A 288,358-nucleotide genomic window follows, 5' to 3' on the forward strand; every position below is an offset into this window, starting at 1 on the left:
ATTTGCATCTCTGCTGCCACATATGTTACCAAATCTAACCTTAAAATAACTTTAAGTTACTAACATACAGACTTATGTCACACCTTGGGTTCTGGAGAGATTCCTTATGACAAACACAGTTCTGCTGCTAAAGGAATATGAAAACCACCAAAGAAGAATAAGGTCATTCCTTTTTAAACTCTAAATCCCCTTGCCTGCTGGTTTTTTACCCTTGGAGTGTGTGCAAATTCTAACCAGAATGAGTTCCTGGGTGTTCTCTTAGGGCCTGAGACCAGCAAGCCACCTCCTGTGCACAGGGGCACATGGCCCTAACCTCCATCGGTGGAATGTTTCCGAAACAGAAGATGCCTGAGCTAAAGTGGGTAACCCTGAGGTCAAGAATGCCCATCACCCCACGCACCCCTGGAGGACGGTTTTGCAGTGAGAGTTTCAGCAGGTGTTCGGATTAGGTGGGAAAAGCTCTGCAGGCTGCAGCAGTGACCCCAGCCAGCGGGCCTGAGAACACTGGCAGACACTCCACGCAGCCACAGGAAGCACCTCGTTCTCTAAGGGGGCAGAGCGTGGGCCCCACAGGAAATGGGTGAGATACAAGAGGCCAGATCCTGGAAGGCAATGTCCAGAACAACACAGCACACTGGACACTTCAAAGGAGAAAAACTTTCAAACAACATCATGTTTGCTCCAAGACTTTGGACCAGAATCTCCACCACGATGGTGAGGAGCCCTCTGGCCACTTCAGAGAGCTCAAGTGCTCAGGAGGGCGGTCTGTGTTCTCAGCATGGCTATTCTTTGTGCATCTGAGACTGCTGAGTTGACAAGGGAGTAGGGACGGAAATGACACCAACCCTTGAAAATTGTGCTAAAAATGGCTTACGAGTGCAGTGGAGCTTCTGGCAGAGAGCTTTTTGCTCACTCGCTTCTCACTCCTCAAGTTTCCAGCTCTCCACAGAGGTAGTAGTATGAAGATTCACAGATGCATGTAAAACTTGGGTTAGTTAAGAGTTGCGAATGGAAACCTAGCTTCCTGAGCCACTGCCCTATGCATGTTTCGTTTGGTTTTGCTTACAGACATTCCTCCCCAGATGAACATCTCCGGCACCTTCCAGCAATCAGGAGGTCTTGTCTGTCCATCAAGAGTCCAGTCCGTTCCAATAATGCCTGAGCATGGTGGGGTCTGGGGCAGAGCAGTCTTCCCCAGAGAGAGGCAGTGTGCAGAGCAAGGCCAGGCAAGCTTGTGGTTCAGCAAGCCATGGAGTCCAGTAAGATACACGTACGTCCCTAAATTTCCCTACTGTCTGCCTTTGACAAAGGAAAAGACACTTCCCCAACTGGACATCGGACTCCTGGCAGTTAGAGCCCACAGGAACAGAATTGTAAAAAGACAGAACCCATGCCAACTATTCAAAGCCCCTAGGCTGTTGTTGCTAAGAAATGAATTCCAGTGCATGAGGGAAAACAAGCAGAGAAGCCAGCCGCCACCTGACATCACGTGATCTTCACGGATGATTTCTTGTTGGCACACAGAAGAGACACATAGGGGACACCAATGAAGGCCCATTTCTCACTGGGCCAGAACTTGATGACTGGGCCTTGCTCGGGGATCTCTGAGGCTGCATCAAAGTAGGCGAAGCACACACAGCCCAAGTAGGCGGCCAGGCAGATGAGGATGTGCCTGCAAAAGAGAACAAGGGTGAGCAGACTCCGCTGCCTTCGGTTTAGCCTGCTCCTCCCTCCAGGTAGCCCTCCTGTCTCAACTGTAATTAGAGTCCCTGGGCATCTTAGAATTAGGAAGGGATCAAAATGAACAGTAATGATGAATCTTCAGCATTTTAGGGAGCAACTTAGCACACAAATGGGCCAACAATGCCTGGGGGCTCCACCTGGGAGACTGAGGTCCACAGATTTAAAACAGTCTTTGCGGTGGGTGTTGGCTCAGCAGTTAAGATGCAACTTGAAGCACACACATGCCACAGTGGGATGACTGGGCTCAGGTATGGGCTGTACGTCCAGTGCCCAGCATCCCTGCTAACTCGCAGCCTGGGAGGCAGGGGGTGACGGCTTAGGTAGTGGGGTCCCTGCCAGCCATGTGGGAGACCCGAACTGAGTTCCAGGTGCTTGGCTTTTGCTCTGGCCCAGGCTCAGCTGTGGGAGATACTTGGGAAGTAAACCAGCAGATGGAAGATGGATCAACCAGCTGACCAATCCACGTGTGTACTTCTCTGTCCTCTTTCACTCTTTCTGCTTTCCAAATGAAAAAGAAAAAACAAGTACTAAGATGAAATAACTTATCACACCTGATTCTCCCATCACCTGATTGAAGGTATTTTATGTCTTTTTTCAGCAACAATTTTATATTGATTAAACAACTTTTAAAGCTGTTTCGTTTTGTTTTAATTTATCCTTATGGGGCCTATGAAAAGTTTTCATATAATTTTCTATCAAGCAATGGTCTGCTTCAAGGCATAAGATGTTTCCTTATACTCTATAATAAAATTTAATTCCAGTTGAATAGCTTAAAAATATTTTTAATATTTTAAAATAGTTTTATAAATGTAGGTGTGTCTTAGCACGTGGCACAAAATGCAGAAACTCTAACAGAAATTGTCAACATGAAAGTTTAAAATAAGGTACAAAAATAGCATCAACATACTAAACTGGACCTGGGAAACCAGAGAGAAAAATACTTGTTCCATGTGAATAAGAGAGCATCCCCACCTACCAAATTCACCGAAAGAACCAATCACTTCCCATCAGATCTGGCACATGCTTTGCCACACAGGGCTGAAGTGGGTGAGGGTGCCATGCACGACTCAGTAATCAGGTGTGGGGGGGAGTGGGCATTGCCCATGTAGTGGCTCCACTGTTCTGTGCACTTCTGAAAATTCTGCAAAGTTACATAAGAAGCTGCACTCACTTGGGCAGACAATAGTGCCTGCAGACTCTGTGCTGGGCATGAAATGCTGGATTTAAATGTTTTAAAATAGAAGACAAAAAAATTGAAGACACATTTCAGAAGAGAAAATACATATCACAAATTTGCATCTGAGAAGATGTCCAATAGCAATTTGCTTAAAAAAATGAAAACAAAAATACAATTTTTTCAATCAGATTAACAGAAATTTAAAGGAATCCATACACTCTCCCATAGACATTAGTAAAAATGTTCATTGGTACAGTCCCTCTAGATCTATCTATATGTATAGATCAATTTAACCCATGGAAATACTCAAGTATTAGAATCACTGTAGATTTTCATTACAGATTCTTTGCAAAAGGGAAAAACTAGAAATACCTGTATATCCATATAGCCCTTAACAGACAGGCTAGTTAGATGAATTATGAAGCACCCATGTCAGAGAGAGCTAATAAAACACAACATAAAATAGTGAGGTCCAATATCCAGCATTTAGATTTTTAAAAAAGAATCATGTATGCACGTGTCATGTGTAGAATATTCCTATTTTTGTTTCTTTTTTTTTTTTTTTTAGATCTTCCGACACATGATTCACTCTTCAAGAAGGCATGGTTCCTCCTGAGCAGCAGGCAGGTGGTCATCACAGCACATCTGATCCTACACTACCCCACCCTTCCCCCAACATCCCCAGCCAGTTAGGTTACAGATGTGTACCCCACAGCACATCTGGTCTCAACCTCCCCCTCTCCCCACCTTCTGTATCCCCAGCCAGGGCTCAGGTTACGAATTTTCTTTCCAAGCTCCTCTTTTGTTTTAATCATGGAGCCAGAGTAGGGAGGCTGAAGACCCACAGCATGACAATCCAGTTGCTTTTTTTCCTTTTTTTTTTTTTGTTCTAGCCAAGCCTGGGGCTGGAGCCAATTTCACTTTTTCACAATACCTTCTGTGCTTTGACAACATCTGCCTGTCTAAGTAGGGGAGAGAAATACCCTGGGCTGTGTAACGGCCCCCTGAGCACACCTGTGTGCTCCAGCAGGGCCCACAGGGCGCGACATCAAGTGCAGACACTGGCCTTGCCGCCAACGCTCCCTTCCGGCCACTTACCACACACAGTGCAGGTACGGGAAATGAAAGGCCGACAGCAGCTCACAGAAGGCCCGGTCGCTGATCCAGCAGAAGAGGGCGAGCGTCCACCAGAGGCCCGAGAAGAGGCCCAGCTTAAACACACGCACGTTCTCACACCTGCCCAAGGGTGAGTGAGACAGTACACCAATCAGGCCCAGTTTCCACCCATCTTTCGCCTCTTCACTCTCCCTCCCTTCTCCCCTGCCCTTTGTAATCAGTGTTCCTACCCAGCACATATCACCCCAGCTTCACAGTAATACCATGACTACACGTAGTCACACTTTCACACACCAAAATGAACTTGTCTTTTAATCGCATTTTCCATGAACTTTGGGAAATGTGTGTACCAATGGATCACAAAGTCATGCTTCCCACCCAGCCTTCTCCCCTGAGCCCAGACCCACATCCCAGCCCTGCTTCTTGACATGTGCACCCCCATGTCCAAGAGAGAATGAAATATAACTTGTCTGCAGTGACTTCTTAACCTTTCTCATACCCAAAACCTATTGTTCTCCCGGTCCTTTTTTTAGCTCACAAATCCCACATCTAGCCCATCAACATGCTCAAATTATCTCCAAAATCCACCCCCTTCCCACTTGCCTCCACCTGGGCCCATGCCACATCCTTCATCCACACCCCACTCATACACTTGCCTGTACACTCCATTCCCAGCACTCTGTCCCAAAGTCATCCATGTATTCCTCTTCAACCAGGCAGAAAGTCAAGGAGCTCATTGTGGGTCTCTTCCCTCATCCCCTCTCCTCCCCCTCGCTGCCTCTGAGCACACTACTGTGGATCCATGCTGTTCCTCATAGATCCTAAGCATACTCTGCAGGGTCTAGCATTTACAGACCCCTCCACCTGAAATGCTCTCCACCCATACCCACAGGGCTCTTCTTCAACCTGTGGCTCCACGTCTCATTGAGCCCTTTCCTGTCCACTGGTTCTGCACAGCAGGAACACCATCTCCCTGCTCAAGCAGCATTCCCCAACCCAACTACCCTTCCCTGGTTGGCTCTGTAGTGGTCATAACCCTTTGCCATCCTCTTGGTCTCACTCATTTCACTCTCTACTCCCATCCCACACTGGCAAGGAAGGCGCTCACTGCAGTAGCTGGCAGCTGGAGCAGCACCAGACACATGGAAGGCTGTTAATATTTGTTGGAGGAAGGAACAAATTCTTACATACACTGGGGAAAAATATTAACAATTCAAAGAAAATTTCAACTGCTGCTGTCTTCCTGTGTCATGGAATTGCCACTCATCTAGAAGGTGGGCTCCCTTCCTGGGGAGGAAGCCCAGAGGCAGTGGGTGGTTGAGGGTCCTTCTAACCCTTGGGTCAGCCAGGTCCCACAGTTCAATTGATCAACATCTGTCTATGAGGAGAATCTTAACTCATATTTATTGCACAGTAGGTGATAGTCAAAAGCCCGACTTGCCAGGACCTCTCCCAGCTGCCTAAAAGAGACATCAGCAAATCCATTAATAAAGATGGAATAGGCAGGTGGCGCTGTGGTATAGTGGGTAGAATTGCCACTTGTAGCGCTGGCATGCCATATGATCTGTGGTTGGAGTCCTGTCTGCTTCCCTTCTGATCCAGCTTTCTGATGACATGCCGGAAAGCAGCAGAACATAACATAAGTGCTGACGCCCATAAACAGAGATCAGAAGCAGAGGACCGGAACTCTAACCAGTATCCACATGGGGATGCAGGTGTCACAGGGGGGCAGCTTAACTGGCTGTGCCACATCAGCTCCATCTTCCTCTATGTTAAGAAGCAGGTCCTTCTAAGAGCCTCTGCGCTCACTGTCCAAACCTGAGCTCCACTAAGTTTTAGTCTCCTTGTTTATGGATGTTTATCAAAACATTAATTTGAAAGACAACTACAAAGTGAAACAATCCACATACACAGAAGGGTCCTGTTACAGGACAGAAAACACTGAGAAGAATAGATACCATTTCTTTTCCACCAGGCCTTTTTTTGCGTTCACAAAACCATTTTGAACAATAAAATCACTCTCCTAGTCCAAGGGGAGAGAGTATATTTTCAAATGTTTCAAATGCAGCTGAGTCATTCAGCAATGTAACTTAACACCAAATGTCAAGTCATGACCCCAAATCAGAATCAACTTTTGTTTTCTCATGGTCTGAGAGACAGTATAGAAAGCACAAGGAAAGTACGAGAAGGCTTGAAACAAGCAGAGATGAAGGCTGAAGAGAAACAGAAAGCTGCAAACTCCTTCCCCCACTTCCTCTGACCAAATGGAGGTGCACTGAGGAACATTTGGCTTAGACGTTAGCTTCAGATAAACAGGGAAGACCTGGAAGGAAATTCCAGGGGCAGTAAAGACATCCTCTTGTCTAGGAATTGGATCAAAACAGGGCAGCAGCCATTTCATCAGAATGTGTGTTGGCACCTAGGAGGCAGCAGTGAACAAAACAAACCTGTCCCTCGCAATACTGTCTGTGCCGAGCAGAGAATACAGACCGGAGCCAAATAGCAGCACAAGAAATTGTCCTTTCTTTCTTCAAAGTATTTTACTTATTTAATGAAAGGTAGATTTATGGAGGGAGGGGAAAACAGAGATAGACAGAAGAAGAGACAGAAAGAGAGAGATTTTGCTTTAGCTGGTTCATTCCCCAAATGGCCACAGCAGACTAAAGTCAGGAGTTAGGAGCTTCGCCAGCTTTCCCAAGAGGGTGGCAAAAGTCCAAGGACATGCGTGGGTCATCCTCCACTGCTTTTCCCAGGAGTATGAGCAGGAAAACATGAAGCAGCTGGGACTCACACCAGCACCCAGATGGTATGCTGGCATTGTAGGCAGCAGGTTTACTCACTATGCCACAATGCCAAACCCACAAGAAATGTTCTAGTTACAGGCCCGGTGCAACAGCCTAATGCCTAAAGTCCTAACTTGAAGACGCTGAGATCCCATATGGGTGCCGGTTCTAATCCCGGCAGCCCCCCTTCTCATCCAGCTCCCTGCATGTGGCCTGGGAAAGCAGTTGAGGACAGCCCAAAGCCTTGGGACCCTGCACCCATGCGGAGCACCTGGAAGAGGCTCCAGGCTCCTGGCTTCGGATTGATGCAGCTCCAACTGTTGCAGCCACTTGGGGAGTGAATCATCAAACAGAAGATCTTCCTCTCTGTGTATCTTCTTTTAAATAAAAATAAGTAAATTTTTTTTAAAAGAAAAAAATTCTAGGTATAGCCACAGTGACTAGCACGTAGGAGAGGTTTGGAAGGCTAGAAGAGCATGAAAACAATTGAGGCGAATCTAAAGATGGAACAGAATCTAGCCAGGAAGGTTGGAAAAGGGAGACATAATGAACAAGGAGCTGACACCAGAAGCTGGGTTCAAATGAAGGTATGAACAACGTGAACAGCTGAGGATGGAACACAGGGAGAGCTTCAAGTGAAAGCGGTCAGCCTGGAAGCACAGGAAGAGGGAGTGGCATTCTGGCTTGAGCAACTGGGCAAATGGTGCTGCAAGCCTAGCAGATCAGAAATCTTGTTTTCGAGAAGTGCAACGACCCGATGGCCCATGGAATTGGAGAGGCCAGGCAGGCAGCTAGTTGCATGATGGTGGAGTCAGAAAGAAAGGATGGGTTCAAGACATAAATCTGGGAGTCCTCTGGAAATACACAGCCAGTAAAGCCATGGGACTGGCTGAGATCTTTCAGGGCAGGTGCAAAGGGAGAAAAACCATCTGCAGTACTGGGGGCTGCTATGACAAATCACTGTAGACCAGGTGGCTTGCAGACAACACACTGTTGTTTCTCACAGGTCTTGAGGTGGGGAAGGCCAAGATGTAAGCAGGTCCGTCAGCTGACAAAGGCTCATTCCTCATGGATGGCGCCTTCACGCCGTATCCTCAAGGCACCATCCACACTGGAGGGGCAAGGCAGTTCTCTTGGGCTCCTTCCATTTTTAAATTCTTTTGTTTTTATTTGAAAAGCAGACTTGCTGAGCAAGAGGAAGAGACACAGAGAGAGATCTTCCTTTTGTGGGTTTACTCCCTAATTGGCCATAACACCAGGAGCTGGGCTGGTCTAAAGCCAGAAGCTAGGAGCTTTTTCCGGATCTCCCACCTGATTGCAGGAACCCAAGCCCTTGGGTCATCTTCTGCAACTTTGCCAGGCATATTAGCAGGGAATTAGATTGGAAGTGGCGTGGCAGGGATTCCAACCAGTGTCCATATAGGATGCTGGTGTTGCAGACAGAGGCTTAGGTTACCATACCACAGCACTGGCCCCTGGGGTCTCTTTTCTAAGAGTACCGTAGCAGTCAGCTTGTCATTACTACAATGAAATACCTGAGACAGCCCAATTATTAAAACAAAGAGAGAGAGAGATTCAGTTCAGAGTAAGGGGCTGAAAGTCCCAACAGCATAACACAGGCTCTAGCACTAGTCTCTTGGCAGACAACATAGCATGTGCCAACAAAGGATTAATCACACCACAAGCCAGGAAGCAGAAAGGCACTGAGTAGGGCCAAACTTGGCTTTCAATAAGTCAGGTTCCCAATGACCTAAAGATCTCTTAAAAAAAAAAAAAGTACTCATTAAACACTTGTTGAAAGAGTGAACAAGCAAATAGGCAGATCTGAGGCTTACTAAGAACCTTTCTGCTATCACAAGTAATATAACAAGTGATTAAGTAGAAAGCTGACTTTAAAAAGGATTTAGTTATTTTGATTAAAAAAAAAAGGCAGATTTTTACAGAGGAGACAGAGAGAAAGATCTTTCATCCACTTGTTCACTCACAAAGCAGCTGAAACAGCTGGAGCTGAACTAATCCAAAGCCAAAGCCAGGAACTTCTTCTGAGTCTTCCACATGGGTACAGGATCCCAAGGCTTTGGCGTGTCTTCGACTGCTTTCCCAGGCCACAAGCAGGGAGCTGGGTGGGAAATGGAGCAGCCAGGCCACAAACTGGTACCTATATGGAATCCTAGCATGTCAAGGCAAGCATTTAGCCCTAAGCAATTGTACCAAGCCCAAAAGTCGACTTTTTAAATCAGGATATTAAAAGCATCCATGCCCCAGCTGTAGGCAACTGCTTAGGCTACACTGAACCTAGGCAAGTGTCACACTGCTGGGAGAAAAGTGGCCAATAGATAGCAGGTATTCTGGGCGTGGTAAACGTCAAATTTATGTTAACTATATCCGTGTGCCAGCATAGTTCTATTCTAATTATTATGGGTAAGGCAGGGGATGCTGGGTCAGGACACCCCATCCAGGCCACCAGGCAATCTGGGAGGGAATGATGGGAGGTTGCAGATTTCCCAGGGAAGGAGTCTGAGGATGTACTGGAGTGGGAGCAGCTGAGAGCATGTTTGCGACGAATGAGTACTGGGGCCTCTCTTGGACCAGGCCACTGTATTCACAGTTTGGCAAGGGAGCAGAAATTGAGTGGTTTAGAGAGGGGAAATCAGAGGACATGTCTGGGCCAGGTTAAGGCATCTACTATATGGGAGATCTGGGCCGGGCTAAGTAGCAACCTGCCAGTACATATGAAAATTGGGGTTATAAGGCATGTCAAGCTGGGCTATACCTGCGGTATACCTGCACGTGAGTGTGGGAGCAGGGAACACGCCATATCAGGCTGGGCCACAGCACCCACCAGAACATGGAAGAACCAGGTATGGGGACAGATTCTGTGGAAGAGTTGTGAGCTTGCCTCTGAGATTGCAACACCAGCTGATTTGCTAAAGAGCTGGGGCTGGTGACAGGTCTAACCAGGCTGGACCACAAACCAGGAACTCAGCTGACACTCGAGGGAGCCAGAGTTGGGAAGAACCTAGACTTTGCCATGATACAGCACCTACCGGCACATGCAAAGGCCAGGACTGAGAGCAGATCATGCCAAGCAGAATCACAGCACCCACCATCACTTGTGAGATCTGGGGCTGGGAGCAGGGCCTGATAGGAGAACCTGGGGTATTCTCTTGCTAACCTGCAGCTCCTGCTGGGAAGAAGATGGAGTTGGGCTGGAGGCAGGCCAGGCCAGGCCAGGGCGGCAAGGCTAGGCAAGGCTGCAGCACTCGTCAGCATTTGTATGTGCTGGGATGGGGACAGACCAGACTAGGTTAGGCTCCAGGATCTGTTATTGTTCATAAGAACCAGAATGGGTACAGACTAGGTCAGGCTAGGACATGGTACCCTCCAGGTCACATGAGAGCTGGATCTGGGAGTGGGCCAGGCTGGGCTAGACTGTTTCATCCACTGGTGAGAGTGCAAAGGGGTGCAGGCAAGTCAGGCTGAGCCACAACATCTGCCAGCACTTATGAGATCTAGGGCTGGTAACAGGCTCGGAAAAGGAACTTGAGGAACTCTCCTGCTATGCCACAGCACCCACTGGTGTGCATGATGACCAGACCTATAGCAGCCTGGGCTGGGCTAAGCTGGACTAGGCCATAGCACCTGTCAGTCTGTATAAGGCAGAACTAACAAAGCAGCTGCATCCACCAATAATGTGCAGTGGCTAGTGCAAGTAAGAGACTGAAGCTGACCCTGCACTAGCTGGCACACACAAAAGTCAAGTCTGAGGTCATCCCAGATGAGGTTTCTTGGGGGACTCCCAAACTAGATTACGGGACTCAAACTCTAGCCACAGGGGAAATTACAATATATGTGGTATGATTTAGAGTACATATATTGGGACTGGGCCTCCTCAGTTGCTGATGCCTGTGCAAAGGACAGTATGCCCAGATCCTCACAGGGGAGATGTTAGCCAGTTCATCTAGGCCAACAGTGCCTCATCAGAGGATGGAAAGCAGAATAGGTTGGACAAGTCTCCTGGCCAAGATTTGCAGCAAGTGTCTAGGTCTGTGATACACACTAAGGTGGACTTGGTCAGCTAATAGAGTTTGGAAAGATTTTCTCAACCCTAGTACAACAAAGCCAACAATGTCTCAGAACTATTAAGACAACTCAAATAACATCCTCAAATTATGCTCCACATCAAGGTCTCTAAATAACCAATGACCATCACCCATAAGGTTTGACAGCAAAGAGTGGCTCCCTTGCATTCCCCCACACACACTCCTCCTGCCAGAAGACCAAGAGAATTAAAGGAACTGAAACATTTGTCCCTCCCACCTTCTTCCATATCTTGACCATGCCCATCCTAATTGGAGGCCCATATAGGTATACATCCCTCTCAACTATGTAAGCAATATTTAAAATAAAAAGAACTCATCACAACTTCAGCCTGTTTCTGAAACAAGTCTCTTATCTTCCCAGTCCTTGAAGGCTACAACTCTAAGAGGCCAAGAGCAGAGCTGACAGCATCCTTCAGCTGTTACACTACAAGTTCAATACTTCTACCACCACCTTTGCCCCTGCCTGTTAAGGCTGACAAGCAAAGCAACTCTCACAGGTCAAACAATCAGAAAGAAAGGTGATATTGCCTCTCAAGACAAAGAGAGGGAAAGAGCTGAGTGAACACGTTGCAAAAGTAACTATCACCCACAAGGAAACAGACCTCAATTGGGAAAACCAATGTCCACAACAATGAGAAAAATTATGAATTAAAAGGCAGCCTCAAAGAAAAAGCAACATTTCCAAAGAGAATTAAAATAAGGGCATCAACTTGATCTATCTTAGCTGTAACTAGAAGATAGACACACAGTGCCAAAACATTTTTGGATATCAATCTGAACTCTATGTATATAACTTTTCACAGAATAATGCAAACACAAATAGAAAAGGCTTTACTGGATAGCTTGTAAAGACATCAAGTGTCTGAGAAGGTGCCTTTCAACAATAGTTCACTTGAAGTGAATGCTTCCTTGTGTGAACAAATTTACTTTCCCTGCCTCTTTCTCCTTTTTCATTGTGTGTATGAATGTCATAATTTCTTTGGGATTTCTCCTTGTTTCTGTAAATAGTAAAGCTATTCTTTCTACAGAATTAAGTCCAGGCAGTTGTCTGTGCACTGAGATGTTCTTGATAAGCTACCTTTTGATCACTGGGACAAACTGCTGTCTCTGGGCTAAACAGCTGTTCCCCTCCTTCCACAAATGAGATCATTAACATTTTAAACAAAACACCCAGTCTGCATACAATCCAGCAGTCAGACACCAATCCTTCACAAACAATAAAGTTCCTCTTCCATACTCAAGGATAGCAAAGGAGCCAGGAGCTCACGTGGCCCCAACACAAGGAGCCTCAGTAGTGGGCAGAAAGGGTGATACCCACCTCCTCAGCTCTGCGATGAGCAGTGCAGTGCAAGGAACCCCCAAGGTCATCAGAGAGATGTTGTTGATGGCAGGCTTGACAAATGCCAGGCACGTTGTAACTGCAGACAGGACACAGACCACCACCTTGAACCTGCCCCTGAAAACCAAGGAAATAAAACCAAACCCATTAGCAAAGGAATTCTTGTACATTGAATGCTGACAAGGTACAGACCGTGCTAATCTTGAGAGCTGAAAAAACCAAGGATCTAAATACCATTCCCATTCACTGCCCCAGAAATTCTACTTCCATGAATTCATTCTTACGAAATCATCAGAGATTTCCAAAATACTTCGCCAGGAGTGGCACTGAAATCAACTCAAGTTTCTATGGGTAAAATATACTAGTCATTTTCTTAACATCGTTTTTCTGTGTTTTTTTTTTTTTTCAGATGTTCTATGGCTAGTTTGGGATAATCTGATAAGCATCAGAGAGCAAGTATTTCAGGTTTTCAGGTCTTAAGGTCTGTGATGCAGCTACTCCACTCTGCCACGGGAGACAGCAAGTAAACAAAGGGGCATGACAGTGCCAAGAAAACTGGATTTGCAAAAACAGGACCCAGGTGGTCCACAAGACACGGTGTGCCAACCTCTACGCTACCAGGGGAACATGCTTGATTTTCTTGAAAAAAAGAGAGACCACTAACAAACCATAAAGCTTCCTGACTTAAAAAGGGGGGTGGGGGAGGGAGGAGGGAATGTCCTCTGAGGGAGCATCGTGAGTAACTAGTGCAGGAAACTAAAGGTATTAAGGGGAAAAAAATCTACTAGTATCCATATTTACTGACAGGCCACCAGTCTAATACACACTGGATCTGTGCTGGCAAGTTCAGACGTGACAAGTCTGAGAAAATCCACAGGAGCCAGCCTCACACCCCTCCCTGGAGGCCGTTTCTGGGAAAAGAGGCTGAAGGGACGACGTGATCCTGCACATGTCCCTTCTCTCTCAGGACCACACTTCCGTTACTCTGGACCAGAGGGTTCCTAAGGCCTCTCACATGACTGGAACTTAGAGGCACATGGGCTTCCTGAAGTTTCTGCTATTCCTCATTAGCACAACTTACTTTGGCCTAGAGCTCTGGAACAGGTCACAGTCAAGAAATGAATTTGCATGAAACTCTGTTATAAAGAAATCAAAGGGCATTGACCCTTCAAAATATACAAATGAATATTTTAAATAGGAAAACCATTTCTCATCAAGGCACAGGAAATCATTGATCAAGCTGTCAACTATCTGACTGGAATGAATAGGCATTGTGACTTTGAACCTCTCACAGAGGAAAAAAATATATATGGGAAAGGACCCAGGCAGCAAATCCTCAGGAGAATTGTGTTTTGCCCCTGACCCTTGCTGGCTTTCTTCAGCTGCTGGACGAACGGCTGCTCGCTGCAGCTGGGGAAGAGCACTGCAGGTCAGTCATCACACTCGTGGCCTTTGGAGACCCACAACAACTCTTTCAACGGATCTGAGGTTCTACGACATGTGCCAGGACTATCTGACTTTCTTGCTTGTTTGTTTTCAGACTTTTTAATTTTTATTGGAAAGTCAGATACACAGAGGAGCGACAGAGAGGAACATCTGTCTGATGATTCACTCCCCAAGTGTCTGCAACAGCCGGAGCTGAGCCAATCCGAAGCCAGGAGCCAGGAACTTCCTCCAGGTCTTCCATCTGGGTGCAGGGTCCCAAGGGTTTGGGCTGTCCTCAACTGCTTTCCCAGGCCACAAGCAGGGAGCTGGATGGGAAGTGGGGCTGCCGGGATTAGAACCAGTGACTATATGGGATTCTGGCGCATGTAAGGCAAGGACTTTAGCCGCTAGGCCTATACTATACACCAAGCCTATACTACCTAACTTTTTAAGATAGATCAGTATAACTAGAAAAGTGTATCCCTTTTATAGACCCAACAGATCAGAATTCAAGCACAGAATAGAGCAAGCAGCACAGTGATTGAAAGGCCAGGCTTTGCAAACAGCAGTTAGGCTTGCAATTAAGAGACCCGCCTCCTGTATCAGAGAGCCTGGGTTTAATAACTGACTCTAGCTCACTGCTAAGGCAGACAGTGAGGGCTCAAGTAGATTCCTGTCACCTACACTGGAAATCTACATGGAATTCTTGGCTCTTGGCTTCACCTAAGCCCAGCCCCAGACACTGCAGGCCTTTGAGTGATGATCCAGAGAATGGGCATGCAATCGTTGCTTCCTCTCTTTCTTTCTTCCTTTCTTGCTTGCTTTCTTCCTTTCTTCTCTCTCTCTCTGTCAGCAGTTAACTTTTTTAAAGCACAAGTGTTTCAGTTACACAGATGTGAGTTCAAAACTCACCCCCATCACTTAGTAGCTGTGGAACTTTTGGCAGGTAATGTTACTGAAACATGTCCTTTGTAAAAAAATAAAAACATCCTGCCTCATGGTATTCCTATAAACATTAAAAGTACTTAACTCAGTACCTGGCATGTGTTATATGATAATAAAATCCATGATTGCCACTATCCTTATGTTGAGAATAAAGACTATTTTATAAAATACTAATATCATTGACATCCCACACAAGGGAGACTCTGACCCAACTTGTAATACAACTCCCCAAATCTCTACATGGCATTGCCAAATACTGGAACAGCAACAAGCTCTGTGGAACATGGCATGTTCAGGGACGCCATCAGCAACGCCCTCCCCACACTGGCTGCAGAGGACATGAAGGAATGTGCCGGTCATCAAGGCTACCCTGTGAGACCACAATTCTGCAACCAGCAGAAACAGAGGTCATGGAACCATTGGAAGCCAGACAGCCCAGCACCTTCCAGGGTCACCAGAGGCCACTGGGGGGAAGACAGCTGGAAACACCCAGGAACAAAGGGTCCTGACAAGATGCTTCCTACATGGTGATGATAGGCAAGCCCTCCCTCAGTCTCCAGACCTGTGCTGAACTTTGTAGCCCATTATGGGCCCAGACAGGAACACAAGCTCAGGGGACTCTGCTCCCATATTCTCCACCAAAATCTACCCACCCTTGAGTATCATTACAAGATGGTTACAGCAAAGCTAATTTTGTTGTTACCACTAGTTATTTTTTAAAGCAATGGTTGTCCACCCTTTCAGATCTTCTGTCTCTTTTTTTTACAACAAATACATGGCAATACCCTTTTAAAAATTCTTCTGAACTGATACGGAATTCATGGATGATTAAAAACTCCCATCACTGTGAACTGCCGTCCCAAACATGCCCATAAATTTTACAGATATCCCTCAAAAAGCGGAACTGTTCCTGGTTAAAATCAACTGCTTTCAATTATCTTTTGGGACTAAAATATAACGTATTTTGCACAGCCAGTCCTTGCTGGCACAGCAGCATCTGGCTCAGAAAGGGACCTCAAGAGCTAGTCTAATGCTGACAAGCTACCAAGGCCCAGAGAGTTTATGATTCAAGCCCCAAGAGATCCCGCAAATGCGCTGGCAGGATAGGCAGATCCCAGCCTGCCGTCTAGCCATTCAGGATTCAAAACACAAAGTGAACTATACGGTAAGGATGTCACTAGATTTCAAAAAGGTAAAAAGCATCAAAGCACACAGGAAGAACATCTTTCTAAAAAGACTTATGTATTTATTTATTTATTCATTCAATCATCCTAAGAGTAAAAGAGGCAGACCCTCCATCCACTGGGTGACTCCCCAAATGGCTCTAACAGCCAGGTTTGGACCAGGAACCCCATCCTAGTTTCCCACAGGGTGAATATCTTTAAGGTAGTAACAATTAGCTTATAATAACTCTTTGTTCTTTTTTCCTCAAAGTTATTGATAACTATTAACATATGGAGGAATGCCCTAAAGATTCTGGAGTCCTTTTCCTAGATATACATTTTATATAGATTTCCCCTTTATTTCTGGCCCCATGAGGTAAATGTTTTTATTATTTCCACTTTACAGATGAGCAAAATGAGGTCTCACAGTTTTTTGTTAGTTTGTTTTTCATGGTTTTTTTCCCCCAAGAATTGTTATTCAAAGCCAAGTCTGAAGCCATGGCTGTCTGATACGAACTCACTTGGCTGCTCACCAGGAATGTCACGCTGAAAATACTCTCAATGCATATTTCAAAATATTCAGGAAAAGTCAAGATCACACACTCTTCCCCTTCCACAAAAAGTGGACAAGTGTTGCCTATTTGGTAAGTCCAAGCAGCTACAGTAGACCACACTGGTCTGTAGGAACCTGGTTTTGACATGAGCTTTTCAGGCTGGCCTGGCATGTCCCTAACAGAACTGCCACCTGTCCCTCATGACTAACACTGACACGCACATACAGGCATTTGGCTTCGTTGTCCTCATCATCACTGGAACATTGAAGGAGTGTAAATAGAGCTCAGCCCATCACTTCCCTTTCTCTCTCATGCACCATTTCTTTCTTTGCTCATCAAACTTTCCAAGGCCCAGTCTCCCCTTTAGTTCCCATAACAATTCCAGAAATTTCCTCTGCTTACAATTGCGGGGGAAAAAAAAGAGTTCATCACACTGTTTATTCCTATGCCAAGTGCCCTGCAGAATCATTTCAAAGAACTCTGAGGGGCCAGCATACTACTCCTCTTCCTGCTGTGCCAGCACACCATGTTGGCACCGGTTTGAGTTCCAGCTACTCCAGTACCAATCAAACACCTTGTTAATGTGCCTGGAAAGGCAACAGAACACGGCACAAGGCCTTGGACCCTTGCACCCACATGGAAGATCTGGAAGAAGTTCTTGGTTCCCAGGCCCGGCACGGTGGCCTAGCAGCTACAGTCCTCTCCTTGAACACACCGAAATCCCATATGGGCACCAGTTCTAATCCTAGCAGCTCCACTTCCCATCCAGCTCCCTGCTTTGGGCAGTCAAGGACAGCCCAAAGCCTTGGGACCCTGCACCCACGTGGGAGACCTGGAGGAAGTTCCAGGATCCTGGCTTCGGATTGGCACAGCACCAGCCATTGCAGTCACTTGGGGAATGAATCATCGGACGGAAGATCTTCCTTTCTGTCTCTCCTCCTCTCTGTATATCTGACTTTGCAACAAAAATAAATAAATCTTTAAAAAAATAAAAAGAAGAAGTTCTTGGTTCCCATCTTCAGGCTGACTCAGCTCTAGCCATGGCAGCATCTGGGGAATGAACATTTGGATAAATGATATTTCTCTCTCTTCTTCTTTCTGTGACTTTCAATTAAAAAAAAAAAAAAAAGGAATCTTGCCTAAAATCAGTGCATTGTTCACGTAGGCTCACAGATAAGAAAGCAGTCACGATAAGGGGTATACTTTGTAAGCAATGAAACTAGGATTCAAGTGCAGAGGGTCTTCCAAGGCCAGACTAGATCCCCATGTTGGCTCAAGCCTCCGAAGGATTCTCTCCGCAAAGAGGATCCATAGTTCACATCCTCACATCATCTCCAGAGAAGCTCTGCAGGTGCTGGCAACAGAAACCCCAAGTTATCACAGACATCTCTACCTTCAAATATGTTTTCTATTTACATACTTATTTTAAAAAAAAACATTTATTTTTATTTGAAGGAAAGATTTTATAGAAAAAGAAGAGACATGGAGAGAGATCTTTCATCCACTGGTTCACTCCCTAACGGCCATAATAGCTGGAGCTGAGACCCAAAGCCAGGAGCCAGGAGCTTCCTCCAGGTCTCCCACATGGATGAAGGGGCCCAAGAACCTAAGCCATCCTCCTCTCCTTCCCAGACCATAAGCAGAGAGCAAGATTGGAAGTGGGTCAGCTGGGACATGAATCACACCCATATGGGATGCCAGCATTACAGGTGGAAGATTAGCCTGTTGTGTCACCATCCTGGCCCCATATGTGCTTATTTTTATTTGAAAGGAAGAGAGACAGAGCTATAGAGATCTTCTAACTGGTGATTCACTCCTCAGATGTCAGAAACAGCCCAGGCTGCGTCGAGCCAAAGGCATGGGCTAGCATCTCAATCTCAGTCTTCCACTTGGGCAGGAGGGACTCAAGCACTTGACTTGCCTGCTACATCACAGAGCAAGCATTAGCAAGAAACTGGAATTGGAAGAATTCAGACTCAAACTTGGGATTCCAGGATGGGGTGTGGGCCTCCCAAGCAGTGTCTTAAGATGCTGTCCCAAATGCCTACCATGCCTACCACCATTGTCATCATCAAAGCTGGTGAGTTGTAGTCGCCAGTGTCATTCTATTCTCCTGTTCATAACAACATTCCTCATGCCTACTCCTATCTCCAATTAACAAGAGAAAAACGTGCTCTGTAATGAACACATTAAAAACTGTCACTTGGAACTCCCACCCAGGCTTCCCGAATGCCACAAGCAAGTAAACAAAACCCTTGCTCGGATTTCCTGCTCCTTGCGTGGTTTCCAGGACTTGGAGGAACCTTCTTCTAGTCACTCATGAAATATGTTCTGGTGAACTACAATCATTCCATCATGCTGTGTGCCACCAGGAACTCCATTTTCTCTGTGATTTTGTACCCACTGCCCAATCTCCCCTTTTGCCCTCCCTACCCTTCTCCAGTCACTACAGACTAAATTCTGTGTTCAAATTGAGTCATTTTCTTTAAAGATTTATTTATTTGAGTCACAGAGGAAAAGCGATCTTCCATGGGCTAGTTTACTCCCCAGATGGCTTCACTGGACAGGACTGGGCCAGGCTGAAGCCAGGAAGCCAGGAGGCCAGGAGCTTCATCTAGGTTTCCCATGGTGTTCAAGCACTTGAGCCATCTCTGCTACTTTCCCAAGAACATCAGCAAGGTGCTGAATCAAGAAGTGGAGCAACTGTGACATGAACTAGCACACATTTGGGATACCAGTGTCACAGGCAATGACTTTACTATTGTGCCACAATGCCAGTCCCCAAGTTGAGTTTTCTAAGTTTCTACATAAGGCATACATTTGAGACTTGAAAAATGAGATCTCAGGGAAAGGAGCTCTTCAACTCTCAGCCTAATACTCCCAGGCTCAGGAGAAGGACTGAGGGTACTAGTGGGCTCCTCCTGAGATAGCGGGAAAAACCAGAAGGGAAATGGTTTGTTTACAAACAGTTCCTACTAGCACAACACCCTACACAGTGCCCTCTGTCTCTGCTCTTACCCTGGTCCCCTTCTCCAGCCTCACAAGGCTTCCCCTGAGGTAGAATAAGGAAACCAAGCAAGATTAGAACCTGGAGACAGCCCAAAGTGGCCTGGCCACATTTTACAGCATCCCTTTTCTGCTGATGTGAAGGCTTTCATAAGAAATTCACACGTGCACCTCATAAAATCGCTCAGACCAATTCAGATTAGAGGTGAAAGTGGAAACTCTTTCCACTGCCATGTTCAAGGACACGCCCTCATCTGCCCAAGGATTTCAGTGTACAAATAAACACTCAAAAAGAGTTGTATTTATTCATTCTAATATGAGGATGTCACATGCACAGTTCTACACTGCACATTCTGCACTTCCTGCAGGTACTCCTCCAGCCCAGTCCTCTGGGAGTGGCTTCGGGCCTTAACTGCTGCCTAGCGGCAGTTCTTTCTCAGAGTCTGAGATGAATTCTTCCATGTTCCTGGTATAACTTTTCCCTCAGCACACACAGAACGCTTCTCTGAATTCATATTTTAGATCATTTACCTGCACACACATACCAACACATCCTAAAGAGAAATGTGTGAGTGATGCGTTCCGGGAACATTTGTCATCTTTATTAGGCTGTGTCTCCCATGTGCTTCAGGACAGTAACAAATCTCACCCAGCTCTCATGATCATACTCTTCGCACCCCAGGTCACTGCTAAACCTTTAGTAGCCTCCTTTCTCATTACAGCTCTTATCATACCTTAGCAATATAATTATCTATTTGTTCATTTGTAATTGCTCCAACTTCAGTGTAAGCTCATTAAAGAAAAAGATTCTGCTGTTTGTTTTAGAGTTTTATAAAGTATGAAAAATGTACAGTAAAAAAAGAAGTGCTCAAAAATATTTAGTAGTTGGGCAAACATATAATCCTAACATGATAGATATGAAAAGCCATGCCTTCCTGAAATTCTGGACTCTCAGCTTAGAAACACACACAGTGGGAGAGGGAAGGGTAGACAGGGGAAAGGAGGGGAGCAGAGGGAAGGGCAGGAAAGGAAGCAGGAGGAAAGGAGAGGGCACATCACCACACTGGTTCTTGCACCTTGTGGGAAATGTAGAAATATTTAGTTTAAGCTTACCTGTCGTTCCGAAAAACCTTCGGTAGATACCGTCTGGGAAACCACATGGCCAGAGCACACATCAGGACCCAGAGGATTGCAAGTTCATCCAGCATCTGACCCAGGAAACTAAGAGTTGCATGGAAGTAGACGGATCCAATTCCTAGAATCAATTACAACCAATAAAAAAAGATCACCATAGGAGAAGAGACTTGGAAATTCTATCCAGTACTTAAGGACAGACCTGTCATCAACTGCTATCAAAACCACAATCTCTCTCTCTCTCTCTCTCTCTCTCTCTCTCTCTCTCTCTCTCCCTCTCTCTCCCACTCTGAAAAACAGAAAACTGAAGGAAGAAACCCATACTGCTCAGGCATTTATCTCAAGCCTAGAAGGAATTTCAAGCAGAGCCACCTTAATGATTCCTCAGCTAACACCCTCTGTCTTTATCCAGTGTGACTTCATAGAAACAGGCAGCAGATAAAAGCAGCATGGCCTCACTGTTACACATTCCTAACCTGCCTAGGAAAGGACTGGAAATTACACAAGTATTTCATAGAACAATAAGGGATCTAATATTTATTTTTTAAAATTGTAAGGCTACTAGAAATATAATTGAGTGGGAATTACAGTGTACTTTGTTATCAGTCAAGAGCCCTTCTGCTGTCGTCAAGCAAGGGACAAAGTTTGTGAAGACGTCAGAGTGACTTTAGTTTACAAAACGTTATGTTCAACAGGGACAGGAAGTGTACAGAATCCCGCTTCCTCCCTTTCCGTCTACGTTCCCGAGCGAGTCCACTTACCCACTACAACTAAAAGAGTCCATATTAAGTAGATGCCACTGTTGAAGCACGTTGCATACTGACGGAACAAGCACATGCAGATGGGCGGTAAAATGAAAAACAAGACGTTGCTGATCTGGGGGGGGAACGTAAAATGGAAAAATGAATATTAAGTAAAAAAAAAAAAAAAAGAAAGCAGCTTGTTCCAAGTGCATCATTTGCATGAATGCGGCTTCTGCTTTACTCCGGCTCTTGCAACACTTTCATATTGCAGATACAGAAACCAGAAAAACTGGCAGTCTCGGGAACACCCATTCCAGGGCTCCCGATGGCGAAAGCAGCTCTGGAAACACTGCAGGCTAGGAAGTGTAAGGCTCTTCTTCTGATTCACAGAACCAAGAATTCTTACTGGGTTTCTGTACAGATCAGTTATGAAGCATTCTAACCTGTTTGCAGTTCTATTTTTCAGGACAAGGTCTATACCAAACAAAGTAATAATGATAATAATTATCATCATTTCATAACAAGGTGTCTTCCAGCTCTAACCTGACAAAAAAGCCAACATTTTCTTCTGGGCCCAGATCAAGAGAATTCTTTCTGGACTCCCCCTTCCTCACCTAATTTAAGCCTGCAGAGGTGCAACTACAAAGGTAAACATCAAATCTGCAGAGGTTCCTTCTCACCTTTCAAATATCAGGAGTGACAGCTTAGCTTAGTGGTTAGGACACGTGCATCTCAAATCTCAGAACTCAAGTTCAATTCCTGCTAATACAGACTCCAGGACAGAGCTGTGGTGATGCAAAGAACTGGCTTCCTACTTTTTGCCTGGGAAACCTGGAAGGAGTTCCCAGCTTCTGGCTCCAGCACTAGCCCAGCTGTGCAGGCAATGGACAGGATCTCTCTTTCTCTCTCTCCCTCTTTCTGCATCACCTCACTAATAAATTTAAATTTAAGCAATGAATTGATGATAATTTATGTGGGCTAAAGCCTTTGTTATATATCCAGTAGATATTCATCATGTGTAAAACTTAAAAACAGGGCCCAGCGGCATGGCCTAGTGGCTAAAGTCCTCGCCTTGAACACCCCGGGATCCCATATGGGTGCCAGTTCGAATCCCAGCAGGTCCACTTCCCTTCCAGCTCCCTGCCTGTGGCCTGGGAAAGCAGTCCAGGACAGCACAAAGCTTTGGAACCCTGCACCCATGTGGAAGACCTGGAAGAAGTTCCTGGTTCCTGGCTTCAGATCGGCATAGCATGGGCCATTGCGCTACTTGGGGAGTGAATCATCGGATGGAAGACCTTCCTCTCTGTCTCTCCTCCTCTCTGTATATCTGACTTTCCAATAAATAAATAAATCTTTAAAAAAAATCTTAGCTCAAAAAAAATAATAAATAAAACTTAAAAACATATCTTAATGCAACATGCTAAAAAAAAATTGTCCATCAAATAAATAACCACTATTAAAATATCACTAAGTGGGGAAGAGCACCGTGGTATAGCAGCTAAAGTCCTCACCTTGAATGCCCCACTTCCCATCCAGCTCCCTGCTTGTGGCCTGGGAAAGCAGCAGAGGGTGGCCCAAAGCCTTGGAACCTTATACCCACGTGGGAGACCTGGAAGAAGTTTCTGACTCCTGGCTTTGGATCGGCTAAGTTCTGGTCATTTCAGCAGCTTGGGGAGTGAATCAACGGACGGAAGATCTTTCTCTCTGCCTCTCTTCCTATCTGTATATTTGCCTTTCTAATAAAAATTTTTTTAAATAAATCTAAAACAAATTATTTTCTGTTAGCTTGATTTTTGTCTATCCTTAGGGAATCATAATTTTTTCCTGAATTTTAAAAATTGAGATAAAATCCATATAACATAAAATAAGCCAGTTTGGGGCTGGCACAGTGGCTCAACAGGCTAATCCTCTAGTTTCTACACCCACATCCCATATGGGTGCCGGTTCTAAGTCCTGGCTGCTCCACTTCAACACAGCTCCCTGCTTATGGCCTGGGAAAGCAGTGGAGGGTAGCTCAAGCCCTTGGGGCTTTGCACCCATGTGGGAGACCTGGAAGAGGCTCCTGGCTTCTAGCTTAGAATCAACTAAGTTCTTGCCACCACTGCAGCCATTTAGAGAGTGAAACAGCATATGGAAGATTCTCTGTCTCTCTCCCCTTTTCTTAGTATATCTGCATTTCAAATAAAAGTAAATCTTTAAATAAAAAACTAGCCAGTTTCAAGTAGCATTTATTATATTCAAAATGACAACAATCATTTCTATTTAGTTTGCATATGTTCATCACCCCAAGCAAAATCCTTATTCTCATTAAACACTCAGTACCCATTTCCCCTCTGTAGACCCTGGTCACCAGAATCTTTCGCTGCTCTGGATATTTCAAGTGAATAGTACCATACCAAAAGTGATCTTTTGTGTCTGGCTTCTTTCACCTAACATTTTCTTTTTCTTTCTTAAGCCTTAATGTGTAATACTTATTTTCATCTTATTTGATTGGCATAAAGAGCAAAGATATTCCATCCTTCCATGTACTCTCCAAATACCTACGGGAGCTGGGGCTGTGCCTGGCAGGGGCCGGGAACACGGAACCCAATCCAGGTCTCTCATGGGACTGGCAAGGACTCAACAATTTGCGTCACCTCCTGTTGCCTCCCAAGGGTACACATCAACAGGAAGGCTGAACTGGAAGCACAGCCAAGGCTAGACCTTAGGCACTCCGACAGGGGATGCAGCCAGCCCAAGCAGCATCTTATGGGCTGAGCCAATCATCTCCTCCAGCACGTGTCTGAGGTCACTCATGCATGCATCCAGATTCATTCCTTTGTATAGCTGAATACTATTCCAGTTCAAGAATACACTGTATTTTGCTAATCCATTCATCCATTAAGGGTTGCTGAATGAAAGGGTAAATTCTGTCTTACTTATGGAGGAACCATCAAACTGTTCTCAACAGACGATTTTTTTTCACATTCCCACCAACAATATCCAAGGGTTCTAATTTCTTCACATCTTTGCCAATATTTGTCATGTTCTGGGTTTTTTTTGTTTTGTTTTGTTTGATTTTGGTTTGACCTTAAAACTAAGAGATTCCTAGCAAGTACGAAAAGGTAAAGTTACTCAGCTCCTCAAGTCCCGTCTGAGAGAAGCAGGACAGTGCACACAGAGGAGGTGAGCAGAATACGAAAAAACTGGTTAAGTCTAAAGGAGCAACACCATTACGAAGACAATGAGGGGGCCACCAAACAAAAATTATAAAGAACATCAACAATCAGGCTTATGGGGTAGTTGATGAAATCTGGAGAGCGATTAGCACAAAGGCCTGCAAAAGAAAGGACTGGCCACCCATGTTAGGCAGTACAAGAGGAGGCCTCCAAGGAACATGAGCATAAGAGCTCAAACTGAAAAACAGAAGGAGCACGAAAAACAGAAGGGCTTTCACACAGACACACAACTGAATAAAATGCTTCAGCAAACCTCAGACTGTGGGGCAGAATACACAGGCAAAGCCTTGCAGCCTGAATGACCAAACTATGTCACCCTCAGCCTACCTCTACCACTGTCTAAGTACAAGAAGGGTTAGAGATGCCATAATTTTTAGAAAAGAGGTGGAAAAAAGAGAAAAATATAGCATGAGATAAATCAGAAAGACGACCAGATCTTTTTGCAGGCAGGATGGGAACAGTGCTGCTGCTACTTTTGGTTAAAATCCAGGCCTAAAATGCCTAGTGAGGACACAGCACTCTGGAGAAAGCAATGTTTCTTCCCATTCCACTCTGATCCAATCTTCCTCGCTCTCCCATGCGGAAGCTCTATGAGCTAACAGTGAACTTGGGTGAGGATACAGACAAAATAACGGTGACATCCCAGGTAGTATTCAACTTCCAGTCTTGAAAATAAGGAAAAAGACAGAAAGGAAGAATGCGGAGAAGTCTAAGTACCTTTCTTGAACATTAGGCTTTTGTTTGCTGTTAGGGCCACAGCCTTAAACTTTCAGTAGAATCATTTAAAACTTGGACACCCAAAACAGCAAAATGAAGGATCCTCAAAACTACTCCCTGGTAACCGCCCAGAAGAGATCCAAGGATGCCCAAGATCCCCAAAGTAATTAGCCAGAGAGCTGGGCTGCTGGCCATTCTGCCTCTTGCTCCTTCCTCTACCCCAGATGGATACCCAACCCCAGAAACACACCCCACAATCAGACCTCAGCTTAACTCCTCACCCCAAACTGTACACATGAGTTATTGCATGATTTAAAAGTTTAGGGTTTTCCTTTTGTTAAACATAGAAGTCGGGCCCAGCATGATGGCTCAGTTAGGTAATCCTCCCTCTGCAAGTGTTGCGATTTTATAAGGGCACTGATTCCTATCCCAGCTGCTCCACTTCCCATCTAGTTCCTTGCTTGTAGCCTGAAAAAGCAGCAAAGGATGGCCTAAAACCTGGGGACCCTGCATCCACGTGGGAGACCTAGAAGAAGTTCCTGGCTCCTGGCTTTGGATTGGCTCAGATCCAGCCATTGGATATCCATTTGGGGAATGATCCAGCAGATCTTAGCTTCTCCTCTCAGTAAATCTGCTTTTCCAATAAAAATAAAATTATTCTTAAAAAAAAAGAAACTATAAAAGTAAAAGAGCAAGAAAAAAATGAGAGCATGGAGGTGAAGAGGAAAGAGAAGGAAAAGTGAATTGTCACATCATAGCTAACTTAAAACCTGATCCTTCTCACTTCAGTGACTTTCCTGCACAACAAGAAGTACGTGGGGTCAGTGCATTGGTTCACTTGTTAACCCTTCACTTCCAAGCACTGGTATCCATATGATTGCTAATTCATGTCCCTGGTGCTCCTTTCCCCATCTAGCTTTCTGCCTGTGGCCTGGGAAAGCAGTCAGGACAGCCCAAAGCCTTGGGACCCTGCACCCACATGGCAAACCCAAAGAGGCTCCTGGTTCCTGGCTTCTGATTGGCTCAGCTCCAGCTGTTGCAGCCTTTTGGGAAGTGAACCAGCAAATGGAAGAACTTTCCTTCTGTCTCTCCTTTACTCTGTAAAGATATGCCTTTCCAATGAAAATAAGCAAATCTTAAAAACAAACAAACAAACAAGGCGTAGGGTACAAATCTAGTCTTTCTTTCCTCCTCCCAGGAAAAAACTGCTGCACTAGATTCTGTCTGCAACTTATTTTTTTTTTCCATTTACATGAATATGACATGTAGAAATGATCTTTTGAAAGTTCACAGAAAATAAGTATTATTATTTTTTAAAGATTTATTTATTTTTATTACAAAGTCAGATATACAGAGAGGAGGAGAGACAAAGAGGAAGATCTTCTGTCTAATGATTCACTCCCCAAGTGAGTGCAATGGCTGATGCTGTGCCTATCCAAAGCCAGGAACCAGGAACTTCTTCTAGGTCTCCCACGTGGGTGCAGGGTCCCAAGGCTTTGGGCTGTCCCCAACCGCTCTCCCAGGCCACAAGCTGGAGCTAGATTGGAAGTGGAGCTGCCAGGATTAGAACTGGTGCCCATATGGAATCCTAGCACGTTCAAGGTGAAGACTTTAGCTGCTAGGCCACCGCACCAGGCCCAAAAATAAGTAGTATAAAAAGTGATGCATGTATCTCAAAGTGTTTGTTCCAAAATAAATTTCTATTTTAATTCCACTTTTACAACTCCCCTGATAATGTGTCACACACTACAACACTATTCTGCCACTTCCTTTTCTCATCAGTAATATTACAAACTTTTTCAACTCAGCATAGGTTAAGCTCACTTGCCTATAAGTGCTATGGGTGGTAGCATTTATTTATCCATTATCCAGTGAAAGGAGCACTAATTTACACTCCAACTACCATGCTAAGAAGTTATAATATATTTTAATTTTTAACTATTAAATCCTCTCACTCTCTTGCTATAGGTAAGTGCAATTAGCTACTGCCAAGATGGTCCCCAAATGGCTCCCTCAATTCACCAGTATGTTACCATCAGCAATATACGCAATAAACGCTTTTTGAATTTATGGAGCAGACATTGTGGCACAGCAAGTAAAGCTGCCATCTGCAAAACCAGCATCCTATATGGGCATTGGTTCAAATCCTGGCTGCTTCCCTTCCAATCCAGCTTCCTATTGATGCACGTAGGAAAGTCACTAAAGATGGCCCAGGAACTTGGGCCCTGCCACCCCGTGAGAGACCTAGATCAAATTCCAGGCTCCTGGCTTCAACCTGCTCCAGTCTGGGCTGTTGTAGTTACTTGGGAAGTAAAGCAAGGGATGTAAGATTTCTCTCTTTTAAGTTCTATCTATGATTCCTTCTTCAAATCAGTAAACAAACCTTTTTAGACGTAAAACATAGTAGATATTTTCACATACTGTTCCCAAAGACACAAAGTTATTACGCCAGTGGTAAAATTTGAATACTTTGAAAATAGGTTCTAAGTCATACATTAGAAGCCCCATTTTGGCATAAGCTCCCAAATATCCCTGAGAGCTGTTATAGCTTCTACACAGCCCATCAAACCGAGCCCGGCTTGGTGCCCCCATGTTTCTTAAAAACATCAACACAGGGAAAGGAAATGTCAAATTAAAGGGAGCCTCTCCTCAAGACAAAAAGAGGAAGGAACAAAAAGTAAACGAGTCCTGATTAAAAGACTCAATGGCTCCATCTCCAAGAAACTTGATCTCAAACTAGAGGCAGGGGGAGGTCAGTGATGTCAAATAACACAGCCCAGGGGTGTTTTGAAGGTCTGCTGTTGGTTTATCCCTGGGGGGAATTAATTTGATAAATGCCTGCAAGGCTGTTGTTTTTAATCAATAGGAAACCACAAATTTAAAATACATTAATTATTTCCTCTAGAAACACCTCATTTTCATAAATAGGAATTTATGTAATATTTGCTCCAAAATACTCTCACAAACACACTGCAATCTCATCCTGATGCATCTGAACATGCACTTTCTTTCCCAAGGAGAGCAACAGGAAGAAAACTGACAAGCAGGCTGCAGGCTCTGTGAACACCAGGCCCATCACCAGCGGAAGGCTGTCACTGACAAGCTGATTCATAACCTTTCTTTCCACTGGCACATTTTTGCTTCGGGGATAACCAACTGTCCTAGTTTACCTGGGACTGAATTAGGTTCTCCAAGCATGGGACTTTGTTTTAAAATCAGAAAAGCCTCAGGTAAAAAACCCAGAAGAAGATGGATCACTCAGAAGCTTTGTAAATGTCCCAAGCCCCCAGCACTACAGTGCACTTGATCCCATGCAGAGTTCTACTGACCTCTCAGTAACTTGTACCTCTCACTATATGGGCCTGACCAGGTTGATGACATGCACAGATCTACTCTCCCCGGGACAGGCACTTAGAATTGCCCAGTTGTAGGAGGACAACTGATTGGATATCATTCGAATGGGAACAATTAATTGGATATATAAAACAAAGACAGATATTTTCAGACAAGTGTGTGGAAACAATTGATGGGTTCTGTAGACAGGCTTATAGGAACTATGTAAGCTCCTCAATACTCCCTCATCCTCTGTTACCCTCAGTCTATGAAAGCCTGATGCCACTAACAAACTTTGGCTATTGACCATCAGTCAGTAGTCCACATGTGTTGTTACTGGCTCCGAGCAGCAAGTCCATCGCTGCAGGACAGCAAACACCCAGCAAATGCATACATAGACAGATTCAGCCCTGGGACATAGACTTCACCATATAAAGAGAGCTCTACTTTCCTCATTTTATGTAATCCCTATGTGAAAAGCAGACAAACCTTTTATCTACTGATTCCTACCACAGATTCCTGCAACAGCCGTGGCTGGTCCAGGCCTACGCAAGAAACCCAGAACTTGGCCTATTTGCTTTAGATGGATGGCTCCTCCTTAAACAACTGCTGTCACATCTGTGGTATACATTAGCAGGAAGCTGGAACGGAAAGCAGCCACCACAAACAACCTCTTCAACAAAAACTCCACCCCAGCTTCTCCTGATGAAGGCAGAGCTCACAAATCGTGAACTGATTTTATGTGCATATTTTATTTCAAGACTTTCCACCACCACTTTATCTCTTTCTGGTACTCTGAGTCACTCACAGCATCAGAGACCCCAAAGGGCAAGCCTGGTAGCCTGGTGGGTAAATAGCACATCCTAGACTTGGTGCAGTTAGTGCCAGCCGCTGAGGCACTTGAAACATGAAACATAAAAAGGAAAGCAAGTCAATAAGACTTGCATGTAAAAGAAACAGTACAAAATGTGCAGACATAAAAGGTTGTGAAAGGAAATGACATATTCTTGGAAGAGATATTTGGACTTGGCTGAAGCAAAAAATGATGACATGATTTGCAGCAACAGAGATTTGCAAAGTTCAAAAGCAAAATGCTCCATACACCCAAACACTGTCTGTGGGAGTGAAATCAGCGTACTCTCTCGGGTGGGCCATTTAACAAAACTTACCAGCATTTAAAATGAACACTGCCCTGCCTGAGTAATCGCCCTTCCATAGTTGCTACTTGGAAAAGGACACCCGGATGCATCAATAAGGACATTCATTGCCTCTCCTTACAGAAACCAAAATGCAAACCACAAAAGGGATACTACTGCAAATGTCCATTGATAAGGGATTGACTGGTGAGGCACTTTATGACCAATCCACTCCATGAAGTGCTGTGTAGACACTGTGAAGAGGAAGGCAGGTCTATAGGAGCCAAAATGGGACTACCCACAAGATATTAAGTGAAAAAAGCAAAACATGGACAGGATTTTTTTTTCAGATTTATTTTATTTCTTATTACAAAGTTAGATATACAAAGAGGAGGAGAGACAGAGAGGAAGATCTTTTGTCCGATGATTCACTCCCCAAGTGACCACAATGGCTGGTACTACGCCGATCGCCGATCCCAAGCCAGGAGCCAGGAGCCTCGTCTGGGTCTCCCACGTGGGTGCAGGGTCCCAAAGCTTTGGGCCGTCCTCGACTGCTTTCCCAGGCCACAAGGAGGGAGATGGATGGGAAGTGGAGCTGCCGGGATTCGAATCGGTGCCCATATGGAATCCTGGGGTGTTCAAGGCGAGGACTTTAGCTGCTAGGCCACGCCGCCAGGCCCAACAGGGTTCTATAGTAGTATCTTGATTGGGTTGAAAATCTTTAAGTGTGTTATATACATAGTACATACACAAATCATACATGCAAACACACATACATATGCTTTTTATATACCTAGAAAATGTCCAAAAGATATAGGAAAAAGGATATTTCATATTTTATAATTACCATGCTCCAAACTTATTAAAACAAGATCATGAAGATCATGTTATTACTTGTTTGACCAATAACAACAACAACCACAAAAACTAAACAAACTTTTTACAGCAAACATCATAGGCTTTATCCTATAGACAAAATTATCCCAATACAGGAACTTTGAGCACAAAAATTACTGAGCTCAAGAATTACTGGGCCTGGCTCGATAGTGTAGTGGTCCAAGTCCTCGCCTTGAACGCGCCAGGATCCCATATGGTCGCTGGTTCTAATCCCGGCTGCCCCGCTTCCCATCCAGCTTCCTGCTTGTGGCCTGGGAAAGCAGTCGAAGACAGCCCAAAGCCTTGGGACTCTGCACCCATGCAGGAGACCCAGAAGAAGTTCCTGGCTCCTGGCTTCGGACTAGCTCAGCTCCAGCCATTGTGGTCACTTGGGAAGTGAACCATCAGACAGAAGATCTTCCTGTCTCTCCTCCTCTCTGTATATCTAACTTTGCAATAAAAATAAGTAAATCTTTAAAAAGAATTACTGAATAATTGGACCCAGCACCGTGGCCTAGTGGCTAAAGTCCTCGCCTTGAATGTGCTGGGATCCCATATGGGCACTGGTTCTAATCCCGGCAACTCCTCTTCCCATCCATCTCCCTCCTTGTGGCCTGGGAAAGCAGTCGAGGACGGCCCAAAGCTTTGGGACCCTGCACCCATGTGGGAGACCTGGAAAAAGTTCCAGGCTCCTGGCTTCGATCAGCTTAGCTCCAGCTGTTGTGGTCACTTGGGGAGTGGTTCATCAGAAGGAAGATCTTCCTCTCTGTCTCTCTCTGTCTCTCCTCCTCTGAGTATATCTGACTTACCAATAAAAATAAAATAAATCTTTTTTAAGAGAGAATTACTGAATAACAAACACCTATACTATAACCAAATATCCTTGAGGTAGTTGGTCGCATTTCAAGTGTATTGAAGACCGCTATCTTGGTAAATTTTTTAAAAGGCCAAGTTCCAATTCAAGTTCTGCCATTTTCTTGACCTCAGCAAATTATAAAGCCACTCAAGCCCCAATTTCCTCCTTTAATGAATGGACATAGGAAATAGCAGCTACTGCCTGAGTAATAACAAAACACCCAGCTGAGCTTCAACTCACAGCACACCCTAAAGAGTAACTAGAGGCAACCCAAGTTCCAGCACTGATGTGTCCCCTGAAATCCAATAAGAAAGTTCTAGATCCTTGTCCCCATTATTTCTCAATCCAACACAGTCAATTCCTTTCATTCCTCTCCAGATGAATGCTATCGATTTGTTACATCACAGATCATTTGCACTGAGGTTTTGCTATAGGCTCGAAGTAAGATAAACACTGGCATGTCCTGTGATAAGCATCAGAAGATCAGAAAGGCCCTGGGAAAGGAGGAAATCTCTGGATCTACACTCAAACACAGCCTCCCTCTCCCAGGCACGGCTCCGGGACCTTACACTGTCAACACTGCCCTAGCAATTCCCGAAAACACGGTTGTCAGACGCACCGCCAGGCTCTGAGCACAAATACTGCAACTGAAGATGAGCAGTTCACATCTAAAAAACACTTGGCACTTACTACAAAACTGCTCCAATGGGACCAGATTAAAACTAAAGACACAATCTTCCCTTCACCCAGTACTGTGAAGTTTGTCAAGGCAAGCTGAGAGCAGCTGCCTTCTAGGTCTGGTCCCCAGCAGCCAGGGCTGGGCCTTCTGCAAGGCTTCAGACTCCCCAGATACAAGAACCCGTCACCCCAGCTGTCCTCCCTTCTCTATCTCGGATGAAGTCCTTAGTATCCCAGGGCACCTGCCAGTTACAGAAGGAGAAAGTGAGGCAGCAGTGGTGTCGCTCCTTGTGGAAAGTCCCCAGCCCTCTGTGTGTACCTGTCTACACCTGATGGGTTGCCCTCAGAAGCCGTACAGCAGGTGAAGCTGGGCCACCACCATCTGAATCTTATCCCTAACCAAAGACCGCACAGGGCCAGCTTTTCTCCAGGAACTAACCTGGTCCTAAAACAGAAACAGGAGGGCAGCCAATGGAGTTCTGAGGGGAAAGGACAGTAGAGACCTCAGTTATTGCCAGAAACCAGGCCTGACTTTATTCTTCAAGACCCTCCGTTTCTCGCTGAGTGAATTAAAGACCGGGAGGCAGACAATCCCAGATTCTTCTAGACAACAAGCACCTGACTCCTTCCAAGAACATTCTCTCCTGCAAATCCAAGGGAGGAAAATCCTCAAAAACAACCTCAAACAATGACACAAACCAGAAGTTCCTGTTTTCCGTGTTTGGGCAGTGAAAAGATAAGCCACGGAAATGTCCCAGCGAAGTACTACACTGGGTTCCAGAACAGTGAGTTTCCCTCACAGAGGAAAAAAAAGCATTTCCTCTCTCCCAAAGGAACTTTTCCCTCCCATAAAGGCGGAAAGTACGAAGGATTCTCTAGCAGAGAAGTTTGCACTTGCTCTCGTCTAACGGCCTGGGCAAGTCCAGAAAGCTTGTACATTGTCATTCCCACGCTTGCCGTGCCTTCCGACAGGTTTCAGAACTAGAGAGAACACGGCCTGAGGAACTGTGTTCAGAGCAGGTGGGAGAGCGGAAAACAAAGGTAAGAAGAAGAAAAGGACCAGTAGTAGCTAACTTGACTCTGAACAAAAAGAACTCGTATTACTGCGGTATTCCTGGGAGTGGGCACGTTAGCCTAGTGGGAGTGCGCCCCGCCCCCTGAGATTTGCCAGGGCCCTCCCACATTTCCCCACACTCCGGGAACAGGTATTCAAGGCAAAAACGCACAATGTGCCCCAAGTGCGTCACGCCACAGGCATCCTGGCGAGGAAGGGAGTTGTCCCGGCTGCTCAACCATCCCCAACTGACCCTAACCGAGAGAATACGCTGACCTGGAACCCAGGAACCGGTAGGGACCAAACAAGACAATAGGGCCATCAAGAAGGAATTGACAGGCAGAGGATGAGCGCAAACGTCCGAAACAGGGACAGGAAAGGGCAGGTGGAGAAAGAAAGGGCGCACAGAGGAGTGGCGTGGGTCGTCTCTGGCCCTGGAGAGAGAACGCCCGCACACTCACGCAGACACCCACGTCCAGCCCTCAGCCGCCGCGACGCACGGGGGCTGCCCTCCCGGCGGCCCGCTCCCGCGACCCGCACCGTGTTGTAGAACTCGGCGATGGCAGGCACGATGGTGTAGTTGTCCTCGCACCAGTCCACCTCCGAGCTGCCAGCCCGCAGCTGGTCCCACCAGTGCGGGACGCCCATGGCAGCTCTGGGGCATTGGAGCAGCTGCTCCTGCAAGCGAGAAAAACCCAGAGCTGCCAGCAGAGGCAACCCGCGGCCGCGGCGGCTTTATGCAGTACGGGCCAGCCTCCGGATGTGGCGCCTCCCCCGCTGGCCGGTCCCGCGCTCCGCCCCGTCTGCTGAACACGACCCGCCCGCGGACCCCTCCCCGGCCCCGCCCCCAGGAGCCACGCCCACCCTGGGGCGGGATCCGAGGGCACCGGGTTCACGGCCAGCCCAAGACCTTAGGACCAGCTCGCACTTACCTTCTGACTCCGACTCATAGGCATTCTCCAGATGATGTGAAAACCACCAGGGCCCTCCCGTGGCAAAGATGTAAAAGGAGAAACCAGACTCTGAGAGGTGGCACCGATCGGACTTTGCCACACATGGGACACAGGTGTTCACGCCAAGGAAATGATTTGGGTTTCTCCGAGGCAAGGAGGACAAGACTCAGTCGCCAAGGCAGAAAGGCCTTTTGGGCTGCAAAGGCAGGCTCGGCGAGCTCTCCCCACATCCCACCACAAGGTCTGGACCACCCATTCCCCACTCACTGCCAGCCCTCACTCACCTGGTATTAGACTTACATCGAGTCTACGGTGTAGGAGCTCAAGCACAGCGACAAAGTTCAGCCAGCCTACAGAGGACACATGCGGTGACAGGTGAAAGGCTCCAGGTCATCCGGAGTGAACAGGAACATGGCCATGAAGAGCATCTCCTTGGCAGGTCTGAGGACAGTGGCAGAAGAGGCCTTGGACAGTGGATGGCTGCCCTGAGGATATCCTTGCTCTGGCCTGTACACCTTGGTGGGGGGTCTGCAAGGCCAAAACTCTTTTCCCTGTTAGCGATGTGATGATCTACCAAGGTTACAGTGATTTTTCCAAAGCTATGGACTTGCACTGTAACAGCTAATGAAATATGTGCTTGTGTATAAGTCAGCATTAAAAATCTCACCTTAGACTTCTGGGTGGGTTTGTTTGTTTTTTTAAGATTTGTTTATTTATTGGAGAGGCAGGTTCACAGAAAGAGGATTTACAGAGAGGAAGATCTTTGGTCTGCTGGTTCACTCCTCAAGTGGCCGCATTTCCAGAGCTGACTTGAACCAAAGCCAGGAACCAGGAGCTTCTTTTGGGTCTCCAATGCAGGTGCAGTGTCCCAAGGTTTTGAAGCTTTCTCTACTGCTTTCTTAGGCCACAAGCAAGGAGCTGGATGGGAAGGGGAGCAACTCAGACATGAACTGGCACCTATATGGGATCCCATTGAAAGGGGAGAATTTATTCACTAAGCCATTGCACTGGACTGTATAATGTTTTGTACTTGGAATTTTAAAATTCTCGTTGAAGGAGTGCTTTTTAAAAAGACTCATGTATGTAAATGAAAGGCAGAGTTACACAGAGAGAGATCTTCCATTGTTTGTTGACTCACTAAATGTCTCCAAAGCCAGGAACCTGGAATGCCATCTGGGTCCCCCTCATGGGTGACAGGAGTCCAAATACTCAGGTCATCTTCCACTGCCTTCCCAGGTGCATCAACAAGGTACTGGGTCTATCAGAAATGGAACAGCCAGGACATGAACCAGTGCCCAAATGGGATGCTGGCATTGCAGGAGGTAGCCTAATGCAGTGTGCCACAACGTTGGCCCCAAATTGGTGCTCTCAGACTTAGACATATAGTCTCTCTCTTGTGTATTTACAAAAAGACAGACAGAAAGAAAGAAAGAAAGAAAGAAAGAAAGAAAGAAAGAAAGAAAGAAAGAAAGAAAGAAAACATAGACACAAATTGGTTAAGGAATTACTAAATTTTCACATTCAAGATCTTGTTCCAAATCATTTTTCAACTCATAGCTATTGGTGCCGGTGAGTTCCACTCGGAAATATCCTGTTTAATTACCACATACTGATCAGTTACATTTCTTAACAGCATGTCACACATGTTTTCTTGCATGTGACTGACATCTGCACGTTTTGATACCAAGATTTCCTTGGTTTTATCCAAAGGTATCGATGAAAGGTATCAAACAGCAGGCAGCGTGTTCTTTCCCAGGTGGTCCTTAGACAATTGATGGCAAAAACCATTGAGAATTTTAGCTACAGAATTCCCATCAAAAATAACCTTCAAGTTGGTGCTTGTACAGGCAGTGACAGTACCTCACGACCACTGTTGGGTCAAATATGATCATAAAGCCACCCCTTGGGGCCCCCTTGCCCTGAACACACTGGGATCCCATATGGACGCCGGTTCTAATCCCGGCAGCTCCACTTCCCATCCAGCTCCCTGATTGTAGCCTGAGAAAGCAGTCAAGGGCAGCCCAAAGCTTTGGGACCCTGCACCCACATGGGAGAGCTGGAAGAAGTTCCTGGTTCCTGGCTTCGGATCGGCACAGCACCAGCCGTTGCGGTCACTTGGGAAGTGAATCAACAAACAGAAATCTTCCTCTCTGTCTCTCCTCCTCTTTGTATAACTGACTTTGCAATAAAAATAAATAGATCTTTTTTAATAAAAGCCACCTCTTGGCAGATGCATCAGGATTTTGGAGCTGTTAGATGCAAAACCTTTTGTTTGGGTCAGTGAAAACATGAAATGGACTGGTTGTAATTCATTCTTCTCTCCAATCTTGATTGATGGTATTTTTTCCCATCCTCCACAGGAAACTATTGTAGTTACTAGCAATTCTGGTTCAATGTCAAAGTTCACCACCTTGGTTTTTTCCAATTATAACTGCACAGAGACAGTGCTGAAGCCAAGGAGAAGCAAATTAGATTCCTCCAAAGCCATCATCCTGGCCCTTCTGGCTGCAGACATTTTTCTGATATTTTCACCAACTCCCCACTGCTAGCATTTTAGGTTCAATATAACCTTTGTAATTTAACATGAGGATCTATTGTTGAGTAGTTAATTTTGAAACTGATTTCTACATGGGCTACTACTCAATGTGTTCAGTAGGAAATTCTGATATTTATTATTTTTTTAAAGATTTATTTTTATTATTTTTTTTATTGGAAAGGCAGATATACAGAGAGGAGAGACAGAGAGGAAGATCTTCCGTCCGATGATTCACTCCCCAAGTGAGCGCAACGGGTCGATACTATGCCGATCCGAAGCCAGGAGCCTCTTCCGGGTCTCCCACGCGGGTGCAGGTTCCCAAGGGTTTGGGCTGTCCTCGACTGCCTTCCCAGGCCACAGGCAGGGAGCTGGAAGGGAAGCGGGGCTGCCGGGATTAGAACCGGCGCCCATATGGGATCCCGGGCGTGCAAGGCGAGGACCTTTAACCACTTGTGCCACCGCGCCGGGCCCTCTGATATTTATTATAAACAGAGTTTGTTAGTAAAGGAGTGGGGTGCTGTGGCAGCAGGAGACATCGCACAGCCGAGCCCCAAGAGGTATGCACCTCTGGCGCTTTGGGTCTGAGTTTGAAAGCAGTCAATGATGGAGAACATGAGAAAGCACCTTTTGGGGGAGCAGCCTTGGAGAGAAGGAAGAATGCCAGCATCTTCCATTTTTACACGTTGTTTAACAATGTTTGCTTGGCATGACTAAATACCTGATAAGAAATATCCAGCTCAACTGGTTTCCCAGGTGGAAGTTATTAAGTCACAAAGTCTTCACTGGGAAAAACAAAACAAAACAAGAAATGCAGGCACCCGAGTAAATGAAGCTAATCCTGCCTGATCAAAGATGAAATTTTCTGTAAGTTTCTGTCTGTCCAGAGTGGAGCACTGTGGTCTTCTTTGGGGGTCCATTATTATGAAGCCCAGACCAGAAACATCAAAATCATCTGGAAACTTTCTTTTTTTTCTTTTTTTCTTTTTTTTTTTTTTTTTAAAGATTCGTGTACTTTCCTTGAAAATCAGAGTTTCAGAGAGAGAGGGAGAAACCGAGAGATCTTCCTTCGGCTGGTTCACTCCCCAAATGGTGGCAGTGTTCAGGTTCAATGGGTCTGAAGCTGGGAACCAGGAATTTCCTCCAGATCTCCCATGTGGGTGCAGAGATCAAAAAGCCTTGACACATCATTCGTTGCCTTCCAAGACCGAATGCAGGGAGCTGGATCAGAAATGGAACAACCAGGACTAGAACCAGCACCCAACACGGGATACCAGCGCCATAAAAAGATCTTGGGCCTCTGAACCCAGTCATCTAGTGTAACAAGTCCTCAAGTGATTACAAATAATGTGAAGTTGGAGAACTACTGTTTTAGTCCATGGGTGACAGGATAAAAAAATGTACCATGAATTGTACACTTTGCTTTCCCAAAATAACAAATCCATGCCAAGACTGCTGCTACCACCAATGAGAGGGAGAAAAGAACAGCCCAATTGAAAGGAACCAGGGGTTCTGAGTCTGCCTCCACTCCTTCAGCTACAAAGGTGCTATAAGACAGCAAGGATGTGTTTGGGGCTTTTCTTTGTTTATTTGTTTGTTTTTTAAATCCATAGCAGTCTTGGGGCTCAAAAATACAGGAGAGGCCCTTGCAAAATAAACTCCCACCAGGAAAACTGTATTACTGCCATTATGAGCAGGTACCTATGTTTGCTGGATCAGGTGACTTCTTGCTTACTGACCGGCTCTCCAGGGCCAGCACGCTGCCTGCTCTTGCCTCTAGACCTCATTGAAGAAGTGTCTGTCTGCTTCCTCTAACCTACACCGCAAAAGCACAAACAGGGTTACGACTAGGAGTATAATCAAGGTAAGTGGGTTCGGACAGGAAGCGGAAAGCTTTGCCTGTGCCTGAAGAGCATGGAATGGGTGAAGTATATTTTGACTGGTGTTTCTGGAAAGAGGACATGTCCTTTGATTAGCTGACTGTAACCTGTAAAGAAGGTAGAACAAGCAAAGTGAAACATATGCTTCTTACAAACTTCTATATTAAGTGTTAAATAATGAAAAAGCTAGTAAGATACTGTTCCGGGCCTGATGGAGCTTAGTCTATTAGAGACACACAGAGAAGAATACTCTGGTTGCTCTGCAGATTGTATAAATCTTTCACCCTTTACTAGAGACACACAAAGAAACAGAGAACAACACAATGATAATTGCTAAAATAGAGGCATATGCATAAGACATAGCAGCTCAAGTCCATGTGAAGGGTTATGGGTTAAAGGAAACTGAAATATTGAGATGTGCGATGGGAGTTGTGATAGCTTGTACTGTTGATGAGTACTACGGAACACACTTTCCCGATCCTGACATGGGATTTACCTTGCCATACAAGAATGTGTCTGGAATGGATCTGCACCATGATTGAGCAGAGGTTTTGAGAGCTCTTCCTAGCTTTACTGTTCCTTTTTCCCTTTTGCTAAATCCCCAAATCAGGACTGTTCTTCAGCATGGATCCTGGAGTAAATATGAGCTAGGGAGTGGATCAGAGCCACCTTCAATCCACAGCCAATATATAACATGAAAAAAAATAAAACTTGATGTTGTAAGGGCCGACACAGTGTCTTGATTGACTAATCCGCTACCTGCACGCACTGGCTTCTCATATGGTGTCAGTTAGTGTCCTGGCCATTCCACCTCTCGTCAAACTCCCTGTTTGTGTCTTGGGAAACAGTGTAAGATGGCCCAAGTCTTTGAGATTCTGCTCCCACATCGGAGACCTGGAAAAGGCTCCCAGCTTTGGATCGGCTCAGCTCTGGCCACTGTGGCCATTTGGAGAGTAAACCGGTAGACAGAACTTTGTCTCTCCTTGTCTCTGTAAATCTGCCTTTCCAATGAAAATGGATAAATCCATAAAATAATAATTTTAAAAAGCTGTTGTAAACCACTGAGATCTGAGAGCATTGTTTCTTATACTAACACAAAATCCTGGAAAATAGGGGCCTGGCATGATAGCCTAGCAGCTATATACTCACCTTGCATCTGCCAGGATCCCATATGGGTGCAGGTTAATATCCCAGCTGCTCCACTTCCCATCTAGCTCCTTACTTGTGGCCTGGGAAAGCGCCAGAGGACGGCCCATAGCTTTGGGACCCTGCACCTGCGTGGGATACCATGAAGAAGCTCCTGGCCTTGGATTGGTTCAGCTCTAGCTATTGTGGCCCTTGGGGAACCAACCAGCAGAAGGAAGATCTTCCTCTCTGTCTCTCCTTCTCTTTGTAAATCTGACTTTCTAATTAACAAAATAAAATAAATATTTTTTAATGTTGGCAAATACAGAAGGAGAATTAATGAAGCTAAGCTACTAATTAAAAGATTGGACATTGAAACAGTGGTTGAAAAAATAGAAGACAACTTCAATCAAGCCTGAGTAATCAGAAAAGAGGGTACCAACCCAAAGGAAAAGATAAGAGGAAAAACACTCAGGGTTTGAGTGACTGGGGTAAAGTGTGAATCATTATGGTAGATAAGATAACCAAAGTAATGCGAGGAAAACAGTGCAGGTACAAATGGGAGGAGACCAAGGCAAACTACATCTCTTTGCTTAGCTTTTCCAGGGGCTTCAGGGTTATGAAGAGACATAATCCTGGCTACAGAAACAGCCAGAGAACAGGTGGCCAGGCCTGAAAAATAATGTGTGTAACTCTACCTGCAGGCTTACCAAAAAAAAAAAAAAAAAAGTGAAAGCACACCCAATCCTGTATTAGACGTGATTTCCAGCTCTGGCTGCCACTCCAGCTTCCTGCTCAAGTGCACCCAGGGAGGCAGCAGGGACAGCTCAGGTGATTGGATTCTAGGCAACACCTGGATTGTATTTCCAGCTTCTGATTTTGGTCCAGGCCTAGCTCCAGCTGTTGTAGGCTTTAAGATTTAATTACTTTTAATGGAGAGGCAGATTTATAGAGAGGAGAGACAGACAGAAAGATCTATCCACTGTTTGAATGGCCACGTACTTGGGCCCCTGCCATCCATGTGGAAGACCCAGATGGAGTTCCAGGCTCCTGGCTTTGAACTGGTCCAATCCTGACCTTTGCTGCCATTTGGGGAGTGAGAAAGCAGATAGAAATCTCTGAATCTCTCTCTCTCTCTCTCTCTTTCCGCTCTCCCTTACTCCATCACTCTTTCAAATAAGCAAAATGCATTTTAAAAAGAGAGAAAAAATGAATTCTTACCACTAATTTACTGGAGTAGACTCTCCTGGGGAATGTTGTTAAGTTTTAAAAGTGCACATTTTGGCCCTGGGAAACAGCCTAGAGACTAAAACCTCACCTTGTATCTACCAGGATCCCATATGCGCACTGGTTTGAATCCTGACTGCTCTACTTCCCATCCAGCTCCCTGCTTGTGGCCTGGAAAGACAGTAGAGAACGGTTCCAATCTTTGGGACTCCCTGTACCCTGATGGGAGACCCGGACGGTAGACCAGAGATTAGGTCTGGCCACTGCAGCCACTTCCTATCAGTGAATGATTGTTGATTTGATGATGATATGGTAATAACATTTCTGTATTTAAGGCCCGGCACAGTAGCCTAGTGGCTAAAGTCCTTGGCTTGAATGCGTTGGGATCCCATATGGGAACCGGTTCTAATCTTGGCAGCCTCACTTCCCATCCAGCTCCCTGCTTGTGGCTTGGAAAAGCAGTTGAGAACGGGCCAAAGCCTTGGGACCCTGCACCCGTATGAGAGACCTGGAGGAAGTTCCTGGCTCCTGGCTTTGGATTAGCGTTGCACTTGCTGTTGCGCTCACTTGGGGAGTGAATCATCAGACGGAAAATCTTCCTCTCTGTCTCTCCTCCTCCCTGTATATCTGACTTTGCAATAAAAATAAATACATCTTTAAAAATAAATAAATAAATATTTTTTAAAATTATGGTGTTTGATAAACTTATACTGGATAATCTCATTTTAATGATATTCTGGCAAAGATAAAATTGTTAGAATGAAAATCAGATTTGCCGTTGCTTGGGGATAAGAAAAGAGACTGCGGAGAGGATGGGGAAATGCGGGCGATGACAGAACTCCTCTATTTCCTGATCAAAAAGGTCCCATGACGGAATCGGCTCAGACAACCTCAGAGGGTAAGTTTTACTGCAAACCTGACTCAAAGGAGAAAATCAAAAAGGAGGATTGTCATTCACTTCCTGAAATATTTACAAATGAAGTACAATCCTTGAAACAATGGGGGAAGATGACTGAGAATATGGACGGCCCCAAATGAGTAATTGTTGAAATGGGTTGGTAGACACATTAAACTAGTCTCTCTCCTTTGTATATGTTTAAAATTTTTCATAATTTTTTTGGGAACAATCCAAACAATTAAAGGGTTTTACAAAACAGATTATTTCCTTCAGTATCCTTGTAGCTGAGAATAGCAGAAGCATCAGTAAGTGAGCGAAAGCTGAGGGTTGGCCTCCAGCAGGCTAGCCTTGAGAAAGCAGCTCTAATCCAATCTGTGGCTTGATGCCAGCAGGCACAGGACTGCAGGTTACCCCTGTGGGGGGAAGTGAAGAGCAAACAGCCCCGTGGAGCAGCCATCCACCCACTCTGTACATGAGAAGGCCCTTGCAAATCAGTGAGGCCTTTGTAATCAAGCTCTCAGTGGCCTGGGTAGGTCCAGGTGGTGCTGGGGCTATAGACTCTGAAACGAGGAAGCTAGACAGGCCACCACCTGCAGTCCAGCGGCCCTTCTGAGTTTGGGCTGTGAAGGAGTCAGCACTGGCACTAAAGTGACTGCCTGCCAGACCTACTGGCAAGGCTGTGTCATATGAGCTATATACTTCATGTTCCCTTCACTCTGCCTTCTCTTTAGCCTAACAGAGCCTTAGAGGAACAAAGGTGGCATTGAAGGTCAAGAAGGAGGAGACCCTATTCAAGTGAAGTATGAATAAGACATGGATGATACTTAAATTGAGAAAATTAAGGCACGTAAATGCACAAGGAGAGATACAGAGAGGGGTTGGAGGATGCACCAGTGTGAAGGCTCAACAAGCTAATCCTCTGTAAGTGTCTGCATTCCTTATGGATACAGATTTCTGTCACAGTTGCTCCACTTTCCACCCAGCTCCCTGCTTGTGGCCTGGAAAAGCACTAGAGGATGACTCCGGTCCTTGAACCCCTGCACGTATATGGGAGACCTGGAGGAGGCTCCTGACTCCTGGCTTCAGAGTGGCTCAGCTCTAGCCATTGTGGCCATATGGGGAATAAACCAGAAGATGGAAGATCTTTCTGTTTCTCCTATCTGTGAATCTGTCTTTCAAATAAAAATAAATAATTATTTAAAGGAAGGAAATATGAGACATTTTATTAATATAGAAAAGTCTTGACCAAATTTAAGGCTAGAGGGTATTCGGTGCAGATTTTATAATACCAAAGAAGGGGTCAGGGCTGTTTCTGTGACACAGTAGGTTAAGCCATCTGCAGCACCAGCACCCCATATGAGTACCAGTTTGAGTCCGAGCTATGCCAGTTCCCACCCAGCTCCCTGCTTGTGGCCTGAGAAAGCAGTCAAGTTCGGCCCAAAGCCGTGGGACCCTACACCCACGTGGGAAACCCAAAAGAAGCTCCTGGCTTTGAATCAGCTCAGCTCTGGCCATTGTGGCCACTCAGGGAGTGAATCAGTGGATACAAGATCTTTCTTTCTGTCTCTCCTCCTCTCTGTATATCTGCCTTTCCAATAAAAATAAATGTCTTAAAAAAATTTAAGTAACATTGCATCTCTACAGTGAAATTCATATGGGCATGCTATGTAATTGCTTATACTTATAGATAAATTATACATACCACTGTTTTGTTAAGGATTTTGAAAATCCATATTCATGAAGAGTGTTGTCTGTAATTTTCTCTGTTTTTTTTTTTTTTGTGCTGTCATTCTCTGGTTTTGATAATATTAGATTTGTAAAATGACGTTTATGTGTTTAATGAATGTTCTCTCCTCTGCTGTTTTCTGGAAGACAGGATGCAGAATTGCTATTATTTCCTGTTCAAATATCTAGCCTGTTTCTCTAGCAAAACCAAATTTCATAATTTAGAAAATCAGTCCCCAGTGCAGGTGTTGGAGAGGCAATTCTGCCATGAGAATCCAGCTGCCATGGCGAAAGGGTTAGGGTCCTCACTGCACTGATCAGTTACCAAGCAGCGGGCTTGCCAGCTGACTGTTGTAGTAGTGAGCTGCCATCTCAGGTTATGGCCCTTGCTGTGCTCCTGCTGCACTACGATCTTCTGGCTTTTTTGTTTGGTGAACTCTTTATTAATAAATTATTATGCCTTTGACCATAACATAAGAGCAAAATATATCATCTCAAAAATTTTTAAAAAATGTACAGCAATAGGGCCCGGCGCGGTGGCGCAAGTGGTTAAGGTCCTCACCTTGCACGCCCGGGATCCCATATGGGCGCCGGTTCTAATCCCGGCAGCCCCGCTTCCCTTCCAGCTCCCTGCCTGTGGCCCAGGAAAGCAGTCAAGGACGGCCCAAGGCTTTGGGACCCTGCACCCGCGTGGGAGACCCGGAAGAGGCTCCTGGCTTCGGACCGGCATAGTATCGACCCGTTGCGCTCACTTGGGGAGTGAATCATCGGACGGAAGATCTTCCTCTCTGTCTCTTCTCTGTGTATATCCGCCTTTCCAATAAAAAAAATAATAATAATAAAAATAAATCTTTAAAAAAATGTACAGCAATAAGGCAAAAGAGAGAGTGGCTAATTATAAAAAGCTTCTTCATTGCCCTGTTGCACACTTGCTCTCTCATGTTGCCTTGGCCTTGCACTTGTCACCATGGGATGACACAAGAAGGCCTTTATCAGACGTTGACACCTTCACTCAGAGCTGCCAGGCTCCCTCAACTATGCAAAACTGTATTGTGAATGTCTTTTTCTTATAACTTACCCAGTCTTGGTTATTCTGTTATAGCCATGGAAAATGGATGAAAATACATCTAGGGTTTTTTTTTAAATTACTAATTCAATTTCCTTAATAGTTACAGGATTATTTAAGTTATTATATTGGATGGTATTGTGAGGGTTTATTTATTTATTTTTATTTATTTACAGAATTGGTTCAACTTGCCTAAGTTGTCCAATTTACATGTGTAGAATTTGGAATGCTTCTTTATAATCCCTGGAGTGCTATTCCCTGTTTCACTTCTGATGTATCTTCCTTCTTTTTCCTTTGTCAGTCTTGCTGAGTTTGTGAATTTTATTGACCTTTGCAGAATCAGCTCTTTGCTTTGTTGACTTTTTTTATTGCTTTTCCATTTTCAGTTTCATTGACTTGTGCTTTTTACTGGATTACTTCCTTTATCTAGCTTACTTTGGGTTCACATTGCTCTTCATTTTCTAGGTTCTTGAAATGGGAATTTAGATTGTTGATTTACAGTCTTTCCTCTCTTCTAATGTACACGAGCAGTGCCATACATTTCCCTGTCTCAGAACTGCTTTGGGTATGTTTCACAGTTTTCCACAGTTTATTCATTTAAATTCAGTGCAATGTGTTTTTAAATTTTCTTTAAAAGCATCTATTTATGAATTATTTAGCAGTGTGCTGTATCAATTCCAAGAGTGTAAAATTTTTTTTAGATTTATTAATTATTTTTGATGATTTTTACATAATTAATTAGGGTGATAAGGGTCAAGGACTACAGGAAGGTGGGTGAGATCACCACTTCCACATTCTTTTCCTTGCTGTATCTAGGGGAAGGGAGAAGATAAGGGGAGAAGCCACACCCAACCTTCCAAATGCCTCTATCCTCTGGGATGGAGGACAACCACCCGACACCATCCCAGGGTCCCCAGTGTGGGGGATGCTCCGAGGGTGATGCTCAAGAAGTTGTGCATAGTTCAACAGTTCCAAAATACTGCCAATCTTGCTGCTTCAGGCACGAAGAAATCTCCAGATTCCACTGGTTGACATAGTCTACCATAGAGTCTCCTTTTGCCAAGATATTCACTGTCAACACTTTGCTAGGGTAGTTGATCCATTTTTTACCATTCTCTGTTATGCTCCCAGATGTCCTCTGCAGACTCCAATGTACTGCCACGTCCTCCATGTTCACCTGGACATGCTGTCCACAGCTCTAAGCCACTGAGGAGGACCAGCTCTGACAGATACACTCCATGGCGAGACCATGGAATCTGCGATTCTCTCAATGATTGGTGTTCTGAATCCAGCAATTCAGTTGGGGGGATCCTCAAAGAAACCTTATTGAGGTGAACCCAGACCTGATTCTTGTGTGTGCTTGCCAATACAGGGTCCAGCACATCCGTGCCCCAAATCAGCTTATGCAGTTGGTTGCAATTGCTGGGTCAGTTGTCTCCAGCCCTGTTTTCTACACAAACCAGTGGGTGTTGCAGTCCAGCCCGGTCCTGCCCACCACACACTCAGTCTCTACACAAACCAGTGGGAACTTCAGCCAGGTCGGAGCGAGCTGCAATAACCCCAACCAGGGCCACTCTCTGCCCTGGTGAGTATAAAATTTTTATCACTTGTTTCTGCATTCTCATTTGATTTCATTGGGGTCAGAGAATCCATTCAATTTGATTAAAAATGTTTTAAAGTTGCTGGGACTGGTTTTATGGCTTAAGACATGATTTATCTCAGTATATTTTCTTTTTTTTAGTCTTTCTTTTATTTTTGACGTTGTTTACTGACAAGGATGCATGCCGATAAAGACCACTGATTCGGATGGTGAGGGTGGAGGTGTGGGGGAAGGTGGGTAGGACAAATGCTTCCAACTTTCCTTCTCTTCCCTTTTCTCCTGTTGGCCATGGTGGTTGCTCCCATCGGACAAACCACATCATTTCCAGGGATGGGATGGAGCCCTGATTGGAATGTTTTGAAGGTATTACTTGAGTAGTCTTGATAGTTCTTCATAAAGGGGAAACCCAATCATCCCCAAATGATGAAAAGTTAGCATAATCTGTTGCCAGTAAATCTCTCTGAAGCAATGGCTAAGGAGAGTTCTCTAAACAGAAAGTAAATGGTAAGGGAATAAATCTTGGAGCATCAAGAAAGAAGAAAAATATGATAAACAAAAACATGAAAAAGGAAAATAGGTTTTATCTTTTTTTCTCTTGAATTTTCTAAATGATGTTTGATAATTGAAACAAAAATTGTAACATTTCCTGGTGTTCTAAAGGTATGTAAGAGAAAATCATATAGTTACATTATCCACTGGGGAAAGTAAAGAGATATAAAAGCAAGTAAGACATCTATTATTTACTTGAATGGATAAAATAACAATATCACTAGATTCTTTCTCTTAAAAACTGTTTTAGGGCCTGGTGCGGTGGCCTATTGGGTAAAGTCCTCTCCTTGAATACACTGGGATCCCATATGGGCACAGGTTCTAATCCCAGCAGCTCCACTTCCCATCCAGCTCCCTGATTGTGGCCTGGGAAAGCAATCGAGGACGGCCCAAGACTTTGGGACTCTGCACCCGCATGGAAGACCCAAAGGAGGTTCCTGGCTTCGGATCGGTTCAGCCTCAGCCTTTGCGGCCGCTTGGACAGAAGCTCTTTCTCTCTGTCTCTCCTCCTCTCTGTATAACTGACATTGCAATAAAATAAATAAATCCTTAAAAAAAAGAACATAGTCATAGTTGTGCAAATTTAACAACATTCAACTTTATACTATAAGTGGGTGAATTGTAGAGTATGCAAACTATATTTTTAAAAAGTTGAAAAACAAGGAAAGAACGGAGACACAATGGGAAAATGTGAGGTTTTTATGCAGGGATGATTTCCCCTTACATAGTGAGGATTAGCAAGTCAAATGAGGGAAAATAGACAAAAGATGAGAAAATGGGCCTATGTCACAGTAACAAAACTATAAATTCAAGCTATACTTGAATAACATCTATTTCCTCCAGCACACTGACAAAATCTTTCTTTTTTTGAGATTTATTTATTTTCATTGCAAAGTCAGATACGTATAGAAAGGAAGAAGTGATAGGAAGATCTTCCGTCCAATGATTCACTCCCCAAGTAACTGCAACAGCTGGTGCTGCGCCAATCCGAAGCCAGAAGCTGGGAACTTCCTCCAAGTCTCCCACGCGGGTGCAGGGTCCCAAGGCTTTGGGCCATCCTCGACTGCTTTCCCAGGTCACAAGCAGGGAGCTGGATGGGAAGTGGAGCTGCCTGGATTAGAGCCAGCGCCCATATGGGAACCCGGCGCATTCAATTAGTAATATGTGTTTCTATCATCAAAAGCACACACATATTTGCACTTTGATTAGGTAATTCTACTTCTAGCAATGATCTTTCATTTATACTTCCAGACAGGAAATGAGCTACAGGCAAGGTTATTCCTCTAACAGTAGCTTTTCAACAATGAATGGCTGGATATAACCCAAATGCCCACTAGGGGGAGACCAAGACACGGTAACTAGGAAGCTCTTCCTGTATTTAAGTTCTCCATGCAATCTACCTAAGGAGCAGTATAACAAGTATATGCGGTGTCTTGCATGTCAATGCGTTTCAAAATGCTCCTGGAAAATGGAATGAAACACCGACTTATTTTAACACAGAAATTTTTGAAATCCATGTATAGATTTTTTTCATAATTTATCTTCTCATAAACTTTTTAAAGTTTCTTATATTAAAGGAGAGTATAAAAACATATTTCTGTGGTACAATTTTTTCCAGATACATAAAAAAACGAATAAGACTAGATAATTGCAAACAGAGAGGTGAGAACTAAAGAAAAGCTACATGTCTTTTCATTGTTTTTACAATTTGAAATTATTTAGAAGACACAGTGACAATTGAGAAAGTGGAAATAATAAATAGAGCATTCTGTTTTTAGTCTTAGTAAAAGGGAAGTGGGGAGGATTCAGTCAGAAATGGTAGCCAGAGGAAGCTGTGGGATCAAGAGAATGTTTTTGAAGCCTTTTCTATTTATTTCAAAGGTAAGAGTGATGGGGTGGGGGGGGGGGGGGGGGGGAGAGACAGAGAGAGAGAGATCCTGTATCTGCTAACTCAATTCTCAAATGGCTCCAACATCTGGGCTTGGGCCAGACTAACGCCAGGAACCCGGTCTCCCACATTGGGAGTTGGAGCCCAAGTACTTCAGCTGCTTTCCTGGGTAAGTTAACAAGAAGCTGGATAAGAAGTGGACCAAGGGCCCAGTGAGATAGTCCAGTTGCCAAAGTCCTCACCTTGCACGCACTGGGATTCCATTTGGGCATTGATTCATATCCCAGCTGCTCCACTTCCCATCCAGCTCCCAGCTGGTGGCATGGGAAAGGAGTCAAGGATGGCCCAGAGCCAGAAGAGGCCCCTGGCTCCTGGCTTCGGACTAGCTCAGCTCCGGCTATTGCGGCCACTTGGGAAGTGAACCAGCAGATGGAAGATCTTTCTCTCCTCCTCTCTGTAAATCTGATTTTCCAATGAAAATCAGGAACTCAATCCAGGTTTTCCACACGGGTGACAGGAACCTAACCAGGCCAGCCTTTATGCTGTCTCCAGGGTACCCGTCGGCAGGCAGATGAAATCAGAGGCAGAAGCAGAACTGCCGCGCAGGCATGCTGATGTGGGACAGTGTTCTAAGAAATGCTTTAACCGCGGCACAGTATGCTGCCTGTTTCCTGTCCTCTTCTGTTACTGCATTTTTTTTAAAGTCAAAATTTACTTATTTTACTTGAAAGAGTAAGAGAGAGACAGAGAAAGATCTTCCATTTGCTGGCCCACAGCCCAAATGACTCATCAGCCAGAGCTGGGCTGGTGTGAAGCTGGGAGCAAGGAGCTTCTTTTTGTTTTCACCTGCGACTGAAAAGGTGTAAGGCCTTGAACCATCTTCCACTGCGTTGTCAGGCCACCAGCAGAGAGCTGGACCTGAAGTGGAACAGCTGGGATCAGAACCAGCATCGAGCAAAAGCTTAGTGTACTACTCTACCACACAGACCCCTGGTACTGTAGCTGCAATATATCTTTCCTTCTCTATTAGACAAAACCTCCCTGAAAACAAAGGCATCACTTGTCATCCCTATATCTCGTGCCTCTACCCTAGTACTCGCAAAATGTGGGTGCTAAGCCCACATTTATTGTTTTTTTAAAGGTTTATTTATTTTTATTGCAAAGTCATACAGGGAGAGAGAGGAGGAGAGACAGAGAGGAAGATCTTCCGTCCGATGATTCACTCCCCAAGCAGCCGCAATGGCCAATCTGAAGCCAGGAGCCAGGAGCTTCCTCCAGGTCTCCCATGCGGGTGCAGGGTCCCAAGGCTTTGGGCCGTCCTCCACTGCTTTCCCAGACCACAAGCAGGAAGCTAAATGGGAAGTGGAGCTGCCAGGATTAGAACCGGCACCCATGTGGGATCCTGGTGTGTGCAAAGCGAGGACTTTAGCCACTAGGCTATCGCGCCGGGCCCAGCCCACGTTTATTGACTGGTGTTTGTTGAGTGGTATTGAGGACTCTCGCACAACTACCCACTTTCTGAATAAACCCAGATCTCCTCAGCACCAAGTGCAAGCTCCCATCTGCTCCTTGAAGCAAGGTCAGCTTTGGTTGGGGTCCTTAGGGGAAGGTGAAAAGAAGGCATTGCCAACAGAGAGAAGGACCAAGGTGAGTAAAGCCAGATATGCTGTGGCAATGACAATGACAGTGATGACAAGGATGGAAAAATCTTCACTGAGGGTCAACTATGTACTAAGAACCATTTAACTTTTTCATGTGTTCATTAAGCCCTGAGGGAGATATTTCCATTCTATACATGAGACACAGAGATATATAAGTTGAAAATACATGGGACAATTTTTATTTTCCACAACTCTGAGCCAAGGGTTGAGAAATCCATTGCAATTCTTGCCCCTGGGTAGTTACAGAAATACTGCCAAGGACTTCTAGCTTCTTTTATTTCCTTTCTCAAATATAGCATAAAATGTTCATAGATTGGTCTCTTCCAAGTAGAAACTGTCCTTGATATTGCTTTGTAATTTTGTGTCTAAAATGATTTTTTTTTCTTCCTGTTTTCTTGAGTTGAGCCAGAAAGCAGACAGCTTACTGAAACGCATGAGCTCATTTCCTCTCTTACAACTTCTTTTCTGTATCGTTACCTCTCTTTGAGAAATACAATCGCCATGAATCAGGTGTAAGTTTACTTTTAGTGATTTTGTTTTAGACTTACTCTGAACACAGAAAACTGTACTGTTTCAGATCCACATGGCTAAGAGACTTTGCGCCTAGGTCCTTTTATGGGTCAAATTGTGTATCCCCTTCTACCTCACCTCAGATTCATAAAAATGAATTTCTAACCCCTAAAACCTCAGAATGTAACTGTGTTTGGAGATGAGGTCTCCAAAGGGGTCACAAAAGCAGGTCAGAAAAAAGAGGAAATTAGGACACAGACACAGAGAGAAAAAACATGGACCAGAAAACAGAAAACCCAGCAGACAAGAGCATCATCTGGAAGCCCAGGACAGGCCTCAGAAGAAACCAATTTCAATCTCAGAGTCATGAGGAGACACATCACTGCGGCAGCCCCAGATTAGCACAGCTGTGTGTTCAAGCGCTTCTTTCATTGTGCCAAACACTCAGCCCCCAAATTGAATATTCATTGGTTCAGCCCCCCAATTTGAATACCCAACAGCCTACTCATTTTGCGTATCTCATTGATCCTTTGTGCTCAGTGTGTCCAAAACACTACTCTCACCACTCTGAGCCTTTTCTTTTCCTTCATGACCCTATATCTCAGTGACAAACTTGGGACAAGCCAGGAATGTCATCTTTCCAGACCCTCCACTCTCCCTCCACTCCCGCATCCTATCAGTAATGCTGCTCACCCATCCATCCATCCCTGTTATTTAACTCTTCTACACTTTGGAAGATTTCAGAACAAAAACTGGAGAGGTACCGTAATGGATGTCTATATTCCCTACATAAAAGCTATTAATATTTTTCTATTTGCTTTTACTTTCTGTATTTATGATTTCCTCCTTGAACCCTTTGAAAGGTAACTACAATTAAGAGTTTGGAGCAGTGGTTAAGAGACTGATTCAGGGTCCAGCGCAGTGGCTCAAGTCCTCGCCTTGAATGTGCCAGGATCCCATATGGGCGCCGGTTCTAATCCCGGCAGCTCCACTTCCCATCCAGCTCCCTGTTTGTGGGGTAGGAAAGCAGTCGAGGACGGCCCAAGCCTTGGGACCCTGCGCCCAGGTGGGAGACCTGGAGGAAGAAGCTTCTGGCTTCAGATCAGCTCAGCACAGGCCATTACAGTTACTTGGGGAGTGAATCATCTAACGGAAGATCTTCCTCCCTGTCTCTCCTCCTCTCTCTCTATATATGACTTTGCAATGAAAATAAATAAATCTTTAAAAAAAGAAAAAAAGACTGATTTATCCTGTATCAGAGTACCTGGTTCCATTCTCGGCTGTTTCCTGTTCCAGCTTCCTAACAAACCTGGGAGACACAGACGAGAGCGCAAGTCACTGTGTTTCTACCATGCATTTAGGAGGCCTGGATTGAGTTCCTGGTCCCCAGCATCTGCCACATGGAGCCCCTGGCTGGGTAGGAATTTGGGGAATCATTCCTACAGATTCTCTCTACACACACACACATATGGATATCTCTATTTATAGATACCTTCCTGGACCCAGCACAGTAGCCTAGTGGCTAAAGTCCTCACCTTGCATGCACCAGGATCTCATATGGGCACCAGTTTGTGTCCCGGCTGCTTCACTTCCCTTCCAGCTTCCTGCTTGTGGCCTGGGAAAGCAGTAGAGAACGCTCCAAAGCCTTAGGCCCCTGCACCCACCTGGGAGCCACTTGGGCAGTGTATCAGCGGACAGAAGATCTTTATCTCTCCTCCTCTCTAAGTCTGACTTTCCAATAAAAATAAATAAATCTTTTTTAAAAATTGAACTTGTTAAAAAAAGATAACTGCCTTTCAAAGAAAAAAATGAAATAACATTTGTAAACACCTTATTCTATTTATAATTAAGCATACACTTAAGCATTTTCTGCCACATGTCAACATCATTATTGCATCACAAGTTAACATTATGTTGGTAATATAACATAGTTACTATTTAAAATTTATTAATTTCTACTATTCTTATTTAGCCTCTTCTTCCCCATTTACACACTATTCAGGATCTAGTCAAAATCCTTGCATAGCATTAAGTCTCTAGATTTTTCAGTTTGGTACAGTTGCCCATCACCCTTTTGTTCTTCACTTTTTATGATACCACCAGTTAACAGTTCAGATCAGATCTCCTGTCTTAGAACTCAAATTTCTGGATTTGTCTCATGGCTTTCCTTATGTTAAATTCCATAGTATCTTTAGCTCTTCATCCCTCAGACATAAACACATTAGTTTTTGAGATATTTCTTTTATGCTGGCACTATTCTAGATTGATGTTATTTTCTGTTTTGCTCCAGTTTGGGAACAAAATACATTCTTATGAACAACTCAAATGGTTTGAGAGGGTTGGAGTATTGTGAAACCAAGATCTGGCTGTTAGTTGTGCTCCTTGTAATTAGGATATCATTTCTACTAGGGCCTATCAAAGGACAACCAGGTGTTTGGCCTGGTGGTAAGACACTGCTTTGCAGGGCCCCCATCAGAGTGCCTGGCTTTGAGCTGCTTACCAATGATCAGCACCCTGGGGGGCAGGAGATGATAGCACAAGTCGCTCAATCCCTGCCACACATGTGGGAGACCTGAACGGAGTCTCAACCTGGCACAGCCTGGAACTGTTGCAGTCATTTGGGGAAAATAAACCAGCAGCTCAAAGATCCCTATCTCGGGCCCAGTGCCTAGTGGTTAAAGTCCTCACCTCAAACCTGCCAGGATCCCATATGGCCACCGGTTCTAATCCTTGTTGCCCTGCTTCACATCCAGCTCCCTGCCTGGACCTGGGACAGCAATTGAGGACAGCCCAAAACCTTGGTACCCTGCACCATCATGGGAAACCCGTAAGAGCTCCAGGCACCTGGCTTTGGATAATATCAGCTCCAGCCAATGAGGCCGCATAGGGAGTGAATCATTGGATGGAAGATCTTCCTCCACTGTCTCTCCTCCTCTCTACATATCTGACTTTGCAATAAAAAAATAAATCAATCTTTTTTTTTAAAAAAGATCTTTATCTCTGCTTCTCTGTCACTAAGGCTGTCAAATAAATAAAATCTAAATGCTTCTTGAAATTGATTTTTATCTGATTAAACTTCGCTGCACATTAGCAGTAAACTGGAACTGACATTTGTACTTCAACCCAGACATTTCAATATGGGATGCAGGAATGCTAAGTGGAGGCTTAAACACTGTGCCAAACATTTGCCCACCTCGATTTATATTTCAACTTTACAGTGTCAGGCTAATCTGTTTGGGTTTATAAACAATTTTGTCTTTATTTTTATACTTATTATTTTTAATAAAATTAAGTGGTGGGCCTGGCAGTGTGGTGTAGTAAGCAAGCTTTCACCTGTGGCACCAGCATCCCACCCAGGCACTGGTTCAAGTCGTTGCTGCTTTCTGGTTCAGCTTCCTTATAGATGGGGGAAGCAGAAACTAGCTCAAACCCTTGGGACCCTGCCTACATGGGAAACTGAAAGAAGTTCCTTGCTCCTAGCTCTGGAATGGCTCAGCTCTGGCTGTAGCGAACTAAACAGATGGGTGTTCTCTTTTTGGGGGTGGGACGGTGGGGAGGGACTTCTAGAAAAATACTTCTATTTAAATTTTAGTAATTCTTCAAAATCACCAAGATGTACAGAGAAGCAGCGCGCTCCTACCCACTGGTTTATTCTCCAACACTGGGTGGGGTGTGCGAGGGTGAGGAGGCAGGAACTGGGAATCCAGGTCCATGCGAGGCTGGCAAATCCAAGCCTGCTGCCTGTCACAGGGAGCATCAATAGGAAGTTGGAGTCAGCAGCAAAGCAGGGCCTGGAAACGGTCATCCCAACCAGCCCTGACCATGAGGCCAATCGCCTGCCTCATCTGCAACTGGAGTGGCCAAGCAGGCACTGCACACTGGACACAGCTTCACAGCCTGAAGCCCGGCCCCCAGGAAGTGGCCGCCTCATGGGATAACAATTAGTCTCAAAGATTTCTCAGATGGAGGTCAGATTCTTCATTTATGATTCATCAACAGAAAACCAATGGCTTAGCACTTAAATTTATGCATGCCTCTCCGTCACTTTTGGATACTCTTCTTGTGCCTTGCCTCATCCTAGTCTGAGTGAGAGCCTGGGGATCCTGTCACCTGCTAGCTGACCTGTCGTTCCCTGAAGAACTCATCTGTAACTCTGAAAACCTAAATTCCTTTGGCTCAGGGAAAGGCACACCTGGGACAGTGAGTGCACACACCCACATCTGCAGCCTCGCTCCCGCCATCATACCACACACACACACCCACACCTGTGGCCTCCCTCCCACCATCACAACACACACACTCACTCATGACCAGCAATCTAAAAAGGAAAAACAGGACAGGACCTGACTCATTGAGGGGCTTGGCCCCAGTCTGTAAGGTGTCTCGGTGTGCTGGGTGGAGGGTCCAGGGCAGAGGTGGGTCAGACCCAGAATTATGAGGGCCAAACTCCAAACTCCTCTGGCTTCTTGAAGAGCTCCGGCTCCTGGATCAACAGGTTAGACAACTCCAGTCTCACGAGTTCCTTCAGATCTGGTCTGTTCACTAGCCTGTTGAGAGCCTCCAGGACTGCAACTTGCTTGCAGGCCATCATTTTGCCCTGAGGGGTGCCCGCAGCTCAACGCCAAGAACTGGCCTCCCAGGGTCGCCAGGGTGTCATAGGGTGGCATGGGCGGGATTCATCCACTCTGCAGCAGTCAGCTCCAGGAGGGTCTTTCTCTGTAACTAAACCTTTCAAATAAAAATCATGTATTTTAAAAATCCTAGTCGTGTTTCTTTTTATTTTATACTTTGGCCAGGCTAAAACCAGAAGCCAGAAACTTGGTTTAGGTGTCCCAGTTGAGTCGCAGACACCAAATTACCTGAGCCACCACCTGCTGCCTCCCAGCATGTGCACAGAGAGGAAGCTGGAACCATGAAGAGCTGGACCTCAAGCCACTGATTTGGAATACAGCATTACAGCCCTAAGCTTACCAAATGCTCACTTCAGGGAGTCTTGCTTCCAACTACACACCCTCCATGGTATAGACACTTAGCCAGACGATACACATCTTCTGATTTTGAAACACAACTGCACAGTATAAAAGTGGTGTGGGGGCTGGCATGAGACATATTAGTCTGCCAGCTGCAGCTCTGACATCCAATATGGGCACCAGTTCAAGTCTTGGATGCTCCATTTCTGACCCTTCTCCCTGCTAATGTGTCAGGGAAAGCAGTGGAAAAAAAATCTAAGTGCTTAGGCCCTTTCACCCTCTTGGGAAAACTGGAAGAAGCCCTGGGCTCCAGGCCTTAACCTGGCTGTTACTACAACTTGGGGATGGAAAATCTCTCCCTCTCACTTATTTCTCTCTGTAACTCTAAAAAAATTTAAATTTTTTTGGTAAGATGATGTGGTACTAATATAGACATGTGTAACAATCAAAGAAAATTCAGAGTCTAGAAATAAACACACTAGCAGCAGTTGTGGCCAAGTGATTAAGGTGACAGACAAGAAATAAATCCATAATTTATGATAATAGTTTTTTTTAATTTTAATTTTTAATAAAAGTGCAAAATTATTTAACAAAAGTCTATACAACAGTTAACTCAAAATGGACGGATTAGTGTTATAAAACAACTAAAACTGTAACATTAAGGGTAAATTTTTTACAGTAGAAAATGTAAGAATGCAATTTTACAATCTTGAACAGTATATATTTTTTCTTTACATTAACCACACTGTATTATTTCAATCAAATACAAAGGCTTTTCTAACACGTCATCTAGAGACCCTTTCACCCACTGCTCTGCTTGGCAGCCAGTCTCTTGTCTCGCTCTTCAGCAATGGTGAGGCGGATTCCCTTTCCCCGGGGAAGAGAAATCCATGGTTTGTTGCCTTTGCCGATAATGAAAATGTTGGCCAGACGAGTAGCGAAGCTGTTGCCATTGGCATCCTTCACATGAACGACATCGAAAGAGCCAGGATGTCTTTCTCTGTTGGTGATCACACCAATTCTTCCCAGGTTGGCACCTCCAGTCACCATGCACAGGTTACCAATGTCAAACTTGATGAAATCAGTGATCTTGCCGGTCTCCAAATCAATCTGAATTGTGTCATTCACCTTGATGAGAGGATCAGGGTAGCGGATGGTGCGAGCATCGTGGGTCACCAGATGAGAAATGCCTTTTGTGCCCACAAGGATCTTTCTCACTTTGCACAACTTGTATTTAGCCTCCTCAGGTGTAATGCGATGAACAGCAAAACGACCCTTGGTATCATAGATCAGACGGAAATTCTCTCCGGTCTTGTCGATGCTGATGACATCCATGAAACCAGCAGGGTAGGTTACATCGGCTCGGACTTTGCCATCAATCTTAATGAACCGCTGCATGCAAATTTTCTTTACTTCATCCCCTGTTAGGGCATACTTCAGCTTATTCCTCAGGAAAATGATGAGAGGAAGACATTCTCTCAGCTTGTGGGGACCAGTGGATGGACGAGGAGCAAACACACTGGTCAACTTGTCCAGCATCCAATGCTTTGGAGCTGCTACTCGCTTCAGATGCTTCTTTGGACCACGAGCCATGGCTATACTAGAAATGGAAAGAGTGGATAGTAAATGCTTAAATGACACCATCAGTACAATGACCAATAACCTAAGAAATTACATATAATCAAAATTAAAAGCGTTTATAGGTGCAGGTGTGGTGCAGTGCAGTAGGCTAAACCACCACTTGGGCTGACCACATCCCAATCCAGCTCTTTAATAATGCTTTTCTGAGAAGCAACAAATGAAGACAAGTGTCTGGACATTTGTGACCCATGTGGAAGACTAGGATTAAGTTCCAAGCTCCTGGTTTTCTTCTTATGTTTAAATATTTATGTTTGTATGTATGTGTGTGAAAGGTGGAGGTACAGACAGACAGAAATCTTCCATCCAATGGTTCAATCCCTGAACTGCTACAACAGTCAGGGCTATGTCAGGCGATGCAAAGTGCCAGGAGCTCTGGGTCTCCCCTGTGGGTGCAGGAGCCCAAGGAACTGGATGATCTCTCACTGCTTTCCCAATTGTGCAAGCAGGGAACTGGACTGCAAGTAGAGCAGCAGGACATGAATTGGCACTGATATAGGACACTGGCATTACAGTTGGTGGCTTAAAACTTGCTAAACCACAATGCTGGCTCCCCCAGTTCATGTGTTTAGCATAACCCAGCCCTAAATACTGCAAGTATTTGGGTAATTAAATAGTAGATGTCAAGTGTGTGCTCTATTTCTCTTACTTTTTCAAATAAATAAAATAAAAACTCTCAGACCTGATGTAACAGCCTAGCAGCAGAAGTCCTCACCTTGCACATTACAGGAGCCCATATGGAAGCCGGTTCTAATCCCAGTGGCCCCTCTTCCCATTCAGCTCCCTGCTTGTGGCCTGGGAAAGCAGTCAAAAATGGCCCAAAAGCCTTGGGACACTGTGTCTGCACAAAAGACCCAGAAAAAGCTCCCGGCTCCAGACTGGCTTAGCTCCAGCTGTTGTATCTACGTGGGGGTCAATCAACTGAAGATCTTACTGCCTCTCCTCTCTCTTTATTTGCCTCCCCAATAGAAAGAAACCTTTTCTTTTAAAGATTTAATTATTTTTATTGGAAAGGCGGATATACAGACAAGAGGAGAGACAGAGAGGAAGATCCTCCGTCCTATGATTCACCCCCCAAGCAACCGCAACAGCCGGAGCCAAGCCAATCCAAAGTCAGGAACCAGGAGCTCTTCCGGGTCTCCCATGCGGGTACAGGGTCCCAAGGCTTTGGGCCATCCTCAACTGTTTTCCCAGGCCACAAGCAGGGAGCTGGATGAAAAGCAGGGCCACCAGGATTAGAGACGGTGACCATATGGGATCCCAGAGCGTGCAGGACAGGACCTTAAACACTATGCTATCGCACCGGGCCCCCAAAAGAAACATTTTTTTAAAAAAATCATTTTATTTTTATTGGGCTGCAGATTTACAGACAGAAGGAAAGAGGAAGATCTTCCATTTGCTGGTTCACTCCCCAAGTGGCCACAAGTAGGAGCTAGATGGAAAAACGAAGCAGCCAGTATACGAACTGGTACCCATATGGGATTCCAACAGTTACAAGGCAAGGATTTTAGCCACTAGGCTACTGTGACAGGCCCAAGAATCACATCTTTTTTTTTTTTTTAAGATTTATTTATTTTTATTACAAAATCAGATACACAGAGAGGAAGAGAGAGAAGACCTTCCGTTTGATGATTCACTCCCTAAGTAACTGCAATGGCCAGTGCTGAGTTCATCCAAAGCCAGGAGCCAGGAACTTTCCTCCAGGTCCCCCACGCCGGGGCAGGGTCCCAAGGCTTTGGGCCATCCTCGACTGTTTTCCCAGGCCACAAGCAGGCAGTTGGATGGCATGTAGGGCTGCCGGGATTAAAACCGGTGCCCATATGGGATCCCAGCACATTCAAGGCTAGGCCATGGCGCTGGGCTCAAGAAACACATCTTTTAAAAAAACATTTAAAAAAATAAATAAATAAAAGCTTTTGTGGCTTAAAGAATACTATTAAGATGAGCCTGGCATGGGAACCTAATGGCTAAAGTTCTCGCCCTGGATGTCTGAGATTTTATATGGGCATCTGTTCTAATCCCGCTGGGCTCACTGCTTGTGGCCTGGGAAAGCAGTCAAGAATGACCCTAAGCCTTGGGACCCTGCACATGTTTGTGAGACCCAGAAGAGGCTCTGAGTTCCTCTTGGCTTTGGACTGGTGCAGCACTGGCTGATGTGGCCACTTGGAGAGTGAATCAACGAACGATCTTCCTCTTTCTCTCTCCTCTCCTCTGTATGTCTGACTTTCCAATAAAAATAAAATAAATCTTTAAAAAAATACTACCAAGTAAAAATACTATCACCTGGACAAGGGGAGAAATATTTGCATATCATGTATCTAATATATTAGTACCCTAAATATCTAAAGAACTCTTACAATTCTCTAATAAGACAAACACCACAATTTATAAGCAAGCAAACAATCTATGTACTTGTAGGATCATAAATTGGCACGGCTATTAAAGAAAAAAATTAAAAACAGAACTACCTTATGATCCAGCAATCTCTGCTCTGGATATACTTGTATATCCAGAACAAGTAAAAGGGTCTCAAAGACACACCTGAATACACATTAATACCGAAATTATGCACAGTAACCAACCCATTTGACAATGTTGTCAAATGAATGCATAATTAAAATGTGGAAACTTGGTATTTTTTTTTTCAGAGTGAGGAAAGCATCTTGGAAAAAGATAAAGGTGGCAGTGGTAGCACAATACTGTGAATGTACTGAATGTCACCGAAAATGATTAATTTTTCATTGTGTCATATTACAGCAACAACAAAAAATTACATAAAGATTTAAAAAGCATCCATTTATCAACAGCCTATGAACTAACGTCAGTAGACCCAACAGGATTCAGTAGAAGACCAAACAAGATTCAGTAGGCTCTTTCAACTTTGTGAGGCGGATTAAATTCAAAACTTCGTGCTACTACACCAGAAGTTGCTATGTTTTAATCTTGGAAAGAAGTTATTTTTGTTTACTTGAAGCTGGTTTTTGCTTTTTTAAGATAAAACCTGCAGTAAATGCATGACAGACAAAATGTCGCTTCCTGCAGAGTACTACCAAGATGTTTTAGAGTTCTGTTCCTGGTCCCCACCCTGCTCCTCCGGAGCGCTGAGCAAACGCACCTACTCACTCCCACATCTTCCTGAACGACCAAGGGTCCTACCACTGCTGCTTCAAGATACGCTACCAAGGGGAGAAGGCTGTGTTGTGGGTTAAGCATCTCCTAATGGAGCGACTGAAGGGACACCCCTTACCAGAGTGGCCAGGTCTAGCCGGAGCCACCTTCGGGCTGGAAGGTAGTACTGTGCTGGAAGGCAGTAAGGGAAGGCCCAAACGCCCGCGCCCCAGTCACCCACCCACCCAGCCCCGGACACCCAAAAGGAGAGTTCCAGACTTCGGGTTGGCCCAGCCCAGGGAATCCGGGATCTGGGAAGTGAAATTCTCTTGCTCTTTCAAGTACATGAAAACTATTTTTAACCAAGTCCTTTCCACGTAGGCCAAGCAGCACCGACTACACCAAACAGCACCTGACTACACCAAAATAAAGACCTACGTAGTGGCCAAAATTATCAAGCTGGCCGAGGAGGTGGAACATAAGCAACGCGGGTTTCACCATGAAGTCCCACAAATGCGAGCGGCGCTAGCGACTGCGTCGGCGGCTTTCGGGGAGCGCGGGGAGCGAAGGCGTCCTAACACTCGGTCACACACTGCGGAGAGTTCCAGACCGCCCGCAGTTGGAGGCCCTGGCAGGGCGTCTCGGGGGTATCTAACCGACATACCGGCCGCGACACTCGGTCCGTCTTTCAAAGCCCGCGGAGGCGACCGAGACGGCCGGGCGACTCGAGGAGACCTGCGGCGTTTCCCGGGACGCGGGAGCGGCCGAGGTCGGAGGCTGCCGCCTCGTGGGAGCACCGCCCTAGCCTTCCTCTCCCTCGGCACCACCGGCTGCAGGGCCCGGGGCAGCGCAGGGGACGTTAGGGGGACAAGGGGTTCGCCCTCAGAACCGAACGCAGGTTCTACTCACCGGATCTCGGCGACCGAACAGCTGTGTCCTCCACGCCCGCCAAGCACGCCGCTCCGCCCCGGAAGTGCCGCCCACCAACGCTGGCTGCCGTCGCATTGGCCGCGACTTCCTCTCGCGAGAGCTGGAAGTGCCTATGTGATCTGAGTTAGGCGGAAGTCGGGCCTCTTTGCCGTGGCGCCTCGCGGGGGTCAGCCGCTTCAAGATGAAGGTAGGTTGTGTTGGTGGCCCTTCAACTGCGCTTGAGGCACATCGGGCTTCAGAATTCGGCTTTCTCGTAGTGCTAGTTCCTTCAGGATCCTGCCTCTTGTTGAGCAAGGGTCTGAGGTCGGGAAAAGCTCGTTTTCTTAGAATCGGAGCTCAGGGGGAGAGCGGATGGCGGCCGATTGCGGCTGGAGCGGCTCCGGTGCGGAGAGCGAGCGCCATGGTGGCTTCCTTGCGCCCGGCCGCGGCGCGGAGGCTGGCGTGTTTCCCGGGGCGCCCCAGACCGGCCTTGCGGCCCTTTCCCCCTCGCCGCCAAGCTCGCGTTCCTGCCCGGGGGCCGGGCGGGGGTGAACTGGAGCGGAGAGCCCGAGAAAAGGAGCCCGTGTGTGATGCGTGTGCTTCGGGGACACCGGTACCCAACATGCCCGCCGATTGCAAGGCGGCGACCGTAAGGTCTTGGACATGAATGACCGTGAGTGGTGCTATATTCGCTTCGTGGATGAATTTTCTTAAACGTTTAACTCCTGTTTGACCCGTAGCTGAATATCTCCTTCCCAGCCACTGGCTGCCAAAAGCTCATCGAAGTGGACGATGAGCGTAAACTTCGAACTTTCTATGAGAAGCGCATGGCGACTGAAGTAGCTGCCGACGCTCTGGGCGAGGAGTGGAAGGTACGTTACCAGGCTGCTGGCAGCTGATGATTGTCGGGCTTCGGCCTGGGTTCGACTCCTGGTGGGTTATTTCGGAGTGTTAGTGTAGAAAGCGAAGCTGGCTCTGGGTGGGTTGTGTGGTAGAGCAAGCTGGAGAATGCAGGGCGAGGTTGACATGAATGTGGGTTAATCCCTGTACAACGCACCGAGCGAAAAAAATCAAGTGTCCATCCTGATAGTACACACAAAGCTGTTTTCAAATAACAAGGAAGGGATTTCCTATTTTCGTTTCTTAGTTTTTTTTTGTGTGTGTGTGTGTGCTACCTCTAGCAAAATGGTAGAGGTGGTAAGCTGGAACGGAATTTGACAAGTTGGAAATTATGCCAAAATTTAACTAGGGAGGAAGACTGAGTTGCTTGCTGTGTAGTATAAATCAGTTGTAATGAATTGCTTTTTGCAGGTGAAGTGAGAGATCATTCTTAAACGTTTGTTGAATATGGGTAGTAACAGTCATGGAATGTTCCTACAGGGCTACGTGGTCCGGATCAGTGGTGGAAATGACAAACAAGGCTTCCCCATGAAACAAGGTGTCTTGACCCATGGCCGGGTTCGCCTGCTACTGAGCAAGGGGCACTCCTGTTACAGACCCAGGAGAACTGGGGAAAGAAAACGCAAATCAGTGCGGGGCTGCATTGTCGATGCCAACTTGAGTGTTCTCAACTTGGTTATAGTAAAAAAAGGTGAGAACGCTTGTTGAAATTGAACTGCCTTATTAACAGTACCCATATATTTGGCAAACAGATTTGGTTTTACTGGAGCAATTACAAATGATCAGTAGCGGATAAACATGGCAGTTGAGATTTTTGATTGTGAGGGCATCGTTGAGTTACGCAAAATTTGCTTCTCTTCTAAGGAGAGAAAGATATTCCGGGATTGACTGATACCACGGTGCCTCGTCGCCTGGGACCTAAGAGAGCAAGCAGAATTCGCAAACTTTTCAATCTCTCAAAAGAAGATGACGTGCGCCAGTATGTTGTGAGAAAGCCCCTAAACAAAGAAGGTAGGAGGGACTGTAAGATTTAAGACGTAATTGTGTCGTGGACATTTCCATATATGATCTTAAAATGGATTGTTTACACACTCTTTGAGGTATGAGTGAGATGTTAACAGGTGAGCAGATACACAGTAGGTATTGTTGATAATCAGTGCTGTAACCAGAGCTGAATTGATCCTAAGCCAGGAGGCGCCTCTGTCTCCCACACAGGTGCAGGGTCCCAAGGTTTTCTTCCATCCACTGATTTACACCTCCCTCCCCCCAAGAGCTGCAACGGCCAGGGCTGAGCCAATCTAAAGGCAAGAGCTGAGAAATGAGCCAGCACCCGTATGGGATCCTAGTACGTGGAAGGCAAGGACTTTAGTCGCTAGGCTAGTGTGCTGTGCTCCTGCTTTTGTTTTGGTGGTAAAAGTTTTGTAGCATATGTGTGGGGTTTTCATGTATTAACCACTGTCATTAAATCACATAGTCGGACAACATCAATGCAACCAGAACATTGACTTTTTTTTTTCCAATCTTGACATAATTGGGTAAAAAGGTTCAAGCACTACAGGAAGATGGGCAAGACAATTAGTTCCGTGTTGTTTCCTTAATGGGTCTGATGTAAAAGGGGAGAAGCCCCATCTAGTCTCCCACCCACCCCAGGTCCCTAATGTGGGGCGTGCTCCAAGGGTCTTGCTCAAGTGGGTTTGATAGTTCAACAGTTCTGAATTGCTGCCACTCTTACCTCCAAGCACGACCAGGTCGTTGGAGAATCCACTGATTGACATTAACCTTTTTTCTAAACTGACAGATCTGGGGGGAGAAAACCTGGGTCTTGTTTCAGGGCTGTTGTAACTTAGACTTGCCACAGGGTTTAGGCTCATTAGTTCAGAATTTCTGAATACCCACCTTTTCACTGGTGCAACAGCCTTAGGTGCCTGCATAGTTTTCACAAAACTACAATGATGGCATCTACAAGCCTTATTCCAAGCAGCTTTAAGCATATTGGTGCATGCACACAGATGATATAGGCAATGTTTTTTCCGTTTCCACATAGCAGTTCATAGATTAACTAGAAGTAATGCTGTGCTTTATTTAGTAAAGCCTAGGCATATGGCAGATGAAGTAACTGGTTGTTTTTCAGAAGGACTTTTTTCTTGTGCTTCAAGAACTATTTAGCACACCTTTTTGAGTGAAGGGAGTAATAAGGTGTGGAGTACCAATTTATGTTAAACACTTGCATATTTTATAAGAATATGTGCATGCCTGCTCAATAATGGTGTGGGTCTCAGTGACCACGTCTTTGACGGAGTTGCCTGTGTTTTCAGGTAAGAAACCTAGGACCAAAGCACCCAAGATTCAGCGTCTTGTTACACCACGAGTTCTCCAGCACAAACGCCGGCGCATTGCTCTGAAGAAACAGCGGACTAAGAAGAATAAGGAGGAGGCTGCAGAATATGCGAAACTTCTGGCCAAGAGAATGAAGGTAAGTCCCAGATGACTGGAGTGAGAGGGCAGGGCGTTAGGTTTGCTTTTGGGTTTCCATCTTCTCACCAACTAATTGTGTTTTTTTATTTTGCTTCCTTTAGGAGGCCAAAGAAAAACGCCAGGAGCAGATCGCCAAGAGACGCAGGCTGTCTTCCCTGAGAGCATCTACTTCTAAGTCAGAGTCTAGTCAAAAATAAGGTTTAAGAATAATGAATAAATAAGATTGGATTTCAGATCTCCTGTACTGACTTTTTCTTTGGCAGCATAACTAGATAGATGGAAAGAGGGGTATGTGTGTGACAGCTAGGTAGAAGTGTTGAAATCAACACTCAGAATTGAGTTTCTGTGGCATAGTAGTGGAATGGGTAACCAGGAGAAAGGGTTTCTTTTGGTGGTCAGACAAGATTATTTCAAAAAGGCGTGGATGGACCCAGTGTGGTAGCTTAGTGGCTATAGTCCTTGCCTTCCACACACTGGCATCCGTTATGGGCACCAGTTTGTGTCCTGCTTTCTATCCAGTTCCCTGCTTGTGGACTAGGAAAGCAGTGGAGGACAGCCCAAAGCCTTGGGACCCTGTACCCACATGGAGGCCTGAAGAAGCTCTTGGCTTCAGATCAGCACAGTTGCAACTATGTGGGGACTGAATCATTGGAAGGAAGATCTTCCTCTGTATATCTGATTTTCCCATAAAAAAATAAATTTAGAAAAGGCATGGACAAGTTGGGAAAATGTATATGCAGTGCATGGGAGGTAAACAAATTGTTAAAGCTATTGAGAGTAAAAAAGGGATGACGTCTCGCTTAAGTCCCACGGGTAACATCATATGCACATTTTGAAGGCCACAGCTATTGACTTAGAAAATAGAACTAAAGATCCAATACTCAAGCTCCCTCACAACCTTAGTGTGGTGGAGGATGGCCTGAATCTTTAGGCCCTTATGCATAGCCACCTTTCAAATAAATGGGAATTGAAGACCAGCCCGTATGGGCCACAGCGGAAAGGTGGGTAGTTCTCGTCCAATGATTCATTCTCCAGGTGACAGCTGGTGCTGCACTGATTGGGAGCCAGGAGCTCTTTTGGGTCTCCCACAAAGGCTTTGGGCCATCCTTGACTGCTTTCCCAGGCCACAAGCAGGGAGCTGGATGGGAAGTGGAGCTCCCGGGATTAGAATCGGCACCAGTGCATTCAAGGTGAGGACTTTAGCTGCCTGGCCACCACACTGGATCCTGTAGACATTAATAAATGTTCCAAGGTATAGCATTCAGTTACTAGAAAAATCGGCAAATGTAAGACCTCCATTACAAATGTTAGTAAACTTGGTTTACTAAGTGCTTCTGGTAGTTTGGCATGATGGCTCAATGGCTAAATCAGTGCTGGGTCCATACTGTGTGTACTTCACATCAGCTTCCTGCTTGTGGCCTGGGAAAGTAGCGGAAACCCAAAGCCTTGAGATCCTGCACCCGTGTGGGCAATCCAGAGGAGGTGCCTGGCACCTGGCTTCAGATCAACCCGGCTCCAGTATTGTTCAGGGAGTAAACCAGCAGATGGAAGAGCTTTCTGTCTTTATTGTAAATCTGCCTTTCCAATTAAAGTGATGTCTTGGAAGGATATCTCTTGAAAGAAGGTTGGTAACAAAGACAACACGCAGCAACTACAAGTTTTCATTTTATTGAGCCTCAATTTTTATATGCAAGGTCATTCAAACTTTGTCAAGTCAGTGTTAATGTATTAAACTAGTACCAAGTTGTAAATTTGCAAAAATATACTCTTGAGACAGTGCAAAAGATTCAGTTTGAAAATGAGAATTGTACATGATTTCTGTTTTCTTAGCACTTTCACAAAATCAATTATGCATAGGTAAATAAGTGATAAAGGACTGGTAACAAATAGAAAATTGTGCTGTTAAACTACCAAATGGAAACAGACCTTTTGGGTCAGTGGATTTAGTCATCTGCACAGTTAACTATAATCATGCCACGATGACTCCCCCCCACCCCCAAAACCACAGATTTGAGGCAAACTTACTGTTTCTTGATGAATGTTTTTAATGAAAGGCATGATAAATGTAAAAGGCATTGAGTGCCATGATTTTTTTAAACCTATTGGCAACATGCTCAATAAGCTTAAAAATTATGAGACTTCATTGGTTTAACCAAAAATAGTACTTATAAATGCACACTTTTACTCACAAGCATACATATCTATTATACAAAAATAAAAATGTACAGTGCAAATTTATCCACAGGTTTCAAAAAGTGACCAACAGTAAAAAAATGTCTTGAAAAGATTTCAGGCTTCCAGAAAATTTAGCATTTTAAGCATGTGCTAATCTCACAAATTATGAAGCTAATTTCGTTTCAGTGTTATGTATCTGAGTAAAATTCTCAGAAAATTAAAGTTTGGGAATATGGAAAGAAGCAATCAGATATTCAAAATAGTCAACAAAAGGTGAAGATAAAGTTGGAGGGAAGACGGCTGTCATCAGATTATCTGGTAATTGTGAGATTACTGACTACAGACAAATTTAGTAGTAGTCATTTACTTAATGGACAGTCAGATCCCTTTTTAGGTAATGTATTGCAACATGCAATCTAAGAATTTTAATAAATATACACTTAAAATATGGCTATACATCCACATACCCATACCTATACAGCCCCACACATTTACACACATACACAATTCATTGCTCTTGTAGTTATTTCATTTGCTTTGGGGTTTGGCAGCTTAACCTGCCATTTCCCAAACTCAACAGCTTAATATATAAACAAAATGCCTAGGCTGAATATGTTATTTCTTTCAAACTTACAGATACTGAGTAAATCCAAATGTGGCTTTCATCAGAGGCAGAGAACTGGGGTTGGAAATCTTCAACATGAAAGAATCCTGGAACATTTTAATATTTTATGTATTTTGAGATGATTCAATGTGAGTTACAATTTATTATATACATGGTCTCTTAAGAGTTATTTTCAGTTATCACCAATTCTTGAGATCTCAAAAAAATCTTGACTGTTCCACATTGCATTTACTGTCCCAGTACTGTGTGTCAAAATTCCAATAACTACTTAAATCAGAGGTGCTCCAAAACACTTCCTGCACCATTCCACACTAACACTTGGTGGAGCATCGATTTTCTGCAATTTTTCAAGAATCTCTGAAGACAGACTATTGTACGCAAGTCCATATTCATTGTCAAAGGCCTCTGAAAGACATGTTAAAAAATGTGGTTATAATTTGTCAGAAGTTGTGCGTTGAAAAATTATAAGAGTCAAATATTTGTTTTAGATTTATTTTTACTGGAAAGGCAAATCAGATTTACAGAGAGAAGGAGAGATAGACTGATCTGATGGTTCACTTCCAAATGGCTGCAATGGCCAGAGCTGAGCCAATCTGAAGCCAGGAGCCAGTAACTTCTTCCACCAAGTCTCCCACGTGGGTGCAGCATTCCAAGGCTATTGGCCATTCTATCCTCCACTGCTCCCTCAGGCCACAAGCAGGGAGCTGGATGGGAAGTGGAGCAGCTGAGATAAAAACTAGAATCCATACGGGATCCCAGTACTTGCAGGGTAAGAATTTTAGTCATCCCCAAATATGTATTTTAATAGCAATATTTTAAATAGTCTTTTTAAAGGCACGTAAAGCATTTACACACACCACCTACATTATTTCTGAGCTTCAATAAAAGAAAACAGTCTTTAAACTAGCAGATATTGTGGTACAGGGGGTAAAGCTGCTACTTGCAATGCCAGCATATTTTGATATCTGAGAACTAGTTTGAGCCCCAGTTCCTACAAGATCCCACTCCCTACTATTGCACCTGGAAAAGTAGTAGAAGATGGCTCCACTATGTGCACTTGTGCTACCCGTGTGAGAGGCCCAGAAGCAGTTCCAGGCTCCTGGCTTTCTGGCCATTTGGTGTCAGAGGTTTTGTCTCTCTGTCACTCTGCCTTTCACATAAAGATAAATCTTGAAAACAATGAAAAGATTTTCCTTTAATAATCCAACTTACCAATATCAATATTCTCCCTCCCAAGTGACACTAATGATAAGAAGAGGATTTCTCGATATAAGCTCCTATAAAAACAAATATATTTAAAGGTTAATGAGTAAACAGCATAAAACACACACATAGATGCAATAAAAAAAAAAAACTGGAAACAGATTAAGCCCTACAATACAATTAGCAGTAACATATCCACATTAATATTCCAGTTAACTTTTTAAAATTAAGAATTTTAAGAAAATTAATGAGTATAAACCTTTTCACCAATAAAAGCAGAAATCCAAAATGGACTGTGTAACTATCATAACTTTTAATAACATAGGTAGTGCATACTTTAATTTCTAACTGTAATTTACAAAATCAGTCATTCCTATCTTTGACACTCAAGAAAGCAACATTAATTTCTTAATAAGAGTAAACCCTTATGACTACTACAAAAGGTAGTTTTATTTAGTTTTCCAAAAGGTCACACATGATATGTGAAAAATGAACTTCATGCCTCAGGTTACCAAAGATGGAGGGGTAACAATTTACATAAGAAAGTAAGACATGATGCTGATTTGAATGGCACTTCATATACCTTTAGGAGTTTCAGAGCCTTAATACGAAATTGCTGAAGTATTATTTTCCTGTTCTGAAACGTGTTTGAAGCTCGCTACTCTTTTAATTGTGAAGGTCATTTCTACCTCAACAGTTGAGATGTTGAGTGATGCATGCACTTCATTATCAATTCTTGCCTTGTCATTTAGATTATCATCAAAGATACCAAGACTGAGGCATCTTGAAGGGGACCCTAGAGACATCAGTAACGATAGATGTAGCTGATTATGTCTCCTTTCCTGAAGTTTCCTCTGCAAAACTTCCTTACGCTGAAATGAAGATGAATATTGATCCGGATATGTTAGCTGACAACAGTACCAGGATCACTATATTTCCACATCCTTTACAGTTAGCCTCTTCTATCATTTCCCTAAATTGTTCACATTCCTAATTCCGCACATTTATATCCAACAAGAAAAGATGTGTGGCTTTCACAGAGCCTAAACAACCAAATTCAGGGTGGTTTTAAGTAAAAGCATTAACATTCTCAAAAGACACAGTAAATTCTAGACATCAATGATTTATCTCCCTAAAAATCAATATATATCATCCCACACTTTAATTATGTGCCTATGCTCCAGTGTGAATGCATATACTTGGGTAGTACTTTTTAAAAACCTCCTGATATGCATCAAATATGTATTTCTTTTAAAATTAGAGCTATTTTTAAAATAACTTTTTTTTTTTTATCGGAAAGGCAGATGTACAGAGAGGAGAGACAGAGAGGAAGATCTTCTGTCCAATGATTCACTCCCCAAGTGAGCGCAACAGCCGATGCTATGCCGATCCGAAGCCAGGAGCCTCTTCCGGGTCTCCTAAGCGGGTGCAGGGTCCCAAAGCTTTGGGCCATCCTTGACTGCTTTCCTGGGCCACAGGCAGGGAGCTGGAAGGGAAGCGGGGCTGCCGGGACTAGAACCGGCGCCCATATGGGATCCTGGGCGTGTATGGCGAGGACCTTAACCACTGCGCCACCGCGCCGGGCCCTAAAATAACTTTTCATAAAAATACTGAGTGGAAGCAAACTAAATAATAGTAGGTCGTTACCTTTGTCTTTTCACATTTGGCTTCATGTGCTGAGAAAGCAGGCTGATGGGTTTTAAAACATCATTATGCTGAATACTCTGCCTAATAGCTTCTACTAAAGTGCTTGTTGCTTGTTGTTCCTCTGACAGGACGGACAGTTTCTTTTCAGAATCTAATAAGAACAAAGTGAATAAAAATGGAATTTTGCCAATTATTAAACAAGTCTCCCCTATTCATCACTGTACGCTTTCCAGGCATTTACTCAGTATCACTTCACCCTAACTAGTAAAATTATGTGGCAGTGTGCCAACCAAGATATTTTTCTTGCTCCCTTCACATAAAGATGACATGTCCCTTTGCCCTCTCCTTCAAGTCACAGCTTCCCGCACAGAGGCACATTACTACATCCCAGCAGCAGGTTCACTGATGGCAAAGCAAACGCAGCACGGAACCCGGATCTCTGTTAATGAAGGAGGTACTCAGTACTCCTAGACTCTCTATTCATTCCTTCCATTCAGACATAGAAACATTGAATATAGTAATTATATATACCATAATTCATAATGTCATGTGCTTCAGCTTCTATTTTCTTTTTTTTTTTTTAAGACTTATTTATTTTTATTGCAAAGTCAGATATACAAAGAGGAGGAGAAACAAAGAGGAAGATCTTCCGTCCAATGATTCACTCCCAAAGTGACAATAACCGGTGCTGCATCAATCTGAAGCCAGGAGCCAGGAACTTCTTCCAGGTCTCCCATGCGGGTGCAGGGTCCCAAGGCTTTGGGCCGTCCTTGACTGCTTTCCCAGGGCACAGGCAGGGAGCTGGATGGGAAGTGGGGCTGCCGGGATTAGAACCACTGGCCATTTGGGATCCGGCGCATTCAAGGCAAAGACTTTAGCCAGCCTTTAGTGCTGGGCCCCAGCCTCCTACTTTCTACTAAACATAACAGTTCAATCATAATACAAGGGCACTTCTAGAATAATTAATAACATATATACAGATTTCATAGAATCTAGAAGCACTTCATTGGGTGGTTACTTGGCACAGTGTTGGGGACGCCTACAGTCCATAATCACACCTGGGTTACGGTACCGGTTGGACTCCAGCATCCTGCTAAGATACAGCTTAGCAGGCAACAGGTGATGGCTCAAGTACTTGAATTACTGCCACCCTCATGACAAACCTGGGTTAAGTTCCTGGCCCATGCCTTCCACAGTCCCAGGCCTCAACTGTTGAGGACATTTGAGAAATGACCTATCAAATGGGAGATTCTTAGTCTTGCCTTTCAAATAAACTTAAAACAATTTTTTAATGTTTCACTGGTAATTGCATTTAAATAATAACATTAAACATGTAAAAATCCAACAACATTTTTCGTATCACTAAATAAAGGCATCTAGAAATACTTCATTTGTTTTCAATATAGAAACAGCACAGTCCTTTGTTAATAAGAGGAAACTGACTGTGTTCTCTTTGATCCAACCTCCTGCTCCTACTAAAAGACAACCCTTCAATAGATTAACTTTGATGTGATACATGACTTTAGAGCCTAATCTGTAAGATATAATTATACATATATTATACATAATTTAACTTTTAACGAAACAGAGTAGTTATAAATTCCAAGCCTTAAAATTTTACCCATTTAAAGTGTACCATGCTGCTTAACTCACTGAGAGCTGTGCAATAATTATCATGATCAATTTTGCAACATTTTCACTGTTAAAAAACAAAATCTGCCCAACTCCACAATCAGATTATACTTCCTGTCTACAGATAGGTTAGTTCTGGGTATTGCATGTATTTGGGAATCACACTATTTCTGCTGGTTTGTAACTGGATTTACTATACAATACTTAAGATGCATCCACTTTGCAGCATGTATCAGTACCTCATTACTCTCTTGCCAAGTAAAATTCCATTTTACAGCTACACTAGATTGTATCCATTCATATGATAATAGACACTCAAATAATTTCCAAGGGTTTGCTACAAATAATGCTATGAGCATTCATACCTATGTTTTCATGGCTGGTATCTTCATTTCTCTTGGTGATATATCTGAGTGCAACTGCTGACATAGGGTAGCTGTATACCACTTGGAGAAGCTAGAAAACCATTTTACAAAGCAGATGTACCATTTTCTAATCCTAAGCTATGAAAGTTTCAATTATACATATTCACCAATTAGCTGTTGATTATAGCTATCTCTGTGGTGGGTTTGCAATGTGGTGGGTTTTATGACTACTGTTATTTAGTACCTTTTCATTTGCTTTGGCCATTGACACTTCCTTATTTTTTTCTTTTTAAAGATTTATTTTATTTTTATTGGAAAGGCAGATATACAGAGAGAAGAGACAGAGGAAGGTCTTCTGTCTGATGATTCAGTCCCCAAGTGAGCGCAACGGCCTGAGCTGTGCTGATCTGAAGCTAGGATCCTGGAGCTTCTTCCAGTTCTCTCACATGGGTGCAGGGTCCCAAGGCTTTGGCTGTCCTTGACTGCTTTCCCAGGCCACAAGTAGGGAGCTAGATGGGAAGTGCGGCCACTGGGATTAGAACCGGCACCCAAATGGGATCCCTGTGCACGCAAGGTTGAGGATTTAGCTGTTAGGTTGGCACACCAGGCCCCATTGGTACTTCTTTAAAACATTGTCTATTCACACTCTTTGCCTCTTTTTTTTTTAAAGATTTATTTATTTTCATTGAAAAGGCAGATATATAGAGAGGAGGACAAACAGAAAGGAAGATCTTCTGCTGAAGCCAGGAGTCAGGAACTTCCTCCAGGTCTCTCATGCGGGTGCCTGGTCCCAAGGCCTTGGGATTAGAATCGGCACCCATATGGGATTCCAGCACATTCAAGGCGAGGACTTTAGCCGCTAGGCCACCACGCCATGCCCTCTTCGCCTATTTTTAAAATGGGTGTTCTAAGCATCCATCTGTGGCTCCAACATTTCACATGGGCACCAGTTCATCTCCTGGTGGTTCCACTCCCTATATAGTTCCTGCTTGTGGCCTGGGAAAGCAGTAGAGGATGGCCCAAAGCCTTGGGACCCTGCACCCGCATGGGAGACCTGGAAGAGGCTTCTCACTCCTAGCTTCTTATTATCTCAGCCCTGGGCATTGCAGCCGTTTGGGGAGGGAGTGAACCAGTGGACAAAAGATCTTCCTCTCTGTCTTCCTTCTGTGAATCTGCCTTTCCAATAAGAATAAATAAATCTTTTTTTTTTAAAAAAAAAAAGGCCAATATAGAACTGAAAAGTCAATCAAAAGAAACGGGGAAATATTTGCAAATTACAGAGAGAAGAGACAAAGATCTTCCACCCACTAGTTCATGCCCCAAATGGCTGCAGCTGGTGCAAAGCCATATTGGGATCCTGGCACTTTCAGGGGAGGATTTAGCCAACTAAGCCATTGCGCTAGACTCACACCAGCAGTTTCTTATGAGTCTTCCTCATGGGTACATGAGCTCCTCGGCCTTGGACCATCTTCCCCTCCTTTCCCAGGACACCAGCAGTGGAGCAGCCGAGACTATAACCAGTGCCCACCTTGGATGACAACCTCTGTAGTCAGAAGATTAGCTTGATATGCCATTGCACAGGCTCCCAAATATACTCACTTTCATTTGAAAGGCAGATTTACAGAGGGGGAAAGAAGGAGAGAAGAAGATCTTCCACCTGCAGGTTCAATTCTCAAATTGCGACAACTGGAGCCAGATGCCAGGGGTCAGGAACTTCACCAAGACCTTAAACATAGGTGCGGCAGCCCCAGGGCTTGGGCCATCTTCTGCTGATTTTCCAGGTACATTAGCAGGCAGTCAGATCAGAAGTGCAGCAGCTGGGACTTTAACCAGCACCCACTTGGGATGCTGGTATCACAGGCAGAGGGTTAACCTACCCTGAGATTTTAGTTTTAATATATTTAGGCCGATGATCCATTTTTATGTATTTTTTTAAAGCATTTATTTACTTTTACTGGAAAGGCAGATATATAGAGAGGAGGAAAGACGGAGAGGAAGATCTTCCATCCAATGGTTCACTCCTCAAGCAGCCCCAACGGCTGGGGCTGAGCCAATCCGAAGCCAGGAGTCTCTTCCAGGTCTCCCATGTGGGTGCAGGGTCCCAAAGTTTTGAGCCATCCTTGACTGTTTTCCTGGGCCACAGGCAGGGAGCTGGATGGGAAGTGGGGCTGCTGGGATTAGAACTGGTGCCCACATGGGATCCCTGCACATTCAAGAAGAGGACTTTAACCGCTACACCGGGCCCCATTTTTATGTATGTTTTGAGGAAGCAATCCAGTTCCCTTTTACTACATACTGCTTATCAGTTATCTCAGCACTATCTGACGAAAAGACTATTCTTCCCTGTTAGTGGTCTCTGCATTCTTTCAGAAAGGCCACTGACCAACATAGATATGAGCATTTATTTCTGTGATTTGAATTCTATTCTGTTGATCTGTTTTTGGACCTCTATATCTGCAGGTTCTGCAAATTCAAGCAATTGCAAATAGGAACTACATGGGAAGAAAAAAACTGCCCCTATACTGAATATGCACAGACTTTTTTCCTTGTCATTATTCCCTGAATAAGACCTATTTGCATAACATTTACATTGTTATTAGACATTCGGAGTAATCAAGGGATGGTTTGAATATGTGAAAATGAGTACAGCCCATATGCAAATACTCTTCCATTTTATATATGGGACTTTAGCATCCACAGACTTTCATACATGACAGGGAGTCCCAGAACCAATACCCAATAAATATGAAAGGACAACTGTCTGTCTTCTTGTGCTAATATTATACCTTTGTATTTTTTGCATTTGAGATGAGCAAATCTATAGTTCCTTTCTTTTAGGATTACCCTGACTATTCTTTGTCCCTTGAAAATCCATACAAATTTTAGGATATCCTTGTCCATTCTGTTAAGTCACCTGGAATTATAATTGGGATTGAACTGAATCTGAAGTTTAAGCATTTTTCCAATACATAAACATAGAATCTATTTTCATTATTTAGTTTTTCTTTCAACAATAATGGCAGTTTTTGGAGTGTAAATTGTTATACTAAAAAAAAATCATTCTTATTTGAAAGACACAGTTAGAGGAACTTATTGCTAAACTCATTGCTAAACTCAATTCTATTACATGGCACACGATGCACAATTTGCTTATCCAATTAACAGTGAATGGTTATTCAGGTTGCTTCCAGTTTACACTTTTCATCTTTAATTCTTTTTTACTTACTAAAATTCCTCCATGAGACATAAAGTGGTTCTCCTGGTTCCTGATGAAGGTTGATATTATCCCATAAGAGCTGAATATATACAAGTTTGCTATCCTGGGACAGAGATGATAGAGGAAGCTAATAAAAGAGATCAACAGAAAATATATTAGTATCCCAGGTATAATACAGGAAGATCTTGCCAAAGTTGATCAGGTTAAATAGATGAAATCTGTCAAATCTCTGGCTCTAAAACGCTGAGCACAAGTTAAAATTTGTTAATAAATGCCCTTGTTATTTTATGAGGTATAGTTTCTCACACTGACTTTCAAGAATCAGAATGATAACTTGTAACTGGTAAAATGATCATCATTTCAATCAGATTTTCAAGTTAAGACAAAAAACAAGTTTCTACTATCTTACTAGATTTTTTTTTTTACTGGCTACTGCTCAAAATAAAGGAGAAAAACTGCAGTTTGTAATACTTAAAACAAAATAACTTTATTCTGCTGCAGGTATGTTTTTAGGGACTGGGTGTCTCTCAGTACCCAGTGCTACAGAGTAAAGAACTCTGAGAGCTGTGTGTTGCCACCGGCACCAGGAATTCAGCAACAACAAACTAGCTAGCTTTACCTCAGACAGCCGGACTGTGCTTCTGGCTCTCTGTAACTTACCTAGGTAGGTGATATTAGGAGGTTACTTATGTTTTTAGCTTTTAATCCTAGTATCTGAAAAATATGGGCAAGGTGAATCCCTTTGAAAATTTTGAGAATCTCAGAATCTTGAAACAGTGATTTTTTTTTTTGAAAAATCGCTATTCCAAACACCTCTGTAGCAATGTATGACCAGATTAGTTAGTTCAGGTCAAACAGATATGAGTTAAAAACTGTTCGAGGACTGATTAAACTTTCAAGTGAGAAAAAAATGAGCCTGTATCTTATTAAGCTGCTGTTGTTGTATAACCGGAAGCAATGCAAACATAAAAGTTGGTATCTTACCTGTACACCTTCGTTACAATGTTCAGAAGTCAGGATAAGCCCTGGCAAATTACTAGGAAGGTCCAAACGTCGGAAATACCACACGAGATTCCAGAAAATGATTGGATGTTGATTGATGAAAGAGGATGTATGAATGACTTGATCACCTTCATTTTCTAGCAAAGATTCAAGTTCTTTACGGAGCACGAGAGGACTCAAGTAGGGCACGGAAACAGGGGGAGGATTGGGTCTTTTTCCCAGTGGATCCTTAAAAAAAGTCACAAGAAGAAATGGCTACTATCTGTGTAATCCTGTATGTTTAAAAGTACTTGTCAGCAAGATTATGCTCCTCTATCTATGCTTTCAAAAATTGGTTATTTCAGGGCTGAATGACAATCTTAAAACACAAAAAAGAACAACAAAAAAGACAATCTAAAAAGCCACCCATAAATCATTAAAAAGAAAATTAATAATCTGCATTTTGTTAAATGAGTTAAAGTGGGTATTCAATCACACTGATTAAGAACCATGACATGTATATATAGCTATATATGTCAGATAGTTTTCTAATTTTTAAAGAAATTTGTAGTCCACAGGTCTTATGATGAAAGCATCAAAAATTATGTGGCCTTATCTTCATAACATTAACAAATGCAGTAATATTTTGTAATGATGTTCCTTGCTGACTCCTTTTAAAATTACATTTAACTTGCGACATTACATTTACTATTTTTAAGATTTTAATATTTTTATTGGAAAGGCAGATTTACAGAGAAGAGGAGAGACAGGGGAAAAGATCTTGCATTTGTTAGTTCACTCTCCAAATGTCCATAGCAATAGCTCGAGCTGAGCTGATCCACAGCCAGGAGACAGGAGCCTATTGTGGGTATCCCATGCAGGTGCAGGGCCCCAAAGGCTTTGGGACATCCTAGATTACTTTCCAAAGCCACAAGTAGAGAGCTAGATGGGAAGTGGGGCCACTGGAATTAGAACCGGAGCCTATACGGGATCCTGGCATATGCAAGGTGAGGATTTACCCATTAGGCTATTGTGCCAGGCCCACTGTATTACGTTTTAACAAGAAATGAAGGATTTTTTTTTTTTTTAAAAAAGCACTTTTATCATTCAAACAAGGAACGAGGAGCTGGCCCCACGGTGCAGCAAGCAAAACTTGCATTTGTGGCTCCAGCTTGAGTCTTGGCTGTTCCACTTCCTACCCAGCTTCCTGCTAATGGCTTGGGAAAGCAACAGAGGATGGCCCATATCCTTGAGCCCCGAATCCACATGGGGGACCCAGAATAAGCTCCTGGCTTCAGACTGGTTCAGCACTTTCATGACATTTTTTTATTTATGATGTAGGAACAGAGAGAGACAGACCGACAGAGAATTTCCAAGCCTCTGATTCATACCCCAAAAGCTGAAACAGATCCTTTCTCTGAGTCAAGGCCCAAGCTGGGAGTCAGGAACTCAATCCATATCTCCCACATGGGCAACAGGAAAATACTGTATAAGTCATCCAGGCATTCTAATATGGATTGCAAGCATGTTAACCACTAGCTCAAATGCCCACCCCCAAATGTAATCTTTAGACCACCAAGCAGAAGAAGTACTGAAGCTTCTCTTTTAGGTGTATTCCATATTACAAAAAGGAAAAGAGAGAACTAGATGATCATCATTTTAGTCACTAAAGATTAAGTGCCCTGAGATAAAACAGCTATTCATAGCTCATGTTCCCTACAGGGAAGAACATCTGAACTGTCTTGGAAAAGTAAAAAACAAAACAAATTCCTAAATATGACCAAGCTTCTGGCTATAAATACCAATCTGCAGGGCTGCATTCAGCAATTATCAGCATTATGAGAAACCCCAGTATCTAAAAATGAGCTGACTTTATTAAATAAATGAAGGGAAGTCTACAGATTCAGAAAGACATTCCAACCAACTGCAATGCACAGACTTCATACTGATGCCTCAAACTCTCATACAATACAAATAAACATTTTATATTTTTGAGACAATTAGAAATTAGAATAAAAACTGAACAATTTGATGATACTAACTTATTTTTTGGCCAACAATGGCACTATGATTACTTTCCAATGCCCTCATAACTTAGAACTACACATGCAAGTATTTTAAAATAGAATATATTGTGTTTAAAATTTACTTCAAAATAATCTAGGAAAAGGAAATAAATGAGGACATATATGGAAGAATGGTTATAAACTAAAAATTACAGAAGATAGGTGTTAAGTCAAGGTACTTATTACACTCTTCTGTTTACTTCTGTACTTATTTGAACTTTTCCATTATAAAAGGTTTTAAAAGTTTCTACCTTGTTTATGCAAAATTTTTCACATTACTTTTTTTTCTAAAGATGTATTTATTTATGTGAAAGAGTTACAGAGAGGGGGAGACAGATTATCCTTCCATTGTTTCACTCCCCAAACAGCCACAACAGCTAGTGCGAGGTTGCATCAGAGCAAGGAGCTTGATGGGTCTCCCACATGGGCGCAAGGACTAAGCACCTGACCATCTTCCAGTGCTTTCCCAGACACGTTAGCAGGTTCCAGCAAGCAGTGGAGCAACAAGAATTTGAACTAGTGCCCATATTGGATGTCGGCAATGCAGACAACGGTTCATCCTGTTATGTCACAGTGGTGGGCCATTATCCACCACTTCTAACATGATTAAAGTTAACCGTATCAGAAAAAAATGACTTGTTTTCTAAGAAATACTTACATGAGTACATAGTATGATTACAATGTTACATACCACAACTTCCTGCAGACTATTTGGAAGGCTAACTGTTGAAATGCCATGAAATGGTCTTTGGGAAAAGTCAATATTTTGTAGAGGACCTCCAACGCTGTGACTTCTGGTTAAAGACACATTTTTCTTTGAGAAACTATTAGGCACAGGTGAAATTTTTATTCTTTGGGCATCTCCACTGGCGTTTCTCATTTCATCACTTAAGAAAATAAAGAAGAAAATGCTTTGTGAGTGCTAAAAACATGAAGTATATCTGTAAAGCTAGAACATTTCTGTATTGAAACTTGGAACTACTAATATCGGAGAAGAATCAGTGTGTGCATGGTTAGCACATTATTCCTCTAAAAATTATAAATGACTACACTAAAGAGAATATTTTTTGTTACATTTGAAAAGTTCACTTTGTAAAAGCACTACAAAATACTAAACTTTTTTTTAAAGATTTATTTATTTTTATCACAAAGTCAGAAATACAGAGAGGAAGATTAGCCGCTGATGATCCACTCCTCAAGTGATCACAATGGCCGGTACTGCACCAATCTGAAGCTAGGAGCCAGGAACTTCCTCTAGGTCTCCCACACAGGTGCAGATCCCAAGGCTTTGGGTTACCCTCAACTGCTTTCCCACGCAACAAGCAGGGAGCTGGATGGGAAGTGGAGTTGCTGGGATTAGAACCGGCACCCATATGGGATTCCAGTGCGTTCAAGGCGAGGACTTTAGGTACTAGGCCATGCCGCTGGGCCCAAAATACTAAACTTAAGTAAAAGCAGTTTATTATCAAACTTATTAGCTATCTAAACATCACTTTGTAGTAAAAAGTTACAAATTTTGAATGCCAGAATCTGTATTTGCAAGAGTCAAGTTGTCTTTAATGGTATCCAGTTTATTGTAGAGTCCCCTGTATCTGATAGTACCTGGGTTCAACTGCAGAGCTTGTTTCTTCAGTTATGGTCTCGTTCTGTTTCTGGAAATCCATAAAGTTGATCAAGTCAGGCTCTGCTGAACGAGGCACAGGCTTGTCCTCTGAGGATTCATTTGCCAGTGGAATGCTGCCACTTTGTAAACTTTCGCCAGAGGTACTTGGTTTCAGGAAAAAGCTAAATAGGGAGCAAGAGGGGGGAAGCTTTTAAAAATTCTCAACTCTTTAAAATTTTACCATATTCAGAACCAACTCTATGATAAGGCAGTCATCACTGAATTAGATAATCTAAAAGAAGATCCTGTCTACTTCAAACACACATAAACACATCTGCTCTCACGTTCCTGCCCTTCTAGCCTAAACCTTTCAAATGAAAAGGTCTTGGGTAGTTCGATAGAAGATGCTTCAGTATTTGAGGACTATTAGAGAAAGCTATGAATGAAAAAGGACAGTAAAATCTTACAAATTTCCTGAGTTTAAGTAATGGCGATGTTCTGTATCTTGACAAGCTTTGATATGCTTAAATGTATGCATTTTCTCCTCAAATGGTTTAGGATTTGTACATTTTATTATATATAAGTTTATCTTTAAACAAAGAAACAGTATAAACAAATACTGAACTCCAGTTAATGATATGCATGTAGAAGTTTTTGGGGGAGAGGTGTACTAATACTTTTTTTCTTATGAATAAAAATATAAAATGGATTGATGAACACATGGAAGGACAAATAGGTGATAAAACAATTACGGTAAAATGTAAATTGGAGAGTTAAGTGGATATTTCAGTGTCCATTATAGAAAAAATGTGGGGATAGCACAGTTGTGGAGCATGATAAGCCTCTGCATGCAGCACCAACATTCAATATGTTGGTTCAAGGCCCGGCTGCTCGCTTTTGATCCAGCTCCCTGCCAATGTGCCTGGAAATACAGTGACAATGACCTTGTGCTTGAACCCCTGCACTGACATGGGAGACCCTGAAGAAATTTCCTGGCTCCTGATTTTGGATCAGCCCAACCCTAGACACTGTGGTCATCTGCGGAGCTAACCAGCAAATAGAAGATCTATCTGTTTCTCCTCTTCTCTGTAAGTGACTTTGCCTTTCAAATAAAAATAATAAAAAAAAAATTAAGTTTTGTTGCATGTGATTTTCCATTATGACAAACAGGGTCAAGGGAAGTAGTGATACTTCTTTAAACCCATACACTGAGGCACAGCAAGTGAAGCCACTACCTGCAGCACCAGTATGCCAGTTCAAGTCCTGGCTGCTCTACTTCTTATACAGGTGCATGCTACTGTACCTGGGAAAGTAAAGGATGTCCCAAGACCACTGGTCCTTGCACCCACATGGGGGACCTGGCTGTGGGCTCCTGGTTTCAGCCTGGCCCAATCCTGGCCATTGCAGCCATTTAAGGAGTGAACCAATGGATAAAAGACCTCTCTGTTGTATTCTCGCTCTGTAATTCCGCCTCAAATAAACTAAATAAATCTTTAAAAATGAAAAGAGAAAGAAAGAAGAAAGAAAAAGACAAGGAAATCAACAAAGGGTAGGTATTTGACCTAGCAGCTAACTCACCAGCTTACAAGCCCACAGCCCATGATCAGTGTCCAGGACTGAAAACCACCAGTAGCTCCTAATCTAGCTTCCCACATATGCAAACCTGTAGCCAGAGCAGTTGACTCAAGTGACTGAATTTCAGACACCCACATAGTGGATGGAGCTGGAGTGGGAGACTGTTAGCTTCCACTTCAGCTCAGCCTCAGCTGGAGGAACTTGCTGAGTGGGGGAATGAGAGCCTTCTCTGTCCAACTCTTTGCCTTTCAAATATGGCCATTAAATCTTGTATCAACGAAAACTTCAGTCTTTTTTTTTTAAAGGAACTCAAATTCATTCTTAAAATGTATAGAAAAGACTAAGTAACTATACGCATGGGCCTACAAAACTGCAAGAGGAAACCTTTCCTATCAGCCACAGGTAACACAGAGAGTAATAAAATCATTCATTATAGGGCTGATAAAACAGAACAGGAAAACACAGAATCAAAGCAAGGTATGCATGGGTACTTGATACACGATAAAGGCGATGCCACATATTGCTGAAGAGACAATATGTTATTTAGCAGATGATACAGTTCTGTTATGAAGAAAAATTCAAGCTGGACTCTTATCACTGAGACAGAAGTAGATTCCAAAAATATTAAACATCCAAATAGGATTAGCAAGTTGAACTGCCACTTTGAATGCCAGAAATCCATGTTGAAGGCCAGTTCAATCCAGGCTGGCAACTATACTTCTGACCTAGCTTCCTATTAATGCTACAAGGAAGGCAAGATGAGAAGAATAAACCATCATGGTAGCTGATACTTAAAAACTGATTAACAGGAGGCCAATGTGTGGCAGAGTGGGTTAAGCTACTCTCTGCAATGCCAGCATCCCATACAAGCACTGGTTTGAATCTTAATATTCCACCCCGAATTCACCTCCCTGTTAATGTACATGGGATATGAGCAACAGCTGACCCAAGTCCCTAAGCCAGTGCCATATACACAGGAACCCCAGATGAAGTTTCAGCCCCCTGACTTCTAGTAAATCCTATTCCTTAAAAAAAAAACCTGGGAAAAAAGCACAAATTAATGAGACCTGAGGTATTATATAAATTAAAAATATATAACATATAAAACAACTATATAATTAAATAAATTCAAGTATATATCCTAAAGAGCAAACAGTGTAAATAGTGTATGATTGGACTCAAGTTTCATGCTTGAAGCTACAAGAAAAGTAGAAAGGAAATATCTTCACAACTGGAGATGTTTTGAAACAATTAAAGGCACCCAACATAAAGCTCATTTATGGGGTAGGAACTGTGGCCTACTGGGTAAAGTTGCCACTTGTATGTAAGTGCTGGCTGCTCCATTTTTTATCGAGTTTCCAGCTAATGCCCTGGGAAAGTAGACGATAGCCCAAGTACTTGAGACCTTGCCACCCGCACAGAAGAATCAGATGGAGCTCCTGGCTCCTCCCTGGCCCAGTCCTAGCCACTGCGGCCACTTGCAGAGGGAACCAGTTGATGGAAGGTCTCTGTTTTTCTCTTTATGTAACTCTACCTTTCAAATAAATTGATAAATAAATGTTTTCAGAAAAAGGTTCAGTTGCTCCATAAGAAACACTGTATATAAATATTAATTATAACAGCATACAGTTACAAAATTCTTATATAATTAATAACCAATTATTGATTAGTATCCTTTATAGTGACTAGAATTTGGTTATTCACTACACCAGAAAGCAGCAATAAGAGTAGAGGTTGGACATAATTAAGATCACCATGATAGAAGGTCTAAAATAATAACTAATAATTTTTGAAATAAAGTTCTAGGAACCGACTAGATTTGAAAATCATACATAATTTTAAAAATTGAAAAGTAGTCTCCTACATTATTGGCATTTTCAAGTCAAATACTGAAGGTGAAAAAGCAGAGAGGAAGTTGCACCTGGAGCTTCCCAGGAACATTTCAACTTCACCTGAGTATCAGGCCTTCTGAGGGACACTTAGTCTTGAGGGAGCTTTTATAATACTAACCTTGCAGAGCCTCTCAAGTCTTTAAATTCTATTTTGAGAAAAGGCAAGAAGCTGCTTTTACAGAATGGGCACGTGGTATTCAAATTTGAATCATTTGCCGTCCATCCAGCCATAATCTCTTCATCATAGACTAAAGCTCCACAATCTCTACACTGGGAACAGCTAGACATCAAAACCTAAGAACAGAAAAACACAGGAACCAAGAGTCTCTATGGTGAAAACGAATCCTAATGGGACATTCTTTTCCAATAAATGAAAAATTTTATTCATTCCGTTACTAAAAGTTAGAATGAACACTTCTATGACTTTACAGATAAAACTATTAGTTCACTGCTTATTACATAAAACTTTAAGCAAACTGGATAAAATGATTAGCTTGTCTACAAGGATATCAGGGAAACCTGTAAAATTCTATCCTGATGAACCAGCGCAATGGCTCAACTGGCTAATCCTCTGTCTGCCAGCATGAGCATCGCAAATGACCGCATATTTGCTATTTGCATCTTGCTTCTTTACTTCCCATCCAGCTCCCTGCTTTGTCCCAGGAAAGCCGTGGAGGACGACCTTAGGATCCTGCACCTGGAGGAAGCTCCTTGCTCCTAGCTTCAGATTGGCTCAGCTCTGGCCACTGCAGTCATTTGAGGAGTGACAGAGCAGACAGAAGATCATTCTGTCTCTCCTTTCGTCTGTAAATCTGCCTTCCCAATAAGAATAAATACATCTGTTTTTAAAAAAATTCCAGTTTGAAATAAAAGTATTTTATTTAGTCATAGACAAAGTTATACCTCCATTGCACAATTCTGATAGATACTAGACAGGCTGGTATTTTGAGAAGAACCATGGTCTGATTTTTCGAAGTCCTGCCCTTTTATGCTTCTTGGAAATGGAACGTCACCTAAAAGAGTAAACGTCACAGCACATTATGTGAGAAAATGTCCTAATGTGCAGTAAGGTGTGAAGTATTATAAAGTCTGCAATTTATTTTCAAACAGTTCAATAAAAATATGTGTGCATAGCTAACACAAGTAGTTAAGTCTAGGTAGAGGATTTATGATGGCTCATTACACAATTCCTCTAACTTCTCAAGATATTTGGAATCATTTATTTTTAAAAAACTGGAGAAAAAGAATAGAATTATAATTTTAAAAAGTACAGAGCAAAAATGTTTTGGTTATACAGCTTAGGAATTCTGAAAATCTGATATACAATCAATTCACCCACAAACCTGATTTAAAAACTTGTATTTCTAAGTTCCCATTCCAAAAATATAGTCTCAGAGTTTCTAGCCTAAGGTTTTTAAATTTAAAAATGCCCAAATGATGCTGATATAAATTAAAGTTTGAAAATTAATGATAAAATCACTTATAAATACAACTACAATAAATAAAACAGATGACTATAATATTTACCAAATAAAATCAGAGGCATATTAAAAGACATTTAAAATCTACAAGTTTCTGAACAAATGGTGCTTTTTGAAGAGGAGTAGAGAAAGCTACAGACACTCAAAATAAGCAGACTGAATAAAAAACAGACACCCCTCCCCATACCTGTTAAATAGTGTAGTTTTCCTGTGTCGCCACTGCTGTTGCTACTGCCAAGGCTTGTGTTACTCTGCGTAAGTTCACTGGGGACCAACCCTGAGACACTGGAGTTAGGTGATACACTTTCTCCCAAAATATGGTCTTCCAAGCCAGCTGGGAAGCTATAATCTCTACTAGTTTCCTCCTTTATTAGGAAAGAATAAAATACCATATACATAAATAACACTTCTGCAACAGAAATATTTTCATGTCATCTTTTTCAGAAAGCAACTATGTATTCCTTAAACAATCATCTTTACATATTTCAAAATCATGAACTTGTATTGAGCACTGCCTTGACCTTCCTTTTACATAATACATTCAAGCAGTGACCTAAACATTTTAAGAAAAGAAGATGCTTTGCCCCAAGGTGTACCTGACGGCTATATGTCTCTCACTATTATGGAATCAATGAGGGGAAGCGGCTGAAGCATAGTGGGTAACTCCCCTATCAGTGTTGGTGCAATATTCCGCTGTTGCACTTCCCAACGAGCTCCCCATTGATGGCCTGGGAAAACAGAACATGGACTGATTTGGGGCCCCTGCCATCCAAGTGGGAGACCAGGATCCTAGCTCCTGGCTTTGGCTGCCCTAGCGTTGGCCATTGTGGTCATCATAGCCAACTGGGGAATGAAACAGTTGATAGAATATCTTCTTTCTGTTTCTCCTCTCTATAACTCTTCTAAATAAAGGAACTCTAGCAGCTTTCCATCGCCACCAGAATCAGAGATCCCAACACAATTAGAACAGGGGCTTTCAAGTCAAAGATGGCTGCCTTGTGACATTAGCTTTCTATCACTTATTAGGTGTGCAGCCTTACAAACATTGTTTCACTTCTCTTTTAATGTCATCTGAAATTGAGAACAATATAACTTCTTTAATTGAGAATATGATAGTGCAGAAAAACAAACAGCAATTCTTCCTTAATAATACAAAGCTTTAAACACTGGAGTTCTTAACAAGAGATGACCGAAGCTTAAACAGAAACTTAGCAATGATCAATTTCCTTTCTTTTTTTTTTTTTTTTTTGCTGTGAAGAGCAGATACATGTTTGCTCTAAATAAAATAACATTCACTTGAAAATATGCATATAACCATACTACAAACATTTAAAAATAAAGGACACTGGAGCTAATCAATACTTCTCATATTATCCATTTTGATGCCATTAAGCCTTATATAGCATATAAACTTATTTTTTTTATTTTTAAAAACATTTTATTAAAAGATTTATTTTTTTAATTTTGTATTGAAAAGACGGATATACAGAGAGGAGAGACAGAGAGGAAGGTCTTCTGAGCGCAACGGCCGATGCTATGCCGATCCGAAGTCAGGAGCCTCTTCCGGGTCTCCCACGCGGGTGCAGGGTCCCAAAGCTTTGGGCTGTCCTCGACTGCTTTCCTGGGCCACAGGCAGGGAGCTGGATGGGAAGCGGGGCCACCGGGATTAGAACCGGCGCCCATATGGAATCCAGGGCGTTCAACGCGAGGACCTTAACCACTGTACCATCACGCCGGGCCCGCATATAAACTTATGTAAACTAAAGGATTTTACTGCTCCACTATTACACATCTAATAAAACTCTTATTACTAATAACAGTCAAAATGCTTTAATTCTCCTTTATCTTTTTGTGCATTCCTCAATTATTTTCTTAAATTAAATTCTGGATAAAACTGAGTATTTTGGGCCCGGTGCAATAGCGTAATGGTTAAAGTTCTCACCTTGCACACACCTGTATCCCATATGGGCACCGGATCTAATCTCAGTGGCCCTGTTTCCCATCCAGCTCCCTGCTTGTGACCTGGGCAAGCAGTCAAGGACAGCCCAAAGCCTTGGGACTCTGTACCTGCACGGGAGACTCTGAAAAGCTCCTGGCTCCTGGCTTCGGATTGGCTCAGCTCCAGCCATTGCGGTTACTTGGGGAGTGATCCATTGGATGAATGATCTTCCTCTCTGCCTCTCCTCCTCTCAGTATATCCGCCTTTCCAATAAAAATAAATAAATCTTTTTTTTTTTTAAAGAAACTATGAGCATTTTATACTTTTTATTCATTGCCCTACTCGTAAATATTTACGAAGTACATCCCTTTTGACTTTTTTCCCCCGGTACTACTACAGGAGCCGGGTGCACTACATTGAAAAGAAAAGAAAAATTTTTTAATTTATTTTTATTTTTATTGCAAAGCCAGATATATACATACACACACACACATATATACATATATATATATATATATAAAGGAGGAAATACAGAGGAAGATTTTTCGGCCGATGATTCATTCCCCAAGTGAGCACAATGACCGGTGTTGCGCCAATCCGAAGCCAAGAGCCAGAAGCTTCTTCCGAGTCTCCCACGCAGGTGCAGGGTCCCAAGGCTTTGCGTTACCCTCAATTGCTCTCCCAGGCCACAAGCAGCGAGCTGGATGGGAAGTGAACTGCCGGGATTAGAACCGGCACCCATAAGGGATCCTGGCGCATTCAAGGTGAGGACTTTTGGCGCTAGGCCACGCCGCCAGGTCTGGAATTTTCACTGACATATATTTCAACCATGAAAACAGTAACACTAGTTAAAAAACAGCTCACTCCTTCTTAATCCAAAAGCCAGCCTAGGAACCTTTGGAAGTTATTTTACTTTTACTCAAATGATCTTGAAAACTCTTTAAATATAAAATAATCTTACACTATTCAATAGCATACTTTAAATTATTTAATTACTTATTTACTTACAAGAAAGAGTGATAAAGAGAGAAGGAACTAGGAAGATTTTGTAACCACTGGTTCATTCCCCAGATGGCCACAGCAGTCCGGGCCGGACCAGGCTGAAGCCTGAAGTTAGAAGCCAGGGGGCTTCATCCTGGTTTCCAACAAGAGTTGCAAGTGACCAAACACTTAGCCACCTTCTGAGACTTTCCCAGGTGCACCAGCAAGGAGCTGGATCTGAAGAGGGGCCATCAAGACGCAAACCAGACCCAGAAAGGATGCCAGTGTTCTAAGTCGCAGCTTTACTCACCACTTTACAACCCTGGTACAATGACGTACTTTTAATGCAATCACTCTTCTGGCCTATAAAGTTTTCTATTTGTCCAACTTACTTTCCCTTGTCTCTACTACCTATTTTCAAAACACAGCATGATGTTTTCAGCATTTTTACACTCTTCTCTCAGATATAAAATTCTACTATCTTGTCAATTTGACTAAGCCAACCTGAAATTTATAGTTCTCAGTTCTGTTCAGCCCCAACTAGAGTCTCTTATTATCTGCTCTTTCTTATCCAGTTTCTAGGAGAGCATGGACTCTCTGTCTATAAATTCACATTCTGGTTCTGCCTCTCTCTCTCTCTCTCTCTTAAGATTTGATTTATTTTAACTGCAAGGTCAGACATATATAAATATATATAGAAAGGAGGAGAGACAGAGAGAAAGATTGTCCGTCTGATGATTCACTCCCCAAGTGATCACAACGGCCGGTCTGCGCCAATCCAAATCCAGGAGCCAGGTACCTCCTCCAGGTCTCCCACATGTGTGCAGGGTCCCAAGGCTTTGGCTGTCTTTGACTGTTTTCCCAGGGCACAAGCAGGGAGTTGGATGGGAAGTGGAGCTGCCGAGATTAGAACCAGCGCCCATATGGGATCCCAGTGTATTCAAGGAGAGGACATTAACTGCTATACTATCATGCCAGGCCCTTCTGGTCTCTTTTTATGTGATCCTGGGAAATTAACTAGCCTCTCTGAATCTAAAATTTCATTTATAAGAAATGGTGACAATACTACTTTGTGGAGTTGCTTTAAAATGAAATATAAGGGGGCCCAGCGCAGTAGCCTAGTGCCTAGAGTCCTCCCCTAGAGCATGCTGGGATCCCATATGGGCACTGGTTCTAATCCTGGCAGCTCCACTTCCCATTCAGCTCCCTGCTTGTGGCCTGGGAGAGCAATTGAGGGTAACCCAAAGCCTTGGGACCCTGCACCTGCGTGGGAGGCCTGGAGGAAGTTCCTGGCTTCTGGCTTCGGATCAGTGCAGCACCGGCTGTTGCGGTCACTTGGGGAGTGAACCATTGGCCAGAAGATCTTCTCTGTCTCTCCAACTCTCTGTATATCTGACTTTGCAATAAAAATAAACCAATCTTAAAAAACAACACAAATTAAATATAAGGGATGGCATAGTGAATTAAGCCTCTGCCTGTACTTCTATTCTGACCCAGTTCCTCACTAACGTGCCTGGAAAAGCAGTGGGAGCTGTATGGGAAGCAGGGTTGCTGGGACATGAACTGACATACCTATGCGATCCAGACACATGCAAGACAAGGATCCTAGCTACCAGGCTATGATGCCAGGCCCGAATGCTCAATGTTTGACCAGGCATCCTACTAACAAATCTGGAAAAGCATCCAAAGATGGCCCAAGTGTTTGAACCCACACCACCCATGTAGGAGGGCACATGGAAATCCATGTACCTGGCTTCAATCTCGCCAATTCTGGCTGTTGCAGCAGATCTGGGTTGCAAACCAGCAGATGGAAGATCTCTTTCTCTCCAACTCTTCCTCTCTGTCACTCTGCCTTTCAAATGGACTATTTAAAAGATGTTATTTGAAGATTAATTAAGATTTATTTTTATCTGAGAGGCATACTTATAGACAGAGAAGGAAAGATGGAGAGAGAGAGCATACAATGCCATCTGCAGGTTCCCTTCCCAAATGGCTACAACAGCCAGAACTGAGCTGATCCAAAGGCAGGAACCAGGAGCTTTCTCCAGGCTTCCCACCAGAGTACAGCGGCCAAAGAACTTGAATCATCTTTTGCTCCTTTCCCAGGCCAAAGGCAGGAACATGCTTCAGAAGTGGAACAGCCATGATTTGAACTGACCACCATATGGGATGCTAGCATAGCAGGAGCAGGATTTGCCTACAAAGTCACCACACTGGCCTTTAAATAAAATATTTTCTAAAAAACCTTGATTCAGAAAGCAGTGCTGATATTCTATTTCTGTATGATGAATTTATTTACATATATGCTCAAACATTCCTGCATCACATAGAACAAACAAACAAAAGCTTACCTCATCATCTGAGTAGTTGTAGACGGATGACACAGCAACCCACATCTTACTGGCTACGGTCGCTGCTTGTTTCATACCAGATTTTAGGACATCTAACTTGGGTCCTGAGAGTATGTTATCCAGCTTTAGTCCTGACAAAGAATTTACTACAGAACCCAATGAGCCATGTGGTGAAGAACGCACCAGTGCTGATAAGGAAGTTGAACGATCTTTATGAGTTCTACAAGGAGTTTGCTGCTTCAAACGCCCAGTAAAAGTTTTTGATCTAGACACTGCAGGAGAGCTCTTTCCACCTTCAGGATTTTCTTGTGCTGATGGACCAGGATCTGAAGGTAAACTTGATCTCCTCTCTAGTGAATGAATGAATGCAGGGGAAGTGCAGGACTCTTTGTTTCCCTCTCCATGTAATTCCATGCTAGAAGATTTATTACCCAGGGGACTTTTGAGATTCATATAGCTCTCAATTTCATCAGCCAGATTACGTGCAATAACAGGGGAAAACACCTTTTCTTCAGAATCGGGCGTTTTTTCACCTGAGCACTCAGTGGCTAAAAGAGATAAAGGATCTAGGCCAGTTTCCACATCTTCTCTCTCTACAGCTTTAACGACCCCATATAAACTGTTTCTCTTACTCATTAGATCTTTAGCGTCTGTTTTCCCATCTACCGACTGATGACCCTGACTATCACTTGGCTGACTGCTGTGCGCATCCTTTGTCATGCCAGTTTCAGCCACATCATCACCGAGCACAAACACGGGCTCCGTGGGCTCCTGGCTTTCGTCAAGCATTTCCAGTACAGAAGATGGCCTGTGTTCAGAATCCTGAAGGCTGTCAGACACACGAGTCCTTGCATCAGCCACATGAGAGCCGGCATTTCCAAGGCTGAAGGTTCTTGCACTGACTAGTGGAGAAGTCTTGGGAGGCCCCGTCAATGCTGCTGTGAGAATCCTGGCGTCCGCCCCCAGCATGAGAGCCATTTCACTGGAATTCAAATCCAAGCTGTTCTTCTTAAGCAACATTCCTGCTCGACTTTCAGAACTGAAACTGCAACTCCTCTCTGCAAAATGCTTTGGTCGTTTTTCTCCTCTATCACCATCTTTCTTGAGACTAGTAACTTCACTGGAAACTACATCTTCCACTGTATCTTGAGAAGAAAGTAGTGCATTTGATGTACTACCTAAAATGGACAGAATAACAAAAGATGACTCTCAGGCGTTCCAACATAACCTACACACCAAAATATTGCTTTTATGATTAGGAAAGTGGCACACACTCAGAGTGTAAGATTCAGAGGATATAAAGAAGACATACAGGGATACCTATTCAACTCTGCACACCTGTCAGAGATAATATTTCAATGTACAACCTTTTATTCTCTAGGCATATTTATACTAACTAAAAAAAAAAAGTCATGGCTGGTGCTGTAGCACAGCACGAAATGCTTGCAGCACTGGCATCTCTTATGGGTCCCAGATCAAATGCCAATGGATGCACTTCTAATCCAGTCCCCTGCTCCTGGGCCTGGAGAAACAACAGAAGATGGGCCGACTGCTTGGGCTCCTTTACTCACATGGGAGACCTGAATGAAGCTCCTGGTTTCTACTGGGCTCAGTCCTGGCTATTGAGGCCACTGGGAAGTTAACCAGTGGATCGAAAAATCTCATCATTTCTTTTTTTCTGTCTTTGCCTTTCAAATAAGTAAATCTTTAAAACAAACAAAAAAATAGGGACCTAGTAGTGTGGCACACCAAGTTAAACTGCAACGCCATCATTCATAGGGGCATCACTTCAAGTACCAGCTCAACAACAACAAAGACCATACAATATATGCTCAATATAAGTTTACTGTTGAACAAAACATACCACAATTATCAATCATTTATCAATAGATTTACTGCTATTTCAAGAGGCTTATATTCAATTCAGAAACACATTGAGTGAAATATCAAACCTCAACCAAAAATATTTCGGTATTAACTTTCAAACAATTTAATTTCTAATTCAACAAGTAATTGCCACAGACATACTCTCTCAGAACAAAGCATATTTATCATAATTGAAGAATTATTATATATTTGCCATCAAAAGCCAAAGTACGCCTAAATAAGAAATTGCAGAACTGAATGTGGAGGATTGGAAACCACCCCCCTTTTTTTTTTCTAAGGAGCTATTTATTTGAAAGGCAGAGTTACACAGAGCGAACCATCTACTGGTTTACTCCCTTCATGGCTGCGATGGCTGGAGTTGGCCCACACTGAATCCTGGAGCCTAGAGATTGTTCCATGTCTTACATATGTGTGTGAAGGGGTCCTAACACAGGGGCCATCTCTGCCACTTTTCTAGGCACATCAGCAGAGAGCAGGACTGGAAGTGGAACATTCAGGAAGGAGGGAAAGAGGGAGAGAAAAAAAAGAGAGAAAAAAAGAGAGATAAAGAGAGAGACAGAGATTCACTCATTTTCTTTCCAACAAGTGAACACACAAGAGATTGGTAGTCTAGAATTCAAAAAAAGGCCCTCAATGAAACCCAACAATATGGTACTCTAATGGTAGACTTCTAAACTTCCACAACTGTAAGTAAAAAAAAACTTATTGTTTGTAAGCCACCCAGTCTATGGCATTGTGTTACAGCATCCCAAAAGGATGAGAACACCACTTGTTCATAAAACTTCAAAAAAGTTAATGAAGAATGCCCATCATGGGAAAAAAATGTGCACGGAAAATCCTTTTTTCAGCAAGATAAACTATCTTTCAACTAAATTTTCTACAAACTTTTTCTTTAAGACTTTTATTTTTATCAGAAACTCAGATCTCACAGAGAGGAAAGAGAGAGAAAAAAGATTTTCTACCCACTAGTTCACTCCCCAAGTAGCCCCAACAGCTGATCCGAAACCAGGAGCCAGGATCTGCTGCAAGGTCTCCCATTTGGGCACAGGGTCCCAAGGCTTTGAGCCATTCTCAACTGCTTTCTCAGGCTACAAGTAGAGAGGCAAAAGGAAGTTGAGAAGCCAGGACACAAACTGGTGTGCATATGGGATCCTGCTGCATGCAAGGCAAGGACATCAGCCACTAGGCTATTATGCCAAGCCCAATTTTCCACTCATTATTTGTTTTTTTAAGACCACAATGATCTAGGCACTTTGGGTTTTAAAAGTGGTCCCTGAGAAGATATTTTTATATATCTGCCAATGCATTTCAATACTCTTTTTAATCTTTCAAATTACTACTAAAAATTACTACTAAAAATCATTACCATATTAATCAGAACTGGTAATAAAATTTTAGAGACATTCTTAAAACTAATAGGCAAACTTAGCTAAACAATTTAGTTCAAAATTGGTACTGGCATAAAAAAAAACTTATCAATAGTTCATAAATAGATCTTTGTTCCCGGGTCTCATATTGTCAAGAATTTGGTGATACGGGCCCAGCACGATAACGTACTGGTTAAAGTCCTTCCTTGCACGCCCAGGATCCCATATGGTCACCAGTTCGAATCCTGGCGGCCCAGCTTCCCATCCAGCCCCCTGCTTGTGACCTGGGAAAGCAGCTGAGGACAGCCCAAAGTCATGAGACCCTGCACCCACGTGGGAGACCCAGAAAAGCTTCTGGCTCCTGGCTTCAGATTGGCTCAGCTCCAGCTGTTGTGGTCCATCAGACACAAAATCTTCCTCTCTGTCTCTCCTCTCTGTCTATCCACCTTTCAATAAAAATAAACAAATCTTTAAAAGAAAAAAAAAAAGAATTTGGTGACACATTTTATTCAGTTTCAAAATGAGTTTGATACATTGTTAAAGCGCTAGTACTTCCTCTTTCTCACTGGCATAAATCTTCCTTAGCAAAATTTAATTAAGAATCGAGCTATAGGTAACTACATAGACTGCCCTGTATCTAAGGCAGGTATTATACTTATGGGAGAAAAGCAGCCAATAGTTGGTGGACACTCCTGACCTGGTTAATGCCAAACCTGTGTTAACATAACCAGTGCGCCAGCATAACTGCCTACTCTTATTTTTTTTTTCCCTAAGACATGTGGAGAAGGCAGGGGGACAATGGGCCAGGACATGCCACTCTGGTCCCCAAGCATACCATGCACTGCTGCATAGCAGAGACTACAGGTTGCCCAGGGAAGAGGATCTGGGGACATATTGTAGTAGGGGCCACTAAGGACATTTCTGATATGTGGGGAGTGACTTCTGGGAGCTTCCACAGTTAGGGCCGATGCACCTGCAAGTAGGCGAGAGAATGAAGATGGAGTGGTTTAGAGGGAAGAAACCAGACAGTATGTCTGGGTCAGCCTACTGAGCTGGACTGACGGTGCACATAAAAGCTGGGGATGCCTGCAAGTGTTGGAGCAGGGAGTGGGCTTTGTTAGGCTATGGTCATTCCCATGCTAAGCTACAGCTCTTGCTGATGAGCCCAAGAGCCAGGACTGTGGCCAGGCCAGGCTGGACAATAAGGCAGCACTCGCCAGTATATGTGTGGGCCAGGATTGGGAATGGGTTGGGCTGGGCTTAGCAACAGCACCATGGGTGTGCACGAGAGCCAGATGGGATGTGGGATGGGTCAGGTTGGGTCATATCATATGCTTGCATGTTCAAAAAATGGGGCTAAAGGTAGGCCTGGTGGGGGTGAACGGGTGTGGCCCTGACTAGGCTGTGGCACTGGATGGTTCATGCGAGAGATGGTACTGGAGGCATAACTGACCAGGCAGCTGTATTCACCAGTACGTGCACTGGCTGCTACAGATGATGGACTGATTCTGATCCTGCACTGGTTGGTACACATAAGAGTGAAGCCTGAGGCCCAACATGGTAGCCTAGCAGCCAAAGTCCTCGTCTTGCACGTGCTAGGATCCGATGTGGGCACCAGTTTGTATCCTGGTAGTCTCGTTTCCCATCCAGCTCCCTGCTTGTGGCCTGGGAAAGCAGGAGAGGATGGCGGCCCAAAGCCTTGGGACCCTGCATCTGTGTGGGAGACCTGGAAGAAGCTCCTGGCTCCTGGCTTCAGATCAGCTCAGCTCTGGCTGTTGGGGCCACTTGGGGAGTGAACCAGCAGACAGAAGAACTTCCTCTCTGTGTCTCCTCCTCTTTGTATATCTGACTTTCCAACAAAAATAAAGAAATCTAAAAAATAGAAAGTTCCTGTCATCAAATTATTAAAAAGAGACAGAGAGAGAGAGATGCCTCATTTAGATTGGATTCAAAATCTGGCCACAGGGAAAATCACAATATATGTAGTCCAGTCTTGGAGTACATGGGCGTCCTCAGCAGTGGACAATAGACCCAGATACACTCAGGGGACATGACAGCCAACTCATCTTGACCAGCAGAGGATGCTGACTGCCTCATCAGAGGATGGAAACTAAACAGACTGAACAACTCCTCTGGCCAAGCCTCGCAGCAAGAGTCTGGGTCTGTGGTTGCACTAAGGTGGACTTGGTCAGCCAACAGACCTTGGAAAATTTTTTCTCAACCCTGGTGCAACAATCTAAGGACGTCTCAGAAATATAAAAACTGCTCCACCAATACCCTCAGATCACTCTTCTCCACATTAGGGTCTCCAAGGCATCACTGAATACCCCCAAACCGTGAGTACTCATGTGGTCTGACAGCAAGGAGTGGCCCCCACCCATTTCCCCAGCAATGGACATAGAAGAAAGAAAAAAAAAAAAAACTGAAATATTTGTACTACTCACTTTCCCCCATACCTCAACTCTCCCCAGCCTAATCGAAAGCCCACATGGGTGTACGTTCCTCTTAACTAAGTAAACAATGTTAAAAATAAAATTTAACATTAAAAAAAATTGAGAAATATGATGACTAGAGAGAAGCGGAATGGGCCTTGATGCTAGCAGTTAAGATGTTCACATACCCTATCATAGTATTTGAACTTGAATTCTTCCTTTGGCCCCTGATTCGTTTCCACCCAGACCACAGGAAGCAGTGATGACTGCCACCTATGCAGGAGACTTGGACTAGGTTCTCAGGTCCCGGCTGCAGTCCGGCCAAGGGCCAATGATTGTGGACACTTGGGGAGTTAATCAATGGATGAGAGCACTTGCTTTTCAAACATATATATTTTAAAAAACACAAATATCCATAGAAGTGTGTCTTAAATAGTTAATCATCAACACGTAAAGACTCACCAGTGCTACTTTTTCTGCTATGAACATCAAATATACCAGATGGAACTTTCACAATACTATTACCCCATGCAGGAGGTTCAGCAGGACTCTGAGATTCTGGACTAAGTTGCGAATGCTTTGGCACAATAACAGAGATGTCACACACCTCTAGAAAAAAAAAATAATTACATGTTATTCCAACCTTTCCAAATAAATAGAAACTATATATTGCTTTCACTTATTATATGTGTCTTTTTCTCCAGGCTAGAGTGAACACATAACTATTTTATTACCAATATATTGTGTCTGGCTTATTTTACCCCATAAATGCTTTATTTTAGTTCTAATAATCCTAACAAAAAATTTTTTAATCAATTAAACTTCTGGTCTCCAGTTCTACTTCTCATTACTTGGCTTGATTCTGTTTTAACTCTGGAACATAAAATCAGTAACATTATTAAAAAGTTTATTTTTGTGTGCTTTTAAAAAGTAAGACAATAGGAAGAATACTTTATTATCAAAACCAAAATATTCCTCTATATTCCATAAAATGAGTACAAGCAAATCATCTCAACCTCAATGACTCCTGCAAAAATCAGGAAAAGCTAATAATTATTTACATACAAAAGGCAAATATCCTTTTAAATATTTGAAGGATTTCCCATGGAAGAGTATTTTGAAATATAAGAGAAACAGAATACTAAGATTCAGTTTAGTCTTGTTGTTTCACAAAGTAGTTATGTGAGTACCACAAATGAATACCTAATGAAAACCAACCATCACTACTTCCCTGAAAAATTAAAGACTGATTTATAGTCTCTAAAGACTTCTTAAATTCTAAAACTCACAGACTACTCAAATCTACTATATATATTAGAACCTGGTATTTTACCAGACAGGCTTTATATATCAAAAATCATTACCAAAATTACCAAATAAGAAACTTTAAATTAATTTGCACATTTTTCTGAAGAATTTTTAAAATATCAGTACTTAACCTTCTGTTTCCACTTTTGTTTTAGCTATTAATTCTCTTGCTAATTTTTCTTCAGGCACATGAACTTTTGTTTCCTCCTTCACAAGTTCATCCTTAGACCCATAGCCCTGGTCAGACTGACCACCTGTTAAAATAATGCAAACTTACATGTACATCTTTACATATAATTATTTATAAAAATCACAGCAATGAGCGTCAAATAATTGGATTTCTGTCACTCATAAAAGAGATCTGAATTAAGTTTTTAGCTCAATGCCTAAGCCATTGTAGACACTTAGGGAGTAAACAAATAAATGAGCGTTCTCTCTCTCCTTATGTCTTTGACATAAGTAAATAAAGAAAATGTCTTCAAATCAGTAAGATAATTCCATTATCTACAATTAAACTTAGAGAACATGAAGACAGCTCACAAACCACCAAAGATATTTCAAAAATACTGATCATGAGAAAGAACCATAGCATCAGAAACATCAAGAGTAAAACCCATTAAACATTTTCAAGCACTGAGCCTTAATTTCCTTGTCAGTAATTAAACAGATTTTGCTGAGATGTGTTCAAAGGTTCTATACCATACTACCTTTTATAAAATAAAGATCATGGAATAAAACACACATATATCTGTTTACTTTTGCAAAAAGGCAGAAACTAGTCTGAGAATGATAAATGATAGCCTACCAGGGGTGGAGGAAATCAGAATGGAAGGAATAAAGACAAAGGACATCTCACTAAGTACAGATAATAATTGTATTATTTTTGTTTTTGAGATGTAATATACTTCTACATATTCAAAACATGAAAATCAACTAAAACTATAGACAGAAACAAATAAAACAACTGCATGTCATATGTATAGTATAACCACAATGAAAGGACCAGGGGAGGATTAATCTAAGTAATTTTCAAACATATTGCACATATATACTGAGCCTGAATAGGTTTTCCCCCTTACAGGGTATGCTAAAATGAGTAACTATAAGGGTATTATTCAGAGACAGAATTCTCACTATGAAAGATGATAGATCTGTCTTTATATCATGAATCTGGAGTTACATGATGATGCTCTAATCAGGTCTGAGGAGTCACATCTCACACAGCAACATGAAAACCAATCATCACACTTACGAACCACAAAAGGATCCTAGATGCTTAAAACTGGTTTGTGGAAGACAAAGAAAAATACTGTGGTGCTGATTTGGAATTACAGATATTTCTAAAAATATGCACAAACACCGACACAATTTCTTTATGGCATGGAAAGCGTAGAAGCAGCAATATAATGGCAGCAATGAGTATACCTAAGGCCCCAGATCTTGGCTTCTAAAGTCTATTTTCCATTCTGTGATCCTTGAAGAAAAGGCCATTCCAAAGCACAGGGAGGGAAATGTAAAAACGAACCAGGGACACTCTTTCGGGCCAGAAAGGAAGAGCTCAAAAACATGACAGGGCATGACAGCTCATAGGAACTAGCTTACAAAGGCTCCCACTGGCCAAAATTGGGATAATTCAAAGCTCAATTAAGGACAGTAATGAATTATACCCCACTGAATAAATGGGATATCCACATTAATAACAGGCACATTTTTAAAATGGAGGAAAAAAATCCCTCCACTTTCTTGTATGCCATCTCCCAAATGCAAAAGGACTAATAGTTGGCAAAAATCACTATTTCATAAGTATCAGAGTAAAAACTGGTATGGACAAATATTGTCAATGAATGCTAATTTTAACAAGGAAAGTACAGTAAGAAAAGAATATCATGACATGGTCTCACAGTATTCCATCACAGATGGGAAAAGAGTTAACTGTATAAAGAGCAGCCAGACAATAGTGAGACCAGGTAATCAAAATTAATGGCACTCAGAGGCAGAAACACACTGCTTGCCTAAGGATGTCATTACTTGAGAAGCAAACCCATCCATGTAGCATGAAGAAGCTTCAAAAAGCTCATGGGATAAAGGATTTTAAATGAAAAATGGAATTAAGAAGTAATGTTAAAATTTTCAGGAGCTTTGTGAATACATCGTGCACACCCCTAACTTGTCCTAAATAATCACAATGAGGAACATCATACAAATAAAATGAATTATTCGCAGAGCTCAGGGCCATGAAAGATTAAAAAAGAAAAGGTTCAAAAATGGTGCCATGTTAAGAGAATAAAGAGAAATGGTAAAAGTACAAAAAGAACACTAGGAAAACTGGACAGAGCATAGAAATAAAATAGCAGCTCACCATCTTCCTGAATTTGGTAACCTGTAGTCATGTATAAGTAAACAACACTGACATTTTCATGGGTAAATACATAAAATCTATGCAACTTGTTCAGATGATTTAGGAAAAATAAATAAGTTGTACATGTGTGTAGAGATGAAAATCAAATGTGACAAAAATGAGTGAATAAAAAAGATATTCAGGCTACTCTATTCTTTAGGTTTCAAATCATCTCAAAATACAATTTTTTTCCCCTTAAATATAAAGCTTTCATTAAGATTTATTTTTATTGGAAAGGCAGATTTATAAAAAGAAGCAAAAAAGGAAAGCTCTTCCATCCATTGTTCTACTCCCTAAACACTTGTGACAGTGGGACCTGAGACAATCTGAAGCCAGGAGCTTCTCCAGGTCTCCCATGATGGCCCAAAGTGTTGAGCCATCACCTGCTGATTTCCCAGGCCACAAGCAGGGAGCTGGGTGAGAAGTAGAACAATCTGAAAAGAACCAGAGCTCACATGGGATCCTGCAAAATACAATTTTCTAAAAGTCTGTTTAAGTTTAAAAGCACTAAAATTCAAAATCAAAATCTAGATAAAAAATTGGGTACAACAATGTCAATGAAAGAAAATAAAATATGTAGTACTCCCATTTGCCTCCATTTGTTACACTGACACAGATTTTTTGGTTTAACATTCAAAAAAAACCAGTTAAACCTTTCTTAAATCCCACTGTATAGAATGACTAACTTCAGTCACTTTTTAATTGGCCTGGTAAAATAATATGGTAACATACAATGGACAGTAGACTGGAAATAAGGTTACCTGATTAAACCTGATATGCTACTAATAAGCAAAGTGACTCAGTATCAGGTACCAAGTGAAGAGATTCCATGAGATAATCCCTAATGAAATTAAATAAGTACCTAGGCTGGAAACGTACATAACTATCAAATGGCATCACCAAACACAGATGCATGATCATTGTAAATTCAGTATCTGGGATGAAGCCAATTAAAATGCAACTAAAAGGAAATACATGCAAAAGGGATCCAAAGTTTGATAAAGAATATTTATACCAGTTACCTGTAATTGTTGGAAGTCTGCAACTTTTATTAAAAGATTAAATTGTCTTTATAATTTAAAGCACTAAAGCTTAAAACACTAAGAACACTAAAGGGAAAAAGGAGGAGTGTTTATTATTATACACACAAAACCCACTTCTACAAAAAGAACAGAAACAAATAAAACAAGGCAGCATTAAAATGAAAGTCCAAAATTTATACTTATTAATTTACAAAGAAAACTGAAAATTAGGAAAGTTAAGTGCAAAAAGGAGTGGAAGGCACAGCCTTACGTGATTTTCAATGATTTTCTCTTGTCCTTTTACTTATTAGAAGATGGTTTTCAGATGAGACATGGCAGATTAATTTTGAAAAGCAGTAACTACCACCAGCTGGAACAACTGATTCTTTAATGCTCATAACAATATTTGACATAATCTTACTATCAATCAGACTCAAAGTAAGAATTCTAGTATGGCAAAATATATTTAGAAGTAAAACAACAAATATGCTTTGGAAACTGACCATAAGATGTTTTTTCAGATTTTCAAAAGAGTGTATATATAATTACATTTATCTGAACAAGAAAAGTGAAAAAAAAAAGTGAAAACTGCTTTCCACTTGTAATACTTAAAGTACAACAAAGGTCTTTCCCCCACCCTTGCCTGTGAGCAAAATGCAACCTAATAAATGGGGAATTACCTGAAGTAGTTAACATTCAAGGGCAGAATTAATGCACACGTGTATCCATAGCTCCACGTCAAACAAGTCTGTGTGCACCCCTCACCATGACAGCCAAGGACAAACGCAGCACCAAGAAACAGCACAGAGCAAAGCAGAGCAACAGAGAGCAGAGAAAAGGAAACTTCAGTCACTGAGACAAGTTCATTAGAAGAAGCACAGAAACTAAGATTCAGAATACTTCTCAAAGGAAGGCTTGAGATAATAACAGCAACCACAACCGCAACAACAACAACAACACACACAGAAGGATTTGCAACACACACGTATCTGCACAAAATGCTACTTTAATTATATTTATTTATAATTGGAGGACAGATGACATGCCAATGGCTACAAATGTAAACAGCTTCAGTTAGCTTCTCAGATTTCTGTCATTTCAAACAGAATCTCTTTCTCACACGTGACTTGTTTTCTACCCTCTACAGTACTCACACACTCAGACTGAAGTTAAGTTTTCCATTTCATAAATGTGTACTTCCAAATTGTGTCACTAATGTTCATTATATCACAATCACTCTTATTATATAATATGATGTCACAAATTCATGATACAAAATTAAAAAAAATATTATACCACAGCAAATGATCTACAGAAGTGTAATTTCTTGTCTTATTAATATACAGTACTTTCAAAGTGTTTATATTACAAATTCAAGGAAAGTTAAGTATTTTTTGAAAAGGGAAAGACTTAAGACTTAACATGAGATTAAGTGAAGGGTTAGTAAAATCCAGATTTTAGTACCTGTGCTAGAGTGATTATCAACGGAATCAAGACTGATTAAATCTCTGACGAAGACTGTGTGCTCCCCATTGTTAGCATCATTACAACTATCCACGCTACCATGGCTCACCGTGTCCCCATCACTTCCACCTGTGGCATTCTGAGGAACTAGAGATAAGCACAATGCAGTTCAATCTCTGACACTAAACATGCAGGACCCACAGTTCATTCACAGTTATCAAATACTGTCTAAATGTGAAAAAAACAAATACAACTTTAAATTGAGGTAGGTTGTCTTTATATATGAAAATAAAATAAAAATAAGTTTTGTACTTCTTATAAGAAATGAATATGCCTATAAGCTTATGGCTCAAAAATGTATCTTCCCAATCACACATCTTACCTGATATTGAAGAGCTCTCTGATTTTTGCACATTCTTTTTAAGTGGCTGCCTAAATTGTGCCAAACCACGTACCACATTTCGTATCTTTGTCCACAAGAAGATACCACTGCGGGTACTGCTAGGCCATGGGCTCTCCAAAACCACCTAAAGCACAGTAAGGGAAAACTAATGTCTACTGGGAATATTTTATGTTAAAAACACATACGTGTGTATGTGTACCTGTGTAAACCAACAGAAGGATAAAAAGAGAAATACAAAAAATTATACCACTCAACAGATTTTTTTAAAAAAATGTTCAACAGCTCTAATTATCAGAGAAATGCAAAATAAAGGCACAAAGAGTATCAAGTCATACATGTTAGAATGAGTAGTGTCAAGAAGAAGCAACACAGGCGCAGGCATTTGGCACAGTGGTTAAACAGCCATCCCCTTGGATGCCCAAATTACTGTGCCTAACGTTTAGTCCTGCCTCTACTTCCAATTTTAGCTTCCTGCTAAAGTATACCCTAGAAGGCAGCAGGAGGCACCTCAAGTTTTTGGGTCTCTGCCACCTACATGGAAGACCCAGAGTGAGTTCCTGGCTCATGGCTTTGCCATTGCCAAACCTAGGTTGCTAAAAGCATTTGGGAGTAAACCAGTGGGTGGAAGATTTCAGTCTGCCTTTTTCTGACTTTTTGTCTTTCAAATAAACCTTAAATATCAATCAATCAATCAATCAATCAATGAAGCCAGCATTGTGGTGCAGCAAGTTGGGTTCCAATTGCAGTGTTGGCACCCCATAGAGGAGTTGAGTTGAAAATCCCAATTGTTCCACTTTCAATCCAGCCTCCCGTGGAAGTGTCTGAAGTCAAGAGCACTGGGGAATGAATCAGCAGATGGAACATCTGTCTCTTCCCTGCTATATAATGCTCTGCTGCTCAAATAAATAAATCTAAAAAAAACCGATGAACTGTCAAATAATCCTACAATCCTAATTCTGAGAATATATCCACAGGAAGTAAACTTAATATGTCAAAAGACATTATTGCACTCCTCTGTTCACTACAAGGTTATACACAATAGCCAAGATACAAAATCAACCTAATTTCCATATACATTAACAAATGAATGTATACAGAAAATATAATATTTATATACAATGGAATATTATCAAGACTTTAAAAAGAAGGAAATTCTGTAATTTGAGACACCTAGGATGAATCTGAAGGACAGTAAGTCCCCCTGGTGAAATAAACCAGATACAGATAGAAAAATACCACATAGTCTCACCTACGTGTAGAATCTTAAATAACTGAGCTTATGCAAGCAGAAAGTAGAATAAAGGGCACCAGGGGTTTCTACAGTTGGGTTGGGGACATGGCCTAAACAGATGCTAATCAAAAACACAAAATTTCAGTTACATGGAAGTAATAAATCCAAGAAATCATTTTGTATGGGTCTGGTGCAGTACCCTAGTGGCTAAAGTCCTCGCCTTGCATGTGTCAGTATGCCATATAGGCACCAGTTCCTATACTGGCTGCTCCATTTCCCTTCCAGCTCCCTGCTGGTAGCCTGGGAAAACAGTTATTTTGTGTTATTTTATGTTATTCTGAAAATCACTAAGAGAGTAGACTTTCAGTGTCCTCATCACAAAACATAGGTAAGTACATGAGGCAATGTACACATTAGTTAGCCAGACAGGAAATTCTGGAATGCATATATTTTCAAATATTATGTTGTTTTTGTGCATAATAAATAATTACAATTTTTCTCTTGTCAACTATAAAAAAAACTCCTAGGAGAAGATTTATGAATAATAAAAGGTATAAAATTACTCATAAGAGTAACATACTATCTAAGATCAATTCTACTTACCTTATTATAATAACCATAAGTAATAGCATTTGGATTTATCTTAGCAGTTTTCATTTCAAATAAGACTCTCACTGCTAAAACAGGATGTCCCCAAAGTCCACAGAGCTGCATTACGACACGATAGCACACCTAGCAAAAAACACCAGCAAACAGTCGTAAGCATAGTAAGCTACCATAGATTTCCAGAAATAGTACAACGGCTTCACATAATTAACTTCATAGTGTTATTGAACAGTATTTTCTCCTGGCTTAAGCATCTTAGTAAACTGTTTTAAAAATCTATTCATCAGAGCAGATGTCAGGAGCAGCAGTTCACATACTTGTGGGATGCAGGCATCCCAAGTCAGAGTGCTAAGTTCAAGTAATGCTTCTGCTCACAACTCAGCTTCCCGAGAGACAGCAGGTAATGGTTCAAGTGCCTGGGTCCCTGCTGTCCACATGAAGACAGGCTTGAGTCCCCGGCTCCTGGGTGTGGCCTGTGAGCAGCTCTGGGTTGCAAGCATTTGGATGGAGTGAATCAGCAGGTGGATGTTCTCTCTGGCTAACTCTGTCTCTCTTCTCCAAATGAAATAAAATTTTTTAAAAATCTATTCACCAGTGAAAATACAAGAATTATCAATTATTTTATGTAAGGCCTCCAACACATGTCCTATCCATATTAATGTACTACTGCTTATACATGGCAATCACTATTACTCTACATAATTTGGGAAGAAATCCATTTCTAAAACAACATAATTAAAACAGCTCTCTTCCCAATCACTCCACTTTATACACCATGTCAAAGACAGTACCACTAGGATGTCTGTATAACAAACAGGATTTACAAACTCATGTCCTAAAAAAAGAGAATTAAATTAAATTCACTTCACTACTATAAGCAAAGACTTATCATTGTACATTTTAATTTCATTTGGTTATAAACATCATTTGCAATTATCTTTACACAAAAAAATAATATTTAAAGGAACAGTAAATCAACCAATATTCAAGATTTCCAACTATAAACTGGTTATTATAACCTACTCCTCATACCGTTCTGAGGCTTAAACGAGAGCATGCAGGAAACTATCCAGCACATCATTCACTGACTGCTTACTTTGAGTCAAGATTTCACCCACTTTTGACTAATCTAGCCATCAAATTAACCATATGAGGAAGGTGTTTTTATCATCTGTACCACTGGTTCTCCAAGGCAAATTTATTCTCCAGGGAATATTTGGCAATGCGATATCTGTTTATCATCCCTAGTGGGAGGAAGGGGAAAGGAAGGTGCTATTTGCATACAGTAAATAAAGATCAGGGATGCTGCCAAACATCAAGTAAAGATATAGATGAAAACATGACTGGTTTCAAAGTTCAGAAACTCAGAGCTACGTTTTCAGATAAATAATCTGAAACACAAACAAGTTATATATTTTACCAATGGCAAGCAGTTTGGTCTAAACAAGGTTTCTGTTTAATTCCAAACTGAAACTTTTGTTTTGTTTTAATGATTTATTTATTTATTACAAAGTCAGATATACAGAGAGGAGGAGAGACAGAGTGGAAGATCTTCCGTCCAATGATTCACTACCCAAGTAACCGCAATGGCCGATGTTGCACCGATCCGAAGCCCGGAACCAAGAACCTCTTCCGGGTCTCCCACATGGGTGCAGGGTACCAAAGTCTAGGGCCATCCTCGACTGCTTTCCCAGGCCACAAGCAGGGAGCTGGATGGGAAGCGGAGCTGCCGGGATTAGAACCGGCAACCATATGGGATCCTGGTGCATTCAAGATGAGGACTTTAGCAGCTAGGCCACGGCGCCAGGCCTCCAAACTGAAAATTTTGAAATAATTATATTTAAAGAACACACTTTAAAGAAACTGAGACCTATTTTTTTTTTTAAATATGGTATGTTTCTTGGGCCCTGCGCAGTGGTCTAGTGGGTAAAGTCTTTGCCTTACATGCACTGGGATACCATATGAGCGTTAGTTTGTGTCCTTGCTGTTCTGTTTCCCATCCAGCTCCCTGCTTCTGGCCTGGGAAAGCAGTGCAGCTCAGCCAAAAGCCTTGGGACCCTGAACCAGCATGGGAGACCCTGAAGAAGCTCCTGGTTCCTGATTTTGGATTGGCTCAGTTCTGGCCGTTGTAACCAATTGGGTAGTGAACCAGCAGATGGAAGATCTTTTCTGTGTCTCCTTCTTTCTGTATATCTGCCTTTCTGATAACAAACAAACAAACAAACAAATAAATACTAATTTTAAAATTGCGGGCCTGGCCTGGTGCACTAGCATCTAAAGTCCTCTTCTTGCATGTGCTAGGATCCCATCTGAGTGCTGGTTCTAATTCTAGCTCCCTGCTTGTGACGTGGGAAAGTAGTAGAAGACGCCCAAAGCCTTGGGATCCTGCACCCATGTGGGAGACCCAGAAGAGGCTCCAGGTTCCTGGCTTCGGATTGGTACAGCTCTGGTTGTTGTGGTCACTTGGGGAATGAACCAATGGACAAAAAAATCTCTGTCTTTCCTCTTGTTTGTATATCTGCCTTTCCAATAAAAATAAAACTTTTTAAAACTGCATTAAAAATATAGTAAGTTTCTATAATGGAACAGGGTATTTGGTGAGAGAATCGCAACTTTTTGGAAACCTACATCCAACAACCAAGTACCCGGTTTGAGTCCCAGGTATTCTGCATCTGATCTAGATTCCTGATAATTCACAGCCAGGGTGGCAGCAGGTGCTGGATCAAATACTTAGTGTCTTTCTCATCCATATAAAAAAACCTGTATGAAGACCTGGGCTCCTGGCTTTGACCTGGCCTGGCCTGGCCTAGCAGCTGCCAGTATTTACAAAAGCAACCAGTGAATGGAATATCTCTGCTTCTCTTTCAAGTAAAAATTAAAATAGAATTGAAAACAATTTTAAAGATGTATAGTAAGACTTATGTATAATAACGTATAATAATTTCTTACACTTACCTCATCTAGTGGGTCCACATCTGTTTTCCTCATCTTAATGAGCACATCATAGGCCTGCTGAAGTGCTTTGACCTTTGCATGGGAAACTCTAACATAGGCTGGGAGACAAATAAACCATAAACTGTAACAGTGACTGAATAGACACTTGGCCCACTGTGGAGGGTTTGTGTAACATCTCTTTGCCAATTTGTTAGCTGTTCTTATTTCCTAAGAAGAGAATAAGTAAAAATTTTATGGTGAATATGAAAGTTGATTGGAGTGGAAGTGAGAAGGAAGCAGACAAAAACAAGGCAACGGTTAATTAAATGTCCTTCATACGTGAGGCACTGGCTTAATCATGTAGAGCTGATAAGTTCTTCCATTCTAATCGTGAAAAAGCAATATTCTTTTTATTTTTCTGTCCGCTAAAGTTTCAGATGTCCAGAGGTAGGAGGTTTGGCTCGTGGCCCATGAAAATACAGAGTTGTCCAGATATACGAGTTGACCATTAGTGTATTATTGTTACAGATTTTTCTGCTGGGACACATTGCCATCTCGCTCCCTGCTTGTGGCCTGGGGAAGCAGAAGGGACAGCCCAAAGCATCGGGACTCAGCACCTGTATGGGAGAACTGGAAGAAGCTTCTGGCTTCAGATAGGCTGTGCTCTGGCCATTGAGGTTACGTGGGGAGTGAACCAGAGGATGGAAGATCTTTGTCTCTGTCTCTTCTCCTCTCTGTATATCTGACTTTCCAATAAAATAAATGAATAAATAAATCTTATTATTTTTAAAAGGGTCTTAGTATATACTGATTTCACTTTTGGGCTTTGTCTCTGTGGTCCCTGAAGAAGTATTTCAGATATAGTCCTTTTTTCCTAAGATCATAAGTTCCTTTTCATTCTTACCTACTTTGTGAAAGGAGAACAGGGAAGAAATCTATTGAAAATCAGATTTAGAGACTGAATAGCAAACTGCTTTCATTTTAGAAACTTGCCTTTATTAAACTGGCAACAGAAAAATAAACTCCCTTAGTTTTCCTTTCAAACACAATTGACATTAACTGAAAGAAATGAGGGAACTTCAGGATACCTCTGGAATTGTAGGGAATGAGTGGTAAAACTTAAACTAAGAGTTGCACTCTTAAAATTTTCCATGTCTTAAAATTACCAAAAATGTCAACGCACATATGAACAATATTGAATTGCTTAACTCATACTTAAATAGGCCCTTAAATCTTTATTCCTTAACCGCATGTAGGAGCAAAATAAGATACCTAGGCTGTCTTCAGTTAACTACCTTTAGAATGAAGTATCTGGTTTGAAGTATATGTGTATTAGTCACTAGGGAAATGCAAATCAAAACCAAAATAAGGTATCACATTATATCTATCAGATAGCTATACCCAAGAAGATGAGCACCCTCAAGAAATAACAAGGATAATGTGCAATTGAAATGGTGCAGCCACTTTGCGAAAGGGTCTAGCAGTTCCTTTAAAGGTGATACAGATTTGCCATATGATATAATAATCCTGCTCCTAGGTATGTGCCTCAAAGAAATGAAAACAAACAACCATACAAATACTTACACACAAATATTCACAGATGTATTCTTCATAATAGCCAAAAGATAGGAACGAGCAACTTTGCTCATGAATAAATTAGTAATTGTGTATACATATAATGGAATATTACTTGGTAATATGAACAACTGAAATACTAATACATGCTACAATATGGATGATCATTCAAAACACTGTTCTAATAGACAGAAGCCACACAAAAAGGAACATATATAATTCAATTTAAATGAAATGCCTGGAATAGACATGTTTTTACAAACAACAGATTACTGGGTGCCTAAAGCTGTAAGGGATGGAGGAATTGGGGGTTAAGAGCCGAAAGATACTGACTTTCTTTAGGGGATGCCAAAAATATTCTAATATTAACTTGATGGTGGCTTGCTGAGCCCCATAAACATAGTAAAAAAAGTTACCGAACTGCACACTTCACAGAGAAAAACTGTATAGTGCCTAAGTTTTACCTTAATTAATTTGTCTTTTTAAGAAAGTTTTTATTTTTATTGCAAAGTCAGATATATATAAATAGGAGGAGAGACAGAGAGAAAGATCTTCCATCCAATGATTCACTCCCCAAGTGACTGCAATGGTCAGTGTTCCAGTCCGAAGCCAGGAGCCAGGAACTTCCTTCAGGTCTCCCACACAGGTGCAGGATCCCAAGGGTTTAGGCCGTCCTTGACTGCTTTCCCAGGCCACAAGCAGGGAGCTGGATGGCAAGAAAGTCAGCCAGGATTAGAACTGGCACCCATATGGGATCCCAACTCATTCAAGGCAAAGACTTTAGCTGCTAGGCCACCGTGCCAGGCCCGAATTTATCTTTTAAAAGACATCTTTGGGCCCAGCGTCATAGCCAAGTGGGTAAAGTCCTCGTTTTACATGCACCGGGATCCCATGTGAGCACTGGTTCTAATTTGTGTCAGTCCTGCGTCCTATCCAACTTCCTCCCTATGGCCTGAGAAAGCAGTCAAGGAAGGCCCAAAGCCTTGGGACCATGCACCAGCATAGGAGACCTGGAAGAGGCTCCTGGCTCCTGGCTTTAGATCAGATCAGCTCCAGCAGTTGAGACCACTTGGAGAGTGAACTAGTGGATAGAAGATCTTCCTCTCTGTCTCCCCTCCTCTCTGTATAAATCTGCTTTTCCAATAAAATAAATAAATATATATTTTTTAAAGGCATATTTGATTCCCAAGAATTCTCTTGAAGTATAAACAAAGGAATTCAAAACTTCAGCCTGTACATATTAAATTGGGCTGTAGAAAATCTAGTTTAATTCAATAATAACTATAGTGCATCCTGAAATAGCTGCTGTAGAAATATTACTACAAGCTATAATCGTATACACACATTTTACATTTTAAATTAATACGTATCGCATAAAGAATATCTGACCTGTTTAGTTCTCATAGCCATGAGAGCTGGACTGTTTGTAATGCTACTGCCGGGAGGGTGTCTATTAGAACAAAGTGTCAACTCCTGCGGTCTGTCAAAAAGCTTAAGGTCCAGTCTTGGAAAGTATTTGTAACTAAAATGAAAAGCAAAAATAGAGCTGCTGATTCAAAATACATTAACTCTTCATATTATTCCAGTATTTAGGTAAATATCTCTAATCTTCAATGCCACTCAATATTTTATTTAAAATCCTTGCACAGAAAAAGTATTCTTTAAAATATAAGAAAATGTAACTATAAGATACACAGACTTAGCAACACTTTCAATAGAATACATCTTGGTTCAATGAAAATTTATCGTTTAAATGTGTAGTGTATTTTGGAATTGCTAGTATTCTTCATAAAATTCACCGAGTACTTTAAAGAACAAAATTTGTATTTTGATTCGAAGGATGTATCAATTCATTCTTTGACACTATTTGGCCTGAATTTCTGCAATGAAATATTGCTGTATACATATTTTTATGACACTTCCAATTTCTTAGCAGGAATTTCCACTCAGTAAAGAAGGTTGACACATCTAGGTAGCTAGAATCATTATAATCACTACAAAATTGCTTCCAGTGAGATTGTACTTACAGTATCTCTAACAATCAGTATAACCTATCCTCAATCTTAAAAGTTAAAAATGTTAGTATTTTGCTCTGTGTTTCTTCAAATATCAGAAAAGCTGAATCTGAATTTCTAGTGATAAAATTATCTACTTATTTCTGTGGCCAATTTTCACGTGGGAAATGTTGTCTTTTCCTATCCAATTTTATCTTATTTCTCAGTTTTTGAATACTAACTCACAATACGTAAGCCAAATTAAAACACCACCATAACATAAAGTCAAAATCATATTTAGTCAAATCACTCAATCCCAGATATATACCCTTTTATCTCATATAGTCCTGCGGAAGTATATATTGCTTCTCTACTACAGGAAGGCATTTATTGTGCTTTCTAAGAATTCTTTCAGGAATATACTTGGGAAGATAACTGTTGCCTGTCCATAAAGATAAAGTAACAAGGAATTGTAAACAAACTGACACAAAAGTAATCAAAATTATAATAACTGTCATTAAAATGATAAGTTTTAAAAATAATTACTAGCATGGAAAACTTCTCAGATCATTACAATCAAACACAGATAACAAGAAACACGCAAGATGAAAGTATATATATCGTAAACATGTACATCCAAATAATGTATACACACACAATAAAAAACATACACAGCAATGGCATGAAGACATTACATCTCTCTAGTTTTCTAACTGATTTTCATGCTAATGACACAGTAAAATTCTTGCCAATTTCTCCAAAGATATATACTCAATATACATGCTATTCTTTAATTTTATTCTTTTTTTAGGATTTTTTAAATATAATTTTTAATAATCTTATTTAATTGATTAGGGTACAAAGGGTCAAGAGTTACAGCATGAAAGTGGGTAACACCATTGTTTCCACACTAATATTATTATTTTTTTCAAAAACATTTTAAAGTATCTATTTTTTTACACACTAATATTATCTTTTCCTTTGTATCTGGAGTAATTTTATTCTTAAAAGGATGATTCCTAATCCTCTACACTAAATTTTCTCTATCTTACTAATTCCTAACCTCACAAAGGTAGGGGGAATCTTACAGAAGTAAATATTTTATGCTTCAGAATTAAATTTTTAAAGAAACTTATTTCTTTAATGGTTAAACATTTAGAGCAATAATGATTAAAGCACTATTTGGTTTTCCTTCCAATAAATATACAGTTCTTAAATTACAGCACCTTCAAATATTCATCTCTGATAATTTTCTAGATTAATACTGAAAATGACCCTAGCAAATGATAGTACATATACACATCTAGTAATAATTTCTCTCCCCTCTTCTCTCTCTCTCTCTCTCTCTCTCACACACACACATACACCACTGACAAATTGTGCCAAACAGCTCTCTTTAACAATTGCACCTGTACTTAGCTGGCAGGTCCTCTCCATCATCAGCAGGCGGCTCTGGTGGCATTACAAACACAGTGTGCTCACTTTTCTGTGAATCATCTAGTTCTATCAATTTGGTATCTTCTGTTGAATCAAAATCAATCTGAAAATAATTATTTTTTTCGAATTAATGTGCACATCAGTAAGATCTAATTCTGAAATTTCAATCTGAGTTTAAGAAAAAAAAATACCTTATCTGTTTTCTCTGTACCTTTATCAGGAAACAGCTAGAAAAGAAAAAAAGATGCATAGTAAAAAAAGGTCCACTCTAAATTTAATGAAATTTGATTGTAAACTCTTATTTTAAAAATCCCTCATCTTTAGTGCCAGATATAACACATTTGTAATGTGTATATATATGTTTTTAAAAGATTTATTTATTTGCTTATTGTGTAAGAGTTACAGAGCAAGAGAAATGGATGGTTCTTCCATTGGTTCATATCCCGGATGGATACAAAAAGCTTCAAAATTTAATGTATTTCCAAATATATTCCATTAAAATCATAAATGTATATTAGCAAAAGTATTCAGAAGATACTAAAACAAAAGAAAAACTTTCAGTATTCATAAAATTAAACATTCTAAGTAAAAATAAAAAGAATAAATCATAAAACTAAGTCCTGCCTTATTTATTTAACTAAAATATATGCTGGTAAGAGGAAATTCTTTTTCTCTTTTCTTTTTTTTAAGATTTATTTATTTTTATTGGAAAGGCGAATATATGGAGAAGAGGAGAGACAGAGAGGAAGATCTTCCACCCGATGGCTCACTCCCCAAGCAGCCGTAACCACCGGTGCTGAGCCGATCCAAAGTCAGGAGCCAGGAGTTCTTCCGGGTCTCCCACACAGGTCCAGGCTCCAAAAGCTTTGGGCCACCCTCGACTGCTTTCACAGGCCATAAGCAGGAAGCTGGATGGGAAGCAGGGCTGCCAGGGTTAGAACAGGCGCCCATATGGGATCTTGGAGTGTGCAAGGCGAGGACTTTAACTATTATGCTATCGCACCAGGCCCAGTAAGAGGAAATTCAACAAAACGTTCTTAGTACTTAATTGTTTACAAAACTAAAGTGAGATTCAAAGAGAAAAATTAGCTATATGTGACAAACTAAGCTAGTGGCAAGGTCTAGTGCAGAGGTTAAAATGTCATTTGAGATGCTTGTATCCACATCAGAATTTCTGGTTCAAGTTCCAGTTCCTCCATTTCCCATCTAGCTTCCTGCTGATGCATACCCTGGGCGGTAGCAAATGCTGGCTCAAGTCCGTGGTTCCTGCCAGTCAGGGAGGAGACCAGGCTGAGTTCCCAGCTCTTGGCTCCTGCTGGACCAAGCCCTGGCTGCTGAGGACACTGGAAGAGAGCACCAGAGAGAAAACCTGTCTCTGCATACCTGTCTCCTTGCCTTTCACATAAAATGAGCATAACAGCAATAAAAATGAAATAACTAAGTAAAATCACATTTCCCACAATTTAAAAAAATTAACAACGCAGAAAAAAAATGATTCCTATGTTAAGCTCTGATTCTGCAAACACACACCCAACAGCCACATATATTTGTCTTCTTTAAATTACTTTGCTATAATAATGATTATACAGATAAGCCAAGCTATTTTTTAACATTGATGTTCAGGACAAATTTTTACCTTTTCTATGCAGTCATCAAAAAATGCAAATCCGGTATCTTTATCACTGACAAAACTACATTCTTCAATGAAACGAATAAAAATCTGTGTTTTAGTTAAAAGGGTATAGAATTTTGTATAGGCACGATCCCGACTTTTCAGAAATCCTGAAAACAAAATTACAATTAAATTCAAACAATGATGTGGAATTAGATGTTAGACATTATTTTAAATAAATAACTACATTAGATTCCCCTTAAAACACTTGTATACAAGCTTCTACTAACCATATATAGTTTATTTTTTTATTTGAATCAACCACAAAAACAACTTCACTTTTAAACATTAACTTTCTCACGGCAATCTGAATTCTCATGAGGTCCTATAAAGTACAATCACATTATTAGCAAATACTCAACCACTGCTGCTATAAACAGGTCCTGTAACCTTTTGGTTACTCCACTTTGATCAGCACACATCCTAGTTTTGTTTATGTTTCTGTGGAAAGACTCCTTATTTAATATGTATTGTTGACTCATTCATGCTGACCTTCTGGCCAATAAAGTACTGGAACTAATGTCTCAACGGAGCTTGCCTACCATGCATTTTCTACGAAAGATGCATAAGTCTTCTCACATTTAGGAAAGTAGATGACCCTTTGCTTGGGGGCCATGTTAAACAACAAAATTGCCACTAAAAGACATGAAAATGTGGTACTAAAAAAAGAAGGCAGAGTGCCTCCTTTAGTAGAACAATTTGGCTGGGAACCTGTTTGGGAATTTTTGGTGGGGGAGCATACTGCATGAGTCTGCAAATAAGAAAAAGCACTGAGAGACTGACTTTGGGCTACAAAGAAAAATGAGTGAGTAAATAAATCTGCAAATATGGAATAATGCTCTGAGAATCAACCAAAGTGTCATTGCCTTATCATTAACCCTCACCCTTTCTTTTTTATTTTGTTTTTCTCTTTAGAGTGCTTTGCAAGTTTAGATGGACAGATTTTTGGAAGGACTTCAAGGCTTAAGAACATCATGGCTTCAGGGTACATTCTTGATTTAAACATCTTGGTAAATTCTGATCTCAGATGTTGTTTTCTTGAATTTATTCCCAAACAGGTAGAAGAAACTTCTAGCCCTGCAGCTTTCAAACAGAAATTTCTTTTTGATATTCTATGCACTCTTGAGCCAATCATTAATATCAATGCCCATGTCCTTTCTTTACAATGTGACCAGACTATTGTTTTTTCCAGTTATAAAAAATTTCATGATTTCCAAGGATTCTAAGGTCGATCCCACATTGAGTCTCATCCTTTAGCAAAAGATACATCCCATGGACTACACTTGTTAGCATCCGAAACATTTCCACTATTACTCTTGCCCACTTGGCATGCTTACTTCCACCAAGCTTTTAAGTTTTCTGGTGTGTGTGTGTGTGTGTGTGTGTGTAGGGGGTCATAACATCTCCAACTACTGACCTGTTTGCAGTCCCTCTGAACCCTCCTGCCAAGGCTTTCCCTCCCTATCCAATATCCAATCTTGATTTCATATGTGCGTATAAACCATCCCTGAAAAAATGTTCTACCTATTTTCTCCAGGACTCCACTAAGAAGGCTACAAACAAGTAAGGGGTTATTGTTTTTTCAAAGAGAGGCAAATGAGAAGTACTTACACCTTCAATCCTGACTAATAACTGTGCTACATTTACATAATCAAGCTATTTTCCTTCTTCCTTTAAAAAAAATTTATTTACTTTTATTGGAGAGGCAGATTTACAGAGAGAAGGAAATACAAAGAGAAAGGTCTTCCATCTAGTTGTTTACTACCCAAGTGGCCAAAACAGCAAGCTGGAGCTGAGCTGATTCAAAGCCAGGAGTCAAGGTGCCTCCTCTGGGTCTTCCAGATGGATGCAGGGTTTTGAGCCTTTGGGCCATCCTCTACTGCTTTCTCAGGCCATGGCAGGGAGCTGGAAGGGAACTGGAGCAGCCAGAACACTAACTAGCACCTATATGGGATCCTAGTGTGTAAAAGGGGATAGATTAGCCAACTGAGCCATTTGGTCAAGCCCATCAAGTTATTTTCTTTTCTTTTCTTTTCTTTTTTTTTTTTAAAGATTTATTTTTATTATTTTTTCATTGGAAAGGCAGATATACAGAGAGGAGAGACAGAGAGGAAGATCTTCCGTCCGATGATTCACTCCCCAAGTGAGCGCAACGGGTCGATACTATGCCAATCCGAAGCCAGGAGCCTCTTCTGGGTCTCCCACGCGGGCGCAGGTTCCCAAAGCTTTGGGCTGTCCTCGACTGCTTTCCCAGGCCACAGGCAGGGAGCTGGAAGGGAAGCGGGGCTGCCGGGATTAGAACCGGCGCCCATATGGGATCCCGGGCGTGCAAGGCGAGGACCTTTAACCACTTGCGCCACCGCGCCGGGCCCCATCAAGTTATTTTCCTTCTACCCAAACTTTTCCTAGGTCAATTTTTAAATTCTCTCCCCTAATGTCCTTGTTCATAAGCCCCAAATAACTTTAGCATACATTACAAAGAATATGAAAGTTGTTATAAGAGAACTACCTCGGCCTGGCGCCGTGGCCTAGCTGCTAAAGTTTTCGCCTCGAACGCCCATATGGGTGCCGTTTCTAGTCCCGGCAGCTCCGCTTCCCATCCAGCTCCCTGCTTGTGACCTGGGAAAGCAGTTGAGGATGGCCCAAAGCCTTGGGACCCTGCACCAACATGGGCAATGCGGAACAGGTTCCTGGTTCCCGGCTTTGGATCGGCACAGCACCGGCCATTGCGGGCACTTGGGGAGTGAATCATTGGACGCAAGACCTTCCTCTATGTCTCTCCTCCTTTCTGTATATCTGACTTTGTAATAAAAATAAATAAATCTTAAAAAAAAAAAAAAAAGAGAGAGAGAACTACCCACACTGTCTCCTGACAAAAATCTATTAATCTTTTTGTATCATTTCCTCTTTCTGTATTTCCGCAATGGATATATAGTTCCTCCTATCCAAAAACAAGCCCATATATGGAGCTTGGGATTCCATACCTTCTAGAGTTCACAGGACAATTCCCTTTCTACTAGCTACACACCACTAGTATATTTAAATCTCTCTTTTTAGTAAAAAACACTTTTCCTTAAATGATTAGGTTTTCATTCTCTTCCTGATGCTTCATTTCTCAATAAATACTGCTAACAGCTTAGTTTTTAACAATTTAAGCTCTGTATCTTACATTTAATATTCAGTCACCAAGTTCTATCTCCTAAAACTCAGCCTTCTTTCATTCTACCAATAATCTATGTACTTTCACTGATCAGGTTGATCAAAGCATCAACTTCCTCATTAGTGGATCCATCTTTCAATCTTCAATGCTTCCAAAGTAACTTTTACATACAAGTCAAAAACATTGTTAAAAATACTCAAAGTACTTTTAAAAAATCATTTCTTTAAAAATATAAATCATTATTCAAAGCCTTCCTTTTACTCTCAGGATAAAGACTGGTCATGTGTAATCTGGCAACACTATTATTTCAAGTGGGGTTTTAAGGTTACATTTCCCTGTAGCCTACCTGTCAGTCGACTTGTCTTCCCTCCTACATTCCTTCCCTACTTTCTTCCTTTCTAAAATATTTATTTGAAACACAGACTGACTTTCTACCCATGGTTTCACTTCCCAAATGACTACAGTGACCAGGCCTAGACCAAGCTAAAGTCAGGAGCTTCACCAGCAGGAAACCAGATCTGAATTGGAACAGCCAAGACAGAAACCTGAACCCCATGGGACGCTGGAATTGCAGGTAGCAGCTTACCCATGGAACCAACAACTCTGGCCCTCTCTCTCTCTCTCTCTCTCTCTCTCTTTTTTTAATTAGAAAGTCAGATATATATTGCACTTCAACTTGCATAATTTGGCAAAGTACTGAGGATTTATTAATTGATTTGCCAGTGAGTTTTTTTTTTTTTTAATTTCGAAGTCAAAGACACAGAGAAGAGGAGACAGTGAGGAAGATCTTCTGTCCAACGATTCACTCCCCAAGCAGCCTCAATGGCTGGAGCTGCGCTGATCCAAAGCCAAGATTCAGGAGCTTCCTCCAAGTCTCCCGCACACGTGCAGAGTCCCAAGGCTTTGGGCTATCCTAGCCCACTTTCCCAGGCCATAGGTAGGGAGCTGTATGGGAAGTGGACCAGTGGCCATATGGGATCCCGGCGTGTGCAAGATGAGGACTTTATCCACAGGGCCCAACTCTGGCCCTCTTCAGCCTTCTCTCAATGCCTCAGGACACTGCACATGCCATTATCATTCCTCACTCTTTCCTCCTGGGATACTAACCAGCAACAAAATAAAAGAGAAAATCATTATCAACAAATACATAGTAGCAAATTCCCTTTGTTCTTCTAATGAATGTAGGCAGGAATCAGCAAAGCCACTTTAAAAATTGAGTGAAATGCTGAAGGGGAATCTAGAATGAAAGAGGCTGATGGGCTAACATTGTAGAGCAGCAGGTAAAGACACCAACTGCACTGCCTACATCCTATATAGGTCCTGGCTGCTCTACTCATTGAGCTCTCTTCTAATGGTCTGGGAAAACCAGAGGCAGAAGGCCCAAATGTCTGGCCCAACACTGGCCACTGCAGCCATCTGGGGAGTGAACAGTGGCTGGAAGCTCTCTCTTTCTCTGTCCCTCCCTATTTCTCTGTAACCTTGACTCTCAAAATAAATAAACAAATCTTGGAAGCATGTAAGGAAGGAAGGAAAGTTGAGCCAAGCAGAAAACATTATTAGGAACACTATCCCTACTGGAACAGCCATACATTCACAAAAGCACTTTAAAAAATTCCTGGTGGGGGAGATAGTTCAAGCACAGATTGGGAGACCCATATGCCATATTAGAGTGCTTGGGTCCAAGTTCCAGTTCTGTTCCTCATTTTGATTGGAGATTCCTTGGAAATGTGTGCCCTGGGCAGCAGCAGATGATGACTAAAAGGCTGGGTCACGGCCACCTACACAGGGTCCTGGTTTCCAGCCACTGTGGGTACTGGAGGGTGAGTAAGCACATAAGAGCTCTCGCTCTGTATGCCTGTGTCTCCCTCCTTATTTCTCTTGCTCTGTCTCCAAAATAAATGAAATACATAAATTTCAAAAACAATTTTAGAGGGGAACACTGTGGTGTAATGGGGGTTAAGCTATCAACTGCAGCCATTAGCATCTCATTTGGGAGCTGTATGGAATTCTAACTGCTCCACTTCCCATCCAGTTCCCCACTAATGTGCAGGGAAAGGAGCAGAAGATGGCCCTGACACCAACAGGGGTGACCAGGAAGAAGCTCCTGGCTTTTGCCTACCCAGCCTCAGTCATGATGGCCATTTGGGGAGTGAATCAGCAGGTAGAAGAGCTCTTTCTGTTTCTCTTTTCTTCTGAAACTCTGCTTTTCATTATAAGTAGATCCTTTAAAATTTAAATTAAAAAAAAATTTTTTAATTTATTTCTATTGTGAAGTCAGTTATAAAGAGAGGAAGATCTTCCATGCGATGGTTCACTCCCCAAGCGGCTGCAACAGTTGGAGCTGGGTCAATATGAAGTCAGGAGCCAGGAGCTTCTTCTGGGTCTCCCATGTAGGTACAGGATCCCAAAGCTTTGGACCATCTTCCACTGCTTTCCCAGGCCACAAGGAGGGAGCTAGATGGGAAGCGGAGCAGCTGGGATACAAACTGGCATCCATATGGGATCCCAGGGCTTGCAAGGGGAAGGATTAGCCAACTGAACCATTGCAATGGGCCCACGCATGAGTATTTTAAAGTATTTTTTTCTAGTTGCTTCAAAACTGCCTTAAAAAGTCAGGAAGAATGGGGCCAACACTCTAGCATAGTAAGTAAAGCTACTTCTCTGCATTGCTGGCTCCTCATCTTGACACCAGTTTGAGTCCCAACTGCTTCACTTTCAATTCAATTATTTGGTACGACCTGGGAAAGCAGCAGAAAATGGCCAAGTCCTTGGTCCCTTACACCCACATCAGAGATCTGGAAGAGGCTCCTTGTTATTGGCCCAGCTCCAGGCGTTGTGATCATTTGGGGAAGTGAATCAGCAGAAGCAAGATCACACTCTGATTCCTTCTCTCCATAATTCTGCCTTTCAAAATAAGAACAGTAACTTTATAAATCCAGGAAAGATGACAGTTCTTCCACATTAGAATATTTAGGTTTGACTCCTGGTTCTGGTTCTCGTTCCTGACTCCCTTTTCCTGCTAATGCAGACCCTGGGAGGTAGTAGTGCTGGCTCAAGCAGTTGGTTTCTTGCAATTCATATGGGAAACCCGAATTACATTCCAGCTCTGGCCTCGGCCCAGCCCTAGCTACTGCAGGTTTCTGAAACAAGAAATAGCAAGTAGCAGCACTCTTTCTGTCTCTTAGTATCTGAAACCAATAAACTAATTATTTAAAAATTCTGAAGTACTGGGCCCGGCGCGGTGGCGCAAGTGGTTAAAGGTCCTCGCCTTGCACGCCCGGGATCCCATATGGGCGCCGGTTCTAATCCCGGCAGCCCCGCTTCCCTTCCAGCTCCCTGCCTGTGGCCTGGGAAAGCAGTTGAGGACAGCCCAAAGCTTTGGGACCCTGCACCCGCGTGGAAGACCCGGAAGAGGCTCCTGGCTTCGGATCGGCATAGTATCGGCCCGTTGCGCTCACTTGGGGAGTGAATCATCGGACGGAAGACCTTCCTCTCTGTCTCTCCTCTCTGTATATCTGCCTTTCCATTGAAAAAAATAATAAAAATAAATCTTTAAAAATTCTGAAGTACTCTGTTCTATTTTTAAAATATTTTAAAGGTGTTCTTCAATTAGTATCCCACAGAATTGGATTTTACATAAATTTTTAAAGATGTCTTTATTTACTTAGTTTAGTTATTTTATTATTGGAAACAAATACAAACTGGAGAGATCTCCAATTGGCTAGCTCACTCTCCAAAATGCCACAATGGTCCAGGCTAAAGCCAGGAGTCAGGAACAGAATCAAGGTCTCCTCTCCCACATGGGAGGCAGTGTCCCCAAGTACTTGGGCCATCTTTTGGTGCTTTCCCAGACATATTACCAAGGAGCCAGAACAAAAACACAACAGTCAGGACTTGAACTGACAGTCACACACTGGATGTCAGCATCACAGCCAGCTGCTAAATCTGCTATTCTGTGACTCTAGCCCCAAATGGCGTGTTTCTTTATACAGATACATAATAGCAAGTCAAACCTGGTAAAAGCTAGCTAATTATTTGAGTGATAAGTTACCCTAGAGCAGAAATAAGAACAAAAGTATTACTGGGAAAATCCAATTTTGGTGTCTTTATTAAGAGCACTGTTGGGTAAAAAGTAGAGAAAATTAAAATAATTTCACGAATAATGGATATTGTTGCAGATGTGAAGTTGCTACTACATACAATGGTATTTCAAAAAGCTTTTGGAAAATGGAGTTAAAAACCTAAATTTATTTTGCTATGACAATTAAAAGTTTGCATAATTTTGTTGTAATATATACTTTTTATATTATAAAAAATTCCTTGTATGAAAAGAAAACTTGCATTTTTAGTTCCCTTTTACACAAACTTTCTGAAGTATTCACATAGAATACAAATAACTGAAAGAAAAAAAATGCTTCCCTAAATCAGCACAAGTTTAAAAGAATGAGTGCATATTTCTTTTTTTTTTTTTTTTTAAAGATTTATTTTTATTATTTTTTCATTGGAAAGGCAGATATACAGAGAGGAGAGACAGAGAGGAAGATCTTCCGTCCGATGATTCACTCCCCAAGTGAGCGCAACGGGCCGATACTATGCCGATCCGAAGCCAGGAGCCTCTTCCGGGTCTCCCACGCGGGTGCAGGTTCCCAAAGCTTTGGGCTGTCCTCGACTGCTTTCCCAGGCCACAGGCAGGGAGCTGGAAGGGAGGCGGGGCTGCCGGGATTAGAACCGGCGCCCATATGGGATCCCGGGGGTGCAAGGTGAGGACTTTAACCACTTGCGCCACCGCGCCGGGCCCATGAGTGCATATTTCACAAAACACATCTACATTTGTCAGAAACATTTGAACACTGATTGCCTATTTACACAGTATAATTCTTACAGATTATTTCAAAATGAAGAGGTATTATTACAAAAATCTATGTACACATGTAAAAGCGAGGAAAGAGCTTATTTACTAAAATAGTTGACACCTATTTTAGTGAATAGGTGTCAGCTAGAACTATTTACAAAGTAACATCTTTGACTTTTCCAAAAGCCCTCCAGTTTAAAATATCTCTAGAAAAAAATGGCATATAAAAATTACATCTGTATTTCTTTGTAACAATACCAAATAGAAAATACTGTATTTTCTAAAGCTACTCACCCTGCCGGTCAAACAAGGAATCAACAGCTGTGGCTTTATTTGAAGGAGCCTCTGTGATTGGTCTGAGATATGATCTATATCCTTTTAAAACAGAAGCCATAAAGCGCAAAAATGCTTCTTGAATTTCCATCTCAAGCTGAGTCATCTTTTTTTGCCAGGAAAAATCTGCTTCTATTGGAGTCATCTCAATTGCGGAACCTTCTTGAGCTTTTCTGTGAACTGAGAAAGGAAGTCAAAACAGAAAAGGGCATTAATATTTAATATCTGACAGATACAACGATTTACCAAGGAAACAATTAAAGCCCATGACTTCTTGAAAGCCCTCTTATCCCAAACATGAAAAAATCAGACAGGTGCTAGCAGGAAGCTCAAATACAGACACTGTTAAAAAATATCAAGAACTGGGGCTAGTGCTATGGCTTAAAGGTGCCACGTGAAATACCAGCATCACATATGGATGCAAGTTATCCAGTTAGAGGCCTTGCTGTTTCACCTCTGCACCAGCTCCCTGCTAACACACCTGGGAAGCAGTGCAGAATGATCCAGCTGCTTGGATCCCTGCACCCGTGTGGGAGATCCAGAGGCTGTAGGCTCCTGGCCTTGGCATGGTCCAGCCCCAGCCACTGAGATCATCTGGCGACTGAATCACTGACCATAAGATATCTCTCTCTCTGTGGTTCTCCTTCTCTGTTAATGGTTCTGCCTTTGAAAGAAAGAAATCTTAAAAAATAAATAAATAAATTCCTTCTGGGGCAGGCATGTTTGGCGCAATGGGTAAGTAGACTGTCGGCACCACAGCCCATACCAGAGCTCATGACTTCTGATTCACCTGCCTGGTTCAGCACATGACTTCCTGATTCAGCACTCCAGTGCACCCTGGAAGGCAGCAGATAATGACTTAAAACTTGGATCCCTACAACCAAGTTTAGAGATCTTGACTCAATTCTAGGCTCCTGGCTGCAGTGTGGCTCAGCACAGGCTGGCCGTTTGTAGGCAGCTGGGTAGTGAACAAGCAGGTAGATTTCTTCTTCTCTTTTCACCTTTCAAATAAATAAGAGATTTTAATTTAAAAAAAAAATCACTTATTACCTGTAGATAGCTGTGGATGTAATTTCCTTAACGTGCCAAGTAGATTTTTGCATGGCTTCTTGGGAAGCTGTTTCCAGTTCATGCTCTTCTTTTCATCAGATCTATTAAATATGAACATAACATAAAATGTGTTAGTTATAAACTATTTTCACAAAAAAATTTTCTGTCAAACTGAAGCAGAAAATGGAAAGGTTGTTTTGTTGCAGCTAAAATAGACATATGCAGTTTGAATAAAGTCTACAAGAACATTATCTTTATTTCAACTGACCCTGGGATTCTGCCATCTCACTCCAACATTTTGATATATACTTTTTTTTTATATTTTTAAACTTTCATCGATTTTCATTTTGCTTGAAAAGCAGAGAGCCAGAGGATAACAGAGACAGAAGCAAAAGCAGAGGGAGGGAGAAAGTGATCATCTACATGGGTGGCAGGAACCCAGTCTTGAACCATTGCTAGGGCCTCCAAGACATGTATTAGCAGGAAGCTGAAAGGAGGTAAAGCAGGTGGCACTCAAAACAAGGACTCTGATATGTGATAGAGGGGCAGCAAAAAGTAGCTAAACTACTACATCACATGCTGGCGCCCCCAACACACATTTTCAACATTAGAATTAGGAACATATCAAAAATGTCAAATCTAATTGATTACGCACTGATTTCTAAAACACTTCAAACCTGACAAACTAAAATTGAAATAAAGATTTAAACATACAATAATTCATACAGTCCTAACAGTGATTATAAAATGAATCACAGGACTGGTACTATGGCACTCAGCAAGTGGCAATAAGAACTGCACTAGCAACAAGATGGGAAAGGACGTTTACCAGGAGCTCAAGAAGGTGAACCCAGAGAAAGAACTGCTCGTCCTGCTAGTCTGTTTGATTTGGCCAGGAGCAGAGACAGAGCAGCAGATCCCAGACAGGCAGTGCAGGAACAGGGTGGATTTCACAACCTAGTCTGACCCCTAGAGTCGAATCGGGCGCCATTTTGCCTAAGGAGGCAAAGGTCTAAGGACAGTACTGTGCATGCACAGAGGTGGGAATGAATTCATTTCTGGCTCAGTGAACTGCAATAACGTGGCATCCTAGAGGTTCCACCCAAATAGGTCTGGGTAGCCTCAGACCTGAGGCCAGCAGATCAACAAATCTAGTAGTAGCACATCAGGTGCCATTTCATATAGTGTGCCAAAGAATTTAAGACTGCGGGGGACAACAGCGAGTTTTCACTGAACTCAGTGCATTGCAGTGTTTCCACAGGAAAATAACACTGACTATGGCATCGTACTGGTCAAAATAGGTCCATGTGGCCCTCAGACCTAACAGCCAACAGGTTCCAGCAAGATCAGCACCAACAACAACTTAGCTATGTAAGGCACCTTGTGTCTCCCTAATCCTGGGTCCTACTCCAACCAGAAGTGGCAGACAGGTTGTACAGACAACCTCAGCACAGTATTACAGGAAGTGGAGACTGGTGAGCCAGGAGCTGGGGCAACAGAGACCATGGTGTAAATCTAACATAAGAACCCAGACCTAGAACTTGCTGGAGGGAGTGGCACAAGTGACTGCAAACAATGACCTGTGTATCAACTGCAGTAAGTAAGATTGAACTGTAGACCTGTGAGTGACACAGCTTAGAAACCTGCCCTAAGGAGAAGACTCTACTAACCAGAAGTATAATGACCAAGAGCAAAAGAAGAGACAAAGTCACAATGAATATTACTGAAGACTCCCCTACAAAGGAGCAAAACCCTCTGCCAACTTCAGAGTTTACTGAGGAAGACACTGAGAAAATGGGGGATATAAAATTCAAAACACTTACCAACAATGACAAGCACATAAAGCAGGTGTTCAAGGAATTTAAGGAACATGTCACACTGGAAATGAATCAAATGAAAGCTGATACATGAGAAATGAAGACTACAGTGGAGCAATTTAAACATACAGTGGACAGTCTCCAAAACAGAATGAAGAAGGCAGAAGAAAGAATCTCAGAATTAGAAAATATTTCCTGTCACCAGGAGGAAACAAACAAAAAGCTGGAAGCAGAGCTGGATCAACCTACAAAAATTATTCAAGAATTGAAGGACACTACTAAAAGGCCAAATATAAGAGTAATGAGAGTAGCAGGAGGTGCAGAAAGAGAAGCTGGGTTTAGTATACAAATGTATTTAATGAAATAATAAGGGGAAATTTCCTTAATTTAGAGAAATCATTGGGGCAACAATATCCAGGAGGGGAACAGAACTCCCAACAGGCTTGACCAAAAGCAATCCTTACCATGACATCTGATAATCAAGTTATCTTCAATTGAACATAAAGAAAAGATCCTTAAATGTGCACATGAATAAAATGAACTGGCATACAAAACAATGCCAATTAAACTCACAGGAGACCTCTCACAGGAAACTCTACAGGCCCGAAGAGAATGGAGCAACATATTCCAGATTCTAAAAGCAAAAACCTGTTGGCCCAGGATAATGTACCCAGCAAAACTTTCCTTATCTATGAAATTGAAATAAAATTCTTTCACAGTAAAGAAAAGTTAAAAGAATATGCCTCTTCCAAACCTGCCCTGCAAAGGATACTTAAAGATGTTCTCTCTTGACAGAGAAAAGGAATAGCACCCACCAAAACCAAATGCAAATGCAAAGAACATCCGAGTAAATAACAAAACAACAGAAGACTAAAATGACAGGACTAAATTACCACCCATTCAAATTAACCCTGAATAGAAAAGACTTAAACTCATCAATCAAACATCATGGATTAGTAGACTGGATTAAAAAACAAAAACAATTTATTTGTAGTCACCAGAAGACACATTTCACCAACAAAGACCAGCAGAAACTATATATCATGGATTTTAATTTTTTTTATTGTTAGTTTCATCTCTTCAAACACTTTCTTCTCATCAAATTCTTCAATGACTTCTAGATCACACAGTAGCATTATTTTCTTTAAGAAGGTCCTTGATTTCCTTTTTCATTTCTTCAGTGACACATTCAATAGAATGCTATTTAACTTCACGGTGTTGTTAATTTCTTTTCTTCCTGTTGTTTATTTTGTTTTGTGGCTTTTCATTTAAGGGGATATATAGTAACTGTGTATTGGAGGCTATCACATCCAGATATGAGGATACAATGCAGTATGCATCTCTATTTCCAGACCAAGATGAACTTTCAATGAAACTGTTTACTATATCTTGACAATAGGATGCTGGACTCTCTGCCATTTCCCATGCCCGCAATGATGGACACGTGTCTGTGTATGAAAAACTATACTATAGTAATGATACAGGGGAACTCAGTAAGGGAGAGGGAATTGGGGAGGGGATAAGGAAATCCCAGGTCCTATGGAACTGTATCATAAAATGATAATAATTTAAAAAAGTAAAATTAAAAAAAAAAACCCAGAAATTTGCTATCAAAATACCTAATAATATACAACATAAATAAATAAATAAATTCTTGAATTAAGGCAATGTCAGACTGGATATTTTAAGCTAGTTTATATTATATATTCAGAAGATTTAAAATCAAATGGTTGGGAAAAGATATTTCAAACATAACAGTATCAATGTCAGAAAACAAAGCAACAAAGAGCATTAAATAAATAAATAAATAAATGAGATACACTAAAATGAGTAAATATAAATATGTGTAAGTATCTCACTTTCTACATTGTAGCAGCATACTGTAATACAAAACTAAACACTTTTTTTTTATTAAATAGTAATCTTTTAGTTTTTCCAAATACAAAACCATCCTTACTCATTTTACAGTAATCACAGCACATTATGGTAGTAGCAGTAATATTCCACTGAGGAAACATATTGCCAAACAAGTCTGGGACATCTGAACTCTTTTTTTCCTAGTTTGAATAAGCCATGTTGTAAGAAACACAAAACTTTCAGATAAATTCCTAGAAGCAGAACTGCTACACCAAGAACATATACACTTGGGAGTGGACATTTGGCATATCAGTTATTCCACACAATCATATGCCAAATCAGAGTGTGTCAGCTTCATAATCAACCCCAGGTCCCAGTCTAGCTTCTTGCTAATGCGGACGGTCTTGGGCAGAGGTGATGGTTCAAATGACTGCGTTTCCCTCAACCTCCACACTCTGCCATCCCACTACTATAGTATTTCAGGAGCAAAGCAACAAATGGGAAAGCATGGGAGCATTGTCTCTCCCTTTCTTATGTGTCTCTCAAATGAATAAATCTTTATATCACAATCTGTTAAAAGCAAATAGGCACATTTTGGACTCCCAGTGAAAGTGTTGGACATATCTAGACAATAGGATGATGGACTGTCTGACACTGTTTGTACCAACAATGTCAGAGCACACCTAAATAGCAGACTGATGGAATTGTAACTCCTTATGAAGGAATGTACTGCTGTGACAATATGAGGAAAATCAGTTGAGGAGTGGGAATTGAGGCGGGGGAATAACAGACTATATATAATTGTACCATAAAGTTCAAAATTTAAAATAAAAATTTTAAAAATAGGCACATTTATAGATATGATCCTTGGGTTATGTGACTAGAGTAACTGTTCCCACTGTTACAGCTTTTAAGTCACAAGGATTACTGTCCACTTCTTTTTTCTTTATGTATAATGGGTAAAGAGAAGGAGAGGTATGAGTTAATTTTTTCCCCCAGTTTTATTGAAGTGCAGCTGACAAAATATATATATACACAAAACAGACAATGTGATAAACTTTGTAAAATAATTTCCACAATCAAGCTGACATGCTTTCCTTTTAAATATTTACCTTTCATTGTGGACTAACAATCCTGAAGATGAAATATAGATCTCTAATTTTTCTAAGGTCTATGTTATTCACTTGAAAGGCAGAGTTACAGAGAGCAGAGGCAGAAGACAGGATCTTTCATTCACTAGTTTACTTTCCAAGTAGCCATGATGACCAGGGTTAAGCTAGAAGTCAGAAGCTCCATCCAATTCTTTCAAGTGGGAGCAGGGGCTGTTCTCCACTGCTATCCTAGGCACATTAATAGGCAAATGCATCGGAAGTAGAGCAGCAGGGACTCAAACCAGCACTCATATGGGATGCTGTCACCACAGGTGCAGTTTCACCTGCTATATCACATCATCCTGATGTAATTTTAACAACTATTGTTGGGCAGAAAACTTCATATATTATATAAGGAAGAAAAAAAAAAACACCTGAGGCCTCAACTGGCTAATGACACCCCTTCAAGAGCCAGCATCCCATACGGGTGCCAGTTTGTGTTCTGTCTGGGAGCTGGATGGGAAGTGGAACAGCTGGGACATGAACTGGCACCCATACAGGATCCAGGTGCTTGCAATGTGAGGATTTAGCCACAGAGACATCATGTTGGGTCTTAAACTCTTTATAAACACAAATCTCTCCTACTAACTGTTATCATTCTTCACTCAAATATAAGCTAATAAAATACTGACCACATTTTTTTCAAACCATCCAACTTTCCTAAATACTAATAGCTACTTGAGAACTGCTGAATTAAAGCGGGTTAATTAGCAACTTTCAAGAAGAGCATATCTCAAGATGTTTTCAAAGAGCTGTTAACCATAATGCCAAAAAATAATAACAAAATGGGAAAAATATTAAAGGAACCAACTTACATATATAACATGTTCGTATCCAGGTCAATGCAAACAACATCTTGTGGTGGGTCATGCAGATCAAAGTACCTCGAGTCAACTCCGACTATGAACGGCAAAGGCGCACTAAGCACCGCAGCCAGTGACAGAGGGCAAAGGGGAATGTATGGGCATTGCCACTGAAACGGAAAGATCATCTGGGGAAAAAGGTGCAAAAAAGTAAGCAAATTTTAATTTTCAATAAAATTATATACTAACTAAATTCCTGAAAAAGGACCACTACCAGGCAGTTAAACTAGCTTTGCTTCCACTATATGACATTACATTATTAATAGGAAATCCTATGAATAAATGTGATTTTGATTTTCAAACATGACAATCATCACAGGCACATAAAATAGCTAGCAAGTTTCTGGAATTTAATACTACTAAAAAACTCATGTTCTCATTGCATAGACAGAATAAAAGCAGAAATAAGATTGTTCAAAAAGAATCATAAAACAAACTTACAATCCTTAATTCCTATTAATTTAATTGGCCTATTAATTATCAAAATGACCTCTGACCAAAAGCCAACTAAGTTAGAACAATTCAAAGTCTGACTCTTGTCAGGCACTGACACAGTAGTGAAGGAATCACTCGGGACACTGGCATCCCATGTCACAATGCCTACGTCTGAATCCCTGCTTGGCTCTATGTGCCAGTACTTGTTAACAGAAACACTGGGACAGAACCAATGTGTAACCCACACAGATGTGGATCCCATGATCTGCCTCCCAGAAACTGAATAGTGAGCCAGCAAATGTTAGTCCTGCTTCTCTTTTTCTTATTCTCAAATAAATAAAAATTTAATTCACAAATCAACTTATATAGGTTAGCATGCTGGCTCAACAGGCTAATCCTCCACCTTCAAGTGCTGGCATCCCATTTGGGCACTTGCTTGTGTCTAGGCTGCTCCATTCCCTATCCAGCGCTCTGCTTGTAGCATGGGAAAGCAGCAGAGGAGGCTGATCCTGACCCAGGCTCATAGGCATCCACATGGCTGGCTCCTAACTTCAGATTGGCTCAGTTCTGGCTGTTATGGTCATCTGGGGAGTGAGCTAACAGATGGAAGGGCACTCTCTCTGTCTCCTTCTCCATAAACCTGCCTTTTAATAAAAATCAAAAAAAAAAAAACTTTTAAAAAAGAAAAAACGACTTATATAGCGACAGTCACTTGAAATTTTCTTAACTGTCAAGTCAACACATAAAATGAGAGTCGGGAGTTGTGGCACAGTGAGCAAGAGCACCATTTGAGGCATCTACCTCCCTTCTCTGTGTGCTTGGGATTCAGTGTACATCTGTCATCGAATCCAGCTTCCTGCAAACACACGTGGGAGGCAGCAGATCAAGGCTAAAGCACGGAGTCCCTGTCACCTAAATGGGAAACATGGACTGAATGCTCAGCTCTGAGATTAGGAGGTTTTATTTTATTTTATTTATTTTATTTTTGAGATATACTTATTTTTTATTGCAAAGTCAGATATACAGAAGGAAGGAGAGACAGAGAGGAAGATTTTTTTGCCCGATGATTCACTTCCCAAGTGACTGCAATGGCCAGTGCTGCAGCAATCCAAAGGCGGGAACCAGGAACCTCTTCCAGGTCTCCCAAGCAGGTGCAGGGTCTCAAGGTTTTGGGCTATCCTTGACTGCTTTCCCAGGCCACAAGCAGGGAGCTGGATGGGAAGCAGGGCTGCCGGGATTAGAATCGGCGCCCATAAAGGATCTGGGCGCATTCAAGATAAGGACTTTAGCCGCTAGGCCATAGCACCAGGCCCAAGGTTAGGAGTTCTTACAGGCATTTGGGGAGTTAACAAATCGGTGAAGATCTCTCTCACTCATTCATGATAATCTATCAAATAAATAAATCCTCTATGTACAAATATGATTCAACTTCAGTCGTATTTGACATCAAATGTTTACATTTTCCAGGACTGCTATAGTGGCCTAATATGTTAAGCCACCATCGTCGACAGCAGCATTCCATATGGGCACCCGTTCGATCCAGCTTTGCAGTAATGGTCTGGGGAAAGCAGAGGAAGATGATTCAAGAGTTTAGGCTCCTGCCACACCACGGAATATTTGGATGAAGCTCCTGGCTCCTGTCGTGAGCATGTCTCAGCCATCCATGGCCATAGCAGTTAACTGGGTAAAGACTGCCCTTTTTGTCTCTCACAGCATCCATGTGGCCAACCTAGAGGAAGCTCCTGGCTTGGGATCGCCTCAGTTCCAGTTGTTGCAGCCATTTGAGGAATGAACCAACAGATCAGAGATCTTTCTCTTTGTCTCTTCTCTTCATAAATCTATCTGCCTTTTCAATAAAAATAAGTAAATATCTGTCTCTCTTTAACTGTTTCAAATAAATACATTTTAAGAAAAATCTTTACATTTTCCTTTCTAAAACTATTTTAACTGTATCATGTCCATTTTAAAAAACACAAGTTTTTGAAATGTAAAATTTTGAAATTTTAACCAGTCATCTAATATTGAAATTTAATCACAGATATAATCTTTTTCCTCTACTACAAATGTCTTTGATGTTTTTCAATGTCTAACTCAATTCCCACCATTATCCACTACTCCTCATGCCTTGCCCCAATCCCACAAAGGCTACAGCATTTACTACTTGTATGTCATTACAGATAATTATTCAGCTTTGGAATTCCTGCTGTAATCCATTCATTTACTTAACAAACATATGAACATATTCAATATGACAAATATTATTCCAATGATAAGACCATAACAATGAATAAAACAAAGATCTCTGCCTTCCTAGCATGCATAGTCTAATGTTATCAGTCAGTAAATTTTCACATTACAAAAAAGTTGTATCTTTTTTTAATTTATTTTATTTTAATTGGAAAGTGAGATATACAGAGAGGAAGAGAGACAGAGAAGATCTTCTGTCCATTGATTCACTCCCGAAGCGGGTGCAATGACTGGAGCTGTGCCAATCCAGAATCCCAGAGCCTCTTCCGGGTGTCCCATGTGGGTGCAGGGTCCCGAGGCTGTGGGCCATCGTTTCTTTCCTAGGCCACTAGCAAGAGAGCTGGATGGGAAGCGGGACCGCCAGGATTAGATCCAGTGCCATATGGGATCCTGGTGCACGCAAGGCAAGAACTTTAGCCAATAAGTTACCCCACTAGGCCCGAGATAGTATCCATTTTAAGCCTTGCAAACCATATTGCTTCTGTCACAACTATTTAACTCTCTCACATTCATACATTAAAAAAAAAGTCATAGGCAATATATAAATTATGGGTCTACGTTCCACTAAATCTTTCTTTATAAAAATAGGGGGGAGACAGCATTTGGCAAGAAGATTTCTAGCTATGGACTGGTAGCATTTGGTCTGGAAGAGACAGAAAATAAAGAAGATATAATAAATAAAATACATACTATGTCAAGAATTGATAAGTGCTATAAAGAATGACAAAGTAAAACCACATGTGGGCAGAAAGAGTTCACAGTAAGAGAGAAGCAGATTATATTACAACAAATACACAGACCTCATGAAGGAAGTTACAAGTGACCTGAAAGCTGAAGTACATGAGGGATTCAGCAGAGACCATCAAAGGAGCAGAGCGCTTCAGAAAGAACGAGTAACTAGGACCAAGGCCATAAGGTATGGAGATAGCTTAGTATCCCTGGGGAAGAAGGTGACAGCAGGGCATGAAGCAGAGTGAGCAAAGAGGACCAAGCAAGCACACTGCATCTGAGAGATATTTCCCATTCAACAAAGGCTGTGTTACACCTGCACTATCTTAGAAACCTCTGAACAAATCTTTAGGTCAGCAAAATAAAATAACCTCTTTTCTTTATTGACTTCTGCAAAAAAAAAAAAAAGAAAGAAAAAGCTATTTTTCCAAAAGCACTTAGAGGTTTCATTAATTTTTGCTACCAGTCTCCATTATGTCTTTGAAATTCTTTGGTATCCACAACATCCTTGATTTGAAACATTTATCTTGTCACCATCTTTTCTATTTCCCTCTTCAAATGGTAACTTGCCTTAAATTCCAAATCCAAATTTAAATATGGTTTTGCATGCAACTCAGTATTCCAACATCAATTACACAAATCTCATATACTGTTGCATTTTCCAAAAATTTACCAATTTTACATTATATTTGGTATAACTATTTTTATTCTGAATTGCTAAAAATTAGAGACTGAACTACAAAGATTTTGAAAAAGGAGCATGGGTAAACACTATTGTTTTAGGAAGTAATATTTGAGTGGGAAGTTTTTAAAATTAGTCTGTTCATTAAGAAATATTTTCTAAACTCTTGTTTCAAATGCAACTGTGGACTGATAAAAGTTAATATTTAATATAAGTTCTATACAAAGGCCCCTCGAGCCTCAGTTAATATGTGTAATAAGAAGCTACCGATGGGTTTTGAGCAGGGAAGTTTTTATATCATGTATGCTTTACTTATAAGTTAAACATTTGTATACTACTCGATTTTTACAACCACTCCATAAATATTGTTGGATCACTACGATTATAAGTCAAAAAGAGGAGAAAATAACCATGAAATTTGTCTGCGTAATTTTGGAGTCACTGAAATTTGCCCAGAACATTTTGTTTAGTATAATCAGTTTTATTCATGGGTTCTATCATATGTAATGATAGTTTCTATTCTTTATAGAATGTTAAATTTTGAGAAATCCAAACACTTTTCTTCAAATACAAGTTACCCTTGTTTTTGTATTGATTCCTATTTCGCTTTAAAACCTGATCGTATTTACTTTATAATATAGATTAAGTACATTATACTTAACATAAAATTTACGGTAAACTTTTACTGAAGTGAGGCTCAAACTTGCTTTATTTGAAAGGAATTACCTCTTGAGGGAAAAAAAAAAGCTCTTTTGCCGTGAATTTTGTCCTAAAGGAAAATTCCATACTTACAGCTACCACAGCTTCAGCTACCCCAGTCAGCACAGCTGGCCTAAGAGAATGGAGAAGAATCTTGCTCTCCAGTAAAACAAACAGCAGTAGTGTTGCACAATTCTCAGGACCCAAATTCATTAGCAAGGTGCTAAAGTTGGCACCACTAGAAAAAATAAGAGAAATGATGATGAACTATTTTTCTAAATCATGTTACCATTTTCCTTTTAGTTATGTCCTAAGTATTAACAGGCAGAATCTAGTGTTAAGTTCAGGATCTTATTTATTAATAACACCAAAAAGTAGAAAATTTAATGAGATACTATGGAGTGCCATAATAAGCACATCCTTTGGTCACAAAGAGGTATTTATCAGAAAAGACATTCCTAAAGCAGTCATCTGAACTGAACTCAAAAAAATGGAAGAGGTGGGGGTAGCAGGTAACAGAGCAAACACCCTGAAGCAAGAAACACTGTTACACTAATATTCAACAAATTGAAATAAATGGTTTACGACAAAAACACTGCAGATATTGAGACCAAAATAATAATTTAAAAAAAATAAGGCTGATAAAATTACACAATTATATTTGCATTTCCCAAATGACACACAGGCTGCAGTGTGAGTCAAAAATTAAAGGGAAATGAAAATAACAGGGTATCAAGGAAAGAGGTTAATACCATAGTCCAATTAAAAATCATGCTAGCCGGGAGTAGTGATACAAATGAACAGAGAAAATGAACTCTAGGCACATCAGGAAGTTAAAATTGGTTCACAGTAAACATTTAGTGATGAAATGAATATTGGGAAAAAAGCAAAGAGAAATATTCCCTATATCCAATTTTACAATTTTTCTTTTAAAATAGACCCAACATTCTCCCCAGTATCAAAATTAGAGACATTAAGGCTATCCTTATCTATTTGTGAAATAACACTTCACTTTATGATTTAAAATATTTTAAAGTATTCTGCTCCAAATTAATACAAATAAAATTCTAAATACTATTAATTACCTTAGTGGTAAAGGTGTAGAAACTGGCTGTGATAATATTAGTGCATCATGGACTGACAGCTTAAAAAAGAAAAGATAAATTAGCCAAATCAATTTTGAAATATAAATCTTTAAACCAAACACAAAGTGGAAGTTCAATATACAGACTTTTTAAAATAAACACCAAAATATAAAATGACAGCTATATTCAGTTGGTGGTACCATGTTACTTCTTTTTTTAGCTAAATGGTTAAAGAGTCAGCACTAGAAGTTCTACTTCCAAGAGACTGCACACGTGGAGCAAAATTTTTGGCAACTATTATGGCAATCAACCTCACTTGCACACTATCAGTGAAATGTCTACAAACAGAGAACAGACCTGTTCATGTTTACACTGTTCTCCCATGGCAGGCTGCACTTGGTCACAAGCTATGGGCCCACCCAGGTCTGCCACTTACTCAAAGTAAAAAGAAACCAGTCTTTTGGTATAAACATTTTGAAAAACCAGTGTTTAACCCGTTTTTGTTAGCTCATTTCCTATTTATTAATCACTCTGATATTAAGATCATAGCCATAATAGATTTCTGGATTTTACATCATTAAAATCAAGAAGATAAAGGCCATGCACAAACCAATAATGACAATGTCATGAGCCAAGATGGTTATAAATATGCCAATTCTGCACACACAGGATCCAAGAAACCAATAAAGAAAGGATGCTTGGTAAAACTAAAACAACAAACAAAAAAACTGGAAATTCAAGGATGTTATAAATACATTATTACTTCACCTCAAAAGATGAATATTTAAAGTGTCACAAACTGATCAGTGCAAAGCTGGTTCACATGCTGATTTTATTCTCTTATATTACACAAGGAACCTTAAATTTTCATTCGAATGGGTTGTAAGAAGACAATCCATAATGCTTTCAATGAACATATGCAGACATTTCCCAGGACACACACTTTTTGATTACCTGTACAAGGATTCTTGGTCTCTGTGGTGAAGGAAAAGGGATGTTTTGCATAAAATGTGAGATGTGCCTAGAAAATTTTTAAAATAAAGATCATAATTATTATTCTAAAATGCTTCACAGATTTTAATATTTAAATATCATTATGTCCCATTCCAGTCATAAGAAACTTATGCTAAATAAGTATATTTGCTCAATAAGTATAGTTCTGCCTATTAAACTGAAATTCATAATCTGTTTCCTGATTTATACTCTATACTAATATCCCATCATTATCAGGAACATAAAAGTAACAGGAAAACATTCTTCATGAAAGAGTGATTTTTATAGCTCTGATTATCAGTGCCAGTATAGGCAGCAACAAACTGATACATTGAATTAATACTAATAAAATGGAATTTCATCCTAAGATGACTTCTGTAACTTCAGAAAACTACCCTTATTTTTCCAACTTATAAATAATAATTTTTAAGTTTCTCCAAAGGTTTTCAGCTCTTCAGGGCAACTAAATACAAGGTATTACATCAACCATGGAGGAAAAAAGCTCATATATACTAGTCTTTTTTTCATATTCCTAGAATCTTAGTTTTTCCAAAGACTGCCAACTTGTTACTAACAGCAAATTTTGCTTCAAAACTTCTTAAATAATTCAACGGTCTAAAGCTCAAAGTATGAACCATTAAACTGGCACTCCATGACCACAACATTAAAATTGAACCCATATTTCTGTATCAAATTATGATGAGATTACACACAGTATTCCACCCAGTACTTTATTTTTAAACCTTCATATAATTACTGTCACCTTGCGTAACAAAGGGAACTAGAAAACATGGGGAAAATTCTGAATAATTATGTCAATAACAAAAAAAACCAAAAATCAACACCATGGCTGAGTAAGTTAGGTCTCTGCCTGCAGAATGGTCATCCCATGTGGATAATGGTTCAAGTCTCAGCTGCTTCACTTCGAATCTAGCCCCATGCTAATGACCTGGGAAAGCAGTGCAAGAGAGCCCCTGCACCCACAAGGGAGACCCAAAAGAAGCTTTTGGCTTTCGGTTCTTGGCTTTGGACTGAGCCAACTACAGCTATTGCAGTCACCTGGGGAGTCAACCAGTGGAGGTAAGATCTCTCTCTACTCCTCTCTCACTGTGTCTTTTCCTTGTAAATCTGTCCTTAAGTAAAAATAAATTGGAAATTTTAGAAAAAACATTTTTAAAACCCTCATATTAAATACTAATGCAGAGATGTTTTACAGTTAGAACTTGCATTGGCCACTTGTATGTGGGTATGAGTATATATCAATAACTACTTTTCTGCTGGTGACTAAAGAAGTAATAGGAAAAATAATATATCAAAACACAGAGAGTTATTTCCTCAGTTGATTTCTCAAAAGGATTAGGATATGGCCATCCTTACCTCCACTCTTCAATTTTAAGTTCAGTCAGTGACTCAGGTGAAAAAAGGAGTAAGGGGGAAGTAAAGTAAGTTTGGCTCTCTATTCCTTCCAAGCATGTTGAAAAGATTAGCAAACAATGAAATGTATATTTTTACAATCTATTTTTGCATCAAACAGCTCTCTCATCAGTATACATACTTTTCAATGGGAAGAGGATGTGGTCCAGACACAGAAAGTTTGTAGATAAACATAAGAAATTTTCTAAAGGCTTCAAAAAAAGGCCAGTGTGAGAGTAAACAAATGCATTTGTTCGAATTGATGGATTTGGAGATCACTTTTCTCTCCACAGGTGTCAACAGGCCCAGCTGCATCAGCTGTTTCTCTGTTAAAAGTTCCCTGGAGTAAGGTTCATAAAACTGGATGGCAGCTCCATATACCTACAAGTAACAGAATTCTGGTATAAGATTCCAGTTTGTTTTCAAATCTAATTTCTCTTTTTAAAACAAAAAATATTTGCTCAGAAACCGTAAATGATAAAACAAACGTCACCCAAAGTTCTATCACAAAGATAACATCTAGACAGAAATTCTAGATATTTATTGAACTGCATCCAACCAAATATCTTACAGAGAAAGGAACAGTAACCTTTTGTAACTTCCTTTCAATTTTAATCATACAAGGAAATTTTCTGTCTAGCCACAACCTTAGGGAGTAACACCTCACAATACACTCTAAAGATCTCATACATGACATCTACCACCTTAACCATCATACACTGCACAATCTGACAGCATTAATCACCTTCACAGTGCTATAAAGCTATCACTGCTATCCACTTCCACAACTTCTTCAGCACCTCAACCAGAAGCCCATACCCCTTAAATAAAAACTTTCTAGGGTAGTATTACGGCATAGCAGGTAAACCCACCACTTGCAATGCCAGCAGGCACCAGTTCTTTTCCAGATGATTAACTTGTTTTTTTTTTAAACAAAGATTTATTTTTTTTTTTTTTGGAAATGCAGATATACAGAGAGGAGGAGAGACAGAGAGGAAGATCTTTCGTCCGATGATTCACTCCCCAAGCAGCCGCAACGGGTGGACCTGAGCCAATCCAAATCCAGGAGACAGGAGTTCTTCTGGGTCTCCCACAAGGGTGCAGGGTCCCAAGGCTTTGGGCCATCCTTAACTGCTTTCCCAGGCCACAAGCAGGGAGCTGGATGAGAAGCAGGGCAGCCAGGATTAAAACCAGCGCCCATATGGGATCTCGGCGTGTGCAAGGCGAGGCCTTAAACCACTATGCTATCACGCCAGGCTTCTGATTAACTTCTGACTCAGCTTTCTGCTAATCAGTTGGAAAAGGTAGCAGCAAACGACCAAATCTTTGGCCCCTAGCACCCAACGACCCAGATAAAGCTTTTGGCTTTGGCCAAGCACCAGGTTGACCATTGTAGCCATCTGGGGAGTAACCAGTGATGAAAACTTATTTGTCTCTCCCCCTCAAGCGTAATTCTGACTGCCAAAATAAATTACTAAACCTTAAAATAACAACACAAATACTAACTTTCCACTGCCTGATCCCAACATTTCCTGACCCCTAGAAATCTGTATTTTACTTTTATCTTTACAATTTTGCCTAGTCTAGGTCTTCCTTTAAGTAGAAGAATATAGTATTTGCCTTTTGTTGTCTGGATTATTCTCATTTTCAAGTTTCATTCCTGCTGTGGCAAGTATCCAAATATTCTTTTTTAAATATAAGAAATATTCTACCCACACTATATCCATTCATCCATTCATTTATAAATTTTATTCCTCAATTTGTTGTTGGACTTTGAGTTATTTCCACATTCTGGATACTATGAATAATGCTTCCAACAATTTACTGCTTCTTTTGGTAGAATTATTGTGTGACACAATTTTGTGTTTAACTTTAAAAGGAACTGTCAAACCGTTTCAGACAGCAGCAATACCAGTCTACATTTTTTTTTTAAGATTTATCCACTTTTAGTGGAAAGGCAGATCTACAGAGAGAAAGAGAGACAGAAGGCTCTTCCTTTTACTGTTTCACTCCTAGTATAGCACAACTGAGCCCATATGAAGGCAGGAGTGAAGAGACTCTCACAGGTCTTCCTTGCAGGTACAGGCCTCGGGACTTAGACTATCCTCTGCTGCTTTCCTAGCCCATAAGCAAGGATTTAGATGGAAGGTGAAGTAGCTGGGTCATTAAGTGGTGCCCACATGGGATCCTGGTACTTGAATTGGGGAGGATCAGTAACTGAGCCTTTGTGCTGGGCCCACTACTCTACATTCTCACCAATAATGCTCAAGCTTTAATAATTATCCCAACTAGTATGATTAAACAAAGGCATTATATACCAATATTTTCAAAAGTGAACTATCTTCTAAAGGTCCCAATCTATTCAATCACAATTCTACTATCTAGAAACTTGGAAGTCATTCTCAACTCCTTTTTCACTTGCCAAATTGCAGAATAACTGCTGCACTAAGCTTTAATTGGTCTCAGTGGGAAAAGAAAATTTTTTAATGAAAAACAAACCCAGAGACACAATTCTTTAGAGATAAATTCGCAAACCATGTACATGGCAGGTTTTCAACTTCTTGTAGTACCTTTCCCTCTTTTCAATACTACAGACCAATCCTACAGTACCAAGAACACATCCTATTTCATAAAGTTGTGTATTTGCACCTTTTATTTCTCCATTGGTATGTCCTTTGATCTATCTACTTTGCAAGATACAACAAAAATGTCATTTCCTTTATGAATGAATGAATGAAGAAAGAAAGAGAGAGAAAGAAAGAAAGAAAGCCTTTCTCTTTTCCTGAGTTTCTCTGGTGTTCCATGGTTTCACTATGATATAAAAAGTGGTAGTTTCGTTTATTTTTTTTTAAATATTTATTTGCAAGGCAAAGCAACAGTGAGGGAAAGAGACAGAGATCTTTCCATCTACTAGTTGTCTCCCATTTGGGATGCCAGCTAAATGCTAAGGGAAAGCAGCAGAGGATGGTCCAAGTCCTTGGGCTTCTGCACCCACATGGGAAACCCAGAAGAAGCTCCTGGTTCCTAGCTTTAGCTTTAGGTTGGCTCAGCTCCAACCTCTGTAGTCTTATGAGAACTCAACCAGCAGATGGAATATCTCACTTCTTCTCTGTAACTCTTTCAAATAAGTGAAACTTTAAAGAAGCTTTTTAACCTGAAAACTCAAATTTTTATCAACCTCTGAAAACTCTCAACAATCACCACTTAGAATGCTGTTTTTGTCTAATCTCTTCTTTTTCAACTGGATAAATGTTTGTATAAACTCTTCTACAGTTTTCTGTGCCATATTTAAGGCATTTCATTAACTCTCAGAGAGAATGTCTTACCTGCTATCTAGATTATTCAGTGAATTTGAAGCACATTTTTCTTGTTTACAGACATTTGATTCTTTTTCTAATCTGTCCTTTCAGTTTTCAAAATATCCCATCAACATTTTGAGGCTATTAGGTCTTAAAGCTTAGAATCCATTCAGTTTTTACTGTGCCTTGCTGATCGCTCTTCTGTACCTATGTCCCTTGCAATATAATCTCATCTTACAGCATGGGTGAGGTCGCTATTTATCCAGAAGCGGCTTTGTATTTGCTGCTGTTAAAGCTCTAGAGCCTGGTCCAGTGTGATGGCTCAGTGGCTAACTCCTTGCCTTGAATGCACCAGGATCCTATACGGACACCTGTTTATGTCACTGCTGTTCCACTTCCCATCTAGCTCGTGGCTTGTGGCCTGAGAAAACAGTCAAGGATGGCCCAAAGCCTTGGGAACCTGCACCTGTGTGGGAGACCCAGAAGAGGCTCCTGGCTCCTGGCCTCAGACTGGCTCAGTTCTGGCCACTGCAGCCACTTGGGCAGTTAAATAGCAGACAGAAGATATTTCTCTCTGCATCTCCCCAAATCTGTAAATCTGCCTAATACAAATTAAAAAAAAATTTTTTTAAAAGGCAAAGCTGCACAGTTTATCAGTATCCTAAAACCAACTTTCAGGCTGATTTCTAATCTTGGGCATCACAGTATAAATATGCTGATATTTATATAGGAACAATATAATATGTTCAAATAATCCCATTATTCAAATAAAACTTTTATTTATTCTTAATGTGATAAAAACATAAATAAAACTTTAATTAATGAGAAAATATTATACCTTTTCAGCTGAGGACCCCGTCAGAACAAAAGTTGAAAAAACTGGAAGTGGATATTTGGTTTGAGGGTCCCAACATTCAATTGTGGCTCCCATAGGAAGGCAAAAGAGAGGTACAGACTCTGAGAGCGGAAATGACTCATAGTCATCTTCTGGGTACCTAAAAATTAAACCTTGTGGAGAAAGAAGAGAAAGACAAACTTAAAAATAGCTATTACTCCATAAATTATATGATACATATTAAAAATATTTAACAGCAACAGCAAGTTTCACATAAAATTGTAAAATCAACTTCTCTTGTCATAACAGAAATAAAGCTAGATTAATCAACTACCCTTTGTATTTTACCCTTAAGCTTATAGCTAATTAAAATACAGAAATATATTTAATAAATTACTCAAATAATGTTGAACACTAATCTTAATGATTTGTTTTCTACAGATAACTCATTTATGAAAGTCCACCATTTCAGTTAGTTATTCGCCAAAAAAAAAAAAGAATACATGTAACAAAATAATGCCAAGCCAATAATCATTCATAAATCCATCTGGAGAAACAGCACAAAGGGCATGCAATATGACAAATAAAATAGAAATGTTTGTGACTCTGCAGAGTACAAGACCAAAGAAAGCAGAAACAAAGAATTAAGAAACATAGCAGGGGCTAATCCTCCACCTTTAAGCATTGGCATTCCATGTGGGTGCTGGTTCATGCCCTGGCTGTTCCACTCCCATCCAGTTCCCTATTTACAGCCTTAGAAAGCAGAAGAGGATGGCCCAAAGCCTTGGGAACCTGCACCCACATGGGAGACCCAGACAAGATTCCAGGGTCCTGGTTTCAGATCTGCTCAGCCTCACCTGTTAAGGCTATTTGAAGAATGAAAAGCAGATGGAAGGGCCCAGCGTGATAGCATAGTAGTTAAAGTTCTCGCATTAAAAACGCCAAAATCCCATATGGTCACCAGTTCTAATGCAGCGGTCTTGCTTTCCCATCCAGCTCCCTGCCTGTGGCCTGGGAAAGCAGTTGAGGACGCCCCAAAGCCTTGGGACCCTGCACCTGCATGGGAGACCTGAAAGAAGCTCCTGGCTCCTGGCTTCGGTTTGGCTCAGCTCCTCCCATTGCAGCCACTTGGGGAGTGAACCACCAGAGGGAAGATCTTCCTCTCTGTCTCTCCTCCTCTCTATATATCTACCTTTCCAATAAAAATAAAATAAATCTTTAAGAAGAGAAAAGCAGATGGAAGATCTTTTTCTCTATAACCCCTTCTCTCTATAAATCTTACTATACACAAAAATAAATAAATCTTTTTTTAAAAATCACTGCAAAGAAGCCATATGACATCAGTGAAGTAGCACTAACGTCACCAATACACAGCCCACCTCTAAGATATATATCTGAAACAGAATTCAGGGTACACGGTTAGTCTCTAAAACACTGTATTTTAAAATAAGTGTTCCAAACTGAATAACTGAATACTTTCAAAAAAGCATCTTTCAACATGTTTTTTAATAGTGACACACTGTCCTTACCAAAAAGAACGTAAATATTTCAGGAAATCACATACAATCAACACACTGAAACAATATTAACAGTATCGGTTAAAAATGATACTAAATTTTATATGTTACTCATTACCACAAATATTTTTGAGATGAAAATTTATCAGGTCTAAATCTGCCTGCTTTCCCTGCAGCAAAAATTGATTTCAAACCCTGCGCACAATGAAAAATATTTGATTCTGCTTCTCTTCACAAAGAATTGCAGTATCTCTTCTACTTACAACTGCAGCATACCTGTACATTCAGGTTTTTTTCTTTTGCATAAAAGACTTGCAGATTTAATGTTATTTTTGTTATTGCAGTCCACTCAAAATGCAAGTTAAAATAAAATCACAAGCTGATGTCATATCTTCTAGCCAGTATTAACCATAACATGTTAATTTAATGATTACATTAAAACAGTTCTTGATTGCATTAGAATTACCTATTTTAAAGGTATCTGCACTTATCATCGGAAGGGAAAATAAAGGTACCTTAGTGTTTGAGTGAGTCGAGTCATAACATTTTAAATTTAAGGAACTGACTGAAGATTCTCCCCAAAGCTTTATCTTCCTCAGTTTACAGACTGAGATTTCTGGGGTCAGAGAAGATTAGTGACTTTCATAGTGCTACATACATGTGAGTGACCACATGGTGTACATTCAGTTTTTACCCAACCATAGCAGTGGGGTGAAGAAGTCACACTTAAATCTTTACAGCCCTTGACATTTTACACTGTGCAGTAAGAATGTGGGCTAGATTTCTCAAACATTTTCTGGCAAGTTACATGTGGTTTCAAATAAGACACACAGAGATAATGGAAGGAAATGGAGAAGGAAAGATGCAGTTTGACTTCTTTCCAATTTCCAAAATATAAAACGTCAGAAAGTAAGTATTTTCCCATTAAAATTAAAACCTATTAATGGAAGACCAAAAGTTTGAATGCTTAGTTCACAAATGCTTGCTCTAAATAAAAATAAAATGTAATTCACTGCATTATTTCGATGGGGGAACACATTAATATATCTCATCATAGTAAACAACTAATTAAGAAAACATCTCTTTAGATGATAAAATTATAAACAATACAATCTTACAGTAGATCAATTCCACAAACTACTTAAGATAGTGTACTTCAACTCTTCCAGCCAAATATGTAAAGGTAACTCCTTCCTTTTTGAGTTCACTTACCAGCTTTATATGCTATTGCATTTGAAGCAGGCACAGACTTCTTATAACACAGAAACACACTGGATCCCCACTGTAAAAGATAAATTAAGTTTAAAAAGGGAGGTAAAAATTTGATTTTGTTGAGTGTGATCTAAAGATTCCTACTTATTCAAGTGAATCTATTTAAAATGTTATCCAATAGTTTATACATTATATAACACAGCAAAGCATGAATTTGCAAATACTAATACAAAAGGGGAATAAGAAAACCAGTACACAAAAGCTAATGTGAAAACAGTTTCAGAAAGATCAAAATTTTGTAATCACCCTAAGATAGTCTCTGCTTTAAGGAGACAGTATAAAATGGAGTGGACACTAGAGCTCAAATGAGGGAAGACTGGAGATACTGGAATGCTTCGAAAACAGAATATCACTCCGAGATACATCCTTGACTTCACAATATAAAGTCAGGGATACACATTTGATTGCTGCCTATTCAGCTAATGTAAAGATATTTCAAAAGGTAAACAGAGAGGCCGACATTGTGATTCAGCAAGCGAAGCCGCAATCTGTGATGTCAGCATCTACCACGAATGCTGAGTCCAAGCTCTGTGCAGCAGAGGAAGCCCAAGAATCCTGACTCTGGCTGAAAATATTCTAAATCACCAGACAGAATTTGAAAAAAACAAAAGCCACAAACACTAATTACAAATAGCTGAAAATAATTAAAAACAAGAAAGTGAGTACATGATAAACCCAACAGTAAAAAGGAGTCCAGAAAGTATTCTTTGTCACTTTCCCCTCAAACACTAAAAATATAATTTCATTCTTACCATCCCACAATTTAAGTTTTTGTCCACTTTGCAGAAGGTATGAGGAGGAGTTTCTCCTTTACTCGTTACAATAACACATATATCAGTTACAGTCAAGGAATTCTGGGGTCGAATTAGAGGAGCCCTTCGGTAAGTGATAAAGATTCTTTGCGAAGTGGTTGAACTGTTGTTGACATTGGCACAGCGACCATAGGGTGTGGCTTGGATCACTTCACAACCTGGAATAAGCCGCTCCTTCCCTTCATATAAAACTCTGCAAGATGCAAAACCAGACTGATTTCAGGTTAATGCTGTTTTGTTTTGTTTTCTTCTTGAAACAAAAGGGCTTATTTCTTACTGGTGTGTGCATCGTAACAGCAAACCAAATTTAAAATGACTGCTTTGAGAACTATTTTTTCAAAATAATTTTTTTTAATATTTATTTATTTTTAATACAAAGTCAGATATACAGAAAGGAGGAGAGACGGAAAGGAAGATCTTCTATCTAGTGATTCATTCCCTAAGTTAGTGCAACAGCAGGGCTGCCGGGATTAGAACCAGCGCTCATATGCGATCCCAGCGCGTTCAAGGTGAGGACTTTAGCTGCTAGGCCACCGTGCTGGGCCCTGAAAATAATTTAAGAAGTGAAATAATTAAAAATAACAAGTGCAAATAGGACTGAAGAATTAATTTATCACAGGTAAAATGAAAAAAAAAGAGAGAGAGAGAAAATGGGGGGGTAAAGCATTAACATCCTCAAGACAACTCTGAGAAGTTGCGCAAGTTTTCCATTTCCACAAATTTCTTTTATAATTCTTGCACTGAAATCCTGCACTTTCTTTTTTAAAGATATTTTCATTGGTGGGTGTGGTACGATAGTGCAATGGCTAAAGTCCTTGCCTTGAACATGCCAGGATCCCATATGGGCGCTGGTTCCAATCCCGGCAGCCCTACTTCCCATCCAGCTCCCTGCTTGTGGCCTGGGAAAGCAGTTGAAGGCGGCCCAAAGCTTTGGGATCCCGCACCCACATGGGAGACTCAGAGGAAACTCCTGGCTCCTGCCTTGAATTGGCTCATCTCTGATCATTGCGACCACTTAGGGAGTGAACCAGTGGACAGAAGATCGTTCTGCCTCTCTTTCTCTCTATAACATCTGCTTTTCCAATAAAAATTTAAAATCTTAAAAGAAAAAAACCATGTGTTTTATTGTGCTCATTCTTTCATGTTTAACAAACTTATTTGATAAGCACAACAGAAATGGAACCTCACCTCAGGGCCTAATGCCTTCATTACAATAATTTTTTTTTAAAGGAAATGATCTAACAATTATACTGAAAGGCACAGATTTGGTAAGGATGGATACAGATATGTAATCTAGGACTGTATTTAATCCTGAAGTAACAAATATTAAAACTATCAAGATAGCAAATTTCTATTCCCTTGTACTTTATGTAATATTTTTCCCTTCACTACATCAAACAAACAAAAAAGATGGGGGTAGGGAATAGCTGACATTGTGACGGTATCCCAAAAGGGCTCCATTTCAAATCTAGCTCCCTGCTTTTAAACTCCTGGGACAGCAGCAGAGGAGAGCTGAACTGCACTTATGTGAGAGAATTGGAGGAAGCAGGCCTTTGTGGTCATTTGGACTATGAGTGGGGAAAGGGGCTTGGGGGGAGGAAACACAGTATGTGCAACTCTGCCTTTCAAAAAAATAAAATATTTAATGAAAAAAAAGTCTCCATACCCAATATCTATAAGGGGTGGTTTATCTCTTCCTCTCTTATAACAGAGGAAAAGTTCTGGGCTTTTCAGACTTCCATAGTTCAAGTTTGCTTGGAGACCTGTTGGAGTGGCTTCAACACAGGTGTAACCTTCAGGTACTGTTTCACCAGCCGATTTGATAATAACTGCAATATCTGTAATCGGAGCTTTAGGTCCAGTTGACTTAGTGTCTGAACGATTTATTTCTTGATCCAGAAGAGTGGATGTATCAGTGAGACCTGCCACAACAAAGTAGTCTGTCACTCTTGCTCCTTTGTCTTCTATCATGGCTGCTACTGTATTTCCTGAAAGAGGGAGGGGAAAAAAGCATCAGTTAAATACCTTATCATGACTAACAATAAATAACCTTCAGTTAAAACATTACCTAGCTGGATTTATAATCAAATTGTCATTCTCTAGAAGAAGGCTGCTTTTTAATAGTTTGCCAGCTTAATAGGCTGCATTCAACTGTGATCTTTCATTTGTCTGACACTTTACTAAGCAGAATTAAAGAGTCATAGGTGGGGACCCGGCGGCGTGGCCTAGAAGCTAAACTCCTCACCTTGAACACCCCGGGATCCCACATGGGCGCCAGTTCTAATCCCGGCAGCCCTGCTTCCCATTCAACCCCATGATTGTGGCCTGGGAAAGCAGGAGAGGATGGCCCAAAGCCTTGGGACCCTGCACCCATGTGCGAGACCCAGAGGAAGTTCCTGGCTCCTGGCTTCGGATGGGTTCAGCTCAGGTCATTGCGGTCGCTTTGGGAGTGAGCCAGTGGAAGGAAAATCTTTCTATATCTCCTCCTCTCTGTATGCCTGCCTTTCCAATTAAACAAATATATATCTTTAAAAAAAAAAGCATTTAAGAGCCCTCAAATGAAGATGAAACATATAAAAATATTATATAAATTATCTGTGAAGCAGAGAGATGCATCAAGAAAACCTCCATTTACTGGTTCACACTTCAATGCCTGCAACAGCCAGGATCAACACTAACAGCATGAATGCTGTCCAGGTTTGCCACATGAGTGGCAGGAATCCAGTCCCTCAAGCCAGGAATGCTACCTCCCAGGACCTGCATTAGCAGGAAGCTCGAGTCCGGAACCAGGTACTCCAACATGGCAGGCAGGCATCCTGACCCTGGGCCTCACCCACTCCATTATAGTATTGGAAGGTAAACTATGGCAGAATAAACATGTACATTACAAGCCCTAAGGCAACTAATTTTAAAAAAAGAAACAATCTGGCAGTAAAATAAAATACTAAGAGACCAGTGCTACGGCACAGCAGTACAAGCAGTACAAGGTAGCTTGCATGGTTAGAGACCAGGCTGCTCCACTTCTGATCCAATTCCCTGCTAACCCACCAAGCAAAAACAGTGGAAGATGGTTCCAGTGCTTGGGTCTCTGTCATCTACAAGGGATATCTGAATGAAGTTCCTGGCTCCTGGCTTCAGCCTGGCTCAGCCATGGCCTTTGTGGCATTTAGGAAACAGCAGATGAAGATTTCTCTTTCTCCCCCATCGCTCAGCCTTTCCAAAAAAAAAAAAAATCTTGGGCCCGGGGCGTGGCGCAGTGGTTAAGGTCCTCGCCTTGCACGCCCGGGATCTCATATGGGCAACGGTTCTAATCCTGGCGGCACCCTCTTCCCATCCAGCTCCCTGCCTGTGGCCCGGGAAAGCAGTCTAGGACGGCCCAAAGCCTTTGGACCCTGCACCCGCGTGGGAGACCCAGAAGAGGCTCCTGGCTCCTGGGTTCGGCATAGCATTGGCCTGTTGCGCTCACTTGGGGAGTGAATCATCGGACGGAAGATCTTCCTCTCTGTTTCTCCTCTCTGTATATCTGCCTTTCCAATAAAAATAAAATAAATCTTAAAAAAAAATCTTTAAAAACAAAACAAGAAAGTGGGCAAACTGAAAATAAACAATAAGACAATTGATTCAAACCAAGTCATATCAATAAATCTTACCAACACATACCAAAATATCTGTCCACGTAAAAACTCACAAACAAATGCTCACAGCAACATTCCTCAAAACAGCCAAAAGGTAGAGCTTACACATCCATGCAGTCATGAAGGTTACTCAGTCATCTAAAGGAATGAAAACACTACTAAGCCCAGAAAACATTATGCTAAGTGAAAGAAGCCAGACTGTATGATTTCACTTATGGAAAATACCCAGAATAGGCAAACTCTCTGAGAAGGAACACGGACTACCCAGGCTTAGGAAAAGGAGGAAAATGCGGTAACTGCTTGCAGGAGTCAGAGTTTCCTTTTAGGGTAATAAAGATCTGGAAGTTATATAATAGTGATAATTGTAAAACATTGAAACACTGAATGCTACTGCATAGCACATTTGAAGTGGCTATAACAATACATTTGACATCATATACATTTTGCCACAATATTCTGGAAAAAGGAATGAAATACAGCTACATACTGAAATATGAAGGAAACTCAAAGACATCTTTCTTTTGTTAAAAATGATTTCTTTTTTCTTAATTAAAATATATATAGAGAGGGCCCGGCACGGTAGCGCAGTGGTTAAGGTCCTCGCTTTGCACGCCCAGGATCCCATATGGGCGCTGGTTCTAATCCCGGCAGCCCCGCTTCCCTTCCAGCTCCCTGCCTGTGGCCTGGGAAAGCAGTCGAGGACAGCCCAAAGCTTTGGGAACCTGCACCCGCTTAGGAGATCCGGAAGAGGCTCCTGGCTTCGGATCGGCATAGCGTCGGCCGTTGCACTCACTTGGGGAGTGAATCATTGGACGGAAGATCTTCCCCTCTGTCTCTGCTCTCTGTATATCCGCCTTTCCAATAAAAAAAATAAAATAAATCTTTTAAAAAATATATATATATAGAGAGAGAGAAAGGCAGATTTGCAGAGAGAAGGAGAGACAGAGAAAGAGAGATCTTCCATTCTCTAGCTCACTCCCCAAATGGCCACAATGACTGAAGCTCAGCCAATCTGAATCCAAGAGCCAGGAGCCTCTTCCCAGTTCCCCATGTGGGTGCAGGGTCAAAGGGCTTGAACCATCCTCTGCTGCTTTCCCAAGCCATAAGCAGGGAGCTGGAAGAGAAGTGGAACAACTGGGATTAGAATCAATGGCAATATAGGATGCCAATGCTGGCAGTCAGAGGTTAACCCAGTTAAGCCACCATGCCGGTCCCTTTCCTTCATTTTTACTTAAAAGGCAGAATTATAGGGAGCAGGAGAAATAGAGAAAACGATCTTGCATCTGCTGGCTAGAGCTACGCCAATACAAAACTAAGAGCCAGATGCATCTTCTGGGTCTCCCACATGGGTGAGGATGCCCAAGGATTTGAGCCATCCTCTATTGCTTCCCGAGACTCATTAGCAGGAGCTGGATCAGCAGTGGAGCAGGTGGGACATGAACTGGTGCTCATATGGAATGCCAGTGCCATAGGTGGAGTCTTAGCCTGCTATGTCACAGGGTCAGTCCCAAAGATATTTTCTTAAATGCAAGAAGCCAGACTAAAAAGATCACATACTACAGAATTTTATTTTTCCTAAATGTCCAACATAAGTCCACCTGTAGAGATAAACAGACTAATGGGTATCTAGCATTGGAACAATACTTCTTTATAGGGTAATGAAAACACTATAAAATTATAACATGTTGGGGACAGCATGGTGGCTCAACAGGTAATCCTTCACCTGCAGTGCGTGCATCCCATGCAGTTCATGCATGCATTTTATGCATATGGGCACCAGTTCATGTCCCAGTGGCTCTAGTTTCAATCCATCTCCCTGCTCTCTGGAAAAGCAGCAGAAGATGGCTAAAGTCTTTGGGCCTCTACACCCACATGGAAAACCCAATAGAACTTCCTGGCTCTTGGTTTCAGATAAGTTCAGTTCCAGTCACTGTGACCATTTGGGAAGTAAACTAGGAAATGGAAGACCTCTCCCTTTGTCTCATCTCCTCTCTCTGTAAAATATGCCTTTCAAAATTAATAATGAATAAATCTTTAAAATCACATTATGTTAGAGCTAGCATGGCAGGTTAAATTGCATCTTGTGGCAACCAACCTTCTATTTCTTTTGTTAAGCTTTATTTTTTTTTAATGGGAAAGACAGACATACAGAGGGAAAGAGAGACAAAGATTCTCCATCTGCTGGTTTACTTCCCAAGTATCCACAACGGCCAGAACTGAACTCTGCCCAAGATCTGAAGTGAAGAGCCAGAAGCTTCCTCCAGGTCTCGCACATGGGTGCAGGGTCTCAAGGCTTTGAGTCATCCTTGACTGCTTTTCCAGGCCACAGGCAGGGAGCTGGATGGGAAGTAAAGCAGCTGGAAGTGGAGCAGGGCCATATGGGATCCCAGTGCATGCAAGGCAAGGATTTGGCCACTAAGCTACTGCACAAAGCCCTCCAGCCTTCCACTTCCAGTTCAGTTCTAATCCCAGCTGCTCCAGTATTAATCCTGCATTCCTGCTAATCTACCTGGCAAAGCAGCAGAAGACAGTACCTGGGCCTCTGCAACCCATGTGAGAGACTTGGTTGGAGTTCCTGGCTCTTGGCCTTAGCATGACCCATCAGTGGCCTATGTAGCTACTTGTAAAACAAACCAGCAGATGAAATAGCTTTCTATCTCTCTCTTTGTCCACCAGCCTTTCAAATAAATAAAATACATCTTTTTTTTTTAAGATTCTTTTTTATTGAAAAGTCAGATTTACAGAGAGGAGGAGAGAGAGGAAGATCTTCCAACTGATGATTCACTCCCCAAGCGACTCTAACAATGAAGATGAACCGATCCGAAGCCAGGGTCCCAAGGCTTTGGGCCAGCCTCGACTGCCTTCCTAGGTCACAAGGAGGGAGCTGGATGGGACATGGGGCGGCCAGGATTAGAACTGGTGCCCATTGGGATCCCGGCACGTTCAGGGTGAGGACTTTAACCACTAGGCCACCATGCAGGGCCCTAAAATAAATCTTAAAACAAAGAAACAAAAAAAATCATAATCACATACATATTCAACAAAGGAACCAAAGAAAATGGAGTAAAAAGTGACAGATTTAATCAATAAGAAATATGCTATTAAAGAAACTTTAACACGCCTTAAGCACTGATTCACAGGGAATAAAAAAAAAAAAACTACAGAAAATCGAGGATACTTAAGATCTAAAGATGACATAATGATTAAAGCTGCCACGTGTGATACCAGCATCCCATGTGGGCACCAGTTCATGTTGGCTGCTCTACTTCTGGTCCAACTTCCTAACAGTGTGGGAAAAGCAGTTGGAAAATGGCCCAAGGGCCTGAGACTATCTCATATGTGGGAGACATGGATGAAGCTCCTGGCTGCTGGCTTCAGTCTAGTCCAGCACTGCTTATTGTGGACATCTGTGCGGGGAGGGGAAGAGACCAGCTGGTGGATGCTATATTTCTCTGTAACTCTTTCAAATACTATTAGTAAATCTTTTTTTTTTTTTTTTTTTTAAAGATTTATTTTTATTATTTTGTTATTGGAAAGGCGGATATACAGAGAGGAGAGACAGAGAGGAAGATCTTCCATCCGATGATTCACTCCCCAAGTGAGCGCAACGGGTCGATACTACGCCGATCCGAAGCCAGGAGCCTCTTCCGGGTCTCCCACGCGGGTGCAGGTTCCCAAAGCCTTGGGCCGTGCTCGACTGCTTTCCCAGGCCACAAGCAGGGAGCTGGAAGGGAAGCGGGGCTGCCGGGATTAGAACCGGCGCCCATATGGGATCCTGGGCGTGCAAGGCGAGGACCTTTAACCACTTGCGCCACCGCCCAGGGCCCTATTAGTAAATCTTTAAAACAAAACAAAACAAAACAAAAAACCCCAAACAACATTATCAACTTCGTAACTACTGTTTGTAGAACCCATTACCTAACATGAACATTTTTTTCAAGTACACATAGGACATTTATCAAGAAAAATCATTTGCTGGCCCATAACACAATTTGAAATAATATTAAGTACACAGAACATCTTCTTAAGGTATAATTACATTTTTAAAGCATTAATAAGGTGACAGCTTATGCTACAGGGAGCAAGCAAGGATCTGGGCAGGACCACAAAGCTCTGCAGGACCCAGAGGGACCAAGTCACTCAGGAAATACACACACTGTTGCACACAACAGCATCTCCTTCAAGAACCGTGAGAACAAGCACAGCCTCTTCCAACTGCTAACCTATCATGACCCACTTCAATGAGGGTTTTCCTAATGTTAAGAACAAGATTGTTGTTATCCACATGGGACAACAAGAAGCACCTGGCTCCAGCCTGGCCCAACCCTGAGACTTTTGGTCATTTCAAGAGTGAACAGTGGGCCCGGCACAGTAGCCTAGTGGCTAAAGTCCACATCTTGCACGCACCAGGATCCTATTCGGGCACTGGTTCTAATCCTGGCAGCTCCACTTCCCATTCAGCTCTCTGCTTGTGCCCTGGAAAAGCAGTCGAGGACGGCCCAAAGCCTTGAGACCGTGCACCTGTGTGGGAGATGTGGAAAAAGCTCTGATCTGCTAGCTTCAGATTGGCTCAGTTCCGGCCACTGCAACTGATTGGGGAGTGAATCAACAGACAGATGATCTTCCTCTCTGTCTTTCCTCCTCTCGATATATCTGATTTTCAAATAAACATAAAATAAAATCTTAAAAATAAAGAGTGAAGCAGTGGATGGAACATGTCTAACTCTACCTTTCAAATATACAAATCTTAAATTTTTTTTATTTAAAAACAAAATTTCTTTCAGGTACGATCATCAGGTAAAAAGGCATTTATAACTGGACAGAAGAAATGAACCAGTTGGACCCTGCAGGCTCTGAAGGCGCTACAGAGGGCCCCACCCACCCTGCTAAGGGGTCCTTTTGCCACTACATATGGCCGCCCAGTGGCGCGCTCCAGGAACTTGTGCTTCAGGATTTGCAGAGAGATCGGGGGAATCACACAGGTGAGGGAGAGCAATGACCTACAGATTCATGCCCAGGTGAGGAATTAACTGCTGAGGGACATCCCTGGAAAAAGCCACCATAAATGTAGGTAAGGAATGACTGCAGAAGGACTCCAAAAGACAAGTGCACTGTACCTGCAGGTAAGTGGGAGGACTGAGACCTGGTGGTTGAAGGGGAGAGACCGGAAGACCTTTATGGGTCAGACCAATGCTCCAGCCCAAATAGGAGTTCTGAGCTGGGCTTGTTAGTATGGAACATTGCTGACCACCACACTCCAGCCCACACAAACGCTAGGGCTGGGGGTCTGTCTGGGAGGGCTATATCCCAGTACATGACACTGAGTGTTGGGATAGTGGACGGGTCACATTAGGCTGGGCCATGACACCAACAAGCACACAAGAGAACCAAGTCTGGGAGAAGATTCTGGTTCATATGCGGACATATGGGCCTAACACTGTGGAAATACAAGCCCTGCTGGGTGGCTTAAGAGTTGGGGAGGTTGGGGCTGAGCTAGGTGTGACCACGGAATCTGGCAACATTCACGGTTACTAGGGCTGGGAAAAGACTGCCCAGGTACAGGCTATAGCCCCGTATGTGCACCCCTACCAGAGTGTGGGGCGGGCCGGGCGCACCACCTACCAGCTCATACAAGGCTGGGACACAGGGGGGCAGGCCATGTCAGGTGGGGGCCTAGCACCCCCTGGCATGTGAGATCTAGGTCTGGGAGTGAGCCAAGTGGGAGAACCTAGGCAACTCCCCCATTGGGTCATAGCTTCTTCTGGCGAGTACATGGTCCAGACCTGGGCATTAGGCAAGCTGGGCAAGGCAGCTCTATCCATCAGCAACCTTGCAGGCTGATTTTAGAAGGAGGCGGACTGGGCAAGGCCAAGTAGACCTTAGCCCACTGGCAAGTGCATAAAACAGGTTAAAGTACAGATCATTCTGGGCTAGGCTATCACCTGTCAGTCTGCAAGAGTCAGGGATAGGAGAAGACCGAGCAAGTCCAGGTTGCAGCACCCACCAGTGAGAGTTGGGACGAGGGGCTGGCGAGGTCAGGCCAGGATATAGTATCCAAAGGCAAAGGTCAAGACAGGAAGGAAGCTTGGTTAGAGCAACCTCTGGCACACGTGAGATCTGTGGCTGGGAACAGATCTGGTTGGGGAGCAAAGGGGATGCCCTTGCTGGGCTGTAGTTGCCACTGGAGAGCACAAGGGCCAAGTTAGAGGCTGTGGGCTGGACTGGACATGGCTGCAGTCTCCCTTGGTACAAGTGTGGACTGGGTCTGGGTTGTGCCAGACTGGGGTGGACTCCAGCACCAACTGGAGTTTGTGAGAATGAGGATGGGTATAGGATGGGCTGAGCTAGGTCTCTGTCCCTACTGAGTCATACGCGAGCTGTGTCTGCGTATGGACCAGGTTTGGCTGGGCTACAACACCTAACAGTAAAAACCAGAAAGGATAGGGGCTGGTCAGGAAAGATCATCATTCCTGCTAGGATGGAAGGTGGACTAAATAGAGCTGCCCCATGGACCCACCAGTGTGTGCAAGTTCTGGCACTGGGAGAGGTTCTGATGGAGGAGCACAGCAACTCCTCCGTTGGGACACAGTCCCTGCAGGTCAGCACAAGAACCAAGACAGGGAGCAGCCCGAACCAGGCCAGGGAATGGTACCTACACACATGTTTGGCTCAGATCTGAGGTGGGACAGGTTAGGCCAGTTGATACCACCCAGTGACAAATCTGAAAACCAAAATGGAGTGCAGGTTAAGCCAGTCAGGCCCCAATACCAACTGGCTTACATTAGGGCCAGGACTGGGGGCTGCCTGTGCTGGCCAGAGCTAGGCTATAGCTTCCACCAGTGTGAGCTGGAACTGGGGGCAGCAGCTGGCCCGGCCAGGCTATTGTACCAACTGGCAAATGCCAAGGTGTAGGCAGGCCATGCAAGAATGGGCTGCAGCACTGAACCTGCAAACACAAAATCTGGGGGTGGGCGGGTAGGGAAGGAACACAGCAGGGGGGATGCATGGAGCTCCCCTGCTGGACCACTACTCCAACTGGTAAGCATAAGAGCTGGGATTGGGGGCAGATCAGACTGGGCAGGGCTACAACACCTGTTGACCTCATGTGAACGGATCAGGGGAAAGCCAGACTAGGTTGACTACTCCTACTGGTGCATGCATAAGCAGAGTGGGTGTGGACTGGTTGAGCTTTGCCACAGCATCAGCTAGTAGAGGCTGGCTCAAATTAAACTGCAGGACTACCTGGAGATTGTAAGATCAGGAAGCTCGAGGAAACCCAGTAGCGAAATAGTGGGCACCTCCCTTTTGGGTTGCCAATCCAACTGGTTAGCATGAGAACCAGGACTGGAGCAGGCATAGCTAGACAGAGTGGCACCAACCAGCAGGTGTGTGGGCTGGAGAGTGGGGCTGGTTGGGTTGAACTAAGTTTTAATACCCATTGACATGTACAAGAGCTGAATGGGATGTGGAACAGACTGGACCAGTCTGCTGTACATATTGGCAAGCATGAGAACCAGAGCAGGGGGCAAGCTTGATGGGGATTATTGCAGGTTGCCCCAACTAGACTGCAGCTCCCACTGGTTTACATGGCCAAGTGTGTGGTGGCTGGGACTGGGCTGGGCTGCAATTGCCATTGGTTTGCATAGAGGACAGGGCTGGAGACAAAACTGCCCCAGCAATCGCAACAACCAGTGTATGTGTAGGCTGATTAGGGTGACAGACTTTGCCAGACCCTGTATCAGCAAGCACACACAAGATTCAGGTCTGGGATCACTTCAGATTCTCTGGAGATCCCCCAACTGAATCGCTGGGACCCAGATCTTCAACCATGGAGAAAATTGCAGGATCCATGGTCTAACCATGGAATGCTTCTGTCAGAGCTGGGCCTCCTCAGTGTCTTAGACAAAGCAGTGGAGAGCACGACCAGTTGCACCTGGAGGATACGACGGCATACTAGAACCTACAGAGGAAACCTGGTACCAGAACAGAGGACAGAGGACACAAAAAAATGGATCAACTACCCCAGCCAAGCGTTGGCAGTGAAAATCTAGGCAAATGGAGACTCTAAAGTGGATAAGGTTAGCCAGTGGATTCTGGAGAGATTTCATCATGCTTGGAGTGGCAAGATCGGCAGCAATTCAGAACTGTTGAACTATCAAAACCATTTGAGTAGTGCCGTAGGAGCATGGCCTACACTGGGGACCCTGGGATGTTTGGGAGGCTGGATGTGACTTTTCTCTTATCTCTCCCTTTACCCCAGATACAAGAGGGGAAAAAAGAGGATGTGATAACAATGTTCTTACCCACTTTCCTCCAGCCCTTGACCTTTGCACCCTAATTAACTATGTAAAGATTATCAACAAAATAAAAATAAAGAGAAAAAATTACAAAAAATAAAAAAACTGGACAAAAGAAGTAACAGATATGAACACCAGGATGACCTTCCAAAAGGGCTTAAAGGATGCAACATTCTCTCTAAGTTCAGAAACAATTACAGCCAGGCTCAATGAAGAAGCCCAACAAGTCTTCATACACTAGTATCAGTTGCAGAATACTGACAACTTTATTAACACTATTCAGGCTTACAACATGAAGCAATATAATGCACCATTTGAAGGAAAAGGTCTTTTTGTGAATGAAAATATGATCCAGGTTCAGACTATGTTGATAGCTCTGACAAGTTGATTCAAAAGGATTCATAGAAAGACTGGCACTGGAGCGTATATGCAGGAAAACAAATCAGACATTTTCAAGAAGAAAACCAAAAGCTAGCCAAAGTATAACTGCTTTGCAAATGGAAACCAACAAATAAATCACCCAAGTGGGGATGTTAGCACCAAATATCAGAAGAGGCACCTACACTCAGATGCTAATGCTACAACCAATAGCCTACTTGATGATCTCTATAAAATGGAATAAAATTGCTTCTGGAAAAGAAATGAGCTTAATGATCACAAACACTGTGTTACTCTGACAGAGGCTGTCATTCAAAACGGGAGCAGTGATACAGGCACAACTGGGTCAGAAATCAGAACACTCAGATACATATAACAGGAATACCAGAACGGCTCTTGAGGATTACCAGTCTGATGACCAAGGCCATGAGTGCTAGAATTACGGAGGAGCTCACTACTCAGTAGACTGTTCCTTTTTCCTTTTTTTTTTTTTTAAAAACAGATTTATTTATTTGAAAGGCAAAGTTACAGAGGAAATAGACAAAGGCACAGAGAGAGAGAGAGAAATATCTTCCAACCATCGGTTTACTTTCCAAATGGCCTCAACAGCTCTGACTAGGCCAGGTGGAAGCCAGAAGCTTCATCCAAATCTCCCATGTGCGTGCAGGAGCCTAAGTTCTTGGGCCATCTTCTGTTGCTTTCCTAGGCACATCAGCAGGGAGTTGGACTTGAAAATGGGGCACCCAGAACTCTAAATGGAGCCCATAAGAGATGCCAGCACTGAAGGCAGTGGCTTAACTTATTATAACACAACAGCAGCCCAGTACATTGTTTTAATTCAGTGAGAAACAAGTAGCCTTGTACCCTAAGCACTATCAAAATCATTACATCAAAAAAAAAATTCTCTTGAACATACTCCTTTTTACTTTCTCTGCCTCCTCTCTCAACCATTATCTTTTGTTACTGGAACAGGCAAATCTTACTGCAAAATCAATAACTCACAAGTGAAGTTAAAAGGAATACTGTGAAACGGGAGGTATCTTGTACAATCAATTCTCTTTTTACCAAAAAAAAAAAAACCCTTAGTATTTAAAACTAAATACTCTTCTAAGCAGCTCAAGGATCAAAAAGACATTATCAGAAAAATTAAAACATATTTTAAACTGAGTGAAAGTAAGCTATGTCAATTTCACAGATGCAAGTAAAGGAATATCTCAAAAGAAAACTCATAGCTTTGAACACTGATATTAGGAAAGATTTTTCACATGTCAGTTATATAACGTCCATCTTGAGGCAGGCATTCGGGGCAACGATTAAGACATCACTTGCGACACCCGAATCCTTTAACAGAGCAGCTGGATCTGAGTCTTGGGTCAGTTCCTGATTTTAACTTCCTGTTAACATGCTCACTGGGAGACATAAGTTAAAATGGCTCAAGTAGTTGGGTCTCTGATACCCATCAAGAAGATCCAAACTGAATCCTGAATTTGCCTTGGCACTACCCAGCTGTCAAGGACCTTTGGGGGACAAACAACTGGACAGAAAGTCTACTTGTCTCTGTCTTCTAAGAGCCTAACCAAACCAAACCAAAACAGGCTACCTAATGATGGTAGGAAAAACAAAAGCAAAGTAATAACCAAAGAGAAGAAAATAATAAGAGAAGAAATCAGTAAAATTTGAAATGGATAATAGCAACAGAGATTAATACCTCTAGGTCACAAAAGGAGCAAAACTGAGCAATTACCAATAGGAAGAATGAAGGAAGGTACTTCCTTACAAATCTGTTAGACATTACTAACAAGGGAATGTTATATCTTTTTGGTATCAATAAAATTTAATTTCAGGGCCTGGCGCTGTAGCTGACTGGCTAAAGACCTCACCTTGCAGGCATCCCATATGGGCGCCGGTTCTAATCCTAGCAGCTCCACTTCCCTTCCAGCTCCCTGCTTGTGGCCCGGGAAAGCAGTTGAGGATGGCCAAAAGCTTTGGGACCCTGCACCCGTGTGGGAGACCCAGAAGAAGCTCCTGGCTCCTGGCTTCAAATTGGCTCGATTCCAGCTGTTGTGGTCACTTGGAGAGTGAATCAGTAGACAGAAGATCTTCCTCTCATGTCTCTCCTCCTCTCTGTATAACTGACTTACCCATAAAAATTAATAAATCTTAAAAATTTTTTTTTTTTTAATTTCAGAATGGGAAATGTTTCACAGCAGGTTAAGCCATTACCCAGGACATCACTATCCCACAGTGGAGTGCCTGGATCAACTCCGCTGCTTCTTCCTTTATGCCATCCAGCTTCCTCCTGAAGTACAGGAGAGGTAGCAGATAACCACTGACTTTTCAAGGCTGGCCACCATTGGAGGAGACCAGGACGCCGCCCCAATTTCGCCTTCAGCCTTGCCCTGACTTCACAGGTACAGCTATTTGGGGAGTAAACAAGTAGCTGGAAGGTCTGTCTCTCAAATCAAAAAATAAAATAAAATACATTTTTAAAAATCTATCACAATCACTCAGATGAAACAAAATCTTTAAAAATCAGAAACTGGGTCCGGAGGCATGGCCTAGTGGCTAAAGTCCTCACTTTGAACGCGCCTTGATCCCACATGGGCACCGGTTCTAATCCCAGCAGCCCCGCTTCTCATCCAGCTCCCTTCTTGTGGCCTGGGAAGGCAATTGAGGACACCCCAAAGCCTTAGGACCCTGCACCAACATGGGAGACCTGGAAGAAGCTCTGGGCATGGGAACAGCTTAGCTCTGTCTATTGTGGCCACTTAGGGAGTGAACCAGTAGATGGAAGATCGTTCTGTCTCTCCTTCTCTTTGTAAAATATGACTTTCCAATAAAAATAAATTAACTTTTAAAAAATAGAGAGAAAGAGAGAAAGTCTGTGGACCAGAGGAAAACATGTGTTTTATACAATAGTTCTCCATTTTTTCCTATCCCTGTCACTGCTGTTTCTCAGGTCTTAGATCATCCAGCCTTGTTCTATTCCCTCCTACATAAAGAAGCCAACTATTTAACAGCTTCAAGCCTCAAATGGCTCCAGGTTCCCAAAATGAAGGGTTTTAATTTCACATGTGAGTTTAAAATCCTTCATGACATAACCCTTACTTATATTTCCAGCTTAGTATTCACTTTCCTCCAATATTACCTGTGCCTTACCAGGTTTATGTAGCAGATGCTTTAGGGCTCTGTTGCTACATAAATAACATTTCTAAAAATATAACCAACAGAAGACTAATATCTTCTCTCATGTTGTGGTAATGTTTGAACCACTGAAACTTAAAACAATTAAGCGGTGCAGCCATCTGCTTTTGATGTTTTATGATTCAGGTATACCATAGTAGATCCCACTTCCTGTCACCTCTGCTTCCAATCCAGCTTCCTACTTGTGGCCTGAGAAGGCAGCTGAGGACAGCTCAAGTCCTTGGGGCTCTGCGTTCCATGGGAGACCCAAATGAAGCTCCTAGCTTTGGATTAGCTCAGCTCTGGTCAATACGCCCATTTGAGAAGTGAACCAGTAGATAGACCAGTCTCTAACTCTGCCTTTTAAATAACTAAACAGGGACCTGGCACAATAGCGTAGCAGCTGAAGTCCTCACCATGTACACTCTAGGATCCCATAGGGGTGCCAGGATCCCATACAGATGCCGGTTCTAATCCCTGTCAAGGACAGCCTAAAACCTTGGGAACCTTCCCACACGGGAGACCCAGAAGAAGCTCCTGGCTTCAAGTTGGCTCAGTTCCAGCTGTTGTGGCCACTTGGAAAGTGAAGCATCGGACAGAAGATCTTCCTCTGTCTCTTCTGCTCTCTGTATATTTCCCCTTCCAATAAAAATAAATTGATATTTTAAAATAAATAAATAAATCCATAATTTTTTTAAAGATTTACTTATTTTTATTGGAAAGGCAGATTTACAGAAAGAAAGATCCTCCATCCGCTTGCTCACTCCCCTAGTGGCAGCAATGGCTAGAGCTGAAATGATCTGAAGCCAGGAACCAGGAGCTTCTTCCTAGTCTCCCACCTGGGTCCAAAGGCTTTGGGCTACCCCTCACTGTTTTCCCAAGTTTCAAGGAGGGAACTGGATGGGAAGTGAGGCATGGTTCACTTTCCAAACACCCACACAAAGTCAAGTCTGGGCCAGATCAAAGCAGGAAACAAGAAATTCAATACAAGGTGCCAGTGTGCAATGGCCGGTGTTGCACCGATATGAAGCTAGAAGCGAGGAACTTCCTCCAGGTCTCCCACAAGGGTGCAGGATCCCAAGGCTTTGGCCATTCTTGACTGCTTTCCCAGGCCACAAGCAGGGAGCTGGATGGGAAGCGGAGTTGCTGGGATTAGAACCAGCACCCATATGGGATCCTAGTGCGTGCAAGGCGAGAACTTTAGCTGCTAGGCTACCGTGCCAGGCCTGAGACCAAGCACTCTTACAAGGAACTTACCTTGAGGCTGACCACCTGCCTCCCACCATAGCTTGACTTCATCAAAAGAACTTTCCAGGCCTGCCATGGTAGCCTAGTGGCTGAAGTCCTAGCCTTGCACATGCCAGGAGCCTGTTCATATCCCAGCTGCTCTACTCCTTATCCAGCTCCCTGCTTGTGGCCTTGTTAAGCAGTGGAAGGAGGACAGCCCAAAGCCTTGCGACCCTGCACCCACATGGGAAACCCAGAAGAAGATCCTGGCTTGGAAACGGCTCAGCACCGCCCACTGCGGACACTTGGGGAGTGAACCAGTGGGTGCAATCTTTCTGTCTCTCCTCTCTGTAAATCTAACTTTTAATAAAAACAAACATACAAACATATTTTAAAAAAAAAAAGCTTCCCATTCCAAGGAGGCATCTTATTAATAGAAGACTGTCAAGCTGAAAACCTGAAAGAATTTGTGGTACCAGCATGAAGTAAGTATTTTAATTAATTTATTATGAAAGCTCATTGGCTTTTTTTTTTTCAAGATTTATTTACTTTTATTGCAAAGTCAGAGATGTACAAAAGAGGAAAGACAGAGAAGATCTTCCGTCTGATGATTCACTTCCCAAGTGAGCCAGGAGTTCTTTTCTTCCAGCTCTCCCACCTGGGTGCAGGAACCCAAGACTTTGGGCCATCCTCGACTGCTTTCCCAGGCCACAAGCAGGGAGCTGGACAGGAAGTGGAGCTGCCGGAATTAGAACCGGCACCCATATGGGATCCTGGCACGTTCAAGGCAAGAACTTTAGCCACTAAGCCACCGTGCTGGGCCCAGCTCATTGGCTTTTACTATCTAAGTCTCGGCAAGCATATCATATTGGAAATTCAAATTACAACATATATTCCATTTTGTAAATCAGTAAAATAAAACAATATAACCTGCCACTGACTCAGCAGCTTTCTTTTAAAACCTGTGCTTAATATGCTAGCAAAAAGATTGATACCTAACTTTCTTTTTTTCCTTTTGGGGCTGTATTTTTTTTTTTTTTCCGGAAAGGCACATTTACAGAAACAAAGATCCTCTGTCCACTGGTCTGGTCCCCAGTGGCCACACCAGCCAGAGCTGAGCCATGAGCTAGGAGCTTCTTACCGTCTCCCACACAAGTACAGGGTCCCAAGACCCTGGGCCATCCACAGCTTACAAAGGCCATAAACAGGGAGCTGGATGGGAAATGAAGCAGCTGGGACAGGATGGGATCCCACCCTGTGCAAGGCAAGGATTCAGCCATTGAGCCATTGCACCAGGCCTGAAACCTAACTTTCAAATACAAAATACACCTTCTGGCAGGAAACTTCAATGAAAACAGGAGATGTTCTGAATTCTAACCGCCAGATATGCAAAGAGGAAAGGTGCCTTATTATTACTGATGAGAGTTCCTTGTGTATGGATACAAAATAGCTAGTTAGATATCAGCATGTTTCATTACAGAGAGAACCTTTCAAATCAGGCAGCATGAACTGCCAGAGCTTTCACAAACCCCTGCAGTTCCTTGTAATGTAAAGCATTTGCATTTTAAAGTCTTGACTCACCCACACTATTGTCAATTTCTTCAACTGCAAGTTCAAGCTTATACTACAAAACACCATACTTACTTAAAACATCAGAAAGCATTCAATCACAGGTCACTGCAGGCTAAAATTACTCCAACTGCAACATTCTAACATCACAGCTTAACAAACTTACACAGTAGTACACTAAGGTAAGTACTATTTGCCAAAGTCATCTGACACGTGCACAGCCAGCTCACTAAAATCACAATCAACTGTACTGCAAAACAGTCAAGAGATAGCAAAGGAGAGAAATGTAGTCTGAGTGGTGGAAAAATCTTTGTCATCACCAGAAAAGAAATAAAAGGAGCCCTTTTTGAGTGGCCGATCATATTCATGAACACAGTTCTTAGTCCATTTCCGAGTTCCCCATCTCACACCAAGAAGGCAGTTTACCAACTGCTTAATAGACCAAGAACAGAGTATTGGCCAGGCCTTGTGGCACATCTGGAACTTCCCCATCCCATATCAAAGTGCTGGTCTGAGTCCAAGTTACTTGTCTTCCAATCTGGTTGCGTACACACCAAGAAAGTACTGGCTGATGGTCTCAATACTTGGGTTCCTACAACCCAGGTAGTTACTCGATCCCAGCTTCAGCCTGGTTCAGTCCAAGCTGTCAGAGGCGTTTAGGGAGTAAACCAGTGGAGGAACAATCTGTTTCTCCCTCTTACTCAGCCTTCCCAATTTAAAAAACAGCGAGACTAGAAACTACAGGCTTTCCCCCTTCATGGTTAAGGATAAGTATCCTTTTTTTTTTTCTTAATTTTTATTTTTCATGACACAGTTCCATAGGCACAGGGATTTCCCCTTCCATCCTCCCCTTCCCCCATGCTGTTTTCCCAGGATAAGTTCCCTTTGATGCTCAGACACGAAGTTTTCCTTTTGCATTTTCCGCGAACAGAAAAAGCAAACAATGTTCTGCATTTTGGATAGCTTAATACAAATGATCATATCAAATTAAGTATTTACTGAGAACGTCCGCGCCTTGGCCCTGATGCTTATATCAGTCTTACCAACACTTCTCGCTTCGCGAACAGCGAGACAGCTGCAAAGCGCTTATTCCTACCATAAATGAGTGTCTAGGAGCACGGGCTTACACACAAGTGAGCTCAGCGGGTCAATTTCTTGGGACGCCACACTTAACAATCTCCAACTAACTGGAGATGATATTTTCCCTCACCAGTAGCTTCAGTAACTGCTTTCAGTATTCCCGAGTGAACACGTACACATACAATGGGGAGAAGGGGTACTATTTAAAAACTGGGTCATTCCTTATTCGTTCTGGTAAAGCAGTCTTCGGGAGGGAAAAGGCCTACGAAGCTGCAACGGCGGAGTTAAAACTATGACAGCATCTTCAAGGCAGAAAAGTTCTATGAGAAGTCAGCGCTAGGGGCTCACGACTTGGCTGTATTTGTGTTTAGTCACTCCGAACTTGAAAGGCACCTGCCTCGCTCAAAGTCAACCCCAACAAAGGAATCCTGAGGTTTGGCCACGGTAAGACCGAGAGGAAATGCTACCATTCACCTGCGACACCTGCTCTGGCCCCTGATCCTAGTCTCTCCCCTGACCGTTGCAGATCAATCGCCCCCCCCCCACCCAAATGTCTGCACACGCTCAGGGGGGTCTCCCACCACCCGGCCCAGTTCTCCGCGGGAATCCTCCCCATCTAGGGGGCTGTGGCCCCCAGCAGTCCCTCGGGCCCACACCGGTCGCGCTCACACGCAACAAGTTCTCAAGGGCCCGCGAGAGAGTGCACGCAGGCCCTTCCTGGAGCAGCCACTCTCCCCATCCCAACCCGCAGGCTCCTGGGACTCCCCGCCCCCGGAAACGGCGGAGAAACTAGGCCAAGAAGACCGGTACCCCAGCAGCCCTGCGCCTCCCCGGGGACCCCCTGCAGGCAGGTCACTCCAAGCCCTGCCTCCCGGTCGCTACCTGCCGCGCGCCCTCCCTGGCTCGGAGCGCGGCCCGGCGGGAACGCGGCCCAGCGCCGCAAACTCACCTGCCGCTGGCCCCTCGATCAGCGTCCCCGCAGCGCAGCTCCTTCCTGGGGCATGAAAGCGCCGGTCCGCGGCCTGGGCGCCCTAGGCTCGGCACGGTAGGGCGGAGGACTTGCTCCGGCCGCCGCGGTCCGCTGTGCGCCTGCGCCGCCTCGCGGGCAGGGTCCCCAGGGGCGCAGCCTGCGACCCGGGCTAACGGCCGGCGGGGCGACCCCAGACCGGCGCCTCGCTCTCGGGGAGCCCGGCAGTGCGGGCGGCGCGTTCCCTACGAGTTGCGGGCGGTGCGGCCGTCCCAGGAGCTGACCGCCATGTTTCTGTTCCCTTTTTCTTTTTTTTTTTTTTCTCCCCCTCCTTCCGCCCCTCTGCACAGAACAGCACCTTCCCCCCTCCCTTCCCGACTGCGGGGGCGGGTGAGAGGGCGTGGGGGAGGAGCGGCGGGGGCGGGGCGGCGCTCGGGCCCGCCCCCCGGGAGCCCAGGCACCGCCCACCGGCGCTCAGCCCTCGCCGCGGCGCCTGAGGCGCGCGTTCTCGAACCGGGAGCCCCTCGTGCGCGGCGGCGCGGCTGCTCGGGCAGAGCAACAGCTCAGTAGAAAGTTCTTAGGGCGCTGCCCGGCACCCCTTGCTGCGGGGTCCAGACGCGTCGTGTGATGTGGCTTTATTGGCTTGGCCTCAGGCAGGTGGCGGCAGCTCCACCTGGGGTTTTGAGAGAGAAAGTGAACGCCCAGTGGCTCAAGGTCACTTGGAGAATGCCGAGAGCGTCGTGAAGTTTCCTCCCAGACTGGGAAATTGGGATCCCCTGGCCGGGCTTGTCGGGGCACGCGAAGGAGGGCGCTCCAGGCGAGCGGGAGAAGCCTCGGCTCGCCGCCCGCGAAGCCCTGGCCGAGTCTCGGGCGGCTCTCGCTTTCGCCCCTTGAGCACGGATTTCAGGATGGGAAGACCCGACGTGGAAATCTCTCGTTTAATCAGCACCCTCCTGCCTCAGCTACAGACGCATGCACTCACTGTGCTTTCACCGTAATGAAAATGTCCCAAGATGTTTTTCATATTAAATTTGTAATTCTTCGGGGAAGAAGCAAATGATTTGAAATAGAATTTGGTCCCCTCCTGGCAAAAATAATAATTCTGGTAAGCGTAGTAATACTTTTTATTTTATTCATTTCATATGTCTAAGTATATTATAGGTGTTATGAGTACATTCATTTAGTTAAAGCCAGTATTTTCCACCGTATCCATAGAAAAAGAAGCTAACGTTATTGCCTTTATTGGCAAGGCAGATTCACAGAAGGGACACGTATCTTCCATCTGCTGATTCACTCCCCAGGTAGCCACGATGGCTAGGGCTGGAGATGAGCTGATCCAAAAGCAGGAGCCAGGAGCTCTTCCGGGTCTCCCACGCGGGTGCAGGGGCCCAAGGCTTTGGGCCGTCCTTAACTGCTTTCCCGGGCCACAAGCAGAGAGCTGGATGGGAAGCTGGGCTGCCATGATTTGAACCAGCACCCGTATGAAATCCCGGCATATGCAAGGCTAGGACTTTAGCTACTTCACTACCGCACCAGGCCCTCACCTATATTTTTTGATATGGTCGAAGTCATAATCACTAGGGCCAAAAGTTTGTCCTTGCCATTTTCCACCAGAATTTCATTGAATGAACCTGTTATGTGTGGGCGCTAATTTCTCAGCTGAGGTCACTGTTAGTGACCAGTGTGTGGTTTTTGTAAATTGTTGCAAAATTATTGCGGTCATAACAGAATTACAGTTTCAGTTGAGCCTTTCTATATACAAGAATTCATTGAAAGATTCCCTGAGCCTATTGAAGAATGGAAGAAGAATGTTCTGCTTCAAAGTGCTTTGATGGGACCCAGTGCAGTGGCCTAGCAACTAGGGTCCTCACCTGGGGCACACCAAGATCCCATATGAGCACGGCTTCTAATCCCAGCAACCCTGCTTCCCATCCAGCTCCCTGCTTGTGGCCTGGGAAAGCAGTCAAGGACAACCCAAAGGTTTGGAACCCTGCACCCAAGTGGGAAACCTGGAGGAAGTTCCTGACTCCTGGCTTCAGATAGTCACAGCACCAGCCTGGCGGTCACTGGGGAATGAATCAGTGGATGGAAGATCTTCCTCTCTGTCTCTCCTCTTCTTTATATATCTCTATATATCTGATTTTGCAATAAAAATAAATAAATCTTAAAAAAAAAAAAGCTTGCTGATGCTTTCTGGGCTGGCATGCTCACTGCCATCTTTAGTAATGCAGCATGACACATTGCTTCAAAAGCTTCTAAGCATTTCCTTGTGGTACAGGGGTCACATATGTGTGTGCTCATTTGTCACGTTCCTGCCTGGATGCCCTGTGCTTAGCAGAGTAACCCACTATATGGTAGTCTCTCAATACCTGATGAGTGAGTGAGTGGCGTATAGCAATCTGTGCTTCTTTTGCTTTCCTCCACTCCACTCCATCCTCAGGCAAGTAACTTAACCTTTTCTCATCTGAAAAGTGAGGAGAATGATGTTTATAAAGAACTAAGATTACTTGTTAGTTTGCAGTAAGCTGTGAGTGTTAAGTAGTTCAGTAATCTGTTCTCAGCACGTGTTTTAGGCAGCCTATCTTTATGGTCTGTCTTGTGATAGTCATGCCCTTCTGCTGGGCGAGAAGTAAAGTTATTGACTGACTACTCAACTTCCAGTCCATCTCCCTGCTAGAAGAAGCAAATGGTATTTATACTTGGTACTCTGCCACCCATGTGAGAAATTCACAGTTCCATGTTTTATAAGACTTTATAGCTTTGCCTTTCAAATAAAATAAATATATATTTTAAATTTGAAAGATGTATTTGCTTATTTGAACGAGCAGGGATCTGTATTATAGCAAAGCGGTAGAGTGGCTGTCCACAATGACAGCATCTCTTATGGACACCGGTTCAAGTCCCAGCTGCTCTATTTCCTCCCCAAGTAGCTTTTTGTTTTTAAGATGTATCATTTTTGGGTCCCAGCGCAATGGCCTAGAGGCTAGGGTCCTCACCTTGAACGCACAGGGATGGGCACCAGTTCTAATCCCAGCAGCCCTGCTTCCCATCCAGCTCCCTGCTTGTGGCCTGGGAAAGTAGTCAAGGACGGCCCAAAACCTTGGGACCCTGCACCCACATGAGAGACCCAGAACAGCTCCTGTCTCCTGGCTTTGGACTCGTGTAGCACCGGCCTAGCAGTCACTTGGGGAGTGAATCATTGGATGGAAGATATTTCTGTCTCTCCTCCTATTTATATATATCTGACTTTGCAATAAAAATAAATAAAGCTTTAAAAAAATGATGTATCATTTTTATTTGGGGAAGGCAGATTTTACAGAGAGAAGGAGGGACAGAGAGACAAGGTCTTCCATCTACTGGCTCATTCCCCAAATGGCAGCAATGGCCAGAGCTGAACTGATCCAAAGCTGGGAGCCAAGAGCTGCTTCAAATTCTCCAATGTGGGTGGAGGGCCCTAAGGTCTTGAGCCAGGCTCTGCTGCTTTTCCAGCTCATAAGAGCTGGATTAAAAATGGAGATTCTTGTCGCGGCTGCTCCACTTCCCACCCAGCTTCCTGCTTGTGGCCTAGGAAAGCAGTCGAGAATGAAACCTGTACCCACATGGGAGAGCAGGAAGCTTCTGGCTCCTGCCTTCAGATCTGATCAGCTCCAACCGTTGCAGCCATTTGAGGAGTGAACCAATGCATGGAAGATCTGTCTATCTCTCCTCTAACTCTGCATTTCCTGTAAAAATGAGTATTTCAAAACAAAAATGAAAATAGAGTAGCTGGGACATGAACCTGTGCCCATATGGAATACCAGCACCACAGGGTATGGGTTTAGTCTGTTGAGCCTCTGTGCTGTCCCCATCCCCAGGTCCCTTTGAGAGTGAACCAAGCAGATGATTTCTCTCTTATCATCTTTGTAACTTTTTAAATAAATAGAATTTTTTTTAAAGGCAGAACAGTAGAAGATGTTTTCCACATGCTGGTTCACTATAGAGCACAAAAACAGATAATGTGTTGAGAAAGGTGACATTATCTTTAAAAAGTCACTCCCACATTCTTTGCTCCTAGGAACTAAAAGAACTAAATGTTTCTTTCCTCGTAGAGAATGTTGGAGATAATTTGTTGCACAGCAATAGTTTACTTAGTGCAGTAACACCTGGATGATAGGAAATGTTAACCCATGGTAACTTTTTTCCCCACTAAAATGCCCTCAGTGGCCAGGATTGGGCAAAGCCATTGCGATCAGTGAACTCAAATTACATGGGACATTACAGTTGACTCCCAGGGTCTATTAGCGAAAAGCTAATATTAGAACCCAAGTAGTCAAATGCAAAGCATGACCTTTTCTTGTTCTTTTTTTTTTATTTATTTTTTAAAGATTTGCCTGTTTTAATTGGAAAGTCAGATTTACAAAAAAAAGGATTGACAGAGAAGAAGATCTTCATCCCTTGGTTCACTCCCCAAGTGGCCACAACAGCCAGAGCTGAACCAATTTGAAACCAGGAGCCAGAAGCTTCTTCCAGGTCTCCCACACAGGTGCAGGGTCCCAAGGCTTTGGGCCGTCCTCTACTGTTGTCCCAGGCCACAAGCAGGTAGATGGAAGGGAAGTGGAGCAGCAGAGATACAAACCAGTGCCCATATGGGATCCTGGTGCGTGCAAGGCAGGGACTTTAACCACGAGGCTACTGTATCGGACCCCTTTATTTTTTAAAGATTTGTTTATTTGGGGGTCTGTACTGTGATTCAACCGACTAATACTCCACTTCAGGCACCAGCATCCCATCTGGGCACAGATTCGTGTCCCAGCTGCTACACTTCTGGTCCAGCTCTCTGCTTGTGGCCTGGGATAGCAGAGATGGATGGCTCAAACAAGGTCCTACTGCTTCATTTCCAATCCAGGTTCCTATTAATGTGGCTGAGACAGGGCCCTTGCCACCCAAGAGGGACACTTTAGTGGAGTTCCTGGCTCCTGGCTTCAGCTTGGCCCAGATCTGGCTATGGTAGTCATTTTGGAAGTGAAGCAGCAGATAGAAGATGGATCTCCCTGTAACTCTGCCTTTCAAATAAATAAATCTTTAAAGAGAAAAGAAAAGAAGGTCTATCAGAAGTAGACTGTGAAGGAAACAAAAGCAGAGAATAGCTAGATTTTCATGGCAAGCCAGGCTTGCTTTTTTTTTTTTCAAAGCCTTGCTCTTTTTAAGAGAAAAGCAAATGCCTCCCTGTGGAGATGACGTCTACTTTGTCATATAAAGATGTTTTGTGTCTGGCCTCTTTTTATTCTTATGCCAGGTGGAATGGGAACAAAGCAATCCAAAGAAGAAACAGATAAGGACATTTAGCTGGGCTGATCCGCCAAGCTGAGGGATGGGGAAGGGCCGAGAGTCAGAGAGCCAAGCTCCAGTAGTTCTTGAAGTAATTTTGTAGCAAAACAACAATGCACACTTGGCTACGATGTCATAAAACTGCACTAACCCATTTTACCAGAGGACTTTTGAGATTAAATTGGCCTGTGCTGTGGGCACTAGCTTGGCTGGAGACCTTTTTATGGATTGTTTTCAGAGTCAGTTGGAAGTGTTTCTATTTGGTTAGTGCATAAAACTTTTCAGTGATGTATTTTGAAATACAGTAAAATATAGTTAGCCCATGTGTGTGTTTTGAAAAAATTTGCCTGATGTGGGCAGTGTGGTGATTATCAATAGCTTTATGTGTATTTCATATTAGAAAAGGGAAAATTTTTAAATGCTTTAATTTATCCCTTGGCTGATTATTTCTACTCCTGAGGTCAAGTTATTTGGACCATGTAGCTCTAGGCAACACCAAAAGCTATGAAACACAAAGAAATAATCACCAGAATTTATATCTGCAACTACGCGTGGCTTCTTTTTTTTTTCTTTAAGATTTTTAAATTTAATTTGAAAGGCAAAGCAGCAGAGCAAGAGATCTTCCATTTTCTGGGTCACTCATCAAATGGCTGCAACAGCCAGACCTGGGACAGGCAGAAACAAGGAGTTAAAAACTCCATCTGAGTCTCTCACATGAGTGGCAGAGGCCCAAACTTGAGCCGTCATCTGCTGCCTACCAGCATGCCTTAGGGGGTTGTTGGATCAGAAGTGCAATGGCTGGGAGTTGAACCTGCACTGTGATAGCAGTGGGATGAGATCACCCCAAACTGCCACTTAACTCGGTAGGCCAAAATGCCATTTGGATTTTTGGCAGAAAATCTGAGCTTGTCGTGGCATGCAAATGGTACTTCTTTGACAAATTTGCAAATAATAGCTTCTTTTCAAGTGAGTCACTAAATCTTTTTTGCCTATAAACATCACAACTGAAAATTAATTCTCAGGGACTCACCCTTAACACAGAAGTTTAGACAACTCTAAAGCATTTAGTGTTGCCTGCTAAATACCTGGAGTAGTTGATTTAATCCATAACATACCGTGCAGTTAGGTATCAGGATTGACTGCCTGATGTGAACCTTTGCCCAAATGCAGGATGGACTGATCTCATTTCCTGTCCTGCCCTGCCAGATCCACTCCTGTGGTCAACTGTTTACATTTTTAACCTACTTTAGAAAAAATACACAGAAATGTTACCGTTTGACACCACACTTCCGGTACTTTTTGCCTTTGAAATCTTACTATTGAAATTTTCTGCTTTGATGCTGTTTTGTGAACCTAGCTTTGGATTCTAACTTTAGTTTACATGATTCCTTATATTTTGGATCTGATCTTTGACATGTTTTTGACTTTTTGTTCTATGTTGAGCTTGTACGCACTCAAATTCCTGACAAGCTCCACCCACACGCCTCAGATTGAGATACTGTGTCTTCAGTCTTAGAGACAAAAATCACAGGGGAAATAATTAGCTTAGCTGGAAAAGTTTCTTCCCTAGTCTTTAGATATGATCTCTTCTTAAGTGGAGGGTCTTTCCATAAAAACCCAAAGGTGTGAAGCCCAAAGACATTGTGCAAGAATTATCTGTTTCTACAGGCTTTTCTCCTAAGGGGACAAGAACTTGCCAGACTAGTTGCCATCACTGAGTTAAGACAGGCCGCCTGTGATACACACTTGAAACCCTCTCTGTCTCATTGAACACTCATCTCGTTTACTCCCCAGATACACACTTGCCTCTGCAGTGTTGTCAGGTTCATGCGGAATACTGTAGGGGAACCCTGCTTTACTTGTACCTTAGCTCTGTTTCAGTGTTGTCTGCCTATTCACCTGTCCTTTCCTGGTTTAGTCATCACCCATCAGTCCATAGTAAGATTTCAAAGGCTTTTTTATTTTGTTGTTGTTAAGATTTATTATTTGTATTGGAAAGACAGATTTATAGAGAGACAGAAAGGTCTTCTGTCCACTGGATCACTTCCCAAATGACTAAAACAGGTGAAGCCGAGCCAATCCAAACCCAGAAGCCAAGAGCTTCTTCCAGGTCTCCCATGTGGGTCCAGGTCCCAAGGCTTTGAGCTGTAATCCACTGCCTTCACAGATCACAAGCAGGAAGCTTGATGGGAAATGGAGCAGCTGAGACATGAACTAGCATGTAGCGTGTGTATGGTGAGGATTTAGCCACTGGGCCATGGTACTGGGTCCTAGCTCATGCTTTTATCTGCACATACAAGTGTGTGAGACACCAGACATATACTTACTTAGCATGCAGTTAGCTGAAGACTTGTAAAATCTTTTGTGAGTATATAAATTTGATGCCAGTTTTCATTGTAGTGTTAAGTTGCTGACGTTCATATCATGAGCCCAGAAGTATTTGGGTTTACTTAATATTAACATATTTTTGGTAATTTTTATTTTCATCACACTTTCCTCTATTTTGAAATTTTTCTACAGTGAGCATATGAAAAAATACATGAAAAATACTGTAAGAATATTTACACATCCAAAGATGGTGAAAATTCAAGGCCATTGTCAGGTAATATCCTACTGAATATATATTTCTTAGCTCTTTTACATTAATGCAAGGCAGCTAGAAGCCAGAACTCTTCAGAAATAGGTATACAACAAGATCTTAAAAGAAGTAACTTCTGATACCGACAGCATTCTTTTTCTTAAGCAAAAATATTTATTATTTTTAATAATGCATTCATTTTATTTTTGATGATGTTTTTATAGTTGAGAAGGATGCATACCCATGTGGACCACTGATTAGGGTGGGAGGGTCAAGGAATGGGGGAAAATGGATGAGACAATATCCTTTTTTCTTCCTGTATCTGGGGAAATTGGGGAGACAAGGAGAGAATACAGCTTCAGGACCTATGGATGGGGGGACAGCCACCCAATATCATCTCAGTGTCCCCTATGTAGAGCACATTCCAAGGATACTGCTTAAGTGGTTTTGATAGTTCTGAAATGCTGTTCATTTCCTTACTCTAAGGTTGAGGAAATATTTTCAAAACCCATTGCTAAAAATAGTCCGCCTTAGAGTCTCGATTTATCAAATATTCATTGTCAAAGCTTGACTGGGAGAGCTACCCAATTTGTTTTACCCTCCATGATACTAGATGTCCTCCGCAGGCCTCAAAGAACTGGTTGTCATGTCCCTCATGTGCATCTAGGCATGTCATGTAATGTACTATTTTCAGCAACTGAGGAAGCCCAGTTCTGACACTTGTACTCCATGGTCAGACCACAGATCTTGTGATTTTCATTGTGATTGGAGTTCTGAGTCCAGTGATCCAGTTGGCGGGGGATGCGGAGGGTCCTCAAAGAAATCTCATCTGAGGTGACCACAGCCCTGCCCTTCTCCTGTGTGTGCCAACTAGTGTGAGGTCTGGCTCAATCTGTCACCCGCATCAGCCCACACACATACTGGTAGTTGCAGACACCTGGTCAGTTCTGTCCCCATCTCCATTTTGTACACAAACCGGTGGATGCTGCAGCCCAGCCTAACACTGCTCACAATACACTCAGCCCTCAAGTGCACCAGTGAGTGCTGCAGCCTAGCTGGAGCAACCCCCAATAACCCCCACCAGGCCCATCCCACCCGTGGTTCCTGACATGTCAGTATGTGCATCAGACTGGTCCGCTCTGTCCCACATCCCTTTCAGCACTTGTACACATCAAAGGGCATTGAAGCCTAACTTAGTCCAACCAACCCCACTATCCAGCACACACTGAGGCTGGCAGGTGCTACTGTCTGTCCAGTCAGGCATGCCCCCAGTACTGGTTTCATGTTTACCAGTGGTAGCTGCAGCCCATCAGAGGAGTTCCCACAATTTCCCTACTAGGCCCACTCACAGCCCTGGATCTTGTGCTTCCAGGTGATGTTACCATCTAGTCTAACAGGATTTCACCGCAGTCCCAGTAACGGTACCTGCCAGCTGATGCTGAGGCAAATCCCAACCATCCTGCATTTAACTCAGATGTATACATGCACCAGTGAATATGGTCACTTAGACCAACCTGCCTCTCTCCCAACCCAGCTTATATGCAGCCCAACAGGTGTTGTAGCCCTGCCCAGGCTTGGTCAGCCCCCAGTCCCAGCTCTCACACTCACCAGTAGGCGCAGTGGCCAAGCAGGGGAATCCCTGCAGCTCCCCTACTGGGCTTGCTCTCCCATCTCGGGTCTTACATGAACTGATGGGAGTTGCAGCCTAGACTGCATCACTTGCCGCACCTCAGAATTCACCAATAGGTCTGCAACCTGGCTTGGCTGGGTAAGCCCCCAGTTGCAGCTCATGTTGGCTGATGTTGCAGCCTAGACCAGCCTGGACTGCTCCCATTTCCAGCCCTAATGTGAACTGGTCGGTGCTACAGCCCAACCTGGTTTGTCCTGCACCCTGTCCTGGTTTTCACATCTGCCAGTGGGTACTATGGAATGGCTCAGGCTGGCCCATCCCAGACCTGACCCACATGTATGCCAGTGGGCACTACAAGCTGGCCTAGTCTGGGCTGCTCCCAATCTTGATTCTTGCACTCACTCAACTGTGTCCTAACAGAGGAATTTTTCAAACTCCTCTATCAGGTCACCTCCCAGGGGCAAATCTCACACACATCGGGGGGTTTTGGTCCAGCCTGACTTGGCCCACCTCCTGCCCTAGCAGATACAGCAGCCTTACCCAACCAGCCCATATCCATTCCAGCTCTTACTGTTGCCACGATAGCCCAGTCGTGCCTGGTCCACCCTCAGACCTAATTCTTGCATAGTTCAGTGGATGCAAAGACCTAGCCCAGCCTCTCTTAAACCCACTCTGGCTCTTGTGAAGCAGAAATATTTGTGACATATTGTTTTGAATCTATCAAATATACTAAAATATTTTTAGCCAAAAATAAATTACTTTCTCTAATTTTGACAAGATTTTCATGCCAAAGCTGATGTAACAGATTCTTCATGGCTCTGTTGCTATAAAAATAACATTTCTAAAAATATAACCAAGACCTGGCGTGGTAGCCTAGTGGCTAAAGTCCTCACCTTGCATGTGCCAAAATCCCTTATAGGTACCAGTTCTAATACCAGCTGCTCCACTTCCCATCCAGCTCCCTCCTTGTGGCCTGGGAAAACAGATGAGGACAGCCCAAGGCCTTGGGACCCTGCACCTGTGTGGGAGACCTCAAAGAAGCTCCTGGCTTCTGGCTTCAGGCTGGCATAGCACCGGCCTTTGCAGTCACTTGGGGAGTGAAGATCTTCCTCTGTCTCTCCCCTTTCTGTATGTATCTGTGTAACTTGGCTGATCCTAAGTCAAGAACCATGAGCTCCTTCCAAGTCTCCCAAGCAGGGGCAGGGTCCCAAGGCTTTGGGCCATCCTAGACTGCTTTCCCAGGCCACAAGCAGGGAGCTGGATGGGAAGCAGGGCCACCAGGATTAGAACCTTCACCCATATAGGATCCTGGCGCATTAAAAGTGAGGACTTCAGTTTGTGTAGCTAGACAGTTTGCCAGTACCATTGATTGAAGATGCTGTCTTTTCTGTGTGTGTGTTCTTGGTAACTTTGCTGAAAATGAATTACATGCAAACACGTGTGTTTAAAAAAAAAGTGAGGATTTCAGCCACTAGGCCACCATACCGGGCCCAATAAAATCCTAAAACAAAAAGAGAGAGAGAATAATCAAATTGTGATAGCAAATATTGTCAAAGGACAAAATTACAAGAGAATCCATATGGAGTAAGTGTTCAGATGAATGAATGGATGAGAATGAATTAGAGATAGGAAAAAAATTGAAGAAAGGAGAAGCAACAACAAAAAAGTGAATTTATCATTTCAGGTTTACTTTCTTATAAGGACAGTACAGAGAGATAAAACAAGCTAATTTGGTTACCATCGAGTTAGTTATTTTGTAACTAAAGCAAAGGGGAAACTCATTATAATACATGTTTTATAAACTGTGAGATATGACTTGTGTCTATCTCTCAGTCCTGGGAAAGGTAGAGAAAATTCACCTTCACTTTGGTGGTTTAGAACATGAGCCTGAATAACTCCATTTTGATTTTTAATCTCTTCTTTTGTAGTTTAATGTAGGAATTTAATCTTGCTACATTTTTTTATTTAGTTCAGTTGTATGCTGTCTACTTCCATGAGATTCATAATGTATTTCAGTGCTAGTACGCTCTTTTTCATTTACTGAGAAACCAGGGATTACATTAAGATGGGGTCTTACAAAGGTACCCTAGTAGTATTCTATGTATTTTTTTTATTTTTAATTTTATTTTTAATATTGTTTTCATAGTAGAGAGGTGGCTATTATGTATTGTATTATCAGGCACACTTTACACAAAATCAACCTGTATTCCATTCACTTATTTAAATATTTCCTAGGCCACATGGTGCTCACATGGCTCGTCTGTGCTAAGGATATGATGAACAACCTTGGCATGGACTCTGCTCTCATAGAGTTTAAAGACAGGTGTGTTTCTGGGATAACACATTCCCAGTCCTACGTTTTCTTTTCTTTCTTTTTTCTCTCTTTCTTTCTTTCTTTTAAACATATAACTCGTATTCCATAAAACTTATCCTTTAAGTTAGCAGTTGTATCAACTATTTATTGAATGTCAGGTATGTATATTCTGATGGGTAAGTGAAATTGGTGTAGAGTGCTCATGGATCAGATGTACTGAACAGTAGAAACATTGGAATTCATCTTTATTTGCACTGAGAAATCCTGTTATTTTTAGCTATGCTGTATCAGGGTAAACTATACTTATATTGACAGTTTCTAGAATCAGAAAATGATTTTATTGTTTTTAGCATGAAGTAGTTTTTTAAACTCCAGCTCTTTCTGTATTAAAGTTGACCCAATTCACAGAAACATACAATGGCTCATAGCTTCAGGGATTTCCCTGTAGTTTGTACAGCCAGCTGTACTTTCTTTCTGAAGTCGGTAGTGTTTGGTTTCACTCAAGCATTCATACGCAGAAGATCTTGTGAAAATGCAGGTGATGTTGGCCCTGAGATCCAGCTCACAGATGCTGCCAATGTTGAGAACGTACAATCCCCACTAAGAATGCATCAGGAATGTGTCTGCTGAGCCGGTTTTTGTGCTGGGACTCTCATGCTCCTCGTCCTGCACACTCTCCTTGGCAGCTCCTTGGCAAGCACAATCTACTGCAGTCCCTCAGCTGCCTTCTGCAGGTGACAGCTGAGTGCTCGCCTGCCCTGCAACAGGCATGGGGTGGGCTTCCTCCAGCCCAGGAGCGACCTTCAGTGCCCCTTCTCCTGGAGGGCCCCCTCTCCCGCCCCCACCCCAGAGACAGATATGCTGTTCCTGCTCCCTCTTCCTGGGATACTTGGTAACCTGAGCTTTTGTTTGTATTTATGGCCCATTAACTGCCTTTATCTAAGAGATAAGAAAGATCAGTGAAAACCAGCTGCCCTTTGTTCAGACCTGTTCACTTTGCTACAGGCTTATCGCTAGTCATTATCTCATGCAAAATTTGCTGTGGATTCGGTAGGTTTAGCAAAGGTGGGTATAGCCTAGGGCCTGTTTGACCTTCGTCCCAGTTCCTTAAAAATCTGGAATTGTTGGGACACACCTTACAGGCCAGTGGCTGCTCCTATTTTAACTATCTCTGGGGCACAGAATTGTAGGAATTTGACAACAGGAGGGATTTTCAAGGATTTTTAGTTCAAACCTTCACCTGACAAATCAAAAGCAATAAATAGCCCACGAAGTTTCCATATCCTGCCCAAAACTGAAACTACAATTAGGACAGCCTGGCATGCTGGCAGGAAACTGAGACTGCTCAGAGCTGCCTGCACTGAGCTGTTTTGTTAGGGACAGGAGCAAGCAGAGGCAGGCATCCACATGGGCACCCATTTGATTCCAAGTTGCTCGACTTTCAATTCAGCTCCCAATTTATATCCTGGGAAAGCAGTGGAGGAGAACCCTGTACCCACTTGAGAGATCCAGAAGAAGCCCCTGGCTCACGGCTCCAGATCACCTCAGCTGCAGCCATTGCAGCCGTTTGGGAATTGAACCAGTGGATGGAGGATCTTTATCTGTTTCTTGCTCTCTCCATAAATCTGATCTGCCTTTTTTTTTTTTTTTAAGATTGAGGGGCCCCGCGACAGCGTACTGGTTCAGGTCCTCACCTTGAACATGCCGGGATCCCATATGGGCGCCGGTTCTAATCCTGACAGCTCCACTTCCCATCCAGCTTCCTGCTTGTGGCCTGGAAAGCAGTTGAGGATGGCCTAAAGTCTTGAGACCCTGCACCCTTGTGGGAGACCTGGAAGAAGTTGCTGGCTTCTGGCTTCAGATTGGCACAGCACCAGCTCTTGCAGACACTTAGGGAATGAATCATTGGACAGAAGACCTTCTTCTCTGTCTGTCCTCCTCTCTGTATGTCTGACTTTGCAATAAAAACAAATAATAAATCTTTAAAAAAGAGTTATTTTATTTTTTATTGGAAAGGCAGAAAGATATACAGAGAGAAGATACAATCCAGCACCTATATGGGATCCCAATGCATGCAAGGCAATGATTTAATCACTAGGTTATTGTGCTGAGTCTCACTATTATATTTTTAGGATAATTTTTCAACCATGACATTGGGAATTATACATAGTAATTGATTAATTTTTACCTGTGTCTTAGTAAACTTGGCGGTTTTATTGAGATACAATTGACATACAATAAATCAACAGCTTTAAGTGTTTGACCAATGACTTTTAGTATATTCACAGAGCTGTGCAGCCATCATTACTCTCAAATTCCAAAACATTGTCATCATTCCCCACAGAAAATCCCAGCCCCTTCTCCAGTCCCATCTCCCTTAGCTCTTGGCAACCACTGATGTTACTGGAGATGGCTAGAACAAAGGCCCTTGTTTTCGTGTGAAAAATCAGACAGGAGAGGGATTGGCAGCAAGCAAGCTAGCAAATTTAATGAAGGTAATAATCTTGGCTGATGAGGCAGGTAACTCAGAAAAGAACCAAGAGCCCAGTCCGCAGTTAGGCTGGAGTGTGTGTGATGTGTTTCCTGGGATAGGGTATTAGCTGCTCTGCCCTCCCCCTGCTTCTTCTCCTGGGATATTGTTGGGTGGAGGAATTCTTGAAATTCCTATAGTGACTTTATCAGCTCAGGATTCTTGCACCTAGTAGCCCTTTTCCTCCCAACTCTAGCACAAAGATGGGCAATACCCCTAAATGCTCTCCAAGGGAGAGCCAGGACCCACCTAAGAAGGTAATTGGACATGTAAAAGACGTTTAATGTGCAAATACTGGTCTACTTCCGATATACACTTCTGAGTTTCTTCCTTCATTCAACCTCTGGGAATTCCTGCTTATATTCTTCATAGTCTTCCTGCCTAGTGTTCATTTACTTCCTATGTCTATGGATAGCTTACTCTGGATAGCTTATATGGTGGACTCATATAATACATAATCTTTGTGTCTGGCTTTTGTCACGTAGTCTAACGTGTTGTTTCTGTTTCACCGACAGGATTGCAATTCCAGCCCTCTGATGGGTTTTGTCCCCTCCCTCTGATTGATTATTCCTTGAATTGTGCTTAAAATTCAACTAGATTTTGAGGTCAGCCTCCTTGTTGCTCTGGCAGATTTCTGACTCTAGTAAATCTTGCTTTGCTCATTGCTTTTTCTGTGTGGGAATTCTTTTATGCAAGATGAAAAGGGAGACCATTTTGGTTTAAATGTATTTTACCTATAACACTACTGTATATTCAGTAATGTTATAGGTAAAATATATATAAAGTTTAGGTAAAATATATAGGTACTTACCTATATATTGTATAGGTAAATATATATATTATATATAGGTATATATCTATATATTATATGTATATATATAGTTTAAACATTTGTTTATTTTTATTGGAAAGGCAGATTCACAGAGAGAAGGAGAGCCAGAAAGATCTTCCATCTGCGGTTCACTGTCCAAATGGCTGTAATGGCCAGAAATGAGCTGATCCAAAGCTGGGAACCAGGAATTTCTGGATCTCCCACAAAACTGCAGGGTCCCAAGGCTTTGAGGTGTCCTCCACTGTTTTCCCAGGCTAGGAGCAGGGAGCTGGATGAGAAGTAGAGCAGCCAGAACATGAGCCGGTACCCATATAGCATCCTGGCGCTTGCAGGGGGAGGATGAGCCAGTTGAGCCGTCACTCTGCGTCTTGTAATATACATTTATTAAAGACCTTACCAGGTACAGAGTTTGCATCTCTTTTCTCATATTTTGTGATGTGTCTTTTCACTTTCTTTTTTTCTTTTATATTTATTTATTTATTTACTTAAATTTTAGTATTTATTACAATGGTGAGGTAGTTACAGAACCATGTGGGCCTCTGATTCTGATTAGGATAAAGAGGATAAAGGGAGGAAGGTGGGTGGGATAAATGTTTCAGTTTTCACTCCTGTGTCCTCTGGGTTGGAGGGGGAGGGGCCAGCAGGAGGGAATGGTAAGTCACCTTGCTGTCACATTACATCAGCACCTAGGGAAAGAGATAGTCATTTGACACCACATTGTGGGGAAGATTGTTCCAAGGCTGTGACATGAATGGTCCCTTTTTTTTTTGGAGAGATTATCAGCTTTGTTATACCAGAGGTAAGAAAGTCTAAGGCTTGTTGGCTGTCTCAGTGTGCCCCCATGCTTAGGTGCTTACTATAGAGCCTGCCCTGGAATGTTGTTCAAACTGTTCTTTAAATCTTTCAATGAAGTGCCTGAAGTCTTCTATTGACCTAGGTGAGCTGGCTCTCTTTTGTGTTCATCTGGGTCTGCTCTCCATTCTTGGTTTGAAGGTCAGCAACTAAAGTGGCCCAGTCCTGCAACATGTGCTGCAGGATCGGACTACATGTCTATGTAATTTTTTCTGAGGTCAGGGATTGACCGCCGCAGTCTAGTTGGGAAACCCCACTAAGAAGCCTCACCTTGAAGGTATTCTGACCTTGTTCTCATGGGTGTCAGCTGGTGCAGGGTTGGATTCAGTCTGGCAACCCCCTTCCTCCACACCAGCCAATTTATGTACCAGTGGATGCAGCTGCTTAGTCATTCCTACCCCCAGCCCTGGGTCATGCCTGAACCGACAGATGCTTGCAGTCTAGCTCAGTTCAACCTGCCCCCACCTGGCTTTCACGTGCACCACTGGGTGCTGTGGCCTAGTCAGGACAACCCTGAATAACTTCAGCTTGTCCTACCCCCAGCCCTAATTTTCATGGGTGTTGGTGGGTGCCGCAAACTAGCCTAACCCAGCTTGCTCCCAGCCCTAGTTCTCATGCACAGCAGTGGATACTGCAGCCAAATCAGGGTGACCCCTACAAACCCCTACTATGCCCACCACCAGCCCCAGTTTTTGCATGTGCCCAGCGGGAGTTATGGCTTAGCTTAGCCTGGCCTGGATGTAGCCCCAGCTCTCACATGCACTGGCACATGCTACAGTCAAACCTAGCCCAGCATCACTCTTGTGTGTACAAGTGGGTACTGCAGCCTAATATAGGCATCCTACAGGATCCCCTACCTGGGCAGCTCTCAGCTATAGTTCTCACACATGCCAGGGGGTGCTATAGCCTAGCAGAGGTATTCCCAAATATCTCCTACCGGGCCTGCTCCTAAAACCAGTTCTTGCACGTGCCAGTGGGTGCTACACCCCAGCCCAGTGTGGCCTGCTCTGCTCTGACACTCACTTGCTGGTGCTACAGCCTAGCTGAGGTGACCCTGAAGAATCCCTACAAGACCCATCCCAACATGGCTTTCGTAAGTGTCAGCAGGTCCCACAGACTAACCTGGCTCAATCGCCCCCAGCCTTGGTTCTTGTGCTGTGTCTCAGAATGGTCCTCATTACCAGAGCCTGCCTGAGCCAGTGAGGCTGGCCTTGGTGTTGGAGCCAAGTCAATCCCTGCCTGTGTGGACCCAGGCCCTATCATTGCTAGGTCAGGATGTTGAGCTGCCTTAGGCCCTGTCTCTGTTCAGACAAGGTGAAATTCTGTCCTAAAAGAGAAAGGAAAGGAAGTAAGAAATGGAAGAAGGAAATAAGGAAGAAACAAAGGTTTCTCTCTCTCTCTCTCTCTTTTTTTTTGTAGGTTTTTTTTTTTTAATTGGAAAGGCAGATCAGCTTTACAGAGAGGAGAAACAAAGCGGAGGATCTTTCATCCACTGGTTCACTCCTCAAATGGCTACAATGTTCTGAATGAGCTAATCCAAAGCCAGGAGCTTCTACCAGGTCTCCCACACAGGTGCAGGGTCCCAAGGCTTTGGATTGTCCTCTACTGTTTTCCCAGGTCACAAGCAGGAAGCTGGATGGGAAGTGGAGCAGGCGGGACACAAACTGGGCACCCATATGGGATCCTGGCACTTGCAATGTGAGAATTTAGCCATTGAGCCATCATGCTGAGCCCTGTCTCTCTTTTTAAGATTTATTTATTTATTTGCAGCCCGGCGTGGTGGCCTCGCAGCTAAAGTCCTCACCTTGAACATGTCAGGATCCCATATGGATGCTGATTCTAATCCCAGCAGCCTCGCTTCCCATCCAGCTCCCTGCTTGTGGCCTGGGAAAGCAGTGGAGAACAGCCTAAAACCTTGGGACCCTGCACCCTCATGGGAGACCTGGAGGAAAGTTCCTGGCCTCTGGCTTCGGACTGGCACAGCACCGGTCATTGCGGACACTTAGGGAATGAACCATCAGACGGAAGATATTCCTCTCTGTCTCTCCTCCTCTCTGTATATCTGACTTTCCAATAAAAATAAATAAATCTTTTTTAATTAATTAATTTATTTGAAAGGCAGAGTTGCAGAAGGAGAAAGGGAAAGAAGTCTTCCATCTGCTAATCCACTCCCCAAAAGTCAGATCAGCCGGAGCTGGACTGGTCTAAATCCAGGACAGGAGTTTCTTCTAGGTCTCCCATGTGAGTACAGCCGTACTGAATGCCAGCATTGCAGGCAGCAACTTTAGCGGCTATGCCATGGTGCAAACCCCTATTTTCCAATCTCCCTTTATACTCATTACCTTTCCTGACCTGTAGTAACAACCATCCTAAGTCCAAATGCCACGCTTTTGTTAATAACCACTCTGTTTTGAATTCCTGTTTGTCTTCAGAGAGAAGGTGACTTATGATGACTGTTGAAACATTAGAGTTGCCAAGTGAGTTTTCAACCATCAGCCAAACTGGGAAACGGGAGTCATTATACCTGTCATCTGGTTGTCTGGTCTTATCAGTCATACTTCAGGAAGATCTTTCAAACCTGCTTGTTTCTTTTTTTCATACTTATTTAGGTAGTTATCTTGTTCACCTGCCTTATAGCATTTGGCTATCGGATCTCTATTTTTCTTTTTCTAGCTTTTTTTCTACCAAAACATCTCTTTTAACTATGCCATCATATCTTTGTTCAAAATATTTAATAGCTCCCATTTATTAAAGGATAATATCAAGACTCCTTTCATGATATATAAAATCCTTATTGCCCAAATCATCTTCCATCTGTTGATTTACTCCCCAAGTGGCTGCAACAGCTGAAGCTGGGCCGATCTGAAGTCAGAAGTCTGGAGCCTCTTCCGGGCCTCCTACATGGGTGCAGGGTCCCAAGGTGATGGCCATCTGCAGCTGCTTTTCCAGGCCACAAGGAGGGAGCTGGATGGGAACCAGGGCCCCTGGGATTAGACTCAGTGCCCATATGGGATCCTGGCACATGCAAGGCAAGGACTTTAGCATCTAGACTAAGGCACTGGACCCCAGAAAGTATCTTTTGCAGCCCTTAGCAATGAAGCAATGAAGCCTGGGAAAACAAACATGTGTTACCTTGGGCAATTTTTAATTTTTTTACTCTTGGCAGTGCCTGTGTATCAGAGGATTATTGTAGAGAAAAAACGAGACAACAAAACTAAACTGAGCAATGCTTAACTCAAATAAATTATTCAGCAAATGTTTGTTATTATAGTTACAACAATAAATCTGCTATTAAATTTCCATTTCAGAAAGTCCCTTAGAATCTCTACATATCAAATTTGCCAAACTGAATGAGAAGGTCGGAGTATGTCAGTAATTCAGACTGCTGTGCACCCTGGTGGTCCTCAGAAGAACTATAGGCTCAGGATGGGGGAAACAGCACTTAGGCTCCAGAATATTCCCTCCTTCAGTCCAAGTTTTTTAGCTATCATCTTCTTATATGTATTTTATTGAGAAAAAGGATTCGTCTTAAAAAAAAATCCCAAAGGATATCATGTTTAAAGCCTCTTTTAACAGAAGATTCTATGCTTTTTGCAAAGATCACACTGTCCTTTTGTGGTTCAGGTTTCAAAATAAAGATAAGGGTCAGAACAGCTGTAACTGTGGGCATGGGGCTGGGATGGAACTCTAGATTTCCTGTTCTTGACATTAACAGGAAAGAGATGGTCAAATGGTTAGTGCTCAGTAATAGTTACGGAAACTCTTACGTTTTGTTTATAAGGAAACCAATCCTGAATTTTCGCTTATTAATTTCCTTTTGAGTTATTTAAGGGATGAATATTTTTTTTGGACAAGGTTGACAGCTATTCAGTCTATGATTATTATATGGATTACCCAATCATTTTCTGTGTAGCTGAAGTTTCATGCTTGCTGAATTACAGTTTATTGAGAAAGAGGATCTTAAGGAGTAATTTCACCATCACTTCTACTCAGATTTTTTTTTTGCAAGGCTATGGGGAAATTATTGCCATACAGTTGGAAAATTTGTGTATTTCAGATGCAGTTCTCTGATACAATCTAATTTGCAGTAAAACTCCCATGCGATATGTAAACATTTTTAATAAGCTTGTGATATATTTTCTGCTGGTTGTTGTAAAAATTATCTTGTTTTTCCTAAAATTCAGACTTTGTCACAATAAAAAAATGTTTAGCATGTTGACTTTCATGAGAAAGGAAATGATCCTGAGAGGTATGCAACTTTCCATTATTTAATTTGAATTCCTATTTATAATACATCTAATTCAGTCTGTTACATGGTGTTGTATTCATCTAAGTATAAATCACATGTGCAATATCCGTGCTTTCATGAAAATCTTATTAGAGCCTAAATTTCTTACTCCTCATTCTTACATCTATGCTTTTCCATATACAGAGTAGAGGGAAAAGGGTATCCTTTTTTTTTTTTTAAGGTTGTTTTTTTATTACAAAATCAGATATACAGAGAGGAAGAAAGACAGAGAGGAAGATCTTCCATTTGATGATTCACTCCCCAACTGAGTGCAATGGACAATGCTATACCAATCCAAAGCCAGAAGCCAGGAACTTCTTCCAGATCTCCCACACAGGTGCAGGGTCCCAAGGCTTTGGGCCATCCTCAACTGCTTTCCCAGGCCACAGGCAGGGAGCTGGATGGGAAGTGGAACTGCCGGGATTAGAACTGGCACCCATATGGGATCCCAGCGCATTCAAGATGAGGACTTTTAGCCGCTAGGGCATGCTGCTGGGCCCAATTTATTTTTATTGGAAAATCAGATACACAGAGAGGAGGAGAGACAGAGAGGAAGATCTTCCGTCCAATGATTCACTCCCCAAGTATCCGCAATGGCTGGTGCTGTGCCGGCCAGGAGCCAGGAGCCAGGAGCCAGGAACTTTCCTCCAGGTCTTCCATGCGGGTGCAGTGTCCCAAGCCTCTGGGCCATCCTTGACTGCTTTCCCAGGCCCCAACTAGGAAGCTGGACGGGAAACAGGGCTGCTAGGAATAGAACCATTGTCCCTATGGGATACTAGACACATTCAATGTGAGGACTTTAGCCTCAAGGCCACTGCGCCATGTCCTAAAAAGCTTTTAAGTTAGGTGAAAGAGGTTATTCTTCTAACCACAGAAGCAAAAATGAAGGTTCAGAGAAGTTAACCATTGTGGGCATGGCTCCATGCTGTAGTGGCTGGGGTCCTTGCCTTGAACGCACTAGAATCCCATATGGGCACCAGTTCTAATCCCGGCAGCCCTGCTTCCCATCCTGCTCCCTGCTTGTGGCCTGGGAAAACATTCAAGGATGGCCCAAAGCCTTGGGACCCTGCACCTGCGTGGGAGACCTGGAGGAAGTTTTTGGCTCCTGGCTTCAGACCTGCTCAGCACTGGCCGTTGTAGTCACATGGGGAGTGAATCATTGGACGGAGGATCTTCCTTTCTGTCTCTCCTTTCTGTATATCTGACTTTGCAATAAAAATAAAATGTATCTTAAAAAAAAAAAGGAAGAAGTTAACCATTGTAACGCTATGCTACAACTAATAAGCTGATGATGCCATCACTATAGTCATTCTTCAGCGTCTCTTGCAACCATACATTGAGTTAAGGGGTAGCTCCAGTACTCCAGTTCAAAAGAATTATGCTTCAGTGTTGTTTCCATTACTTGGGAGTGGTTCTTGATTGACTCAGTTAAAAAAGCAAAACAAGGGTCAAGTGTGGTAGCCTAGTGGCTAAAGTCCTCACCTTGCATGTGCCAGGATCACACATGGGCACCGGTTTTAATCCCAGCAGCTGTGCTTCCCATCCAGCTCCCTGCCTGTAGCCTGGGAAAGCAGTCAGGGACAGCCTAGAGACTTGGGACCCTGCACCCATGTGGGAAACCTGGAGGAGGCTCCTTGCTCCTGGCTCCAAATTGGTGCAGCTCCAGCTGTTGTAACCACTTGTGGAGTGAATCAGTGAACGAAAGATCTTCCCGACTGTCTCTCCTCCTCTCTGTCTATCTGACTTTCCAACAAAAATGAAATAAATCTTTACAAAACAAACAAAAAGCAAAGAATGGCAACAAAACAAGTGAAAGTTTTAAAATTCTGGCAGGCTTTTTATCTAACTTTCTGTTCCATAAGGAAATCTTAATGCATATTGTCTCATATTCTGAGCAGCATTCTTCAGCATCCGGGGACAATGGGAAGAGAAAAGTCAAGATAGGCTTTTTCTGATGATGGTGTTTGTATGCTAGGTGTTACAGATTTTCACTTTAATGATTTCTTGCTGCTGGTTTAATGTTTTACCCTGCTGGGACACTCCACCTCTCCCTGGTCTTGGTGACTAACAATCCTCTTACCAGATGTCAGTTCCACTTAACTGTGTGTGTTGTGTTCTGCTAATTTGCAGCCATAGACAAAAGTCAGACTAAAGAACTTCTTAAAATAAATGAAAATTGGCAACTCTGCAGTTGCAGTTTAATTTTTAAAATGGCCTGGTAGGATGGCCTCACCTCCTTGCTGGTAAAGGACCCGCCCTGTAGCCCAGAGTGACTCAGAAGGCAGCTGCAAGAACAGGAAGCCTGGCATTCACGTGGTAAGCCTGCAGTCTTCACCAGAGCAAACAGGCTAGGGAAGGTGTCTCCCCCAAAACCCTCCCAGGTCATGTTGCATTTCCCCCTTTCTCAGGCTACTCCGTGCATTCCCTTTGACCTAATTCCATCTGTAGAAATGCTGTTCTGAAGAGCCTACTGAGAATTTTGTCTGGACCTGTCTCTTTGACTGAGCCAACTGTCTGCACACCAAGAATGGAAAAAATGTTTCCATGCTTCAGAGATTTATGAACACTCTTTCCAAAATGAACCACTTACTTCCACTGGAGATTGTTTCATACCCGTTGGTACTTAGCAGCCAATCTCTCAGATTTCAAAAACAGCCACAAATTTAAATGGGTTCTTAGGAACTGTCTTCCCCAGGTTTAGATTGCTGCTTCCTTTGAGTGTGGGCTGAGGCTCCTGCACTGGAATGATCTAGGTGAAGCGATCATTATGAAGGAAGGACCCAGCACTCTGTGTTGTTGATAAGTGCTGTGCCTCTTTTTTATACAGGAAGTTATCTCTTTCTTTTCTTTTTTTTTTTAAAGATCTATCTATGTATTTATGTATTTATTTAATTGAAAGGTATATTTTGCAGGGAGAAGAAGAGACAGAGAGAAAGATTTTCCATCCACTGGTTCACACTCCAAGTGGCTATGACGGCTGGCCAGAGCTGAGCTGTTCCAAAACCAGGAGCCAGGAGCTTCTTCCAGGTCTCCCACATGGGCACAGGGTCCTATGTGGAGCAGTCTGGACATGAACTGGCGCCCATAGAGGATCCCAGCACTTGGAAGTGGAGGGTTAGCCAATTGAACCATTGTGCTAGCCCATGAAGTTATCTTAAGAAAAGTTAGCAAGCCTTCACTGGTAACAAGCAGAACTAGGGTATAATTTATGGTTTCCTGTCTCTGCCTCTGCGTTGCCCCTCGTTGCCCAAATACCATTTCCAATAATGTTGCAGTCACTGAAGAAGGAAATAGGGAAAGAATAGGGAGAAGCTAAGGAGCCGGTGATGTTCTAGCACACTATTTTGGGAAATAGGACTAATTTTAGCAAACAGTGAAGCAGAGGGCTTAGTTACTGATACAGCTCATGACAAATATCCTTCTCCCTATTCTAAGCAAATATGCTGCTGGACCTGGCAACCTACATTTGTGGAAACACTCATAGGAATCCAATGCTATTTGCTCTAGAGATGAGACCCACCAAAACTGTCTGCTTTCAAAAGGAGGTATCACACAAAATGAATTTTTTTTTTTTAATTGAAAAGGCAGATATAGAGAGAGGAAGAGAAAGAGAGAAGGGGGAAGATCTTCCATCCAATGATTCACTGCCTAAGTGGCTGCAGTGGCCAGAGCTAAGCTGATCCGAAGCCAGGAGCCAGGAACCTCTCCTGGGTCCCCCCACGCCAGTGCAGAGTCCCAAGGCCTTGGGCCGTCCTCAGCTGCTTCCCCAGGCCACAAGCAGGGAGCAGGATGGGAAGCAGGGCTGCCAGGATTAGAATTGGTACCTATATGGGATTCTGGCACACACACAAAGTGAGGATTTTAGCCTCTAGGCTACCATGTTGAGCCCACAAAGTGAATATTTGTAGCAGTTAAGGAAAGGAGTATAAATAATTTCTATGAGCAGGCAAATAGCCTCCTTTTAGGGGTACATAAGAGGGGAAATTGTTTTTAAATATTTATTTTTATCGCAAAGTCTGATATACAGAGAGGAAGATCTTCCGTCTGATGATTCACTCCCCAAGTGACCACAATGGCCAGTGCTGTGCCAATCTGAAGCCAGGATCCAGGAGCTTCTTATAGGTCTAAGGGGAGAAAATTTTGTCATTACCTGTAGGGGTGGGTACAGTTTCATGCAGACATAATTCAGAAACATGGTTTAGGAGCTGATGTGGCGTAACATGTTAAATCACCGCCTTCCATACTGGCATTTTATATAGACATTGTTTTGAGTTCCAGCTGCTCCACTCACAATCTAATTCCCTACTAATGCTCCTGAGAAAGCAGTAGAAACGGTCGAAATACTTGGGCCTCTAAACCTATGTGAGACACCTGGAAGAAACTCCAAACTCCCGGTTTGGCCTGGCCCAGCCCCAGCCATTGAGACCATTTGGGGAGTGAATTAGCAAACGGAAGATTTTTTTTGAGATTTTCTCATTTTTATTGAAAACTCAGATATACATAGAGGAAGAGAGACAGAAAGGAAGAGCTTCTGCTCGTTGATTTCACCCTGCAAGCAGCTGCGTCGGCCAGAGCTGAGCTGATCTGAAGCCAGGCGCCCAGATCTTCTTTTGGATCTCCCACATGGATGCAGGGTCCCAAGGCTTTGGGCCATCCTCGACTGCTTTCCCAGGCCACAAGCAGGGAGCTGGATGGGAAGTGGAGCTGCCGGGATTAGAACCGGCACCCATATGGGCTCCTGGAATGTGCAAGGCAAGGACTTTAGCCATTAAGCTACTGTGCCAGACCCAGGAAAATATTCTCTCTCTCCCTCTGTAACTCTGCCTTTCAAATAAATAAATCTTTAAAAAGAAGGAAAGAAAGAAGCATGCTGCAACATAGGTAGGATCATGTAGTAATACGGCTTAAGCTCCTGCTCGGGTAGAATTCCTAGTATCTCAGCGGCACAGCAAGCGACCTTTGGCCTTTGGATACTTTACGACCCAGCTGTGCTGGCCTTTCTCCTACAGTGAGGTCTGCAGCAGTCCAGGGACACTCGGTGATTGCATCTATACCTGGAATGTGACTGAAAACCTGAAATTCAACTTTGGAGAGTATGAGGCACGTTTAGGGTCTTGAAGTAGAAATGATTCGTAAGTTAAGCCCATAGACCTGCTCAAAGTATTAGTCCATGACAGGAGTATGTTCAAGTGTCACTTTTTTAATGCACTGGGGTCTACAGCCTGGAGTTTCTTTTGACAACTGTTCTTTTAGCAGCTTCAAATAAAGAAAAACTGAGTGGAAAGCCCCGACATGCCTGAAAATAACATGAAGACAAATGAAGGACCAAGAAGAAGACATATTAGGGTTTTCTTACCTTTTTTTTTAAAAGAGATTTATTTCTGTATTTGGAAGGCAAAGTTACACAGAGAGAGGAGAGACAAAGACACATACAGAGAAAGCTCTTCCATCTGCTGGTTCACTCCCCAAACTGACTGCAACAACTAGTGCTGGGCCAGGAAAAGCTAGGAGCAGGAGCTTCATCCCATGTGGGTACAGGGGCCCAAGGACTGTGCTATCTTCCATTCCTTTCCCAGGAACCTTAGCAGAGACCTAGATCAGAAGTGGAGTGGCTAGGAGTGAAGCCAACCCCCATAGGAGATGCTAGCATAATAGGTAGAAGCTTAACCTGCTATGCCATGGTACCAGCCCTAAAATAAATATTTATTTTTACCAGTACTTTTAATGATTTCAATAAAATGGGGGCCCAGTGGCATGGCCTAGTGGCTAAAATCCTCGCCTTGAAAGCGCCAGGATCCCATATGGGTGCTGGTTCTAATCCCGGCAGCTCCACTTCCCATCCAGCTCCCTGCCTGTGGACTGGGAAAGCAGTTGATGACAGCCCAAAGCCTTGGGACCCTGCACCCATGTGGGAGACTTGGAAGAAGCTCCTGGATCCTGGCTTCGGATTGGCACAGGAACGGCCGTTGCGCTCACTTGGGGAGTGAATCATCGGATGGAAGATCTTCCTTTCCTCCTCTCTGTATATCTGACTTTGCAATAAAAATAAAATAATAAATCTTTAAAAAAAAGATTTCAACAAAATGATAACATTGAATTGAGCTTTAAGTGTAGGCAATACAGACAGAAAGTGAATAGAAACTTTATGGAATATTTGAAAAAAAAAAAGTAAGAGGTTACTGAGCTTAAAAAAAATAGAGTTGTATAAGTAAGGGTGAGAAAAGTGGAGGAGGATGGCTCAGTTTCTTGGGTCACTGCACTCATTCAGGAGACCCAGAGGAAGCTCTGGGCCCCCAGCTTCGGACTAGCCTTTGTGGCCATTTTGATAGAGTGAGCCAATAGGTGGAAAATCTCTTTTCTTCTCTCATCTGAGGTGACCCCAAACCTACTCCTGTGTGTGCCAACCAGTGTGGAATCTGGCTCAGTCTGTCACCCACATCAGCCCACACACATACTGGTAGTTGCAGACACCTGGTCAGTTCTGTCCCCATCTCCTTTTTGTACACAAACCGGTGGATGCTGCAGCCCAGCCTAACACTGCTCACAATACATTCAGCCCTCAAGTGCACCAGTGAGTGCTGCAGCCTAGCTGGAGCAACCCCCAATAACCCCCACCAGGCCCATCCAACCCATGGTTCCTGCACTTTCCAGTATATGCATCAGATTGGTTCAGTCTATCCCACGTGCCATTTGGCACTTGTACACATCAATGAGTGTTAAATCCTAGCTAAGCCCAACCAGTCCCCCTGTGCAGCCCCCATTCGTGCTGGCAGATGCCACCACCTGTCTAGCCAGGCATGCCTCCAGCACTGATTCTCATGCTCATCAATGAGAGTTGCAGCCCATCAGAGAGGTGCCTACTGGGCCCACTCCCACTCCTGGATCCTGTATTCTCCAGACAATTCTGCAGTTCAGCTTAACAGGATTTGCTCCCAGTCCTAGCGCTTGTTAGCTGATACTGTGGCAAAGCCCAACCAGCCCGCACCCACTTTGGCGTATGCATGGACTAGTCGGTATATTCAGCCCAGCCTGGCTCTCCCCCAACCCAGCTTCCCATGAAGGCCAACAGGTATTACAGCCCTGCCTGACCTCCTCTGCTTCTGATTGCAACTCTCATCAGTCTCACCAGTGACAACAGTGGCCCAGCATGGGGATCCCCCTGCCCCAGTTCTTACGTGTGGTGGTGGGAGCTGCGACCCAGTCTGGAGTGGCCTTCACTGTTGGGTGCTGCAGGTTGGCCCCAGCTCCCTGTTAATGCACCTGGAGAAGCAGTGGGAGATGGCCCGAGTACTTAGACCTCTGCACCCAAGTGAAACACCTGGAAGAAGCTCCTGGCCTCTGGCTTCCACCTGACACAACCCTACTCCTTGCATTTGGAGAAAGAACCAGCAGATGGACAATCTCCCATTATCTATATCTCTCTCTTTAAGATAATAAATCTTTAAAATAAATCCTGATAATCATTGGATCATTGAGCCAGTTTATAATCTAGGGAAAATGCTTTGGCTGATATCTGTAGGTCACAAGAATCCTGATCTTGAAAGGGTTACAAGTTCCACTACGCTATTGGTTCTCATTGTGCATCCTCGAGAAGGCACCGTGCTCTGCAGCGGCAGTAGTACATGATCACAAGCAGTGTTGCAAAATTCACACCCAATCAACTGTTTGACAGTCATATCTACTTAAAGGTGTTATTCTTCAAAACTAGTGGGCAAGGGCCTGGCGCAGGAGGCTTGCGGCTAAAGTCCTCACCTTGCAGGCGCTGGAATCTCATATGGGCACCAGTTCTAATCCCTAACAGGTCTCCTATGCAGGTGCAGGGTCCCAAGGCTTTGGGCCGTCCTCAACTGCCTTCCCAGGCCACAAGTGGAAAGCTGAATGGGAAATGGAGCTGACAGGTTAGAACTGATGCCCGTATGGGATTCCAGCAGATTCAAGGTGAGGACCCCAGCCACTAGGCCACCGTGCTGGGACCAAAAATAAATTATTTTAATGAAGAGGATAAAAGCAATGAGGGAACTCGGTTCGAGTAGCAATTTTGAAAGTGTTATATCTAAGCATTTTCTTTTTTTTTTTTTTTTTAATTTATTTGTTTAGGGCCAGGCGGCATGGCCTAGTGGCTGAAGTCCGCGCCTTGAACGCGCTGGGGTCCCATATGGGCACCAGTTCCAATCCCAGCAGTTCTACTTCCCATCCAGCTCCCTGCTTGTGGCCTGGGAAAGCAGTTGAGAACGGCCCAAAGCCTTGGGACGCTGCACCCTTGTGGAGAACTGGAAGAAGCTCCTGGATCCTGGCTTCGGATTGGCATAGCATCGGCTGTTGCGCTCACTTGGGGAGTGAAACATCGGATGGAAGATCTTCCTCTCTGTCTCTCCTACTCTCTGTATATCTGCCTTTCCAATAAAAATAAAATAAATCTTAAAGAAAAAGAAAATAATAAAAAAGATTTATTTATTTATTGGAAAATCAACTATACAGAAAAGAGGAGAGACAGAGAGGAAGATATGTCCAATGATTCACTCCGCAAGTGAACGCAACGGCCAATGCTATGCCAATCCGAAGCCAGGATCCAGGAGCCTCTTCCGGGTCTCCCACATGGGTACAAGGTCCCAAAGCTTTGACCCATCCTCGCCTGCTTTCCCAGGCCACAGGCAGGGAGCTGGATGGGAAGTGGAGCTGCTGGAATTAGAACTGGCACCCATATGGGATCCTGGCGTGTTCAAGGCGAGGACTTTAGCTGCTAGGCCATGCCACTGGGCCCTCTAAGCATTTTCACAATGTCTCTAAATTGGAAAGTATTTTTTAAACAAATTTGAGTTACAAATTTAATTTATTTCACTCTTTGTTAACAGGGGAAAAATAAATTCATGATTTCCATAAAATGGGAGGTTATTTCCTGAGAACAGAGTACAGATGATTTTCTCATTCAACCATTAGGTGTCGCTCAACAGCCATAAAGTAGAAAAGGCTGGATGTGCATTTTTTTTTTGTCGTTTGTTTTTTTCTTAGTTTTTGTTTTTGTTGTTGTTTTGTTTGTTTGGTGATGAGTACCTAGTTCTGAGAGTACATTTCCATGTGGACCACTAATTAGGGTGGGAAGAATTGAGGAATAGAAGATGGATAAGACCATCGCTTCCAGTTTTCTTTTTCTTCTTCCTGTATCTTGGGGAAGGAGGGAGAGAAGGAGAAAAGCCACACCCAGCATCCTAACCGCACAGTACCCAGGGATGGATAAGACCACCCAGTGTCATCCTTGGGTCCCCGATGTGGAGCGTGCTCCAAGGGATCTGCTCAAGTAGTTTTGATAGTTCTGAAATGCTGTTCATTTCCTTACTCCAAGAATGAGGAAACCCTTCCAAGGTCTATTGGCTGAAAGAGTCCACCTCAGAGTCTCCATTCACCCTGAATCTTGCTGTCAAAGCTTGACTGGAAGAGTTGTCCAATTTGTTCTGCCCTCCATGGTACTACACATCCTCCGCAGGCCTCAAAGAACTGGTTGTCAAGTCCCCCATGTGCATCTAAGCATGTCATGTAATGTACTATTTTCAGCAACTGAGGAAGCCCGGTTCTGACACTTGTACTCCATGGTTAGAGCCCAGATCCTGTGGTTAGAATTCTCCCTGTGGTTAGAATTCTGAGTCCATTAGTCCATTGGGGGCAGGGGAGTCAACAAAGAAACCTCATCTGAGGTGACCGCAGCCCTACTCCAGTGTGTGTCAACCAGTGTGAGGTCTGGCTCAGTCTGTCACCCGCATCAGCCTACAAACATACTGATAGTTGCAGACACCTGGTCAGTTCTGTCCCCATCTCCATTTTGTACACAAACCGGTGGATGCTGCAACCCAGCCTAACACTGCTCACAATACATTCAGCCCTCAAGTGCATCAGTGGGAACTGCAGACCAGTAGGAGTGATTGTCAATAACCCCCACCAGGCCTGCCCCAAGCCTTGGCACCTGTGCTTGCTGGTATGTGCATCAGATTGGTTTAGTCTGTCCCACATGCCATTTGGCACTTCTAAATGTCAATGAGTGTTAAAGCCTAGCTCAGCCAACCTGACACCATTATCCAATTCACACTTTATGCTGGAAGGTGCTACCACCTGTCCAGCCAGATCCATGGCCAACCCTGGTTCTCATGCTCACCAGTGGTAGCTGCAGCCAATTAGGAGTTCCATAATTTCCCTACTGGGCCCACTCCTATGCTGAAGGGTGCTACCACCTGTCTAACCAGGTCCACGCCCAAGCCTAGTTCTCATGTTCACCAGTGGTAGCTATAGCCCATTGTAGGAGTTTCCCACAGTTTCCTCACTGGGCCCACTCCTAGCCCTGGATTTTGTACTTTCCTGGTGATTCTGCAGTTTAGCTGAACAGGACTTAACCCCATTCCCAGCTCTTGCCAGCTGATGCTGCGGAAAATCCCAACCAGCCTACACTTACCGTGGTTCATGCATGCACCAGTGAATATGGTCACTTAGCCCAGGCCAGCTCTCCCCCAACCCAGCTCATTTGCATGCCAACAGGTATTGTATCCCTGCCTGACCTGCCCCAGTCCCAGTACTCAGGTTCACCAGTGAGAGCAATGGCACAGCAGGGGTGTCCTTGTCTCCCCCCTTATCAGATTGCCGCCCACCTACCCTGTTCTTACATGTGCTGGTGGTGGCCTTGGTCAAGTCTAGCATAGCCTGCTTCACCTCAGCATTTGCTACAGCCTAATTCAATCTGGACTGCCCCCAGTCCTGGCCCGTACATAAACAGGCTGGTGTTGCAGCTCAACCTGGCTTGTCTTGCACCCTGTCCCAGTTTTCACTTCTGCTGGTGGGTGCTTAGGGACTGGCTGAGTCTATCCTACCCCAAGACCTGACCCACATGTATGCCAGTGGATACCATAACCTGGCCTGGTCTGGACTGCTCATAGTCCAGTAGCAGATCTCACAATACCAGGGGGTTCTTGGCCCAGCCTTACTTGGCCTACCTCCTGTCCTGGCAGATACAGCAGCTTTGCCTGACTGAGCCACACACATTCTGGCTCTTACTATTGTGTGCTACTGCCTAGCCACTCCTGGTCCACCCCTAGATCCAGCTCGCGCATGGTTCAGTGGGTACAGAGACCTATCCCAGCCCATCCTACACCCACTCTGGCTCTCATGAGCACCAGAAGGTGCTGAAGCCTAGTCCAGTCTGGCACACCTCAGTCCCTGTCCACACCCATGTCGAGGTAACCTGTAGTCTTGTGCAGCCCAGTTTGCCACCACCATTCTAGCTCTCATTTCACCAGTGAGAACCATAACCCAACCTGGGTGTCCCCTTAGCTCCCCTACCAGGCCTGCTACTTGTCACAGATCTTGAATGTGCCAGTGTTTGCTCTGACTCAGCCCGGCATAACCCATGCCCCAATTTGGCCTATGCCACTGGATGCTGCTTCTTGGCCTCACGCAGCCCTCCCAGCCTAGTCCAAAATCATGCTGGTGGGTTCTGCAGCCTACACCTGCCCAATCTGTCCCCATCCTTGGTTTTCATGCAAGCTGGTAGGTGTGAGAGCCTATTTGGCATGGCCTGCACTCCATCTTGGCTCCTGTACATGCCAGTGTGCTAAGGTACACTGGCCCTGTATAGTCTGTCCTCACTCCCAGAACCAACCCACATTTGCTGAGAAGTAGAGCCACCCTGCCTGGCTTGAATAGCACCCATGCTTGAATTATGTCCTCATCAATGGGAGCCACAACTCGCTAGGGGTATTCCCCAAGTTCCCTCACCAGGCCCACTCCCAGACCCAGATCTCATGTATGCCAGTGGATACTAGGCTCTTACCTGACATAGTGTGCCCCTCTGTCTCAACGTCTGTATGTGCTGATGGATGCTGCGGCCTAGTCCACCACACATCCTATTCTTGGGTGCATCCATAGATGTTGAAGCCTGGACTAGCCCAACCTGTTCCAAACCCACCCCAGTACCCACAAGCAGTAGGGAGTTCCATGGTCCCATCCTGTGCAAACCAGCAGAAATTCAGTTCTACAAGGGTGAGCCCATATATTCCCTACAGAATCTGTGCTCAGACATGGTTCTCTTGTGTGCTGGTTAGTGTCATGGTCCAGCCTAACATTACCCATCCCCTGTTACAGCACTCATTGGTGGGTACAGTGATCTAGCTCTGCCAGGTAGTTCCAGTCCTAGCTTTACTGTGAACTCATCAGTGGTGGTCAGCAATAGTTGATGCTAACTAGCCCAGCTCAAGTGTCCCACATGGGCAGGTGCATTACATGGCAGATGCACACAAATCTGAACCAGACAGGTCCCCTGGCTTCCCTCCTCCAAATTGCTTAGCCTCAGCTCTCTCAATTACCTGTAAGTACAGTTGCCTGGTCATTGGAAGACTCCCAGAAGTCATTCTTTACCTGCAACACACTCCCTCAGTGGTCCTCCCTCCCACATATCCCCATACCCCATTTCCTGAGCCATCCACTGTCTCTGTAACCAGAAACTCATGAGTTCTCCAGCTTGGTTATCCCAAATCCAGTCTTCTGGTGGTGTGTTGTGCTGGGCTGGAGCTCTGTGCATCCACCAAGAACCCAAGCTCATGCATGCTTGCTAGCCACAGACTCCACCCCTCTGCCCATCTGAGACCCAAACAAGTTCACAATTCCCCAAGCCCAATCCATGAGCACACACCAGCATGCCAACCTAGGGCTCTCTCCTCCTCCCTACACCCAGCCTCATCTGGGATCAAGCACATGCAAAAGTCCCCAGACTCACTCGTCCTACTTGGTTGCCATCTCTTTGGCCCCCTGCAAGCCTGCACACCTCTTTCAGCAGAAGCCAGGGACTCATGCCAACTAAAAGTTCATTTTATTTTATTTTATGTACTTTAAAGATTTGTTTTTGTTTTAATTGCAAAGTCAGATATAAAGAGAGAAAGGAGGAGAGATAGAAAGGAAGATCTTCTGTTGGTTGATTCACTCCCCAAGTGGCCGCAACAGGGGAACTGAGCTGATCCAAAGCCAGGAGCCAGCAACTTCTTTCCAGGTCTCCCACATGGGTGCAGGGTCCCAAAGCTTTGGGATGTCCTCGACTGCTTTCCCAGGCCACAAGCAGGGAGCTGGATGGAAAGTGGAGCTGCCAGAATTAGAACTGGCACCCATATGGAATCCTGGCTTGTGCAAAGTCAGAACTTTAGCTGCTAGGCTACTGCACCAGGCCCTGAAAGTGCATTTTAAAGTCTTGCTTGGTTCTCTAGGGATGGCTTGGATCCACTGTCTAAGTCTGTTTGCTCAGTCATGCACTGAAATTTGTATGTCACTTTTGTGCTGCATGTAGCATGTTATCCAAATACCTGATTTTATCATTTCAATGAAGATAGTTTTAATTTACTTTGAAAGTCATTGGTACAGAGAAAGACAAAGATCTTTCCTCTGTTGGTTTGTTCCCTAAATGGCTTCAGCAGCCACATGTTCTTGTCCTTGTGAACTTCCCAGACAAAGCGCCTCCCATCCCAGCACATTTCCAGTCCAAACAGGAAAAGGACACCTTGGTGTTCCCTCAGGGATGTGCAAGAAAAGACAAGCAAGTAGGATGGGTATGGTGTGTATGAGCCAGCAAGGACTTGACAAGTGTGATCCCATATGTAAGTCAGAAAACACCGGAAGAGGTATTCATCAGTGTGGGTTCTATTTTCTGTTGCTATTTTATTTTGATGCCGAACACTGAGATAAGTTTTCCAGAAAACTCCAGAGAAGACTTTAATAAAGGTAAAGTAAAAGAGACACTGAAACCTAGAAGAAAGTTCATGCCAGGTTAATAGTTAACAGGCTGTAAGCCAATAAACTGATAATATTTGAAATGAGAAGAAATATTATTAGCATGAATGCATTTTTTTGGCAGACTTTCATAGCAGACAGGGAATGTTGCCCTGAGGCTGGGTAGTGTGTGTGTGTGTGTGTGTGTGTGTGTGTGCGCGCGCGCGCGCGCGTGTGTGTGTGTATGTGTGTGTGTGTGTGAGTGTGTGTGTTGGGGGGTTAGGGGTTGAAACCCAAGTGTGTCATCTTACAGCTGAGAGATTAAACTCCCGCTCAGATCACTATTAACGTGTGGGTAAGTACCTCACCGTACAAAAGTATCTAATCAATTGTTAAATGGGCATCCTTTGCCGTGTTTTTCTTCCCCCATGAATAGGGTAAAATGTCTTGGCAACAAATGTCATCATTCTTCAAAACACCGAAGAATGCTTTGAAATAATTTTTAACTGGTTCTGTGTTCTGCAACCTACACAGGGAAACTGATGCATGCCCCTCAACAATTGTACATTGTAAGTATTGCAAACTGATACCACATTTCTGTGCAGCATCTTGAGTAATCATGTTCACATAATGCACTTTGCTTTCATCAGGTGAAGATTGAATGATATAGTGTGGCACTTTTATTTATCCACCAGTGGATTACTTAACACGTGTACTTAGGGCAGGTGTTAGATGTAGCAATTAAGAAGTACTTTGGGATGCCTTGTCCCAGAGTAGAGTGTTTGGGTTCCAGCTCCCTGCTAATGCCTTCCTGGAAGGCAGCAGGGAATAGCTCACAGACAGGACCCTGCCACCACAGGGGAAATCCCTGTTGAGTTCCATGCTCATCCTGGCCTGCAGTTGTTTGTATTTGGAGAGTGAAGCAGTGCATGGAAGATCTCACACTCTGTCCCACTGCCTTTCAAATTAAAAAAAAAATTATTTGCTTTTTTAGTTTGTTAAAATGTATTTGTTTGTATTACAAAGTCAGACATACAGAGAGGAAGATCTTCCAGGATTCACTCCCTGAGTGGCCACAATGACTGGAGCTGAGCTGATCTGAAGCCAGGAGCCAAGGGCCTCAGCCGGATCTCCCACACATGCTCAGGGTCCCCAGGCTTTGGGCCATCCTTTGGCATTCCTAGCCCACAAGCAAGTTGCTGGATGGGAAGCGGAGCAGCTGGGGCACAAATCAACAGCCATATGGGATCCTGGTGCGTGCAAGGCAAGGACTTTAGCCATTAAGCACCACGTCTAGCCCTCAAATTAAAAGATTAGTAATTTAAAATGTTATCATGTTTACAGGTTTAAAAAGCCTTTCATCAAAAAAGGCTTTCATTTGCTACTCCCATGATTATGATCAGAAATAGAAAATTCGATGAAATCCTAAATATTTCTTGCTACTAAGAAATACAATAAATAAATCTTAAAAAAAAAGAAATACAATGAAGTTAGAATTATGGAAAAAGAATAGACTGAAGTTATTCAGTGCTGGTGTGCACATTGCAGGAACCAGAGGCACCTGTGGCACCAATTGGACAGGTCATGTCTTTTTGAGGCAGAGGTCATGGAGGCTTTCATCAGTCACAGGTTGTGGTGATGGCCTCAGCCAAAACAACAAGAGCAGCAACAGCCATTGCCCAGGTGGAGGCTGCAGCAATTTTAGAGGAAGAAGAATTGGATGAGGGCCTGCCTGCAAAGGCTGTAACAAAGGCCGCCGCAGCAGGGCTGCGTCTCTGTGAAGATGACATAGTTGGCAAAAATGTACCCCAGATGAAAATAAAGTGAGTCACTTCAAGGTTCCTGATCATTTACAGAACAAAAAGCAAATTAAGAAAGTGGATGAGATATTTGGACAACATACAGATTTTTCTTTTTCAGTTAAATTGTCAGAAAAAAGGAACTTCTTTCAAGAAACTGCAGAAGTTTGGGACAAGCATTCTCAGCAGTGAATTAAGACATTGCCTAGGATGTCTGCATCTGATGTGGGTGCTAGCTCAAGTCCTAGCTTCTGTGCTTCCAGTCCATCCTTCTGCCAACGTGACTGGAAGGCAGTGAACGAGCCATCATTCCTGAGTCCTTAGCACCCACCCGGGAAACCCAATGGAGTTCCCAGTTTTTTCCTTTGGCCTGTCCCACGCTACCAGTTGTGAGCATTTTGGGAGTAAATCAATGGGTGGGCAATTGTTCTTTCTCTCAATCTCACTTTCTGTGTTTCAAATAATCTAAGAAAAAAAAAAAACTTTCACATTATTTGAAGAGAGACAAAGAAACAGTGACTGAGCCAAGTCTGTTAATTTTGCTCTAAAAAAGCATGAGCAATTTTTTTAAAAAGATTTATTTTTATTATTTTTTTATTGGAAAGGCGGATATACAGAGAGGAGAGACAGAGAGGAAGATCTTCCATCAGATGATTCACTCCCCAAGTGAGCACAACGGCCAGTGCTATGCCGATCTGAAGCCAGGAGCCTCTTCCGGGTTCTCCCACGCGGGCGCAGGGTCCCAAAGCTTTGGGCCGTCCTCGACTGCTTTCCCGGGCCACAGGCAGGGAGCTGGAAGGGAAGTGGGGCTGCTGGGATAGAACCGGTGCCCATATGGGATCCTGGGCGTGCAAGGTGAGGACCTTAACGACTGCGCCACCGCGCTGGGCCCATGAGCAATGTTTTAATGTTTTGTACAAAGCTAGTATTCTGTGGGTCCTAAATAAATGGACAGAAGCTTTCAAGAGACTATGTATTTGAGTTTTTAAAGATTTTATTTGTTTATTTATTTATTTATTTATTTATTTATTTATTTATTTATTTATTTATTGGAAAGGCAGGTAGATATACAGAGAGGAGGAGAGACAGAGAGGAAATTCTTCCGTTCAATGGTTCATTCCCCAAGCAGCTGCAATGGCTGGAGCTGAGCCAATCTGAATCCAGGAACCAGGAGTTTCTTCTGGGTCTCCCATGTGGGTGCAGCGTCCCAAAGACTTTAGGCTATGCTCGACCTTTCCCAGGCCACAAGCAGGGAGCTAGATGGGAAGCAGGGCTGCCGTGATTAGAACCAGCGCCCATATGGGATCCTGGCACATTCAAGGTGAGGACTTTAACCACTAAGCTATTGTGCCAGGCCCATATTTGAGTTTTTAAAAATGAAGTATTTTGGGGCCCGGCTGCCAAGACACAAACTGGTGCCTATATGGGATCCTGGTGTATGCAAGGTGAGAACTATACTTGCTAGGCTACCATGCCAGGCCCGGAATCCCTTTTATTTGTAATTGGAGTCAGACAGAGGGAAATATTTTTCATCTCTTGCTCACTCCCCAAACAGTCACATACCTGTCAGGGTTAGGTGAAACTGAAGCTAGGAGCATAGCACTGCGCCAGCATTTCTTACATGGATGCACAGATCCAAGAACTTGGACCATCTTCCACTGCTCTTCCAGGTGCACTAGCAGGGAGGGGGGTGGGAAGTTGAGCAACTGAAACTTGAGCAGGCACCCATTTGTAATGCCAACTAATATTGCAGGCAGTGGCCCGACCCACTGTGGTACAATTTCAGCCACCTGTCTGAATTTAAAACTCTTAACTTATATACCAAACTACATCTCAGAGTGTTTTTGATGATTTTGAGAAGATGACAATTCCCAACTGTTCTTGGTTTTGTGAGCATACCTAAGCTCTAACCTCCATGGTGTTTAGCTCCTGGACTCAGGCACAGTCACTCCTGTAGAACTGAGAAGTTCATCAACATTCTATCTCCTGAGACTGAGCCTCTGTAGGAACCTTGGTCCCTCTGGTAACCCTGACAACAAAGTTTAAAAAGAAAAAAAGAGTAATGAACTCAGAGCACCGGGGAAAGGCTTTCTATATGTGTTTTCAGAGTAACCCAGAAAGTTAAAGTGTCTATTCAGAGCAAACAGAAAACCTTTTCCAAGGTGAGACAATGATCTGCTTGCTACAGAGATTAATTGCATATTAGCTTCTTGAGCAAAACATCGCCCCAGGTCATGTGACAGTTAACACGGGTCATTTTTGTCTTGCACAATATTTCGTTGTGCCTGGGACTAACTTTGCTCTAGATCTGAGTCATTTCCTGTTAGAATTCAACATGCGGTCTGTGATGCTGAGTTTACTGGTCTTATGATGAGGTGGATGAATAACTCAGTAACTCTGTCCAGCTGTGAACTCTAGTCTAACTTGTGTTGCAATAACTTAGTCTTTTCTGTTAACTTTCACCTAGATATAATTCTCTGGAATCATTCATAGTAGTGATGGTAAGCCTAAAAATCCTTTTTAAATTTGTTTTGATCTTTCATATATATCTAATTATAAGTGTTATGAGTATATTTATTTAGTTGAAGCCACTCTTTTCCATCTTATCCACAGAAAATGGTACTCATCTTTTTTTATTTGATCATACTCATGATTAATACTTACTGAGTCCTTACCACTTACAATCTTATTCTAAGGTCTTTAGATAATAACCACAAGAGGAGGTTCTGTCATTGTTATCATCCACAAGCAAAGAAGTAGAAGCTCAGAGAAATTGTCTAACTTGTGTCAGGTAACACAGCTACTAGATAGGGAGAGTGGACCCTGATCCCCTACCGTCTGCTTCTGGTGCCCACGTGCTAACCACTATGATGTGAAGTTGTCGGGACACATCTGCCTCCATCTCTGTTACTGCTACTGCCCTTTCACACCTACCACAAACATCATTATCTGTCTTGACTACCTGACATTACCTTTACTCACTATCCTCTTAGCCCTAAACTGACAAAACCGGGGAACCAGCTATCAGAACACAGTATCCTGTGATTCCTTGACTGGGAAAGGATGACATTAACAAGTGTTCTGTGGGAAAGTTGAACCGTGTCGTGGCTCGCATTTCTAGGAGGCAATGGCCATAACCTCCAAAATGAAATGAAGACCAGCATTAGACAGAAAGAATATTTGTTTTCTTATCCTTGTCTTCCTTATTTAAAGTGTATTTGTTTCTTATATTTGAGAGGCAGAGCAACAGGGAGGTGAAGAAATCATCTGTGGGCCTGGTGCTTTAGCTCAGTGGCTATGTTAGAGTCCCGGCTAAAGCCCCCCGGACAGACGGCGAGCAAATCAATCCCCAGAGAACAACAGAGTCTCGATGGTAATGCTAACAGCAAACAGAGTTTATTGCGCCAGCATGCTGGGGTCAGCACTTGGGGCACGCAAGCCAGCCAAGCGGACCCTTTGGGGCTGGGAAATACATCAAAAGTAACAACCTTAGACATGTTAATTTTTATGGCCTTCAGGCACAGGCAGCCTTTTCTGTTACCATACCCATTATCTGTATGACTCATCCCATTCTCACACCTTTATCTTTCTCCTGTTCCTGGGACCGGAGAAGAATTGCACCCTTGCCCGGCAGCACCTGGGTTCACAAAGTTGCAGGGCAGCAAAGAACAGATTTATCGCTAAAGCAGAATGCTCCCAAAGTCCAGGCGCCTCCTAGCCTAGCAAAGTAGCAGTTTTTCAGCATAAAGGAATCTCACACTGCCCAACAATAACATTTTACCCACACTCTAACAGCTAAATCCTCACCTTGCTCCCGTCAAGGTCACATAAGGGTGCCAGTTTGTGTCCTGGCTGTTTTATTTTCCATCCAGCTCCCTGCTTGTGGCCTAAGAAAGCAGACCCTGAACCTGTGTGAAAAACCTGGAAGAAATTCCTGGCTCCTTGCTTCAGATCGGATGAGCTCCAGCCCTTGGGGAGTGAACAAGAGGATGGAAGATATTTATGCCTCTCCTTCTCTCTATAAATCTGCTTTCCAATAAAAATAAAGTTTAGGGGCCCGGCGCGGTGGCGCAGTGGCGCAAGTGGTTAAGGTCCTCACCTTGCACGCCCAGGATCCCATATGGGCGCCGGTTCTATCCTGGCAACCCCGCTTCCCTTCCAGCTCCTCGCCTGTGGCCCAGGAAAGCAGTCGAGGACGGCCCAAAGCTTTGGGAACCTGCGCCCGCGTGGGAGACCCAGAAGAGGCTCCTGGCTTTGGATTGGCATAACATCGGCCCGTTGCGCTCACTTGGGGAGTGAATCATCGGACGGAAGATCTTCCTCTCTGTCTCTCCTCTCTGTATATCCGCCTTTCCAATAAAAAATAATAATAAAAATAAATCTTTTAAAAAAAATAAAGTTTAAGGAGAAGAAGCAAAGAAGGAGGACGGATGGGGCGCGGGGGAGTGGGTTGGAGAAGGGGAAGAAGGGAGAAGGGGGAGAGGGAGGAGGGGGAGGAGGAAAGTAATCAATAGGCCCTACATGATAGTCTAGGGATTAAAATCCTCTCCTTGCATGCCTGCACCAGGATCCCATATGGGCACTGGTTCTAATCCCGGCAGCTCCACTTCCCATCCAGCTCCCTGCTTGTGGCCTGGGAAAGCAGTCAAAGATGGCCCAAAGCCTTGGGATCCTGCATGCACCTGCGTGGGAGATCCGAAAGGAGCTCCAGGCTTGGGAATGAATAGCTCAGCTCCAGCCATTGCGGCCGCTTGGGGAATGAATCAAGAGATGGAAAATTTTCATCTTTGTCTTTTCTCCTCCCTGTAATCTGAGTTTCCAAAAAAAAAAAAAAAGATAATAAATCTTATAAAAGAAAGAAAATAATAAATCGTCTATCTGCTGGCTCACTTCTCAAATGCTTTCAGCAGCCAGGATTGGACCTGTGGTGTTAGGAGCCAGGAAACCTCAGCCACATGTGTGGTGGGGTCATCATCTGCTGTCTCCAAGCATGTGTTAGTAAGGAAATAGAGTGGAATTCAGAGTAGCTGGGTCTAGAACAAGCATCCCAATATAGGATACAGTCATTCCAAGCAGGGGCCCAACACACCACGCCACAATGCTCACCCTGAAGTTTCAGATTTCAGGCTTCTTTAGAATTTTCTTGGAATCCCATGCAAAATTAGATCACTTTTTCTTTTCAAAACAGCTCTCCTTTCAGTTTATTTCTTTTTTTACTTTATTTTTTAAATTTTTTATTGCAAAGTCAGATATACAGAAAGGAGGAGAGACAAAGAGGAAGATCTTCCATCTGATGATTCACTCCCCAAGTGACTGCAATGGCCGGTCTGCACCGATCCAAAGCCAGAAGCCAGGAACCTCTTCCGGGTCTCCCACATGGGTGCAGGGTCCCAAGGCTTTGGGCCATCCTGGGCTGCTTTCCCAGGTCACAAGCAGGGAGCTGGAGGGGAAGCAGCACTGCCAGGATTAGAACTGGCACCCATATGGAATCCTGATGCGTTCAAAGTAAGGACTTTAGCCACTAAGCCACCACACTGGGCCCATATTTCTTGAATCTTTGCTGGATTTGTCTTCAATTCATCTTCCACATTGCCACCCAAGACCTCATAATCCCCATACAAACTTTTTTTTTAATTTTCATTTTGTTTATTTTTTAAAGGTTTATTTATTATTGGAAAGGCGGGTTTATAAAGAGAAGGAGAGACAGAAAGAAAGCTCTTCCATCAGCTGGTTCACTCCGCAAGTGGCCACAATGGCTGAAGCTAAGCTGATCTGAAGTCAGGAGCCAGGAGCTTCTTCTGGATTTCTCAGGCTAGTGCAGGGTCCCAAGGCTTTGGGCCATCTTCCATGGCTTTCCCAGACCACAAGCAGGGAGCTGGATGGGAAGTAGAGTAGCTGGGATAGGAGCTGGCATTCATATCAGATCCCAGCACGTGCAAGGTGAGAATTTACCCACTAGGAAATCTTGCCAGGGCTCCATATATACTTTTCGATGATTACCCAATATCATATTTTGAATAAAGGTTGAACTCCAGAGCTCATCATCCTGATATGACTTCTGCCTCTGTTGCTACTGTTCCCTAACAGAAACTAGTGTGTGGTTGCTCTGTTAGGGAATGCTCCTGGGAGGAAGAAAGAGAGAAAGGAAGTAGTACTGGGCAGAAAGAGAGATTGAGCTGCAGAGTAGTTATAACAAGGACCCCCTCTGACCCTACTCTTGGTTGTAATGGCTCTTCTTAATTGAAATAATAGAGATGGAGACAGCACTGGCCTATTTACCACAGCATCAATCAATCAGCAGCTGTGAAAGAGACATATTGCAAAAAAAAATTTTTATAAAGATTTATTTTACTTGAAAATCAATTACAGGGGCAAAGAGAAGAGCCAGAGACATAGTTATCTTCCATCTGCTGGTTCATTCCTTAAATGGCCACAATGGCCGGAGTTGAGCTGTTCTGAAGCCAGGAACCAGGAGCTTCTTCTGGGTCTCCCACATGGACGCAGGGTCCCAAAGATTTGGGTCATTCCCCCAATCCCCTCCTAGGCCACAAGCAGGGATCTGGATGAGAAGTGTAGCAAGCAGTACATGAACTGTCACATATATGGGATTCCAGTGCGATAGTGGAGGAATAGCATGTTGTACCATCATCCCAGTCCCCTGTTTTGCTTTTGAAATGCAATCAGCAAATCATATTGGTCTTCTTTTTATCCGTTGCTGAAGTATGATCATCGAGGTCTGACATGTGCATAGGAATCCACTGGGAATATTGTGAAGATTCAGAGCTTCATTCAGTAGGCTGGGTGAAATTGTATGTTGTTTATGGTGTCATGATCTGTGAGTGTGTTGCTATTGCTGATCTGTGAACCATGTTAGACGTAGCAGCATGGTTGTCCACTTAGGCTGTAGAGATAAAAACAAGTCTGCTGGGCTGTGTGGCCTGCTATCTTTCTCTCTCTCTCTCTCTTATATTATATATAAAATTATATATGTTTATATATAATTTTACTTTATTTTTCATGTTATTTACATAGTTGAAAGGATATATGCCCATGAGAACCACTGACTACAGTGGGGAGGAATATGACATGGGAGAAGGTAGGTGAGACAAATGCTTCCAATTTTCCTTTTCTTACCCCTTTTCCTGTACCTGTGCAATGGGTGGGGGAGCAAGGGAGAGGGAGAAGCATGCCCCTAGCTTCCAAACTACATTAGTGACCAGGAATGGGAAATGTCCACTTGATGTCATTTTAGAAATCTCAATATAGAAACATTCTGAGGGTAATTCTTGAGTGATTTTGATAGTTCTGAACTAATGGTTTCATTGCTCCAAGGTTGAGAGAATTCTTCCAAGGTCCACTGGCTGACAGAGTCCAGAGTCCACCTCAGTACATCCACTCATACGGACACTTACTGCCAAAAGAGTTGTCCAACCTGTTCTGTCCTCTGTCTTCTGATATGACACTTGATGTCCTCTGGAGGCCTAAGTGAGCTAGCCAGCTTGTCCCCGATACATACTTTGTCTTGCTGTTCACTGCACAGGCATCAGCAATTGAAGAGGCTCAGTCCCAATACATGCATGTAGTCCAAAGTTAGACCACAAATCCTATGATCTTCCCTGTGACCAGAGTTTTGAATCCAGTGGTCCAGTTTGGAAGTCCTCCAAGAAATCTCACCTGGGGTAACCCTAGACCTGACCCCTGCATTGGCCAGCAAGTGCAGGGTCCGGTTCACTCCATCATCTACATTAGCTTACACACGCACCAGTGACTGTCATTGCCTAGTCACTTCCTTCCCCAACCTCATGTCCCATGCAAACCTGCCACAGTCCTGGCCCTTACGCATACCAGCAGGAACTGCAGCCTGGTTGAGGAGACCCATACCAAGCCTGCCCGCAACCCATGTTCCTGTGCATGCCAGTATGAAAAGCAGACTAGTCCAGTCAGTGCCACAAACCAGTCAAGCCCTCATATACACCTATAGGTGTTGCAGCTTAGCTCAGCCCACACCACTCCATGACCTAGTCTACATGTATGCTGAAAGGTGTTGCCACCTCGACCAGTCTGGTCTACCCCCAGCCCTGGCTTTCGTGTACTCCAACTCACAGTTTCCCTACTAGGCCCACTCCCAGTCCCAGATCTTGCACTTTCCAGGGGGTACTGTGGTCCAGTCTAACATGACTTATACCTTATCCTAGCACTTCTCAGTGGATGCTGCAGCAAAGCTCAGTAGCCTTCTACCATCATGTGTCTAAAAACTATCACTTGAAAAAGCAGAATAAGGTCAACTAAAGGAAGATAACTTCTATCAGGGAGAGCAGCACCACATGGAATGGCAAGGCCAAAGGGTAGGGAACTTACCAGTGACAAAGAGAACTTGTGTCCTCTAGTGCTTATCTGCAGACTCTTCAGACACATAAAACCACTGCCAAATTATATTCAGGGAATAATAATCTCTTTGAAACTTGGTTGAAATGCTAGACTAGAAAAAGATTAATGAGAATTAAGCTGGTACCTAAGCTTTTGAAACAAATCATTAATGTTTGGGAGTGAAGTCAACAGTAAAATGGGAATCATAACAATACTGAAAGCAAATGCACCAAATTATTAATTACAGGGTCTAGGTGGTGGTTGCATGAATGTTCCCTGAACAATCTTTTGTACTTCCTTGTATGTTCAAAAATCCTCAAAAATATTTGAAAAAAAAATGCTTCCTTTTAAGGTTTCTGCAAAGTTGAAATGAGACAAACAACATACAGTGTCTAAATAACATTGGCCTGTCCTGAATAGAGGCCATTCTGTAAGAGACTTTCTTTCAGCAATTTTAGGAGTCATTCTTGGGGCATAAATTACATAGACTATGTCTCTAAGGAAATACAATGAAAACATTGATGCCCTGCAGGGAGGGAGAACTTGTGGCAAGAGGACAAGAATGGAAAGGAGACTTCACTGTTTTCCTTTTGTGCTTTGGATATCACATCATGTATTCAAAAATATGATAAAAAAATAAAATATGGACCTGTCAAAGTCTAACGGTCTTCCTCTCTTCCAAACAGCACAATAACCATCAAGTGGCAGAACTTGCTGTGTATGATCCTTGGTTATCAAAGAAGTGAATGTCCAGTTTCATGAAATAAGTCACTGTGAGGCTTAGCCCACGTGTCACCAGCCAGCCAGCGTGGTCTATTTGTAGACATTTTTGAGCTCTGATTCAAGGATCACATTATCCATTCCCACTTTCCACAGAACTGGGTTGGATAGCTCATGCAGATGAAGGCTGCAGGACACATTTTTTTGGACATCTGATAGGCTCCACTGTTGCAAACTTGTGTTAAAGGAAATAGAGAGGGCGAGTGAGGAGCTGGAATGGAGTCTTGTGTAAGTAACACTTGCCAAGTTCCGTACTTTAGTATCTATAAAATGTCCCTAAATATCTTATTCTCTGAACCACAGAACTTTCCCTGGAGGTTAGGGGCAAGAGTTTGGTTTTGTCTTATGGAAGAGGAAACTTAATGTGGTAACCATGGGATATGCTTCCACCTGCAGAATCAGGCTGATTCAGGAGCCACTGCTGCATTTGTACAACTGTGACTGAGTCTGAGCCCCTGTGTTGCTGGCCCGAGGGCAGCAGGGCTGTCAAGGCAGGCTCTTTCTGGGAAGAGCAGCTTCGCTGATGATTAGAGTACCCCTACCCCAGCCCTTCCCTGCCCCACCACAGTCTTGCTGAGCTTTGCTTAGGGCACATTATAATCTAAAGCACTTCTGTGAAGCCTGCATCACAGTTGGCTCTGCCAGCCTCTCCTGCCTGTCTTGCATTTCCTCTTAGAGGCATTTCCTGTAAGTACTATTTTTGCACCAAACATAGTCCTGAATAATTTCCGGTGTGTTTTTGTAATCAGTGCACTAGTTGTTTTTCTTTTTGGCAATTCAATTTGCTCGGTTTAGCAATTTGAGTCCTAGAGCAGTATAAATCTTTTTTTCCTACCAGCTGGCTATTATTTTTATTCTTTATTATTAAAAATGTTTTTATATGTGGTTACATCTTGTATATTATATAAAAGTGGACATGAACATTTTATATTACTAAAATGTAATTCTGAATTATGTTAAGCTATATAAACTTTTTAAAAGATTTTTTATTTTTAATTTTTATTGCAAAGTCAGATATACAGAAAGGAGGAGAGACAAAGAGGAAGATCTTCTGTCCAATGATTCACACCCCAAGTGGCCACAATGGTCGGTGCTACACCGATCTGAAGCAGGAAGCCAGGAACTTTTTCCAGGTCTCCCACATGGGTGCAGGGTCCCAAGGCTTTGGGCCATCCTGGGCTGCTTTCCCAGGCCACAGGTAGGGAGATGGATGGGAGGTGGAGCTGTCGGGATTAGAATTGACACCTATATGGGATCCCAGTGCGTTCAAGGTGAGGGCTTTAGCCACTATGCCACTGCGCCAGACCCAAGCTATATAAACTTTTAAGAAATGGTTTCACAAATCTTTCTATTTAGTTATTTAAGCTTTGTTATTATTTTGTTCTTTTTTCCTTTTTTTTCAAAGATTTTTTAATTTTTTTCTTTCTTTTTTAAAAAGATTTATTTTATTTTTATTGGAAAGGCGGATATACAGAGAGGAGAGACAGAGAGGAAGATCTTCCATCCGATGATTCACTCCCCAAGTGAACGCAACGGCCGATGCTATGGCGATCTGAAGCCAGGAGCCTCTTCCGGGTCTCCCACGCGGGTGCAGGGTCCCAAAGCTTTGGGCCGTCCTCGACTGCTTTCCTGGGCCACAGGCGAGGAGCTGGATGGAAAGTGGAGCTGCTGGGATTAGAACTGGCACCCATATGAGATCCCGGGCGTGCAAGGCGAGGACCTTAACCACTTGCGCCATAGCGCTGGGCCCGATTTGTTTATTTTTTATTACAAAGTCAGATATACAGAGAGGAGGAGAGACAGAGAGGAAGATCTTCCATCCGATGATTCACTCCCCAAGTGACTGCAATGGCCGGTCTGCGCCGATCCAAAGCCGGGAACCAGGAACCTCTTGTGCCGGGTCCCAAGGCTTTGGGTCGTCCTTGACTGCTTTCCCAGGCCACAGGCAGGGAGCTGATGGGAAGTGGTGCTGTCGGGATTAGAACCAGCGCCCATATGGGATCCTGGTGCGTTCAAGGTGAGGACTTTAGCCACTGAGCCACGCCGCCGGGTCCTTGTTCTTTTTTTCTTTAAGATTAATTTATTTTTACTAGAAAGGCAAATCAGATTTACAGAGAGAAGGAGAGACAGAAAGATTTTTCATCTGCTAATTACTCTCCAAATGGCCATAATGTCTGGAACTAAGGTTATCTAAAGCCAGGAACTTCTTTTGGGTCTCCCATGTGAGTGCACGGTCCCAAGATTTTGGGCCATCCTCTACTACTTTCCCACACCACAAGGAGAGAGCTGAATTTCAAGTGGAGCAGGTAAGACATGAATCGGTGCCCATATGAGATTCTGGTGCTTGCAAGATAAGGGTTTAGCCATGGAGCCATCGCGCCTGACCTGTTGTTCTTTCTTGAATAATTTGTACTTTCCTGCTCTCCCTCTCCATTGTCCTTATCAATGCTCTGGAATCTGTAATTATACAGTTCTATGGGTCTAGAAGTTATGTGGCCAGAAGAATGACCTTTTACGGGAAGCCCTTGTAGTTTGACAGGAATGTCATAAACCCACAAATAATGGTCAAAAGAAAAGGCTGTTTAAATCTCTTGGAATTGTGTTACCAGCAGAAAGGAGACACTGTAAACTGGGCAGGATATCAGGTAACATAGAATGGAGAGGAGGCACTTATTTTAAGACTTCTCAGAATTAGCTGGCAGCAACCTGGCTGGCATGACCATTTGCATGAGTTGCCAGAACCCCAATGGAAATGCATTTGAAGAGAATGCTTATTCAGAATAATTCTGGCTCCTGTTCCATAATGTGCTTTGTTGGGAAAGAGAACAGAAACTCCTCATGAGCTAGTACTCTAGGAGTGATTGATATGAAGTGATACATGGGAAGAGGGCTACAGAGCAAAGAAGGTGCGCAGGGTTTTGAAGAATTGGGGATAAGCTGCAGTGTGTAGAGCTGAAACATCATGAAGCTTTCCTTCTGCTGGAGGAATAGGAAGGATGGCTCGAGAGCGGCAGGAGAGGAGTGCCAAACCAGATGGCCAGAGCAGAGAGAGCCCGGATGTCCATATTTAATTTGCTAGAGAAATGCGGAATCTTGTCAAGTAACTGTATGTAGCAGTATGTAGCAGACTGGCATTTAGCTGGTCTTATTCTATGTAGTCAGGAATTGGTACCTTGTACACATCTGCACACATTAACACTATCATATACACTGACTTGGTCGGAAGCAGAGAACACTCTAATGTTGTCAAACAAGAGTTTCAGATGTAAACTATGTATTTTGGGCTCTGTAAGAGCAGGGGTCAGAGCTGATGTGATGGCCCCCTTGGGTAATCCTTCACCTGCAAGTGCAGCATCCCATTTGGGTGTCTGTGTACTGCTCATCGGAAAGCAGTGAAGCATGACTCAAAGCCTTGGAACCCTGCACCTGTGTGGGAGACCCAGAAGAAGCTTCTGGCTCATGCCTTCAGATCAGCTAAGCTCAGGCTGTTGTGGCCATTGGGGAATGAACCAATGGAGGATGGAGGATGAGGAAAGATGGAAGATCTTTCTATCTCTCCTTCTCTCTGTAAATTTACCTTTTTCTAATAAAAATAAGCAACTCTTAAAAAAAAAGTCAGGGTCATAAATTTCACTTCTTTTGCAATCCCAACAATACCCAACACAGAGCCGCATGTTTGGTAAGACCTCTTCAAATGCACCAAATTCTTTTGGAAATCCTGGAAAACAAATTCTCGGCATCCTGACAAGAACAATTTGCAACCTGAAGCGCATAAAAGCTCTCCATCTCATATTCCACATTCTTTTCTCTATCAAATAGTGTAGATCAAAAACACATCTTTAATTAAGTATGAGCAGAAAATGGTACTAGACTAAACTTCTATGGCCATTCGCCACTGGCTGAGTGGCTTGTAGAATCAACCACAAATTAATGGTACATGGGTTTGGTGTGCAGGTGGGTAAGGACGTTCAGGGAAATTGCTCATTCTGGTTGTAGAGATAGCCCTTGCAGACTTAGGGAAGAAGTTAAAAAACAAGAAAGGCAGCCTGGAGGCTTCTGCTTTTTCCAAGACTTACATCTGTATGATTCTCCACTCATTTAGAGGAATGGTGAGGTGCCACAAAATCAGGACTGGGATTAGGAGTTTGCAAATACAAATGGACAACCACAAGAAAGTCTGGCCTGAAGCTAATAGAGACAACATGTGCTCCACCACTAAATTATCTTTTTACATTTGTTATTAAAATATCTCACTGTTGGGCCTGGAGCGGTGGCCTAGTAGCAAAAGACCTTGCCTTGAATGCGCTGGGATCCCATATGGGTGTCGATTCTAATCCAGGCAGCTTCACTTCCCATCCAGCTCCCTGCTTGTGGCCTGGGAAAGCAGTCAAGGAGGACTCAAAGCTTTGGAACCCTGTACTCACATGGGAGACCACGAAGTTCCTGCTCCTGACTTTGGATTGGCTCAGCAGCGGCCATTGTGGCCACTTGGGCAGTGAATCATTGGACAGAAGATGTTCCTCTCTGTCTCTCCTCCTCTCTGTATATCCGCCTTTCCAATAAAAATAAAATAAATCGTAACAAAAAAAAAAACCCAAACTCTCTGTTTTCTGCTTGCAAAAGTGAAAATACAGGATCAGTGAACATTTTTGGAACATTACAATAAATACATAATATAAAAACTGTAAGATTTTGTAATCTCTGTCTAACCCAGCTCCCACACTATCATTTACTTGATGTTTCAGAATGGCAGGTCTTGTGACTTTGAAACAGATTTTGTCTTAAAATACCATATCTATGATCAAAAATCAAATAGCTTCCTTGGCATTTGGGTGTGTGTCTGTGTGTATGCGTGTGTGTGTGTGTAAAAGAGAGAGTGATGAAATCATCCTTATTCCTTTTCTCAGAAATAGACTTCAGTTCCTGATTTTTATCTTTCAGAGGAAGTTATGTCTGTTGATGTAATGTGTCCAGATATATTTGTTAAAGTTTATAGCTGAATTTTCTTTTTTTAACGATTAATTTTTATTGAAAAGTCAGATTTACAAAGAGAAGGAGAAACAGGTATGTCATCTGGGTTTTGTTCTTTCCATGATTCCTAAGACAAGGCAAGAGATAAAGGAACAAACATGTTTTCTGTATGTTCTTTTGGGAGTTGAGTAACCTGAATCCTAGCACTCAGGCGTCTGCGTGGGTGTTGTAGTCGGGAAGAGACTCTCCTTTTTCTTTCTTTCTTTTTCTTTCTTTCTTTCTTTCTTTCTTTCTTTCTTTCTTTCTTTCTTTCTTTCTTTCTTTCTTTCTTCCTTCCTTCCTTCCTTTCTTCCTTCCTTCCTTCCTTCCTTCCTTCCTTCCTTCCTTCCTTCCTTCCTTCCTTTCTTTCTTTCTTTCTTTCAAAGGGTTATTGATTTTTATTGGAAAGGCAGATCAGATTTTACACACAGAAGAAGAAACAGAAAAATCCCCTATCTGCTGGTTCACTCCTCAAATGGCCACAACAGCCGCAGCTGAGTTGATCTGCAGTCAGGAGCTAGGAACTTCTTCCAGGTCTACATGGGTGCAGGATCCTTAGGCATTGGGCCATCTTCTATTGCTTTCTTAGGCCACAGGCAGGGAGCTGGATGGGAGGCAGAGCTGCCGGGATTAGAACCAGAACCGGCGCCCATATGGGATCCCAGCACATTCAAGACAAGGACTTTAGCTGCTAGGCTACTGTGCTGGGCCCAAAGTTAAAACACTTTTAAAGTTAGGGACCAGTGTTGTGATGCAGTGGGTTAAGTCACTGCTTATGATATTGGTATTCCATATAGTAACACCAAGTCCCAGCTGCTCTAGTTCTGTCCCAGCTCCATTCTAATGCATCTGGGAAAGCAACATAAAATGGCCCAAGTCCTGAGACCCTGCCACTTACATGAAAGATGTAGAGAGTTCCAGACTCCTAGCTTCAGTCTGGCCCGGTCCCAGTCATTGTGGTCATTGAAGGAGTCAGCCAGTTAATGAAATGTCTCCTTCTGTGTCTCTCTCTTTTTCTCCCTCAGTCTGTTTTTCAAATAAAATTATATTAATTATATTTTAAAATTTATTTTATTTTTTATTGGAAAACTAGATAGAGAGGAAGAGAGACAGAGAGGATCTGTCTATTTATTCAATCACTAAGCAGTCGCAATGGCCAGAGCTGCACCGATCCAAAACCAAGAGCCAGGCTGCTGCACCAGGTCCATATTTTTAAAAACTGTTCATCTTTGTGTCTAGTTTGCATGGAGTTTGTTCTGGCACACAAAAATCCTCTGACTTCCTGACTTGTGATTGATCCACTATTTTGATCTCTAACCCACAGGGAAGGTAGCTTTATCTAATTTTAAGCTCAAGTGAAGAGAAAAAATGAACACAGGACTGTTTTCTTTTGTTTCCTTGGAGCTGTCTTGTGATAGAACAATAGCAAAAGTCACCTGTCTTGTTTGAGATAATTTTTGAAGAAACAGTGTTAAGCCACATACAATGTGAGATAATATTTTTGCTGTTGTTTTGAGTAACATCTGAAAGGTACCCTAGCCCTCCTGTAGTCTAATTGTGTTACTTTACGGAGGCATGTATAGCCTCTGCGGCATGTGTATATATCTGATACATATACATATATTATATATTCAAATATAATATATTATATTATATATTGTAATTATAATATATATTATATGTGTGTATATATAATTCTTATTTGAAAGGCAGATTTTGGACTCCCAATGAAACTGTTAAATATGTCTTTACAATAGGATGCTGGACTTTCTACCATTGTCTATACCTACAGCATCATAATACACTTAAATAGCAGAATGCTGGACTTGTGACTGATGCTGAAGGAATATATTGTTGTATTAATATAGAGGAAAACATTAGGGACAAGGCAGAATGTGGGGGTTGGAAGGGGAAATTGCTGAGCCTGTTGAATTGTATCATGAAAAAAAAAGGCAGATTTTACAAAAAGAAGGTGAGACAGAGAGGTCTTCCATGTGCTGATTCACTCATCAATGGCTGCAATGGCCAGAGCTGAGGTGATCCAAAGCCAGGAACCAGGAGTTTCCTCCCAGTCCGCTAAATGGTTGCATGGGTCCAAGACTGTGAGCCATCTTCTAGTGCTTTGCCAGGCTATAGGCAGAGAACAAATAGAAAGTGGAGCAGCTGGGATAATAACCAGTGCCCATCTGGGATGCTGGCACTGACAGGCAGAGGATTAACCTATTACACCACTCTCATTGTGGTTTACAGAAGTCAAGTGTATTACAAGTAACCATGAAGATTCTAGGGTCAGATACACTGTTTGAACCCCTTCTCTGCCATTTACTGATTTGTGATCTTAGGGCTGGGGAGCAATTCACAAAGGTGATAAGCTGGGTTGCACGGAATAAATAGAGAACAACATTAAAGCTTGTCTCTTGGTTTCTGCAGACCAGTCTGTCCTAAGAGTGGGGTTAGGGATGGCACACTGCGTGAAGAAGGGAATGATGGTGCATGGAGCTAGAGCAGCGGTACCACTGGATGAGGAAGGGAAAGGCAGTTGTCCAGCCTCTGGGAAAGGAAATGTTACTGCTGGTCTTTTGTTGTTGTTGTTGTTGCTATTTCGGTATTTTATTTCATATCAGTAACATACAGACAAAGCTGAGGTGTTGTGAATCCGCCAGAAAGTGACTTTGTCAATAGTTCCTAAATTTGGTAGTGCAGGAAGGCAGAGAGGGCAGTGCTCAGGATGATGCTAGTCCCTGTGCAGCTATTCCAGCTCCCCTGTGGGCTGAGCTCTTCTGCTCCATGCCCAGGAACTCTTCTAGGCAACAAGGTCCTGAGTGCGGTTAAAACATTAGCTGGCCCAGTGTGATGGCCTAGCAGCTAAAATCTTCGCATGCAAGTGCCATAGTCCCATATGGGCACCGGTTCTAATCCCAGCTGACCCACTTCCCTTCCAGCTCACTGCTTGTGGCCTGGAAAAGCAGTCAAGGATGTCCCAAATCCTTTGGACCATAAATCTGTGTGGGAGACCCGGAAGAAATTCCTAGCTCCTGGCTTTGGATTGGTGCAGCACCAGCCATTGCAGTCACTTGGGGAGTGAATCATCGGACTGAACATCTTCCTCTCTGTATAACTGACTTTATAATAAAAATAAATAGATCTTAAGAAAAAATTAGTAGCAACTACTATTTTCTCTGTGTGCCCTATTTAAACTATTAAATGTATTGTTTCATTTAGTTCTCATAAACACCTTGTGAAGCACCACTTTTTTATTTTTTTTAATTTTCTCAAATCTTCAATTCTTGGGACAGGTGCAGTAGCCGAGGAGCTAATGTCCTCGTCTTGAATGCACTGGAATCCCATATGGTGTCAGTTCATGTCCCGGCAGCACCACTTCCCATCCAGCTCCCTTCTTGTAGCCTGGGAAAGCAGTAGTCGAGGACAACCCAAAACCTTGGGACCCTGCACCCACGTGGAAGACCAGGAAGAGGCTCACAGCTTCTGGCTTCAAATCAGTGCGGATCCAGCCATTGTGGCCACTTGGGGAGTGAATCAGCAGATGGAAGATCCTCTCTGTATATCTGACTTTTCAATAAAAATAAATAAATCTTTAAAAAAGTGTTCAACATGCTTTGCTATAATTAAATCACACACACACGCACACACGCACACTCCAATATGTAATTGGCTAGTGTGATGAGTTTTCACAAAAACAGTATACACAGAATAATAAAAGAAAGTCCCTCATGGCCTCTTTTAGTTACTAATACCCTGCCCCTAACCCTGCAAAAAGCAACCACCATGTTTACTTTCAACAGGCAAACTTGTTTTGCTTGCTTCTCTACCGTGTGTACGTGCATGTAGTCTCTTGTATTTACATTGTATTTGTATATACAGTCATAAACCAAATAATAATTGTTAGGGTTTTAGAATTCAAGGTTCAAAGAATACAAGGAGGCCAGTTAATATAGGTTTTTATTTAAAATATTTATTTAAAATTGTGCAGAATGGGGGTGGGCAAAGCGAGCAGGGGTTGATTCTGCCCACAGAGTGGGCAGGGGGTTTGAAACCAGGCTTCCTTATGTTTGGGCAGTAGACAGTCTCTTTCTTAGTGGCTTCTTGGGAGGAGATGCAGAGTACCACACAAAGCCTGAGAAGGTGGGAGGGGATGTGCAGATTGCCGGCATTGTCTCAGCAGCTTGGAATGTCCCAGGTGCAGGACTTTTCTGAGCAATAAACATTCCACTAGTCTTTACATTACTTATCTGTACCTAGTGCATTGCGTTTGGAAGTTTAGGTTTCTGTGACCTTATAGGTTCTAGCAATGATGTTTCAATCGTTGACAGGATGCATAAATGTGGTCCCATAAGATTACATTCTGTAGTGACATAATCACCATCTTCATAATATAGATACAAGAAAACCATGCGTTTATCAGAACATAGCCTATCTGTAAGTGATGCTGTCTGTAGCTAGTTAGGGGCAGGTCATTTTTCCATTACTATAATATTCTAAACATTTTATTTTGAAAAATTTCTAAACCCACCAAAAGCTAGAAGACTTACACCAAGCGCATCAGTATAACCTTTATCTAGAACAGGAAGAAAAAATGTTGCCTTCATTTTATGGATGAGGAAACAAAGAGAAATCAGACAACCAATTCAGGTCATGGCCCTGGGATCTTATCTTGCTTGGCCTGCAGCTTAGTCATAAGACTAATGTGTAGGTTTCCTCAGCCTGTTGCATCATTAATAAAATCTGAGCACTAATCCCCACTCCACCAACAGTACCAGATGTTGTGGGGCTTCAGTACAAGCAGCAAGTGAAGTGCTTTGTGAAGAGTTAAGTAGAGGATACTCCAAATGGGGATGATTTAAAGCCCAGTCTCCGGACCTGGTGGCATGGCCTAGCAGCTAAAGTCCTTGCCTTGAACGTGCCAGGATCCCATATGGGTTCCGGTTCTAATCCCAGCAGCTCTACTTCCCATCCAGCTCTCTGCCTGTGGCCTGGGAAAGCAATAGAGGATGGCCCAATGCCTGGGGACCCTGCACCTGCGTGGCAGACCTGGAAGGAGTGCCTGGCTCCTGGCTTCGGATTGGCACAGCACCAGCTCTTGCGGTTACTTGAGTAATGAATCAGCAGATGGAAGATCTTCCTCTCTGTCTCTCCTCCTCTCTGTATATCTGACTTTGCAATAAAAATAAATAAATCTTAAAAAAAAAAAAAAAGTACAGTCTCAAGGGTTGTACTTCCTCTAGATTCTGCCTCAGAAGGTCTGGGCCAGGAGGCAGCCTGGTTAACAGGTGCCTCAACCCCTCCCCCCCCCCCATGACTCTGACAAGTTATTATATCACACCATGAAAAAAACACTTCTATAAAATAAATGATGCTCCCACTTCTGGACTATTGGAATCACCTTTAGCATTTACTAAAATAGACTGGTGGGCCCAGTCTCAAAATTTGGCTTTCTTTGGTTTGGGCTCAGGCCTAAGGATTTTCACTTCTAATATATTCCCATGTGATGCTAATACTGTTGCAGGACTTTTCGATGCAAATCGAGGCAGCATCCTCAGTTCTTGTCTCACAGGAAAGAAGAATATTCATGTGGACATACTCTAGCTTGCAAAGTATGGTTTATTTAGGAAAAAAAAAACAGAGAGCTCCTGCCTTAGTGACAGGAGGGGGCTCCAAGGGAAGAAAACAACCCAGACCTCCTGCCATATTAGTAGGAGAAAGGAAGAAAATCTCAAGTTAATGGTGGAAATGGTGTCTTTTATGCACCATCTTGGGGGGCGGGTTTACATGACGCACCACCAAGGTCAGAAAACAATGGACACTAACGTTTACCCAAAACCATAAGGTGAGAGTCTAAGCTTCCTTCCCCCATCCTGAGGATAAACTGAGCTTTCAATAAAAATAAATCTTTTTAAAACATTTATTTAATTTTATTGCAAAGTCAGCTATACAGAGGAGCGATAGAGAGGAAGATCTTCCATCCGATGATTCACTCCCCAAGTGACCACAATGGCCGATGCTGCGCCAATCTGAAGCCAAGAGCCCGGAGATTCTTTTGGGTCTCCCATGCGAGGGTACAGGGTCCCAAGGCTTTGGGCTGTCCTTGACTGCTTTCCCAGGCCACAAGCAGGGAGCTGGATGGTAAGTGAAGCAGCCCGGACATGAAACTTTGCCGTTATGGGATCCCAGTGCATGCATGGTGAGGATTTAACTACTTAACCCATGGCACTGGGCCCTGCAGCTTAAAGTTTTTAAGAGGCATTGAGATGGGAGGAGACTGCTGCTAGAGGTAGGAGAGTTTCTGGAGGGAGCTGGAGGTCATTACAAACAGGTAAACTGAATCCTGAAGGCAAACTCATCCTCCTAAAGTCCTAAAATTTTCCAAGAATCTTGATTGGCCCAGTCAATTGTAATGGCCCCACATTCCCTGAGGCTGCCTCACACACACAGCACTCTCCTTGCAAGTCACTTCATGTTTTCAGGGACGCAGGGGGCTGAGGGGACACAGAGTTTAGTGTGCTGACTTCTCTGTGGGCCTGGAGAGGCTGGCCTCAGCTCAGTCACTATACTCTCCTCCTTTAACAGCAAATAAAAACAGAAGGGAGCTTGCTCAATCCTCTTGGGGTGATGAGAGTCACAGGTTTAAAAAACAAAAAAGGAGATGAAGGCATTTGGTATGTGAGAAGTCAAGACTTTTCTGATGCAATCAGAGGTCAATTTAGTGAGACTAGGATTGGTTTAACAGAGCAAACGTGTTTATTTATGTTATTTTTTGTTATTGAGAGTATAAACAAAACTGGAAAAAAAACAAAAAAGAAAAACATAGTAATGTTAAAATGTAGAAGCTTTCAGCATAAGAAAAACAAAGCAAGAGCTTTTTTGGATTTCATTTTTTTTTAAAGATTTATTTTATTTTTATTGGGAGCTTTTTTGGATTTCAAACACTTTAGTATTTTATTTATTTATTTATTTATTTATTTTAAAGATTTATTTTTATTATTTTCTCATTGGAAAGGCGGATATACAGAGAGGAGAGACAGAGAGGAAGATCTTCCGTCTGATGATTCACTCCCCAAGTGAGCGCAATGGTCGATGCTATGCCGATCCTAAGCCAGGAGCCTCTTCTGGGTCTCCCACATGGGTGCAGCGTCCCAAAGCTTTGGGCCGTCCTCTGCTGCTTTCCCAGGCCACAGGCAGGGAGCTGAAAGGGAAGGGGGGCTGCCGGGATTAGAACCAGCACCCATATGGGATCCCGGGCGTGCTAGGCGAGGACCTTAACCACTTGCGCCACCGCGCCGGGCCCTAGTATTTTATTTTGAACTTCGTGACGAGAGAAAACACAGTAATTTTTCTTGTTAAAAGCCTCTAGAAATTAATTCAGCCCTGTATGAAAGCTTTTTAAAGATTTATTCATTTTTAATGGGAAAGGCAGATTTACAGAGATTGGGAGAGACAGAGAGAAAGATCTTTCATTTGCTGACTTACTCCCGAAATGGCCATGACGACCAGAGCTGAGCTGATCTGAAGCTGGGAGTCAGTAGCTTCTTCCAGGTCTCCCTTGTGGGTACAGGGACCCAAGGACTTGATCTGTCCTCTGCTGCATTCCTAGGCTGCAAGCAAGGAGCTGGATCAGAAGTAGAGCAGGCAGGACATGAACTGATGGTCATATGGATGCCAGTGCTTGCAGGTAGAGGATTAGTCTGTTGAGCTGAGCTACTGTACCTGCCTCAAGAATATTTTTATTTTTGAAAAGATTTATTTTTATTGGAAAGCCGGATATACAGAGAGGAGGAGAGAGAGAGGAAGATCTTCTGTCTGATGGTTCACTCCCCAAGTGGCCACAGCGGCTGGAATTGAGCCAATCAGAAGCCAAGAGCCAGGAGCTTCTTTTGGGTCTCCCATGCGGGTGCAGGGTCCCCAGGCATTGGGCTGTCCTTGACTGCTTTCGCAGACCACAAGCAGGGAGCTGGATGGGAAGTAGAGCTGCCAGGACATGAACCGGCACCTATATGGGATCCTGGCGAGTTCAAGGCAAGGACTTTAACTGCTATGCTATCATGCTGGGTCCTCAAGACTCTATTTTTAACAGGTGTGTTTGGAGGTTTAAATATGATATGCAGAAACAGCTGTTTGGCACAGCCTGTGAGACCCTGCTTGGGGTGCATCCCCTAGCATAGTGCTCTGGTTGCAGTCCCAGATGCTTAGGAACATAAGTGTTTTCTGTTTTTGTGGTTTCTGTCTTGCCTGGTTGTCTGTGGGGCTGTATGAACTCCAGACTGACAGCCTCTGTGACACCTGACAGGTCATGTAAGCAGAATACTCCTCAGGAAGGAGACCCCTGGTGTGCTTTTTAGATAAGATTTGCTCACTACTCACCAGTTTGTACCGTTTGAAAGTTGCTCGCGTCTAATCCACCAATAGACGCCTGTCAACTTGCTCTTTTTAAAAATTAACAGGGCTCAGCGCGATAGCGTAGTGGTTAAAGTCCTCGCCTTGAATGCACCAGGATCCCATATAGGGAATTGTGTAGAATTGACCTGAAATGTATTAAAACTCTGTGCTGTCCAACTTCAAGGCTGCTGCTCTCCCCCAGCCCTGCTGAACTGGAGACCCAGACTAATCTGGGGGCCCAGACTAATCTGAATAACTCACCCTTGTTAGTTTGCATCTACTTCAGACTCCTGATGATTCCTTGGGATCTCAAAATCTGGGTACAAGACTGCCTTCTGATTGTGGTCTCCTGCTAATATTTACCTCCCCCCACCTTGGGGTGGCCATGGGTGGCGGAAGATCCAGTTCATGAGCTTGGCTCCCTGCCACCCACATGTGACACCTAGATGGAGTATCCAGCTCCATCTTCAGCAGGTGCAGATCTGGCCAGTTTGGGAAGTGAACCAGGGGCTCCAGGATCTTTCTCAAAGCAAACAATATCACGCAACATCATGAAGCAACTGAGCTGCATGCCTAGGCTTCCCACAGGTCATGCCAAGGCTTGACAAAGTTTGTCACCCAGGACCTACCTCCCTATTGTCCTGAATTGCAGAGCCCTAGCAATTCTCTTGAGAAACAGATCAGATGCTACTGGCTAGGGAAGAGACACACTCATCACTCCATGCTGTTGCATAACTGTGCTTAAACAATCTGATGCAGGTCTTTGCATTTTACTCAAGGGGAAATTTGGGATTGATGTTATGTCTTCTGTAAAATAATACATAATCCAGGGTGGCAGGTGGCATTTGCCTTCTGGCCAATTAGTGCCCAGCTGTTCCATTTACTCCCAGCACTCTGTTTGGGACCTTGGAAAGCAGACAAGGAAGGGCCCAGGCTTTGGCCCCTTCACCCATGGGGCTAGGTTGATGGAAGCTCCAGGCTCCCAGCTTTGGATCAGCTCAGCTCTGGTTACAGTGGCCATATGAGGAGTAAAACAGTGGATGGAAGACCTCTCTCTCTCTCCTTTCTCTGTAAAATCTGCCTTTCAAATAAACATAAATAACACAATAACATGGATAACAATTTAAATTAGCAATAATAATGCAATACTCACGTGTTCAAAACCGAAACAAAAACACAAAGCTGACCATCTTGCTGGCCTACGCAGCTATCACTGGGGAGAAATTTTGGGAAAAGGCTAGACAAGAAAAAGAAGGGCCTGACCTGTGGTATTCCAAGACCCTCTCTGCTAATTCTTGTTCAAGGCTGGATTAGAAATCAATATTTGGGCCCAGTACAGTAACCTAGCAGCTAAAGTCCTAGCTTTGAACATGCTGGGATCCCATATGGGCCCCAGTTCTAATCCCACCAGCCCTGCTTCCTATCTAGCTCCCTGCTTGTGACCTGGGAAAGCAGTCAAGGATCACCCAAAGTCTTGGGACTCTGCACCCATGTAGGAGACCCGGAGGATGCTCTGGGTTCCTGGCTTTGGATCAGCTCAGCTCAGTTCCAGCTGCTGTGGCCACTTGGGGGGTGAAACCAGCAGATGGAAGATCTTCCTCTGTTCTTTGTATATGTGACTTTCCAATAAAAATAAAATAAAAATCTTTTAAAAAGAAGTCAATATTTGATGAACTGACTTTAAAGTCAAAAGAGCAGTGAAACACGAATGTATACAGGTCATTCGGATAGAATTTTGTATATCATTTGAAGTCAGACAACAGCTTGGAAAGTCATTCCAAATTCACATTCTGAGCGTTCTAAGCAATACGTTGCTAACTTGCCGTTTTCCAAAATCCCACCGCCTGCTGGGGAGTCATCCACTTCTGCCACGTGACTCTTAGAACACTGTACCGCCAAGCTGAGGGTCCCTAGGGCAGGCTGAGGTCCCTCTGCTCCCGCCTTGGGACTGTCCCCTCCACCCCGTCCAGGACCCTTCTCCCCAGCGCGGTCCCCTGCGGGCGGTGTGGTGAGAAGTGCGGGCCCAGGGCGCCCTAGGCGGGGCCAAGGATTACGTGCTGCGCGGGGCGGCCGGAGCAGCGGGTACTTAAGGCGGAGGCCGGCCCGGGGCTGCACTCTCCGGCGTCTGAGCAGCTCGCGGGACTGTCTTTCCTTCGCGTCCTCGCCGCACCCGTCGGTGGGTGCCCGCGCAGCACGCGCTGTGGCGGGGCTGGGGAGCCGGGGAGCTGGGCGGGCGGGTATTTCTCGGTCCTGGGGACCGCGGGGCGCCGCATCTGCCGGCGCGGCTGGGGCGGGGAAGGAGCGGGCTTCGGGATTCATGAGGCGTCTTTCCTGTTCGCTGCTTTGTTGGGGCTACGTGATGGTGGAGGAAAAGACTTGCTTGGCGTCCGGCGAGACGTGATTTAAAGGGGACACGCGTTGGGAAACCGGTCTGAGGTGGAATTTTGTGGGGTGCACAGTGACTGTAGGGGTAGCAGTCATGGCGCCGGACTGCCACCTCGGCGCAGCTACTTCCCATTTCTTGCGGAACGGGGCCCTGGTGGTGGCAGGTTGGCTGGCGCGTACCTTGGGGTACCCCAGCCGCTTCCATGCTTGTCCTTGCCAGCTTGGAGGCTTGGTACAGAGGCAGTTTTTTTGCGGGCGGAGGGAGGCTTTGGAGATCCCCAGTGAAGCTGAAATGCGCTATGCAAAGTTTCTGGTTCCGCGGAGCCACGCCTCTCTCTCTTGGCCTTGTCTCCCCAAGGCCTTGTGGAGGGGGCGGGCGGTGAAGCCCTCCCACAGTGCTCCAACTCTGTCCAGACGCTGACCCCCAAAGACTGCTCACTGACCAGAAGAGGTCTTCCGTTCGAAATCTTTTCCAGACAACGGCTTTCACTTGATTGGTGTTTTTGTGAACAGATACTATTTTGGAAAAGCAATTCTAGTGTCGTAGTGGAGTTAGGAGTAGGAGCCACCACTTTGCCGGCTCACCTCCTCTCTGTTGATAAGTTTCTGTGTAATGTCTGAATGCTTGCCAGGGGTGTTTGTGAGTCGGTGGATGGGGGGAACAGAAGGCTAAGCTCCTCAGGAAGGTTTTTGTTTTGTTTTTTTTTTTCTGCCTGAAATGAACATATTTTGGGGCTGGAAATTAATCAAGGGAGACTTCTCTTGGCGTCCTGAAATAAATATCTCTTCCATAGGATCCTTTCTCCAAGAAGAAAAAAATGGCATCCGTTGCAGTCGATCCACAATTGGTATGAATTTTATTCAATTTTTCTTATTTGAGCAGGAAAGATGACTCCCTTAGCTTCCCCCGCCCCTCCCCGAGGGCTGAAGCCAGGCTCGCAGTCCAGGTGGGTGACAGGGATGGGAGTTAACTTCCTCTGTTTGGTTGCAGAGCGTGGTGACCAGGGTCGCCAACCTACCCTTGGTGAGCTCCACCTACGATCTCTTGTCCTCTGTGTACGTCAGCACAAAGGATCATCATCCCTACTTGAAGTCTGTGTGTGAGATGGCAGAGAAGGGTGTGAAGACCGTGACCTCCGTGGCCTTAACTGGTGCTCTGCCCCTCATCCAGAAACTCGAGCCACAGAGTGAGTCCTTAGTTCCCCCTTGAGATCCAGTCCAAGGAACTGGTCAGGGATGAGCCCCTGGACACCCAGCTGCAGGATCCAGTCCTCCTTCCTTGCTGAAGCAGTGCCCTCTGTTCTAGGAACCACTGTATGAACCTTTGTGTCCTGGGAGGCATGCTACCTACCAGTGGCTCGTGCTCACTAGACTTTTAAATAGAAAAAAATCCCCAGATGTGTTTTTCTGTTGGTGACCAAGACCATAAGGGAAGCATCAGGGATGAGCGAAATAGTTATCTACAGTCTACAGTGTACAGAAATGTTTCCTTTTTTTGTTAGTAGCTTCTTTATGGAGGTGAAATTAACATACCATATGATTTGCTTGTTTAAAATGTATACTTCCATTGTTATTTTATGGCAGTCTGTACCCCCATTCATCTTGGGAACATTTTCATTACTCCTTAAAGAAACCTCTTCTAAGTTTCTGTTTGGAGTGATGCAAGGGTCTGGAAATGAATGGCAGCGGATGGTTGCCAACACTGCCAGGGAATATAATGCTTCTTAATTTACACGTAAAAATGCTGAAAATGTGATATTTGGGTGTTTTTTTGAATATTTTATCAAAATTTAAAAAAAAAGAGACCTCATGTCCATTAGCAGCCACTATTTCCTTCTAGTCTCCCTTAGGCAGCTATTATACTTTCTGCATTTGTAGATTTGCCTATTTCAGATACTCATATAAATATACTTGTAAAATAAGTGGCCTTTTGCGCCTGATTTCTTTCACTGTGCTTTGGTATATCAGGACATCATCTCTGCGTGTGATAATATTGTTAGGTAGATAGATCATGTTCATCAGGTGATGGGCCTTTGGAGCTTTTGATTTTTGACTCCAATTTTTTGGAGATTATGACTCATGCTTTTGTGAACGTTTTCTGGGGTGTGTAGTTAGTAGAATTGCGGGGTCTTCTACATATGCTTGAACTTTTGAGGAACTGGCGGACTGTTTTCCAAAGTGAGTCCAGCGTTTTCCATTTCCACCAGCAGTGATGAAGATCCTGATTTCTGTTCAGCATGAGTTGCTGTTGAATAATGACGTGAATCATTTCTCCCGGATGGTTAGGCCAAGGACTTTATAATTACAAGGGACTTTTCAAGACTAGTCCCTCCCTTGATAAACTTGATAGTATCCTTGGCTTGGGCATTGTTAGGAGAAACTTGGACTAAAATCTAGGCCCTTTTAGGGAGATGCAGGGTGCTATTACATATTGTTTCCTGGTAAGAAACCAAAATGTACCTGAATGTACTGATCCAAGTATAGGCAGGGAGTAAGGTAGCATGAGATGTTATTCCTAGAATAAGGGTTCTCAAAGCTTGGCTACTCTTGGCATTAGCGTTACTGGCCCGTTGATGAGGAACAAGATCCCTAGCCAGCTTCCTGCTTGGTCACTGCTTATGTGTGCTCTTTCCTCATTACCTCTTGCTCGCCTTATTACCTTGTTAGTGGAATAAGGTTGGCCAGCTTCCCGTCAAGCCTTTGCCTAAATAGAAATACCAGGCAAGGTTTTTGTCATGATAATAAAACATCAACATTCTTTGTTTCTTTGTTTTTATAGATAAAAGGCAGTTAATGTATTTGTTCTAAGTCTACACTGTTACATGACTATTTTCTCATTTGTGATTCTTCTAGTTGCTGTTGCTAATACCTATGCTTGTAAGGGGCTAGACAGAATTGAGGAGAAGTTGCCTATTCTGAATCAGCCAACAACCCAGGTGAGTTGGGACAAGGTGCCGAGATGTATTTGCATTTAGCACAGGATATATATGTTGCAAATGATAGATACTTATGTTCATCTTGGACCTGAATTTTTGTGTGTTGAGGTAGCAGTTATTCCCTTGCTTCCTGCACTTATTTATTTGAATGACAGAGTGGATGAGTGAGTGCGAGATCTTCAGCTGCTGATTCATTCTCTGAGATGTGTGCAACTGCTAGGCTGGATCATGTCAAAGCCACGTGCCCAGTGCTCCATCCAGGTCTCCTACGTGTCCCTATGTAAAGTGCTATACCATCCCTGAGTCCTTGTATTTCATAACAGGTTCATCTAAAAACAAAAGATACTTGATCATGTTGACAAGTGAATGAACTTTGTATCTCATTTCTTATTTTGCACCCCAAGTCATCTTAAAACAAATAAAACATGATAAGGAAAATCAGGCCCATCAGACTTTGGTGATAGCCTTCACATCCTAATCAGTGATATTTATGGGTGCGGATACTTGTAAACTATGTAAACAACATAAAAAAATAAAGTTATTTAAAAAAAAGAGCCAAAAACCTTAGTGATTCTCTGAAGACCTAAAGCTAGAGTGAAAGAACCAACCACCCTTTTAAGATTTATTTTATTTTATTTTATTTTATTGGAAAGTCAGTTATACAAAGAGGAGGAGAGACAGAAAGGTTTTCCATCTGTTGATTCATTCCCCAAGCAGCCACAATGGCCAGAGCTGTGCGGAACTGGAGCCAGGAGCCAGGAGCCCGGAACCTCTTCTGGGTCTTTCACACAGGTGCAGGGTCCCAAGGCTTTCGGCCATTTCCCACTGCTTTCCCGGGCCACAAGTAGGGAGCTGGATGGGAAGTAGAGCAGCCAGGATTAGAGCTGGTGCCTGTATGGGATCTTGGCATGTGCAAGGTGAGGACTTTAGCTGCTAGGCAACCACACTGGGCCCCTTAGTTTGGGTCGTAAATGTGTGTATGTGTGCCCATGTTTCTCCATGGTCAGAGGCCTGCTTTTCCATTTGTAGGTTGTTGCCACTGCCAAAGGTGCTGTGATTGGGGCTAGAGATGCTGTGACGACTACCGTGACTGGAGCCAAGGACTCTGTGGCCAGCACGATCACAGGGGTAGTGGATAAGACCAAAGGAGCAGTGACTGGCAGCATGGAGAAAACCAAGTCCATGGTCAATGGCAGCATTAACACAGTCTTGGGCAGTCGGATGATGCAGTTTGTGAGCACTGGGATGGAAAATGCGCTCACCAAATCAGAACTACTGGTGGACCAGTACCTCCCCCTCACTGAGGAAGAGCTAGGTAAGTTCAAGTCTGTCTTGAAATGGTATTTTGTATTTTATTTATTTTTTTTTTTAGGGTTTATTTATTCTGAAAGATTTACACAGGGAGAGATCAGAGATCTTCCATTTGCTGTCTCACCCCCTCTGGCCACAACAACCAAAACTGAGCTAGGCTTGAATCGGGAGCTGTGAGCTTCTTCCAGGTTGCCACATGGGTGGCAGGGACCCAAACACTTCAGCCATCTTCTGCTCCTTTTGCCTGGCCATCAGCAGGGCATTGGATCTAAAGTGGAACAGTCAAGACACAAGCCAGTGCCCATATGATATGCTGGTGTCACAGGTGACAGCTTGACTTGCTGTAATGCAACACTGGCCCAAGTATTTTGTATCTTAAACTGATTTTTAAAAATAGCTTCATTGAGATATAACTTATATGCCTAGAAGTTCACCTGTCCATCAAACCTTAGTGACAGCCTTCTCATCCTTAGGTGAACCTCAATAGAACATATTACCCCTGAAAAAAATTCCTTTAGAGCTGTTTACATCCAGTCTTGATCTCCCTAGGCACTCCTATCTCAATTCGCCTTTCATGTTGAGTTGTATATAAAAAGTTTTGAAACTTTAGGAGAAACTAACTTCAAAAAACACTGTCTGTAAATGAATGGGTTGTATTGAATCATTAAAAAGAATTGTTGTCATAGCAAGCATATTAGTGCTTACTACATTCTGGTGGAAAGAAACGGACACATAACATGTATGTGTAGCCGGGATAATAATGTGTTCAAAGTTGTCTAACCCATTAGCAAATGTGTACAATCTTAGGAAAATGAGTGTGTAATGGTTAAGACAATAGTGTAGAATTGATAAAGACAGATTTATTACTGACTATAATCCCTAAAGATTTTTTGTTGTTGTTGTTGTTTCTTTGTTTCTAACTTAAGAAAAAGAAGCCAAAAAAGTTGAAGGATTTGATACGGTTCAGAAGCCAAGTTATTACGTTAGGTTAGGATCCCTGTCTGCCAAGCTCCGCTCACGTGCCTACCAGCAGGCTCTTGACAGGGTTAAAGAAGCTAAGCAGAAAAGCCAAGAGACCATTTCTCAGCTCCATTCAACCATTCACCTGGTGAGTACAACTTCATTATAAGACACCTGAAGCAAATTCATGCATCCTGAGGGAGGAGAGTAAATGTAATCATAGATGATGTGATGGTACAATGGACTGAAAAAGCAGTTGAGTCACCGTAAAGGAAGCAGCCACGGTAAACGGTTGAGTACCTGGAGTAGATGAGTACATCTCTGAGGGGTCAATACAGTCACTATAGATCTGTCACGGGATGTGTCAGTCACAGTGAAGAGAAGGGGTTGTGTTGGGTACTTCTGGAGCATGAGGGACTACTACCAGAAACTTTAGGAAAATCACAGATACAGTTTTGGGAATTCCAGTATGATTAGTGTTGCAAGAGATTATAACACTGCAGGCCAACAAATGGTGCCTGATTGAGTTGATATATCACACAATCCACCACTGTGTAGCCATTAAAGATTGCCAAGCTAGAGGACAAGATGTACTGCCCTGCAGGAAGTAAGTCTTCCTGGAAGGGGAGACAGGTGGCTGGCAACAGGGAAGAGGAAGGTTGAGTTGCTCTCTCTTTTGTAATTCTTATCCTTCTTCATGCTTCTTGAAATTTTAGTTGTCTTACCTATACCAAACTGAAAGTAACTTTGGAGTTAATGTTTAATAGTTAAATAAAAGCAATAAAGGGCCATTATTATTTGGTTGACTTAAACTTATTGATAATAATAGCTTATAGCTTTCATGAAATTTGTGTGGAAATTCTTGGTGTTTATTTGTTAATTAATATAGGTCTGCAAACAGTACCCTATGAATGTCTCAGTGGTTTGTTCCTTTATCTTATTTCAATGTGTTCTAGATTGAATTTGCCAGGAAGAACGTGCATAGTGCCAACCAGAAAATCCAGGATGCCCAGGATAAGCTCTATCTCTCGTGGGTGGAGTGGAAGAGAAACATTGGCCATGATGATACTGACGAGTCTCACTGTGCTGAGGTAAGATGACGGTCATTGTTCTCATGCAATTCTTACCAAACTTTTCGTTGTTCCCATAACTCCTCTTAGCGTACTTTTATTAAAAACTTGCATAATATGTAAATAGATTGCTTGATATATGACAGAAAAGTTGGGGTTAGCACTGTGGTGTAAGCTACTGTCTGCAGTGCTGGAGTCTCATATGAGCACCAGTTCCGGTACTGGCTGCTCCACTTCTGGCCCAGCTCCCTGCTGGTGTACCTGGAAAAGCAGCAGAAGATGGCTCAAGTGCTTCGGCTGCTGGTTCTTGGCTTCAGATCGGCTTGGCTCTGGCCATTGTGGGCACCGGGGAAGTGAACCAGCAGATGAAAGATCTTTCTCTCTCTTTCTCCTTCTCTCTAAATCTGCCTGTCCTAGCATCAAGCTGGAGTGAGGAGCTGGAACTGGATATCAAATCCAGGCACTCTGATAGGGGATGAGAGCCTTTAATTTTATTTTCATTTAATTTGAAATGTACTGAGACAGAAATCGCCCTTCCAGTGCTTTATTCCCCAAATGCTTGCATTACTCAAGGCTCGGTCAGGCTGACCCCAGACACCTGAAACTGAAACCACGTCCCCCATGTCAATGGCAGAGAGCCATGGACTTGAGCGTTAATGCTGTGTCCCAGGGGTACAGCAGCAGGAAGCTGGAATCAAAAGTGGAGCTGGGGCTTCATCCTGGACACCCCATGTGGGAAGTGAACATACCAAGTGGCATATTTTTCTTCCTTTTTTTTTTTTTCTTATTTATTTGAAAGCTAGAATTAGAAGTAGGAACAAAGAGATCTTTTTCTGCTGGTTTGCTCATCCAATGGCTGCAAGTGGGCCAGTCCAAAGCCAGGAGCTTCTTCAAGGTCTTCCACATGAATTCAAGAGCTGTTTTCCAGACCATTAGCAAGGAGCTGGATTGCAGTTGAAGCAGCTGGGACATGAAATGGCAACAGCACCTGTATAGTGTCACAGGCAGAGACTTAACCAGTTATGCCATGGTACCAGCCTTCAAAATAAATAAAATCCTTTTTCTTTGTTTCTTATTGATTATTAAAAGGGCATTTCAGATTTACGAAGAGACGGAAAAACCAAGAACTTTTTAAAGTCAGCTTGTACATAGTTCTTTTGGAGCCAACAACTAATTCTTCAGTTTGTTTTTATTTTTAGCACATTGAGTCACGTACTCTTATTATTGCCCGCAACTTGACTCAGCAGCTGCAGACCACGTGCCACAGCCTCCTGTCCAACATCCAAGGACTGCCACAGAACATCCAGGATCAGGCCAACCACTTGGGAGTGATGGCAGGTGACCTCTACTCCGTGTTTTACAACGCTGCCTCCTTGAAGGAAGTGTCTGACAGCATCCTCATTTCTAGCAAGGGGCAGCTGCAGAAAATGAAGGAATCTTTAGATGATGTGATGGATTACCTTGTTAACAACACGCCCCTCAACTGGCTGGTAGGTCCCTTTTATCCTCAGCTGACTGAATCTCGGGATGCTCAGGCCCAAGTTACAGAGATGTGCAACATCAGCCAGGAGGCGCAGCCATCTGAGCACAAAACTCAATGAATCTATTGCTGTCACCAGCGCACGAGGCAGCCTTTTCATATGTCAAAATTAACCTGCCAGACAGCACTACATTGGGGAAAACTAGTCGGCTAGAAAACACGGGGCCTATCACTGTAGTAGTAATTTCCAGCTTTTTCACAATTTCTGTATATGCAGATGAGTTCTATGTACCCATTGGTAACAATGGAAATGATAAATTTGTCAGTGCCTAGCCAGAACTCATCAACAGTTCAAGTGTACTTTGATCTCATTCTGTGGCCATTTTGTTGGTGCTGTTACTGTTTCTATTGAATAAAAACGTTTCCATAGGGCTGTGGTATGAACGGGCATCTGTTCCAGTACAACCTGAGCAGGTCTTGTCACAGGGTATCTTATGATGCATGCTTGTACAATTTGATTGAACTCTATTCCTTAGAAGGGATGCTACTTTTGAATCAATAAAACTCATTGTAGATCAGTTTTATGTTGTTTGTTCCATGTGCTTTGTCTTGCTTTCATAGAGCTGCTTGGCCTGCATGATGGGATCGTTATTATGCATGTATGAATTTCGGTTGGGCTGTTGAGTGTTAGCATTGAAAGACTAATGTTACAAATGCAGTGCTTAGTAATAGGTTTCAAACAGTGTAAAAAAAGAGATTTGTGTGCATATTAAAATTTTACTAGGTGACAGTTCTGTTTATTTGCCAATTTACTGGACCCCTGAGAGAAAGAACATAATTTTCAAGTCAGTAAAATCACTTAATCATGGCTAATACCTTGCTCAAAAGAATCAAAACCGAAAGAAAGCAAATGGATCACAGTTGGCAGCAGTCTCACATAAAGACAATGGGCCTTTCTTGCTGAAAGGTCAACTAAAGTGTAAGCCCTAATGTGAGATCATTTCATGTCCAGTCTCACCATGTTGGAAGGTAGTTACGACATCAGCTTTTGAGGAGAGGACCATGTGAGGATAATTACAAGTAAAAAGACTTTGAGCTCCCTGTAGAAAAGGGATCTTATACTTCCTGCTAAAGTTCCCAGACTTCTAGCCCCTTTAGTGTGGTGGTCAGTTAATTAGAAACGATCATGAAATCAATCTCCTTGTCAAAGTTACCATATTCCAAACTGTTTTTGAACAAGTCCCTGTTTCACAAATAGAAATAGAGTAGCAAGCTGCTGTCTATTCTAGCTAAGAGGTGGGTGGGGTGTCCTTCAATAGAACAAATGTCTTAAGCTGCATTTGTTTCCTCCTTCTGCCCTGACTCGCCCCTTTCCATAAAACAAGGCAACAGCTGGGACTAGGCTGTGCTGAGGCTGGAAACTGGGAGTCCACTCCTGTCTGTCATGTGACAGGGACCCAAGTATGTGAGCCATCACCTGCTGCCTCCCAGTGTGCATGTTGGCAGGAAGCTGAATTGGAAGTGGGATAGCCAGGCACTTTGATAGAGGATTTGGGCATCTTAACTGCTATTCCAAATGCCTGCTCCATCACTGGAATTCTTAAAGTTGCTTTTTAACGGATAGTGCAGATAGGGAGTTTAGTTTCTGGGAAGGACTTTGCTGGTGTATGGGGCTTCCGGGATTTAGCCTGTGGTTTTACATGTCTGTCCACAGTGATGCATTTTTAAAATAACTCCTGGTAAAATTTTTTGTAGCCAAATCTACCATGATCTCTCCTGTCTTTGCTTCAACAGTGCAAAACTGGTTAATTGCCGTTAACTGGGCAATTATTTGGCTGTCAGGATGCATATTCTCTTATCCTGAACATACACTTCTGTGTTTATTATAGACGTGGTAGTGCTATACGAATTGCTTATGGGAAGGAAACAAGTCTCAAGACTATATACTTCCTCCTGAGTCAGGACAGAATGAAAGGCAGAACACTGCCAGCCCTTGCTTCTCACTACTAGCCGTGCACACTGACCATGGTTTCAACTTAATGCCTCACATACAGCCCATTAATTGTCAACATGTCTCAAAACTCATAGTGTCCTTGCTTCTCTGAGCTTGTGCTTAAGGCAGCAGACCATTTTAGTTCAAGGGTCATTTTTCTTTTAAGAAACTCAGTTCTGAATACAGAAAAACCTGACTAACCCTAATATAGCACAAGTATCTGACCATGGTATATCTGTAACCAGTTGGCCTTATGAAGCCAAGCACAGTGTGTTCCAGTATCATTTTTTCTTTTGCATGTAATAATCGGGTTTAACTCCTTGGCAAAAGAAAAAAAAAAACATACAAAGAAACAAGATGTCCTGGCCATTAATGTCTGAGCCTTATTTTATCACTAAAGCAAGGTTGATGATGCCTTGAGTGATGGCAGCAGTATCACACTGGAGTGTTGTTTGCTCATGTATGCTAGAGGCATGGCGGTATCTATCATCTGTGACATAATATTTGTAAGTTGCTGGTTTGGCTATCCAGTGTGAGTGCATAATACCAGATTGTGTGGGAAAGTAAGCCTACTCTGACAAAAGCATTTTTGGAATTCAGGAATTAGTAAAGTGGAAACTTATTAGATTTCCCAGAGGTTTTTTTTTTTTTTTTAAGATTTATTTACTTTTTATTACAAAGCCAGTTATACAGAGAGACAGAGAAAGTTCTTCCATCCATTGATTCACTCCCCAAATGGTTGTAGCGGCTGAAGCCAAGAGCCAGGACTTCTGCGTCTCCCACATGGGTGCGTGGTCCCAAGGCTTTGGGCCATCCTCTACTGCTTTCCCAGGCCACAAGCAGGGAGCTGCATAGGAAGCAAGGTGGCTGCTGGCACACACAAGGTGAGGACTTCAGCCACTATGCTACTGCGCCAGGCACAGAGGTATTGGTTTTTGATTATCACTTCATACATAAGGGGAGGAGAAAGTGTGGAGTGGATATTTGTGCACAAATCTTTATGAAATTGACTCTAAAGGATGCCTGGAAGAGCAGGTGCAGATAGGTGAAAGGAAGACCCTCTGCTAGGTTGCCCTTGGATTCTTTCTTGTCCTTAATTAGGCCTCAGTTGTGAACCATCTCCAAGTGTGGCCCAGCACTAAGGTCTGCATATGTGGTGGTCTGGCAAGATGTGTTTCCCAAAAACCAAGGTATTGATTGCTTATATCTCAAAGTACAGTGGCTTTATGCCACCTTCCTAACAGGTATTCTAGAGAATATTATGTAATATTTCATTATAAATACTTGATAAGGAAAACATGTTAAATAATTATACAATTGAATGTCTAAATTCCCAGATGGAAAGATAAATTGGGAAGGTAATAACAGTGGACTATTCAAAGAGAGAAAATAAAGGAAGTCTCTTAGGGGAGATGGTGTAGCAGTGAATTTGCTGCTTAAGACAGCTGTTTCCCATTTGTGATGGCCTGGTTAGAGCCCCAAATCCTCCACTTCTGATCAAACTTCTTGCTGATGTGTTCCATGGGAGGCAGCTCAAATTCTTAGGGGACCCACAATGAATTCAGGTTCCCAGTGTTGGCCTAGTCTGGCTTTAAAGTTAAAATAAATAAAAAGAGAACAGCAGTATATTAACAGGTGATGTGTTGGTTTAAGATGCTGTTGGCAATGCCAGCATCCCGTAATAGACTGCTGATTCTAGTATCTGCTGCTGTGCTTCCAGCATAGCTTCCTGCTAATGTGCCTGGGAAAGCAGCAGTATGTGAGTCCTTGGTACATGTCAGAGACCAGGATGGAGTTCCTGGCTCCTGACTTGAGCCTGACTCAGCCTTCGTATTATCTCTTTCTCTCTCCCTCCCTTTTCCTTTCCCTTTCTCTCTGGCACCACCCCCTCTTTAATCTGAATTTTAAAAATGTCTCAAATGAATAGAATGCAGAGCAGTTAACAGCAGTTAGTTGAATGTTGTACAGTAGACACTGACCAGTTCCCGAGGCTGGGAATTCTAACCTTGCCATCAGACTCTCCTTAACCAACAATAAGGCATTGGTGGACAAAGTACCAGTTTAGGGCAAGGGATATGCACCAGCCCACTCACCTGTCCCAAACTGTTCAGTAAAGGAAAAGAAGCAAGCACACCCGAGATGCTCCTGGCTATCCCCGGAAATACACCACACCATTGAGCTGCATAAGCAGCCTGTAGTGGATGCTAAGAAGCTTCTAGTAAAACAAGGTTAGTCTTAAGATGCTCAATATTACAGCTAACTGTTCTTATTCTTGTATGGTCTCTTTACAGCCCTATTTATTAGAATTACTTTTGCATAACAAACTTTATGCAAAACAAATTCAGGTTTCTTTTCATTTCATTATTTATGTTTGATTTCAAGATCAAATCAGTTTTCTTTTTCCAATCCTATGTCATGTTTATTGGCATTGCATGCACACTCATCTTTACCAGCAAGTTAAATCCCTACAGATAGTGTTTCTATTCCTGTATAACCTCACTTAATCAGGGCTCTGGGCCACCATTAGTCCAGCTTCATGCAAAATGTATAAAGGCAGCTCACCCTCAATATGTTTAGTGCCACCTACTGGTAATTTGTTACAATAGGCAAGTGACTGTGTACCTGTTGAAGGTGAACAGCCTGCAAAATGTTTGCAATGTCTCAGAGAGTTTGAACTTGAAATTCCACCTTCATAGAGTTGATAGCCTGTGGCTCCCCTTGGCTGCGCTCCTGTTACCTTCACAGCTCTCAAGTAGTTTTGGTGATAGTGACACTGAGGAGAGTAATAGAACCTGGACACTAGCCATTCTGTATATACGGAAGGTGAGTTATTTGTGTGACTCCTACATCATCTCGGAGTAGAGGAGATTTTTAAGGTGGTCATTGTGAGGACTAAAACTCTAAATTCTCTGCAAAGAAAAATTCTGCAAAGAAATCTACTTCAGCCCAACATTACCTGCTCTGTGGATGACAGGGACTTAAAGAGTAAAAACTGTTTATTGAGTACCATCTCTAAGCTAGGCGCATCTATTTCTTAACTGCAAACTCAATTTGTTCTTTTCCTCACTTGAGAGATGAAGCAGCTGAGATTGAAAAAGGGGTAAATGGCAGGCTGGGGGCTTAGCACAACCTTCCTGCTTATGTGAAAGTGCAAGTTTTTCCCCCTTTCAAACTCTAAACCTCTCATAGGAGACAATTGCAGCTTACTTTCTTGTTTGAGTCCCCCAGAAAATCTCTCTGCTTACTGCCTTGTGTGTTGCAGCTTCCTGTTCTGTTTTACATTTATTTAGTTTTTTCTTTTTAAGATAAATCTTTTGAAAGAATTAGAGAGGGAGAGACAGAATGAAACTTCAAGCATTGGTTCACTCTCTAGATGCTGTCAATAGCCAGGAAGGACCTTGCTAAGCCAAAGCCAGGAGCCAGGAACTCCTTCCTGCTCTCCCACATGGCTATCCGGGCCCTGACCCTGGTATATTGGCAGAAAGTTGGGTTAGAAGCTGTACAGCTGGAACTTAACCTGGCATGTTAGTTGGGATGCTGTCATAGCAAGTGACAGTCTGAATAGGCTGCCACAATGCTGGTTTTTATTTCAAGTATAAAAAGAAATTTTTAAAAAAGATTTATTATTTATTACAAAGTCAGATATACAGAGAGGAGGTGAGACAGAGAGGAAGATCTTCCGTCCAATGAATCACTCCCCAAGAGACCTCAGAGGCTGGAGTTGCGCCAGTCTGAAGCTAGGAGCCTGGAGCTTCATCTATGCCTCCCACGCAGGTGTGGGAACCAAGATATTAGGCCATCCTTGACTGCTTTCCCAGGCCACAAGCACGGAGCTGGATTAGAACTGGTGCCCACATTGGGATTCCGGCATGTTCAGGGCAAGGACTTTAGCCACTAAGCCACCGCGCTGGACCCCAAAGAGTTTTCTTCTTCAATTTCTAGACAATTCACAAAGGGTTTATATTTTTAGAAGTCAGATTTATAGAAAAATGGGGTTATTGTTTTAAAGAATTAAAATGATGGATATATAGAAATGCTTTACATCTTATATTCTCAGTGAAGTCTGCCTTTAGTAGTGTCTGCAGCTAGTTCGCTTTTGTTTTTATTTGAAAGGCAGAGATAGAAATACAGATAGAAAGCTCTCCCATATACTGGCTCATTCTCCAGTTGCTGCAGTGGTCAGAGCTAGGCTGGCACGGAAGCCAGAACCGGAAAAGTAACGCATTTCTCTTACATGGTTGACAGGGCTGCAGTTCCTAGAGGCCTTGCCACTGCTTGCTAGGTTCCCCACTGGTGGGATTGGTCAGGAGTTTGTGCTGAACCAAGATACCAGCATCTTTTATTATTTTTATTATTGGAAAGTCAGATATACAAAGAGGAGGAAAGACAGATTTGGAAGAACTTCTACGCGTTGATTCACTCCCCAAGCAGCTGCACAGACTGGAGCTGAGCCGATCTGAAGCTAGGGGCCAGGAACCTCTTCTGGGTCTCCCACATGGGTCCAGTGTCCCAGGGCTTTGGGCCATCCTCAACTGCTTTCTCAAGCCACAAGCAGGGAGCTGGATGGGAAGTGGGGCCACTGGGACACAAACCAGTGCCCATATGGGCTCCCGGTGTGTGCAAGGCAAGGGCTTTGGCCACTAAGCTATCATCAAGCTGGGAGAATACCAGCATCTTAACTGCTAGGCTAAATGCCTGCTTTGTCAGGTGTCTTTTTTGTTTTTTTTTTTAAGAGTTAATTTTGGGCCCGGCGTGGTGGCGCAAGTGGTTAAAGGTCCTCACCTTGCCGCCCGGGATCCCATATGGGCGCCGGTTCTAATCCCGGCAGCCCCACTTCCCTTCCAGCTCCCTGCCTGTGGCCTGGGAAAGCAGCAGAGGACGGCCCAAAGCTTTGGGAACCTGCACCCGCGTGGGAGACCCGGAAGAGGCTCCTGGCTTCGGATCGGCATAGTATCGGCCCGTTGCGCTCACTTGGGGAGTGAATCATCGGACGGAAGATCTTCCTCTCTGTCTCTCCTCTCTGTATATCTGCCTTTCCAATGAAAAAATAATAAAAATAAATCTTTAAAAAAAAAAAAAAAAAAAAGAGTTAATTTTATTTGAAAGTCAAAGCTACAAAGAGAGAAAGAGATGTTCATCTGCTGGTTCACCCCTGAGATGGCCTTAATGGCCAGAGCTGGGCCAGGTCAAAGCCAGAAAACATGAGCTTCATCTGGGCTTCCCATGATGCCAGCCCTCCTGTCCTTTTGGGTTTTTTTGGGGGGGGGGGAGGCGGGAGTGGGGGAAGTCTTCCACTGCTTTTCTCATGCCACAAGCAGGGAGCTGGAAGAGAAGTGGAACAGTCGGGACATGAACTGGTGCCCATATGGGATCCTGGCATTTCCAAGGAGTGGACTTTAGGGGTCCAAGTTCTTGGGCCCCTAACAGCCATACAGAATTCCAGGCTGCTGGCTTTAGTCTCATATAGCTCCAGCTGATGGCACCATTTGGGGTGTGAAACAGCAATAGAAGATCTGTCTGTCATTCTTTCAAATTAAATAAAGCCTTAGAAAATGAGAAGGAAGAAAGGAAGGAAGAAAAAGAAAACAAGCTCTGGATAAAGCAAGATTCGCTTACATGTAGTATCTGTGTTGTTGCATGTAGACCTGATAATTCACCTCACTGGTGTTTGTTTTAATATCTGAGACTCTTGTTTTTCAGGCATTTGATTTCACTACCACAGACTTGACATCTGAGACTGATGAAATTCCAGATATTATAGCTTTGGAAGAGGAAGATGGAGCAAATCATTCACATTTTAATGGCCTTTCTCAGCAAAATATTGAGTAACAACAACAACAACAATAAAATAATTCCTTTTAGTTGAATACACAATTTGTATCATATTTAACCTCATTTTGCTAGTATGTTTATTACTGTGGCTCCAGGAAGTGTTCATCTGCCTTTTGGCTAGTTCATTCTACTTGCAATGAAACTTGATCTTAATTTTCATAAAAGAGATTTAGTTCTGTATTATATATCATTTTATGTAAGTCTTCACAGTGTAACTGCTAAAATGCCTATAATAAATATTGGTTATGTCATCTTAAATCAGAGTGGGTTTTTTTTTTTAGTTGATATAGTGGACATTCTATTTCTGGGTCTGCCAGGATTCATTCCTGCTTCTTGGGTTAATAGCATTCTTGTGTCTTCAGGGGATCAGTGGTTTGTAGGTCAGGTTTCTTTGCTTTTCCCTAGCTTTTGGGTTGACCAGTGACCACAAGTAGCTTAACTGGAAACACAGCATGATGAAAATGGGAGCAAAATGCTGGGTTCTCACTTTGCTTTGCTGCTTACTAACTCTAAGCAAGCTTAAGCAAGCTACTTAATTTCTCTTGCCTCAATAATTTCATCTTTAAAATGAGAACAATATTAGGTTTGTTATGAAGAACAAGTAGTAGTTACCATTTGTAAAAGAAACCTCAGAACAGAGCCTGCCACAGAGCAGCAGAAATAAGTGGTGTGATGGCTCAACTCGCTAATTCTTCACCTTACAGCTTTGCCATCCCATATGGGCATGGTTTGTGTTCCTGCTGCTCCATTTCCTAACCAGCTCCCTGCTTGTGGCCTGGGAAGGCAGCTGAGGACAGCCTAAAGCCTAGGGATGGTGCACCCATGTGGGAGACCCAGAGGAAGCTTCTGCCTCCTGGCTTCAGATCAACTCAGCTCTGGCCACTGAGGCCACTTGTGGTGTGAATCAGTGGCCGGATGATCTTTCTTTTTTTCCTCTCTGTAGACCTGCTTTTCCAATAAAAATAAACAGTAAGTTAAAAAAAAAATAAATCTTAAACAAAAAATGATAGCAGGGCTGCTGCCATAGCTTTGCCTGCTAATCCTCTGCCTGTAGCACCAGCATCCCATATGGACGCCAGTTTGAGTCTGGACTGTTTGACCTCTAGTCCAGCTGACTGGGAAGGCAGTTTAAGATGGCCCAGTTCTTTGGGTCCCTGAACCCAAATGGGGACCTGTAGGAAGCACCTGGTTCCTGGCCTCAGGTGGAATCAGCTGTGGCTGTCCTGGCCATTTGGGGAGTGAACAACAGGATGGCAGATCTCTCTGTCCTTTCTCTGCAAAATCTGCCTTAAAAAAAATAGTGCTTAGTATAATAGCCTAGTGGCTAAAGTCCTCGCCTTTCATGCACCAGGATCCCGTGTGGGTACCAGTTTGTATCCTGGCTGTTCCACTTCCCTTCCAGCTCCCTGCTTGTGGCCTGGGAAAACAGTGGAGAACTGCCCAAAACCTTGGGACCCTGCACCCGTGTGTGGGAGACCTGGAAGAAACTCTGGGCTCCTGGCTTTGGATTAGCTTTGTTCTGACCATTATGGCCACCTGGGGAGTGAATCAATGGACAGATCTTTCTGTTTTTCCTCCTCTCTGTGTATCTGACTTTCCAATAAAAACAAATCTTCAAATAAATCAGTTAATGTGTTTTTTTTAAAGGTAATAATTGGTTTGCTGTAATCTTTTTAAAAATGCATTCATTTTACTTGGACATTTGGAAAAAAACTACGGTTCACAAGGCAGACCTAACAGCTCATTTTAATCACAGATTTTGAGTGACAGCAGGCATTATGGTGTCACTCAGCTGCTAGACTGCAGGTGTGGAGGAGCCAACACGCTGGATTTAATAGGAACTGTGGCTTTGCCAGATAAATATAGTAGAGGGAAAGTGGTCAGGGTGCTGATGGTGCTTTCATGCTAGGTACAATATGAAAGGACTAAGAAACAGCGAAAAGAATGTCTGGTAGTACTACAGGGACTTCTGGAATAAAGTTAGGAGGGATCGAGCTAGAAAGTGAGGTGGTGGTGGGTGATCCTGACATTAGGTAGGTGTCACAGTCATTGTAATGACAGGTTTGGGCCACCTGAGACACCAACATCCCAGACCAACACTGGTTCAATAACAACTGCTCTGTTTCTGATGCAGCTCCCTCCTAGAGCACCTGGAAAAGCATCAGAAAATGATGCTACCCCTATACACCCCCCAATGTAAACGGGATGCGAGCTAGAGGGCTACAGGGGAGCCGTATGCCAAGAATGATTTCAAGTACCTGCCTGGGTCCCTGTTACATGGGAGAGCTGGGTTGGCCCAGACCTGACTGTTTCTGGCATTTGTGGAGTCAAATCACAGAAAGGAAGACATTTCTATCTTACCCTATCTCGCTGCTTTTTAAATTAAAAAAAAAAACAAAACCCAAAACAAAAACAAAAAACGCTCAGAGGCAAAATAAATTGTTTTGAGTATCTTATAGCTAATGAGAAGAGCTGAGGATGGAACCTACTGTTTTTCCCACTGCACTAAGCCACTTACTTCACTTCCAGTTTTTCACATAACCAGCAAACAATAGCAATTTAAAACCTCGAAGCTGCTGGGCTCCTGCGGAAGACCGACGACGCAAACTCAGGAAAAAGTATTAGGCCGCGCAATGCACTGTGGTCATTGTAGTCTCTCGGTTGAGTTTGACAGGAAAGGACGGCGAGAAGGGCGCGGTGCATGACGGTAGGTGGAGTCCTGTGGGGAAGCCCTCCTTTCCCGGAAGCCACGCAGCGCAGGCGCGCGCCGCTTTTCCTCAAGCGCGGGAGTCTTGTTTTGTGGTGTCTTCGCTTCGGCGTCTGTGGAGCCGTTGCCGTTGGAAGTTCCGTCTCCCGGAGACTTTTTGGCTGTCTGAGGCGAAATGGCTCCGGGGTAGAGAGCAGCAGGCGGTGGCAGTGGAGGGGCTGAGGCGGCCTCGGGGTGCGATCCTTCGGGCCCGCGGTCGCTTGAGCCCGCGCGCCTTCTTCTGGGGAAGTCTCGGCGCCCAGCGCGAGGATGAGCTCCGCCTGGGTCACTGCGTTCGAGAAGGAGCATCTGTGGATGTACCTGCAGGCGCTCGGCTTCGAGCCCGGCCCGGCCACCCAGGCCTGCGGGAAGGTCGTGTCACAGACGCACCTCGGAGTGTAAGGAGGCTGAAGCCCGCGGGGCGAGGGGCCGGGGCGGGGCAGCAGCCCGCGGGGTCCCGGGGGAGCCGAGGACCGTGTCGGCCGCGCCGTATGCGCGAGTGGGCTGCGGCTGAGGCAGAACCAGACGGCCAGCTTAACCCTGCTTTTGGGAGGGACAGAAGTGTGGGCGCCTTTACGAATGTAAGGACTCTTTCAGTAGGATGAACATTAGTTTGTGCGTTTGCCTTTATTTAAAGTTAGGAAGTTAAGACATGCCACGGGTCGCAAAAAAAGAAAAAAGAGGAAAAGTGAAAACCTCTTGCCTGTTTTGACCTTTGGTATTATGATCGTATATTTTAAAATGTTTTGGACCCGTGGGGTGGATGGGCTCTCAGTGTCGGTCTGTTGGATTTTTGTAGTGGCTGTTTCACTGTTGTGCTGAGATATCCGAATCTGGATTCATCAGTGTCCAAACCAGCGTACTGTTTTGCAGCTCTGCAATGTCGGAGCCCTTGCAATTAGCTCACCGACACATACCCTCTTGACATGTTTCAGTCGTATTATAATAATAAGTACAGGCAAAATTTATAACTGTAATTAAACGTCGTTTGGTAACTACTTGTTTACAAGTTACTGTTTTTTCTCTAGAGGTCTGTTAAAAACTGCCACTGGACAGTATTGGATAATGATGATGTATTTGTGGATTCATTTGTTTCACAGTATTTGACGCTGCATGTTAATCTCATTTTCTGTGTACTGGCAGAAAATCTTGAAGCTTCTACACCCCACTAAGAAGGACGCTAAGCTACCTCTCCGTTCCTTTCTGGGGTTTTGTCTTAGTTTTCTTATTGCAATCTTTTCTGTCTTTGAAAATTTGCTAAAATCTGTCAGGAGCTGATCCAGTGATGGAAGTTTTTTTCTTTTATTTTCCCACACTGTCAAAGATATTTCCCTTGTGTGTTTAGTCATTTTGATGGTGGTATTGGGAGGGGTTCTCGATCTTGATGTACAGATGTCCCCTTTAAAACAAATGTTAATCATGGTACCATATGTACTTAGAAATTAATTTTTATTTGTTTACCACTTTATTTTTTTAGATTTATTTTCTTTTTATTGAACAGTCAGATATACAGAGAGGAGGAGAGACAGAGAGGAAGATCTTCCATCTGTTAATTCACTCCTCAAGCAGCTACAGTGGCCAAAGCTGAGCCAATATGAAGCCAGAAGTCAGGAACCTCTTCTGGGTCTCCCACACGGGTGCAGGGTCCCAATGTTTTGGGCTGTCCTTGACTGCTTTCTCAGTCCACAAGCAGGGAGTTGCATGGGAAGTGGGGCTGCCGGGATTAGAACTGTCACCCGTATGGGATCCTGGTGCGTTCAAGGCAATGCTGGGTCCTATTTTGAAAGATTTATTTATTTGAGGGCCCAGCTTGATGGCCTAGCGGCTAAAGTCCTCGCCTTGGACTTTTTGGAATTGGGACCCTGCACCCGCATGGGAGACCCAGACAAGCTCCTGGCTCCTGGCTCCGGATCAGCACATCTCTGGCCATTGCGGTCACTTGGGGAGTGAATCACCGGACAGAAGATCTTCCTCTCTGTCTCCTCTCTCTATATATATCCCTGACTTTGTAATAAATAAATAAATAAACAAATCATAGGAAAAATGAATTTATTTATTTGGCAGGGCAGAGAGAGATAAGTCGCTCAGACTTCCATCTGCTGATTTCCTTGCCAAAAGGCTGCGATGGCCTAGACGGGGCAAAGCCAAAGCCAAGAATCTGGAACTTCATCTGGGTTTCTGTGTTAGTGCAGGGACCCTACATTGGTTTTTTGTTCTTTTATTTATATATGGCAAAGTTCATTTTAGTTTTAAGTTCCATGGATTTTTAATTTCTGGGAGCATATAGTTGTGTAACCTCTTTTCAATAAAAGTTAAATGTACACTTAGGTTAGGATACGCTGATTGCATCCCAAGGTGCAGGTTGAGCATTCCTAATTCAAAATCCTGAAAGCAAAAAAAGCTTCGAGCAGCTCACTTTTTAGATTAAGGATACTTAGGTCATAAAGTTATGCAAATATTTCAAAGTTTGACACATTCCAGAATCTGAAACACTCTGATTCCAAATAATTTGGATATGGGATACTCAGCCTGTGTCTACCCAAAAGATTGGCATTTTGGGAAAAATTACATGAGTTGTATTACTCACGGTGGGATACAGGGAAATGAGGTCTCATAGTTATCTAGGTCTGAAATAGGTAGCAAAATAAATGCACAGAAGAGGTAATTCATTCATTTGCTCATGCAGTAAATATTTATTGAAAAAGTGTTGGGTCTGGATGAGACAATTGCTTCCAATCTTTTTTTTTCCCTTCCTGTATCTGGGGGAAGGGGAGAGCGTTAATCCTAGCAGCTCAACTGCATCAGTACCTGGGGGTGGGACACAGCCACTTGTTGTCACCCTAGGATCCTTGGTGTGGAGCAGGTTCCCAGGGTACTGTGTAAGTGGTTTCAGTAGTTCTGAGGTGTTGTTGATTTTCTTGCCCCAAGACTGAAGAAATCCTTCCAACGTCCATTGATTGACATAGCCCACCTCAAAGTCTCCACTCGCCAGGATGCTTGCTCTCAAAACTTGGCAGGGAGAGTTGTCCAATTTATTCTGCTCTCCATCCTCTACCATGGTACCAGGTGTCCTCTGCAGGGCACAATGAACTGCCATGTTCCCTTTATAAATGTGGGCTTGCTGTCCACCGCAAAGCTTCAGCAACCCAGAGGCCTATTCTCCCCCAACCCCCGAATATTTACTCATTTTTATTGAAAGGTAGAATTAAAGAAGGAGGAGAGACAGAGAGACAGGTCTTCTACCCGCTGGTTCACTCCCCAAAGTGGCTACTATAGCCGGAGCTGTAATTGGGAGTTTTTTCTGGGTCTCCTACATGGGTGCAGGGTCCCAAGGCTTTGGGCCATCCTCTGCTTTCCCAGGCCACAAGCAGGGAGCTGGATGGGAAGTGGAGCTGCCAGGATACAGATTGGCACCCATATGGGATCCCAGCACCTATAAGGCAAGGGTTTAGCCACTGAACCATTGTGCAAGGTCCTGTAGTTTTCTTAATTGGTTATAAATTTACATGAATGAGAAAAATAAATTTTTTTGACCTCTTGAATGAAAAATGTTAATTTGTGTCAGACTTACTTTTGGATCGTATTTGGTTTTATTAATCTTCTTTTCCTGTTCTATTCCCATCACCAGGAACATGTTTGACAAGCTGAACCGTGATGCCTTTCAGATAGTTTCTTATTTTTTGTTTCAAACACTGGACCAATCTCTCGCCAAAGAAGTTTTCAAGTAAGGAAAAATTCTTTTATTTTCTTAAGTAGTCATTCTAACAGTTTAAATATAAATTTTACCTTGCCATAAAGCCACAGTTTTTAAACATTTTTTTAAAGATTTATTTTCGTTTTTATTGCAAAGTCAAATATACAGAGAGGAGGAGAGACATAGAAGAAGATCTTCCGTCCGATGATTCACTCCTCAAGTGAGCACAACGGCTGGTGCTGTGCCGAACCAAAGCTGGGAACCAGGAACTTCTTCCAGGTCTCCCACGTGGGTGCAGGGTCCCAAGGCTTTGGGCCGTCCTCGATTGCTTTCCAAGGCCACAGGCAGGGAGCTGGATGGGAAGTGGAGCTGCCGGGATTAGAACCGGCATCCATTTGGGATCCCAGTGCTTTTGTGGCGAGGACTTTAGCCACTAGACCACCGTGCTGGACCCATAAAGCCATAATTTTTTTTCAGGACTTTATTTTAAAATTATTTTTATTGGAAAGGCAGATTTGCAGAGCAGAGAAGTAAACTTTTCATCTGTGTTTCACTCCCCAATTGGCTGCTCAGCCAGATCTGCACTGGGCTAAGGCTAGAGCCAGGAGCTCTTTTCTGATGTTTGTCCTGTGTGGACGGCAGGTGCTTAGGCACGTGAGTCATCTTCCACTGCCTTTCTGGGCACATTTGTAGGAACTGGGATTGGAAATAGAGCAACCAGGACTGTCCTGCTTTGCTTCCTACTTTGCTGTAGACGTTTCTTGATTTTTTTCAGAGATACATGATATATGTAAAAGCATCAATGGCTGTAGGCAAAAATCATTTTGATTTAATGTAATCTATTATATACTGTTGAATATTTCCTTCTGTTGAAATAATTAGACTTGGTTCTAAGTTACTTTGCATGTGATTTTGATTTGTTTTGCTTGGAAAAAAATTTGTTCAGATTAATCTCGATTTTTATATTGTACCAGCTGCTTTTTGTAATAGGGCATTCTTTTCACTTTTGATAATTATATTCTTTATTTTTTTTAAAACAATTTGCACAGGATAACCTGGGTTTTTTTTGAAAGATTTATTTATTATTATTATTATTATTATTATTGGAAAGGCAGATATACAGAGAGAAGAGACAGAGAGGAAGATCTTCCGTCCGATGATTCACTCCCCAAGTGAGCGCAACGGGTCGATACTATTCCGGTCCAAGACGGGTGCAGGGTCCCAAAGCTTTGGGCCGTCCTCCACTGCTTTCCCGGGCCACAGGCAGGGAGCTGGAAGGGAAGCGGGGCTGCTGGGATTAGAACCGGTGCCCATATGGGATCCCAGGCGTGCAAGGCGAGGACCTTTAACCACTTGCGCCACGGCGCCGGGCCCTATTCTTTATTTTCCTTTATTTTTTGACCTAACTTAAAATTATGAATGTCAAATAAAACAGGTGTATTTAGAAACATGTTTTGGAAATCCATATCACTCAGGTATAGGGATTCTTCTACCTAAATAAAAGCAGCTATTTTGATTTTTCTTGACTGAACATTATGGCTTATCTAAAGCAATTCAGAAACTACAGAAAAAAGGCAAAGAAGTAGAGGTTACTCCTAAACCCATCAACCAGAGAGGGTTACTGTTGGTATTCTAGCTTTTTAGTCCTTTTTTTCTATGCATATTAAAATATTTTGTTATAGAAATAAAAGCATGAGTTATTGTTATTATTTTTTAAGATTTATTTTTATTTTTAATGGAAAGGCGGATATACAGAGAGGAGAGACAGAGAGAAAGATCTTCTTCTGTCCGGTGATTCACTCCCCAAGTGAGCACAACGGCCAATGCTATGCCAATCTGAAACCAGGAGCCTCTTCCGGGTCTCCCAGGCGGGTGCAGGGTCCCAAAGCCTTGAGCTGTCCTCCACTGCTTTCCCGGGCCACAGGCAGGGAGCTGGAAGGGAAGCGGGACTGCCAGGATAGAACTGGCGCCCATATGGGATCCTGGGCATGCAAGGCAAGGACCTTAACCACTTGCGCCACGGCGCCGGGCCCCAAAAGTTTTAAAAATGGTTATTCCTCACTTAATATCTGTCTATCCATTGTCATTAGTTATTTGCCCCAAATTGGATTGGCCCCAATGAGTATTTTAAAAACAAATGACTCAGTTTCTTACCAAGTTGGTACTTTAAGCTGAAAATGCTAGCCTTGTTTATTAGCCTTAATGTTCAAGTACAGGAAATATGTTTGATATAAAAAAATTGTTATTCATAATTCTATTTTTTTTTTAACTAAGATTTTGCTGGCCCCCATTTGACCAAAAAAGTGATACTGAATTCCGGAAACATTGCTGTGAATGGTTAAAAAAGATTTCTGTAAGTATTTTTTTTTGAATATGCAAACTTTAGAATTTTAAAGATTTATTTTTTTTATTATTTTTTCATTGGAAAGGCGGATATACAGAGAGGAGAGACAGAGAGGAAGATCTTCCGTCTGATGATTCACTCCCCAAGTGAGCGCAACGGGCTGATACTATGCCGATCCGAAGCCAGGAGCCTCTTCCGGGTCTCCCACGCGGGTGCAGGGTCCCAAAGCTTTGGGCCCTCCTTGACTGCTTTCCCAGGCCACAGGCAGGGAGCTGGAAGGGAAGCGGGGCTGCCGGGATTAGAACCGGGGTCCATATGGGATCCCGGGTGTGCAAGGCGAGGACTTAACTACTTGTGCCACCGCGCCAGGCCCCGAACTTTAGAATTTTGTAAAGAATCTTTTAGAGACACAATTTCTTTTATTGCCTGTAATTTATACTAGAAATAGAGCTCCTGGGAGTAAATATCATGGTTATTTATTTATTTATTTCAAAGAAAATTGATTTGAAAAGTAGAGTGGCAGAGGGAGGGAGACACAGCAGTATTCCATCTGCTGATTCATACTGCTCATGGTCACAGCAGCTGGGTCTGGGGAGGCGGAGGCCCGATCTCCCACAGGTTCTGTCTTCTCCCCTGGCTGCATTAGCAGGGCGCTGCCTTGGAACCGGAACAGTCAGGCCTGCAGCTGGCCCTTTGATATGGGCTGCTGGCATTTTTTAAAGAAACCTGTTTTGATCATCCAGCAGATCAGCTGTGGCATTATGTTTTTTGTGTGACCAAATTCAGAAAAGTGACAGAATTCAGCTTGTATTTAAAATAGAATGAATTTTGTCCTCTTATTAATGCTTTTGAAATTATACAATGGGAACATGGTATAGTTTGATGCTGGTGATGTGTTTAGACCCCACTGTGGAAGTTGGATACGTCCAAGCCAGTGTGCCTTGAGAAGTGTTGGTGGCTCAGCCGCCACCCCAGCCTTGCTCCGGGGCAAGACTGACAGTGCCCTTTTAATAAAACATGTGAGCAGTGTGGTATCAATGTGAATTATGAATATTGTGAGTCATATTTTCTATTCATCTCTATTTCTTTTCTCCATAGGCTGAGTGTGGAAGCAGTTGGCCTCCCGTTATTGGCTCCCTGTTTCTCTCTCCTGGTGGTCCTAAGTTTATTCATTTGATGTATCATTTTGCAAGATATGTTGCAATGAAATATATTAAAAATAACTCCGAAAGTAAGTTAAAGTAGGAATTTCTTTTGGCTTTGATTTCTAAATTTTTATTATTTTTCACTGTATTTAAATCACCAGATATAAATAAAGCAAAGTAGAATTAAAATATTTACATCAAAAAGCAGATTGTTAATATTCTATTGGAAATGTGATTTGAAATCTTACAATAAAGTAAGTTTGTGTTTACATGTGTGTTCTAATGTCTAGATAAGGTGAAATAGTAAATATTATAGGCTTGTGAAGCACATAGTGTTTGTCTTCTATATTCCTGTTTTTGTTAGTTTTTACACCCTTTAAAAAATTTTTACTTATTTTGATTGTAAAGGTAGAAATACAGAGAGAAAGAGATAAAGGGATAATGATACTCCATCAACAGTTTCCCTCCCCAAGTGGCCAGAGCTGTGCTGACCCGAAGCCAGGAGCCTGGAACTTCTTCCATGTCTCCCACATGGGTGCAGGGTCCCAAGGCTTTGGGCCATCCTCGACTGCTTCCCAGGCCACAAGTAGGGAGCTGGATGGGAAGTGAAGCAGCCCGGACAGGAACCAGTACCTTTATGGGATGCTGATACCAAAGGTGAAGGCTTAATCACACCCCAGCTCCAGCCCCTAGAAAAATGTTTTTAAGCCATCAATTTTTTTTCTTTTGAAGATCTATTTATTTTTGTTTGAAAGGCAAAGTTTTAGAGAGAGAGATGCAAAGATCTTTCATCCATTTGTTCAGTTGCAAATACCACAGCCAAAGCTGTGCTGGTTTGAAGCCTGAAGCTGGAAGCCTTCTGGTCTCCACATGGATGCAGGGGCCCAAGTACTTGGTCCATCTTCCATAGCTTTCCCAGACACATCAGCAGGGTGCTGGCTTGGGAGTGGAGCAGCTGGGACTTGGTCCAGGCCCCACATGAGATGCAGTATCCTTGGGTGGAAGTTTTGTGTGCCGTTAGCCCCTGTGGTGTTCATCCTGTGCTGCATATTATGTCCTGAGGTTATGGTTAGTCTAATACATGTTTTTTAAATGTTGAGTTGATTGTATTTTTTATTTTATTTATTTTTTAAAATTTATTTTGTGGTTATTCGTGATAGAAATTTCTATCTTGGAGGGACTTGATTTATTTACCAGTTCATAGAAAATAAAAAACTTAGGTCCAGTGTGATGACTCAGTTGACTAATCCTGCCTTTGCAAGTGCTAGATTCCATATGGGTGCCAGTTCGTGTCCAAGCTGCACCACTTCACATCCAGCTGCCTGCTGTGACCTGGGAAAGTAGTACAGGATGGCTCAAAGTCTTTGGGACCCTTCGCCCACATGGGAAACCTGGAAGAAGCTATTGGTTCCTGGTTTGGGATTGACTCTGCTGTGGCTGTTGTGGGCATTTGGGTGGAGGAGCTTTCTGTCTTTTTCATGCTTCTCTCCGCGAATCTGCTTTTCCAATAAAAATAAGTGAATCTTTAAAAGAAAAAAATTAATTTGATTGCTTCAAGTCCAAGAGTTAAAGCAGTGCTATTTGTAGCATAATTCATTTGTCCAAGCAAATTATCTTTCAGGAACTGTTTATTTTATTGAATTTTATAAGAGGTTTTTAAGGTTTATTTTTTTATTTGAAGTGCAGGTTTACGAAAGGAGAGAGAAAGAAAGAGGGATCTTCCATCTACTGGTTCACTCCAAATGGCCACAATGGCTAGAACTGGGCCAGAGTGAAGTTTGGAACCTGGAGCTTCTCCAAGTCTAAATGTTTGTGCTGGAAGCCAAAGACTTGGGCCATCTTCTGCTGTTTTGTAGGCACATTAACAAGGAGGTGGATTGGAAGTGGAGCAACAGGAGTTGTTTGGAGTCAGAGGCTTAACTTACTACTCCATGGCACCAACATTTTTTAAAGATTTATTTTTATTGCAAAGTGAAATATACAGAGAGGAGGAGAGGCAGAGAGGAAGATCTTCCATCTGATGATTCACTCCCCAAGTCACCATAATGGCTGGTGCTGCACTTATCTGAAGCCAGGAGCCCAGATCCTCTTCCTGATCTCCCACGTGGGTGCAGGGTCCCAAGGCTTTGCGCTGTCCTCGGCTGCTTTCCCAGGCCACAAGCAGGGAGCTGGATGGGAAGTGGAGCTGCCAGTATTAGAACTGGCGCCCGTATGGGATCCCAGCGCTTTCAAGGCAAGGACTTCAGCCACTAGGCCACGCTGCCGGGCCCAGCACCCACATTTTTTGAAGATATATACATTTATTTATTTTGAAGACAGTATGGAGAGACCTAGAGAGAGAGAGAGGAGAGAGATTCTGTCTACTGGTTCAGTCCCATGGTGACTGGTATTGGGTCATGCCAAAGCCAGGAGCCATCAGTCCAGTTCTCCCATGTGGTGCCTGGGATGCATACTTGGGCCGTGTGCTGCTGGCTTCTTAGGTGCATTAACAGGACCTGGATGTGGGGTGCAGTGTCACGGCTGGCAGTTTAACTTGCTTTGCCCAGTGCAGGCCCAAAACGTCATGGTTCCTTCACAGTGGTTGTGTCTTTTTATGTATATGATGTACTTTTTGTCTGTTTAACCTTACTTTCTAAGATATTGTTTGTCTTCCATTTAGATTCTGCACATTTCATAGAGACATTTAACCTAAAGCCACAAGATTTGCACAAGTGCCTTGCCAGGTGCCACGTAGCACGTAACAGATTTTTACAAGTTTTGCAAAGAGAAGACTTTGTTACTCAAAAATATCAGGAAAATGCACAGTAAGTGATACTTTGACAGCTAGAAAATGATTCTTTTCCCTTTAAACACATGCTATCAATATAAACTCCAAAACAAATTTTTTTTTTTAACAAATTTGTTTTTCAAAATACTGCCTATTCTGTATTTTAAAACAAGGTAAACCTTAAGCATAGTATAAAAGAAGTATTGAGAGAAGTAAAAGCTAATTTTAGTACAAAAAAGCTTCAAGGAAGATCGTGTGGTTAAGCTGCCACTTTGGGTGCCTGCATCTCATTTAGGAGTGCTTGAATTGAATTTGTCATCTGCTTCTGATCCTGCTTCCTACTCCTATACCTGGGAGGAAGCAGATGAGGGACAAGTACTGGGTCCCCTGTGGGAGGCTGGCATAGATTTTCCAGTTCTTGGCTTTGGTCTGCACCAACTTGAGCAGTTATGTGGGCATTTGTGGAATCGTCTTTTTTTTTTTTAAGATTTATTTTATTTTTATTGGAAAGGCGGATATACAGAAAGGAGAGAGGACAGAGAGGAAGGATCAGAGAGGAAGGACAGAGAGGAAGATCTTCCGTCTGATGATTCACTCCCCAAGTGAGCGCAACAACCGATGCTATGCCGATCCGAAGCCAGGAGCCTCTTCTGGGTCTCCCAATTGGGTGCAGGGTCCCAAAGCTCTGGGCCGTCCTGGACTGCTTTCCCAGGCCACAGGCAGGGAGCTGGATGGAAAGTGGAGCTGCCAGGATTAGAACCGGCGTCCATATGGGATCCCGGGTGTGCAAGGCAAGGACCTTAACCACTGCACCATCGCGCCAGGCCCTGGAATCATCTTTCAAAAGGAAATTTCTCTCTGTCACTCTGCACTTCAAAAAAATCTTCCATTTTAATTATGTGTTTCTTCTTTCTTTATATGGAAATAGAAATTCAAGAGTCGTAGTTACATCTGTTTTGTCCTATTGTGTAAATTTTCTGTCTTAGCATGGTGTATTTTTTTTTTAAGATTTATTTTATTTTTGTTGGAAAGTCAGATATATGAAGAGGAGAGACAGAGGAAGATCTTCTGTCCGATGAGTCACTCCCAAGCAGCCGCAATGGCCAGAGCTTTGCCAATTTGAAGCCAGGAGCCTGCTATAGATCTCCCTCGCAGGTGCAAGGTTCCAAGGCTTTGGGCCCTCGTGGACTGCTTTACCAGGCCACAAGTAGGGAGCTGGAAGGGAAACGGGGCTGACACTAACCAGTGTCCCTGTGGGATCCCGGCAGGTTCAGGGTGAGGATTTTAGCTGCTAAGCTACCACACTGGGCCCCATTGTGTATTTTTTAAATGTCTGTTTAGTGTTTTGCTAAGTAGGTACTTTAGAAAGTACCCTTTAAGTATTTCATAATTACTTTATTCATCTCAAGCTGCTTATACTTATTTTAGATTTTAATATTATTTACTTTTAATTATTAATAATAAAATATTTATTTACTTTTAATGTTTCTTTTATTTATCTGAGAGGTAGAGAGATGGAGAGGTTTCTTCCATTTGCTGGATCACTCCCCTGAGGTCCTCAATAACCAGAATTGGGCAAGCTCAAGCCAGAAGGCTAAGCTCAATTGAGGTTCAACTTGGCAGGGACCCTATTACTTAGCAGCCATTTTCTGCTATCTCCCTAGCAGTAAGCCTGAGCAGAAGCAGAGAAGCTGAGAATCACGCAAGTGATGCAGTCTTAACTGCTGAGTCATGCATGTTCCTCCTTAATGTAGATAATCATCCGTGCAGGAGCTGTTCTTGGAGTTCACGTGTCAGGTGCTGTGTAACAATAAACAGCATTAAACAGGTTAGGCTCTTATTTTCAGAGAATAGATTGTGCCTTTATTTTTCAGAGTTACAAAGAAATGTAGAACTTTATTTTTTTAATTTTTAATTTTTGAAATATTGTTTAAATGGTTGAGAGTCATGTGGGCCTCTCTAGGGGAAGGATGGTAACCTTCAAAATGTTTTGTTGTGTATTTATTAAAGCTAGGGAATCCTTCAAAATTATATCAAAAGAAATGTCTCAAGACTAGACTGCATTTAATTAATTCATTTGTTGTTAAAGCTTTGTTTATTTTGGAAGAGTTAGTAAAGAGGGAGAGAGAATGAGGGCGATCTTTCTTCCTCCGTGCCCCTCTCCAGATGAGCACATGGCCAGTGGTTTGTAGGCTGTCAGCGCGAGGCACCTCGTCTGAGGCTCCCATGTGGGTGGCAGGGCCTCAAGCACTTGGTTATCCCTGCTTTTCCCAGGCCGTAGGCAGGACACTGGGTTGGAAGTGGAGCGGCCAGTACACTATCCAGCACCCTTACGGGGTGCTAGCGTTGCAGGGTATGGCTTTACTTACCTTGCCTGAACACTGGAATGACTTAACCTGCTAGGTTTGTGAGAGAAGGCTAAGGGAGCAGAGTTGTCTCATAGACCTTTTAATTCTACTCTGCTGTCCATCTCATAGCAGCCTGTGTGTTAGGCAATTTGTGTGGAATCCACAGTCCTTTTCCTGGCTGTTGGTGTCTCCAAAGACCCAAAGATAGGAAAATTGGAAATATTGGGTTCACTGTAAAGGAATTAAAAGTTGCCATTTAAAAAAAAGTTGTCATTTTGTTTGCTTTCTTGCAGGTTATCAGTTAAGCAGGTGCGAAATTTGAGATCACAATTTATAGGACTGCAAAATCAAGTAAAAGAGTAAGTGACTTAGAGCTGCAAGTTGTTCTAGATAATAGGCTAGCTTTTGTATTTTATAGGAGAGTAAATGAGGATTCTAGACACATTAATTAAAAAAAAGTTAATTAGGTAAATGAGGATAGAATTAAAACATATATTTGGAATCCTTATATAATTCTTCTAATAAAATGTTATTGCTTTGAGCCTGAGTATTGTTTTTGGTTTTAATTGGAATGGTTGTTAATGGGTGAGTGTATAGACTAAGTAGATTTTTGGATGTTAAATTGCCATGTGATTTTTTATGATTAATTATCGTAATTAATTTTTATTAGCATGGAACCCTGTGTTGACCATAGCAATTTGCAAGAGAAAATTCAGAAGGTGAGACAACTTTTGAAGGAACAATTTTATTTTTTTTGTAATGTGTACTGCTTGCCTAATCAATTGAATTCTTAAGTTCTCATTTTGTAATTTTTTTGTGGCACTGTTTTTTTTCTACCTTTGTTTTAGGTGATACATATACATATATATATTTATAAAAAGGTGCTTCTGAAATGCTGGAAAATAATATAAAATTTAGCTTATAATTTGTAGGATTAAATATACACAAAAGCAATTTTCAGTATGATTTAAAACTGTCAGCAGTAAAATTCCTTATTTGTAACTTAATTAGTACTTTTTATTTTGTTTTTATTTTAAGCTTTATGTATACATTTGGAAGGCACAGTTCGCGAGAGACAAGAGTGCCTGCAGTAGCTAGGGCTGCAGGAGCTTGGACTTTTTCCCAGGTCTCCCATGTAGGTAGCAGGGGTCCAAGCCCTTGGACCATTTTTACTGGTTTTCACAGGCCATGAACTTGAAATTGGATTGGGAGTAGAGCAGATAGGACATGAACTGGCATGCATGTGAGATGCCATTTTTGCATGGGGTAGCTTTGCTTGCTGCGTCACAGTGCCAGTCCCTAAATTTTATTTTTGATTTATTTTAGTTTATTTCAAAGAGTTGCGGAAAGAGAGAGACAGAGATCTCCCGTCTGCTGGTTTACTCCCTGAATGGTTGCAACAGCTAGAGCTGGGCTGAGCTGAAGCTGGGAGCCAGGAGCTTGTTCTGGGTTTTTCGTGTGGGTGCAGGCCAAGGCCTTGGGTCATGTTTGACTGTCTCCTTAGGCCATTAGCTGGGAGCTGGATTGGAAGTAGAGCAGCAGCCAAGACTTGAACTGGTAGACATTTGGGCTGCTGTTCTTTTTTTTTAAGATTTATTTTTATTATTTTTTTATTGGAAAGGCGGATATATAGAGAGGAGAGACAGAGAGGAAGATCTTCCATCCGATGATTCACTCCCCAAGTGAGCACAACGGCCGATGCTATGCCAATCTGAAACCAGGAGCCTCTTCCGGGTCTCCCACGCGGGTGCAGGGTCCCAAAGCCTTGAGCTGTCCTCCACTGCTTTCCCGGGCCACAGGCAGGGAGCTGGAAGGGAAGCGGGGCTGCCGGGATAGAACCGGGGCCCATATGGGATCCCGGGCATGCAAGGTGAGGACCTTAACCACTGCGCCACGGCGCTGGGCCCTGGGATGCTGTTCTTGCAGCTATAGGGTTAGCATTGCTCCGCACTCTAATTTTCAATTTTTTAAATTAAGATTTATTTATTTTTATTGAAAAGGCTGATTTACAGAGAGAATTAATCTCCCATCTGCTGGTTCACTCCCCAAGTGATCACAGTGGCCTGAGCTGAGCTGATCTGAAGCCAGGAGCCAGGAAATTCTTCAGGGTCTCCCAGGTGGGTGCAGGTTTCCATGGCTTTGGGCCATCCTCCACCACTTTCCCAGGATACAAGCAGGTAGCTGGATGGAAAGTGGAGCAGCAGGAATGTGAACTGGCACCTATATGGGATGCTGGGGCTTAGAAATGGAGGATTAACCAGATGAGATGTTATGTCCCAAGTAAGTATATTAAAAAAAAGGTATGCTCCTGGTGTGATGGCTCCGTGGCTAAATCTTTGACTTGCATGCTCCGGGATCCCATATGGGTGCAAGTTCATCTCCTGGCTGCTCTACTTCCCATCCAGCTCTCTGTTAGGGAGTGAACCAGCAATTGGAGGACCTTTGTCTCAGTCTCTCCTTTTCTATGTAAATCTGCCTTTCCAATAAAAATGCATAAGTCAAGTTACTACCCAGAGAACATGACTTCTCACATATGACTTGTGTTGTTTTGAAATTTCTTTTTTTAAAAAAATTTTTTTAAAGATGGTTATACAAAAGGGGAGGGAAAGATCTTCCATATGCCTGTTTACTCTCCAGATGGCTGCAACACCCAGGCTTGGGCAAAGCTAAAGCCGAGAGACTGAAACCCTTTCCTAGTCTTATGTGGGCTTATGTTGCTTTTCCAGGTGGACTAGTAGGTACCTGGATTAGAAATTCAGTAATTGGTGTTTGCACCAACGCTCACAGGGGATTCTGGCATTACATGTGGAGGCTTAACCTAGTATGCCACAATATTAGGCCCATTTTGGTGTTTGTGTTTTAGGAAATGTAGGTTGGCATATGCCTGAGATTTTTTTTGCTTTCAGATAAGTATTTTTTTCAAATTTGACTTTTCTGAAACCTGAATCACGCAAGATTAATGTAATTTTTTGCTCTTGAAAAATTTTCTTTTTTTTCTCTCTAAATAATTTTTAAGTTAAATTCATAGCTTGCGAGATCATACAGGAAGTAGTAATTGTACCATGGTGTTCTATATGATTTTTTGGAAAATCCTAGTGAGCTAGATTGTCTTGAGAAATCCTTTCATGTCCCATTGGAAGTAGTAGCAATGCTCTTATTAGTTAAAATGTAGTTATCTAATTATCTCATCAGTAACCATTCTAGAAATACTTTGTTAGAGTGAATATATACATGTTCAGTTATGTCTAAAATTATTTTTTTTTGTATTCAAAGATTCGGTTTTTGTGGGCTTCAGTGAATGAAACACTTAAGATTTTGGAAAAAGAGAGAGAAGTTGTTAGTTCAGTTCTTGGTCTTGCTAAGGAATATGTTTTAGATGGAACTGATGTTGCTGTTAATATTCCAAAACTCCTGCTTGACAATATTGAGAAACAAATTTGTAAGGTAAGTATGAGATATTAGGGAAACTTTTCAGAACTTTCTTTATATAAAAATTTTGTCTTTGATTTTCTTGCTGTGTTTTTCTACTATTTCTAGAACTTATTTTTGTTTATCTGTGTAGTCAACTTTTGTATAGATAGGTACTGTTAAACAGCTGTGTGTATATTTATGTCAGTTGGCTTTTATTATCTGTAATTTGTATAGTAATTACGTTATATTGTGTAGTGGATATTAGGTTACTTAATAGGAAAATGGCACTGTACTGTTTCTTTATAAATTCTTGAAAAAAAATGACCTCCTAATTGCCAGTTGTCCTTTTCAAAATTTTCCATCCTCTGATTTTTGATGCTATGAAGTATTCCTTTTAAAGCCCTTTCTTCCTTTAGCTTTATAGCTATAATATCTGTTTCTGTGTGATTTTTTCAAACTTTTGTTGTCAGCTTTCCCTGTCTGATTCCTTTACTGTTTCTTTTTCTTTTTCGTATTATGAAATAATCTGTGTTTTCTTAGCAGTTTCACAGCTTAAACAGCCTCCTGTTAGCAAATAGGTAATGTGTGACCAACTAGGTATTTCTAGTCTCTTCCCTTTAACTGAGACTTCATCTCATTATATCTGCTTGCTTATATGGGATAGTTGTATCTGGATGGCTTATGCTTTCCTAGTGTAGTTTTTTTTTTTTTTAAGTTTATTTTTATTGGAAAGTCAGATATACAGAAAGGAGGAGAGACAGAAAAGAAGATCTTCCTTGCATTGACTCACTCCCCCAAGTGGCTGTAATGGCCCGAACTGAGCTGATCAGGAGCCAGGAACCTCTCCCACATGGGTGCAGGGTCCCAAGGCTTTGGGCCGTCCTTGACTGCTTTCCCAGGCCACAAGCAGGGAGCTGGATGGGAAGTGGAGCTGCCGGGACTTGAAGCGGCGCCCCTATGGGATCCTGGTGCGTGCAAGGTGATGACAACTTTAGCCGCTAGACTAGTGCACCAGGCCCTTTTATTCTATTTTTCTGCACCTTACATAGTCTGAAAAATGGTGTGACATGTTAATTCTTGCATAGTATTTTTCAGAGAACCAAAGTTATTTATGTAATTGCATGTTTGAGAGGGACAGAGGCTTTTCTTTGTTTTTGTTTTTATTTCACTCTTTAATGGTAAAAAATAGTATGTAATAGTGGATTTTGTTAAGCTTTAGTTATCCCTTTTTTTCTTCTTTGAATCTTTAGTTGTACATAGGAAATGTTTATGAGGATGGCAAATTGAACCTGTTAACAGTTATTCAGTTACTAAATGAAGCCCTGAAAGTAATGAAATACGAACATTGTCAAGCTGACCAAGCAAGATTGGCAATAGACCTTCACTACCTTGAAAAAGAAGCCAAATTTCAGAGGGAAAGATTGTCGGATCTGAAGCACATGAGGTACTTTAGAACTGCTATTTTTTTTACTGTGGCAAGAATGGAGTGGTTTTCTCTGCAAAATTCTTGCAATTAGTAACTATTATCTTTGACAGAAAAATTTAGAGAATTTTACAAGTATTGAAAAACATCGAATCAGTTTCCAGAGAGACACATGAAATATAGAGGAGAATGGATATAGCCTTCCTTGTCTAGAGTAAATTACCTGCCTTGAGTGAAAATACTTTATGAAGTAATTCGGTCTTGTCTCTCACATTTCTTTAGTTGTGTTATCTAGTATTAAAATGAATTTCTGGGAAGTTTTTTTATTTGAACAGAAGTACTGGGGCATATGGTCTTGCCTTTAGGAATGGAGAGTTCGAGTAGAATTTTAACTGAAGTTTAAAACCAGAAATAATTTGATTTAAAAAATAAATGAAATTTAAAAAATGAAATAATAGATGTTGAATTACTTTCTGGTCTTAAAGGTTTTTTTAGGTTTTAAATATTCACTTGCGGGATTCAATTTGTATGTGACATAGTGATTAAACTTTTAGTTCTGTTTCCTTCCCCTTTTGTCATCATTTTCGTCTGTGATGTTTTTGTTTTATGATTTAAATAGTTTGTTTTATACTGTCCTAGGAATAAAATAAATGAAGATGTCACAAATATAAGGCATTCTGTTGCTGAAAAGCAGGGAGAATGGCATAAGAAGTGGACGGAGTTCCTCGGTCTGTCTCCTTTTAGCTTAATTAAAGATGGTGCTGCAGTAAGTTGACTAATTTTCTGGGAGAATATGGGAATATTTAAAAAGTTTGTGGGGGCCTGGTATGGTAGCCTAATGGCTAATGTTCTCACCTTGAATGTGCCAAGATCCCATTTGGGCACTCATTCTATTGGCGGCCCCACATTCCATCCAGCTCCCTGCTTGTAGCCTGGGAAAGCACTCGAGGACAGCAAAAAGCCTTGGGACCCTGCACCTGTGTGGGAGACCTGGAAGAGCTCCTGACTCCAGGCTTCAGATTGGCACAACACCAGCCATCGCGATCACTTGGGGAGTAAATATCATCGGACAGAAGATCTTCCTCTCTGTATTCTCCTCTCTTTATATATATCTGACTTTGCAATAAGGTTAAATAAATCTTAAAAAAAAAAGTTTGTGAAAAACAGTAGAATTAAAGGCTAAGTTTTCTTTTGCAGAGATGCTGTGTAGACGCCTGCCTCTTGTTGGAGTTAGTGCTGGTCTTGGACTCTAGCTTTCTGTAAATGCGCACTTTGACAGGTAGCAAGTGATAGCTCTAGTGTTGGGTCTTATCTACCCATATGGAAGACCTGGATTGAATTCCTAGATCCCCGCTTCAGCCTGGCCAAGTGCGAGCTCTGATTGATATTGAGAGCTGAACCAGCAGATAATAGCTGTTGTTTTCCTTCTTGTTTTTAAAATAAAAATAAATAAAAATTTGAGGGATTTTCAGAAAGTTGTGGAGAATTCATAATTGAAAGTTACATGGCTTTTTTTTTTTAAGATTTATTTATTTTTATTGGAAAATCAGATATACAGAGAGGAGAGAGAGAGGAAGATCTTCCATCCATTGATTCACTCTTCAAGTGGCCTCAGTGGCCAAAGCTGAGCTGATCTGGGAGCCAGGAGCCTCTTACAGAACTTCCATAAGGTTCAGGGTCCCAAGGCTTTCTCAGGCCACAAACGGAGCTGGAAGGGAAGTGGAGCAGCTGGGATGTGAACCAGCGGCCATATGGGATCCCAGTGCATGCAAGGCTAGTATTTAGCCACTAGGCTGCTGTGTGGGGCCCAGAATTTGCATGGATTTAAAGAACATTCTGCACCAAAGTACTTGCCTTGTAACTCCTTTTTTTATACATACTTCATTACACTCAAAGTATAATATGTGACAATATTGATTTATCATGTTATAAATGATTGAAAATTTTGTAAGCAGTTACGTTTGTCATCTTTGTATCTGTGCTTTAAGTTCTAATATTTTGGTTTCTAATTTTTGTAAATATTTTAAAAGTATTCATTAAGCTGCTCTTGTCATAGTATTATCTTTTAATAATAATAAGGACCTTATTTTTATTTAAAAATATTTTAATCTAGAATAGTTTTAATTTGGCAATATATATTGATATTAGATTCAGAATGTATTAGAAGGGAAACAGGAGGTGAGGGGACATGATGTTATGGCATAGCACTTGAGGAATTGCTCATAGTGCCGACATCCCATGTTGGAGTGCTAATTTGAGTCTGGTGGCTGCTGTGTTTTTGATTCAGTGGCCTGCTGATACACCTGCAAAGGCAGCAGATGATGGTCCAAGTACTTGGATCCATCACCCATTTGGGAAACTGAGCTGGCTCCTGACTCCTGAATTAGGACCATTTGAAGAATGAATCGGTGTGGGGCCCTGGTGTGATGGCCCAATGGCTTCTTACCTTGTAAGTGCTGGGATCTTACATGCGTGCTGGTTTGTATCCCAGCTGTTCCACTTCCTTTCCAGCTTATGTTTACAGTGTGGGAGGCAGTAGAGGATGGCTCTAAGCCTGGGCACCCTGCATGCAGGTGTGAGGCCCAAAAGAATCTGCTGGCCTCATGGTTTTTCGTCAGCTCAGCTCTGGCCATTGAGGCCATTTGGAGAATAAACCCGTGAATGTAAGATCTTTCTCTCTTTCTTTCTTTCTGTAAATCTGATCTGCCTTTCCAATAAAAGCCAATAAAATCTTTTTTTTTTTAAGTTTTGTTTTTCATGATTTACTTATTTTATTGGAAAGGAGAAGTACAGAGAGGAGGAGAGACAGAGAGGAAGATCTTCCGTCCAGTGATTCACTCCCCTAGTGGCTATAATAGTCAGAGCTGTGCTGATTTGTAGCCTGGAACCAGGAAACTCTTCCAGGTCTCCCACGTGAGTGCAGGGTGTCAAGGCTTTGGGCCGTGCTCGAGTGCTTTCCCAGGCCACAAGCAGGGAGCTGGATGGGAAGTGGAGCTGCTGAGATTAGAACGGGCACCCATAAGAGATCTTGGCGCGTGCAAGGCGAGGACTTTAGCTGCTAGGCCTACACACTGGGTCTTGTAAAGATTTTTTTTTTTTTAACTTGAATTGCAAAGAGGGGGTAGAGACAGAAGAGGAAAATCTTCCATCTGCTGATGGACTGCTTAAATTTTTGCAATGATTAGAGCTGAACCTGTGCAATCCAAGAGCCAGTAGCTTCTTCTCTGGGTTTCCTCTCTGGGTGCTGTGCCCAAGCATTTGGGCCATCTTCCGCTGCTTTCTCAGACTATAAGCAGGAGCTGGATCAGAAGTGGAACAGCAGGGACTAGAACTGGAACCCATTTGGTGTGCAGTTACCATAGGCAGAGGATTAGCATGCTGTGGCTGTGCTGCAGCATATGTGCAGCTAAATAAATAAATAAATAAATTTAAAAAATATATATCTTATATATATGAAATATATCTATATCTATATATATAGAGAGAGAGAGAGAGAGATTTTTTTTTTTTTTTTAGGAAACATTCTGTTTGAAATGCACAGATTGTTTTCTTCCATTCACTGATTTTTGCCTCAAAAGCTGTCCGGGCCAGCCACAAAGTAGTGGGCCAGAACTCTGTTGGCCTTCCACATAGGTGACAGAAAGCCAAGTACATGTGTCATTGGTGGGCCTTAGTACATCAGTAGGAAACTAGAATCTGAAGCAGAGCTGGGGCTTTAAAAACAGTGATTCTGCTGTGTGATGCAGGTGTCTCAGTGCCTTGGATGTCTCCTCTTCAGAATGTTGTCTTGATGTGAAGAACATGACAATTGAGACTCTGTGGGACAGTGTAATCCCCTCTAAATATAATCTGTGGTTTAACAAGTTGTAGGGTAATACACTTAGTACATACATCTTTGAGCAAAAGTATCATACACTCATAGATTAATTTAGCATTGTTACTATGGTGGTTGGTGAATGTGTTTAAAACTGAATTTTGTCTTAAAGGCTGTGGATCTTCTACCACCTATGTCTCCTCTTTCATTTGATCCTGCCTCAGAAGAAGTATATGAGAGGAGTATTCTTTCCAAGTATCCTGCTTTGCTTCCAGGTTGGTTATTTAATCTTTTTCTCCTTTAAACCCCTTTCTCCCATTAGTATTTTTCAGTATTAAGATTGTTTTCCCTCTTCAGACACTTTTTATTTTGGTGAAATACATAAAACATAAAACTCATTTCAACCATTGAATCTTAAAGGCATTTTGTACATTCAAAATGTTGCACAATTGTCTTCACAGTCTAGTTCTAGAATGTTTTTGTTATCCTAAAAACACCATCCCAGTAGTGATTACACCTCATTTCTCACATTCCCCAGCCCAGGTGCTGGTAATCTGCTTGCTGTCTCTATGGCTTTCTCTGTTTCATATAAACGTGGACTTTTCGGGATATTTTATGTGAATGGACTCATACAGTATGTGGCCTCTTGTGTCTGGTCTTTTATGCTCGCCCAGTTTTTCCCATTACAGAGGTTTCCTGGATACATCCATGTATAATGTATAGGCTTCATCTTACTTTTTTTTTTTTTTCCTTCTATTTATTTGAAAGGCAAAGTTGAATATATAGAGAGACAGACTGGTGAGAGAGAGACAGAAAGACAGACTGCTTCATTCACCAAATGGCTGCAGTGGCTGAGGCTGGGCTGGGCCGTTCCTGCTTTCCTGGGTGCACCAGCAGGGAGCTGGCTCGGAAGAGGAACATCTGGGCCTTGAACTGGCATCCATAAGGAATGATCGCATCCTCTGTCTTTTGTATTCTTTAACCTGCTTCTTTTACTATATTGTGGCAGAAAAACAGGACTCTACTATTTGATCCTAGACTTATTTTTCGAAGGTGGAGTCACCATTTTGTATTTCTATTTCCCATTTTTAAGTTTGTTATTGAAATGTTTGATCTAATAAATAAGTACGTAAGCTCGCAGACATCATAATTATGCTAAGAATTGCTGAGTACTGTAGCTTTTGGGCCTTGTCAACTTAGATAGAAAAGGTAGCTGTGAATTGAAATATAAAATTCAGTGATGCAACACTGGAAAGCTATGGATTATCATATTTTGGAAATGAGCCATCTTTATATAAAATCCAGTTATTAGACATTCTGTATTTTCTGCCACTTATCCTAATATTTAACAATTGAATTATTATGTTTTCTTGTTGGTGTTTTCTTGTTGGTGTTCATGTCATTGTATTTTTTTCTTTTTTTTTTTTTTTTGTTTAGAATTTATACGCTATCAGATCTTCCAGTATTATGTACAAGCATTAAAAGAATTCATTTTTGTACTTTCTTAGATACACCTAAGCAACAGAAGCAAGAAAATGACTGCAGAAGAGATAGAGATACGCTGGGACCTGTACATGATCTAGCCAACAGGTAATGCAAATTTGATTTTCATATTTAAAATTTTTTTTATTTACTTATTTGAAAAGCTAAAGTTACAGCGAGAGAAAGAGACAAGGAGATCTATCCGCTGGTCCACTCCCCAAATGACTGCTGCAGTGAGTGGGCCAGGCTGAAGACAGGAGTCAGGACGTCCGTCTGGTCTCCCCTTTGGGTGACAGGGTCCCTAGTCCTTGGGCCATCTCTCGCTGCTTTCCCAGCTTTGTTAGCAGGGAGCTGATCACAAGTGGAGCAGCTGGGACTGGAACTGGCCTTTTTACAGGATGCTGGTGTCCTAGGAAGTGGCATAACCCACTACACTACAACACTAGTCTGTCATACTGAATTTTTTACTCATATACTTTAGTTTCTTCTTAAGACAGTTTCCAAACTTTTTCAGTATGGGGTAGTGCATAATTTCTCCCTGGTTTTTTTTTTAAGATTTATTTTATTTTTCTTGGACAGTCAGATATACAGAGAAGAGGAGAGACAGACAGGAAGATCTTCTGTTCACTGAATCCCTCCCCAAGCAGCTGCAACGGCCAGAATTGAACCAGTCTAAAGCCAGGAGCCAGGAACCTCTTCTGGGTCTTCCACAAGGGTGCAGGATCCTAAAGCTTTGGGCCATCTTTAGCTGCTTTCCCAGGCCACAAGCAAGTTGGTGGATGGAAGGGTGGGCCACTGGGATACGAATCGGCGCCCATATGGGATACCGGCGTAAGCTAGGCAAGGACTTTAGCCACTAGGCTATCATGTCAGGCCCTAGCCAGCTCATTCTAATTGTATATTATAACAGTAGCAAATAAAAATGCAGAGTGATAGATTAAAGGTTTTAAGATTATTCAGAATTTTTTCTGAAATTTGTTTTTAGTCTTTATGTACTAATGATTTAGATTAGTTCTAGCTAAAAGATACATATTCTAAATTATACTGTCTTTTCAATATTTGCATAGTGTAAGCAGTTCTTTATGTGTTTAATTATTGTGTTAAAGCTTTTTTTCAGGATTTATTCATTTTTTATTGGAAAGGTAGATTTACAGAAAGCAAGAGAGAAAGATTTTTCATCCATTGGTTCACTTCTTGAATAGCCACAGTGGCTGGAACTGAGATGATCTGAAACCAGGAACCAAGACCTGTGGGTGCAGGGTCCCAGGGCACTTGGTGCCATCCTCCACTGTTTCGCTAGGCCACAAGCAGAGATCTGGACGGGAGTTGGAGCAGCTAAGACTTGAACTGGTACCTATTTGGAATGCTGATGCTTGCAGGTGCTTGCAGATGGAGGATTAGCCAGTTGAGCCATTGTGTCAGCCCCCATTGTTTTGGAAAATCCTCACTTACAATGTCTTTGCAACATTGCATTCATTTTATATACTTTATTTTTATTTATTATTTTTTAAAATATTTTTTATTTATTTGAAAGAGAGGCAGAGGAAGGAATGAGAGTATCTTCCATCTGTTGGTTCACTTCCCATATGGCCGCAGTAGCCAGGACTGGGCTAGGCTGAAAGCAGGAGCCTGACGCTTCTTGCAAGTTTTCCCCTGGGAGCAGGGTCCCAATGACTTAGGCCATTTTCCATTGCTTTCCCAAGCGCATAGGTAGGATGATGGATTGGAAGTGGAGCAGTCAAGTCTCAAAAGTGTGTATATAGGATGCTTGTGTCACAGTTAGAGGCTTACCTTGCTGTGCTGGAATTCTGGCTCCTATTTTCATTTTTTAAATTTAGGTTTTATTAAAGGTTTTACTGCTGTGAAAGCTACGTCACTTGTTTTCTTTTGAAGCTACCCTTAGGATTCTTTCCTACAAAATTTGCAACTCCCTTTATTTTGATCTGTTTCAGTGGGCTTGGTGTTGACAAGGCAGCTTGATATAGAATTAGGACAGCCAGGGTTGCTTTAAAATTGTCTCCAATTATTATGTTTGCAGTGCTGATAAAAAATTTCCAATTCAGAAATGGGGGGATATAAAATGCTTCTGTTTTTCTCTGTTACTAGGCTCCATAAGAATTATTTAAATAGGAACACTTGCTGTTACCTTTGGAGCCCCATCTTCAAGGGTAGTTTATACATTGATTTGGTTAGTCTTTCAGTTAAACATGTATTGCCCTACCAAGCAAGGTTAGTTACTTGAATTAGAATATGTCCTCACCATTTGTCGGTAGTGTTTTAGAGTCACTAATTCAGAGAATGCTGACTCTTGCAGAGGGCTCTGATAATTTCAGTGTAAAGTTGTTGCCGAAATGAAGAGGAAATCTGGAGATGAATGATCCTTTGCCTGTTGTATCTGAGTTATTTCCTATTAATGCCAGATCGAAGTGTGGAGTCATTACAGTGATTTTGAGATTGGATTTGGAGGGTAAGGAAGGATTCTAAGAAGTTGTAATTTTAAAAAGTTTGACAAATTGTATTTACTAATACATAAAAATTTAGCACGGCTGTTTATTTTGTTCCACTAGCTGTGAAAAAAAAATGGCAAGAGGGTTGATGTTGACACTGAACTCATAATCCTGTCTTTCATATTACTAGAGGAGAAAAAGCTCTGGCTTTTGAGTTTCATAGATTTTGTTTCAAAATCAAGATCAAATAGTTGCTTTCAGGATATTACGTGTGTGTGTGTGTATGTGTGTATGTGTGTGTGTAAGATTTATTTATTTGAAAGGCAGAGTTAGAGGTTTCTGTCTGCTAGTTCACTTCCCATATGGCTGTGATAGCCAAAACAGTCTGAAGCCAGAAGCCCAGAGATTCTTCTACATTAACCACATGGGTAGAGGCGTCCACGAACTTGGGTCATCCTCTGTTGCTTTCCCAGGCACATTAGCAGGGAGCAGGATCAAAAGTGGAGCAACCAGGAGAGACCAGTGTTTATATGAGATGCAGTGCTTCTTCACCTGCTATGCCGTAGTGCCAGGCTGTGATAAATGAGATTGTAATGCTCATCATTGGACCCAGCGTGGTGGCCTAGCTATTAAAGTCCTCACCTTGAACGTGCCAGGATCCCATATGTGCGCTGGCACTAATCCCTGCAACTCCACATCCCATCCAGCTCCCTGCTTGTGGCCTGGGAGAGCAGTTGAGGACGGCCCAAAGCTTTGGGACTCTGCACCCAAGTGGGAGACCCAGAAGAGGCTCCTGGTTTCCGGCTTCGGATTGGCTCAGCACTGGCTGTTGCGGTCACTTGGGACATGAATCTTCCTCTGTGTCTCTCCTCCTGTGTATATCTGACTTTCCAATAAAAATAAATGGATCTTTAAAAAAAAAGATTCTGAAGAACCATATGATTTTACTGTAAACAGAACAAATTGAGCATAGCATAAATTGATTTTGGGCATGAAGAACCTTAAGTATCAAAAGAATATACAATGAAATATATTGAAAGACATTATAATAATGTAAATATTTTTTTAACCTGTACTGAACTGTTTGAATGTTTATCAAGCTATTTAATCCGTTACAAATAGTATGGATTTGAAGAAACAACGGGTAAGTGAAATGTTCCTCCTTGGGAGGCTGATACACAAATTGGGCTAGAGTACTGCCCGAATTGTCACAGTGCCTCCCTAGAGTAAACTGCCTTTCGATGACCGGGACGAATTGAGTGAAATCGTAACGGACAGATACGGGGCAGACAGTTTCTTTAGAATACTTACATACGTCAGGTGTCTGGACTTCTTCTCTGTTTACAACTTGGATTTCTTATCTTATTTTCCTTTTAGCCCAGCCTGTTACCTGCCGCAGCCAGCCTCGTCATTAGACAAAAACAGTGTTATATTACTTGAAAAGGTACATTGCATTACATTTTTTGAGTAATACCGAACATACAAAACTATGATAAAGTATTTAATTGATATGGCAGGTTAATTAAATCTAATTTCTGTCTTGATGTTTCCTATTATTTGCATATTCTATACATTTCTGTATATATACTGTTATTTACTGGGCATTTCAGAATTATTTAACTTTGTCAATTAGGTGTTATTTTACAGTAATATTAGCAGCTTTTTATGTGTTCATGAGAACTCAGCCAATTCCAATGAAGAAAGCCTCAAGATCAGGCTTGATTACCAAGGTTTTAACATTACATGTCTGGTCTTCTTCAGGATGCAATGATGAAAACTCCCAAAGAGAAAAATGAAATGATTTCTAAGAAAATGCCAGAATTTGAGGTGGAAGATTCTCTGTTATCAGATGTCGCAAAGAGCACAGGAAGTAGTGCATCTGGAGTATCTCTGCCTGCTAAAAGTGATCCTTTCCAAAAAGAGCAAGATCGTCTGGTAGAAGAGGTTAGAAACTGTCCTTAATAAGTGCAGAGAACTGTCTGTGATGTTCTGACTGATATTGGGATCAGAAATGAAATACAATCAGTGGTTAACTTGGGTAGTTAGAGGGAAAGAAGAATACAGATCATACCAATTTACTTAAGGCAAAATAATAGGTCCTCCCCCAAAGGAGAAATTAATTAGTATAAAATTATTTACTTAGAATCACATTCATAATTTTAGCATCTACTTCCTTTTGTACTATAAATACATGAATTACTTGCTGAATGTACCCAGTGACTATGCTTTATTTAAATACTTTGTCAGTATTATCTGTTGCTTAGCTGAATTTGAGTTAAAAAAAAAAAACGCATTATTTTACCATTGAATGAAGGTTTTGTCCCTTTTGCTTCTCATATATTTAAAAATGACTAAGTGTATTGTTTTATGAGTTTGCTTTTTTTCTAATCAGTCTGTCACTTTGTGTGTTCTGCTTCTCAGTAGTGAATATTACATGATAATACTGTTAAGACTTAACAGAACTTAGTGTATGCAAATGAAATACAGCATTGGTTTTTTTTTTTTTCAAGATTTATTTTATTTCTATTGGAAAGGCAGATATACAGAGAGGAGAGACAGAGAGGAAGATCTTCTGTCCAATGGTTCACTCCCCAAGTGACTGCAGTGGCTGGAGCTGAGCCAATCCGAAGCCTGGAGCCAGGAGCTCTTCCGGGTCTCCCTACTGGGTGCAGGTTCCCAAGGCTTTGGGCTGTTCTTGACTGTTTTCCCCAGGATATAAGCAGGGAGCTGGATGGGAAGTGGGGCCACAGGGATCAGAACCAGCGTCCATATGGGATCCCGGTGCGTGCAAGCCGAGGACTTTAACCACCACGCTATCGCGCCGGGCACATTGTTAGTTTTTTATAGTTGTGTTGTACACAACATCGCTTAGCATAGTTTGAATTTGATTAAATAGCCAGTGAAAACATAGATCAGTTGCTCTGTTTTTGAAAGACTGAAAAAAAATTGATTTCATACGTATTGGTATAGGAGTTTTTTCCTGTGTCCAGGAATATGCTGTCAGAATGTACTCAATAGAAGTGTTATTGTGAAAGTGGAAGAAGAATCTGATTTTTAAAAAGTTATTTTTGTATATACAGAGTTGTCAAGTTCAAGGATGTGGCTGAGAGGCCGGCGTTGTGGTGCAATGAGTTAAGCTATCATCTGTAATACCATGTCCGCAGTGGCCTGCGCAGGGTTGGAGAAGGGGCAGTGTGCAATTGAGAAAACAAGAAATGAGACATACACAAGACAAAGACTACAAAAGCGGGCTGCTAGAAGGAAGCCCCTTTCTCTAAAGAGGGAGGTCGACAGAAGGCTTGCTGCCTCAATCTTTTATTAAAATGCTTAGGGAGTCAAATTACAGAATCTGGTGTAGTACAAACATTGGTAGCTACATCCCATATTGATGCTATCCAGCCAATGATTGATGATCAGAAAGCAACATTGTGACCCAAGTACAGAAGCCCAGTATGTGACTGTCTCAAGGATATCTTTTTTTTTTTTCCCAAAGATTTATTTATTTTTATTGGAAAGTCAGATATACAGCGAGGAGGAGAGACAGTGAGAAAGATCTTCGGTCCGATGATTCACTCCCCAAGTGAGCGCAACGGCCGGTGCTTGAGCCGATCCGAAGCCAGGATCCAGGAACTTCTTCTAGGTCTCCCACACAGGTGCAGAGTCCCAAGGCTTTGGGCTGTCCTCGACTGCTTTCCCAGGCCACAAGCAGGGAGCTGAATGGGAAGTGGAGCTGCCAGGATTAGAACCGGCGCCCATATGGGATCCTGGCACGTTTAAGGCGAGGACTTTAGCCGCTAGGCCACGCTGCCAGGCCCAAGGATATCTTAAAGTACACAGTCCTGTGGCCTTGGACCCTCATCCTCAAGGCCTTGGGCTTTTATCCACTCAGACCATTGCCTGCAGAGTTTGACCTTAATTTCTGGCACCAGCAATCTGTGAACTCAAGATTCCAGACATAGTCTGTCCTCTTCCTTATCAAGTCACACTGTTACTTTTTTTTTTTTTAAAAGATTTATTTTTATTATTTATTTTTTATTGGAAAGGCGGATATACAGAGAGGAGAGACAGAGAGGAAGATCTTTCGTCTGATGATTCACTCCCCAAGTAAACGCAACGGCCGATGCCATGCCGATCCGAAGCCAGGAGCCTCTTCTGGGTCTCCCACGTGGGTGCCAGGTCCCAAAGCTTTGGGCTGTCCTCAACTGCTTTCCCAGGCCACAAGCAGGGAGCTGGATGGGAAGCGGGGCTGCCGGGATTAGAACCGGCGCCCATATGGGATCCTGGGCGTGCTAGGCGAGGACCTTAACCACTTGCGCCACCGCGCCGGGCCCACACTGTTACTTTTTAAAACTGCCTATGGCACGTGATGCTGGTGTTACATGTGCGTACTGGTTTCAGTCTCAGCTCCCTGCTAATGCAGCTGAGAAGGCAGGAGAGGATCACTCAAGTGCTTCGGCTCCTGCACTCATGCTGAGACTGGATGAAGCTCCTGGCTCCTGACTTCAGCCTCTTCCAGCCCAATTGTAGTAGCTATTTGAGGAGTGACCAGTGGACGGGAAGATCTTTCTTTCTGTCTCTTCCCTTTCTTTGTAGTTCTCGCTATAAAATAAAGAAAATTTTCTTCAATATTTTTTCCTTAAAGAATTATTTTTATTTGCAAAACAGAAGTCTTCCATCTGCTTGTTCACTCCCTAAATGACCACAACAGCCAGAGCTGAGGTGATCTGAAGCCATGAACCTCAGAATCTCCCATGCTGGTGCAGGGGCCCAAGAACTTGAGTCACTCTCCACTGCTGTCCAAGGCTACAGGCAGGGAGCTAGATCGGAAGTTGAATGGCTGGGACATGATCTGGTGCCCATGTGGAATGCCAGTGCTTGCAAGTGGAGGAGTAGCCCATTATACCAGTGTGCCAGCCCCTAAAATTTTCTTTTGAAGATCCATTTAATTATTTGAAAGAGTTTTAGAGAAAGACAAGGTACAGAGAGATATCCTCCATTGTTGGTTTACTTCCAAAACGGCTTCAACAGCCAGAAATCAAGGAGGTCTGAGTCTCTCATGTGATTGACATGTGTGCTATCCTCTGATGCCCTCCCAGCTTACCAGCTGGAACTGAGGTGGGGCAGCATCAGGACATAAGCTGTGGATTCTGGGGTCAAATACTGTGGCTTTGCCCACTGTGCTATAACCACAGCCCCAAAACAAGTTTTGTTTTGTTTTTTTTAAAGTGTAGCTAATAACAACTTGAGGTCACTGTGCTGTAAAAACAGCTCTTAAACCTTCCCTTGTTTAGAAATTCCTACCTAGGGGCTGATGTTAGAGCACAGTGGGTTAAGCCACTGTCTGTAATAACTTGTAGCTTCTGTTGGAACGCTGGTTCACTTTCCATTTTTTTGCTTCTGATCTACCATCTTGCAGTTGCTTTAGGAAGAGTAACAGACAGTGGCAAGTGTTTGGGTTCCTGCTACCTGTGTATGGAGGCTAAGATGGAGTGCTGGGCTCCTAGCTTCACTCTGTTCCAGTTATGGTTGTTGTTGCCATTTGGGGAGTGAATAGCAGATAGATGGTCAATTCTTTCTTTCCCTCTCTTTGCTCTCTTTCCTTGTCATTCTGCTTTTCAAATAAAATAATTTTTCAAAAACTTCTTACCTGTTTCCTTTGTAATGGGTTATCTGTGACAAGAAAAATTGATCATATAGGATTGTAGCCATGTGATCTATATCTCAGAACTTAATTATTGCTTATTGTTTGTACCATCTGCTGAGTTAAGACTGCTACCTGCGAAGTGTCATTGTTCTTTGAAGGTTTTTGTTACATTCGACCAATGCGTGTGATTATTTTTGTTTTTGTGTTTCTTTTCTGTTTTAGGTTGCCAGAGCAGTTTCATCTGATTCTCCACAGGTCTCTGAAGGAAAGGAAGTAAAATTGGAGGAACTGATTGACGCTCTGGCTTCTAACCCCTTCTTAACAAGGAAGCAAATTCCCCGAACTCCAGAAAATTTAAGTAAGTTTAGAATATGTCTTATTTTTCTTTCTTAGATACGTTACCCCTGTTAGAATCATGGTCTTACTGACGTTTTAGAAATGTGTTAAAGCTGTTTTCAGTGTCTTGGTTCTTTAATCTTTTTTTTTTTTTTAATATTTATTTATTTTTATTTCAAAGGCAGATATAGAAAGGAGAGACAGAGAGGAAGATCTTCCATCAGATGGTCTACTCCCCAAGCAGCTGCAATGGCTGGAGCTGAGCCAATCCGAAGCCAGGAGCCCAGATCCTCTTCCAGACTTCCCACACGGGTGCAGGGTCCCAAAGCTTTGGGCCGTCCTGGATTGCTTTCCCAGGCTACAAGCAGGGAGCTGGATGGGAAACTGGGCCGCTGGGATTAGAACCATGTGGGATCCAGACATGTTCAAGGCAAGGACTTTAACTGCTATGCCATCGCACTGGGCCCATGTTTAAATAATCTTAGTTTATTAGGGTACAAAGGGTCACAGGCTACAGGGTGAAAGTGGGTGATATCATTTGTTTCCACACTAATATAATCATTTTGCCCTGTATCTGGGGTTAGGGGAGTAACAAAGGGAAAAGCCCCACCCTACCTTCCACCCATCCCCAATCCCCAACATGAGGCGCTCTCCAAGGGTCCTGCTCAAACAGTTTTGATAGTTCATCAGTTCTGGATTGCTGCCAATCTCACCGTCCCAACTGCAATGAAACCTATTCAGAGTCCACTGGCTAACAGTCTCTTCATGGTTGGGGTTCCAAGATCAGCAGTTCAGTTGGAGAAATATCCAAAGAAACTTCATCTGAGTTGATCCCAGATCTGATTCTTGAGTGAGTTTGCTAGTACAGACTCCAACACTGTGTGTCACACCAATCAGCTTATGCATATGCTGGTCGTCGCGATTGCTGAGTCCATTCGGCTTCCAGCCCTGTCTTCCTTGTGAACCAACGGGTGTTGTAGTCCAGCTCGATTCTACCCACTTCATACTCGGTCTTCATGCAAACCAGTTGGAGCTGCAGCCTAGTTGGGGCGACTCCCCAAAACCCCTACCAGTTCTGCCCCCTATCCTGGTTCCCATGCTTGCCAGTATGCACCGCAGGCTTGTCCATTCTGTCCCACATCCCATTTAGCTCTCGCACACGTCAATGGACATTGAAGCCTGGTTCCACCCAACCAACCTATTATCCAGCGCATATACTCACTGGCAGGTGCCTTTCTGTCTAGCCACCTCTGCTCCTATCCTGGGTTTCCTGCTGTCCAGTGAGGGTGGTAACCCTGAGGGAGGTGCCCACTATTTCCCTACTAGGCCACACCCACTCCCAGAGTATGCAGTCTCCAGGTTTTGGCATTTGACTTGACAGAATTAGCTCCCAGTACCAGCCTCTGCCAGCTAATGCTGTGGCTAAGCCCAAACACCCCTCAACCCACTCTAATTTTAACTCGCACCAGTCAGAACAGTCAGCTCACCGTGAGGCCCACAGGTGCTATAGCCCTGCCTAGTCTGAACTGCCCCTATCCGTATTCACGCTTTCCAATGGAAGTGTTTATCCAGCAGGGGAGCCCACATTCCCCTGTAGGCTTTGCCTCCTCCCCGATTGTCACATGTGCTGTTTGGGTGCTGCAACCACTTCTGGTACGGCTCATCTCATCTTGGCATTACTTGTTGTGTACTGGTATGTGTTGCAACCGAACCTGGCTCGACCCACACTCTGTTCTGGTGCTCTGATTCACCAGAAGGTAATGTGAACAGATTCAGGCTGGTCTGCCCCCAACCCATGCCATGTGTATGCCAGTGGGATAATTTTCATTGCCTGTTCTGGGTTGTTCCCTGTTGTGCTTGTTGCGCTTACCTGCATAGGACTGTGTCCTGCCAGAGGAGTTGCCCAGGCTCCTCCACCAGAACCTCTCCCAATGCCAGTTTTCGCGCATACCAGTGGGTCCATGAGCCAGCACTACTCAGTTCGCCTCCTATCCTAGGAGGAACAGTGGCTTTTCCTAACTGGCCTTCAACCCAAGCTGGTTCTTGTTGTTGGATATTTCAACCCAGCCATGGCTCTTCCATACCCCCACACAGCTCACACCTGGTTCAGTAAGGGCTGAGACCTAGCCTAGTCCGTCACACATCTCTCCCCAGTCCTCCAGAGCACCAGATCATATTGGAATCTGGCCTGGCTTGGTGCTTCCCGTCCCAGTCCACACTTGTGCCAAGTGAGATTACAATCGTATCCTCATCAGAATGCAGCCTCATTTCCAGCCCATGCGCTCCTTGGTGGGAAACTCAACCCAGCTAGGGTGTCCCGTTATTTTCCCAACCGGGCCTCTTCCCTGCCATAGAGCAGGTGTAGGGCAGTGGTTGTTCTGTCTCTGTTTGGCAGAGCCCCTCACTTGTCCTGGCCCCTTGTATGCTGTGGCTTAGTGCCTCTGCCTCACGCAGATCAGTATATGCAAGGACCTACATGGCATGAGCTGTGCTCTAACCTGATTTCTGTTTCTTGTGAGTTAAGGTTTGTTCAGCCCTGCCCATTCTGCCCCCTTCCAGTGGCAGCCCGGCCCACCCCACATCCTGTTTAAAGATGCACATTTGGGTGCTGCTGCCTTGACCTACCCTGACTGTTTTGGATTCCCTTACCTGTGAGTGATGGCAGGTGGCGTGGTCACACCTAGCTTAGACCATTGCAACTCCAGCTTGCGAGCTAACCCGGGGGACTTGTATTCCAAAGGGTTGGGCCCACACAACCCCACAGAGTCTACCCCCAGCCCGAGTTATCTTGCGTGCTGGATAGTGTCTTGATCCTGCCAAATGTGACCACTCCACAACTCCAACAATTAGTCGGGCAGTGGTATCCAACACTGTCAAAGAGGCCCCCATCCATAGCTTCGGTGTGGGCTAGTGTGTGGCGATCAGTGATGTTCTATACTAATATCCCATCTCTGTATTCAAAATTGAGCTGTTGCATCTGTCTTACTGAAATTATCTTCTGGATACTTCCCTGAAACCACTAGGTCTTGGTCCACTCGCATGCTTAAATCTTTCTTGACCCTGTCATTGAGAATACCCGAAAATTCACTTTGCACCTACACTCAACCTAGTCTTAGTCAGGAGTGACCTCAGGCAGCAGCTACATATCTTGAAAACCCCAGAGTTCGCCCATCTGGGCGACCAGCAGGCAAAGCCTGGCACCATTTGGTGAACTGGCCGCCCTGGGGGTGGCCGAGGACTCGTTCACTGCCTTGCGGCAATGTCTTTGGCATGAGTCCCCCGCGTTGGGTCCGACCCGGCAGGGGCACCCCCCACAGTTGCCACACTGCAGGGAGCGTCAGATGCCCCGATTTTTTGTTTTTTAAGATTTATTTTTTATTTAAAAGGCAAAGTTAGAAAGTTAAAGAGAGATAGAGAGCTTCATCTGCTGGTTCACTCTCCAATTAAGCATGATGGCTGACGCTGAGGCAGTCTGAATCCAGGAGCCAGGAGCCTCTTTGGGATTTCCCTTTCAGGTGCAGGGACCAAAGGTTTGACCCTTTCCCTGCTGCTTTCCCCGGTCATAGCAGGCAGCTGGATGGGAAGTGCAACAGCTGGGACTCAAATAGGCACACATTTAGATACCGACATAAATTTTAGCAATGAGACAGAATGGAGAGCATCAGAGAGCTCCCATGTGCTGGTTCTCTACTCAGATATCCATAGCATCTGGGGCTGAAGCTGGGTGGTAATTCGCATGAATGGGCAGGAACCCATTTACTTGAGTTATCACTGTATTGGCAGAAAACTGGGAACAGGAACTGGAACCAGGAATTGAAATGCGGTATTACCTTGTGGGATGTGACTGACTTAATGACTAGGCTAAATGCTAACTATGATAGCATACAGTTCTGTTTTTTTAATTTATTTTTTAAATTATTGATTACATTGTATTGTGAGACAGTTCCATAGGTACTGAGATTCCCCCCACCTCTCCCCTAACCCTCCCCCCATGGTGGACTCCTCCACCTTGTTATGAGACCACAGTTCAAGTTCAGTTGAGACACCTTCATTGTAAGCATATACCAAGCATAGAGTCCAGCATCTTACTATCCAGTTCTGCTGTTTTATTTGACTTTTTTGGAATGTACTTTATTTGAGCACTTTTTAAAAAGTTCTATGGCTGATGAAGTCTAGATGGGTTAAGTGTATCAGCTTGTGACACCAACATCCCACATAGATGGTGATTCAAGTTCTGGCTGCTCCACTGCTCATCTAGCTCCCTGCTAATGGTCTGGGAAAAGTAGTGTAAGAGGGCTAAGTGCTTAGGCCCTTAGTACCCAAGTGCAAGACCCAGATGAAGCTCCTGACTTTAACATGGCCAATTCCTGGCTATTGTAGCCAACTGTGAAGTGAACCAGAAGATGGAAGATATTGCTCCTTCTCTCTGTCTCTTTCTCTCCCACTCTGAGTATCACATAAAAAAAGATGAATCTTTTAAAAAATTCTCCTTGCCTGCAGATATGATCTGTAATCCACGTTTGGACCAGTAGAGGCTGTGTTTTCGAGCAGTAAGCAGAAGCATCAGCCAGACACTAGTGTGCAGGGCTGCAGGTGAGGCTGCAGTCTGTGATGCCAGCATCTCACACAGGCACCAGGCAGACCATGCTACTCCGCTTTCACCCAATCCCTGCAGATGCACCTGGGAAAGCAGCAAAGGGTCACACAAGTGCTTGAATCTTGCACCCATATGAAAGTTTCAGAAGAATACCAGGTGCCTGACTTCTTCCTGGCACAGCCGCAGCTGTTGCAGCCTTTTAAGGAGTGAACCAGAAGATCGAGGGTTCTCTGTCTCTTCCATTATCTCTCTGGCTCTGTCTTTCAAGTTAACAAATAATTCTTGAAAGCAAAAAGCCATTTTTAAACCAGTGTGCCCTGGAAGCCCCTGGAAAACTACTCCGATTGCTGAACACTTTTTCCTATGTCTTAGGTTTTTTTCTTTTTTTTCTTTTTCTTCTTCTTCTTCTTTTTTTAATATTTATTCATTTTTATTGGAAAGTTAAATTTACAGAGAGAAGGAGAGACAGAGAGAAAGATCTGTCTGTTGGTTTGCTCCCCAAGTGGCTGCAATGGCCTGAGCTGAGGCGATCTGAAGCCAGGAGCTAGGAACTTCTTTCAGGTCTTCTATGCAGGTTCAGGATCCCAAAGACTATGGGCCGTCCTGTACTGCTTTCCCAGGCTACAAACAAGGAGGCGGAGGGAGGTGGAGCATCTGGGGCACAATCTGGTGCCCATATGGAAAACTGGAGGGTGCAAGGTGAGGATTTAGCCACTGAGGCATGTGCCAGGCCCGACTTATTTTAATTAAAAGGCAGAGGAGAAATAAAATCTTGCAATCTCTGGATCACTCCTGAAATGGCTGCAATGCAGAGCTGAGCTAATATGAAACTGGGAACCAGGAACTTCTTCTGGGTCTCCCACATGGGTACAGGGGTCCAAGTCTTTGGGCCATTTGCTGCTGCTTTCCCAGGCCATAAGCAGGAAACTGGATTGGAAGTGGAGCATCCAGTGTATGAACCAACACCATATGCCACAGAGTGGAGCGTTAGCTTACTGTGCCATCATATTTGCCCCATGACTTAAAATTTGTGCTAAATTCTGACATGAGTGTCCTTGCAGAGGCAGATCATCTTGGGCAAATGATTAAATATATTTTTACTTGTGTAAATGATTATTTATTTGAAAGACGGAGAGACAGAAAGAGAAAGAGAGCTCTTCCATGTAATGGTTTATTTCCCAAATGTCCACAAACACCAGGGCTAGGCCATAGCAAAGCCATAAGGGCACAGGGACCCAAGTGCTTGAGCTATCTTTTTATACTTAAAGGTTTGTTTTATTCATTCGAAAGGCAGAACTATAGAAAAAGGGCAAGAGAAGAATATCTGTACTTGTCTGAGCTGGAGTTAGGTGAGGCCGAAGCCAGAAGTTTAAGCAGTTAGGCCATCTTTGCTGCTTTCCTAGGCACATTAGCAGGGATTTGGATGAGAATGGAAGCAGCTGGGATTCTAACTGGTTCCTCTGTGGAATGCTGACACTGCAGATGGCATCTTAATGTGTTGTGGCCCAGTGCCAGTTGGGCCAGCATTTGGTGCTTCCCAGGTGCCTTAGAAGGGAGTGGGATTGGACTAGAGCATTAGGGTCGTGAACCAGTGCTCATTTGAGAGGTCCAGGTAACAGGCAGTGACTTAATTGCTGCACCGCAATTCTGGCCCCTGAATAATCCAATATGATTTCCTTTTGCTAGTGATTGAACTCAAGTTGAACTGAGACAGAGCCTATATGACTGATGGGCAAACTGTAGCTTGTGAACTAACTCTCACCCTGTCCTGTTGAATTTTTGTTAAAAGAAAAATGTATTAAAGACAACTTTTCTCATTTGTGATTGTATTGTTTGAGCTGTTTTCATGCTGTAATGGCACAGTTGGATAATTGAGAAAAACCTGATGGACTGTCTACTGTGTCATTGACAAAGCTGTTACAATCAGGACAGCTCTGAGTATAGAGCAGACATTTCAGTAGAAATTCTAAATAAGGAGGAAAAAGGACCTGAAACATTTTTTGAAGAACTGTAGAATCTTGCAGTCTTCATTTAGCTTTTTTTGATTTTTTTTTTTTTGGTTTGGTTTCTAATCTTAAAATATCTTGAAAGGCACCAAATTTTCTTCAGTTAATCATGTAAAAAAAAAAAGGTATGGTTAAATTTCTAAGATCCTGGTGCTTAGATATACATAAAGTAGCTGGATTAGTGTTTACAAAAGTATTTTGAGCTTCATGTTGCTTAAACTAAGAAATAATGTTTATGTTTTTATTTTTATCTTTATTTCATTTTCCATGAACTTCTAATTCTATATTTAGTTGAAAGGCAGAGAGACAAAGACAATCCAGAGAGAGAAAGTTCTTATATTACATCCAGTGGCTTACTGCCCAAACAACTGTAAAAGCTGTGGCAGGGCTGATCTGAAGCCAAGAGCCCAGAACTCAATCTGGGACTCACATATATGAGCCATCATCTGCTACCTTCCAGGATGGTATTAGGAGAAACTGGATTAGAAGCAGAGGCAGAACTTGAACCCAGGTACTCCTGTGTTGCATGCCAGCATCCCAAGTGGCAGTTTAAATGCTATGCTGAATATCCATGTCCCATGAACTTTTTCAAGTCTCCTCATTCTGCTCTACTATTTGGTCCTTTAAAGAAAAAGCTTGGCCCCAGTGTGATAGTGTAGTGGCTAAAGTCCTCGCCTTGAATGCACTGTGACCCCATATGAGCACTGATTCTAATCTTTCCTCCACTTCCTGTCCAGCTCCCTGCTTGTGGTCTAGGAATGCAGTCCAGGATGGCCCAAAGCCTAGGGGCCCTGCACCTACGTGGGAGACCCAGACGAGGCTTCTGGCTCCTAGCTTTGGATCGGCTTAGCACCAGCCGATGCGGTCACTTGGGGAGTGAATCAGCGGACGGAAGATCTCCCTCTCTGTCTATCTGCCTTTCAATAAAAATAAATAAGTTAAAAAAAAAAAAAAGAAGAAAAAACTTTCCAGGAAAGTGTTTGGAATTCATGAGAGTCATGAGTGCCATATAAAAATCTGTGTTTATTTCAGAAACACTTGTTATTTGTATTTGCCTGTGGGTTTTCATTTGGAGGTGAAGTTTTTTGATGTTAATGTTTGTTGTTTAGTGGAGGCTTGTCATAGAATCACTGTATTTTTGAAACTCTGAATCAGTAGCTCTGTCTTCATCACTAGAAATAAAATGTTTAATCGCATGCTCTATGTTTGAGAATATTGGTAAATTGTGTCAGTATGTTTTAAGTAAATTTTCTTTTTCCTCCTTTTTTTAAATTAGTAACTGAAATTCGGAGCTCATGGAGAAAAGCTGTTGAAGAAGTGGAAGAGAACAGAACTATAGAACCAGTTCAGATGGATATTGAACATAGAGAGGGATTGTCAGAATCATCATCTATGTTACAGAATGAAAGCAAAATTAGCAGGGGCTGTTTTCTCTCAGCAGCTGCTGTTTCTAATTTTGGTCCATCTCATTTGCCAGAAAATAAAGGTGTTTCCGATTGCCCTAGTAACGTACCACAGAAGTATCTGGAGACCAGTTGGGTATTTGAACCAGCAACACAAAGTCAGACAGATTCGTTGAATTTAAAAGTAGCTTGTGAGCAAAATGCAGAAGATACAACTTTACCAACAAAAGTTTCTGAAAACAGCCAAACAGAGGCATTTTCCCCTGCTGCAAGCAATAGGTTAGATCTGATGGGTAGCAGGGAAGAGGACTACATTAAAACAATGGACCACTCAAAAACTTCTTATGAACCTTTCATGCATAAAACTATGTTATGGAACTCTTTTCAAATATCAAGTGAGATGAATTCTAGGAATTTAAAGGATATGGATTTTGGCATATTACATGAAACTCTTCCAGAAGAGATTGGTCACTTAAGTCTTAATAGCTCCAGTAGTTCAGAGATGAATTTTAAAGTGGAACCTCATAGAACTGTACACAGTGACCTTTTTCCAGCTGATTTTCTGGGAGAAAGACAGAGTCCTCCAGAATCAGATTTCAGTCTGCAGGCTATTTCCAACAGTTTTGAGGCTTTGAAGAAGTCTCTTTCCAAGCAGAGGGAAGAATCTTACCTTTTTAATCCGGAAACATTTGAAAGACACAAATCAGAATGGAGCCCTAATCAGAAAAACGTAGAAGCAGATGAGATGCTTGACTTTCTGGGCACTCAGGATTTGCACATTGACTATTCAAAACCATCTCTGCGCATGTCTGTTGGAGAAAGAAAGCGGTCACTTTCACCACTAATTAAGTTTTCTCCAGTGGAACAAAGATTGAGGAGCACAATACCAGGTAGTCTTGGAGAGTTGCTACCTAATTTAAAAGGTAAGACTTAGCTAGATTTTGCATATTTTTTTTTTGTAAAAATTATACATAGTTAATATTGTGCAATCTTTGATAATGTAACAAAATTTGCTACTAATTTATTCATGTTCCAGGATGAAAACAGCAAATCATGCATATATTTGGGGTCTCTGTTGCTGTGTTAATTTATAATTGGGTTTGGGGCACAGGTAAGGAAAATCCATGAAAACCAGAACTTAAAGAACATCAAAAATCTAGTTGTAGTAGAAAATGAATTTCAAAAAGTTTAGAAACACTGTTTTACTATTGCAGTGATATTTTACCTGTGATTTGCTTTGAAATAAGTTTGGTAGTGGGTAAATGAGAAGAAAAAATAGGAGTGTGGTCCCAGTATAAATTTCCTAGGGTTTCTGTGACAAAATACCCACAAACTCTTTGGTTTTAAATCAATTAATTATCTCTAGAGATCTTAAGTTATGGAGGCTAAGAGTCTCCAATTAAGGTCTTGGCAAGGGTCCTGTTCGTTCTGAAACCACTAGCAGAGGGTTCTTTCTCACTTCTTGGAGCCTTTGACCTCCCTAAGGCATTTCTTGGCTTGTGACATTGTAGCTCTGACTTTGGCTTCCATTTCTAAGTGGTGGTTTTATCTTATATCTATGTATATCTTAAAATGACATTAACCATGATAGTGATTACATTGCAATGACTATATTTCTGAACGAACTCATTCAGTTGTTAATAGTTTAATATATACCTATCGGGGGGGGGGACAATTATAAACATTCAGTGTTAGTAATTTTTGAAGCCATGTGTTGGATACTTTAATCATAGTTTAAACTCTTGAATGTTTCTTAATTTTTAAAAACTAGCAGTATAGTATATTAGGACAGATAATATTTGTCGATGATAACTAAAAAACTGGTTCTTTGATAAGTATTCTAGGAATAATGTACCAAATCTTGAAAAAAGATGCTTTGGTGATAATGAAAGTAATCTTACCTTGACAATGAGTGTTTTATTAGATTGAACTCTGTCCTACTTATTTATGTTTCTTTATAATTTTTTTTCATCAATTTTGCAGAAGAAAGCTTGGGAAAGAGCCTTGGTGCAGAAGACTCTCTTTTGGACTGGACAAGATGAAGCTGTTCCCAGTTAATTTAATATGATGGTGCACTTAAAGGGAAATGTTGTTACACAATGGACACTAGTGTATAAGTTAAATACACATTTGAAGTGTAACTCTTTTCAGCTAAAAATCAAAAATGCCTTTTAGCCCTCTGTAATGTTTTTAGATAAGGAAACTATTTGTATATTTTCTTTGTAGAGATAGGGGAGTTGAAATATGAAGTGTTTAGAAAGCATATGTCAAGTTATGGGAAGGTATTTTGAATAATCTTGTAATCATTAAGTAAATGACAAAAATACTTTGAGTTATGTTATAGTTTCAATCATTTAACATCAGGATGAGTAGTTTTTGGTATACTTTTATTAAGTGGTTAACATTATAGCCATTGAATATCCTTTCGTTTTAGGGAAACAACTTTTATTGGTTCTTTATGGAACATTCTTGTACTAACCCTAAAAAAAGTGAGAAAAGTATTGTCTTAGGAATTGTAAAAAAGATGACAAATTAATGATTATTCAAGTAGGTTGATCTTGAGAAATAACATTTGATGGAATAAACTGCATGTGAAGATGAATGAGGATTAGGGCAGAATGTATTTGGACCAAGGTGGAGGCACGTGGCCGGACACCTAAGGAATGCTGTCAGTTTGTGATCTGTTATGTGGGTTGTCCAATAGATTTTGTATTTAGTCTAATTTTGACATTGAGAGGTTAATCCTAGTTTTATATTTTAACAAAAATGTAAATTAAAAGTTTATGAATCTGTTTTGTGGTTGGTTTTCTTGTAAAGTGGGGATGCTGTTTTTAGGAAAACAGCAGTCTAGTTTCCACTGTTTATTGCTCAAAGCTATTAACATTTTCCAATGTTGATGCGTAAGAGACACAGAGAAAAATCTTCCATCCACTGGTTTGCTGGAGTCCGTGTGATGGGGGTGGAAGACAGGAAGGTGTGAAGAGCGTGGCTCCATTGCAGGCAAGGTTGCAAGGAACTTCCCGCTGTGTGGCAAGGCCTGGCGGATGTCTCTACAACACCTGAATGTGGCTCTGCCTCCCTTTGCATGGACACCAGACAACCCCACTGAGAATTCTGTAATCTATTTAGGCATTGCCTGCCTCTGCGGAGTTACTGTTAAACGTCAATAGGAACTTAGAAGCTAATGTTGCTAGTGCCGTTTTTAGCCAAAGAGCTATTATCGCTGTTAGGGCTGCATCCTGTGGCGATATGCTAATCAAGGGTACTAACTCCCCTTTTGATCCTATGCTAATCAAGGGAGTTCTGCCTTCAGGTGTAGTGGGAATCTATTCTTTCCTTCTTCTTTGATCTTTTAGGCCCCTTCCTCCCTTGACTATCTCAAGACCAATTGTGGTAGGAATGTGCTACTGACTGATATGCATCATCTGTTGAAAACCTTTTCCTAGCCAGGCTCCAGATGCCAGATGAACAGCAACCTAGCCTTAGGTGAAACAAATGGCAGAGTTATCTTTAGAAACCCCCGCTTGAGCGTGACGTAAAAAGCCTGAGCCAGAGTTTGACTGATTTTGTATAAATAAAGCGGACAGCTTTTGTGCGTGGTCCATTATGATGATGAAGAGTTACTAGTGGTCCGTCTCTTTCTTTGCGCCTCATCCATGCACCCTTCGCGAGTTCCGAACTCAGCTGGAGCTGGACTCCGGCAAGTGGCGCCTGAACAGGGACTCGACGAAGGTAGGTCTTTTCTTTCTCTTTGCGGCGTGGATAGGACTTCACCCAGGGTGCTGCAGGCCCCCTGACAGAAGGTCAGGTTAGGAGGGGTGAATAGTCAGAACTTATATTGAGAAGTTGTGTACCCTCTGTGCTGTAAAAATGGGCCAGAGCGATTCTAGTGAAAGAAGTTTATATGCTGATATTATTAAACATACCTTACATAGGAAGTGCATTAAAGTTAGCAAGAAGCAATTATTAGAATTTTTACAATTTGTACAAAAAGTTAGCCCATGGTTTATTGAGCAGGGCACTTTAGAATTAAACACGTGGGACCAGGTAGGAAATGATATGAGAAGGTGGTATCGGAGTAATGGACGAGTGGGCATGCCATCCTCTGCATATGCCATTTGGAACGTTTTACGGCAGGCACTAGATGCGGGTCCTGAGCCTTATCCCGCGCCTTCAGCTCAGCAGGGAGAACATACTCCCCTTCTTGATCCTCAGAAGGGAAGCTTAGGCCTTAGTTATAGCTCAATGGAAAGTGTCTGTCCTGAAGATAATGTAAAATATCGTAAAACTGATCAGGAAAGTTTAACAGATGAGGAAGAAGATTTTTTAAAACCAGAAATATTTAGATCAGGAGTTAGAGATTGTGAAAAGGGGCAAATGGCTGAGTTACATGATAATAGGTCTCCTGCTGTTGATGATAAGCCTTCAAGGTATTCTGCTAAGCCTTGTGAGCCCCTTCCACCTAGACCAGATCCAGCAAAGATTGGCTTTAGTGGGGCAATGCAGCAGGCACATAAGGAAGGTGATTTTTTCTGTTTTCCTGTTGTCTATGAATGCGATGAACCTGAATGGGAGCCGTTGCCTTATAAGCTTATTAAAGAACTAAAGCATGCTGTCTCTGACTACGGGCCAAACTCCCCGTACACTATGGCAATAGTGGAGAGCCTAGCAGCAAAGTGGATGACTCCTTATGATTGGTTTCAGGTTGCTAAGGCTTGCCTCACTGGCGGAAACTTCCTTTTGTGGAAAATGGAATATGAG

The 288,358-nt window shown here is 42.9% G+C and overlaps 6 protein-coding genes and 2 non-coding genes across 19 annotated transcripts; 4 read left to right on the forward strand and 4 right to left on the reverse strand.

Moving 5' to 3' along the window:
- Positions 1–420: 420 nt before the first annotated feature.
- On the reverse strand, positions 421–33,897 carry ACER2 (alkaline ceramidase 2). Of its 2 annotated transcripts, XM_040962747.1 has the most exons (6): positions 33,640–33,897; positions 21,250–21,364; positions 20,468–20,609; positions 12,241–12,378; positions 4,019–4,156; positions 421–1,672 (listed from the first exon to the last, which is right to left on the reverse strand). In XM_040962747.1, exons 1-6 carry the CDS (start codon positions 33,745–33,747, stop codon positions 1,486–1,488), a joined length of 828 nt encoding a protein of 275 aa, XP_040818681.1. In that variant the 5' UTR covers positions 33,748–33,897; the 3' UTR covers positions 421–1,485. The 2 variants fall into 2 exon arrangements, with proteins under 2 accessions (XP_040818681.1, XP_040818683.1); XM_040962749.1 differs by lacking the exon at positions 12,241–12,378 and having other exon boundaries at positions 33,640–33,747.
- Positions 33,898–56,424: 22,527 nt separating this feature from the next.
- On the reverse strand, positions 56,425–61,406 carry LOC121144710 (40S ribosomal protein S4, X isoform-like). 3 transcript variants are annotated; one of them, XM_040963157.1, is made up of 2 exons: positions 61,340–61,406; positions 56,425–57,284 (listed from the first exon to the last, which is right to left on the reverse strand). In XM_040963157.1, the coding sequence occupies exon 2, from the start codon at positions 57,275–57,277 to the stop codon at positions 56,486–56,488; it is 792 nt and encodes a 263-aa protein (XP_040819091.1). In that variant the 5' UTR covers positions 57,278–57,284; positions 61,340–61,406; the 3' UTR covers positions 56,425–56,485. The 3 variants fall into 3 exon arrangements, with proteins under 3 accessions (XP_040819091.1, XP_040819092.1, XP_040819090.1); XM_040963158.1 differs by having other exon boundaries at positions 56,425–57,279; positions 61,340–61,389; XM_040963156.1 differs by having other exon boundaries at positions 61,095–61,378.
- Positions 61,407–61,485: 79 nt separating this feature from the next.
- Positions 61,486–64,947, forward strand: RPS6 (ribosomal protein S6). The gene is made up of 6 exons (XM_040963160.1): positions 61,486–61,547; positions 62,080–62,211; positions 62,720–62,930; positions 63,104–63,250; positions 64,555–64,712; positions 64,816–64,947. The coding sequence occupies exons 1-6, from the start codon at positions 61,542–61,544 to the stop codon at positions 64,909–64,911; spliced, it is 750 nt and encodes a 249-aa protein (XP_040819094.1). The 5' UTR covers positions 61,486–61,541; the 3' UTR covers positions 64,912–64,947.
- Positions 64,948–66,364: 1,417 nt separating this feature from the next.
- DENND4C (DENN domain containing 4C) lies at positions 66,365–165,904 on the reverse strand. Of its 4 annotated transcripts, none has more exons than XM_040963152.1 (33): positions 165,597–165,904; positions 146,945–147,266; positions 145,219–145,471; positions 144,407–144,476; positions 141,681–141,850; positions 137,686–137,924; positions 136,092–136,158; positions 135,138–135,196; positions 134,146–134,290; positions 129,213–129,388; positions 123,573–123,673; positions 122,484–122,702; positions 114,142–114,287; positions 112,697–112,732; positions 112,478–112,608; positions 110,464–110,596; positions 107,521–107,727; positions 104,563–104,691; positions 102,708–102,852; positions 102,326–102,472; positions 97,573–97,695; positions 96,596–96,742; positions 90,448–91,625; positions 85,364–85,541; positions 84,599–84,708; positions 83,814–83,989; positions 80,228–80,410; positions 79,284–79,512; positions 76,563–76,808; positions 75,588–75,705; positions 70,365–70,515; positions 68,727–68,791; positions 66,365–67,919 (listed from the first exon to the last, which is right to left on the reverse strand). In XM_040963152.1, exons 2-33 carry the CDS (start codon positions 147,247–147,249, stop codon positions 67,783–67,785), a joined length of 5,919 nt encoding a protein of 1,972 aa, XP_040819086.1. In that variant the 5' UTR covers positions 147,250–147,266; positions 165,597–165,904; the 3' UTR covers positions 66,365–67,782. The 4 variants fall into 4 exon arrangements, with proteins under 4 accessions (XP_040819086.1, XP_040819087.1, XP_040819088.1 ...); XM_040963153.1 differs by having other exon boundaries at positions 79,317–79,512; positions 165,597–165,903; XM_040963154.1 differs by lacking the exon at positions 102,326–102,472.
- LOC121145173 lies at positions 98,609–98,708 on the reverse strand. The gene has a single exon (XR_005881969.1). It is a non-coding gene; the product is annotated as a small nucleolar RNA U13 (small nucleolar RNA).
- Positions 165,905–226,103: 60,199 nt separating the features above from the next.
- PLIN2 (perilipin 2) lies at positions 226,104–242,248 on the forward strand. 5 transcript variants are annotated; one of them, XM_040963789.1, is made up of 9 exons: positions 226,104–226,199; positions 227,203–227,256; positions 227,400–227,595; positions 229,262–229,344; positions 230,374–230,659; positions 231,582–231,763; positions 232,572–232,706; positions 233,885–234,175; positions 241,844–242,248. In XM_040963789.1, the coding sequence occupies exons 2-9, from the start codon at positions 227,227–227,229 to the stop codon at positions 241,985–241,987; spliced, it is 1,347 nt and encodes a 448-aa protein (XP_040819723.1). In that variant the 5' UTR covers positions 226,104–226,199; positions 227,203–227,226; the 3' UTR covers positions 241,988–242,248. The 5 variants fall into 5 exon arrangements, with proteins under 5 accessions (XP_040819723.1, XP_040819726.1, XP_040819728.1 ...); XM_040963792.1 differs by having other exon boundaries at positions 226,105–226,199; positions 241,859–242,248; XM_040963794.1 differs by having other exon boundaries at positions 226,105–226,199; positions 233,930–234,175.
- A 2,428-nt stretch (positions 242,249–244,676) lies between these two features.
- HAUS6 (HAUS augmin like complex subunit 6) lies at positions 244,677–286,389 on the forward strand. 2 transcript variants are annotated; one of them, XM_040963787.1, is made up of 17 exons: positions 244,677–245,134; positions 248,365–248,460; positions 250,705–250,783; positions 251,873–252,005; positions 254,579–254,723; positions 257,328–257,393; positions 257,705–257,753; positions 260,308–260,478; positions 261,696–261,889; positions 262,508–262,634; positions 265,855–265,957; positions 267,191–267,272; positions 270,989–271,055; positions 271,373–271,555; positions 275,478–275,613; positions 283,471–284,520; positions 285,581–286,389. In XM_040963787.1, the coding sequence occupies exons 1-17, from the start codon at positions 245,007–245,009 to the stop codon at positions 285,637–285,639; spliced, it is 2,868 nt and encodes a 955-aa protein (XP_040819721.1). In that variant the 5' UTR covers positions 244,677–245,006; the 3' UTR covers positions 285,640–286,389. The 2 variants fall into 2 exon arrangements, with proteins under 2 accessions (XP_040819721.1, XP_040819722.1); XM_040963788.1 differs by lacking the exons at positions 244,677–245,134; positions 250,705–250,783 and having other exon boundaries at positions 248,373–248,460.
- On the forward strand, positions 270,776–270,906 carry LOC121145159. Its single transcript, XR_005881956.1, has one exon.
- Positions 286,390–288,358: the final 1,969 nt, after the last annotated feature.

The sequence above is a fragment of the Ochotona curzoniae genome, unplaced genomic scaffold (genome assembly GCF_017591425.1).
Source record: "Ochotona curzoniae isolate NIBS_2020 unplaced genomic scaffold, NIBS_Ocur_1.0 scaffold_3208, whole genome shotgun sequence".
NCBI lineage: Eukaryota > Metazoa > Chordata > Mammalia > Lagomorpha > Ochotonidae > Ochotona > Ochotona curzoniae.

Coding starts and splice junctions, on each gene's coding strand:
- PLIN2 (XM_040963789.1), top strand. CDS start 227,227: ATGGCATCCGTTGCAGTCGATCCACAATTG. Junction 227,596..229,261: donor CCAGAAACTCGAGCCACAGA/GTGAGTCCTTAG, acceptor TGATTCTTCTAG/TTGCTGTTGCTAATACCTAT. Junction 229,345..230,373: donor TGAATCAGCCAACAACCCAG/GTGAGTTGGGAC, acceptor TTCCATTTGTAG/GTTGTTGCCACTGCCAAAGG.
- DENND4C (XM_040963152.1), bottom strand. CDS start 147,249: ATGATAGAAGACAAAGGAGCAAGAGTGACAGACTACTTTGTTGTGGCA. Junction 110,597..112,477: donor GACCTGCCAGCTAAGTACAG/GTGCAATTGTTA, acceptor TTTTCATTTTAG/TTACAAATACTTTCCAAGAC. Junction 70,516..75,587: donor TGTCTCATGGAGGAATTTTA/GTAAGTAAAAAA, acceptor TGTTCTTATTAG/ATTCTGAAAAGAAACTGTCC.
- HAUS6 (XM_040963787.1), top strand. CDS start 245,007: ATGAGCTCCGCCTGGGTCACTGCGTTCGAGAAGGAGCATCTGTGGATG. Junction 257,754..260,307: donor TGCAAGAGAAAATTCAGAAG/GTGAGACAACTT, acceptor TTGTATTCAAAG/ATTCGGTTTTTGTGGGCTTC. Junction 271,556..275,477: donor AAGATCGTCTGGTAGAAGAG/GTTAGAAACTGT, acceptor TTTCTGTTTTAG/GTTGCCAGAGCAGTTTCATC.
- RPS6 (XM_040963160.1), top strand. Junction 62,212..62,719: donor CTCTGGGCGAGGAGTGGAAG/GTACGTTACCAG, acceptor ATGTTCCTACAG/GGCTACGTGGTCCGGATCAG. Junction 63,251..64,554: donor AAAGCCCCTAAACAAAGAAG/GTAGGAGGGACT, acceptor CTGTGTTTTCAG/GTAAGAAACCTAGGACCAAA.
- ACER2 (XM_040962747.1), bottom strand. CDS start 33,747: ATGGGCGTCCCGCACTGGTGGGACCAGCTGCGGGCTGGCAGCTCGGAG. Junction 12,379..20,467: donor AAGGTTTTTCGGAACGACAG/GTAAGCTTAAAC, acceptor CTTGGTTTTCAG/GGGCAGGTTCAAGGTGGTGG. Junction 4,157..12,240: donor CTCATCGCAGAGCTGAGGAG/GTGGGTATCACC, acceptor ACCCTTGGGCAG/GTGTGAGAACGTGCGTGTGT.
- LOC121144710 (XM_040963157.1), bottom strand. CDS start 57,277: ATGGCTCGTGGTCCAAAGAAGCATCTGAAGCGAGTAGCAGCTCCAAAG.